This window comes from Mus caroli, unplaced genomic scaffold, assembly GCF_978045245.1.
Source record: "Mus caroli unplaced genomic scaffold, Mus_caroli_1 scaffold_9, whole genome shotgun sequence".
In the NCBI taxonomy this organism is placed as follows: Eukaryota; Metazoa; Chordata; class Mammalia; order Rodentia; family Muridae; genus Mus; species Mus caroli.
Window position 1 is genome coordinate 116,105,710 of NW_028227264.1, and position 288,358 is coordinate 116,394,067.

The 288,358-nt window shown below is 41.9% G+C and overlaps 2 protein-coding genes and 3 pseudogenes across 13 annotated transcripts; 3 read left to right on the forward strand and 2 right to left on the reverse strand.

Annotated features, from left to right (window-relative positions):
- Positions 1 to 954: 954 nt before the first annotated feature.
- On the reverse strand, positions 955 to 58,807 carry Kcnmb4 (potassium calcium-activated channel subfamily M regulatory beta subunit 4). 3 transcript variants are annotated; one of them, XM_021174634.3, is made up of 4 exons: positions 58,227 to 58,807; positions 30,383 to 30,510; positions 3,166 to 3,247; positions 955 to 1,188 (listed from the first exon to the last, which is right to left on the reverse strand). In XM_021174634.3, exons 1-4 carry the CDS (start codon positions 58,560 to 58,562, stop codon positions 1,042 to 1,044), a joined length of 693 nt encoding a protein of 230 aa, XP_021030293.1. In that variant the 5' UTR covers positions 58,563 to 58,807; the 3' UTR covers positions 955 to 1,041. The 3 variants fall into 3 exon arrangements, with proteins under 3 accessions (XP_021030293.1, XP_021030294.1, XP_021030295.1); XM_021174635.3 differs by having other exon boundaries at positions 1,092 to 1,188; positions 3,093 to 3,247; XM_021174636.3 differs by lacking the exon at positions 955 to 1,188 and having other exon boundaries at positions 2,710 to 3,247.
- An 11,692-nt stretch (positions 58,808 to 70,499) lies between these two features.
- Positions 70,500 to 164,618, reverse strand: Cnot2 (CCR4-NOT transcription complex subunit 2). Of its 10 annotated transcripts, XM_085843179.1 has the most exons (17): positions 164,463 to 164,551; positions 132,282 to 132,354; positions 120,114 to 120,171; positions 111,431 to 111,553; positions 101,519 to 101,585; positions 91,421 to 91,568; positions 90,604 to 90,786; positions 88,389 to 88,468; positions 85,853 to 85,978; positions 84,005 to 84,129; positions 82,966 to 83,086; positions 82,714 to 82,870; positions 79,661 to 79,722; positions 79,524 to 79,573; positions 78,431 to 78,531; positions 77,029 to 77,173; positions 70,500 to 71,620 (listed from the first exon to the last, which is right to left on the reverse strand). In XM_085843179.1, the coding sequence occupies exons 3-17, from the start codon at positions 120,132 to 120,134 to the stop codon at positions 71,534 to 71,536; spliced, it is 1,596 nt and encodes a 531-aa protein (XP_085699305.1). In that variant the 5' UTR covers positions 120,135 to 120,171; positions 132,282 to 132,354; positions 164,463 to 164,551; the 3' UTR covers positions 70,500 to 71,533. The 10 variants fall into 10 exon arrangements, with proteins under 10 accessions (XP_085699305.1, XP_021029828.1, XP_021029829.1 ...); XM_021174169.3 differs by lacking the exon at positions 120,114 to 120,171 and having other exon boundaries at positions 164,463 to 164,618; XM_021174170.3 differs by lacking the exon at positions 120,114 to 120,171 and having other exon boundaries at positions 132,282 to 132,424; positions 164,463 to 164,552.
- Positions 164,619 to 204,474: 39,856 nt separating this feature from the next.
- On the forward strand, positions 204,475 to 204,940 carry LOC147002768 (large ribosomal subunit protein eL29 pseudogene; annotated as a pseudogene).
- A 4,513-nt stretch (positions 204,941 to 209,453) lies between these two features.
- Positions 209,454 to 212,097, forward strand: LOC110304075 (large ribosomal subunit protein eL36 pseudogene; annotated as a pseudogene).
- Positions 212,098 to 221,889: 9,792 nt separating this feature from the next.
- LOC110304003 (large ribosomal subunit protein eL8 pseudogene) lies at positions 221,890 to 222,730 on the forward strand (annotated as a pseudogene).
- The last annotated feature ends 65,628 nt before the right edge of the window (positions 222,731 to 288,358 follow it).

A 288,358-nucleotide genomic window follows, 5' to 3' on the forward strand; every position in this document is an offset into this window, starting at 1 on the left:
CTAAGGCGGCACATGGCCTGGAATGTCCCTCAGTTTTTCAGAGTTGCATGGAGTAGGCTGGCATTGATTTCCTAGAGCTCCCAACAGAGGCCACAGAAACAACAGACTACAGCATCCCTTCCCAGAGAGGAGACTGGTTGGGTAGCCAAGAAGGCCCTGCTTCTGTCCATGCCTGCTCCATCCAGCGCAGACTGTTACTTCTCCCCATCTCTTTTCATGTTTCCTTTACCATTACTTCCCTTCCTCCTTTGCTTTAGCAATAGTGGCTCCCCTGCCCCCTAGATCCTTTGTGAGGTTTGTGTCTATCTGCAGAACAGGTTCAAGCAGCCCTGAAAACTGTGCGGTAAATACGGATAGGCTGCACAAGTGATGGTCCAATGTCCTTAAGGGCAATAGCTTTAATCCCCGACATCCTTTCTTTTCCAGGCTGGTGGGTACTCATGCCTTTTTGAGACAGCTTCAACTGTAAGAGAAATACATGTAGACAAATCTCAAACAGCTTGCCTACTCACTCTCAACTTATCAACTACCTCTGGATTGCTGTGGAAGAAATACACATGCACCTTACATAAACTGTCCTATCTCGGGGTTTGTGTTACAGCAGTTTGGTCCTGTTTCTGACTTAGGGAGAGGGGAGGGAGGGAAAGGGGGGGAAGAGGAGAGGGGGAAGAGGAGAGGGAGGGGGAGGGGAGAGAGAGAGGGAGAGGGAGAGGGAACATTAAGAAGTCAAGCTTATCTTCAATGAACCCAATCTCCTTAGTATAAATAAGGAGCCTCAGATTGAACTGTTTGGAAACAAGACATGAAAACTACATGTGACTTCATGGATTCGGTGTGTTTATCCTGTTCCCCAAATCACCCTGTATCATACAACTGCATGTATGTTCTTTGGGCTTAAATGAATGCATGTATTTAATGTAAATCACGAGTATCAAATTGACAAATGAAGACTCGGGTTGACTACAGTGTCCACCTCCTTTTATTCCAGCACAGACATATGCGTTCATGAGCTCTTAGGGTTTATGTGTTCTTTATCATCAGTTAGTTAATCAGAGATAATTGGATGAGCATAAGAACAGACTTCATCGTCCTCTGTGTGATGCCAACACGACGATTTTTCTCTCGTTCCTGGTTTCGTGGTACCCGGCACTTCAGAATAGTTTCTATGTTGCTAAGACAACAAGGATACTGCAAAAGAAAATGGGAACTGAAGTCAAGGCCCTGCAACAGCAGCCTCAAAGGATGTCATAAATAGTGCGCGCCAGGCTCTATTCACAGTGAAGCCTGCAACCTCTGAATTAAGAGAGAGAAGAAGAAAAGACTTGTGTTCTTCAGTGTTTACTCGGAGGACGAGGGTGCTCTTGACAGCTTCCACTCTGAAGCTGAGAGAACAGTGATGTGTGGATATGAGAGAGGCAGGCATCCCTTCACTTCCTTTTCACCCCCTCCCCGTGGAACCCCCCGAGAGGAGCCTGTCCTTAAATCCCAACTTCAAGCTAAGGGGTTAGAAGAAAGCTGAGGCCATTGCTAAGTTGTCCCCTCCACTGAAAATATGCTTCTCATCTGAATGAGGCTTGGTTCTGGGTGGTAAATAGGGGCCGGGGGAGGGGATCGAATATCTGCTGAGACTCATGGTTGGTATTTGAAACTCAGTCTATGAACAGATGCAACGATGATGGCTTGGATGCACTTAGAGTGTCACCACAGAGCTCTGGCTGTCCTAGAACTCCCTGTGTAGACCAGGCTGGCCTTGAACACAGAGAGATCCCTGTGTGCTACCACGCCCAGCGTTGTCACACTTTTGAAGGCACAGAAAGCCCAGCGGCAGTGGAGTGAGCCAAGCTGCATCCTAGCTCTGTCTGAGCAAACTGAACTGCAGCAGTCAGCCTGCTGTGACACCCAGAACATGGGGGCAAGGACAAAGGCAAGGGAAATCAACCGCCTGGGCTGACTTTGTTAAAGGAAAACAATATTTAACCATGAACTAAAGAGTGTCCTTCAGGTCGTGTACGTTCTACTGCAGAGAGATAAGGATATGCCAAAGAGGAGGAGGAGGACAACGACGACGAGGAGGAGCAGCAGCAGGAGGAGGAAGAGGAGGAGCAGCAGGAGGAAGGAGGAGGAAGAAGAGAAGGAGGGGAGGAGGAGGAAAGGGAGGAGAGGGAGGAGAAGAGGAGGAGGAAGAGAAGAAGGATGAGGAGGAGAGAGGGGAGAGGAAGAGGAGGAGGAAGAAGAAGAGGAGGAGGGGATGGGGAGAAGTGAGGCTGGGAATGTGGCTCAGTGGCTCAGTGCCCTTGTTTAAGTTCCTAGAACTTCAAATGAATGAATAAACAGCATAAACAGATACGTAAGAACTCCGTGTCCCCAGAGCGAGAACAGGCCTTCTTTGGAAGCAGGTCCTTCTCTCACGAAGTCATCTGGCCAGAAACAATGGCTACCCAAAGGCAGGCAGTGGGGGGTATTTTCTAGGTCTTTGAAGAGACGGAAGTGGCTGTAGACTGAGCTAGCACTATAGAATTCCTCCTTCAAGTAGGAGTCAAGATACTATGTACTCATGGAAACCAACGGTTATGTCTTAAGGTCAGTGGTTCTGTCGATTCTAGTACTCACAATCAAGTTAAGAGTTTAGTCTAGCAGAATCAAGTGAAAACCATCCACCCCCCCCCTTTGAATACCCTGATGATCTAAGCATAAAAAGAAAATAGAGAACACAGAGCACTGTCTTTTAATATTTGTGAGGAGCATAAATCATAACGGTTTGTATACTACACTATACAAATGATAGACTGTTACTTTCCAAAGAAAACCGACTTCTTTGAGGGTTTCCCAAACAGTTAGTCACTCCATAGAGCTAAGAGCTTGACCCTTTAGCCATTGCTACAGCACATGGAACACAGGCAGTTAAGTCCCCCAGTCTTCCAACTGTGCCTGTTTCTGCTGCCGACGAGGGAGGGGCCTCTCGGAGGCCTTTTGTGGCCCCTTCCATCTCCTGCGCCACCAAATGTGGGCTCTGCAGGGCAGGCGAGTGCCGACGAGGCAACCTCTGGTCTCGGCTTCCCACAATCCTCCTCCTCCCCGTTAAGAGAACTTGCGTTTCTTCATGGCTTCCGCCTTGACCGCCAGGCTCTTGGCACAGATGGTCAGGACCACGATGAGAACACCCACCACAAACGCCACCACCGGCCAGAGGAAGCAGTGCAGGAGAGCAATCTCATCGTGTGTGCGCTGTAGGAGAACGTCCTCTGGTCTGCAAGAGAGAGAGGACAGGAAAGGAAGATCAGTGAGTCTCTCAGCCCAGCAAACTCTACACAACCTGCAGACGACAAGTGCTCTCCAGCCCAGGGGAATAATCACCCTTGAAAGTGATGACTCTGATTGCAGACACCGTACCAGTCTGCTCCACACCCATTTCCAAAAGCTGTGAGCTCTCGAATCAAGTAATTGGTGCAAATTTGCATACTGCTTATTAGATCATTTGCATGCTGCAAAATGTCAAAAGTATAGCATCCTTTTGCTGTCGTTTTTTGCTCCGTCCTAAATGGCTTCCCCCTTTCTGCCTGATCCTTTAATCCCACTGGCCAATGGGCTTGGATGAAGCCAAATGAAGGGTGGGTATTCCCCAACAAACCTAAATTCCGTGTGGCATTTAGATGGATCCCAAGTGACTTTGTTTTGTTTTATTTTATTTTTGGTTTTTCGAGACAGGGTTTCTCTGTGTAGCTCTGACTGTCCTGGAACTCACTCTGTAGGCCAGGCTGGCCTCGAACTCAGAAATCCACCTGCCTCTGCCTCCCAAGTGCTGGGATTAAAGGCGTGCACCACCACTGCCTGGCCAAGTGATTTTATTTTAAAGGGGGAAATAATGTATTGTTCAAGTTAGGGTGACAGATATATCGCCCACAGGCATGTCTAACCTGCAGCACTTGCAGGCCACATGCATCCCAAGATAACTGACTGCAGACCAGTACGCTGAAATATCACAGCACGACATCATAGCTTCAAAAGGTAGTTTTCAGATCAACCGAGCCTAGCTATATGAACCAAAGGCTTTATTAATAAGCAGGCCGCGGATGAGCTGAATGTAGCGTCCCATGTTTTTGCGTGAAACTAATCGTCCTTCGGAGCCACTGCCCACTCTCTTGGTTAATCCTGCAAAGTGTCAGCGGTAGGTTTCTATCTTGCCCGAGTGGACGCTGCTTCGATTGCTACTGTTTGTCTCCAATAGACAAGAAAGATGGGGCATGTTCCACAAGCCATGCTCGCCCATCTCTGGCGATGAGACAGATGGCTGGGAGTTCAGCTCTCCTGCCAGAGGCTTATATTTGATGAAAGATTGGCATTTCATCCCCAGGAAGGTTTGCTCTGTTTCCTACAATGGTAAGACATGTAGCTATGCTTTCTACGTAGGTAGACATAAAGTAATTTATCCCATTATCCCCAAGAACATCAAAGGCTTCTGAGGTGCCGGGCGGTGGTGGTGCACGCCTTTAATCCCAGCACTCGGGAGGCAGAGGCAGGTGGATTTCTGAGTTCGAGGCCAGCCTGGTCTACAAAGTGAATTCCAGGACAGCCAGGGCTATAAAGAGAAACCCTGTCTTGAAAAGTCCAAAATAAATAAATAAATAAATAAATAAATAAATATTTAGAAAAAATTTTTTTGGCTAAGGGCAGTGTCTTTTGAGGGGAAACATACTCCTGGGGGTTCCCTTTCATCATAGTTCTTATTTCCCAGAGGCTACAAAGGACACTGGGTGCTTCTCTCTTCCTAAGGTTAGGTTATCATTGCGCACCAGCAGAAACACTTGTGCAGGCTGAGTCTGAAATGACCGAGCCCTTGTGCTTCTCTTCTTTGGTGCAGGATGTCAATTTTTGCACATGAAGCGAGATTCTAGCTGGCATTTCAATGAAAAGTTATATTAAATGAATGAAGAAGGGCTGGAGAGATGGCTCAGTGGTTAAGAGCACCACTGGCTGTTCTTCCTGGGGTCCTGAGTTCAACTCCCAGCAAGCACATGATGGCTCACAACCATCTATAGTGGGATCTGATGCCCTCTTCTGGCATGCAAGCATATATGCAGATAGAGCACTCATATTCACTAGATAAATAAATAAATAAATAAATAAATAAAATTAACTCAGAATCTTTGTAGAAATGAGGCCCAAATCACACTTAGCTTGCAGAAATCGCTCCAATTACCCTTACAGCAACCCGTTATCTTCAAGATCTGGGCTGTCATTCATTTAACTTCAGATCCTTTTCTCTCCTGTAAGATGCCACAGAGATGTGGCTTTGTCGGTGGTCTGTCATTCTGCACCCATTTGTTGTTAAGTAACTTCTTGCTGCTGCTGAAGAGCCTGCCTGTGTTGCGGCCTTACTCTCCATGTAAAGTTTAAAGAAACTTTATGCCCCAGTCTGGAGTAGTAGAAGCCAAGGCCCTAGAATAACCCAGGCACAAGACAGTCAGCGTCACATCTAGAGTCCTTACAATCTGCTCGGCCAGCAGTGCCTCTGCTCTCTTCCCAGCCACAGCTGCCCACAGCTGGCAGGTGACCCCAAGCAAGCAAGAGAAGGTCCAAGCTGTCTCCCAGGATGCTTTCTCTGGAGAACACTCTTCTACACCTTTGAAACTCTTGATACAAAGAGGAGCTCTATTTTCTTCATCACAAAGGTCAGTTGCACAGCAACATGAATACACTTGATACCAAGGAACCATGCACTAGAAATTGATGGTATGAAAAACAAAAGGATAAGGAAGAAAAGGGACTGCGGTTTTTATTACTATAGTAACTGCATGAGTAATTTGCATAAGTAATTAAAATGCTTCTTTTGTAATCTTTCTCCAGTCATTACTGAGGATGGCACTGAATGCCATTATCACAATAAGGAACAACTGAGCCTGTGAAAGAGCTCCTGCGAGGGAGTCTGGAACCACCACACCTGGAGCACGGAGCACGGGCTGGAGAAAACCGGGAGGAAACGGGCAGGAGAGAAGGAAGCGACCGGAAACTGTTGGATCCAAAAGCGTGTTTTCCTCAGAAACTTTCTAGAATTCCATCTCCTGGATCTTGAGCAACACTTATGTTTCAGAGCTTTAAGTGACAAAATAAAATGACTCATTGGAGCTGAATTTGAACCACTTCAACAAATCCTTCTTTAGAGGTAGAAAAAAAATATTATCATACACATTTCCTTAAAAACCATGCATGTCTCTTTCTACTTGGGACAGCTCAGATCTGTTTCACAATCTCCTTGGATAAGAAAATCTAATATCTCAGGTCACTAGTTGCTTGGTTATATGGTTTACTGAGATGGCCTTGAAATGGCTTCTTCTGGCCTACAATTCACTCCTTCCAGTTGGGCTCACAGCATCTTAATTGAAGGCACCCTCCTGCCTCAGATATCTCTTTCCTCCAGGTTGACTGGCCTGGAGGCCAGAATTCTCTTTGGCTCAGAATTCATTTTCCTTCCCATAGTTATATGGCAGAACTGAAGAGGAACTCTGTGGAGGACCTTTCTTTCAGAACAGGGCTGCTCTGGCAAGGGATCACTTCCAAAGACCTCTAGGTCTGTGCAATCTGGCTGGAATGAATACAGACATGTCTTTAATCCCAGGAGATGGAAGCAAACAGATTTCTGAGTTTAAGGCCAGTTGGGTATAGCGCAAGTTTCAGGTAAAGAAAAGCTTAGGTCTAGGTATGGTGGTACACGTCTTTAATCCCAAACAAGGAAGGTAAAGTCAGTTTGTAGAAGGAAGCACCCATGTTCGAAAGTGATGTCTCGTTGAGTGGCAGACAAAGTGATGCATCAGAGAAAGATTTGACAGAAGGGGTAATGCCCATCTCTCATGAAAAGAGAGAGAAGAGGGAAGCTACTTAAGGGAGAGACAGGCAGTACAGGAGGAAGAGAGTACAGTGCAGGATACAGCAGAGTTCGTGGGGAGCAGTGCAGTAGAGTTGAGAGGGGGAGTGGAGCAGCACAGAGAGGAAGGAGGCAGTTTCACCAGGACAGTTTTACAGAGACAGATTGAAGAGAGAACAAGCTAAACACAGGTAAAGACAAATGAACCAGAGAATGAGAAAGAGTCAGAAGATTAGGAAAAATTGCTGGAGTTAGTGTGAGGCTAAACTGAGCAATTCAGAGGCAGAGAGAGAGAGAGAGAGAGAGAGAGAGAGAGAGAGAGAGAGAGAGAGAGAGAGAGAGAGCAGATTGGCTAAGTCAGCTGAGAGAGGAGTTTGAGCCAGGACAGCTGAGCTGGACCAGCCAACCAGAGTTCAGAGAGAACTAGAAAGGGTGGGCTTATTCAGCAGCAAGTCTCAGAAACTGAAAACATTCTAGGCCTGGATGGAGGCAAGAAGCTTCCAGGACTAGGCTTAGGTCAGTAGGATGGAGGCAGTAAGCCATGGAGACAACAATTACACCAGAAGAATAAATTACTTTTATAGGACTCTTAAAATGAGAGACCAAAAAATAAAAAATAAAAAAACAGAGCATGATTCCTCTGTACCTGAGAACTTTAAAAAAAGCAAGCAAGAAGGTCCTTTTGGAGGATGTGGGAATTGTAATGGAAAATATCACCGTAAGTATCATAAAAGAAGAGTAACCGTGGAAAACACCAGTGCAGCTCAGAAAGAATGTTGTGGTAACGATGACATCACCTTTGTTGGCTCACTGTTTTTTTACACACTTTGACAGACTTTGACCCATTTTAGCAAGACAATAAAACTTCCTTCTGCTGGCCTAGCTCCTCTCACCTTGCCTTGTCTGTCTCATACACTTAAAGTTGATCTTAATATAAATTCTCCCACTCATTATCCTTACCTTGGGTACTGGGTGTTGCACCTAGGGCCTTACAAGGTTATGTGCACGCTCTACTCTTACAAGGTACGCATTGCCAAACCCCAGTCCTCTCAAGCCATGGAAGTTGTACATTTACATATTGCGCTTATTTATTACAAACTACCAAACCTTACTCATGGCATATTGTATCATTAGAGATATTTTCGCTTACACTTTTGGGAAAGTTTCATCACTACTTTGGTCAAGACAATTCCACAAGCATGACTGTGGCCCCAAGTGCCAGGCCAAAGGACACCAAGAATATTGACTTAAATCACCTGGGCGTTTCTAAGCAGGCTCCATCTAGGTTTGCGTCTAGGATTGCTTAAATAATAATATTTATTATTTACAACATGGCCTAGTTTTGCAAAGAGACTGAAATGGATAATACAAAGAGGACATTTGAATAAAATAAAATCTCTAGCCTGACAGAAAAAAATAAGGGCAGTATAATTAGGATGAAGAAGTAAGATCAGCCCCAGGCTTAGTTTAAATAAAACTTTCCTGAGCCCCCGGGTACCCATGGCTGGTGGGGAAGGAAAGGCAGGTTACCCAACTGCTGTTACATAAGCAAAGAAAACAAGAGACTTTGATGTTTTGTTAGGGCTAACCTAGAAGAGGAAAAAAATTGTGTGCACGTTTACCTAAATGTAAGGCATGGGCCACATTCTGAGAGACCAGGATAGCGGTTGCTCAAAGCTAAGGATGAAAATCACTTGAGGGTTTCTTACCATACAGAGCCCAAGGTTAGGGACCTGCAGGACTGAATCGCATTGCAGCAATACTCAGGGTTTATCCCGCCTGAGGACAACCGAGTTAAAACAATGCTTTCACAATTCCAGATCAAGGAGATGAAAACCCACCATGAAAGCCACCCTTGTGTGCTTTGACGGCTTAACTTAATCTGTGTGTGGGATGGGTTTTATGAAATAGTCTTACAAAATGGTTTATATAAATCTTAAACATGTAAACAAGAATTTAAATAAAATATCACCAGTGGGACTGGAGAACTGGTACTTCTGCCTTGCAAGCATGGGGACCCGAGTTAGATCCCTAGAGCCCACAAAAGAAATGCTGGCCATGGCGGCCTGCACTTGTAATCCCAGCACTGGGGAGGCCAAAACAGGCAGACCCCTGGGGCTCACGGGTCAGCCAACGTAGTCTATTGATGAGCTCCAGGTCAGTGAAGAGATCTGTGTCAAGGCAAAAAGGGAAAGACGGTAGTGTGATGGTTTGTATATGCTCGACCCAGGGAATGGCACTATTAGGTGTGGCCTTGTTGGAGTGGGTGTGGCTTTGTTGGAATAGTTGTGTCACTGTAGGTGTGGGCTTAAGACCCTCATCCTAGCTGTCTGGAAGCCAGTATTCTGCTAGCAGCCTTCAGATGAAGCTGTAGAACTCTCAGCTCCTCCTGCACCATGCCTGCCTGGATGCTGCCCTGCTCCTGCCTGATGATGATGGACTGAACCTCTGAACCTGTAAGCCAGCCCCAAGTAAATGTTGTCCTTGTAAGAGTTGCCTTGGTCATGGTGTCTGTTCACAGCAGTAAAGCCCTAACTAAGACAAGTGGTTTCTGAAGAATGATACCTGAATGAAGAGTGTTGCCCTTTGACCTCCACACATAACACACATGCACATGCCAAGCTTTACTGTGGCTAGATGGTAGCTCTCCACAATTACATACAAAGTGCTGGGGTAATTCGTTTATGGGGGAGAAAGATTTGTGTGGAGAGTTTTGGGGCCGCTTCTAGGAACTTGGTGGGAATTTGACATTGGGCCAGGACAAGGAAGTAGGCTTCAGGCAAGAACCTGACTTTGGGCTAGGATAGTGAAGGAGGCGTAGATATTCAGATGAGCCCCTAGAAACAGTGATTAAGGGACTTTGTTTGTTCCTTGTCTATTTGTGTTTATTGCCTTGTTTGCTCATTAATCTAGAGCTGACCTGATTATTTGCATGCAATTAAAATGGTGTAAGAGTAGATTGGGAAAAATAAATAAACCCGCTTCAGCCTCAGAACAGGCTGGGGTTGTACTACGGCGTTGTTTGATTGTCTTTTTCTGTGTAATCCTTGCTCCCACCCTGGAGAACCCGGTTGACTGATTGAGTTGGCTTAGGTCTGTGGTAAGGGACTGCAACATGCTGGTAACACGGGGCAAAGTGAGTGCTCTCAGAAGGGAAAGGCAGACAAGGTCCTGTAACCTGCTTCTAAACCACAGCCTCAGCGGCCTCAAGCCCTTTGGAGAGGCTCCAGCCTTCAGAAGCAAGCATGCCTGCCAGTACTGGAACCACACAGGCCTTTCTGGACCCAAACAATGGCAGAGTGTTATTGAATATTCTGGCTTTTAACAATATCATATTCTGTGACACTTCTGGAAGGTGACTGAATTAAAACCTACTCAGTGAAAATCCCAGATTTAATTTGGTTACTGATTTAAAAAAAAATAATCTTTGAAGTTTTTTTTTTGTTTTGTTTTGTTTTGTTTTGTTTTATTTTGTTTTGTTTTTGTTTTTTGAGACGGGGTTTCTCTGTGTAGCCCTGGCTGTCCTGGAACTCACTTTGTAGACCAGGCTGGCCTCGAACTCAGAAAATCCACCTGCCTCTGCCTCCCAAGTGCTGGGATCAAATGTGTGTGCCACCACCGCCTGGCTGAAGTTTCTTTTTTCCTTCTACTGAAAGATACTGAAGACCGGCCAATAGGAATGCTGGAAACCAGAGATACATGATTGTAGAGTATATATTATATATATTAAGATGTATAAGACCATGGATGCGATCTCTAACAAATATATAAGTTGATTTTGAGTTTAGTATAAACAAGCTGTCCCTGTTGAGAGGAGTTAGCTATGTCTAGTTGCTAGGGAAGCAATCATGCCGCCTTGTCGAGAAGGTGGAAGAGCACACTTGTCTTCCACGTGACTGCAGGAGAGTACTTGTGTGTATCTCCTGGGGAGCACTTGGGAGACAGGGACTACCCACACAGGTCCTTTACAGGGAGCACTCTTCACCCGGAGCTTCTCTGCTGTGAGGACACACTCGGAAGCCCGGAGGTGGTTAGCTTAAGCCGAAGAAGACATTTGAGATTAAACAGACAGGACCAACTCCTTCCAGAAACCTCCCTCATTTGCATGACCACACAACTTCTGGGACCCGAGGCTGCCGTAAATTTCTTCTCCGAGGGTTCCAGTCTTCACGGAAATCCTCTTAAGCGTGCAGAGGTGAACATCACCACAAACTTCCACCTCTGCAAAGCCAAGTCTTTTTGCTTTAACCTCACTAAGTCTAACCACTTCTTTGATTTGAGGTCCTTTGTGTAAAACATAATTAATAACACGCCAAGTCGGTTTGCATTTTCTCCTGCTGATGCATTATCTGTTGATTTCATTCACATGAAGTTGACAAACATTTCAAGTGTGACAGAGGAAAGGGTTTTTCCTCCCCTCCCCGTTACCAGCGCATTCTGACTCATCGGAGCTCAGCAATGATGCTATGGTATGGGCTTTAAAAAGCCTGGGTGATAGTTCTCTCAAAAGCACGGTTTTGCTCCCCTGGGTTCCTGTCTGTAGATAAAATGCTCACCACACATCTGTAATTGTGAGTCACACCCTCCAGTCTTCCTCCGCTGTCCTTCCCAGGTCAACTGAGAGTGGCAACAGGGCTACCTACTAATTGTGGAAGAAGCTAAAAACCTGCATCTGACTGCGGCAGGAGAGCTAGTTAGCAAGGGGGCAGGTAAGTTGTCTTGGAGCAGCACAGCGCTGAGTTAGTTATAAAGTATTAGTAAATCTGCAGGTGCAGGACGGTATTTAAGAGCAGTCAAATCTACTCCCTCTATTGAGATGCCACGCCTAAAGGGTCTACAGCTTTCCGAGGCAGTGACGTTAGCTGGAAACGGAGTGTTCAAACCCAAGAGCTTGGGGTGGGGAGGGTGGGGGGCATTTCCTAATCAAGCCACAAATGGTGGGGTGATGGAATCTACCTTACTCCTGAGAGCTAAATGAGATGTGGAAGTATCTCACTTCCGTTGCTTCTGATGCTGAGCATAGATAGGAGAGGCTGCTGTGAGAATGATTGCCACCACCGGGAAAAATAAACAAACAAACAAAACAAACAAACAAAAAACACCACCAACAACAACAACAACCACAACAAAAACAACAAAACCCACACAAAAAAAAAAAAAACATGCCAGAATGGTGGCTGTGCTGAGTCTTCCCCAGGTACTTCTTTTGTCCACCTGAATGCTATAAGGACGTAGTCACAGACAGCTCCTATGAGCAGCTTCCTTTTGGTAGAGATGCCTTTGTTGCTCCTCCTTCTCTCGTGTCCTATCCAGCACGGTGGGCTTACAGGGAGCAGCTCTGACCAACACGGCAGGTTTAACATGCAAATCATGTGTTCTAATTCTACCACAGGCATGTCTGGCAGAGGCAAGGGAAAAAAAAAGCCCCCGATGACGTTGGAGCCTTCTAATTAGGAACATCAATAGAAGCTATGCACTAAGCTTACCCTATAAGCATCACTCCAGAGAACTAGATTGTGCCTGGGACCGTCAGTCCCCAGCCACAGATGTGGGCCATATCAGAGAGTGTCTCAACAGACTTTCTGAGAACGGAGCTGCAGCAGCTCTGCACTCACACAGTGACTTTAGTGCCTTTAGAGTCACATCCGACACCTGTTATGTGTAACCTCTATGAAGGCTCCTGTCTTCTCTCGGTGGGGTGGGGGTGGGGTGGGGTGGAGCAGGTATCAAGATCAAGTTTTGCAAGCAGAAAGATGGGTATGAACTTCTGACTTAAGGAAAGAAGGAAGTGAAGGAGGGAGAGAGGGAGGGAGAGGGGAAGGGAAGAAAGGAAGGAAGGAAATTAGCACCAGCCTTCATCTTTCTGCTTCCTAACTGTAGATGTGATGTGGCCAGCTGCCTCGGAGCCTATCACATGGTCATAGCCACTCTCACCCTGCCTCCAGGCTTCTCCACAGTGATAGCACGAATGAGCCCTCAAACTGTGAGCCGAAATAAATCCTTCCCCCTTGAAGTTGCTTTTCTCACTGCAACAAGAAAGTAACAATGTGTCTTCTAGTTTCTCCCCGTGACACCCGCCACACCCGGAGCCTAGGAACTTAGAGCTCAAATCGGCTTGCTTCCAGCAGGGTCTGCTCCTGTAGAGAGACTGCACACACCTAAGAAAGAGTCAGGTTTGAAAGATCTAACAGCCGCATTTTGTGTCATTTCCCTAAGCTGAATCATGTTCTCAGCCCTCGTTCCAGGCAAAGAGGACACGGAATCATCACAGATCGCACACTCGCGACGTGGGTGTGAGAAACCGTTTCCAGGGAGAAGATGACAAACACGCTGACAAACCCAAAAATAAGCACACGAGCAGGGATTCCATTGGGCGCTTGGAGGGCTGGCAAGAGCTTCGGCATTTGGGTTCTCAAGGAAATGAGCAGGGTAAGGGACCCCCTCGGGTATCACTGTATCTGTCTCCTTCCTGTCTGAACACAGCCGGGCATATTGCGTGCAGTCCAAAGATGGCGTTTTAAAGGAGGTCAAAACCCACTTTTTCCCCAAGATACCTTGGGGCGGGGGTGGGGTGGGGGGAGGAATCAACAGGGCTTCTTATGTAGTAAAAACGGAAAGGTGGGGCCGAGGAGGGGGCAGAACAATGCAGGCTCAGCCACACCCGTGGGTTCCTAGTAAAGTGGTGTATTCAGGCGTCTGCTCAGCTCCACTTGGCTGGTCTCCCTGGGGTTCCCGGACCTTGAAGAGAGCGGTACATCCTGCTAAGCTCAAAATGGGAGCTCAACAAATGTTAGTGGGGCGGCAACAGACTTCAAAGCGTGATTGAAGCCGCTGAGTTGCAGCTGAGCAAATCTGGAGGATGGGGAAACAGGTTCGCAGACTTGCAGGGGATTCGTTCAAAGGCCACCTAGATTTGTTGGAAACTGTAAATGCCATAGATGGATTTGCCTAAACAGTCCTGTGTGTTTATTTGTGTTTTCACGGGCTGTGCCAACTATTTTCAGATAATTTCCAAAACAAGTGATCATTTTTGCTTTGCTGTTTGCCTTTCTGGGTTTTTTTGTTGTTGTTGTTGTTCTTTTAGGAAAGATTATGCATATGTCCATGTGTGTGAAGGGGTGTATACACACACACAAGTGAGTGTATGTGCACGTATGCACACGTGTAGACCAGAAGTCAATCTCAGGGGCCATCTCTTGTGTGCTATCCACATTTTTTAAGACAGAGCATACTGGCTAGTTTTATGTCACTTTGACACACGCTAAAGTCATCCGAGAGAACTTAATTAAGAAAATGCCTCAATTAGATTGGGTTGTAGGCAAGCCTATAGGGCATTTTCTTAATTAGTGATTCATGGGGCAGGACACAATCCATTGTGGGTGGTACCACCCCTGGGCTGGTAGTCCTGGGTTCTATAAGAAAGCAAGCTGAGCAAGCCATGAGGAGCAAGCCAGAGAGCAGCACCGCTCCAAGGCCTCAGCCTCAGCTCCTGCCTCCACATTCCAGCCAGCCCTGCTCTAGTTCCTGTCCTGACTTCCTCCTGTGAGGAACAGTGCTGTGGAAGTGTAAGCCAAATAAACCCTTTCCTCCTCAAGCTGATTTAAGTCATGGTGTTTCATCACTGCAATAGGAACCCTACACAAGACACGGGGTCCCTCGTTGACACGGAACTTGCCAAGCAGTGAAGGGGGCTGGCTAGAGATGCCCAGGCACCTGCCTGTCTTCTCTGCCTCCCCAGTGCTCAGACTGAAACCATCTGTCTCACAACAACGGGGTGGGGGTAGGGTTTGGTGGTGGTGGGGGAGTGGTCCTCTGACAGTCATCTTACTGGGAATCAAATTCAGGTGCTGACCAAGCCCAGCCCCCCTCTGCCTGTTTGTAAAATCCCTGTCTAGCCCAACCTCTCCCAGTGTGTGACAGTTTCTGTTTCCCCAGCTCATCCTGTTGAAGCGCTTGCTCTCTCTCCCTCATCGGATGGACCCCCAAACCTCTCCTCCTGGGTAACCCCTAGTCTGGCCTCACATGCTATGGAAGGCTGCCAGCCTGGAGCTGGATACTCGTGAAGGGAGCTCCGGCAGGAGGAACAGGACCACTCAGACTCAGTCCACAGCAATTCCCTCCACAATGTACTCAATGCATCATCGCCATTAATGTCTGACTAAGTTAAATCCAGTATCCTAGAATTAGATCCTCAACCAAGAAAACCCACTTACCTGTTTCCTCGCTTTTACACACCTCGCCCTTCCCTTAGGTGCAGTGTGATTACTCTGACAGCTATGGAAATTAAGGTAAGTAGGTGTCTTTTGTTGCAAAAGACCCAGTGAGAGTCTTTGATCCTGGAAGCTTGAAGGGCTGCTCCTATAATAATGTTATCACTTTACAAGGTTCCCAACTGTTAGGAACCTTGTTTTGTTACAATGTATAGGATACACAGCAGCTATTTTTAAATTAAGTCATTTCCTACTGCTTGTAGGAAAAGAGAAACAGGCTAGCTTTCTATCCAGGCTACCAATGATTCATGTGCCTGGACCCCTAAGTTATGTACTGTTGGAATTTGTCAAAAGACCCTCACTCACAAAAACCACAGAGACCGCTATCGTTGCAAAACGCATGAGGATTTTACTTATCCAACATGTCGGGGAACCCCCCTCTCAGCACACAGGCCAGAGGAGAGACCCAGAACAAAGAACACACTTTTTGTAACTTTGTAAGGGTCAGATAAAGGCACCAGGGTAGTCTGGCTTATTTTAATTGGTGTAGCCAATAACCTTTTTAGACATTGGTTGGTTTGTATAGGGTGACTTTCATTTTGTCTGTCTTTGAAGTTTTTAGTGTGAGGCGGGGCAGGGGAATTGTTAATCTTGTTTTTGATCGTTAAAACTATGTTTTTATACTTGTTTAGTCAGCCAGCTTTTTATTTGGCTCTGTACTTGGACTGCTAGTACAGTTTGGAAAGTCTTTTTGAAGGGGGAAGGTACAAGGTAGTCTTGAATTTATTTTGGATATTACAGTACTACAGGGCACGCATACCACAGGGCACACACACTACAGGGCACACTCACTACAGGGCACACATACTACAGGGCACACACACTATAGGGCACACACACTACAGGGCACACACACTATAGGGCACACACACTACAGGGCACACACACTACAGGGCACACTCACTACAGGGTACACTCAATATGTCGCTGCAATGAAAGTATTGTTGAGAAGCATGCACAGGTATTAAAGTGATGAGTTATGACTAAGTCCTAGCACCCATGTGGGCTAGCTGCTGCCTTACTACATCCCTGTAAAATATGATGCCCAATATTTAATAAAAATAATGTATAAACAATTAACAGCTGGACTGGCGAGGTGGCTCAGTACCCACTGACTGCTCTTCCAAAGGTCCTGAGTTCAAATCCCAACAACAACCAGTAATGAGATCTGATGCCCTCTTCTGGTGTGTCTGAAGTCAGCTACAGTGTACTTATGTATAAGATCTTTGAGCCAGAGAAAGCAGGGACTGAGCAAGCAGAATTGACCAGAGCGAGCAGGGCCAACTGGAGCGGATTGAGCCGAGGTCCTAAATACAATTCTCAACAACCACATGAAGGCTCACAACCATCTGTACAGCTACTGTGTACTCATATGCATATAAATAAATAAATAAATCTTTAAAAACATAATTAACAGCAGACTGGTCATTGGAACATGGTAATAAAAAAAAGAAAGAAAAGAAAAGAAAAAAAGAAAAAGAAAAGAAAAAAGAAATCCACAGAAGGCTGCTATGCAGTGAGCGGTACATATTCCTAGAGAGATCCATTTTTATTTCTGTGGCCATTGACCAGTATTATATTACAGATAGGGCCACCTTCTTTGCCCACAGCAATGACAATAACATGGAGTCTTAAGCTGTACCTAACCCATAGACCTGCAACCTTGTTATAGATCTCTAAATTTAAAGCACACAGTCTCTAGACGTACACTTGGGCATTTAACAAGGCTTTCTCGGGACTTGGTTCTCTTCCATTCAGCCACTTGGCATTTGCTTAACACCTACGGCTGACAGGCATCAGGGACACCCCTGCTTGTTGGCTTGCCCATGGGCAGTCAACGTGAAGGCAGGAACACTCTGTCTATACACCCACCTCCGGGCACTATACTGGCACGTTGGTTTGAGGCGTTCTGTGGATGCTTGTTGTTGTTTCTGGCTAAAACCTGTTTTAAGACGTGATGGATATTTGCACACAGTACACAGATAATAAAAGAGGAGGAGTGTTTAACTGTGCTTGGGTGAGGGAGGAAATATCCTGTGAGCAGATGCAAAAGGACAGTGGTACAGGCTTTGGGGAAAGGGCAGGCACACTGGAAGGCTCAATTGTGCCAGGCTGAGGAAGGCTCAATTGTGCCAGGCTGGCATTTCCGATTAGTTTGCCGTCAGTAGGAACCATGAAGAGGAAGGTGTTTACAGTAATGCTTCATCAGTGAGACTTCACAGAGACTCTTGTGCTTTCAGATCCCAACACAGGCTAGAATCCTGGTCACCGCTCGGGACTTCCTCAGGGATGTTAGCAGGAAAGACTCTGGAGACAGAGGGCGGAGGTTTGAAGCTGGTCTCAAACGTGAGAAGAGCTGAACAGTGAGGTCTCCAGGCTTATAAAGAAGTATGAATGGAGGCTGGTGAGAGGCACCACATTAAAGTTAGGTAGAAGGAATGGCATGAAGTATTCTACAGCTCAATGGGATAAGAGTGACTTACAATGGCCTACGGTTTGTTTTATGGAGAACTTGATGGCGGAAGCTCATAGGCCTTTAAGTGTAGAAGGAGGAGGGATTAGCATTGCTCGATTTGATTGGAGGAGGAAGAGGAGGAAGAAGAGAAGGCGGCGGAGGAGGAGGAGGGGCAGAAGGAGCAGGAAGAGGAGGACCAGGAGGAGGACCAGCAGGAGGAGGAGCAAAGGGAGGTGGCCAAGCTGTTGTAGCCCCACAGGGAGAGGTTACAGCTCCAGGCTTCTGCTCCCTGAGCCTCCAGAGAACCTTATAGTTTATCTGTCTGCCATGATACTCAGACAACAGTCTACCCCCAGAGTGAGAGAGACTGCAGCACTAACCAGGTGTTCTGACTGTGGTAAAGTCACTGCTATCAACCAACACCATACACCAGAAACTTCACCACTGCAGAGAAACTCAGCCGTCAGTCCCTCCCCACCACCCTCTCCCTGGGGTGACCTATGACCTCATTTATTTGCTTAGTGGAGATATGAAAACTCTCAAAGAACTATTAGAGACAAAAACAGAAGAGAAGTCCTTGACAACCAAAGATGTTTGCAAATGGGATAGCCGTGCTGAGGAGAAAGAATATAGAGGAAGGATGTGGTAGGCATTTAGTTATTGGGGCTTTGTCTTGCTTTCAATATGAAATGCCCCCCCACCCCCATGGGCTCATGTGATTGAATAACTGGTACCCAACTGGCAATGCCTACCTGCCTGGCTGCCTTCCTCTCTTTCTCCTCCCCAACCCTCCATCTCTCTCTGTAGCCATGGATGGCTTGAAACTTGTTATGTAGACCAGGATGGCCTCCAACTCAGAGATCTGCCTGCCTTTGGCTCTGCCTCCCAAGTTCTGGGATTAAAGGCAGGAACCACCATGCCTAGCCTTTCATTTGTTTTCCTGGTGCTATTTGGAAAACTATAGAAATTTTAGGAGTGGGGAGCACGGCCAGAGGAAGGGGGCAGTAAGGATGGACCGTGAGGTCTTAGAGCAGTGGTTCTCAACCTGGGGACCGTGGCCCTTTTAGCAAACTTCCATCTCCAAAAATACTATGATTCATCACAGTAGCAAAAATTACAGTTATGAAGTAGCGATGAAAATAATTTTGTGGCTGGGGGGAGTCACCACAACATGTGGAAATGTGTTAAAGGGTCACAGCAGTAGTAAGGCTGAGAACCACTGTCTTACAGCCTGGTCCTACTTCCTGTCTGCTCTCAACTTGGCTTCCTGACTTCCCACACAATCTACCAGTACTCTCTAGCATCTGCCTCACTCCTGTGGATGTGCCTTCCCACAACACGATGAGGGGACCCTCTCCCTTTAAACTAGGAACCAGAATAAACCCTTCCAACCCTTAAGATGCTTGCTTCTCAACAGGCAATTGGTTTCAGCACACACACACACACACTCACACTCACACATGCACTAAATTTGTACTTAATAAAGGATTGGAGTGAATGATTGAAAAGATCTCCCAGATGTGAGAGGCTGTGAGTCTCTGAGTCCACATCAACCCACAGTAAGCCACAAACATTGTCTGGCCCCATTGTACCTAATAGGAAACTGAGGTGAGGGCTCTTGGGTAAGTAGTCCAAGGTCACCCACTGAGGTTAGAGCAGAGCTATGCTTAGAACTGAAGTCTCCTGACGCGCAGCCCTGCCCTGCATTCCTGCAGCTGATGGCACTGCACTCTGTGACCTACTTGTCCTGTGGTTCTTGGTATTTTTCCTCCCAAACTCCCCTCAGGGCTCTCTTTGAAGGCTGCATAAAGCATCTTAAATGAAAAGTGATTTGATAACATCACATTTGTGACTTCCTTTTTATTGCCACGATGATAAAGGCCATCAGAAGATGAACTGGACTCGCCAGCAGAGAGGCATTTCGGATTAATCATCAGAAAATAGACTCTCAATTTCACGTTTTTTAAATAATGCATGGTGTTTAGATGTCAGACTTAGAAGGAATGTTGGCACGGATTCCACCCATAGCCCACAGCTTGCTGGAGACAGCAAACATTACTTTTTTAAAAGTACAGATTTGGAGACTAAACACAGCCTTCAATTCTGATGTAATCCCTCAATATGGAACAAGACACAAATGTGCATGCGAAAGACTCGATCTGGGTAAGACTCCAGATGCGCTGCCTTGTTCATGATATGTCACTGAACTCGGTGTAGAAAGAGAAAGCTAACACGATCCTTTGAGAAGAAAAAGAACTATGGCATCAAGATTGGAGAACAAATCAAAGATTAGGGGAAAATGTGTCTCTCACAGAAAATAGAAAACAGCATTAGTAACGAAGTTTTTAAACATAAAACAGTCATTATCTAATTTAACGGTATATTCAAAACTCAGATCTGAGCCAGAGCGGTGGCCCAGGAGGTAAAGGTGTCAGCTACGCGAGCCTCATGACCTGAGTTCAAGCCCCAGACCCTACAGAAGAAAGCTGGATACAGTGCACATCTGTAATCCGGGGACTCCTCAGTTGACACATATAGTGCACATCTGTAATCCGGGGACGCCTCAGTTGACACAGGGGGCGGAGCTAACTAACAGGCCAGCTAGCCTGGGGTACACAGTGCTGAAGCAGAAATAAGACAGGTCTGCTTCAGCAAGGAGGAAGGGGAACACTGATCCCTGAGCGTTGTCTCCTGACCTCCACACGCAGGCCATGGCATAAACTTACCCTCTCACCCCACCCTGTCAAGCCCAGGTTCCATTTTTGTATGCAAATTAATCCCGAGAGGATTTTTTTTTTCCTCAGTAATTTGTCCTAGAGAGAGAGAAAGAAAAAAAAAAAAACTGAAGGAAAACCAGGAAAAATCTCATAGCAATGGTATGCTTAAATTCAATCTGTAAACGTATTAAAATAAAGGTGTTATTAGAGCAAATCTGTTTCAGAAATGCAAAGACATAGTGAAAACCGTTTACAACTGACCGAGCATTTCTCACCATGGCGGTTATAAGTGTATTCAGAAGGACACATCTAAGTACAGCGTCACCCTCACGAAACTCACTCACCATGAGGTGACTGCACGGCGTGCTCCTCCATTGAGAGGGGGCTCCAGACCACTCACCACTTGGTTTTTTTCCTAACATTGTCTCTCTTGCACAGTTAGGCTTTTATAAGGCATCCTAAGTTATTCTGAATGCACGAGGCTCAGAACGAGCGCCGTAAAATCACCCAGCTTGAGAGTGCTAAGGATGTGTGGAGGTCGGCCGGTCCTCGGTCTATCAAACTCTATAAGGCGAGAAAACCAAGCCTCCTGTGAGCGAGCGGCACTTTTCTGATCAATTGCTTTTAATTCTCTATTTTAATGGCTTTTCAAGTGTGTTCTGCAGAGCTCTCCACTCATTTGAACTCAGGCTGTTATGTTCATCTGTCTTTAAAATGCTAAGGGTAAAAATATACACCCCAGAATTAGAATCTATCCATTCAGTGGCATAAGTATAGCATATTTACTTTTTTCTGAGCAATAGACTCTCTTTCTCTCTCTCCTCTCTCCCTCCCTTTCTTCCCCACCTCATGCATGCGTATATACATATATATATTGTTTTACCCATTAATAAAATTTCAATTATTTAATCAGGCAATGTCCAAGCCTCCAACCAGAGGACATCTCCACCACTCGTTACTGTTTCTTACTTGCTACAAATGGATAAAACAGAGACAAACATTTATCACGACTTAGGACGCACTGCCATGCAGATGCAGTCTTTATCCAAACCCAAATAAAAGCAAGACAATGCCACTCTTGCTTTGCAGGCTAGGAAAACCAAGACGGGGAAGCTGAGCCATTCACCCAAAGATATACAGTGAATCAAAGGTAGAGAAGTGTACGCCCACGTATCCAGTGTCACGTGGTGGCTGCCGTTAAGCAACTGTTAAGATGCACGAGGTGGAACGAGCTCACCCATCTAACTCTGGGGAGTATGAGAAAAGCAACCTTGGTGGTATGGGATGCAGAAAGGAAGCAGGGAGAGACAGCAGCCAAGGTGTAAGGCGATACGAGGACAACCAAGGCACAGATAAATCAATACTCCCAGAATGACAGTATGAGGAAACGCCTGGGTCCAGCTTCCTCCTAGAACTACTGTGCTGTGCCAATGTCTAGTAGTGAAAAATGACGAAGGTGTCCCCAGATAGGGGTCAGAGTGAGAGGTACAAAAGCATCATGGGAAACAGAGCCATTGGCATGGAGGAGGGAGCAGGCAGTGGGAAAAGTCAAACAGTCCCCACTTCTCTCGGGTCAACAAAACACACACTCGCTCTCTCACTCGAGGCTCTCCAACCTCAATGGCCTTACATTTATCACACACACGAAGCTTCCTAGCCTCGGAAACCATGTACTCCACGGCACCCCACTCTGACATGGTCCTTCCTCTTACTTGCTTATACCTAGCTAACCACTGAGCCACACCTCTGTCTCTACCAATGTGGTTCACTCAGGTCTGCACTTCTCCACCATGTCAATAAGATCTCAAAGCAGGACCTGCGAGTCTTCCTTCACTGCATCACCTGACTTTTAAATTATACAATCCTGTCGATCCACGGAGGGCTGAGACTTTGTCTGCGTTGTTTTGTGGTTGTTTCATCTCTGTCTGTCTGTCTGTCTGTCTGTCTGTCTGTCTATTGGCTCATGACTGGTATGTAACTCAGTAACAGAACTTGGAAGCTGGCTAGGAAGTAGGAAAAGAAATTAATCAAGAGGATGATGGTGAAAAGTGAAACACACACACACACACACAAATTCTAGGCTTTCAGACCCAGGCTTGAGAATGTGATCTTTGTGACTCAGTGCTCCAAGGCATGCTAATCATAAAACAGATAGTGACATTCCTCCACCCACCTGCTTCCTGGGTTCCGGGAGTGTTCATTCAAAGAAAGTTACCCTGACCCACCCTGACCATTGCTGGAACCCGCTATGCAAATGTGCTATTGTTAGAGGTTCATAGAGAACTGTCTTGACTTTCCACTTCCTCGTGACTCTTAACTGGTATTTTTGGTATTTTCCAACAACGCCCTCCCCACCCCCTTGAGTTGTGGTTTCTTCCTTTAAATACCCCTTTACCCAGCTACTCGGGGCGCCACAGTCCTCTACCCCTGTGTGGTGTATGACTGTGGGCCCCAGAGTGCTCTTGGAATAAAAAGTCCTCTTGCAGTTTGCATCAAGGCCATTTCTCATGAGTGATTTGGGGTGTCGCCTCTCCTGAGTCAGAATGTGGTCTTTCAATGGTAGGAGTCTTAAAAGTGAGATCCAACCCAGTCAAGAGAAGACATCCAAGACAAGGAACAAGGCTCATCAGACCAACGAGGGTCACCTCAGCCATGTAGGCATCTGAACCAAAGCAACAGCAGCCCCGGAGGTAGCATTCAAGAGATGACACAAATGCTCTGGCCAAACTGGTTCCTTTGATGAGGGTTTGCGAGCACAGGTCTATGATGTGAGCTGTGACCTTCCATCCTTTCTGATGTACCTATGGAATGAATAAACCCTGCAAGAAAACTCACTCCTCTCCAGGTGCTCGCTCACCAGGGAAGGCAAAGATGAAGGCGTCTTCAGTGTGCTTGCCGTAGAATCCCCAGTCTATCATTACAGCGTGCTTGTTAAGGGTGGGTTTTACTGAAAAATCCTGGGGAACCTTGCCCCTCCCTGCCCTCAAGGGCAAAGGGAGCAGAGAGGAAAACTGTTGAGTCTGTACACAAAGAAGACACACCAGGACCAGCTGCAGGGAGGCAGGTCAATTTTATTTGGGGTGATTCAAGGCTTATAGAATTTTGGGGAGGAGCGTAGGGAAGGAACATCCAAGATGGGCCAAGGTCATTGGCTGAGGGCTTATTGGAAATGCCTCGTTAGCACGGGGAAGCATTTCAGGAATCTCCCGTGCTAGCTGGACAGGTCCTTCTCCGGAGAAACTTGTAATCTAACCACGTGACTTTCTGCAGGTAGAGGCATGGGGAGGGAGTTGAACTCCCCAGACAAGGTCAGAGAAGGGGGAGCCCTGCCCAGTGAAAAGGAGTCCTCTACTATTTGCCAAGCTCTGAACGCTACCAGGTCAACGGTAGGCTTCGACCTTCCTTAAATAGCAGGGCAATGGAGAATAACAAGGAAAATGTGGAATTCAGATAATAAGTCATACCACCTGAACAAAAACTATAGATAAACATCTACACACAAAAACTCTACATACAAAATCTACACATTAGAAAGATGGCAGGCACCATGGATTAGGGAGGCAGACTAATGTCAGGTACTAAGAGATCACGATGGATATGATATAGCCCTGGGATGAGGTTGCCCCAGAGAACGTGAGGACTAACCTTCCATTTCTGGCGGCTGTCTGGCCCTGCAGATTCCCCTCCAGAACACAGGCTGAAATCGTGGAAATGTAAGACTCCAATAATCTCTACCTTACATTTTAAAAATAACACACGTTTCTTGAAAAATGGAAGTTCCTGGTAGCTATGCCTCCTTAATTTCCTGCAATTATGTGAAATCTAAAGGTCGCTTTAAATATAAAGTTCACCTTATCAGGAGCATCTGGGAGTGGATGCCGCGAGTCTATTTTAACTTCTCCTGTAGCCGTAGTAAGAAACGCACCCAGAGTGGATGGCACCAGGGAGCTGCAATCTCACGAGCCCAGCGACAACCCTGTTTCATCTTGCTTATGCCAGGAGGGGAGAAACGGAAACTCCTGCTTCCCCAGAGTCACTTGAGAATAGTGATAAACCAGCCTCACTTCTAGCTATACTCGACAGTTTGCAGACAGGTCGGTGACAGGAGGGATAGAGAATGTGTGCCCATTCCGATGGGGAGGTGGCATGTTTGAACTCCCGTGCTCAGATTACCACAAGGGGTATCCCGATTGTAGGGGTGACAGAAGCCCCCTCTCCTTGTTCACCGGAAGCCCCTTCCTAGCCTACTGAGGTGGCTCTGGGAGGGAGGGGTATGGCTTACAGAGGACCCAAGTTGTGGTCAAAGAGTTAGAAGGACCTCCAGGAAGGGACAGGAGCCCGCAGGTTGATCCAGTCACCATTTTATGCTTACAAAATGGGAGAGCTCTGACCAGGGTTCGGAGAGCCGGCGAACACAACTCTGAGCCTCAAAGCTGACGCTCTCAGGACAGAGTGTCTAATTGCTCCGTCTGCTCCGTCCACACGGCAGTTTCTGAGCCGTGTCTTCTGTAATGACGTGGCGTCATGAGTGAGTGTTCTGAGTCCCGCAAGCCTTCCGACACAAAACTGAGCCCATGGGGGGCGGGGGGCAGGAGGACATCCCCCCCCTCCCCCTCCCCCCCGACTCTGCACAGTGGTCAAATGTACAGGTGTTGTACTTGGTACAACACTTTGGCATCAGCATTGAGGAAGCGTGGGAAGGCTGAGTGAGCGCTTGAACTTGTGGGATTTGATGCTAAGTCCATTTGCCAAATTGGACAGAGCTGCAGGGCACTGTAGTACTGGGAAGGAACTTAGACACTGCTTAGGCTGAGGACCCTGCATATCTGGCATGGGGTATAGTGAGTGTGGTGACTATAATACAGAATAATGAGCGCACTGTTTTCTTTTGAGTGTGTGGTATGGGGTCTGTTCCTATCAGATGGTTGTCACTACTGGGGAAGGACAGTCCTTCTGGACTGGTGGTGGTGGTGGTGGGGATACAGGATCCATACCTGCATGAGAGGCAGAACAGAGCTGAGTGGGAAAGGAATCAGGATCTTCATCAGCTGGACGGGGCAGCAGGCGGGACAGCAGGCAGGACAGCAGGCAGGACCGGGCGGTCTGTCTCCACCTGCATTCTGAAATCAGTGCCTGGCCAGGAGTAGTAGCTTTCGGAGTCTCCCGGTTGTTCAGATGGCTCAGTACAATCTCGTTGACCCCTGGGAACTGTTCCCTGTCTGGGCTCCCACCTCACAGGAAAAGGGTCCCCTACTTATTAAACTCTGTCTCATTTTCCTCCGGCAGTGTTCCAGTTCTACCGTGTGCACGCCACACGTCCAGTTTCCTTTCACTCCCCGGTCGGTTGGACTCTGTAGCAGGCTCCTTTCTCTACCTGTGTTCTTGCTGCCCTTTCCCAGTGCTCGGTTCGTCCCCAAACTTTTAGTGTATACTGGTAAGGGGTGTTATCACGAGATCTAACTGTTTAACAAGTAATTTATTGGCTTGAATTATTTTCATTCGATATATTTAGATCATATTCTTTCCCCTCCCCCCAACTCCTAAATCCTGCCCACTGACCTACTCCCCTAAGCTCATGTTCCCTCTCCAAAAAAACCCTCAAAACAAACACCACCACTCCCCCAACACACACACACAGAGAGAGAGAGAGAGAGAGAGAGAGAGAGAGAGAGGTGCAGTCTGAAGTCTGTTTCGTGTTGTCTAACTTTTCCTGAACATGGGATCTGCCCTGAAGCATAGCTTATATATCCGATGTCACTCCCTTGGAGAAAGCAGATTTTCCTCTCCCGCCATGGGTATCAATGGCAAATAACATCTTGGTTAGGGGTGGGACTTTGTGCCTACTTTCCCGTTTCTGTGCTGGGATTTTGAGGGGCTTGAACTTGTGCAGGTATGAGCTGCCACAAGTCTATATGTTCATGTGCCCTGCTGTAGCCCGACAAACTTTTAAGCCTAAGCTACTCTGCAGTTTGACTGTAGGTACAATGCTGGTCGTACCCAGCTCTGTAGCTGTTACTCCTCACCAGAGGAAACCATCACACCTGTAGATTAATAACTCCTCGATTTTCCCTCCCCAGCCACTAGAAACGACTGTCATTTCACTCTGCCATCTACCAACTGGACTATGTCAAACCTAACACAGTAGAGTGTTTGCTTTCCTGTGACCGACTTGTTTCAAGGGACACGATACCCTCAAAGTTCCCCGTGCCACCACCTGGCAGAATTTCCTTCTTTTACACTTTAAGTCATTTGTGTATTGTTTGAACACACACATGTATGTATGTATGTATGTATGTATGTATGTATGTGCGGGGGGGGGGGGGGGATACTCACCGCGGTGTGCATGTGGAGCTCAAAGGACAATTTGCAAGAGTCAGTTCTCCCCCTCTGCCATGAGATTTCCAGATACTGAACTCAAGCCTGAGTTGTTCTGAATGCAGAGAGCTTTACAGTTGGGTGCACTGGCTATTCGCCCTCACAGTCGAATATAAACTTGGACGAATATATAATGATTCCCATCCCCGAACTCTGAGGTGAGACCTGCTGTGGCCAAATTCAGAGCTTCTGAGGACAGTTGCTAGCAGTCTCCTCCTCTTCCAGGATTCCTTTTAGGATCGCTCTCCCTGTTTCCTTCGGAATCCCCTCTTGCCCTCCAGCCATTCTTCCTCTGTCTCCTTGTCTATGACTGAAGTGTCGTCCATCAGAATTTCTCTTCTCAACATTGTGTTCCCAGCATGCTTTTGGCCTCTTTGCCTCAATAGCAGCTTGTGTGCCCAGGGTTTGCAGGTCTGTGTGGCCCCTGCTCCTCATCTCTCACTCCTGAACTTTCAGTTCAGGCTCCTGGCTTTTCTGAAGCACCCTCGGGTTATCTCTGGATCGAGCATCTGGAACTCAGCACAGTCACAGTTGGACTACACTTTCCTCCCAGGAGAAGTTCCTTCCCTTCTGGTATACTGCCTGGAGGTCTGCTGGTCCTCACTCTGAAATGCCTTTTGGATGTGGTATTCCCTGTTGGCTACATCCATCACCACCATCACCTCCTCCTCCTCCCACTACCACCTCCACCACCACCACCACCATCATCACTTAAGCCCCCAAAGATCTTTATCTGAACCAGCAGGTGGCTAAGAGGAAGACTGTTGGGAATCAGACCAACTGATTTTTTTTTTTTTTTTTTGAGACAGGGTTTCTCTGTGTAGCCCTGGAACTCACTCTGTACACCAGGTTGGCCTCGAACTCAGAAATCTGCCTGCCTCTGCCTCCCAAGTGCTGGGATTAAAGGTGTGCGCCACCACTGCCTGGCTGATTTTTTTTTTTTTTTTTTAATGGCTGGCTAGATGCCCTGGGTCAGCTACATGAATTCTTTAAGCCTCAGGTTCCTCCGTGAGCTAAATGCAACTAATATTTACAACCACTATAGACCGTGTCTTCAGTCTACTATTCTCCTTCCTGCCTGCCTTTCATGCACCCTCCATATCCAACATGCATTCAGCACTCAGACAGCAACCGACACGGGGAAACTCAGTTACTTCCCCAATATGAACTTCTGCTTATGTCAGTCTTCAGGTTGAAAATAAAGTTGGAAAAGGCTTTGCCTGACCACATATTGCCTGTATTATAAAAACAATGTCTTTAGCATTTATTATTATTATTGCTATTATTTATTATTATTATTATTGCCTGTAGAACTCTAACCCCAAGGCTACCTTACCTGTTCAGATTGCAACCAACACTGTCTTACCAATGTACCTAAGATGCTCTGTTTCCGAGCCCTGGCTGATGCAGCACAGCCCCCGCCCCCTCCCTCCCATTTCAAGGTCTTGCCCTTCTTATCCCCAGCCAATGACATCACACTTGACTCTGCCTGACATCTGTTCCCATCAATGAATATACATTCCTTGGCATCAGAGAAACCGGGTTATTAAGTCATCACTGAGTTCAATTGCTGATTCACCAAAGATCCACTGAGACACAGGCACTGGAGGAACAAAGACAGTGCCGGGCATGCTCTTTAATGAGCACACAGTTGGGCTAGGGAGCCCGGCATAGGACACACACAGGAGACATTGTATGTGACAGATGTTTGTCACAACACTGCGGCCCGGGCTGACCACTGGCGATTCTCATGTAATCAGCCAATGATGCTTTATTACTATTATTACTACTTTCAAGTTTTTATTTTATGTATATGAGTGTTTAGCCTGTGTGTCTGTGCACCACTTGGATGCCTGCTGCCCCAGAGGCCAGAAGAGGGCGACAGATCCCATGGAACTTGAATTACGGGTGATTGTGAGCTGCCATATGGGTTCTGGGAATCAAGGCCCTGTCCTCTGGAAAAAAACAAACAAACAAACAAACAAAACCAGCCAGCACTCTTAACCGCTGAGCCACCTCTCCAGCCCCAGTGAGGCTGTGTAAAAAGTTCCTTTTGTTTCTTCTGTGTCTTCTGCCATCTTGCGTCTGCTCAGGCAATGCCCTTCCCCTCACACCACTTACGTGGCACTGCCCTACTGTAATTCAAGAGTATCTTCTGGGTTGTCTTTCCTATGATTTGTTTAGGGCTAGAGAAAGGAACTGATCATGCTCAATTTGCTAGTTCCTGGAATGACACCCTCCGCAGGTGGATTCCCCTGTGTCTGCAACATGTGGAACTGTGGGAACTACACCCTATTGATAAATGTACCGTGTATCTTCTGGAGCCCCCATCCGGGGAAGCTCTGTCAACACACCATGAACGCTGCCGGCTTTGTCGCTTGCTTTGGCCAATAGAATGTGTCAGAAGTGATGCATCTTCTAATTCTAGAGCGCCTTGCCATAAGGAAGATATTCTAGCAATCTGAGCACCGAGATCCAGTGTTCTCAGTAAATAAAGGAGAGATGGGGATCTTCATCAAACACCTAGCTGAGTTTGCACCTAGCTGCACATGAGTCCCGCCAACTCACAGACACATGAGACACCATCACTGCCGTAAGCCATGAGATTTCAGGTGCTTTGCTACTCGACAACATGTACCTGACATAGAGACCGTGCCAAGGCATGCAAGACTTTATGCTGAGAACTCTTCAGGAGTGACCTGATTAGACTCCTGTGCTAGAGAGCTGGCCTAGGTAGCAACATGGAGAATGGCTTGGGATGCTACAGTGGAGAGGTAACAGGCCATATTAGACACAAAAAAAATCCAGATCTGATCCAAGAGTCACACAGAGGGATGGCCACAGGATACTGAAGACAGAGAATAAAGAAGAAAAGAACCATCTATGTTAGGGAGACAAATGCGTGACGAGGCCGTTCACTGAGAGAGATCAGGGGAGGAAGAGAAGGCTTGGGGTAACTGTGGAGCACCCAACAATACATGTTGGCAATTAGCTTAGTGTAACTTACTCTAGGTGGGTAGGCAAGTGTTCTGATTCATGGGGTCATCTTGCTATGGAAAAAAAAAAAAAACGGCGTCGTGAACTCTCTTTCTCCTTCTCTTTTGTCCCTTTGTCTCTGTGGCCCTTTGTCCCCTTCCCCACAATAAACCTCTCTCATGTGAAAAAAAAAACAAAAACAAAAACAAAAAAAACAGTGTAGCAAAGCCTCTAAGACAGGTGAAGCTTTGATGGTATGAACACATATTGATATTTTTCCAATAATTTATTGTTTATTCACTTTACATTCCGATTGCAGCCCCTTCCCTCTTCTCTTCCCAGTCCCGTCCTTACAAACCCTTCCCCCATTATCATCTCCCTTTTTCTAAGGAGAAGGGGAAGCCCCCTTGGGTACCACCCCCCACCCTAGACACATTTCCCCCTCCCTCTCGCCCTTCCTCCATCCCTCCTTCCCTCCCTCCCTCTGTCCTTCCGTCCCTCCCTCCCTCTCCTCTCATGTTTTGTTCCATGTGTTCTGTATATGGCTCCCATCTAGTAGAGCAGGAAGTAGCTCCTTAATACTGGAAGGAATGGAGAATTACAGGCTAAAAATAACTTGAGGTTATCTCCCAGTGGCACGTCCCTCCAAGCGGGCACAAACTATGGTGTACCCACGTAACACATCACACAGCCAGCCAACCTTGACATGCGCGTACGAATTTCGGTTTACCTCTGATGCTGATTAAAATAGCAAGTGAATGGCTGGGAACCGATCTCATCTTTCCAATACTGCTGCCAGTTCATGACACTTTCCGAGTTCTTCTGGTTTTCTCTCTTACAGGGCGGGATATAGGAGCACTGGTCAAACAGAACACAGAGAGGACACCAGTTATTCTACAGGGTATTCAAAGGGAGTCCTTCTTTCTAGTCCTCAAATACTTTGCTTGATTATAGTTTGTGGCTTGGGACGGATGAGGAGGCAGCCACAGTCAGGGTTGTCAGGGTTAGCATGGGATGCCCATCCCAGTGCCCACAAATGTGCCAGTGTCCCTACTATGCGTCGTGGTTTTCCCTGCCAACTCTACACACCATTTATTCATCAAGACAGGAAAAGGGTCTCAACTGCGCCCAAGACAACATTCTTATGAGCAAATCATCACAAAACCATCTGAAAGTGTCCAGAGCACCTTTGGCTAGGGCTGTTCATGGGAACCCATAGTCATTCTTTCTTCTACAGGGATGGGATTTTTACAGACAACAAATCTAGTTTTGATATAATCTTTAGATATAACCAAATCAACTATATTTTAAATTTTCCAATTTGAAACAATGGCAACAAACAAACAAAAAACCCCAATCTAGTAACAAAACCATCTCCAGTCACTAAGAAGTAAGGCCATTTTATAAACTGTGAGTTATAAGGTTACAGCAAATTAAAAATTTAATACACTGTCTTTGTAGAGGCCTGTCTGTCGGTTAACATCAGGAGGCAAAGCGGGGCAGGGATCACTAGCGTTCCCGATTCCTATCTGTGAGCCTTTGTATCTTCTTCTACTTCTACTAACCAACAGCTCCCGGCTGCTCTTGGGATACCACTTTACCCACGTACGTTTTCATTTCCTACGTTCTCTTAAACAACAGAATCAGTGGAGATGTCTCTCAAGTCTATAATCAATGGACTTTGCTAACGGATGGCTTTCTGGCCAGGAGCTGACAAAGTCATTCCCTCGTGTGGACTTGACTAAGCAATATAAGATTCAGCGACACTGAGAAATCACTCTTGGCTCCAGATGTTAAAGGGAAGGCCCAGCATCTGAAGCCGCTTTCTCCATGTCAGGCGAAGATTCCAGCTTCTACCAACTGTTAATAGTAGGCCAGACATCCTAGCAAAGACCTAACCTGTGTACTTCACTCACTCACTCACACACACACACACACACACACACACACACACACACACACGCACACACGCACGCACGCACACACAATCTCTGCTTTACAGATAAGAACACTGCCATTCCCCTTAGCTCTGCAACCTGACCCCAGAGATTCCACCACAGGCTCCTCCAAGGTGTTTGCCAAGGTGCCTGACGTTAAGGAACAGAAAGGAGAACTGGTTTTATAGTATGATTCGACTCTCACTGATTCATTCATTCCCATATTCGTTTATTCATTTGCTTTTGTCTATATGTATGTCTCGGCGTGTGGGTGCATGCATGCACATGTGTATGGATGTCAGAGGACAGCCTCCACGTCCTTCATCGGACACCTTCCACGGTTTGAGAGAATTCCTCTTTCGTTTGGAACTTGCCAAATAGCCTAGGCCAGCTGACCAGCGATCTCTAGGGATGCACCTATCTTCACCATCACTGGGGGTTACAAAAGCATCCCGCCAGGTCCAGATTCCCACATGGGTTCTGGAGATCCGAACTTAGGACCTCTCGATTGCTAGGCAGGTGCTTTGCTGACTGAAACATCTTCCCAGCACTGCCCACTCCTTCCTCTGTGTTTTTGAAATGGGGCTCTTGCCATGAAGCTCTGGTTGGCATGGAACTGGCTCCAAAGCTTAGGCTGGCATTGAACTCAGGGCACTCCTCGGAGCGCTAGGGTGGGTTCCAGGTACGTGCCACCACCAAACCTGGCTCTACTGTTTTAGTTGCAGCATCCAATTTCACAATGCTTTCTTCACATCGCTTTCTGTTACAATTCAAAACCTTGATTGTGATGCATACAGCGCGTCACTCTAACCCCTGCCAGTCCATCCTCATGGAATCCTGGGAGAGCCGAACAGGTAGCACTTGATCCTTAAGTCTGCCCCATGCTGCCACATTTATCCACCCACTGCAGGTTTTACGCCTCCGGCTAGTGCTCTCTTTCTCCTGGGTCACCTTCTTCAGTGTTACCATCTTCTTGTGCCACATCAAACGCCCCTCCCTGTGTTGACCCAGGCAGGAGTCAAACCCATGAACTCACAGCTAGACTCATACAGTAGCACACTTGTCTGCTCATATCAGGCTCCCTCTCTGGCTGGTGAGTTGATACTAAGGGCTCTTATTTTTTTTTCTTTATGTTTGCCCTAGGGATTGTACATGATCTTAGCAATGGTTTCTGCATGTTGATCGGACACAACCTCAAGTAAATGAAGCTACTTTCCCAAGTTAAACATTTAAAATTATATGAATGCAAATACATTTCAAATTGTAGTAGCTTTCATCATTCCCTACCATGTTACATAAAATAGGATTTTAACCACTGAATAGCAGAATACTGATTGCATGCACACACAGCTTTCCCTTATATGTCTAAGGGAACAGTACACTTTTGTGGAAGTGTCTGGATTCTGAGGTTTTCTTAAAGCTGCAGTTGAGCTCAGAAGCCACAGGTACCAGTATGTGGGGCTTCAGTCTTGTGATTTATTTTTGGTGTTTAGTCTGGAGTAAATTTGCTTTTTCTGCGTATCCTTTTTTCCCCCCTTCTAGTCTGATAACCTCCAAAATAATTTTTAGCGCTTGCTTCTGACTCTACTCTTGGAGGCACATCAAGAAACAACCCAGCCAGAAGCTGACTGCAAACACCGTTACAGCGTTTTCCACCAGAAGCGATCCTGCCGCTCGGGAGATGGTGGGAAAACTTAATTGAGCCACCATTGCTGCTGGGCAAAAGGGCCAGCATGACCGCTCCTGCCCTGAGACTGATACTTTCTCTACGGCAGCAAGTATTTGCATGACTGTTCCACTTCCTACTTAATAAACCACGTTAGATATTCCCTTCCCGTCTTCCTACCCATGGTCAAAGTGAGCTTATGAGACAACTTACTGTGCCCTTTCAAGGGAGTAGAAAGTTCCAGTCTTGGAGGCAGAATCAGTGAGGTGCGGCCATCTAAGAACTCAACAGAACCCTTTCAGCAACGGGCACCACTGACCCAGCAGGCACATCAAACATCTCAGGAGGCAACCAAGTGTAGCCGAAACATACTTAAGACGCCCCTCACTTAACTCAGTGTGAATTCGTTACTACTCAGTTTTTCGGAGTGAAACAGGTTTAAAAGACCTATCTCTCTACCAGATGGCACCTCCGGGAGTCACACCCATGTTTCTGGAGGCGTCAGGGAGAAATCTTCATCAAATCTCATAGTCGGCCAGCTGTGATTTCGTGTGAAATGGAAGAAGTACCCGGCTGGGTGGAGCTTTCTGCACACGTGGATTCTGAATGCAAATTCATTCTTCTCATACGAAGAAAAGTAGCCCCGAGGTACATTTCTCGTGGACTCCGTTCTTTCCCTGGGATAAATAATGGGTCTTTCACACTCTAGCGAGTTGGCAAAGCCAATATCGCCATGAAAGGAAGGATAACGTTAAAGGGCTATTCTCGGGTTCTTAGAAATATCATTTTTTCCCTTTTTCTCACATCTTGACCGCCCAGGTTATTTATGTCTAAATGCTTTCTGAAGCCCACCTCAGGCCCTTCCTAGAGTCCTCAGCTCTATGTGGAACATCATTATACATGAATAGAAATTTAAACTCCATTAAAAAGCAGCTTTCTCAAAGAGGATGCAAGAAAGGCTGTCACCCAAACTCCCTTGTCTCTTAGGCACTCAGGCTGGAGAGTTTGCCTGAAACTTTAGAGCTCTGACCCGAGCATCTCCTTGGGGAGAGAGCCTAAGTATAAATCCACGGCTTAGCACCATCGTTGTCACGGACAGCGCCACTGGCCAATGTCAGGGTCTAATTAATACGAGTGCGCAAGCTTCATCATCTCCAGCAGCAGTAGGAGACTGAGGGGCAGTGACGTGGCTCAGCAGATCAAAGGGCCTGCTGTGAAGCCTGATGTCCCCAGCTTGCTCCCCGGAACCCACAAAAAGGTGGGACAAGAGATCCAACTCCAAAGCGTTGCCCTCTGACCTAGCAGGACGTAGCATATGCAAGTCTATGCTACCCCCCGGACATAAACAATGTTTGAAACATTAAAAAGAACGGGGAAGAGGGGTGGAGAGGTTGAAGTTGTTCAGGGTCATAGTGGTCCATGCGGCGTCCTTCGTACAAGCTGTAGAGTTGTGCTTGTTGTTGCTTTTTGTTCTTGGTTTGGTTTGAGACCAGGTCTCACTCTGGAGTGGAACCCCCTAGCTATGACTGGTGTCAAGCTTCCTATAAAGATAAAGATATCCTTGACCTTCTCAGGCTCCTGTTTCTGCTTCCCAAGCGCTGGCTGACAGCAGTGTGTCTCCACGCCTGTTTTAAACAGTATTAGCCCCGCCCCACACTCCCTTCTTGTCCAGATGCCCAGTTCTCCCTATTCCGAGCTTCCTGCTTTGGAACTAAGGACATGCCCTGCTTCTTGTGCCCTCTCTTGGAAAACCAAGGTCGCATCTCTGCAATCAGTGTGCTTCTTTCAAGGACTGGCGAGGAGAGACAGTATGCTGCAACAGCTTGTGACCCTGCTCCATCCTCAGAGAAATGCACTTCTAAGTCTTCCTCCTGCTCTGTCTGACTCAGGATCAGTTCCTGGCAGCATGGCCATAATGTCACTTAGGGGAATGGTTAGACACAATGCCTTCCATCAGACGATAAGCATCTTCTTAGAGAAACTTCATCCTGGGGTCCTGATGTGTTTGGTTTCTCACTTTCAAAGGCAACTAACTTCTCATTCTCACCTACGAACCCTCTTTGGGGTCCTTGTTCCTGCCACCTGAAATGAGATGAGACTGCTCTCTTTAAAAAGGTAGAAGAGATGGCTCAGTGGTTAAGTACACTGACTGCTCTTCCAGAGGTCCTGAGTTCAATTCCCAGCAACCACATGGTAGCTCACAACCATCTGTAATGGGATCTGATGTCCTCTTCTGGTGTGTCTAAACAGCAACTGTGTACCTGCATACATAAAATAAATAAATCTTTAAAAAAAAAAAAAGGTAGAAAACTCTACTCCAAAGAGGGATCAAGAAGGAACATCCGAAGTTCCCAAAGGCAGTGGCAGTGTAGAAAAAATGGTGTCAGCAGGAAAAGAGGCCAAGGTGAACTGATCACAACTCCAGGATGGAAGGAGCTAATGGCAAATCTTTGCCCAGCCACCTCCAGTATGTGGCGATGGGGTGGGGCTTGTAGAAGCTATGGGGAGTCTTATCTTCACGGCAAGCCTACAACCCTTTACAAGCCTTGAGGCAAGTTTGGTTGTTGGTGAGACTGAGGCTCCTCCAGCAGATGGGTCCGCAATAAGGAGGAACCCCATTTTGTCACCCTGTGTGACTGGGAGGGCAGTGAGCGGCCTACCACAGTGATGAAAGGAAGGGAGCCTGAGTTGACTTTGCTACAGCTCTATAGTGAAAGGCAGCCATAGAAGGCAGTTGTGCAGAGTGGTGTCTGGTCATGGGGAGGGGACAAGGTGCCGTGCTTGCTTCTGGTACTCAACACACTGGGAGACACTCGCCAACTCCATCGTTAGCCACTCTGGGGAGTCGCCCAGGTGCCTGGACCAACACACTGGGAGACACTCGCCAACTCCATCGTTAGCCACTCTGGGGAGTCGCCCAGGTGCCTGGACCAACACACTGGGAGACACTCGCCAACTCCATCGTTAGCCACTCTGGGGAGTCGCCCAGGTGCCTGGACCAACAAGAAAAGCTAAGTGTGGCCAGCAGAGGCCCCTGGTATGAATGTATGGAAAACTATTACAGTGAAGTCAGATATGACAGACAGAGGATGACACAAGCTCGGCACCAACAAGCCACAGGGATGACGTGAGTCCACAAGAGCGCCTTATGGCCCCACTGGCCGTGTACTGGGCAGTTTCCAGAGTGAGAATCCAGAACGAAGCTGCGCCAGCACTTCATCTTGGCTTTCCTTATCTTCTTACTTCTTTACCCCTCCCCCATTTTTCATCATACTTCCACTAGGACTTTTACTTTATATTAAAATTACGTGCCTTGCCGGGCGTGGTGGTGCACGCCTTTAATCCCAGCACTTGGGAGGCAGAGGCAGGTGGATTTCTGAGTTTGAGGCCAGCCTGGTCTACAGAGTGAGTTCCAGGACAGCCAGGGCTACACAGAGAAACCCTGTCTCGAAAAAAAACAAAAAACAAAAAACAAAAAACAAAAAACAAAAAACAAAAAAAAAATTACGTGCCTCTTAAATTCCCCTTCAAGCATTTACTTAATTTTTGTTTGCCTACATTTTATTATAAAATATTATCTTGCTTGCTCTACACTTATTCCTTCATACTTTAAGTAATTTTTGTTGTTCCTTTTAAAAAAATTAATAATAATAAAACACCATGTTTTAATTTTTTTTAGAATTAAAAAAAATGTATTCTCTGAGATTTTATACTTGCATACCGTGTATCTTGGATCACAAGTCCCCTTTCCAATCCTCCCACTCCCTCAACACTCGCCCTCTCAGCCTCAGGTCCTCTCCTTTTATTTAATTTTTAGTTTTAATTGTGTCTATGTGCGCCCAAGTGAGGACATGCACACGTGAGTGCAGGTACCCACGGAGGCCAGCAGAGGGCACTGGATCTCCGGGAGCTGGAACTACAGGAGGTGGTGAGGCGCCCAGTGTGGACTCTGGGAGCCAAACTCTAGTCCTCTGCAGGAGCAGCAAGTGCTGTTGATTGCTAAGCCAGCATTCTAGCTGCAGCTGCTGCTCCTCTTCCTCCTCTTCCTCCTAGGCTCAGGGTTGCTATTGCTGTGAAGAGACACCATGACCGTGGTAACGCTTATAAAGAAAAACGTTTAATCGGGGCTGGCTTACAGTTGCAGAGGTTTAGTCTATCATCATCATGGCAGGAAGCATGGCAGCACACACACAGACATGGTGCTGGAGAAGGAGCTGAGAGTTCATCTTGATCCATTGGCAGCAGAAGGGGACTGTGTTCCACATTGGGCATAGCTTGAGAATGGGAGATCTCAAAGCCTACCCCACAGTGACATACTTTCTCCAACATGGCCGCACCTCCTAATAGTGCCACTCCCTATTGGGCCAAGCATTCAAACACTCAAGTTTATAGGGACCATACCTATTCAAACCATCACCTTCTTCTTCCTCTTCTTCTTCGTCTCCCTCTCCTTCTCCTTCATAACCACTGAACCCAACTAGTGCTACCTGAACACCCAGAGAGACAGGGCCATCCATAAGACCATGGAAAACCTAACGGTAGCCACACTCCCAAAGAAAAATTATCATGTTCCCCAGAGGCCACCAATTATCAAGAGCTCTTCAGTTGGGGATGGTGCCCCAGGAACCCCGCCCTCATCCAGGCTTGAATGCTGACTGGCTTGATTTTGTCCATCTCTTATGCAGATGACCATAGCTGCTGTGAGTTCCTGAGTGCGAGGGCCTTGTTGTGTCCAGAAGATGGCGTTTCTCAGCAATCCTCCCCCATCTTCTAACTTGTATATTGTTTCTGTCACCTCTTGCACTATCTTCTCTGAGCCTCGAGGGCGTCAACTGAGGCAGATGTCGCATTTAAGGCTGCACACTCAACAGCCATTGGTTATTCTCAGGACTTTCACCAGTTCGATGTCTCCGCAATCATTTCTGCCCATGGCACAGAGAAGCTTCCCTGACCAGGACTAAGTCTATGGGTACAAACACCCAGGGGACAGTCTGACAACAGGTACATTCAGCAAAGCATCAGTGGCAGGTCCCCAGCCAGGATACTCGGCCTTCCCAGATATGGGCTTCAACCAGGTTTTCAGTAGCATTCCCATCTGCAGATGAAGCTTCAAATCTCAATTAAAAAAAAAAAAAAAGCAGCGTGTTCCCCTCTCCAACAGTTACCCACTATTATGCCAATCGGCACACCTTGTCTGGCAGATCTGTACTGTAGCATGCAGCGTCTGTCTGCTACTGGGAAAGTCCACTGACTCAAGAGAACAGACAGAGGCTGGGAAGGATGTAGGGGAAGTGGAGAGGGCTCCAGCAGCACTTCCTCCCTGCTGGTAGGTACGCAGAGCAGAGACGGCAGCCACTACGTAATATACGCTTTGTATGGCAGTGTGGTGGGTTCTCGAGATAGTACCAGTAGGGTCGGTGTGACAGTCAGCAGGTGAAGCAGCTCACTGTGCAAGTCTGGCTAGACTCTGATCCCCAGATCCCACGTAAAGGTGGAAAGAAAGAGGCAACTCACAAATTGGTTCTCTGACCTCCTCCACACAGTCACTGTGACATGTACACCCACACATAATAAAAATAAATACATGAAACAATTTATACCCATTCCAAATAGAAGTACGGCATGATGCAGCTATACAACTTGCGAGTATGAGCCTAAGTTAACATACTTCAGAGATACGTCTATGTGGTTGCACTATTCATTGTATCCAGGACTGAAAGCAAGCTCAGATATCCATCAAAAGATGGATGACTGTAGTACATATAAATAATAGAATTTATTCATATTTATGCAGAAAAAAGGCTGGATCATTATGTTAAGTGCAATAGCCAATCTGAGAAAGATGAATATCATACTTTTTTTCTTATATGTGGACTTTAGAGGGGATTGTGTGTGTGTGCATATGTGTATATGTCCATGAGTGGGTGCATGTGTGTGCATGGGTGTGTACACATGTGTATGTGCACGTGTCTACATGTATATGTGTGTGTACGTGTGCAGGTATATATGTGTGTGCATGTGTTCACATGTGTATGTATGCATGTTTGTACACATATATGTGCATGTTTATATACATGTACATTGTGTGCATGTGTGTATATGTGTATATGCAAGTGTGTGCATGTGTGTGTGTATGTATGTGTGCATGTGAGTTCATGTACATGTGTGTGTGTGATAGGTTGTAAAAGTAGAAAAGGGACAGTGAGAGGGGTGGTAGAGGTCCTAAGGACCAAGGAGGGGAAAAGGGGAGAGTAATGGAGAAGATACGATATGAAATCAAAGCATGGGTCTGCTTGAGATGGGGACCAGGAAGAGTTGTGAGGGAGATGGGGGCAGCCGATGCAGAGGGGACGAATCAGAACACAGTGACGCATGTGTACAAAAGTGCCATAAAGAAACACATCCCTCTGTATGCTAACTTGAAAACACACTTTTTAAAAAATAAGCTGCCAAACAAAAGTCTGGGGTGAGATGAAGCCATAGTGAATACACTTGTCTGATGTCCATCTTCACTTTTATTTGGGGTTTTTATGGAGCTGAGGCTGGCTGGGAACATTCCACGTAGCTGAAGATGACCTTGAACTTCCGACCCTCAGGCGTCTACATCTCTAGGGCTGGAAGGATAGGCGCGCACCACGCACCAGGCTCTAAGGTCTGTGCCGTAGACAAGGGGGTGTTGACGTTCATGTTCACGGACAAAGCTGCTGAGGAGGGAGCTGCTGTGTGAAGCACAACAGAAAGGGGGCCAGGGGATTTATTAAGAAAAGACATAATCATCACCTTTGACACATACTTGTTTGATTGCATACTTAGTTCTTATTTTCCATTGTCCTATTTTAGGGTTTGCCCAGGTTTATAATAGCACTCGTTTTTTAGCCTACCCCAGAGAATCTGAACTTTAATAAAACCTTGCTGGAGTAGGTTCTTTGTCATAGTCTTGAGGAGTGCGTTTCAATCACACAGGTAGAGTAGGCAGAATTCAGTTTCTTCCTTCCCTGAGTCATTTTTAAAAATTATTGCACAAATCATGGTGTCTATTTAACCAAATATCAGAGGCTGTGTTCTACGTGAAACATTTTGTTTCAAAACAAAACAAAACAAAACAAAAAGTAGAGCAATAAAAATGTTTTTCCTTGTTTCCTTCATGGCTTCGCTTGATCAGCACAGACAGACAATGGTTAAGTATTTTTCCAAATAAATGTGGCTAGAAAACAAGTTATTAATACATTGTCTTAAGAAGAGACACCATGACCGAGGCAGCTTATAAAACAAAGCATTTAATTGGGGGCTTACTTATAGTTTCAGGGGATGGATCCATGACCATCATGGTAAGGAGCATGGCAGCAGGCAGGCAGGCAGGCAGCAGGCAGGCAGGCAGGCAGGTAGGCAGCAGGCAGGCACACTGCTGCAACAGCAGCTGGGAGCCCACATCCATCTGATCAACAAGCAGGAAGCAGAGAAACCTAGAAGCCTACCCCAGGGACACACCTCCTCCAACAAGGCCACACCCTCTAATCCTTCCCAAACAGTTCCACTCCCTGGGGACCAAGCATTCAAATATCTGAGCCTATAGGGGCATTCTTATTCAAACCACCAAACATGTCTCCTCCGACTGGCAACTTCTAAAATTTATTTTTAAAAATGTGTGTGTGTGTGTGTGCGTGTGCGTGTGCGTGTGCGTGTGTGTGTGTGTAAAGGTGTGAACCTGCCAAGGCATGTGCATGAGCTCAGAGGACAACCTGGTAGAGTTGGTTCTTCCCTTCCACCTCGAGGGTCCTGAGAATCAAACTCATGTTAATCATACTTGAAAGTCCAACTCAGCCGGGCAGTGGTGGCACACACCTTTAATCCCAGCACTTGGGAGGCAGAGGCAGGCGGTTTTCTGAGTTCGAGGCCAGCTTGGTCTACAGAGTGAGTTCCAGGACAGCCAGGGATATACCCTGTCTCAAACCTGTCTCAAACCCTGTCTCAAAAAACTAAAACCAAGAAAGAAAGAAAGGAAGAGGAAGAGAAAGAGAAAGAGAAAGAGGAAGAAGAGGAAGAGGAAGAGGAAGAGAGAGGGAGAGAGAGAGAGAGAGAGAGAGAGAGAGAGAGAGAGAGAGAGAAAGAGAAAGAGAAAGAGAAAGAGAAAGAGAAAGAGAAAGAGAAAGAGAAAGAGAAAGAGAAAGAGAAAGAGAAAGAGAAAGAGAAAGAGAAAGAAAGAGAAAAAGAGGGCTGGTGAGATGGCTCAGTGGGTAAGAGCACCCGACTGCTCTTCCAAAGGTCCAAAGTTCAAATCCCAGCAACCACATGGTGGCTCACAACCACCCGTAATGAGATCTGATGCCCTCTTCTGGAGTGTCTGAAGACAGCTACAGTGTACTTATATATAATGAATAAATAAATAAATAAATAAATAAATAAATAAATAAATAAATATCTGATGCCCTCTTCTGGTGTGTCTGAAGACAGCTACAGTGTACTTACATATAATAAATAAATAAATAAATAAATAAATAAATAAATAAATAAATCTTTTTTAAAAAAAAGAAGAAAGAAAGTCCAACTCACGGAGCCACCTTGCCGGCCCTCTGATTTCACTGGTCATCAAACCTCTGCGGAAGTTAAAGTAAAATTGAGCCACTCGCAGACTCCACAATGTCTCTAATGCTTGTGCACGCACAGGTGAACGTAGGTTCGTTGAAGAAACACAAGTGAGGTTATATGTCACCTAAGAAATTAAATTTTAGGGCAAGAGGTTCCAGCATGAGCGTCTGTGTCTTATGGAAGCCTCTGAAGGTCAAATAAGCGGCTCAGGAGATGTGCAGAGCGAGTCAGGCTAAGAACAGAAGCTAACATGGACTCTTGGGGACGGCAGGCTGTGAAGATAGATGCAGGGGCGACACCCAGCCTAAGAATTCTGTTTGCTAAAGCCTGCTCAACAGAAAACTGGAATTGCTTATCAAAAAGACACACCCACCCCTCCTGTTGGGTCGGCCTCATCAAGGCTAGGAATTTGGGGTCCTTCCACAGTGGAATGGCAGAGCCTTAAAACGGATAGTTTGCAAAACAAGGCTTTCCTGATCAGTGAGTACTGGATAGGACACAGGCAGAGACCAGCTACCGCTCAAGCCCGTCCTTTCCATCTCTCGGGAGTAGGCAACACAGTGACTGGGGCATCCTCACCAAAGCACTTCCGATTTCAAAAGAGGGTGGGGCCGTTTGCGCCACCGGTGGGGTGTGAGAGAGGGCTTCTCAGGAGAGGTGACTTTGGATTTGTGTCATCAAGGTTGAGTGGGAATGTGATCGTCAGAAAATGGGTTGGGAAGGTGACATTCCAAGAAGAAATGAAACGTGCCAAGACTGCGAAGGGATCTTCCAGAAAGAGTGAGTCACCTAATGTGCCTGAGGGAGAGGGGCATGGGGGATGGCACCAGAAAATGCCCACACTTTCCGGGTACTCATTAAGAATTCTCACTCCTGCCCAGGGAGGATGTCCACTCACCCACCAAGGAGGCGTGATCATAGCTACTTTTCGGGAATTTGGAATAATGATCCCTACTGAACATTTAGATTTGTGCAAATTGCTAACTCTGGTGGCTATTACAAATCAGCAAAATTCAGAATGACAAACCACCTTCAAGAGAAAATAGCTCAATTAGCTTAAGGGTTAGAAAATAAAAATTACCCTGTCTTTGGTTAAAACAAAACCAAAAACAAACAAACAAACAAACAAACAAACAACCAAACACTGAATGGAAATAGTAGCCAGACCAAAAGAGACTTTTTTGAATTTGTAATGCTCACGTACACATTCAGACAGCCTTCCCGAGGGCACAGGGCGTTGTACTGGATACTGCAGGGTACACAATTTGATGTGTTCACATGTGGGTGCATATTCCTTCAAATACTGTGACTACCACATCTTCATGAAGGTGGCCAGCAAGTCCCGGTCTCCTCCATCATTTCCCTGGTATGAGGATGGGCAGTACTGATGAAAATGTGCTCCTATTTGTGGCAGAATGCATGTTCTCTCCCTATTCCATCTCGTCCACACATTTGCAGGGTGCAGCTGGCATCGCTCTGCGGAAAGGCATAGGGGGTGGGCTGTCTGTCTCCTCTTTCCTAGACTGTGGATGAGACAGCGATTGCGACAGAAATGGTAAGGTGCGACTTTTACAGCTACATCGGAAAAGGTGACAGAGTTTCTCCTTGCATCTCGTCAGAACACCGGTCCTCGATGCCACAATGCAGCTCTGCACCGGAGACCCAAATTAACACAGCGCAGTGACCGCACAGCAAGACCTGTGTGTGGTGGGACTGAGGACTTCAGTCAACCCCGAGGCAGCAGCTGCCTGACATGCCAGTGAATGAGACTTAAAAGGGCTCTGACTCCAGGCTTTGGATCTCTCCATTGAGACCCCAGATACCACTGAGCAGAGGTCACAGTTTTCCTGTGCTCTGCCCGATTTCCTACCCTCAGACTTTGTGAACATGGCAAAACCAATCTGACCTTCAGGGATCTCTGACAATAGCTTAGGAGTTAGAGGACTCTAAAGGCAAATTAGATGGTCAGACTACTAAAGTTTATGTGTGTGTGTGTGTGTGTGTGTGTGTGTGTGTGTGTGTGTGCGCGTGTAGGTGTATGTATATGTATGTATGCATATGTGTATATATATGTATAATTATATAATATAAATGTATGAAATGTATACATATGTATATATGTATACAATTTACATATGTGTGAAATTTATATCTATATAAAGTTTGTGAACCTTGTGAACCAGCGCCATGCAAGGTACGTCTCCTCATATACTCCCAGATGGAAATCTGATTGAATGAGCTAGGCTAGGGGTAGGGGGTGGGGGTGGGGGGGATGCTTACCTTTGAGGGAAGACCCTGTGGAAGGACTTCACAACTGAACATAGTCTGACTTTCCCCAAATGAAGCATGCAGATGTTGACCGGAACACCAGTACAGTGGGGAATGGCAGCTGCACAGAGTGCTACTGGATGCAGGTTCTGTGCTAACCTTAGCCCTGGGGACTTCGACAAAGACGACACTCAGAAGGAAGAGTTTGTACAGTGGATGAATGAAGTATGCTGTGGTTGGTGGTATGATAAGTCCAAGAGTCCTCGAATTTTCCTAGGCTTGTTTTTCTTTTTCTTTTTAAAGATGTATTTATTTTATATATGTAAGTACGCCATTGCTGTCTCCAGACACACCAGAGGAGGACAAGGGATCCCATTCCAGATGGTTGTGAGCCACCATGTGGTGGCTGGGAATTGAACTCAGGACCTCTGCAAGAGCAGCCAGTGCTCTTAACCAGTGAGCCGTCTCTCCAGCCCCTAGGCTTGTTTCTTTACATCTTGAAAATACAATTGCTACCCACATACAGATGTACAAAATGAGGAGCCGTGGCCCACAACTTCCCCAATTCAACCTTTCACCTCTTATCCCTGGGAGTAGACATCCCTTCCCCAGTGGGTCGCTCAGGAGCGAGGGGGTCACCCTGCATCAGCTGCATTCAACTCGCCTGTTTGGCTCTTCTGGAGACCATTGTGCTGTTAACTCAGGCTGTGATGATGACTTTGACTGAGACCCCACAGAGATGGAGGAGATTTTCTTGCCCTGCTGTTTATTGACAAATAACGCACCTGGGTAGCTAAGTAAAAAGGCAACATGAGAACCACATTTAATGAAAAGGGGTTTTGAAAAGATGGAAAATTGGTAGCGTGCATGCGAGTATACAAAACCAAAAGCATGTACTTTATGTTTTACGTAATATGAAACATACTGGTTTTTAACCTACTTTTGAGAATAATATATTATAAACATCAATTTAGGGAGAAATACTTCTTCAATAAATTTAATGTATAATATTTAACCATATAATTTTGAACCCATATATACACACACACATGCGCGTTCACACACACATACACACACACACACACACACACACACACACACACACACACAGGCGTTTAGCCTGCAAGCATGTCTGTGTACCATGTGTGTGTCTGGTAGGCCAGAGAGTGCATTGAATCCCCTTGAACTGGAGTTCCAAATGGTTCCCAAATAGGTGCTGGGACTTGAACCAAAGTCCTCTGGAAGGGCAGTCAGTGCTCTGAACTACTTAGTCATCTCTCATGGTGATTTCGGTTGTCAGCGATACGGCACCTGGACTCCATTAAATCTGAGGCTGCTATGTAGAGTTGCAAGGGATTTCCTTCATCAGATAACTTGCATTGGGAAAGCCCATTCTAAAGGTGGGCTACATAAAAGAACATGGCGGAGGGAAGGCTCTGCCTTTTGCCTGCTTGCCCTCACTCTCACTGACAAGTTCCTGCCCCCTGTTAACTACAGCTGGATTCCAGTGTAGCCCGAACACCAGCAGAAATCCTTCCTGACCAGAAATCCTCCCAGACTCCAGCACCAGACAGGGCTGCTGGGACATCCAGTCCTGTGGGCTAAACAAGTCTACCCATGGATCCTTGGCCTTTCTGTCAGGAGACAGCCATCGTTGGACTACCGGGACCCCAGCCTGTAAGCCACTCTGAGAGACCACCTTTCATACGCATTGCTTCTGTCAATTCTGATCCTTCAGAGAACTCAGACAGAGTCTTTGAGGGACTGTCAAACTTCCTCAGAGACTTCACAAACCAGGCCTCCATTGCCTCCACGGCTCTTAGAATTCTGACCTTCCAAGCTCTAACCGCATGGCCCATTAAGCTTTGAGCACTAATGGCTTTTCCAGGCCAAAGCTCCAAATACTTATGCAGTTCTCACATATCGATCAACATCTCTCAACCACCCTGAGATCAAGCAGAATTTTTCCGCCTGGTTACGGGTAATCATCGAATTGTCTAAGCAGGTGTTCGCATGTTTTTCTATTGAAAAGATGGTCTTTTAGGGACACAAGCCCTTATTGACTTTTGAATCATTTCCCTACTGCAGTGCAAATATTCTCTAAAATTTGTCCTTTTTTTTTTTAGTTGAACTTCAACATATTTTTAAAGTGTAGGTTTTCCCCTATTATGTAATTAAATATACCTTCATGATTTCTATCTTTGGTGCTGTGTTTAGAAAGATTTTGCTCACCCTGAAAAGTCACCTATATAATTTATACTGTAGGTATGATTTCATCATTTAATTCTGTAACTGGCTTATGCAAATAAAATTTCCAAGTAAATTATGCATTGTAATTTAGATGATGATGATGACGATGACGACGACAATGACGACCATGATGTGTATGTATGATCTGTGTGGGGTCGTGAACATGCTACAAGTGTGCCTGTAAAGGTCAGAGGGCAACTTCTGCAAGGCAGGCCTCTCCTTTCCTAAGGGGTGCTGGGATTGACTGCAGCAGATGCTCCGGCTCCTGCGGCTTCTCGGGCTCCTGCGGCTTCTTGGGCTCCTGCGGCTTTCACCTGCCGAGCCATCTCACCAGACCCCAAGTAATTCTTACTGAGTTGCTGCTTTTAAATATTTTTTTTCCAAAACAACAGGTCAGTTTTAGGATCATCTGCTAAATAAGATATCCTTACAAATTATGCAAAATGCTGAAATTTGCAAAACAAAATAGTAATTCCTTTGTGTGTTAACGGCTCCATTAAAATGCAATCCACCTACTGTTCAATTCACCCATTTAATGTGTCCAATTTAATGATTTTTAGTCATTCAGAGAAGCAACTACCACTACAATCAGTTTAAAAACATTTATTATTATGCCAAAGACACCTCTACCCATTAATGATCATAATGAGTTCTCCTATGTCTCCACGAACTCACTTTCCGTCAATAAATCAGAGTACAGATTTCAATATTAAGAACATTAAGGCGTGGCCCTCCGTGGTTTAGTCGCTGATCGTTTCTTGTTCGTCTGTTGGGGGTTTCTGTGTGTTTCGGGGACCAACATTTCCTTATTTGAAAAAGAAATGATACAAATTAAAGGATCTCGGTGGATGTTTCGGTGCCACTTACAGAAAGGGTGAAGACAATTCCAATATGCATGTGTTGCCATGGTGACCAGCGAGGACACTCTACACCCCGAAGCTCAGCTCCCCTCATTACTGTCTCCCACAGGGAGCTTGTCAAGGTGACACTCACTCCATGCCGGCTTCAGGGGCTCTGCCCTGTGCACAAGTTGGTTTTGTGGTCTCGGAGTTCTTTGGTGGATTTCCGCTACTCACTCCGGTGATGAGTCTTTTACTCAAGTCACACCAGTGGGGAGTGGGTCTGTCTCGGGTTTGGCTTGTGACCTTCCCATAGTGACTGACTCAGACTTCCTCCGAGGGTATCATACACTTGAGAGCCCACTCTCTTGGTTGTCACAGTCCGGTTCCTTGATACCCTGAAGGAAGACTTGGTTGCCTCCTTAGTCTGAACCTTCAAAGCAATTCTACCTCCTCATAACACGCTGAGAGGAAGGGTTTGGCAAAGTCCTTCAAAGCCACATCAGCAAAGCCCAAGTCATAAAATACAGATCTATCTATCTATCTATCTATCTATCTATCTATCTATCTATCTATCTATCTGTGTATACACACACACACACACACACACACACACACACACACATGAGCTCTATTTGGTTGTTCCCACTTTGTTCCTTTTGTTAGTATGGAACATGTCTCTTTCTTCACTTTTACTCTCAATATCCCTGCTTTAAAAAAAAAAAAGTGTTACTCCTAAAACTATAATATATTTGATTTTGAAGTTCCTGAACTACAATCCCTGTCTTTTAACTGGGGTATTTGGTCCATTAACAGTTAATACATATTCTTAAACACATACACATAAACATGTTTAATTCCTATTTAGAAATTTTGTTCTACAGATTTACATGGATTCCGGGACTTGTCCAGCAGCCTATAATTTTTTTTTTTTTTTTTTTTTTTTTTTTTTTTACTATGCACGTGTTGGATTTGACCATGGAACTTGGGTGGAATCTAGGCTGAGACCAGAGCACGAACATTTCTGTCCAGTCCACAGATGGTGCTGATACTGCTTGAATGCTGACCACACTTTGAAAAATGGCGGCTTGGAAGATGAAACAGACCATACATGAAGGGACTGGTGACAGGGTCCTAAAGAAAATTAAAGCTAAAGAGAACTGTATTTGGGACTGGAGAGACAGCTTGGGAAAAAGTCTCCTGTTGCCCCAGAGGACACTGGGTGAAGGTTTCATCATCCACATGCCCAAGGCACTAATGAGATGAGTCACCCTTTATATGTGACCACATGGTATTAGAGCACAAAGTAACTTGTGGGGACCTAATGTTCTGGATTCTGCAAACACATAAACTAATTTGAATTCATTCATTGACAAAAATAGAAACAAAATTACAAACGTTGTGATTTGCAATGATAACACGGGTTATTTTTAAAGAAGGGGAGAGGGCACTACTACAAAATCAAATTTACAAATTCTTGCACACTGGTTTATGTCCTAGAGAACATCTAAGGCACAGAATGAGAAATGGTTAGAAACATATGTAATATGAAACACCATTCTGCTCACTGTTTTCCTGTGAGTAATTATGTTAATTGTAATATAAATGTGCTGTTGATCTAGGAACTCATCTGATTATGCAATTCTGCTAAAGGCTGAAGAAATTTCAACCCAGGGGAAATAAAACTTGACATCTTCATTCATGAAAGAGAACAACAACAACAAAAAAAGCATTTTAAATAAAAGTGTCAAAATCTCCCCAAAATCTTTACAGTTCTGAAGTGTTTGTGATTTAAAAAAAATGCAACAAAACCATCCAAGATATAAAAATGGAAATAGAAACAATAAAGAAATCACAAAGGGAGACAGCCCTCGGGTTAGAAAACCTAGGAAAGAGATCAGGAGTCATACAGGCAAGAATCACCAACAGAATACAAGAGACAGAAAAGAGAATCTCAGGGGCAGAAGATACCATAGAAAACATTGACACAACAGTCAAAGAAAATGCAAAAAGCAAAAAGCTCCTAACCCAAAACATCCAGGAAATCCAGGACAGAATGAAAAGACTAAACATAAGGATAATAGGTATAGAAGAGAGTGAAGATTCCCAAGTTAAAGGGCCAGTAAATATCTTCAATAAAATTATAGAAGAAAACATCCCTAACCTAAAGAAAGAGATGACCATGAACATACAAGAAGCCCACAGAACTCCAAATAGACTGGTCTAGAAAAGAAATTCCTCCTGTCACATAATAATCAAAACAACAAATGCACTAACCAAAGAATATTAAAAGCAGTAAGGGAAAAAGTTCAACTAACATATAAAGGCAGACCTATCAGAATTACACCAGACTTCCCTAAGAGAACACAAATGCCAGCTCAGGCTACGATACCCAGCCAACCTCTCAATTACCATAGACAGAGAAAAGAAGATATTCTATGACAAAACCAAATATACACAGTATCTTTCCACAAATCCAGCCCTACAAAGGATAATAGATGGAAAACGCCAACACAAGGAGGGAAAATACACCCTAGAAAAAAAGCAAGAAAGTAATCTTTCAACAAACCTAAAAGAAGATAGCCACACAAACATAATTCCACCTCTAACAACAAAAATAACAGAAAGTAACAATCACTATTCCTTGATATCTCTGAACATCAATGGACTCAATTCCCCAATGAAAAGACATAAATTAACAGACTGGATATATAACCAGGACCCAGCATTTTGCTGCATACAGGAAATGCACCTCAGTGACAAAGACAGACACCATCTCAGAGTAAAAGGTTGGAAAACAATTTTTCAATAAAATGGTCCCAAGAAACAAGCTGTAGTAACCATTCTAATATCAAATAAAATCAACTTTCAACCAAAAGTTATCAAAAAAAGATATGGAAGGACACTTCATACTGGTCAAAGGAAAAAAATCTACCAAGATGAACTCTCAATTCTGAACACCTATGCACCAAATGCAAGGGTACCCACATCCATAAAAGAAACTTTACCAAAGCTCAAACACATTGCACCTCACACAATAATAGTGGGAGACTTCAACACCCCAATCTCAGCAATGTACAGATTATGGAAACACCAACTAAACAGAGACACAGTGAAACTAACAAAAGTTATGAACCAAATTGATCTAACAGATATCTATAGAACATTTCATCCTAAAGCAAAAGAATATACCTTCTTCTCAGCACCTCACGGTACCTTCTCCAAAACTGACCATATAATCAGTCACAGAACAGGCCTCAACTGATACAAGAAGATTGTAATAATCCAATAATCCCATGCACTCTATCCGATCACCACGGACTAAGGCTGGTCTTAAATACCAACAAAAACAATGGAAAGCCCACAAACACATGGTAGCTGAACAACGTTCTACTCAATGATAACTTGGTCAAGGAAGAAATAAAGAAAAACATGTAAAGGCTTTTTAGAGTTTAATGAAAATGAAGACACGTCATACCAAAACTTATGGGACACAATGAAAGCAGTGGTAAGAGGAAAACTCATAGCTCTGAGTGTCTCCAAAAAGAAACTGAAGAGAGCTTACACTAGCAGCTTGACAACACACCTGGAAGATCTAGAACAAAAGGAAGCAAATTCACCCAAGAGGAGTAGACAGCAGGAAATAATCAAACTCAAGGCTGTAATCAACCAAATAGAAACAAAAAGAGCTATTCAAAGAATCAACAAAACCAGGAGCTGGTTCTTTGAGAAAATCAACAAGGTAGATAAACTCTTATCGAGACTAACCAGAGGGTACAGAGACAGTATCCAAATCAATAAAATCAGAAATGAAAAGGAAGCGATAACAAATATATCTTAAAATAATGATTCTGCTTAGTGAATATTTACAGTTGGAAATATTAAAATCGTCCTACAAACATGGAAATATTATTGTTAATTTTTCTCACTGTGCTCAAAATTAGAATTTTCTTAATGTTTAACTTCAAAGAGTTTTTGCCATTTTGAAATTTTTAAAATATACTCACTGATAAAATAATTTCTCTCAGGACTGGAGAGATGGCTCAGCGGTTAAGAGCATTGACTGCTCTTCCAAAGATCCTGAGTTCAAATCCCAATGACCAGATGGTGGCTCACAACCATCAGTAATGAGATCTGATACCCTCTTCTGCCACTAAGTTTGTGTCTCAGCAACAGAATGCATCCAGAAGCCAAGGAATGCTTTTTGAGCAGGTAGCTTGTATGGTCAGGCATTCCAGAGCGCACCAGAAATGATGATGAACACTTGGGATTATTCTAGCGCTGGGGTACAGCTACAGTGTACTTACTTATAATAAATAAATAAATCTTAAAAATAATTCTCTCCTAGAAACACTGATAATCTTCCTTAAGTAAACTTACAGTTAGACAATGTACACAGATATATAATATATTTTAAATACTCTCTTACTATGTCAGGTGTTATCATATAAGGGCTTGTGAACATATTCTTAATAATTCATTTTTAATATTTTATGCTCTTTTACTATGCTTAATTCCCAAAAAATATTTTGCATGTTTTTAAATAATTTAGTATTCAACATTAGATATAGGATCATCAGTTATGGATAGTATTAAATATTCATTAATTATATTTTTAGGGTATGAAAGGATATGAATATAAAAGTTGAACAAATTTTATGGATCATTTGCTTCTCAAAATACTCAATATTATTAATATGCTTGATGTATAAAATTCATTTAAATAATAAAAAAGTTAAGAAAAAATCCTATTGAGAAAAAAATGCATTTTCCTCAAATTGCAAATTAAAAGGAACATCACAAATCTCCTGAATTTTAATTCCTGATTATTTTTTAATATATGACGGGGGGGCGAATCGTTGTAATTGAGATTTCCATAAATGGTATCCACAAGTGGAGATTAGAGAGATAACATAAAAAAAAAACCACCCTAGGGTACACAAATTAGATGGCTTCCAAAGTGTGTGGTCATGCACACTATTAATTCCAGCAATTGAAAGGTGGAAGCTGAAGGACCTCTGATTTGAAACCAGCTTGGACTATATTCAGTAGGTTCTAGGCCAGCCGGAGTTACGTGGTGAAACCACGTCTCCATATAAAAAGAGAACAATCAACAAATTACTTTGTTTGAGACAGTATCTTACTATGTTGCTCAGGCTGGCCTCAAACCTGTTATCCTCCTGTCTCAGCCTCAGTAACCCCAGCGCTAGAATAATCCCAAGTGTTCATCATCATTTCTGGTGCGCTCTGGAATGCCTGACCATACAAGCTACCTGCTCAAAAAGCATTCCTTGGCTTCTGGATGCATTCTGTTGCTGAGACACAAACTTAGTGACAAAACCAAACCAAACCAAACCAAACCAAACCAACCAAGCAACAACAAAAAGCACACATTTTACTATCATTAACAGGGTGGAGAGAGATGGTTTATCAGTTGAGAGCACTGGCTGCTGTTCAAGGGGCTTTGGGTTCAGTTCCCAGAACACACATTGTGCCTCACAATTGTAACTCCAGTTCCAGGGGCGGGGGGATCTGATGCCCTCCTCTGGCCTCCGTAGTACAGAGACACACAGAAAAAAACACCTAGACACATAAAATACTAATAAGTAATTTTTTGAGGAAGAGTCTGGACGTCTGAAGGTCTAGCGGGGTAAAACATCTGCACTCCAGCCAAGCTTCAGTCCTTTCTGGAGTTAGGCAAGAATCCGTTCCCTCGCCATTTCCCTTACTATGTTTCAAATGGCCCAACAGGTACACAAATGAAGATGAATCTACGAGTTTCTGCACCAAAGATTATGGCCCAGCAGAGGACACGTAGAACATAGATAATCACAAAACAAAACAAAACAAAACAACCCTTGGTTTTCATCGACATCAACCCTTCCACATCCCCCATCTCCTGTAAAGGCACCCCCTCCCTTGCCGTGATGTGCTGGCCAAACACTCTGACGCCATCTTCAATTCTTCTTGCCTTCATTCTTCATATCCAGTTCAACAATAAATCTAGTCGCGCCCCACCCCAACCCAGGCCGCCAGTCGCCAGCACCCACCGACCCGGGCTGCCACTCTCTCTTGCCCCCTTCTCGTTCTTCCAGCTCCCTGTGTCCAAGCTGGCCCTTGTACTTCTCACTCTGTGCGAGTGAGCATGCATGTGCCGGTGCACGCATGCAGTCACACTGTTTTCAGCAGCCAGAGGAATAGCTCAGACCTTTGGAAGTAATTTGATTCTATCTGAGCTGCGCTCAGTGTCTGTTATTTGCTTTCCCGTCGTGTTTACAATGAAACCAAATGCCCTAGCTCTCCATGACTCCAACGCCACCTCCCTCTGCTCAACGCCTGCCCGGCTCTCCGAGGAGGTGCGATCCCTCTGCTGAACCCACGGTTCCTCAAACAGACCCAGTGGCCCCTCGTTCCAGGGCTCTGCACCTACTCTCCATTTAACACGCCCGGCGGTGGTGGCAAACGCCTTTAATCCCAGCACTGGGGAGGCAGAGGCAGGCAGATTTCTGAGTTCGAGGCCAGCCTGGTCTACAAAGTGAGTTCCAGGACAGCCAGGGCTATACAGAGAAACCCTGTCTCGAAAAACCAAACCAAACCAAACCAAAAAACCAAAAAACATTCAGCATGTGGAGATGTCTTTCTCCAGAGAGCCAAGGGCCTCGTTTCTCTCTGTCCTTTCAGTCTCTGGGTACCCAGTACAGCTTCTGCCATTCTGCAATGGCCGCTTCATCAAACCCACTTGCCATGAGCATTTTGTGTGTAAGAAGGGCAGCTCTGGATCTCTTCTGTCACTAGCTGTGCTCCCCAATGCCCGACCCCACGCTAGAACTTTTAAATATCTATCACTACATGGAATTCTATTACAAATTGACTCACGTCTGTTTCCTGCACCAAGATGCCAGCTCTGTGAGGGCAGGAACTTTGATTTCTGTTCTGGACTGGAACCCGGCAGTACCCACAGCACAGATGGACTGCTAAACAAACAAGCTTAGCTTTATATGTCTCGTAGGGGTTTTGCCCTGTTCTTTGGTCACAATAAGTTCTGAGAAACCAGAAGCTCAAATGAATCTATCTACCTACCTACCTATTATCTATCATCTATCTACCTATCTATCATCTACCTATCTATCATTTATCTATCAATCATCTGCCTATCATCTATCTACCTACCTATCATCTATTTATCTATCATCTACCTATCACCTACCTACCTACCTGTCTGTCTGTCTGTCTATCTTCTATCTGTCCATCTAACATCTCTATATAAGTACATATAATATTACATACATATTATTTAATAACATTACCAAAGGAAAGAAAATCCAAAGAAAGCCACTTCTTTGCGGACAAATAAAGGCTAGAGATGTTGGCACAGCTCCAATATCTTTTCATGATGGGGCCCTGGTCTGATGGCTTTCTCCCTAGAGGACGAAGCGCATCAAGGTCAAACACACAGGTCAAAGCCATGCTGCCCTTACATGTATGAGGACAGGGCCAGTGAGTGTGGGTCTGAAGGCCCTTCGCTAAGGTGGCTGGCAACCACGAAGCCTTCATCTGTGCTCTGCTGCCCTTCCTGGATGCTCTTCAGGCCAAAAGCCTTCCTCTGTCCCTGCTGAAGTTTTCCTCAGTCTTCAGTGTCAAAGAATTGGTTTCTTAGAAACATACTTATTCTTTATTCTTTATTTTGCTTTTGGTGGCTGTTTTGTTTTTGTTTTTTTGTTTGTTTGTTTGTTTTTTGTTATTAAAATCGAAGAAGGGGGAGAAACCCTTCCAAACAAAAACTTAAACATGGCTCCTGCCTCTAATCATCCACTCTCGCAGCACACAGCAGAAGGCAGTTCCTAAATTCATCTCTTCTTTGCCATCCAAAGTAGATAATAGCAAAAGCGAGTGTTTGCAATAGTGCACCTTCGTTTCGTTTAAACTGATCAACTCTAAATGAGCTTCCCGCACTAATTTTAAACGACTCTCTCCCTTCTCTTCAGAGTTCCGCTGAGTCCTTACTGCACCTTCTCTATCCAGTGGCGCCTACATCTTTTATGTTGAAAACATGAGCATTAATCATGGTGAATTCATTTTGAAGCCCGGTGGTTGTTCTTGCACAACAGATGAGCAAGACACCAATCTTCATCTCTTGGATGCACATTAGAATCACCTGCACGGCTTTGAAAACTACAACACTCAGGCCCCATCCCTGACCACATCAATGTGCCTGAAAAACTGAACCTAAGCCCAAGAAGGTTATCTTCAAGGTTCTTAAGTAATCCCGCAGCGTAGCTGAGGACCAGAGCGCTCAGCACCCGCAACTCTGAGTCACAGAGGTGATGCAATGCTGGGGCAGCAGCAAGAGGAAGCTAACACCGGAACGTAGACTGGGCTATGGGTGATCCATCAGCTCCTTTATCAAGTCCCTGCCTGATCCGAATACTGTGCCACGAAACACAGTGATCCCCTGAGATAACAAGGATTTGATGAAAAACATAAAGAAACTGAGCAGGGCGTAACGATATTCTAAAGGCCAGCACTTTCTTCACAGTCAACGGCTCAACCAGCTGTACATTTGGACCATCTGTCCCCTCCCCGCCTTGGGCTGTTATACTTCGAGCAGAGACCCAGGAGAAGATGCTTGCTCTATGTAGGTGAGAGGTGGTTCCCTAACAGTTTCTTGGGATGACTGGGTTTGGAGAGAATGTGAGAAGCAGATGGAAGACGAAAGGAACAGACTGGAAAATTAAAAGTAAGTAAGGGAGGGCATAGCTCAGAATAGCCGATATGCAACAGGACTGGGCAGTGGGACTGTCTAGGCGCAAGGACGCCACAGAAACTCAGTCTTCTTACGCGTCTGACCCTAACATGGTGTTTCGGGCGCACTGAGATTTTTCCATTGCTAAAGTGCTTACAAAAATTTCCAAATTGAACATCTAATTGGAAGAAAAAAGTGATGTTTGTTCTATAAATACTACAATACATCACAATTTGGACAAAGAGATGCGTATTTGGCAGAGGAAATCTTGCATAAATTGATGGAAAGGTTATTAATCACCCTTCCGGACCATTAAAGATGTCATCTTTTTCCAGTTCTGACCACTTTGATTTTTGTTTGATACTTCTTCAAAGCAACTGTTGATAAGTTCTTAACTGGCATTGGGGGGTGGGGGGGGTGAGATTATTTGCAAGTGAAGAGAGAGAGAGAGAGAGAATTTTAATATTACATAAAACATTGTGATTGCTTCCAAGTTGTTTAAGAATCAATGTCCTAATGATTCCAACTTATCCCTGTTGCCAGAATCCTGCAAAACTGCCTGGAAACTTTGGTTGTCTTCTGTGGTAAATCCTAACTTGTCTATGCCAAAATTAGATATTAACCATACAAGTTAGAATTTACTTTGTAAGAATGTATATGCACATATATGTATGTATACACATATACATATGTATACACACACACACACATATATATAATTGATTAAACGACTATCTCAAAAATAATTAGCAGTGTTTCACCAACTATGACTACACCTGTATGGCAAACTACAGAGCTCCTTCCAAATCACTAAGTTACTACTTGGCACCTTTCTTAGATATTTTTCACTTAATTCTGATTTTTACAACTCTTTCTCAAAGCCACGAGACCTCTTTTTAAATTCTCAAGCACTATGCAGATTAACCCACATCTGTTTTTGAGACGGATCACTTCAGCAAGACCTTGGTCCTTAGAGACTGGATTCCAAATGTTCACTTCTACACTTACTGTCCTTGGATTAGCTCCATTTTTTAAAGCAAACGAGCCTCCATGCATTAGCGGGAGACTTTTCCAGTGAGGAATCCATCATATTTTCAAAGACTAGTTTCTTCTAACTTTCCAAATAAGTGACTTACACCCGAGTTTCTCTGCACAGCGGTAGCGATCTTGTTTAAAATAATGAATTCAGATTAATCTATCTGGTCACATTTAAGAGAACGTGTTCCTTCACGCACAGGGCTCATTTTCTTTGGAATGATTTTTGCTTGTCTTCCAGCACAGCCCCCAGGAAGTACAAGGACTCAGTAACTTGAATATATATACACACCTTCAGCTGGCAGCAGAAAGGACCACAGGCATCAAAGAACCCTCCTGCAGAAGCAGGCTCACTGCAAGGCTCAATTAGTTCATGGACTGGGGACACAGCTTTTTATAAGCGCTTTCCTACCCCGGGGGAGTTTTCTGAGTCTCCCTCTCTGCTCTCCAGAGGCTAGAAAGTCCTAACCAGGTTTTATCTATTTTTTCCCTCTTTTTTTTTTCCCTCCCCTGTAACAACAAAAGAAGTTGTCAGGAAACCGCTGCTTGGTATATGTCATCAAGGGCTTTCTATTTTCGGTAAGTTGTTCTCCTACTTACTCCTTAGTTACAGCTTCTCATTGTCCCCAAACACTCAAGTGGTTAGGACCCTCCAGCCTCCACCATCAGCACCAAGCAAACCAACCCGACCTAATCAGAATTTCTTCTTGGATTCCTCCTGATGGCTGTTGACCCCACCCTCACCATCCCAAGTCTATCTATAGACCTTAAGTTAAAAACGTCAGTTTAGAACTAAAATTCAAAAGTCTTTTAAGGAACTTTCCAGAAGCGAAGAGACCCCTTTAACCTCTCAAAGAAGGGAGTTCTTGAGCCCCATAGAAGCTCAGGCCATATACTGGAGTACCTGGGTCCTGGGCTATCCCATGGCTACATTGGAAGGAAAAGTTAACTTTCTTTGCTCCTTGAGTTTAGGCAACCCCTTCCCGCAGGCGCTGGACCTGGGGTTGTCCGGAGCTCAAAAAATCTAAGAACAGAAAAGATCTGTTTGCAGAGACACTCGGGTACCACCGCCCAGTAGGCAAACACACCCTGAGGTCTGGAGTCCTGGGCTCCAGGGACGGGTGCATGCACCTCATGCCTCCCTCGCATCAACTCCGAGCGGGGACAGTGCACTCGATTCTTCCCCTGGGGTCTAACGGGGACGTTGGCCCCGAACCTGCACTGTTAGGCGGGAGCTCCCGCGTGCTTACCTTGGGGTTGGTCAGGAGCTGGTGCTGGTCGCTGTGTAGCAGCGCCCTGGAGTTGGACTCGGAGTTGTTCACGTACACCTGGACGCAGGGATACTGCGAGGTGCCCCTGCAGTCGGTGCCACAGGTGAAGGTGCACTCGAACACCTCGCCGATCTGCTGCACCGACAGCACCGTGCAGTTGGCCGCCGTGGCTTGCAGATCCTGCAAGGCGGGACTGAGCCAGCAGAAGCCGAAGATGAAGAGCGACAGGATGCCGGAGACGATGAGGAACAAGCCGAGCCGGATGCTCTTGTCTTCGGCTTCCGTGTACTCGTAAGACACCCTGAGCTTCGCCATCGCCCCCCACTCTCCACGGCTGGCGCGCTCCCCGCCCCCTCCCGCCCCCGGCGCCGAGCTCAACCGCCTCGGGCGGGAGGAGCCGCCGCCGCCGCCGCGCGACAGCAGGGGAGTGGGCGGCGAGGGGGCGCGCGCGAGAACAAAGGGGCCGAGGCCGGCGACGCCCCCGGCGGCGGCGACGGCGCTGCCCGAGGCCGGGCTCCCGGGTGCCACCGCCGCCTCACAGCGTCCGGCACCCCGGGGCTCCCCGAGCCCGCCCCCGCCCCCGCGCGCTCCGCGCCCCGCGCCCGCCTCCCCGCGCGCGCCGCCCGCCTGCCATCGCCGCGGCCGAGCGCCCGGCGCCCCGACGCTGGGAGCGGCTGGGCTGCTGAGCCCTGGCTCCGCGGTGAGCGAGGCTGCTCCTCCCCGCCCTGGGCGCCGCCGCCCCGCCCCGCCCCGCGCCGCGCCCCGCAGCTCCCGTGGGCGAGCACCCGGGCCGCCGCGAGCTGCTCTCGGAATCCTCGCCAGATGCAACCTGGAGAGATGGAGGAGACGGTCGAGGCGAACGCTTAGCACCGAGGGAGCGTGGCTGGGGAGAAAGTTAAAAGAGGGAAAAAAAATTTTTTTTAAAGTGGGGGAGGATGGCGTGAGCGTGCGAAGCGGGAATCTTCAAACTCCGATCCGGGGAGCTGCGGGGCAGCAGGCGCACCGGCAAAGCGAGCTCGGGTGGCGGCGAGCGACAGAGGGCACCGGCGCGGACGCGGGGGGGATGCCCACAGGCGAGCGGCCGGGAGCCGGAGGTCCCCGCGGATCCCACGTCGCCACCGGGACCGTGCAGGCTAACACGATTGGAGCCTTGAACGTCGGTGGACTTTCCTGGAAAAATAGGTGCCAGGCAGCGGGAACGACCCCTAGGGGGTAGAGGCAAACAGGTGGCAGAGGCTTGCAACCTGAAAGGCGATGCCACTTTCCTGGCCTCGGGCTGGTGAGAGCAGACTCTGTTGGCCTCTTTAGGAATATTGCCACCCTTAGCCGGCCCTGAGATTTGCAGGTGAGCTTTTTTCTGGAGCTCTGTGCAAGGCGACCGCGGCTTGCAGACAATTTGGAACTCCATCCACCCTATCGATGTACACCTTCATTCAGCCTCTATTCTCCTGACTTTTCCTTTGTAAGTTTAAATTCGCTTTTTACCTACATTTTTAAAGATCATAAAACCAAACTTGAGAACTGTTTAGAGCTGCGTTTGGAAGAATAAAGTTGTTTTTTTAGCCCTCCTTTTCTTGTCTTTCAAGTCCTAGATGAATGAACGCAGGTTCCTGATGAATAACAGTTGCCAAGTCATGGAAATGTTAAGCCCACTCTACCAGACTTCAAACCCTTTAGCTGGCACCGACAGAGTTCTGCTGATGGGTTATGCTGATGGGTATTTCCAAACAATGGGAAAGGAGACCTTTAGTGTCTGTTTTTCTTAATGAATAAAAAGGCTGCAGGATTTGGAAAAACACTTTAAAATCGCAAAGATGTCTGTGTCGTCTACGTTTGAGAGCCGACACTGTATTTTTTGTTTGTTTGATTCTGCCTGAGATTTTCCCCACTGTTGGCGTAAAGGCATTTGTTAGGCACACGTTGGCTATAAAGAAGAGAGTTCAAAAGCTGAAGCGTCTTACCCTGAAATCGCAAATCTTCGCTGAGTGTTTTCCTTGGACAGATTCCAGATGCCAATCCTCATTTCAAAAAGGCAACCTCTTCTGGGATCTGAGATGGGGATGAGGGGTGGGGGAATGAACACGGAACAGGGCCGCTAAGGCTAAGTTAGGACTAAATAAAGTAATTCATGCAACATGCAGCAAGCCCAGGACAGAGCCCTAAGGGTAACACCATATTACCTTACACACTTCACAGTTCAGTTCAGTGTCTCCTGGGCGCCTTAAGTGTTGCGAATGAAACAACAGCAACAACAACAAAAACTGCTTACAACCTAGGACACCAGGGTCAGGGAGTTCTGTCTTAACGCAAATGTTAGTTCAGTTACTTTCTTCATTGTTCATTCTCACAGGGATATGAACTGTTGTTCTCTCCCCAGCTTTGTGTTATTCAAACATTTCATCTTGTTTCTTTGTTTTCCTACATAAGTTGGCTTGTCTTCCATCTTAAGGGAAGCAGATCTGAAGGCTTCACAGACTAAATCAACTATTTTTATTTTTAAGGATTCACTAGAAATCCGTGTTAGTTTCTTCTACTAGTGGTAGGGCTGCCTTGTAACATCCCCACCTAGGCTGGATATGCTTGTATCAGAAAACCGCTCATCCTTGACTTTAAGTCAGAAGGGCAGGAAGAACCCTGGGGGGCCTCGGAAAGGTTGAGCCACAGGTCAACTTGGCACCTTCTGTTCCCAGGAGGGCAGAGACAGCACAGGAGAGGAAGCGAGACCTCCTTATGAATAGCATGCCATCCACAGAAACTGAGACACACTGTTCGGCACCAGACTCCCTCATAGAATACTGTTGTCTCCACGGTTCTCTCAGAGCCAGATCAAGCCACAGCGAGCTTTCATTTAGAAGAAAAGCAAAACCTTCCCAAAGAAGAACATTAAAGCCCCTATAGGTTTGCTTTAGTGATCAACACTCTACGGGAAACTTCTGTGGCTTATGTTAGAAGTGCAGCATCCAATCTCCCATGCATGCAAGACTTGAATAGAAACAGAGCATGTTGTTCTTGTTTGTCATTTCCAGAATCAGCACATCGTGGAGGCTTTCTATAACAAACATAGTAAACACTTGCATAGCTAACTACACAGACTAGGAAAAAAAAAGCCATATTTTAACACCCTTCTCATTAAAATTCACATTTTGGAAAAGTTTTAAACATTTGCTACTGACTATAACAAGAGAGGAAAAAACTAGTGATACAACAAAGAAAATCTTATAGAAATCTTATTTTCCCAACTCACACGTAATTAACTTTAAAATATTTAGTTTGGGCACTGAAGAGATGCGACAGCTTGTATATGTTTGACCCAGGGAGTGGCACTATTAGGAGGTGTGGCCTTGGAGTAGGTGGCGGGGTGGGAAATGAGAGCCTTCTCCTAACCACCTGGGAGCCAGTCTTCTAGCAGCCTGAAGAAGATATAGAGCTCTCAGCTCCTCCTGCACCGTGCCTGCCTGGATGCTGCCATGCTCCTGCCTTGATGATAGTGGACTGAACCTCTGAACCTGTAAGCCAGCTTCACATAAATGTTGTGCTTACAAGAGTTGCCTTGGTCATGGTGCCTATTCATAGCAGTAAACCCTAAGACAAGAGATGACTCAGCAGTTAAGGGCAGATACTGTTCTTGTGAGGACCTGAGCTCTTTACCCAGCATCTATGAAGGCAGTGCACAATCACCTGCAACCCCAGCTCTGGGGATCTGATACTTCCTTCCTCCAGCTCTCGAATACTTACAAACAGACCCCCACACACATGTTTTTAAAAATAATAAAATTGGGCTGGAGAGTTGGCTTAGTGGTTAAGAGCACTGGCTGCTCTTCCAGAGGTCCTGTGTTCAATTCCCAGCAACCACATAGTGGCTCACAACCATCTGTAATGGGATTTGATGCCCTCTTCTGGTGTGTCTGAAGACAGCTACAGTGTACATATACATAAAATAAATAAATCTTTAAAAAATAATAATATAGTTTTAAAATAAAGGTTGCAGGAGACAGGAGAGATGGTTCAGTGGTTAAGCACACTGGACTTTCTTCCAGAGGACTAGAGTTTGATTCTCAGCACCCACTCATGGCAGCTCACAAGTCTGTAACTCCAGCTCAGGGGATCCAATGCCCTCTTCTGGACTCTTCAAGAACTGTATGTTTGTGATACATGCAAGCAAAACATCAGATACTTAAAGTACAAAGATTAACTTTTAAGATTTTTCAGTGTTACTAAATGATTTCTAGCCTGCTGTGATCAAATTTTGTTTCACTCCATTGTTAAATGTTTCTCCTTAGGCTTTAAATTTGACATAAATTTCCAGACATAAACAGTACCTATTTCACTGAGCATACTACTACTGAGAACACTAGTACTTCCAGATACTTAGAAAATATTAGTACAAAATTAACCAAGGCACCCCCTAAGACCTTACATTTCATTGAAACAGCAAATACTTTAAAAGTAATTTATTTTTAAAAGTTTGAAATTTGTTTGTACACAGGCAAAGCACAGATAAGCAAGATCCCAAACACAGAAAATATAATCAGCTTGTATTAATTTTAAAATTAAAAACTGAGAATTTCATATATGCATATATGTTTTGATCAAGCCCACCCCTCCCTCCAACCTTGCCATAACCCCCAAGCCCTTCCCTTCCCAACTTCATGAACTCTTTTTAAACCCACTGAGTCCAATGTTGCTGTATGTGCACAGGCCATCCCACTGCAGCACGAACAAACAGCCAATTGAAGCCTGAAGCCCTGAACCAAACTGACAATCTCCTTGCCCAACAGCCACAGTGTTTCAGCTAGGGTGTGATGTCACAAGCCTCACCCTCATCATTGCTTAGATATTAATGCTCTAATTTTTTTGTTTGTTGTTTTAAAAAAAAAAAACCACTGCTAGTGTTAGAGTTCCTAAGTTCTTACCATCTTTCATGGTCAATGAATTTTTATAGGGGATACATATTTATGTAGAAAAGGAGTATTAGCTGTGGCCCCAGCTTTAGCAGTAAATCATCTGATATAATCAACAATAATTTCAAATCAAAGGATTGGGGTAGAATTATTTTTTTAACATTCTAGGATTAAAATATAAACTGTTGTTCTAAAATTAAAAACAAAACAAAAAACCCTTGTATTGCTTTGTAATAAACACCTAGTCAAGGGTATTCTAAAATACTCCTCAAGTACAGAGAACATCTCCCCACAGTGGAGTGTGGGAGTATACTTGGGGGCATGGGCATACATTTGCTGAATGACTCTACAAACTAGGTTTACTCACAAATGTTCGAAATTAATCTCATGAGGGACAAATTCAGAGATTAGCATTTCCAAGATGATATATTAAAAATAAATTTCAAATACATTATATCCAAGGGTTGGTCCACATCTGCACTAGGAAACCTATGAAGGGAACAACTGGTAGACAAATGTTGGGGCTCATGGCTTAATCTAGCTCCCATTTATTCTGAAACATACTCCTGCTTAACATTGATGTTGTTGAGACATGTTCCAGATCAGAGTAGTGTTTTGAGATAGAGATATTTAGAATTTAGGATAGATTCAAGCTACACACACACACACACACATACACACACACATAGATAAACAGGCATTGACAAAAGTCACTAAATTATTCTAGAGTGGAAGGAAATCCTACCCCACTTATGTGAGAGGGAAGTGAGTATTTCTAGTAAGATTTTCGTGCCTTTGTCTGCACACATCTAATGATAGAAATACATTGATCCCTACCCTCTACCCACTGCTGTCTTTGGAGCATTTAAAGACGTAGAACTTTTATTATAACCTAGTATTTGTGCCTTGCTGTAACATGGTGCTTGTTATATCATCTCATTTTATTTAGGGTAAAGACAGTTGTAAGAATTTATTCTTAACAACTTAGAAAGAATTGATTCCTATTAAGATATATGCAGCCATTCGGGTACCCTAGACCTTTTCGTCTGGTGCATTCTCCTGCTACTTTGGTTTCTTTTGATGGGATTTAGGATGCTAAAGTTTTATACCCTTACCTTAAATTCCAAGAAAAAGGATGATTCAAAATTGGAAAGGAAACCCCACTTTAATGCTCTATGAAACAAGAGTCTGCACCTTCCTTCCCCACACCATATAATTTGCAAGTCTTTCAGGGATAATGGACCTTGTTCAGGGCTGTCACTGTAAATGTCGAGAAGCCAGGGCAGTGATTGGCTCATCTTCAGTAGACAGTTCCTATTCTGAATAGGATTTGCAAGTCAACTAATTTAATATACACATTTTAGATCTACATTTAGAATGAACCAAGAATAACCCAAAGCTTTAGATAATGTAAATGTAGAAATATTTCTTAAGCACAGTAACAAAAATGGCATTTAAATAAAGGTATGCCTTATGTAATAGCATACATGAGGAATATTAATTGTTCAGACATTAAAACATGACAGTTATGTTTCTCTTAGGAGGAGGAAATATTTAACAACTCAAAACCAGGCCAAATGAATGCATCGCTACATATGATAATTAAAACTACATCTTAAAATAAATGTTCAGTATGTAACAGATTTAAAGGTAGCTTGGAAACCCTGTGGCTGCCCCAAATCTTTATTTTTATCCGCAAGGAGATGAAACTATTTATGTCATTCCTTCATATGTCTTCATATCAAAGTGTGTAATTTTGAAGGTTTTACCTAAGTTTTTCTATTATGCGTATCTAGAGGCCACAATGTTAAACCAACTCAGCCACTTGTGGAAATCCTATCACCCTTGAATTAAAGGCATTTCTTCCAAAATGTTTGAAGAACTCAAGTACTAGCAAAATTATTTCCATTATGCAGTAGAAAAAAAATTTGTCTTGGAAAAAGTCCTTTATTATAAATTAAGACAAATATTATGTGGCCAAGATGTCCCTTAGGTCAAATATAAATAGGAACTACAAAACATTTTATGGCCTGTCTATGCAAATTAGGAGGCCACGTCCTAGGGCTGGAGAGTTGGCTCTGGGGGGAGGAGCACTTGGGGAGCACCTGGACTTGGTTCCCAACACACAGTGTGGCTCACAACCATCCATAATCCAACACTCTCTTGTGGACTCTTAGGTCACTGAACATGTAGACACATACATGTAGACAAAACACTCACACACACAAGCCTAAAAATTAAGAACTGTTTTCCTCAGCTGGTACCCAAAATGCTGCTTAGAGGACTTCACCCTGACTCTTACCTAGCAAGGTATCAGAATGCAAGGCAGGTGTAATGATGCTAATGCAAGGCAGGTGCCTAATGCCCTGGGAACGAACAAAAGGAATGCAAAATCCGTCTGTCAGCCAATGCTTGTGTACTGTTTATGCAGGAACTTGGATTGGCAAGACAGTGAGCCATGTCGTTTTTATAATTCCAATTTAAATGATTGGCAGAAATTTTTATGATATATATGTATGTGTGTATATATATATGTTGTTGTTAGCATTTTGTGGTCCACGAATACTGAAATCTTACAAGCTATACAGCATTAAGAAAATGCCAAACCTGAATTACTGGATTTTCAACTTTCCCTTAATAAATACATTGATAATGTACACAATTGCTTTTGGTAGATTTTATGCATACAAGTAAACCTCACAAAAATAGTCTTCAGGCACAATAGAGGTAAACACTTTGCCTTTGATGCTTGGAAACCAGTTCCCTTTCTGCCTGACCCGTTGATGACCGTGCTGTAAAGACCTGGTCTCAGTGAGGACACTGGGTGATGCAGGAAATACAAGTGAGCCCCTCTGCATATAACCTTACTCTAATGTTAACCTGGTGAGAGTTCACCAGGACCTTATTTATACATTAAACCAAGTATAAAGTGGACAGGTGGCAGTAACTTCATGCGATCTCAAGTAGCTTTCTGGCTTCTTCCATGGACGTTAAGTCTCTACATGGTCTCCAGGTGAATCACTTCAGGGTTTCACTGCTTCTGGTAAATCCCTATAGGAATCTCAAACAGGCATTTATAAGTCAAACTCAATGATCGATTTTTAAAAAAGATTTATTTATTGTATGTATGTGAGTACATTGTAGCTATCTTCAAACACACCAGAAGAGGGCATCAGATCCCGTTGCAGATGGTTGTGAGCCACCATGTGGTTGCTGGGATTTGAACTCAGGACCTCTGGAAGAGCAGTCAATGCTCCCAACCGATGAGCCATCTCTCCAGCCCATCAATTTTTTTTTAATGTAATAGAAATATTGCTCAACCTGATTTATGTGGTCTCTATTGTAGAAAATAGATTGAACATGAATGTCACATATTGCATTTCAGCCTATTTACTTCAAAACAGCATAAACTAGCTCTTCTTCTTACCAATACATAACTAAAAAAAATAACATAACCTAATGAATACTTTTAGTATTTGTTGCCAGTTTCACATGTCTGCTTCTGCCAACTAGAGGGAGGAAAAGGAAAATAACAAACGTAACTAAATTTGCAATGACTTACCCCCAAGTAGTTCAAGTAACGTCCCCATTCCAGCATATTCTTTAAGGATGTACTTTCCAATTACGATCTGACTACAGTCCCCAACTTTTGATTAAGGTTCCTGACATCTCAAGTTGCTGAAATGAGGCCTTGAAGGTACTAAAGCCATCCTTTTACTACAAAAACATCAGTCCTGCCATGGTAACCTTGATACTCCTCCAGTTTCTGACTACTCCAACTGAGGCAAGGCTTCATCACACAGTGAGCACTGGGCCAGTATATGGATACAGGATGTATCCTACCTCACTCGCCTTCCACTTCTTGAATAGAAGACTTAGCCTTCTTTTGAAGTTCCTGTATTTGAAGATAGCTGAGATATTCCCCCTTGTTCTCTGGCTTTTAGTTAAGGTCCCATGCTTTCCCCAACTGCAAAACGCACGCTTTGTGTTTGTACTTGTTTACAAATACAATGCACTTTGTAGTGGGCTGTCTTCCTCTGAGACTTTGCTGATAGGCAGAAATACACTAGCTATCTCAATTCCTTGTTATACTTTTTTCAGTTAGCCACAGGAAGTTAACCCTCGGTCCAGTGCTTTCCCTCATGCACAGAACTGTCCAACCAGTCCCTCTTCCACTGTGTTTGACGAAGCCAAAAGTAATGCCTTACAAAAAATCTGAGGCCCTGGATCACCAGGCTGGGGGCACGGCTCGCAGGTACAGCGTGCTTGCGTATCTAGCTTTATTGAGGCACATGCTTAAGTCCAAATACCACAAAACCAAGAGCAGTTACTGTGGCCCCTCCTACCACACTGATAACCTTTACTGGTCCTTGTTAGCTCTTTTTGGCACACACATGAACACGGACAGCCTTGGAATTTGATACCTGAAGGGAAATACTGTTTCCAAAGCCTTTTCTCTACAGTGTTGCCCGTCCGTATTTCCTTTTGCAGTGATGACATCTGAAATCTTCTATAAAGTATGCGATAGTAAAACCCACCCACAATGTTATTCTTTAAATACAAAACAATAATGTATGTAAAAATAAGTATGTCACCTGGCAGTCAGAAGGAAGGGACAAGCAACAAGCATCCAAAAGAGCATTTAAACTGGACATAACATTTCAGACGTATAACCTTCAAAACAGTGATTCTTTTTTGGGGGGAGGGGGGGGTTTCGAGACAGGGTTTCTCTGTATAGCCCTGGCTGTCCTGGAACTCACTCTGTAGACCAGGCTGGCCTTGAACTCAGAAATCCACCTGCCTCTGCCTCCCGAGTGCTAGAATCAAAGGTGTGCGCCACCACTGCCCGGCTGATTCTTACCATGTCCTGAGTACACATAGTTTTTACTTCAGCAGTAGAAGCAGAATCATCAGTTTGCTCTATGTATAAACCACTCTTAAGCCATTTTTTTTTCGTTTTACCATCCAAGCGGAAAACTAATGATCTTGAGATAATGTATACCACTTGATTCAACTTGATATTAAAACTACTGGGTTGTTTTTCTCTTTCAATGGATTTATGTGCTTCATCTCCCAAATCTGTCCACGGTATGATCCAAGTCACTGTTAAATGTCATTGGCAACAGGAACATGGTGACATGCCATTAGAATTTACATTCTTGAAAGTAAATGTATCTCAATGTCTGTCTTGTCTTAGTCAATATACTACTTAGTTTCTTAATTTACTTTCTTTAGTTTTTAATTTTAGTGTGTGCAGTGTCAGGAATTTTAACTTAGAGCCTTGCAGGGCAAACACTCATCAGTGAGCTATACTGCCCCACATCTTAAAGATTACCTCGTTAGCAGATGTTTCTAAGTCTTTATAAACTTCATAGACAAACCATAGTTGAGAACATTTCCGTTCTTCTCTTTTCATGTGTGCGCAGGCGCGTGTGTGTGTTTGTAGAAACTTTGTGCAGAAATGATGCTCTGAATGCAAATGTAAATGAAGTGAGCCTTGCAGGGCCATGCTCAGGCACCTCATGTTTTATGTTTTATGGGCAAGGCCTAAGACTTCAGGAGACCTGTTTGGGAATGGAGGGATTCAAGATCAACTTGACTGTACATGAAAAAAGTTGGGTTTCAAAAGCTAAGTGAAAATGTTCAAGATTTTCATGAAAATGAAATTACAGCAAAGATTTATGTCAATGCCTAAATGTTTTAATTTGTACATTTTCAAATTGAAATGATTAAAAAATGCCAATTCATCAACAAGTATTAATAAAATACCCATGGATAAGCAGTTGGCTTTTTTTTTTTTTTTGTAGATAGTGCAAGATACTTTCAGTTCTTAAGGAAGATTACCCTGAAGGAAAATTTCAGCAAAAAAACCCTCCAGAAAAGTGTTCTACCATGTTACAGTGCACCTCCAGTACAGATCTCTGCATCTAAGCAGGTGAAAGGGTTGCTTTGTGCAAGGTATCAGCCTCCATCCCACAGAGCCAGTTACACTCAGTGAGTTATGGACAGAGCATACCCATTTGCTTCACTGGGGAAATGAACTATATAACCACGAACATGAACAGAACCAAATCTAAGGGGAAAATGTGGAATGTATATAGTTTCAGCCAATGTCTTTGTATGTAGGGTGGAACTTCAAATGTACATTTTAAATTTATAGTTAAAGTCAAGTTGACCTCTGACATCACCAAATTGTTAAAAACAACGTTTAACAGGCAACTTTCCTTAATTTTGATGGCTCCGACTCTGAAATAAAAATAACTTGGAAAACTGAAGTGTCCACTTAAATTTTCTGCCTATGGCTGCTAAGGATTAGACCCAACACAACAAACATGATGTGAGCTACTTGTTTGTCCAGTCGCATGACCGTGCTTCAGCTGCTACAACAATCACTGGAGATCCCCTCCCTCCCACTGTCTTCTCCTGCCCACCAATTGCTGGTGGTTGCATAGGGAAAGTCTTATTTTATAAGGTTAAGTTCACAGTAAGTGTCAAAAACCACAACAGACAGCACACTGTTTAAGATCTACCTCACCACTATTTGAAGGAAACTGGTATCAACGATTTGGATGAGGCATATCTTAAATGGTGCAGCGTCTGTTGTGATTGTTGTCACAAGAGTTAAAACTGTAATTATTGAAGTGTCACCTTTACCGCTGAGGTGGTGCTCTAAATTCTGCAATATTTTTAACAATCATGGTATTTTTTTAAGTCAGTTTTGGCTATCTCTAAATACTTAGGGGTGAACTTTAAGTTCAAAGTTCCTGTACATTCCTGATATACAAACAGCATTCATAAATGTTACTTTTCAAACGTTACCTAAGCTATGTCAGTAAGTATTCACTCAACTAGGAAAACAGGTTAAAAATAAAAACTGAAAACTTGTATCCCACATAGCCTATTCCCTATATCTCTAGTCCTTCTGGCAGTTAAGCCACACAGTTTTGCCTCCACACAGTTTAAGAATTCAGTCACCTGCAAGTGTGAACCATCCAGGTCAGCAGGCTGAAGGTAAATTTCATGAAGACTAATAAGTAAATCTCAAATTTCTACCACCAAATTCCTCATCAATTTCTCACAGAACAAACTTTCTGGTTGGGTCCCACCCTGGTCGGGTGCTAACTTGCAATGTAGCTCCAACCTACCCAATGCTCCCCTCAGCTAATGCTGAGGGCACCTCCTAAGTAACGGGCCCAGTGTGGCCCCATCAACAGATCTGCCGACAGCAGAAAAGAAGAGGACGACTGACATCAAGTCACACCATTTAGTATCTGTAAAACCTGAGGTTTTCTCTGTGTTTTTCATGTAGAGGAAGAAATGTGACAATTTCAAATCAAAGCCAACACTGCAGTGAGGAGAGCTTTTCTACTTTATTACAAAGAGAAGAAGCCTTTATGTGGTCAGAAAATACAAGATTGATCTTTTTCTCTTCCTATGAAACGCTGCTGTTCAAACAGCCAGAGTGAATTGTCTCAGTTCACGTCTTGAAGCCCCATCACATTCACTTGGGTATGGATGTCCTTGGCTGCTGAAAATCTGGCCCTTTAGTGCACAGGGCGACAAAGTCCCCTGACCAGCAGTTCCAGAATGTCCCATTTTCATATATTGCATCCATGCACACCTCCTAAAAATGAGGTACAGCAGGGCAAACATTTTCCAAAATAGATGTCATATATATAATATATACACATTCGTACATACATACCTTTATTCATGTGATGTCCAAAATTTAAAAAAAATGTACACATTTATTACAAAATCGTAACAAAGACTGGACAGTGTTTTGCTCATTCTGGAAAGATGAAGCTCAGTTACAGCCCAGCCCTGGAGCCCAGAGACTGTGGCGATCTCTACAGTCGGACGCCTGCAGTAAGCCTGGCCAAACCGCCTTTCAGAAACACAAGGGGAATAAAATGAAAGAAGCAGACCTTGCTCATCTTTCCAAATGAAATACGAGAAGGATCTTCACATAAAAATGCACAAACATCTGTTCTTTTATTACCAATAGTGCTACAATGAACAATGCAAATTTTGTGGTCTAATTTTGTTGAGTCTTTTGTGGGTTTTCTTTTTTTACATTTAAGAAACTAAATGGTAATTTCTGTCAGTGTACTTGCTTGTCTTTATAGACCCAAGTCTGTCTGCTGGCAAAAAGAAAATAAATGAAAAAATTCAGACCCTGCTCAAACTAGAGAAAACAAATTACAAATTTAGTTGTTGGGCAGCACATAATTGGTAAGGCAGGACCTCAAATGGTGACCCTTTACGTAAGCCAATTGCCAGATCCTCAAGGGATTAAAACCAGGGTGCCTGAGCCACATCAGTTCTGCAGTTATGTCGAGTATTGTGCTGAGACAGCCATACCCCAAGAAAAGGGAAGTCTTTTTAGAAGGCTTGCTGAGCAGGGTTGTAGTTGAAGGTGGATGGCAGGTGAGGCCGCTCTTCTAATTTGTCATATTCCAGATGGAACTCCTACAAAAGAACATCAAAATTGAGAATTTAAATTACTTCATAGTGCTCTTTTAAAAAACATTTACTGTGAGTGTGTATGTGAAGACAGACAGACAGACAGACAGACACACATAGGTGCGTGTGCAAACACAGTGCATGTGTGAGGGCCAGAGGACAATCTGCAAGGTATAGGACTTCTACCACACATGTTCTGGGAATCAAACTTGGGTAGGTCATTAGTCTCCTTGGCAATAGCCTTTCTCTCTGTGGCATCTCACTAGTCTAAGTGTCTCTTTTAAGGATTCCTCCCTACCCTTTGGTCAAGATATGTTTTCTATATGAATAATTAAAACGAGTCCACCTAAGAGAAAACAGAGACACACACACACACACACACACACTAGCTCTTTCCCCTTTTAAATAACCAGTCTAGAAAAAAGCAGTGCCCTTTGCCTACTATCTGGTGGGTACACAGTATAGACGACTGAATGGAGGGTCAGTAACTCAGAAATGTGTATTCACAAAAATTCTGTGCAAATTTTACTTAGAAATAAAAAGTGAAATTATTACAGCTCTAATGAAAAGTCTGAAGATTACAGGATGTTTAAAATAAAGCATTCCAATAAAGCACAAAAGCAAAACCAAATAAGGAACGACCGACGTTTTGTTTATGTTTAAAATGAGGCAAGGCTATACTTTAACTTCACTAAAATCTCAGGGAAACAAAGAGCTGAGACACACACATCTCAGGCACTCCCATCTCACAGACGGCTGATAACTTAACAGTCATTTAAAGCCAGAGAGTGGTTTTGGTGTCTAGCTATCTGAAAGCTAAGTGGATTAGTGATCTTAATCAAACTGTTTTCAAGCTGGTTTTGTCTGTACTGTAGCTGCTTATTTGTAGGCTTATTTGCAGGCAGAGAGCACCGTGGTTTTCCACTTTCCTCTCAGAGCTTGGCTCAGGCCTCTGGCTTGTTGGCGAGCATCTGGACCACAGAGCCATCTTGCTGCCCCTCCCCACTCTTAAGACAAAATTGTGCTGGGGAGTTTAGCCTGGCTTTGAAACTCCCTACATAACCCAAGCTGGCTCCAAACTCATAACTCCACCCACTCCAGCCTCCTGAATACTTCCTGTTAGAGCTTTGTGCCAGCACCTTGCTTCAAGTTTTAAGATTTAGGAATGTAAGTTTTCACGATCACCACTAGAGATGCAAATATAAGTGTATATATACTTAAAAACAAAACCAATACCTCTGTAACCACAGAAAGGAAATGCTCTGAAATTACTCATTCTGTGACCCAAATCTAACTAGCACAAGCTATTCTGAAATCTCACTCAAGTTTTTAACCCTGAACATACACTAGCTACTGAAGATTAAATAATGGTTGTTTCTATTATTAAATTAAATGAAGTTTTACATAGTTAAAATGAAAGCTTAGGCCATAGTGATCAAGCTTTTGGACACCAAATCAAGTATTTGAAATCAGAGACATCACAATAACAATGAGACATATAACTTGCCAGCCTCGTATGAAGAAAACTAAAGAAAAAGCTATAGTTTATCCATTTTTTTAATGTATCTTGAGAAGTAGGTATTTAAATCCCCCCCTTTTCCCCCGTAAGACACACCGAAGACTAGGATCTAAACTCAAAAGGGTCTGTCTTAATATAACATGTGATGGTTTTATGACGTTTTAATACTTTTAATACAAGACTCAAAACAAATTTACTTCATTATACCTTCTCCAAATTAACTCTGAAAATATTATGTGCCTTCAAAAGGGTTAATAAGGTACTCTGTGGTGACATCATTCTTTAAAAGAAGTCTGTGTCCTATGGCTGAGAAAGGCACAAGGGCTACTTGCTTACCAGCAAGGAGGAGCAAACACAAGAGCTGCTGTCCTTGGCTCCCCATAAGCCCTTGTCCCTCCCAACTAGTGGCTAAAGTTGAATATCCACATTTACAGTTAACAAAAAAATCTTCCAGTTAAACCATTCTTTGAAATGAAAATGCATATTGGCTTCTATAATATACAAGCTATAAAAAGCTTACGTGCAATTTTAACCAATGATAAACTGTAGGTCACATTTTATCCACACTGGCAAGCTACACTGCTTTATTAGTACCTACACCAATTAACCCCATCAATGTTAATGTTTCCCCATACATAGTATTTTTTAAAAAAAGACTAGTTTAAATCTAGGGAGCATAAATACTTTAATAGTTAAAATATTCAAGAGATATTAAGAAATTATATAGGTCAAATCTTGTCTGATACATTGGTAATTTTTTTGTCTTCTGTCTTCCATATATTTTTATTCTTAAAGTCTTCCGTCATTGTTACCTCTTTGCTCTCTAACTTGATTATCTATAGCATCTTTTACATGTCAATGACATGTCTTTTACATGTCAGTGACATACACACATACTATGGACAGAATGCAGAAAGAAATTGCCTTGTCTATCACATCTAACGCTTACCCTTAAGTGGCCCTTAGCACTCGTGAGTTAATACAAGCAAGGCTTCTGGGGGCTTGAGTGAGAACAGCCTGCACAGGTCCATATATCTGAATGCTCAGTTACCAGGAGTGCAGCTGTCTGATAGGACGAGAAGGATGAGGAGTGTGCCCTTATTGGAGGAAGTGTGTCACTGCTGGTGGGCAATAAGGTTTCAAAAGCCCTTGCTAGGCCCAGTCCCTCCTTCTTCCTGCTGCCCAAGTATCAAATATAGGACTCTCAGCTCCTTCTCCAGTATCTTATCTGCCTGCCTCCTGCCATGTTCCCTCTCATAATAATGGACTCACTCTGAACTGTAAGCCAGTCCACAATGAAATGTTTTCTTTTCTAAGAGTTGCCATGATCATGGTGCCTCTAAGACATTTTCTTTGTGGACTTCAGAAACAGAACACTTAATTTTTCAAGGAATATTTTAACACTATGTATTGTTATAGGGTCCTTGAACATACATGTTCTTAGTGGAAAATTTTGTTACAGGATAATGAATTTTAAAAGCTTAAGAAGAGTTCTAGATACATGAACAGCAATGTTTTCATGACTCAGTTTTCCTATTTAGCAAATGAGGCTCAGTGGTTAAGAGTACTGGCTGCTCTTCCACAGAACTCGGGCTCAGTCCTCAGCACACACATGGCGGCTCACAACTGCCTGTAACTCCTGTTCCAAGGAATCCAACCCCCTCACACAAACATACAAGCAGGCAAAACACCAATGCACATAAAATAAATTAATTAATTGAAAAAAAAAATCCACTTTTTTTTCTTTCTCACAAAGTTACTAAGTAGAACTGACTTTATACACTGGACTCAAAGCTTAGCATTTATAAAACTAATGCTACCCTTGATTCTAAGTTCAGAAAATATCAGTTTTCTCCTAACTACATTAAGTTCATACTTAAATTTTAGGAAGCAACAAATTATGTTGAAGACAGTTACTAGAAATATGTGAAGAAATGCATATATAGTTTATTAGGGCATGTACTGATGTGTACCAGTAAAATTAATGAAAATAATCACCTACATCAAGCATAAAATATATTATGCACTAGAAATCCTATAATATCTGCCAGCTTAAGGTAAGCCAAAAGAAGCCTACAATTTGAAATCTCTGAGAAAGCTATATGTAGATAAGAAGGCTCCATCACCTGAAAATGTAGTAATTATATATGTAACCTATATATAAGCAAATTACAGAGGCTACCACATCTTGCTAATTATTTAGGGTCACTTTAAGAGAATGAGCAAATAAAATGTCAAAATTTTACTTATGTTATTATTATTGCTAATTTTTTTGAGATGGGGTCTTACTATATAGCCCCGAGCAGCCTAGAACAGAGATCTGCCTGACTCTCAACTGTCATAGCATTACATTCATGCAACACTAAGCCCAGCTACACTATTAACTGAAATTCTGAAAATAAGTACTAGACTACCTAGAGCTGAAGGTTTTAGGGTAAAACGATGCTGATTTCAATAATCTCCTCAGTAGCGTCTCTTAGTCGTCCACTTCTCAGACAATGTGAGTGACTGCGAAGGCACCCAGGACACACTGGGAACAGTCTCCACTTGTCTTAGTGTCTTACAGACACAGCCCACATCACCACTGATCACACTCATTCACAAACAAGATATTTAAAGTGGTAACTGAAGAATACACTCATTGAAACTAAGACATTTCCAATAATTCTAACTGCAGAAATGCAGATACAGCCTAAAGACTGAGCACCAGTCACATTTACCATTGAGAAACCTAAACCAAAAACCAAACCAATTTTCACCCTCTTCTGTATTTTCTATTGGGCTCATCTTTTTCCCTGTCTTTAAGCTTTCTAAGAACTCCCAGAAGGTCAGCCTTCCCCATGGGTTCTATCTGGTAACACTTCATACTGTCTTCTCAAACTGTAAACATCCTTTCAACTCAGCACACTGAAAAGATAACCCCAGAGCAACAACAAATGTGCTGCCCAAATCTGTTTTGAAATTTGTTAGAAATACTTTTCTTCTGTTGAAATTTACTTAAAAGCTGCCTCACACTTTTGTAATACTAACAATCACTCAGAGAAATGGAGTTGGAATTCTCTGAAACTAAATATAGGTCATATTTACCCTCAGACTCACTGAGAAAAGCATCAGCTACTATTCTCAAATGTAGAGTATTTATTGACAAAGAAATCTACACAATTCAAAGGGGGGAGGATTTTCTTTGACAAGGTGATTTTATAAAAAAAGCAAAGTTACAAACCAAAATGCAACCAAATAATTAACCTTCCCTCCAGTCCATTTCCCCTTCAATGCTGACACACAGGAATGGCCGACAGTGAGCCTCTGCAACTCTCCTGCACGGAATGATCTGCAAACAGTCAGCGCCCTTTCTGCTTTAAAAAAATTCACCCCATGTAAAAAATATATAATTTGAAAATACGTGACTGGGTGAGATTATAATTTGGCATTCATAAAATATTTCCAATAATGATATTATTAATAATTAATAAAGTAGAATCTACTTTATGTAGATATAATACTTTAAAAGGTATATGAACATTTAGAAGATATATATAATAAAACTTGAGCAGACCAAACAAAGATACAATATATGGAATAACAGAAATTGAAGTACATAATAAAACAATCCACTGATTTTTATTACTAACAAAGTTATTAAGTAAAACACCCATTTAAATTGACTAATTAAATAATTATTAATAATTATTAATATTATTAATATTATTAGCCTAAGTCATAGAAATCTTTACGAAATTTAATAACTTTGCTATTAGTGAGATGAGCTGGTTTTGGAAACTCCGGAGGGTTGGCAAGAATCTGACATGCTATGCATCAGACATACTCTTACATACTAGAAAGCCCATGACATTCTTTAAGTCTATGCCCATACTTTGCACATGGGAAACTATACCTTAGCTACTTTCCTCCAGTTGAGACAGTCAAAGAAGTAGTAGGTCCCCCGCTCGTACGTGTTGGTTTTCATTGTTGGCTCCATGCCTGGTGCCCTGGTGATCCATACCCGCTCCTCCTTATGGTATCTCCAATCACGGTTAAAGCTTCAATTTTTAAAAAAGAAATAATTAATTTCTCCCGTGACACACACAAAATCAAAAAAATTATATATAAAATATATGTCTGGAGGCTTCTGCATCTGGCTTTGCTATTAAATATAACCTTATTTATAGACAGCAAGATCATTTCTTTTGTACCAAAAGCATATTCTTTAATACACATTAAAGTTGAATCTACTTTATGTAGATATAATACTTTAAAAAGTATATGAGCATTTAGAAGATATATATAATAAAACTTGAGCAGACCAAACAAAGATACAATATATGGAATAGAAATTGAAGTACACAATAAAACATCAATCCACTGATTTTCATTACTAACAAAGTTATTAAGTAAAACACCCATTTGAATTGACTAAATTCACAATTTTATAGCTATGATAATAGAATACCCATTTTGTAAAGTTTAATTTCTAAATTTAAATAATAAATTGCCAGAATCTAAGAGGATAGCACCAGAAGCCAGGCATGTGATACACAGCACTTATAAACTGGGGCAACAACATCCAAAGGGACAATGTCCACCATGATGAACCTCCATGTAAACACATGCTTCCCTGCAAACAGTTCAGTGGTTCAGACATAGATGACACGACAAAAAAAATCCATTACAGATGGAGGAGGCAGTTGATACATTTATTTATTATAACTAGATTAAAAGATATAGGTGTTAACCTCATTTCACAAAAGTGAGAGGGAAGTGGGGAAAAAATAAAGTAAATTTTCTCAAGTGAGAAATTTTAAAAACTGACAATTTAGTATGGGCATAAAGGCACAAACACGCAGGGTCTTGTGTACATAGTAATCACTGATGTGTATCAAATAATGAGATTCTGTGTCTAGTCTGCATAAAACTCTGGTTCTACAAGAACCACAACCATTCAAAACACTCAACTTACCATGCATGTCACTTCAGATAGCTGACATCAAGTTTAAAATTCTTTTTATACTACAAAGATTATAAAGCTGAAATATGCTCTCAAAATAAACAAAATTCATTTTACTAAAAATGAAGGTAATTCAAATTCTTTTCTTTGTACTACTTTGTTGTTGTGATGACCCAGGAATAAAGCTAAGGTCTAGGGCTCCTAGCCAACAACATCCCTGCTAACAACTGAAATTTCACGGAATGGACAATCTTCAATTTAAAAAACACAACCCATAACCATCATTATTTAAAAACTTTCAGAAAATCCAAGATATGCTAGAGGAGAAAGCGATCGGATATGTTGAACATACAGTTCTACCGCAGCTAAGAGTTGTAATACATCCCCGCCGTTCATGTAATACAGATAGAAGAGGAGGTCTTCTCCATATCGGCCAAGTTTGATTGCAGCCAGCTACAACAGACAAATTATGCTCAGTTGTAAAACAAATGTAAAAATTTCAGAAAATAACTGTTACCACTAAAATAAAAATTGGAAGGATAAAGTGAAATCCTTCATTTAGCAGAGACAACTAACAAATAAACAAGGCTATGTGCTGTGGAACCCACGGAGTCCCAGCTCCACGGGTCTAAAGCTGAAGCTGCATGCACAGTGGTTGTTCACAGAGCATCTCGTTCTAGCGCATCACATAGGACTAAGCATAAAAATCATAGACAGTACTCAGATTTTGTTTAAATGAATGCCTAAAAGATAATCTTTTCACATTTCCTCCTACAAGGTAGAATACAGCCTACAAAACTCTACACCTAGGATAAGTGTGATGGTCTTAGTTCTCATGTTCACACAAGCACCTGAAGCATCTACCTAACTAAACACAGGGCCTATCTGAGCTGCTGCCCAATCAGTCACTTGGCTTTTCTGCATTCCTGCCTCAGTGAGTGCAGCTCCCTCCCAGTGTGTTTGTTACCCTACTCTGCTGGCCGTTGTGAATGCATGGAGTTCTCCGGTATTTTTCACACTGGCCTAAGAAAAGGCCTCAGGTCTACAGTACTGGTGCGGCACATACAGTGGAAAAATGTCGAATAACGTCAAAAAGGTGTTTGTGGGTTCTCCCATTAAAAACATTTTATGTGAATAACATCTCTTATGAGTAAGGGCATAAAATGTCAGGAGGAGAATCACCAAATTTTCCAAGTTAGTGGATTTCCATTCACTATGGCTACAATTATTAATTACAAGAAATATTTTATCGTTCCTAACATTGATTTTAAAAAGACCTACAGCATATTAATTAAAATAGAAATAACATTGCTATCCTTATGTGAATGGTATACAGACACATACGCCTAAGACTGCTAGTAGATTAGCATGCCGTCTGAACCGAGAGTGGTACCAAGAGAGTAGCTAAAATCGATGCCTAAGAATAGAAAGGTGTACTCACTCACCTTATCCCTAATGTGAATGTTTGTTAAGTATTCTGATGGGACATGGAAGTCTGCACAATAAAACAAACAAAGGTGTTACTAACTGATACTTAGGAAATACCTTTTAAACAATTGTGAGCACAAATAGATTCTCCTACCTATGTCTTGAGGCCGACAAGGTGAAGAAGCCCAGGGTGATGCAAATTTGGGATAGAGATTTCTGAACAAGTAAAAAAAAAGCCACTTTAAAGAACAAAGTAGAAAACTGTATTTCTAACTTAATTTCAGGAAAATGGGGAAAAAAGAATTCAAATAAAAAATAAGCATCCTTTTTGGTTCCTCTCTTGAATTTACTGCAACTTTATAGCAGAAAAGTAACCCAGGAGCGCTTCCTCTAGTGCTCCCAACAGAGCGCAAAGCACAGCAAGTCAGAATATACTTAGGTACAAAATGGAAATAGTCTACTTTAAATTAGCTGTAACTAACAATGCTCTAAGTTCATTTCTACACTACTCTCCAGTTATAGTACTTTCCATGTCCACCTCACTCAAAGCCGCAACGATGAGGAGCCAGATTTCATATCACTGAACACATGTTGTGAGTGCCTATTCTATGCTCTGAATAAGTTAAGTGATCAAAACGAAGACTGCTGATATTGGAACACTTACTTTCTGTCTAAGTGTATGGCTAATTGGACACTGGCAGATAATTAGCATAACAAATGAATAATATTGGTTATATAATTAAATAGGGTGATCAGTTTAAGTCCGATTTGACAAGCTTAGATAGATGTAAACAAATATGCAAGGATATAAGAGCGATAATCACAGGTCAATAGCTAGTAGAACACTGCACTAGTCAAGGAAAACATCAGAACAACTGAGGCAGAGACAGCGTGACATGAGAGGCGGAGGAAGGCAGGGAAACGCTTCCAAGGTGGAGTCAGAAGAAAGGCAGGATGATGTGAACACTGCACGGCTGCTACTCAGGGAGGTTTAAATCAGAGCAAGAAATCTGTACTTGGGGCTGAGCAGAGAAAGAATTATCTTGAGTGCTACACAAAACCATACAGAAAGAGCAAGAAGCAAACCAAGACTCCCTGCGGTGATGCGCTCGCAGAATAGTCAGGCAACCAGCCAGGCTGCCAGCGACTGAACGAGACTACGATTGCATTCTCTATCTACTGAAAGGACTGCATCCGACAGAAAAGGACAGACTAAGGATGATGTCGCTTCTGGAAGTATTAATGCAGACCAACAAAGCATAGACATGCTGTAGGTTTAACCCAAATCTTAAAAGAGATATTTAGCTAATAATGGCATCTAAAATCTCAAGTTCAAGAAAAAAGTCTGCAATGGAAGTAGGCGTTTGGAATTTTCGATCTATGTGGTCCTTAAGAGCACAAGTCTAGATAAGAGCATCAAGACGACAATCCAGGGACGAGCCAACGTTACCAGGTAAGAATGGTATCTTCAGAGTCAAGTGAGGAAGGAGCACCAAGAGAAAGTGGGGATGATGCAGAAAGTTTAATGGAATCGTGGGAACAGATTCCTAGCAAAAATGGATTTAATAGAATGAAAGAACACAAGTTAGAAAAATTAAGATGGTTCATTTGAGATGGTTTGCTTCAAAAAAAAAAAAAAAAAGAATTAAAAATGAAGATAACTCAAAGGAGGTTGATCAAGATAATGTAACTTCGATACAAATAGAAAAATAAGTTTCTCTGTATTTGACACGAGAAATGTGAAAACAGAAATGCTATAAGTTGGAAGGAAATCATGGCATGTATGTGGCAATAACATCATCACTCACACAGAAGCAGGAGTGCTTTAAGGAGCCACCCTGGACTACACTACACTACCAGCCAAGACCATTTCCACAGTCCTGGGGGGCGGGCTGAGGGTGTAGCTCAGGGGCACAGCATTTGCTTACTGGGTACAACACTGGTTTGGATGCCAGAACCAGGGAAAGGAGAAAAAGTTAAGACTTGCACTCATGAGTTTTTATGAAGTTTTAGTAGGAAGCATGGACCAAAGATTTTGGCAAGGTCATGTCAGATTTAGAATGGTGGCAGGCCATTAGATTTGGAGGCAGGACCAGGTTAATGCCCTCTTCTATTTGCTTACACCTGTCTTTGTAAAGTAGAAATAGTAGCCAGGTCATTATTAGAGCTACAGACAGGAGGAAATGCTATTACTGGCTTGATAAAATGCAAAACAGTCACATAGGATAACAGCAGCAAAAAAACCAACCAACCAACCAACCAACCCAAACACATCCAAAAGCAAACAAAAGGTTCTGAAAGGATTATGTCATCAGGTAGAAGTATGCCTGCGCCTGGTGGTGGCGGTGCACGCCTTTAATCCCAGCCCAGCACTTGGGAGGCGGAGGCAGGCAGATTTCTGAGTTACAGACCAGCCTGGTCTACAAAGTGAGTTCCAGGATAGTCAGGGCTATACAGAGAAACCCTGTCTCAAAAACAAACAAACAAACAAAAACAAAACAAAACAAAAGAAGTATGCCTGCAAAATTTTGGACTCAAGTTTAAGTTCCTGAGCATCAGTGTGCAGCAGGACCAGAGAGTGAAATTATACTTTTCTGTAGTCCAACCAGAAGATGGTCAAGAATGAAACAAACAGATGGGTACAGACTCTTAAGATGAAGGAATGATGAGAAGTGAGAAGGGCAGACAGTCAAGCTTGCCTAAGTGAGCAATTATGATTCATCATAAAATTTAATGGTGAGAAGGATGTGAGCTCATCAAAGAGGAGGAGATAAGAACACCGAGGAAGACAGAGAGCTAGAGAATGAGAAGTCGCAATAGAATCAAATGATACAGAAGTCACAGCCACAAGAGAGGCATGGGAAACAGTGATAGTTAAAAAGCAAGCAACAAGGTAAACTTAGTTCAGAATAATGACAAGATCAATGGGCTGGATAAAGATGTGGCTTGGGGACCAACCCAAATGCCTTGCAGATGGATCCTTGGTATTTCTCAGTGATCTATGGGCTAGCTAGAAAGAACGGCCCAGGAGTATGCAGGCTGATGATGAGATTAGCTACAAGTCTGAGGCTCTCTGGGGTGGCACAGGATACAGGATAACACCTATAATGCCTGCCTGGGTTACTCTGTCTGCAAGAGAAAAAGTTAACAGTACGAGAATCTATTACATACTAGAAGATATGTACAAACATGGAAGGAAAAACTTACTCAGGTGAGTTCAGATTGAGGCCTAATGTTGTTAAGTCACTTCCTAAAGCAAGATGTACCATTCCTGGGTCTGTCTCTGCTGCCCTGATAAATGTTAACAGGCCAATCATTCCAAATTGGTCCGTCACCATCCCTTGAGGAATGTTAGTAACTCGACCTGGTTAAGAAAAACACAGTTATTTTTACTTTATATTAAGGAAAGTAGAGAAAACTGTACTTTCAAATATCTCTGACATATTTATGGAGTCCCACCATCAGGTAACACCTGGATCCCCTTTTTCTGCTGATTATTGTTTTGTGTTGTTGAACTTTTATCTCCAGGGAATTTGGGTCCATCTGTACTTGAAGTCGTCTTCCCCGATGTACTCAAATTCTAGCACGAAAAAAGAAAAGCATGACATTAGATGTGCTGAATATCAACGTTTAAATTCATCACCCCCTTGCTAGCCATCCACTATTATATCTAAATTAGTAGCAATTATCTGTTTCCTACTTGAGAATCGTCTCCCATAACTGCCTCATGGAATACAAATAAATTCTGTGTCTGAAATGAGTATTTAAAGGGCAAGATCTTGAGAAAATTAGTCTTTTCTTTTTTGTTTTTTTTTAAAATCTGTCATAGATCACAGGGGGTAAAATATGAAAAATATCTGTCTTTCTTGGGGTTTTATGCTTTGTTGATGCACACTTCTATATAAAAAGAGTAATTACATATTACAGTACTAAAAATATTACCAAAGAAACCTCAAAGGTAAACTAGGAATATATGACCTTTCAAAACTTACACTTATTTCCATCCTTACCCAACAATCTTCTTTAAGCCCATCAAACATACAGAAAAACAAAAAACAAACAAACAAACAAACAAACAAACAAAAAACCAGCTCTCTGTCTTGAATGTTGGAAGGAATAAACACACTTTAAATCAGAAGCTGAGGTCGCTGAATCAACACAGGTATTAAAATGTGCATAGAGATTCTTCAAGGAGAAAACTTACTCAAGAAAAACAGAGCTCCTTAGAAGTCTATATAACCAAACGTCATGGGGTCCAGCTGACAGGGACTACAATAAAAGTCTAAATTAACTCACAAGTTCAACAGAAATTTGCAAACCTACATGAAATAGGAAAAAAAATGCTATCTTCTAAGTTATAAAGCTTTCTACATTTTTCAGAAGTTAGATGATTACGGTGCTCATACCGTTGTGTAGCAGCGTCTAGTAACTATTAGTGTCAGGCAAGTCTACAGGGAGAAAACTACTCCACTCACACACATGGTGCTCAGCTACTTACAGATTTGCTGTCGTCATTACTTGACGTTGGATCTTTATAGCTGGAACCAGGTAATGCTGGAAAATCTTCGTTGTGTATTGAGAAGTCTTGGGATTGCTCATTTGCAGGTTTTGTTACCATTCCAACTATGTAATGAAAAGAATCCAGAAAATGTAATTGAATCTATGATATTGTCTTATAAACTATATAAGAACTAACTTTGCTCATCACAATATACCAAAAGCTTTTTTAAAAAAGCATATGAACTGGCAACTCAAAAATTAATATGCAGGATAATGATAAAGAATGAAATTTTGATTTACTGCTGAAAAGAAGCAACATATAAAGCAATACAAGAAAAACAAGTGGTAATCCTGAAATTCCAATCTAATGTTATATAGGTGCTTAAAATAATATTTGATATTGGTAATAATATTCAAAATGCCGGCTTACAGGCTAGCTTTAAATATCTGACTAGATGCCATAAACACCAGTTAGCTGTCAAATGAAAATGAATATAATAAAATGTAAAAGAACATGTCAGTATTCTACTTAAAAGTGACTTACAGAATGAGCAAATTGCAACCAATTATAAAACAATTCCACTTTATTTCTCATGTTCTTGGACTCCATGTTACAGATGTAAAACATGCAAGGACTGGGAAATACTCTCCCCACTATACTTGTCATTAGTCGGGCCCTTATTGGAGAACAAAATCCAGTTTGGGGCTCCACAATTCAAGAAGGAAATGGAGAAACTAGAGATGGTCCAAGGAGAGCAACGGGAAAGTTTAAAGGGATGAAAGAAAGGACCTATGGGGAAAGGTTAACAACATTAGCATCTGAACTGAGAGGCAAGCAGCTAGGCACGCAACTTCAGGGCACGGCACATTCTCTTATTTTGGGAAAACAGATTTGAAAGGTTTAAGATATGATCAATAGTTTTTCCTCTACACATTATTTTTACTCATATCCAGAAGTACAGAACTTGAAACCCTTGATTATGGAGAAAATATTAGCTCTATTTTAAAATAAATGATGAATAAACCCATCTAATTAATACCTTGATACCAGTCTGTATGAGATCTCACCCACAAGAAACAAGAGTTTGGCTATGCTGGTATCATGAAAGTTTTTGTCTCAGCTGTTATTCTGTTACTGCATATGGTTTGCTTAATATTGATAATTCAGGCTCTACTACCCAAATCTCTTAACTTATAGAGACTGTAAAAAGAGTGACTGGGTATAGTAATCATAGCCAAGAATCTGTAAAAATACAAAACCATAAGCATTGGTTCTCACAGGCTTTGCAAGAGGGCATTTGCCAGTGTGCAGAAATGTGTGCCGCATGGATGGGAGAAGAGCCGGTACTAGTACACAGTAGCCAAAAGTTGAAAGTGTTGCTAAATGTTACCTAAATAAGCACCCTCAGACTACCCTACCCTCCTTCTGAAATGAACTTTCCAGCCCCAGTGTGAATTTAGAGAAATCTTCACTTAGAGAGACATACCTCAATGCAGTTATTATTAATTACCAGGGATATAGTCTCTTAAAGGTAGGGCCAACTAACAAAAGCTAAGCCACAAAATTAATCACATATATTAAACTAAAGCATGCAGTACGGAAGAAATAACTTCTGAATAGCAATGAAATCAAGTATTTAGATTTCTGTACTAAAGTTTACCACTCAACTTTGCTATGGTGGATACATGGAAAGGAAAAACCAATTTTCAAATTATGAATTCTGACAAAATAATGCTAACCTGGTCTGACAACATAAATACCTACAACCATGCACACACAGACATATACGCGTGTAGTACACATGACTGTAGCCCTTATTTGGCCATCACTAAGAACATGCATTACCGTAAGGAGCTCTTCCAGCCAAGGGGTTTATTAATGGAGTTGGGTTGCCGCTCCCTTCCCTTCTATTCCGGTCGGCTAACGCTGGGAAATCTGAAAGGTCCAATCCTGTCACATTTTCACTGCCATCTAAATGATAAGAGATAATGCTCGTTACTGACTCCACAAACCTTTACAATGAATTATAAAAGCCAAACAAACATCTCATGTGAAACAACAGCGTCTTCTTCCTTAATAGTGCAGAGTGGTTGCGGTAGGTCCATGACAGTGGGCATGCATGCTGTGGACTCTGTGGACTGGTTTTGTCTCATGGGATTCATTCCCTAATAACTGAGGAAAGCAGCATGCTGCCAGCGTCTGAAACTACCCAGGTCTGGAGGTGGAGACATAAAAGAGAGGGCTGGGTGTTTCTGCCCTTGATGGAAGAGGGCAATGAAACATAGAGCCTGTTAGGGAGCAGGAGCTGCACTGTTGAGCTGTATCTGAGCTCTTCATTAAAACTGGACGGGGCAATATCTACATTACTTGGAACTTCAACTATAAAGATATGACGATGACACTACCTCTTATGAATGTCCAGGAAGACTTTGAGGCAAACGGCAGAGAGAGAAGCCCTGAGGACTTCTGCCCAGTATACTTTAGTAGGAGACAAAACCGTGTACATGTGCATGTGACTGTGAGCCCCACGGAAGCATGGGCTCCTCCGATGTGTCAGGAGTGGGTGGGGAATAGAGGAACCATCAACCCCAGAAGTTTATATTGCCTGTTACACAGTAGGCGCTCAATAAATATACTGAATAAAGATCTATATATATTTTTGTTGTTTTAAATTATACCGCTACCATTAGACATAAACAGTTAACCCAACTTCTCTATTCTGGCTATTTTAATTATTTTTCCCCTCAACCTTTCCTGTTCTTAACCTGTATTCTAATTTTGAACTACTTAATTTTCTACCTACAATTTAGCAGAATGAAATCATTTTTCTTTATGTTTTGCCTTGTTTTATAAGCATGTATAGTTCTGAGGTCATTTTTCAATTAATTTTGACTTTTCTGAAAATTTTGACAATAGTATAACTACCATCCTCTGAGTAACTTCATTTATTAAGACAAAAGGACTGTATGAACACACCAGGAAAGGTGATCATTTAAAACTACACGTATAAAGGTAAAGATAAACCATTTCTCACAAAGTTTTCTTTACATTTCCACTAAAAATACAGTATCGATAAAGCAAAAGAAATTAAAATCTTATTTACTGTTTTAATTTATAAGTTAGTATCTCTCAAATTATGATTAATTATAAACTTCAAGTAAAAATTAACTTTTAATACATGTTCTTAGATATTTCCATGTCTAATTTAAAATTGTCATGTATTAGGTTAGAATATACTTTAACCAACAATTTATAATTTTCTCAGTATAAAATCTAAGAATTTCAAATTTCTGAAACTTTGTAGTAGCATATTAAAAGCACTATTCAGTAGAAATGTGGAAGGTAGGCAGACTTCGCATGCTAGCTGTGAAAAAGTGGCCTCTTTAAAGTCAATGAAGTGTATCGTTTTGTTGTAAGAATTACGAAGTTGATAGGTTTTAAAGTCACATCCAGAAAACTATGACATTTAAATGCTTAAAAATCTTCCATTGAAAGAAACGGATATACAATTTAAATGCTTAAAATCTTCCATTTCTTTCAATGGCTTTAATCTTGGCTGGTCCACTTGAGTTGTTCAACAAACCATCAGAACGCCCAGAAGCTAAAAACCTATAGCTAAAGAAGGGCTCCCTTTAGGTCTTCTGCAGCATATGCATACTATGCCGCCTCACACCTCCCCTCTCACCATCACCTCACATACAGAGTGCCCAGTAACACTCATACTGGTCCCACTGATGCACTAATCATGGCAACACCCCTTCTTTTCTCACCACCAAAGCACCGAGAGGCATGGCTAACCAGCAATACCTACCACTCCCTGTTTAAGAATCCAACAGACTTTAGTTTTTGCCAAAAATCAAGTTACTTTCCAGGTAGCTCAATCTTATAGATAATACTGGATCAAAATTCTTAAGGATTAAATGTGAAATTTTTCATTAAGCTATTTTTAAAAATGCTAAGTGCTTCCTACGATTGAGATTCTCTTCAATCTGAGTATCTAAAACCAGAATGTCCTACCACCCAACCTAGAATATACTACTTTTCCTAGTGACAGGGCAAAGGACAGGAAACATTTTAAAGAAAAAAAAAAAAACAAGATTCTGAGACATAAATATAGTCCAAATTAGTATTTACTCTCTTTAGATGTTAGAAAATAATTCTGATGTTACAATGCAAAATACTATATTGCAAGGCCAAGTTAGGGGGAAAACATTTAAATGACTCTCTGCTGTTTAAGTAAATCCTATCACTGACAGTTTTCCACTAAGTTCCATTTAAAACAGTAAAATCCTGCTCCTATCCAGAGAGCAGGCTGCCGATTCGCTTGTAGTTCAGAACTCTACTGTACTTCATTAGGGGACTAGCTCCAGAGTAAGCTTACCTGTTCCATTAAAAATGTTACTTGATAAGGAGTTATTCATTCCAAATGCCTGATTCCTGTTCATTCCAAATCCAGACATACTGGGCACATAGAAAATAATTTTAGATATACAGTAAGAACACTAACTTTGAGATGTAGAAAAATAAAAGTATATATTTTGGGTCTCCTCATATAAAACAATAATATGTTTCAAAACCAATGCTAATTTGAGACTAAAATATTTTAATTTAAAAATTTCTCTAAAATTTTTTAATGAACAAGAAAGAATCAAACAATTTAAACAAATTAATTTTAAAAACCAAAAAAAGAAACTTAAGTTATGAATGGTAAAGAGTATCATTTAATGTGTGCTGGTGTGCTATCTTTCTGGATAAATGCATCTACCTCAACAGTATACAGGTAGGTAAAGATTACCCTTCTCGATGCTTGCTTTTGTTCCTGACTTATAAAGCTTGCTTTTCAGTGCAAGTCTTCTCTTTACAACCTGTCTTTTCCAACTATTCTTTCCTGGGAGTCTAGGTCTTATTCATTCTCTGCCCCCTGGTGTTTAGATTTACAAGGTAATCAATAAATGTTGACTTGACCTGAATTAAACTGACCGGGTACTTTTTAAAAAAGCTGAATTCAGTGTTTTAAAACTCATCATTCATATCTTAAATAGAGCTTAGTTTTCATCTGCTAAACAGAAAAAAGTTCCATATGGTACTGTCAATTTTGAATTAATGTATAACTTGGTTTCTGCAAATAATTACAAACAACCCCCTTTTTCTCTTGTATAAACCTAAGCAAAACAAGAAAAAGAAACTGCATTCAAAAGAAGACCAGATAACTAAGAATGTCAACGAGGATTATTAATGAAGATTCTACAAAGAAACCTTATCATGAAATAGTCTTCTTGTAGGTTAGTGTGCCGGTGCACAGCAGGGTTAAGCATCTGGAGATGACAACTGTAACTCCTCTGCCTGACTCAGTAGACCTAGCCACCTTTGGTTAAGCTATGCAGCTAGTGGAACAACATTCTAGAGCAAAGATAGAGTGTCAACAAACATTTTTTCCTATTATACTAGAGCTACTGGTTGTATAAATACCCTCAAATACAGATTTAGTATTCAGCTGAAGCTATTTCATAGCAAAAACAATTTATAAGGAATATACATAAGCAGAAGTTAAGAGTTTTATTACAGTGACATTTTTATGCAAATGAATAATTAAAATGTGAAAATATACAAGAAAGTAAAAATATTTAATGAACAAGAATGCAGAATGATGCAATAAAGCCTAAACAATACAGTTAAGCTATCAAAAAGAGTTATAATGACATGTTGTAAATAATTGCTTAAAAACTTAGATAAAATGACAGGATACTGCAGAGCCTACATAGAACAACTGGAGTTTGTGGGACAGAGGCTGAGCAGGAGGGTATGCTAAGCACCCATTTTAGTACAGATTGACAAGGAGGAAGTGAGGTGGCCAGGACAGCAACAACTACATGAAGGTGCTTTCTTTCACTCCATAGTTTCCATGGAAACTAAGTATAACATACATATGACATGTGACTCAAATTTATGTTGCTTTGCAAGAAAGCTTTACATTTCAGATATAACTCTCATGTTACCCAAACAGCTTCAACATACTAGCAAAATGAATCACTGCTCTTATTCGTACAGTACAATGGAAAGAAAACTACTAGCTTATTTTTTTGTTCGTTTTGAATCTCTAGACATAAAATTTAGAGGAGCACTGCTTTGAGACAGTCTGCATGCAATTGTGAAAGGTTTTCCGTAGCTCAGCGGGCATCCAGACCGTGCCTGCCTGAAGCACGGGAGCGATAACGCAGCATGCTCTCCTCCAGTCATACTCCTAACCCAGAACTCTTAGAATCACACAATGGATAAACTCTACTTAATAATAAAAGGATAAATCAATAAAAAAATTGCCTGGTGACCACCCAAGAACATTTCCTTTCTAATACCACATCAACAAAACGATTTAACATGCTCTGTAAAATAAAACCATCTTTTCTAAGAGAATGTGTTCTGAGTCTTCAGAGGGTTAAGACTTATGATAGGTAACAACCCTGTTCACAAGTACACAATTAAAACACACCTATGAGACACAAGCCACAGCTCGAAAACAAAGCGTTGCACATGAAAGGGCAAACCTGAGTTTGTATACCCCAAAAGACAATTATATGCAGTATCAGGAAGCATCTTACCTGTTCACAGTAAAAGGCTGTCGAGAAGGCTGTTGCTTTGGCATACATATTATGCTTGGCGAGCTTCTGTTGGGGCTACCTAACCCTGAACTGCTCATGCTATTTGTCCTGCTAGGAATTCCAATGCCCTGACCAACCTGGGAGTGGTTCATCATATTCCTAGGATTCATAGGCAAAATACCCCTGAAAAAGAAGTCCATTATACTAAATAAGCTCTCTACAATCACTCATTAAAATTCTCTATAATCAATCAATTGCTCTAACCCCTACAATTTCAAATATACATTCAGCTGTATTCCTAACTTTATAGTGGAACTAAAAAAGGTGCAATCATAAAAGAGAACTACTGGGACAACTATGATATAAATTATAAATGTTTTCCACATATATATTTAGAATAATTTCATTCAAAGTTCAAATTATTCTGTCCTCTTGATATTAGTAATATACATAATCTATGTTATCTGTTTTCTTTTACTGTAACTAAACAAAAGATGTGTGGTGTGGGAGCAAGCAAGGCATACAGTTATCTTGGAGTCATTTTAAATTGAACATCTTTAGGGAAGAGGTATGCAGCCTTTTGTAAAAGCTCCCGAGCAGGCAATTAAACCCTGATCCATCCAGATGATAACTAGCTTAGCTTCAAGATCAAATGCTATCTATCACTGCAATGACATAAAATGAGAGAGGTATTGTTTTCTGAGTGCAAGGCACTGAACCAGAAAATCAAGTAGTTCATGACCATACTAAAAAATTAAAAGCTTGCTTACTCTACAAAAATACATTCTGAAAAGATTCTGGGTCCGTTAATAAATACCTGCTTGGAGATGGAGGCGTGTGAAGTGACATTGTTGGTACCCCTGTTGTTGGCGTGACGTGGCTCGGTAACTGAGTGCCTTGTGATAAGCTGCGGTTTAACTGAGGGGTGCTGTTGCTCATCCCCCTCATTGGAAGGCCTAGTGCACCTAATAAGAAAATTCAGAAGGAGGAGATTCATTGCCATCGGGAATGAAATTGGTGTCCGTCTTCTGGAGTTGGCGATTTAAAACATTTTAAATGACCTAGCATTCAACTCACTGCGAATGGACTCGAATTTTAAACAGAAGTTTTAGTCTGAAATTTAATGTTTTGATTGTTTTTGTATTTTTCATATTTCGATTTTACAATAAATTATGTAAATAATTATGACAAATAAAATGTTACATAATACAAATGGATCTTGTTCTCAGATTCATTAAGGGCATATTTGTGAGACTAGCACATGCAAATATGCCATTAAGAAATTCTGCAATATTGTGTGTTTTAACTTACAATTAATGTACATAGAAAAGACAATCATTCCCATTTCGTCATAGTATCTTTCATATATTATCCTTTGTAAACGCATTTTAGAGAAATTTATTATTAATACATATTTTGTAACACTACAATTTTTACAAACCCACATATAATATTTAGCAATTGTTAAAAAGAAAACCCTAATCTGATATAGGTATAATTTTTTTAAAAAATTGTATGATTTAAAAATATTTCAAAGTATAATGATCCTACATTTTTCAAGCACATCTGGGGCCAGATACAGGAATAGACATGGTCTATAGGTATACTTTTTAAGACTATTGTGTTTTGCCATTCAGGTATAGAATTCAAAAATATTAATCAAATTGGACAAACTTAATTTTTTAAATGTTTGACATGCTCACTATTTTCAGATGGTATGAAATGTGAATTATTTTGAAGTTCAGAAGGGAGAGTTAATATTCTATCCATGTTTATCCTCCTCCTTCTCTCACAGGTAGGTCTACAGCATTGTTTCAGTTGCCATCCTATCCATCTGTGAATGCCTCCTTCCCTCCATCTTTCTGAGCCACAGGTTTTAGTGCTTTGTTTTCAGTGTGCTAACTATGTGATACACTGGTCATTAAATGTATTTTAGGAGTTGAATTAAAGAAAAAGGACATAACTCATCAGAAATCATAATGACTGTGGTGCTGGGGATTTAAGACGTTTTTTTCTTCTGTTGCAGATTGAGGTCTAAGCATTTCAAAGACCTGAAGAGCCTGAATCTCTCCTTTCACAGCAATAGAATACTGCGTACACTGCACTTTCTCTCGCTCTATGCCTTTCACATAGAGAGAGTACTGTGTATTCTGTACTTTGGCCAAACATCTGCAAAATTTGTCTTTTGGCATCACAAGGAGCTCAGAGACTGCACTGAGAGCTGAGGGGCTGTCAACCCCACAGTTTAAGGTACCTGGAAGGGACTGGCCTAGCGTACATACGGTCTTGTCACTGTTTGTGTCTAGACACCATACTGTTTGTGACTTTAGGAATGCTACTGCCTACTGTCATTTTCTCTAAATCTGGGACAAAAATAAAGAAGAAAAGAGTTTAAAACCCAGCCTATGCCCCTTCCTCAATCACACAGTTTTCCTAGAGGGACTGTGGGTGCCTCCCATCATAAACCCATCAAAATGGTAATTTTCCTAACACACATTTCCTAGTTGCCCAGGATGTGGCAAATATCATACAAGCTGCTAGGAAAAGTAGCAGTAAAACCGAAAAGGCTCCTAACCTCAGGTGCTTAATTAATCTCTACTTCTACACAGTGTCTTAAAGTTAGTTCTAGATGAAAACTTCCAACAGGCAGGTGTAGTTGCCAGTTACTCATAGCCAAAGTTACACACTTGCAGATGTTAAAGATCCCCTACTCTGTCTACATTTTACAGATAAGAAATCTGATCCCCAGATAAGTTAACTGACTTCTCCAAGGCAACACAAAGAACTAGGGCTAGAATTTGGATCTCTTAACCCCTTGTGTTCTTGAGGGCAGTACTAAGAGGGCAGCACAACTGAGAAAGAACCACCATGGTGAGTGCCTAGTAAGACCCTCGCCTCTAGCCTCCTTTAGTCTGTACTGTTGGCTGCCTCGCTCTCTCCTTACTGTCTGTCTGTCTCCCTTCAGCTTCACCTTCCCTTCCTTTTCATTCTTCTTATTTTCATCACTCGCTCGCTCTAAGTCATAACTTCAAATTTCACTCTTTTTACCCTTTTAAAGAAATCAGTAGGCCCTCAAAAAGACTGGTTTTTGTCTACAGTAACTTCCTTCCCCTATGGCGGGACAGTGGAGTACGCCTTTAATCCCAGCACTCGGGAGGCAGAGGCAGGCGGATTTCTGAGCTCGAGGCCAGCCTGGGCTACAGCGTGAGTTCCAGGACAGCCAGGGCTACACAGAGAAACCCTGTCTCGAAAAACCAAAACAAACAAACAAACAAAAACAGAAACAAAAACTTCCCCTATGTGTGTTTTTCTGACTGTGTAAGAAAAATGTCTAATTTTAGAACTACTTTAAATATTGTACATAATCTGAATACTAGTAAACGTTCTGGCCAAGAAAACAACAATGGGCAACGTGATTTATTCAACTGAAGACTGGACAATTCTAATTACTTTATAGTGATATGTGGTGGAAGAGGATAATATGAAGTAAAGAATGTTTGAATTTTAGCCTCCAACTTCATCTTGGTTAAAAAGAGAATATATTTAATAAATTTTATTCATTTTGTTGAAATATTCATGGAAGATGAAAAGAAAATACATGTTACAAATTGTACCAATTCTTAAATATTTAATAGGGTTAGCTGAAATTTTACTTAAAAATTGAAGCTCTTTAAAACAGAGAAACATTGAATGAAAGTACACAGATTTATTTTTAGAAGACAAAATGTACTAAGTTATTACACTTGAGTCAAACTATGACTAACTGGACAGGTTGGGGGGAGGTTAATCTTCTAATTATAAATAATAACAGAAAATCATCTCTAAAATCTCAGGACAAGAACAGAGCATACACGCTACAAACAGAAAACCCTTAGTGACTGTTGGTGGCATAAGTGAACGACAAAAGGTAAGAGGACAAGGCCGTGTTTATGAGTGTCTGGGGGACACAGTGACACACAAGGACTGCCTATCCAAAATTATCTCTGCCTTTTTTCCCTAAATAAATTTTATAAGGAAGACATTTATTCTTTTACCCCAATGTTTACACATAAGGAATGAAGTTACAAATATGATTTAAAAGGTTATAGTTCTGAATCAACTTCTTTCAGGAAGACTAATGCACGTATTCTAAATAGATTCCTATCTCTTTTTGACATGATGCTGAATAATGAATTAAATTCTTCATGGATCCTTTTTTCAGAAATCCTAAAAAAATTGATTTAAGCATTCCACAGGGTTGGTGACAGGCCCAGTGGGTACAGGTGTCCCCAGGCCTGACCCCCTGACCCAAATTCTATCCCTAGAATCTAAGTGGTACAAAGAAAACTTCTGTTCGCAAACTTTCTTCCAATGTGCCCTAATACAAGAATGCACACACACTAAGTTTTCGTAACTGATGAAAAATATAAATATACCATGATTTTTTTGCTAAGAGATCGGCTTCACCCCAGTATCTTAAATACGGCAAGTTGTACCATCTGACGAAGTCCTTTCTAAAGCCAAACAGTACTAATAACCAAAGGAGAAAGTTCAGTTACAGCACCAGGTCCTGAAACCTGGCACCCGTGTGAGGCCTTCCTTCCCATTATACAAGGAGGTAACTTCTGTAGAGACTCACTGGCATGCTCAACTAACCAAAGACACAGGCTGAGGCAGGGCTGGAGCTCCATCACTTTACCTACAACCTTCCCTGCATGAAGTCAGGTTCCAGGTAAAACTATTTCATTCTGGTATTTCCATCACAAAATCCAAAAGAATTTACAACAAAATAAAAAAATTTTCTGAGATCCACCATATTATAAACTAAGAAGTCAAATAAGCCATTAACCTCTTTAACGCAACAGCAGCAGAACTGGGGAGACATCTTGGGGTTAGCACAGCTCTCACAGAGGACGGCCTAACTCTGGTTCTCAGCAGGCACGCACAATCAGGAGCTTACAACCTCCTCTAACTCCAACTCCAATAGATGTGGCACCCTCTGGCTCTGCAAGTTACACACATGTGAGCGCACATCACCTTACAGCCACGTAAACACACACATAAAACCTAGACAAGTCTTCTGAAAACCAGATCATAAACAACAAAGCAGGAAGCCATCAATCCAGTTTTTGTTCCGACTTCAAAGTCCTTTCACAATTGACATTACTTGCCACTTTTTTAGAGTAAGTTGCTAACTTTTGCTTCTTTACAAACTGTAACTTACTCTGAGTTTGGGGAACTCCTAGTAGTAGAAGCTTTTACCCTAAGCCACTGATTCTCAACCTTCTTGGAGCTGTGACCCTTTAACACAGTTCTTCAGATCCCCAACCATAAAATGATTTTTGTTTCTACTTGATAATCATAATTTTGCTGCTGTTATGAGTCATGATGTAGATACCTGACAAGCAGCATATCTGATGTGTGACTCCTGTGAGAGGGCCATCCAACCCATGAGGGGTCGCGGCCCACAGGTTGAGGACCACTGCCCCTAAACCATCCATTAAGTGTTTTGTAAGCTACAGCCGGGGTTTTGGGATATTATTAAGTAGAGCCACAACTCAAGTCTTTACAACTCTGTCAGGATCCCAAAGAAGAAAGTTCTAACCTTAATTAATATTTCATTGCTCAGATACTCTATGTATGATTAATAATCCTCCTTCATTCCTCTCCCCTCTCAAATTTGTCCCTGGACCTTCACTATTGAGCGTTCATTCTCTGACTAAGAATGCCTTCCCTTCCCTGGAACAACAGGGATCAAGATTATAGAGTACATCATAGATCGAAAGGCTGAGGAAGACCCTGTTGGGGGCATGCATAATACTTCGCAGGCTTGGGACTAGAAACAGTCTCATGGAGACTATATAAATGCAATAATGAACATGATCTAAGTCGGGCGATAAATGGTGGAGGTAATGCTGCAAAGTCAAGTGGCTAGAGATGGCATGACAGGTGATTCTGCCAAGCTGTATGAGAATGCAGGTAGATGACAGGGTAGATGAGCCTACAGGCCCTCATGTTCAGAGGCCTAGGAAATAAGCGGAAGAGAAATGGAAAAAGACTGATTACAGACCTAAAGGAGAACATGCCTTCCCCAAATTAAGGATATATCAGATGGGAAAATGGATAAAGCAAACTGCTTTCAAAACTCAAACCTAGAACAAAAAGCTATTGTGAACCAGACAATAGCAAACAAAAGAAGCTCTGCAGGACCAATTTTCATGGTGCGCGCTGTGCCACATGTTTCCGTGAGCAAACTTTGTTCACTCCCCCAACCTAAATGTCCAGTATAGATTATTAATTAGTACCCAGTCACATAAATCTCAAATATTGTAAATATGGCAATTTTCTTTCCAAACTCTATATAATAAGCTGTGTAAACTGTATTTCCAAACTACCCAAATCTGACTACTTCTCAGTCTCTAGTCCAATCCCCACGCTCCTGCTTGACTCTCACTCCTTCCCCATCCAGCCCACTTTCTACAAAGCAAAGTGATGGTTAAAAAGGAAGTGGCACCAAAAACCGTTGCTATTCACATACAACAGCAAACTCAACAGTTATCAGAACGTATTCAAATTACTCTTTTCTTTTACATTTATGCATTTCCTTTGTGTGTATGCAGAGGTCAAAGGACAATGGTAGGACTGCTCTGTAAGTGAGCTCTATGGTGGGGCCAGAACATGGGCCGGATTCTTCCTTTATTTTTTCATGTGTTAAGATGTTTTGCCTGTTCATGGCTGTTTATGACATGTGTAAACAGAAGCTCTTGAGGAAGCCAGAAGACAATGTTATAGCCTCTGGCCCCTCCGTCACTGATGGTTGTAATCTGCCATGTGGGTGCAGGGAACAGATCCTGGAGGGTCCTCTGAAAGAGCAGCCAAGTGATCTTAACCTCTGAGCCATCTCCCCAGCCCAGTCTCAATTCTGTAGCAGATGTTTACAAGGCTTCCTATGATGTGAGCTGTCCATTGGATTGTTCACTGACGTGGACTTGTTGACTGCTCCTTTGTCAGGAAGTGACTTACTAGACCACCCTAGCTTTCCTCTTCAGTCAGGAACACTCATCCCAGGGACCACCATCATCCTCAGTACTCAGGCTTCCACAGGGACGTTTAATTCCTAAGACAGAGAAGCTTTTTGCTGATTCACGTAAACTATGAACTCCTCACACATCTCATGAGCCTGACGGGGAAGCTTTGTCCTACTTATTACAAGAACTGCAGGATTTCCTCGGTTGTGTTTATTCTGTCTCTGCTCATTACAAGTCAGCACCGAGAAAAACAGAAACTTCATTACTTGTTATACTGTTGATTGGGTCTTGGTACAGAACGTTATTCGGGGCAGCCCTCATCAATACATGATGAGTGCATAAATGTCACAACACCTTCAGGAGCTTCTTGGCATCTGTAGAGGCAACACTATCACTAGAGCGTGACTTCAGCTCTTGGGTTTCAAACACTGTGTTAGATTCAGAGCACTATTCTTTCAAAGGAACTTAATCCTGGCTCCATCACTTGCCATCTACAAGACCTTACAAGTTCCTTAACATCTCATGGAGTTGTGAAGATCAACACACAGTAAATACTTTCCCCCCTCATTTTTAATGTGCGCATGGCAGTTGAAGGACCCAACAAATGATCTTAATGTCTAAGAAAAATGAGGCAGTTTAATTAACTGAGTTTCCACAGAAAGTTTATGCGGGAAAGCTTAATGATACAACTTTGATCTCTAATCCACATGAAAGGAAAGATTATACTTTACTAACAGCTGGAACTAATTACTAACCAGAAAGTTCCCCATTCCCTGAACTGTTTCATCATTAAGCTATCTAAGGGCATATACCAACAGTATATGCGAGAAACTTATCTTCTTCATTCTATAACAGCAAATATCTACTAAGTGCTTTTCATACACAAAGTCCTAATGGCACACAGACAATCAAGACACACAATAAAACCCAGCAGTGTGTTTACTAGCTAGTAAGCGCACAGCATCAAGGAGACCGGCCCCAAGCACATGCATCTCTCCAGTGCACACAAGCACGCCAGACTCAACTCCTAAAGCAACTGGAAGTTACGTCAGGATTTCACTTTTAAATCCTGTCAGTTATGCTCTCTCGCTCTACAAAGTCAACTGCAGTCTCAGATGTCTATCAGCGCAAGTCAGGACTCTAAATCCTAGGAAGACTTATTTCTGTTCTCAAGTAGCCTGGGGCCTTTGAGAATCCAGACACAAATGTCTATGGTTCATGGAGACAGCTGGTTAACTAACTGCCTACATATAAGACACACACTAGGGGACACTAGATCAACTTTTCCTTTTCCCACTTCCACAATTGTAAATACTTAGCCGAGTAAGAAAAGACTATTCCAACTATACAGCTACTTCATTTCAATGCAATGAAGATCTAGGAGAAATGGATTCCTGGTATTTTATCCGCTTCAATCCAGTAATTTTAGGGCCCAGGAACATGTAAGGCTGTAAGACTGACTCAAATCTTACTAGCACACTTAGAAAACATCATGCTTCCTGGCTGTTATCAACTGCTGAGCAGTATCCCACAACCCCCTGAGGGAGGTCTCATGTTTACAATTGTGATACAATTATATTACTCTAGGGCCTGAAATCATACAATCCTATAATCCAGTATTTTCTGGATACCTCGTACACTGACTACATAATCACTTCTAACCCAATCTGGCAAAAATGTAGGTTCAAGTACTTCTATAACCATTCCACGACGACCCCCACTCTGCTGTTTAATCTCACAAAGTTTTAGTTCTGGGAAGGACAGCTTTCTTTCTTTACTTCCTCTATTCTTAACTTAAAAAAAAAAATCAAGAATAAGCAAAAAGTATACAGGGGTATACAGGTCAGTATTAAAGTGCTTTGCCTAGCATGTGCAAGGCCTGGCTGGGCTCAATATACAGCACCCAAATTTAAAAACAAGCCACACTAATCCTAGCACACTGAAGGCACAAGCAGGAGGATCTGAGTTCTTGACTAGAATGTGTGTAATAAGACTCTGTTGCCAAAAAAAAAAAAAAACCACAAAGACAAACAAAAAAACGATAACAACAAAAAACCCTAATAGAGCGTACATTTGAATAGCGTAAATCACTAATGAATTTGTAAAACATAAATACAGAGTTACCATCAGTAAACTGAGGTGAAAAAGTACTTTTAAGTTCTACTAGTCTTCTGTCTAGTTATAATAATTGCCGTAAGAATACTATCCCCAGTCCAGTCCTTTGTTAAGCCTGTCTATCACTGACATTTTAACATACAAGTGAAACTGTGACCCCTTCCAAGTCTCAACAACAAAAATGTTTGGTATAAATGGCTTCTTTTAAAACTACTTAGTATCTTTAAGATACTTTTTCTAAGAAAAATAATTTGCTCACTCATCAATGTTTGTATGCCATTCCCACATCAAACAAAGCAAACTACAGTTAGACGTCAGTCCATGTCCGCCATGCCAAGGCTGTTACTACCCTCCAAACCAGATCCATCCCCCAAAGCACTGTCATATTTGCAGCTTAAAAACTTAAAGGTCTAGACAGCCGGTTACAATCACTATTACAAAACAACCTCACTTTTTCAAATGTATGTTTTATCCATTTTAGATCTTTGTTCTACTATGATAAACTGTGGACTTTAAAAAGAAAATAGGCTAATGCAGATGCTGTACTGAAATAGAAGAGAGCTTTAAACAGCTAAGGATTTGTATAAGAAGGCTTCCCAAAGGGGTAAAAGTCACACCATACAGAAGATAACAAGAACATAATAATAGAAGGCTTTAATGTTGCCTAAGCAGGTAGAAAAAAACATTTGTAGATAAATAAGGAACTCAACTTTTAACAAAACCCTTTAAAAGATGTTCTTGTTTAAATATGAAATTAATATTTACCAATTCTGCATTAGAAAACTATCTTATAGCAAAGAGGAAAACCATAAAAGAGACAAGGGGAAAATAAAGAGGAAAACAATGCTTTCCTATACAAAATAAGGATTCCCCACCCACTGCCCAAACCCTGAGGTCAGTGCAGGGTGGAGCGGTAGGACACACTAGTCTGGCACTTACAAAAACCTGGTTCTCTTCACACAGGTCAAGTTCAAAACAAAACTGATTTTTACTTGAAACTGATAAAATGATTAGATGCTACCCTCTACTGTTTGATGGTGAATTAGAACACTTTATCCCAGCCTCCATTAACAACAGTAATGAGAAATAAGCAGATTGTTTTACACTAAAAAAGATGATAAAATCTTATTAATATGTAACATTTTGGTAACTTAATCTGAAAAAAAATAAAAAAATATTTTATAATTTAATTTTATAAAATTTTATGTGATGATATATAGCTAACATTTATTGAGCACTTACTATGCGCCAGGCACTGTGCTAAGCGCTTTAAAAGTATAATACTTTATAAAACAAAATCTTACTTTAAGAAAAAACTGAACTATGAGTAAAAATTTAGGTGTTATAATCAGAACAAACCAAAGCAAAATAAATAAATATATTTCTACCACATAAAAGCTATTTCACAAACTGTTGCCAAGCTATGGGCTTACAGTAATAAACAGGTGAAGTTCTAAACAATATATCAAACCAACAAAAGGAAAATAATCTGACTTCCTCTTACTAAAAGCACAAGAATGACTACTTTTAATTGTTTAGCAAATTTCTGAGAAACTGTAAAAGAATGTACAGGTATACATAATGTCAAAATAAACTGTAGCATATGCTATAATCAAGAAATAACAAATTGAGAATTAGTAAGTCCTAACATAATGAGGTTTTCTACTCAAGTAAAATATAATTTTGAAAATAACTATCTTCTGTTAAGACCTTCTGTAAACCCACAAAGTAGAAATTGATCCTCCTCTTTTCCTTAAATATAAAGTATCCCAGAATAAGTACAAAATTCTTACTTTGTTGCCCGTATAAACTTGCCCCAAATTGAGACAGCTGACCTGACGTAGATGGCGATGCCAGCATCTAGAAACAAATTAATGATATTAGAGCATAAAGAAAGACAGAATATTATAGAACATCTTACAAGTCTATACTTCATACCATAAATGTAAGACACAACCCAAGTCCTTGTTTGTCGAACATAAACATTTCTTACAAAGACTACCACAACCAGATGAAACCAAATTGTTCAAATAGAAATACTTAATACTATGAGGGTTTTTAAGTCACACTAAAGTATAACAACACTATTACTTCACTTATAAAAGAAAAATGACACTACTAAAAAAAAAATTACAAAGCTAAACTCCTTGTTAGCTTAATTTATGTGTGACATTGACATTAGTCTACACATTTAAACAAATTCTAAGTTCAACCTGTTATGTAAAAATACTTGTTGATTTTTATATTCATACAACTATGTAAATTGAGAAAAACCATGAGCAAAGCAAAATAAACAAGTAAAAACACAAATAACCCCCAGATGTGTCATCTGATGTACAGAGTTTCTCAGGCAGTGGCACTCACTTCATGGTACTCGCTGTACGACGCCTTCAAGCTACAAGAACTTACTCGCCTGGTAGAATATAAATTCTTTAATGGTGTGGTACATTCACAAAAAAGCTATTTCTTTTTTATTTCTTTATAGACAGAGATACAGGAGTGCCATTTATAAACTGATATTTAAGGTGAATACATGAGGACATATAAGCAGTGCCTCATTATTCCATCTTATACAACCATCCAAACATTTTTTTTAAAAGCAAAACATGGGCCATGATATCAAGAGGTTTATAATCTAGTGGGGAAAGAGGCAACATTATGTAATTACACTGCAAGTGCTATAGCAGAAGTGCAGCATCACTGGAAAAGACCCCTCTGCCCAGAGATGAAGGGATTGATTAGTCAATTTCTGTAGGGTAACACTTGATGAAGGCCAACAGTACACAGCTAATTGTTATTTTAATACCATAATCAAAGCACATGGTAGGAAATAGTGCTGACTAGATAACAGTTGATTCGGAAGGGAGAGGAAGCTCAGCCGTCGTGAAGAATATGAAAACGGGAAATAAAAGAATGCTGGGGAGAAGATTCCAAAGGGTCTTCTTTAATGTCAAACAAAAATTCCTTCTTACATCCAGTGTGTGTATCCTAGACAATTACATTAGCACTTAAACTACATAACCTTTAATCAGTCAAATAAGTTAAAACATGACCAAATTCTTCTGTTTGGGCAATAGGCACTACTGTTACCATATTAACTATAAATATTTTATACACATATTAATGAATGATGTACATTTTTAATAACCCTGTAGCTAGTGACAAAAGGTCTATGTACAATGGTTAAGAATCGTGAATGTTACCATGACTAGCTATAAAACAAAGAAGAGGCACTTTCAGGTTTCACATATAAGACATTGGCCAATATAAACACATAACTTACTATGAATAAAAATCTTCACATGGACATCTTATAACATATACTTACTGAATACTTAATGCCAAGGAACAGACACCTTAGTGTACTTTCTCACAAAGGCTAGAAATAAATAAGTAAATGGCGTGTGTGCTGAGCTTGAGCCCTGGGGAACTATGAGAAGAGCACAGTATAAAGTAGAGGATGCTGTGGGGTGAACACTCACCACACTGCGTGACAGTAAATACCACCTTCTGCACCGATCCTACACAGTGCTTCTCACGAACACAACAGCTTAATGAAAATTACAAACGAATCCTGGCAAAATATCACTATTAAAAGACCTCAAAAAAGTTCCGTATTGAAATGGTAAAGTTAATCATAAAAACCCGTTTCTCAGAAGAACATAAAATCTTACTCAGACCAAGAAAGCCTTACAGTGGGGAATGCAGGGTAAGAAGACACCCCCGCTTTACCATCTCAAAACCGGTAAAAGGTGGGAAAAGATAAAGTGTTACATTACCTACAGAATGACCAAACTATCAAGCAGACTATCATGTTCCCAGTTTAAAATTATACTATGCAATGTCTACATCTCTCAAGGACTATATTCTGCAGTCAAACAACACAATGAAAACTTAAAGCAGCAGCTAAAAGAATGTGGCCCCGGTTATTTTTCCCTTTCCCAACAGCGCATCAGACTACAACCTTGGCTGTTGTTTATGAGTCAGGACACCACCTTGCAATGCTGACCTCAAACTCATGGTCTTCTTTCACCTGTCTCCCATGATGGAGGCTTCAGAACTCTCACTTAAAAGTACTTAACTTACAAACCACTGAACACAGTTTGGTCATGGAATTAAAAATTTTAAGATAAAACTTCTCTAACAAATATTTAAAAAAATTAAAATTAAGTCTGATCTAATTTACTTAAAGGGATGATGAGAGTTCCTCTACTTATTTCAAGAAAAAAAAATTATCAGCTTTTGACTGTATCTTATCTACACAAAAAATTGAGACCAAGAAAGCATACTCATGCATCTGTACACAAACACACAAGCATAAAAATCTAAAAAAAAAAATTTAAATTAAAAAGCAATGGTTTTAAAAAAATGAAACCAAATAAATCTAATAAATAGAAGCAAAAAACAAGGAAGAGGTATTACACTAAAATAAACAAGAGGAAGGGAAGGGGACAGAAGACACAAAAATAAAATGGTTAAAAAGTTATAAAAGCTGACAATTTTGAATCAGAGACAGTAAAGTAAGCGCTTACATGTTTAAAACTGGTAAGATAATGAATTTCTCAACAACAGACAACTAAGATTAAATTGTTCTTACTAAAAAGAAAAAAGGATGTCAGTGGAAGTTTTCATATATGATGCTGTCGGAGTTCCTTCCCCGTTAGTGCTAAAGTATACATTTATAGGAAGACACAGGCCTGGGCTCTGCAGTCCAAAGGTTCTTCATATGCACTCATATCAAGTCTATAGCAAGGACACTTCCACACAGTCACTCAAATTATCTCTCAAAATACTGTTCTCCAACTTATATCATACTTTCAAAACCACACACACACACACACACACACACGCGCACGCATATGCACATACACACACACACAAAACTTTGCTATTACAGATTAATCGTCTTTCGGTTAATACTCCAAATACTCCAAATTCAAATGTCTTCTCAACAGAAACAACCCAAAATTCGAATAACTGAAAAATTTTTATCACAGTCATGATGTGTTATAAGTTTTAGAACTGGGCATTTGGGGATTTAGTACTTCTTGTATTGTTTTGGATTGAGAAATACTTAATACTAATTGATGATTAAATATTTTATACTTTTCTCTAGATAGTGAAACTGGATGCTTCATAGACCTATCATTTTCTCTCCATTTTACACTTTAACTTTAAAATACTGTTTGAAGATAGGATTGCTAATAAACTCTAGAAACTACTTGTTCTTTAATCCTGTTATTCTTATATAGTGTGTCCCAAGGTAGCCTGAGGCACACAATGACCCTGTCTTTTAAACCAAACAAGCAAACAAAAACAAAAAAACAAAACCAAAAAAACCCTGACATACACACCCAGACCATATTCTCTATTACAGTTTATAAGATGACTTTAAAGATTTTTAACATTCTATCTTCCAATAATTTTCAACAGTATCTATTCCCATTTTCTTCAATGAAAGCAATGTATTATTTACTAACTACTATAGATTCTAAAAGCATGTGTCTAACTATATAGACAGAAATCCTTGCACCAATAAGCTTAAATTCTAGTGGATTAAATATTAACCAGGTATTTCAGGCAATGATACATGCCATGCATTTATCCTTAGTAAAGTTGTTTAAAATTTCATCTTTATTATTTATTTTATGTACATATGTGTACATGTGTGGCTATACATACCCCATAGCACCCAAATGGAAGTCTGGGGACAATTTGTTAGGGATCAGCTCTCTCTATTTTGTGGGTCCAAACTCAGGTGCTCAGGCTCACTGGCAGCTGGCACTTTTACCAGCTAAATCATTTCCATGATCCAAATACTATGGAGTTTAGAAACCCAGAGAATTCAGAAGACAGTGGGAATAATGCCGACAGTGTAAATTAACGTTATGAAACAGAAGGGAAGCCTTCTCACAGAATATATTTAAATATAAAACCCAATGTGAAAAGGGAGAAAACCACAGAAAGTTCTAGAAGTGAGAGTACAGGGTAGAGAGGGGAAGGGGATGGGGGAAGAGGAGAGAGGGAAGGGAAGAAATAATCAGAGATTCAAACATTCTAACTCCTGTATGTAGTTAATACTAATCATGAGAGTGACAGTCACAGAGATATCCTTACTTTACTCTCGACTGTAACTAACTCTTCTTACTGGCATGGAAACAAGTATTACTATCTGTAAAGGCTAATGTGCTGAGGGCTAGGTGTGAGTTCATAATGGTTCATGGGATTAAGTACACAGCAAACTCTTACTCACTGCTATTACAATACCACAGATGTGGTATTACAATAGCAAATTCATCATTCTATTGGAAATCACATATATCTTACAGGTCATGCTTTTAAAAAAAAAAAAAAAAAAAAATCAAAGGCCTAGAAAGAGGACATTCAAAAGAACCGGCTTGTAATTTGACCAAAGGGTTAAAGATACTTTTAAAGTTATGCAGATGGAGATACTATATTTGTGCTCTATGAGTAGAATAAGCAGAAAAATTTGAATTTAATTATTTCAGACAAGGTATAGCCTAGCTGCCTCCCCAGTGCTGGGATTAAAGGTGTGTGCCACCAAAATTTGGAATTAAAAAAAAAAACTACTTTTAATCTTTTAAAAGCGACAGTCTAATATTAATATTTAAAATAACTGTAATTATTTCTGCAGACATCAGAGGCTTAAGGAATTCTACATAAAGAGATAATTCAAAGTTGTATCATTTCCTCCAACCCCCTCCTCCAAAAGCGTCATTAAGCTAGACTGAACTGACACCAACATTCACTCAAGCACCAGCCAGATTTTTGCTATTACAAATTGTTATTAAAAATTAAATTATGTTCATTTATTGTTATGTTCTCATTAATTTTTACATCTGGAAATTTTCCACAAATAACACAAAATAGCCACTAATTGCAAGGATATACATAATTACCTGAAAATCCAGAGAACCAAGTGGGATAATACTAATAATCATATTAAGAGCACCTGAAGAACACTTGTTATTTTTCTTTAAATGTTTAATAATTATCCACTCAATCCTTACACTACCATAAGCTAGTTATATTCTACTGTTCCTATGTTCCAGTTGAGGTACATACATACAAACTGCTTACTCTGCTTGTAAATCATGCAGCTGAAATATAACTCTACTATATTAGGGTTTCTACAGCCCATATTCAGTCACCAAAGCAATTAAAAAACACTTTGCAAAAAGCAGGTGACTATACATAAATTCACAATATAGATAACAGCAAAGAGCAATTCAACACTGCATGAAAACATCAATGGTAAAGCCTGACTGATGTCAGAGACAGTCCAGTGGTAAAGCACGTGCTGCACAAAGATGCTAGCAAGCACATGAAAAGAAAGCCATGGTGGGTGGGGCACTGTTGTCCCAGTGTGTGGTGGGTAGTGGAACATAGTGACTGCTGGCCAATCTGCTTACCCTGAACTGTATGCCCAGGTCTCAGTAAGACTCTCAGAAAACAAGGAGATGGCTCCCCAGGAAGAACTGGGGTTGACCTCTGACCCCCACAAGTAAACACGTAAATTCAATCCCACCAGGAAGACTCCCCTGACCCTGCACACACACAAGCCCTCCTTAAGACTGGAATGAAAAGAGCAATATATTCTGCTACTGAGCTACACTCCTGGTCAAGAAAGATCCTTCTGAAAGGAAGCCAGTATTGGTATTGAAATTAGTACTGATGTGCACTAGTGACATAAATCATGTTCATATAAAGAAATATAGGTGACTTTATCCAAGTTTTAAAATTGGTCTATAGAGTCAAAATAATTCAAACTAATGTAGTCTAGATACAGACTCAGTATGATTTTAAAAACATGCCCAAGAGCATCAGAAACATTGATATCCTAAAGGGGACCATTTCACTCAGTCATTTAGTAAATATTGTCAAAGATAAGCAAATTACTCTCTATGATCAAAATCTAGCATACTGCTTGTTTTGTAGGTTGCATAACTAAGAGTGGTTTTGTTTTTGTTTTTTAACAGTATAGCTATGTAGCATCCTTCATTCTGCCTCTTAGCCTACAAGAGCCATGTTACTACCTGGCTTTTAAAGAAAAAAAGTTCTCTGGCCCACAATCTGAAATATAAAAGGTATGAAGACAACTGGATAGCACCACAAAAGACAAGGCTCTGCCACCTCACTGTTCACACCTTAAATAGGATACATTTCTAACAGCTATAAGTTATAAATCAGGTTATGAAGTAAAACAGGAAAATATAGTAAGAATTCTGAAAATCTTTTAAAAACAGAAGAATATGTCTTCATTTTAATGCTAGGTGTGGGGTATGGTGCTGCTTCAAATACTGTCCACAACAGCTACCTATCTATCTATCATGTCTCGTGCTTTAGCAGGGATGATAATGCGACTGGGTGGCATTGGGAATTCAGGGGACTTTTCAGAGGGCATATAAATGCTAGGGCCACAAAAGGGGTGGGGGCTGTTGACTGTTCTTGGTTAGTCACTGTTGGTCACAGTGTAAGTAGTCATATTCAGAAAAATAGGAAGAAATCAGATACCTTGATGGCAGAGATCAAACAAGCCCCAAGGAACTTGGAGGCCCTACTCAGCAGGAGGGATTTCTAAAGATGACATAGCCCCTTTTTCTTTCTATCCTTTTTTTTTCTCTTATCCAGTGTTAGAAGGTTGAAAGGATGGAAAAGGGTGGTGACGAGTGGAAGAACCCACAAACTAGCATAAGACTGGCTACAGGGAAGTCCTAGGATTATCTAAACCAGAAAACATTTTTCAAAAATCCCTTGGCTAGAGATGCTGCTCAGTGGCAGAGGACTTGTCTAGAACTCTCCCGGCCCCGTGTTCAATCGTCCACATTCATGGAAACAACAGAAAGCCTCAAAATAATGAAAACTGCAGAAATGATTTAAGCTAATTTAACCATTACAAAATGGAGACATATTAAAACATCACATGGTACTCCCTTAATATCTACAACTTTTATGTTTTGTTATTAACCATAATGATATTTTAAAGAGGAAGTATCAAAGGATCATTTTAATAAAATGATTAATAACTATGTAATATAAAAAGAATAAACTAAAGAGGAAAATTTGCAAAAAAAACTACTTGCAATAAAAGAGGCCAAGATCCTACCAAGAGAAGCACAAGGAGGCACAGACACGAGAGAAATACAAGGAGGCACAGACACAAGAGAAGCACAGGGAGGCACAGACACTAGCGAGGCAGCAACTGCGTGTGGTCACTGACCGTTTGGGAAAGACGTCACTCAGTGTGTATTACAACTGTACTTTACATTTAGAGAACTTTAAGATATGCACATTGTTTTGACACACTGAAAGTGAACTGTCTGCCATAGGCTCGTGTGTTTGAGCACTTGGTCCTCAACTGACGGCACTGTTTGGAAAGGTCGGAGAACCCTCAGAGTGGAGCCTTTCTACAAGTGAACCTTGAGGTTTTATAGCCACTTTCTGCTGTTCACGCTCTGCTTCCTGATTGTGAATGTGCTGGGATCAGCTGCCAACCTCTACCCTCACACCACTGGCTCCTGATGCCACACCTTCCCTGACATGACAGAGTCATCTCCTACAATTGTTGAGTCAGAATAAACCCTCTCTTCTTTAGGTTAACTCTCTGTAACAGCAATGAGAAAGGAAACTTACAATCAAAACAATTAACTACTTTTGTCTATATGCCAAGACTTATGGGCTGGCACTCTTAAAGACATGGAGGATGCAAATGCTGATGAGAGTAAAAGTTATTACACATGTTCTGATGAAAATATTTGAAGTATAAAATTATAATTCTAACAGTGAATTAGTCCTAACTAGATTTGAGATCTTTTGATCTATATATTTATACTTTTAAAAGTTACAGTCAGCCTGTACTGTTTGTGATAAGAAAAAGGTAATAGCAATAGCAACAATTTTCCATGCAAAGAAACAAAAGTTTTGAGATAATCTTGCTTACAGGCAAAGTCAGAACACAAGAACACAAGCATTTTGTATTGCTTTTGAGTTCATTCTTCATCTGCCTATTACACTACTTCTTAGTTTAGCCCTATTATTTCCTGAAGGAAAATATTATCATTTCTGTGACAATCAACTGTTAGAATAGTATTAACATATGTGAGCCTCTGGGTAAAGTGGATATACTGACTCTGATTTTAAGATCACAGTAGTCCTGGAAGGCAGACATGCTTTATTTTCTAAGTATTTATTTTTATGAATATAGGTGTTTTGCCTGAGTGTGTGTCTATGTACCACAGGTATGAAGTGCCAAGGAGAGCAAAGGAAGGCATTGGATTTCCTGAAACAGGAGTTATAGATTGTTGTGAGTTGCCGTGTGAGTGTCAGGAATAGAAGCCGGGCCCTCTCAAAAGAGCAGCCAGTGATCTTCATTGCTGAGACATCTCTCTAGCCCTCAGAGATATTTCTTTGCTATTCATTGCCTACATAAGCTCAATTCTGAATTTCAGTTTGAATCTTCACATGTTCTTAATTACATCCTTCCATCAGCATATCCACTACACTTTTCTAGAAAAATGCTGCTTTTATTACATATCCACAGTAAAGTGCACAAAATTATAATTTCTGCAATAAAACTATCAAATATTACACCAAACTTTTTGCAACACTAGTAATTGAGCCACAGGCTTTGCTCAGACTAAGAACTTGTTCTACCACCAAACTACACTCCTGGCTTTTTAATCCTCAGAACCGAGTCTTAAAGCAGACAGGTGTAACTAATACTTCAATATAACGCACATCACATAGAAAGAGCGTGAGAGTCAAGAAACACTATGAAACTAGGTGACGCTACTCCATACGGTATTAAAAGGCACACTAAGGATAAACAATGCCAATGCACACAAACTTTGGAGGGAAAATATGGTATTGATTATTCATTTCTAAAACAACAAATTTTTCCAATAACAAGAATGAAGAAAGGCTGGGCCTGAGGAAATGGGGTAGGTGCCTAACGTTAAGTTAGGTTGACCCTTCTGAAAATCGGTGAGTGAATTAGTAATAATTAGCGTTCATTTAAAGAGGATATTTGTCACATATTTTAAACATTTAAAACAGAACTGAGAACACTGCTAAAGAAATTAGGAAATAGCGAATTTATAAAGCACAGAAAGGAAAAGAGCAGTCGGACAAATACACACACAGCTCAGGATATAACTGGCTTTACAAAAAGGTATAAACTAGAGTGAAATGACTTAAGTTCATTTATTTTAAAATAGCCTATAAACTTAATAACCTTTCATGTGGAAGAAATTATTGATCCACTAGTCTGCCAAAGCATACCTCTACTGTATAATCTACACAGTACAGAAGACTTCCGACTGTAGTCTCTGTAGCTGTGGAGAACGGTGTTCTTAACCTGCAAGCAAGAATTACAGCCAAGATGTACAAATGTGCTCGCTTAACTTTGTAAGTACACTTGCTTTATTATAAAAAAAAAAGTTCTCATGAAACAAAAAGCCCAGATTACCTGAAAGTTAGAGTCTTCAGCCCATGTCCTGAGTACTTCCTGTAACAGCATCATTACTGCTTAAGAACCCAGGATACTAATGTCTCCCACGGCAAAGCAAGGTTTATCTGTCTGTCCCCAGGACCTACACCTATGCTTAACACAGACAATCCCTGGAGTTCACGCTCCTCCTTCAGGGAACACAGCAGCGCTGCTGAGGAAAGACAGCGTAACTTACATCTTTCTCTGACCGATGTGGGAACACAGAAGACTGGCTGTAGTACATGTTCTCATCATGGTAGTCGCTGTCCACCCCCTCTACAAACTTCTTTCTTGAAGCACCAAACATGCTGTTTGTCACCTAGACAAAAATATTACTTTTATCAAGAGTAGGTACTTTGGAGAAGTCTGGCTTTACTTTACCCTACAGAAACAAAATGAGTACGTACTGCTACGATCCTGACACAGATGAACTAAGGGTGATGGGACTCAGATAAAGAGACAAATCTGACTATACGGTGTATTTTCACGGCCCCACATACAACCAAATTACTTATTGCTGAATAATTATAGCTCCAAATACAATTTTTCCAAACACAGTTTTTTTCTTTTAAAATTTCCAAGTCTTCACATATGAAACTGTGTGTCAATACTATGTCTACTTTAGACCGTTGAAGAGTGTGAGGGCTTACGGGGGTGCAACATTTTTTTAACCACCATAGGAAGGCATTATGGAATTTATGTCAAGTCACAACTACCTAGATATACAACAAAATAAACTTATCATATTGGTATAAATTTATGATGTTTTGTTTACTGCTTATTCTTTTTCTTCTAATGTCTTTATTAAAACTTTAACAATTATAAGCTTATACCAAAATCTATAAGATCTATGCAATTTTTTTAAGTTTCCAAAACTATCAGCTGGCCAACATGAGCTTTCTGTTTCAGTATTGTTTCTATATAGGCTTTCTGTTTCTGTTTTGTTTCTATCTAAGCTCTCACTATACAGCCCAGACTGGTCTCCAATTCCCAATCTCCTCACCTCAGAGCTCTGGGATTACAAGAAGGTGTGACTTAGTCTAGCCACATGAGGAAATTAAGGTCAGGATGTCGTCTAACTCCTACCATATACACAAGTTCAGAGACTGGAATAACGTAACTATATTTTCTTTTTTTGCTTTAAGATTTATTTATTATTATATCTAAATACACTGTAGCTGTCTTCAGATGCACCAGAAGAGGTCAGATCTCATTACAGATGGTTGTGAGCCACCATGTGGTTGCTGGGATTTGAACTTAGGACCTTCGGAAGAGCAGTCGGTGCTCTTAACCACTGAGCCATCTCTCCAGCCCCTAACTATATTTTCTAAGTAAACGCAAATCAAATTTAATGTCTTAGTCACTCACTATAGCTAAGGTTATTTTCTTCAAACAAGAACTAAATATTTTCAGAGAAGGGCCATACATGCTTGTGATGGTTTGACTATGCTTGCCCGAGGGAGTGGCACTATTAGGTGTGGCTTTGGAGTAGGTGTGTCACTGTGGGCATGGGCTTTAATACCCTTGTCCTAGCTGCCTGGAAGTCAGTATTCTGCTAGCAGCCTTCAGATGAAGATGTAGAACTCTCAGTTCCTCCTGCACCGTGCCTGTCTGGATGCTGCCATGTTCCCACCTTGATGATAATGGACTGACTCTCTGAACCTGCAAGCCAGCCCCAATTAAATGCTGTCCTTAAAGACTTGCCTTGATCATGGTGTCTGTTTACAGCAGTGAAACCCTAAATAAGACTTCTAAGTGCTTTTTCTTATACGGAGGCAAAAACATCCTTTCCTGGGTTTAATTTCAGAAAATAAACAGTTACAAAAAATTTAGATTCAGTACATATGCTATGTTAATTTGCTTTGCAAACATTACAAATATACTTAAAATTTTCTTTATAGGACCTTTGCTAATGAGCTCTACTTCTAAGAAAGAATAAACAAGGAAAAAAGCATGTAACATACATAGTTCAATATCCAGGCATCTTCCATTAAATTTACACTCATGAATGAATTAAAAATAATCAAAGCTTTTCTTTGAAATGTTTTACATATTATCATTAAGGCCAGTTCTAAATTCCAAAAATTCCTGGAATTCCTAAAATTCCAAAACTAGAATAAATCACCCTAATACCATGAAAATAAAATGTCTCCCATAAAAGGTAGGAATGCATATTCCCTACCAATTCTGCCTTTTCTCAACTGAGTACAGGGGTCAGGTATAAAGGGAGACAAGTGGGGCGAGAGGGAGAAGAGAAGGGAAAAGCACATGTCACTGAGAAGACCCATCACTGACAGGACTTCAATAAGAGCAAACTAACAAGAGCCACCGTTGAACCCTGACGAGAGTTAGGCACAGGGATGACATACTTCTCATCCATGGCAAAATAGAAAGGGGAGGGGGTATTATTTTTCTTAAAGCCAGATTTATTTTAAAGAACGGGTGGGCCTTCATTCTACACATAAGGGACCAGGATAGCAAAATGTTTTACAATGAGTAAGCATAGTAAAAATGGAAAGAAAAAAAAGGAGGGAAAATAAAAAGCCATAGGGCAATGCTTATAGAAAGAGCCCTCAATACAGAGACAAATCCCTCCAGGGTATGACTGGTGTATTATAGGCTACATTCCATACTGTGTGTAGAATTTAAGTACTGCACCAGTAAGGGCCACTATATAGCAAATAGAACGCTGTAAGCCTGCAGACTTTCTATTTTATCTATGTGAGATGGAAAAAGCAAGAGCTCTGGTATCTGGAGAGGCTCAGAAGAGTGACATAACTTACCGTGTTTATAACTGATCCTGAGTTGTGTGTGAAAACGGACTGTGTGAGGATGGAAGGGGAGGAGGAGTTAGGAAAGCGGTGATACAGGACGATGGTTAAGGCTACAAAGGAGGCAGAGGTGGTGAGAGATGACTGGATAAAAGATGACCGAATACTCTGAAGAAGATGAGGATAAGTGGATACGTGTAGCATTAAAAAGAAAATTATTTGTTTCTGCAAAGAATAAGGGGAATCTGGAAACCACATTCTGTCCATGAAAAGGTGTGTGTCAATGTTCTAATGAAACACCTCACTATACTGTATAAATGAAAAGTAAATTTTGTAAATATTTTTTTAAAAAAATAGTTTAAGTAACATTTCCTCTTTATATCAGAAACAAGGACTGACTTCTTGAATCTCAGACCAGATTATAAAATGCACAAACATTCCCCTAGGAATGATGTTATATACCAAAATGTAATATTCCTCATATGGGAAACATTGAATCAAAACATTTTCATCATTCCTTTGACTTAATAAGTTATATATTTTTAAAAGCACATAGATAGGTTAGCTTATTCTAAATTTTCTCTACCAAGCTCATTCTTCAAAAAGAATTCTTTTGTCTCAGAAAGTACAGAGAACTATGCTGGGGCAGAATGGAGGCGCTAAGCTGGCGTGGATGTCCAACTGTGCTATGCTATTACTTAGGAGGGCACAGTACCCAATTCTGATTTCTAGGATAGTCTTTTTTTTTTTTAAAAGATTTATTTTATTTATAAGAGTAGAGTGTAGCTGTCTTCAGACATACCAGAAGAGGGCATCAGATCCCATTATAAATGTTTGTGAGTCACCATGTGGTTGATGGGAATTGAACTTGGGACTTCTGCATGAGCAGTCAGTGCTCTTAACCTCTGAGCCATCTCTCAAATCCCTTCCTGTGGTATTCTTAGTATTTTATGTGCACTGACTTAAAGCCAGCCTCAGTAAGTCTGAATAATTACAAAAAATTTTTCAAAACTCTTCAAGTTTAGATAATCTAACCAACAATTTCAGAGACGACATTGTCTAAGGAAGACTATGATGGAGTGGTGGCAAGGCTCTAAGGTTTTTAAATAGTCGGGAAAATAATACTATAATACTAAATTTTTTGTTTGTTTGTTTTTTGTTGTTGTTTTTCGAGACAGGGTTTCTCTGTGTAGCCCTGGCTGTCCTCGAACTCAAGAGATCTGCCTGCCTCTGCCTCCCAAGTACTGGGATTAAAGGCGTGAGCCACCACCACCCGGCTTACTTTGTAAATTTAACTTGAAAATACACATGTGGCTTTATACAGAACCTGAAGCAAGAGCTGGAAATAGAAAAAGTAGGATGGCCTAGGTGTAGCTATATCCAAAGAAAAACAATACTTAGCAAACAGCATGCCTTCCATCAAGATCTCTAGGGACCAATCTTCCCTGAGATCCAAAATACTAGCAAATGCTGGACTGGGTGTAATTGATCCCTGAGAAAAAAATCATTTCATGACTAAGGGATTCTTTCCTGGTAACAAATACAGAATGATTTCAAAAGCTTTCTCAAATCTTAACTGAAGGTTCTAGCATTTGTATTCCCAAAGTATAACTTCATCAATGGAGACAAATTTAAAACCGATGCAACAACTCATGATCTTCCATTTTCTCTTCACAACCAGCATATCTTGCTTTTATGGTACCAGGGCTTTTCTAACTGACTGCTTTTTTTTCTTCCTACTTATATCTTAATGTTCAAGAAACTACATGCATTCTGAAAAACCCTACTTGATGAATGACAAAGCTTGAATAAAAGCTGTAGTCTTGAACAAGCTGACAATCTGGTTTGACATTATTTGTGAATGAACTTGGAAATTCAAATACAAGGTCATAAACCTGTCTAAGAAAACGTGAATGAGTGCAATGCCTGAACAAACCCTTAACCAATTAAAGTAAAGTGGGAGAAGAGCAGATTCAGAGACAAAACACCTAGGAAAGAGCTCAGCAAGGAGAGAAACCTGGAAAATGCAGCTTTCAGTTCATGCAGGTATTGCAGCACACAGAATTCCAAGCCTTGGGAGACAGAAGCAGGAAGTTCTGGGATTCATCTAGACCAGCTTTGGATACATGAAGCTTGACTCAAAAACAGCCCCCCCCCCAAAAAAAAAAACCCTACAAATTCCAAGCCAAACAAAACCCTTTCTCTATGGCAAGTACAACAGGTTCTGAGGAAAGTGCTGGGTGAGAAAAGCAGGCCCTCCAGTGCTAGGTCAACGGGGCAACGACAGCACGAATTTCTCCTGCCTGTGTGATCTCAGCAACTAGTCTACACTACTCAAACTCCAAACACTTACTCTAAGCATCTACAACATCAACAGTTTTCTCTCTGCTGTAGTCTACTAGCACAAGGTACTCCAACAGCATCCAAACAGGTATTTATCTATTTGTTCTTCATTCTCCTTAAATCTACTTTCCTCCATCTAAGCAATTTAAATGAAAATTTATGTTCATGAATCTGATCAAATTTCTTCAACAAATAAATAAGCTCTGTAATCAATCTCTCTGACCTCTCTTCAAAAAAGCCTTCCTTCCACCATTACACTATGGGCAAACCTTCTCAAATTCCTTTCTACCCCAGCCTCTGTACACGTGGCTGTCTCTCAAGTGTTCTTGCTCACTGTTCACTCACTCTTCTTTGAAATTTTAATGCTAAATTACAAGGTCTGCTCTTCTTAATCAGTAAAAAGAAAGCATGTTATCTATCATAACCCTAATTGTAAAATGACTCTTTTCTCAGCTCTGATTCAGGAAAAGCCAGCTGGTGCTCATATCTAACCCCTAGCATTTTAGAGGCAGAGGCAGTTGGAGCTCTAAGTCTGAGCAGCCTGGTTGGTTTATATGGCAAGTTCGTGTACAGCTGAGGCTACACAGTGAAGACCTGTTGCAAACAAGCAAAGCTTATTCGTACCATCATTACAATGAAAAGCTAGCAAACAGTTAGCATCCCATATTTTTCATCAAGAAAAACTCAGGACTGGAAGTTAAGTAACCTGCTCTAGACTATGTATGCATTTGATAACTACACAGGCAGGCTTTGATCCTAATCTATTAAGCATTTCCCCTTTAGGCACCATAGTCGACCCACAATCAAACATAAATACAACTTATCCTTTATAGTGTGTTTTCTTCATAAAATATTAAGGGTGTTAAGGGTCAACATAATTATCAACAAAAAAGAAGGTCCTTCCTTTGTGATGAGCAACAAAGAAAGCAAGGCAGCTATGGTCACACGGTACTACAGAGACCACTGTGCAAAACCATGGGCTGATTATACACCAGAGACAACAATCTATACAACACCAATCACATCTATTTTAAAGAAGTTCACATTAATTTTAGCATAAAAATAATTGAACAAGCAGCAGTGCATTAATTTGAAGTAACTGTTGCTGGGCATAGACTTCAGGAAGCAGAGAAAGGAGGCCTGAATTTGACCAAAAATCCTCAAACAACTACTGAGCTAAGGCTGTTGCTGGGTTGTAGGCTGATTCTCAGCACTGTGGGACCAGAGGAGGATGAGGGAGGGGATAGGGAGAGGGTGTGAAGGAAAAAAATGTGAGAAAAGTATTACCCAAGGAGAACTTCAAGTAGAAATGAATACAAAAAATTAACATATACCAATTTTCTTCATTTCAAATAAACTAATATATTACTTTCTAGAGTGAATTGAATATAATCTTTCAAGAAATTAAGAGGACTGTAAGCAAACACTAAATTTCATTATGAAGCTAATAATCCAAACCCTGATGATCAATAGGTAAGACAGATCGAGAAAGTGGAGGCAATCAATCTCCTATGGCTTCCTTTTGCTGTCGTAAAATCACCCATCCTCTAACAGTACAAGAGGCAGCTGGGCCTGCTCTGTGGATGTTTCTGCAGCACCAGCCTTTGAGTTTTTGGCATGCCTAACTAACAAAGAAAGGCTTTGTCTCAAAACAGACAAAAACCCAGCAAAGACCAGAAACTCCCAAACAAACAGCACAGCCAGGCGGAGCCCACATCTGCACTAGCATGCGCCACAGTTTCCAGGGGCACCCTTGTGTTCCTCCTACTATGGAATTTGCACTGGGAGTGCTCAGGGTGTGGAGAGAATGGCAAACCTGCCCCTTTCTTAGCATTTATGGGGTGTGTTGGCAAGTTACTTTAATTGCTAATACAGAATTGAACCTTCTTGGTCAGTTCAATACTCTCCACAAACACACAGGTTGTCTCCTGTCTACCAAGTAGGGAAAAGGTATACAAACAACAACAAACTTATCCAACTTTACCAAGAAGTATTAATTAGCATTGGGAACTATCCATGAGGAGTCTGTCAGGTTAAATCTTACTGCAGGGGTGCCTAAATTCCAGTCATTAAAACTATGTGCAATATTATACAGTTGCAATATTGTAATCTAAGAGATTTTTTTACTTAGCAACATAACTGAGATTTTCAACCAGCTATGTTGATTCTCAATTATTATAAATAGTTCTACTAATTTCTGAGAAACCCCTCCCAAATTTCAGCCAAAAATCAGTTCTAATTTCTGATGCAAATTAATAGCCTAGAAATCAAAGCCAACAATGTCACTGTTTTAGTAAATATAAAGCGTTCAGTGAGTCACAGTGGGCAAGTAAGTGCTGAAGCAGGCAGGGAAGAACCACAGGAGACAGGATGGATGCAAACACCCGTGCTTCATCGTTCTGGAGAACAGGGGTCTTAATAGTCCTTTCCAAGGGTTTGAGAAAGAGTCTGTATATTTTTGAATAAATAATACGAATGGAAAGTGTCCAAGGTCTGAACGCAAAGGTGAAAAGAAACAATCTTCTGCATGTGAGACTTGGCGTTTGGGGCCTGCAGCGCTTTCTGGATGGCATTTCCAACCAGCTATGCCAGAGAAGTGCATGTGCTCCAGAAAGCATTAACCAAAATGCCTCCTCTGAAAATTTGGTCATGATTCAAAGTGAATAAATTCATCTTGTGTTTCTTTTTTCACATGTTCTTCAATTTTTACTTATCAATAAGTCTTATACAGGTTCAAATCCAAATCATAAAACACTTGGAAAGAAAAATATACGTTATATGACCAAAGCTCTACATCATATAATAATGTTAATCTATGGGAGAAAAGGCGTGGTCCATCTACCCCGTAAAGAATCCTCTCTTAACTTAAGAAGCTGATTTGAAACCTCCTAGGACAGCCAGTACTTCCATCTTAAACACAGAGTTTAAAACTATAAAATATAAACGAGAGAACAAGTTTACAGCAGAAAAGCTTCTGCGTTTAGAATACAAGACAAACCCTCTACTCAACAAAAAGATGTTCTGTTTCAAGAATGTTAAGGCATTTCTTAAAAGGAATGAGGAGACTAATCTAATGCTTTGCTCAGGGATATGTGTTCCTACATGGCTCTCAGAAAAAGTAAAACTTTAGAACTTAACACAGATAAACCATTGAGAAAGTTAGTAATTTAAAGATTACTAAACACCAAAAAAATACTTCAACTCCCCTAGGTCTGCGGAAGAATTTGTTTTCCTGGGTTTAATTTCAAATGTCTGTGTGCTCAAGGATCTGCACATCACAAGCTAGGACTTACAGGGAACAAATATGAATACAGGGAAAAGCATTTGCTGGCCTGTGTGTAGATGCCATGCCGTAACTGCACTGCACCCTACTTATTTTGTTAATGTTTCAAACCCTGAATGGCAGAATGCCCCAGGCCTCCTTTCACGATTGCAAAGAAAGCATGTTTGGAATTTCTCTTGTGGGGAGTCAAACCACAGCTACCTGGTTAACGACCCAGGAAAGACAGCACACACTTGAGGCATCAGACTTGTAGGACAAACTAGTGGTCTGTGAATTTGTCTTTCCTGTTTTCTTAGCTTCCTTTCTGAACATTAGATTTTTATCTAATAATTTACATGATAGCTTTATGAAGAAAAGACAAAAAAAAAAAAAACAACCCATTTCTAAACAAAATGACTCACTGGTAAGATGGCCCCACCCACCCTCAAAATACCAATGAATAAGAGAGCACTGTTGAGCCCAGCTTTCCCGCATCTACTTACCTGTGCAACTTCTTTCAACATTTGCTACTCTGGGGATGGGAAAGCTCAGAGCTGGAGGCTGAAGTGAAGAAGGAAAGGTTGGAGGGTGAGCCATGGCACCAGCCCCACACTAGGAGCTCCCCTGAGATATTACAGCAGGGTTGACACCATAGCTCTGAAGTTCAAACTCCAGCAAACGATAAGAAAGGAGTCCAACCAGAACATGATAAACGATGGGATTCTTCTGCTCTTTGAAAAATAAGGAAATCATGCTATAAAGATCTGAATGTCCAGTATCAACATTATGACTCCGTTTATCTCTTCATATTCCCAACCCCAGAATTATCTTTCAGACTGCTTCAAAATACTTATTAAAACAACCTAAAAAGGGCAAAGCTCTGAACACTTTCCCAAAATATGCAAGGATAGCGCTTACCTGGCCTTCATGAAATCATGCTAGTAGAGTATGTTCAAGTATGCTGCCTAGCCACTCCTTACATACTCTTGTTCTCGAGTACTCAACATTAACTCTGTGCTCTCGTCACGTTAGCACCATCAGTCAACAGAATGAAAGTTGGATTATACAGACAGAACCAGTGAACTCTTAAAAATGAGAGACCTTTTGGTTTAATTAAATTCTTTGGGAAGAAATTAATTCCTCAAGTGTTTCCATGTTGATAAAGAAACAAATAAGGACCTGTCCACCAGAGAGTCACTTTAATCAAATAATAAAATGTTAAGTATTAAGGTGGGCGAGGTGGTGCACACCTGTAGCCCCAGCACTGCAGAGGCTGTAGGAAAGTCACTGTAAATTGACACCAGCATTTTAAAGCAATCTGATGACAGAAGATGAGATTTTTAAATAAAAAATCTACTCACTTGGGGGAATGAGTGCTAGAGACTGAACCCAGCACACGCTAGGCAAGTGCTTTATCACTGAACTATACCCCATCCTAGTAAAAATTTACATTGTCACTCACAAGTGTATACTTGTTTAATAATATAGAAGCTAAATGATTTAGAGATAAATGCATGCTACTTCAAATTCAAAATGCTAATATGGCTATCACTGAAGATCATGTTATTCTAAAATTCTTGTATTTAGATAGATAGATAGATAGATAGATAGATAGATAGATAGATAGATAGATAGATGGCTGCATCAGAATCCTGGATTAGGTATAGTGCAGTTAAAAATGTGGAGTATTCATTCAATCAGGGAAGATGGTTTAAAATTAATCTAAATATTTGGCCACATAAATTCTTTTAGCAAATGATTATTCAGCATCTGCAATGTCAAGTTCTAGACGATGCATACCACACTTCAGCATTCTCTCAACAGAACAGAGGACCCTACAAATACGAGGCAGTAGAGACAGTTTCAAGCGACTGCTGCAGCAGCACTGACGGGCAGGCGGGCCCCTGGCCTGTGGCCTGCCTGCCCTTTGCTGCTCCTCCCCTCCTCCTGTGCCCCTGCTACACTGCTCTCCTTTGGCTGCTCACACACAGGGACATCCCAGTGTAAAGATGTGACACTTAGGAGACCCCCCACAAACAGACCCAGCTTCACCTACTTCAGTTGTTCAACCACTTGTCTACTTTCATTAAGTTTTACTTGGGTTTTGTTGCTGTTATTTTGTGTTACCTAGTCCTTATGTCTTTCATAATACCAATGCCATGTCATATATACTGGAAAATGTCTCCTGATTTTGACTGAAATATGCATTTGAATGCTTCATCATCACAAAAGTGTTATGCCCTTCTTGTGTTTCCAATATGCTAATGTATGATGCTAACATTTATTCCAGGTGGTATTAGCCTTGACCTTGGTTAAGTTGGTCCATCAACCAGCTTTCTCTACTGTTAACTACTACTTCAGCATTAAATATATATATATATATATATATATATATATATATATATATATATATAGTGTCTGCATATCACTTGTATATGATGCTGCTTTGTACTGAAAGCAAACAAACCTTGAGGTGTAATTAAAGAGTAAACTGCAATTTTATTTGAGACAAACGGGAAAAGAGACAATCTCACATAGGTTTTCTCTCATAGCTTTTACCTTTAAGTTAGAATTTCAAAGCGTTTAAGGCATACAGGATAACATCATCATGGTGACAAGCAATGGTGTTCAGAGGACTTCCCACTAAGGATGGCATCCACCCATGCATGCTGCGCCCCTGCTACTAACCACCCGTCTCGGCTACATTTGTTAAAGTGAGTACGTTTGTAAAGTAAGCCAAGTATCTTTAGAGGCTCTCACTCTTAAGTCTCAACATTGTAGACGACTGCACACAGCCAGCCCACAGGACAGCAGCGGAGATGAGAGGCCTGGCACACTTACTCTACCTACCTACCACACCTTTAAAGCATTAGCACAGGACTGTCGTCGGACAGGAAAGATTGAAAACCCCACATGCACCTTAGCACTTCTTGTCTGAAATATGGCCTTTATAGTTTTTCCTGGAAAAAAAATCTGATTTTTATTAAAAAGTATAACTTCAGGAAGGAAAAGAAACTGTGGTCCCAATGTACTATATGCAAGACTAAATCAATTAAAAATTAAGAAACGCTGTTCACTTCAGCCAGGAGAGCAAATGACAACTGTTTATGAGCCTATTATATACTAGAGTATATGGAATGGGAAAATTCAAAGAAAATGGTCTGGTTTCTTGCTTTAGGTTAAACAGATCAGGACATGACAACTTGGATTTTATTTGTCAATCTGTAGTATGTTTCTTTCCAAACGGTATTTTTAAGTGTTCAGATCTGGTGTGACAATTTTGAATTGCATATTATATATTGCCTTTTACAACAGAAAGCATCTGAGTCAAAAGCATTAACACAAAATCTTATTCCTACTATTCAGAATGATTCATTTAGCTTCTCAACGAATTTGTCATGTCAAAGAATGAAATTTTCAAACTTCCAGTCCAGCCAGGATGGACTGAAAGGAAAAATTTCTTCTCACAAACAGTTTAAAAATGGATAAAATACAGAGGCAAGAATATTGGTAGGTCAAGGCCTGTCTCTCGCCTTAAAAAAAAATAGAGAAAATATTCTAGCAATAGTTCTCAGGCATGGGGCAACAACTGACCTTTCTAGCTGACTCAATGAGCTTTCAGGCTATAATGAGGAGGGAGCCTGGTGGGTAGAGTTCCTAAATCAGAAAATTAGAGCTCAGTCATGGTAGTCTAAGCCATCAAAGTAAGCAGGCTAAAGAGCTAAACAGGATGAGTTGCACAAAGAAACAGCTCAGGAAAACTGGAGACGGTTCCCATAAGTCTTCAATGCAGTCAAGATCAGCAAGCATGGAAACAAGCCATAAAAGGTAGGGAGAGAACACCGTGAAAGAGAAAGCGATCCTAAGGCTACCTGGCACTGGAGTAAATATCACTTATGTTCCCAGAAGCCAGAGCAGGAAACACTAACTCAAGGAAAAATACTAGCTTTGTAGTTGAAGAAAACCAGCCCTACGTAAAATCTATTGTTTCTCTTTAATGGTTTTTAGAAAGGTAGAGACAGAGATAAGAGAAGGGTCTCACAAGGACCCAATGTTCCTAAGTAATAACTCCACCCCCAGTAAACCTCAAGGATTTTAACACAAATACTAAAAACTATGTAAGACAACAAAACAAAGCTATAGAGGGGTCAGGGGTGGGGGCACAACTATGCCAAGCAGCAGTGCAGTCAGTCAGAGTGGAGAACATGCAGGAAAATCTCCAAAAATCAACACAAATGTTCTACTGACTCCAATGAGACAGACGGCAGAATTAGTGGACAGTGACAACAGAAGACCAACCAGCATGCTAAGTCAGAGCATGAAGACGCAGTGCTCAAAGACTCACTTAAGAAAACAGGCAAAGTCGGACGTGGTGGCGCATGCCTTTAATCCCAGCACTCAGGAGGCAGAGGCAGAGGCAGGTGGATTTCTGAGTTCGAGGCCAGCCTGATCTACAAAGTGAGTTCCAGGACAGCCAGGGCTATACAGAGAAACCTTGTCTCGAAAAAAGGCAAGGGAAAAGAGTCCTAAGTTGGGAAATGGAGGGAGGCTTTCAGGTCAACTCTGCATGTAAGTAATTGAGTTCCACAGAACAGAGTATAAAGAACATTTGAGGGAGGACCAAAATGAACAAACAAACAAACAAAACCCAAAGAAACACACAAAAACATTCCAAGCACTGGAGTCATGAATTATGTCAGAACCAAAACCATACATTAAATATAATAAAACAAAAAATGTCCTTAATCCTTAATAGTATCCAAAGAGAGAAAGATATACACCAACAACTTTTTTTTTCACTAGAAATAAGTCAGAAGATAGTGGAGTGGCATTTTTAAATGTTGTTTGGTTGGCGAATTGATCAGGTCTTACAGCACAGGCATACCTAACACTCTCCATCTACCTGGTTCAGTGCCAAGCACTGGAATTACAGGTCTGTGCCGCCCGCCATGCCTGGCTGGCATCCTATTTCTAAGATGCTAAAAGAGAAACTACCAATTTTCAATTTCTTACTGAGCAAAAATATTTTTAAAATGAGAGTAAAATAAATTTTCACACACAGGATGAACCCTAACATAATTCATCACCACCAGAAATGCATCTAAATAAGAAAAGGATACCCCAAACAAAACATGAGGAGGGTAAAGAGAAAGAAAAAGGGGAGAAAAAATAGAAAAGGAAAAAGAATAGACAAGGTAGAAAATGGAGGAAAGGGGCTGGCGAGATGGCTTCAGTGGTTAAGAGCACCGACTGCTCTTCTGAAGGTCCCGAGTTCAAATTCCAGCAACCACATGGTGGCTCACAACCATCCGTAACGAAATCTGATGCCCTCTTCTGGAGGATAGCTACAGTGTACTTACATATAGGTAAATAAATAAATAAATAAACAAATAAACAAATCTTTAAAAAAAAAAAAAAAGAAAATGGAGGAAAAGGAAAGAAGTTAAAGTATTAAATTATGGATATCGAAAAGCGAAAACCCAAAATTCCCCCCCTCAAGCAATAAATAATGAAAGTGTGTAACAGAGATGCAAGGGCACGGTAGTTACTTAAAAGTGAGCTTGTAGTCAGCACCAGACAACAAGCATGTGTGTATGTATGTCAGCCCAGCAGACACTGAGCTCTAACAACACCCGACCACACTCCACTACTTACTTAGGGTTTCAACCTCGTGTCAGTAGCATTCTCAGATCAGAATACATGAGCAAAACAGTAAAAATTAACATTTCCAAAATTAATGGACTGCTGAACATGGAAGGGAAATAGAAAAATAGAGAACCCCAAAACATTTTGAACTTATAAACCAGTAACTGTCATCATACTAACTATACGTCCTAGCAACACAGGGATCGCAGGAAAACTCAAAGGAAGGTAACAAGGGAAGCCTGATGCTTATCCGAGGCCAACAGGGCTAGATAGTGATAAGTTGTCTCACAAACAACAAAGACAACTTATGATCAATAACTGTCCAAGTGGGCAGGAAGCAGGGAAACCAATGAAATACCCTTGCAACAATTCTCTGCCACATCAATATATGTCTATATAAAACACCACACCAGCACCCTCAAAATGGTGACCACCTAAAGCTCCCCTTAAGGTAAGTAACAAACAGGAGGAAGGTTACTTCCCAACAATCTCTTCTCAACGATTTATCAGAAACGCTAGTCACAAAATGAAACCATCATTTCCAGATGGCTCTTCTATGAAAACACAAAACTACTGATAAATTTTAAGAATAAAAGTTTTGCAACAGTGATGGATATAAAACCTAATTTTAAAAAATTAGCTATTCGATTAATAGTAATATCTATACAATAAACTCTTTTGCTATACCATTTACAACCACAAATCAAAGTATTTAAGTATAAATATGAGTGAATTTAAAGTTTTGTTTAAAAAGTAAGAATCTGAGAAAAATAAAGAATTCCAGATAGGAAGAAAATTGTGAAAGGATCATTCTCTCCAACTCAGAGTCAGACCAATTCCACTCATTAACTTGGATTTTTTTTTAAGTTGGAAGAGTCTTTTAAAATATTCAAAATGTGCCACAGAGTGAATTATCAAAGTTAAGACTGAGACCACGGTTAATGGCATAAATACCAAACATAAATATGACAACTTGAAAACAGAACATCATTTACAGGCATGCACAAGCTTATCAGAGTAACCACAAACAACATCGCTTCTGACAGACAGAAGGCAGGCAGTGGTTGGTTACAGCGGAGCTGACTGGGGGAGAAGATACTGGATTCCTAACTCAGTCAGTTTCAGACAGATTTAAAGTTAAACATGAAAGGGAGAATTTAAGATCTTTAGAAGACTGTGTGAAACTATGTCTATTCTCAATATAGGGAAATGTGTCTCAAATACTAGCTCAATGGATTGTGACAGTTAATGCCCAACAAATACTAATCATGTAGATGAACTCAAAACTGGTGAACTCACAAACGTACTCCTAAAGGATCTCTTAGGAACTGACTATTCAAGAATTTGGAGTATTGATTTATCAGATAACTTCCCTAGCTTCATAAAGTCTCTTTTATTATTTTTATTCAATGTTTGAAAAAATGCACAGCTTGTCTTCTGAGACGCTGCTGGCTCTGTTCTCTCTCCAGTTTTCTGAGAGCCTGTCTTCCCAAGCTGCTGTCCACATTCTGCACTATTCTGATACCAGTCTTTAAGGTGAGGGGCACTTAAGAGTCTTCTCATGGCAGGTAACAGAGCTAGGCTACACCATTTACTCTAACCTTCCTTCCCTGGATCTCTTACAGTTATGGAACAGATCTGAGGGGAGAAAAATCTATTCTGATGTCAATCTACTCACACTACCCAGTGAGCATCTGCTAAACACTATGTGTCTGTTCTACAACTGATCAACACTGAGTTGCTTTTATGTCAACTTTTTTTTTAACTACAAAAAAAAATGGATAAATGAGGGGTTTTGATTGTTTTCCTCTGCATTCATCCTAGGGCTCCCAAAGATGCTATCACACCAATTTTATTATAAACATTTTAATGGATTTGGTGTGGCTATTTAGCAAAGCATAGAGTCTAAATTCCCAAAAGGAAGCCACAGTCACAAAATGAATACAAGGTATGCCGCCTGATACTTTCTTAAGAAACAAAATGGTATCTGATACTATTTAAACTACCACTGTAAGATGCTTGGCCTAACAGACATACTTAGCAGAATATTTTGGTCCCTATTTAACACCCACACCTACACACATACATACACCAAGACACTAAGGGTGGGCCACAACGTGCATTTTATTACAAGTAAACATGTTTTCTAGAAAACAAATGTTGTGGGGCAGTTGAGATGGTTCAGTGGGTAAAGACACTTGCCACACAGCCTGAGTACATCAACCTGGAGCAGGTAAAATGAAAGAATCAACTCTGGCAAGCTGTCCCCTAACCTCCACCACACATGCATTATGGTATGTGAGTACACACATGCAACAAGCATGCAGGATTAAACAAATATAATAAAATCAATTTAAGGGGCTGGTGAGATGGCTCAGTGGGTAAGAGCACCCGACTGCTCTTCCGAAGGTTAGGAGTTCAAATCCCAGCAACCACAAGGTGGCTCACAACCATCCGTAATGAGATCTGACTCCCTCTTCTGGAGTGTCTGAAGACAGCTACAGTGTACTTACATATAATAAATAAATAAATCTTTAAAAAAAAAAAATTTAAGAAATCAACCTTGCAGTCATTTTATGATTTCAGAAGGAAAACTGCATTTGCATGAACACAAAGGAAGGCCAGCATAATGTAGCAGCGAGCCAACTTGGGAAGTCACTGAGCCTGATGTTAGTAAGCCAGGGAAACAGGGAAAGTGGGTCAGGCGGCCAAAAACCTACCAAGCTTTACTTTACAATCTAGGTTATAAATTCCAAGTGGCTTCTGATAGGGAAACAGTGGCTGTGGCAGGAACAGCAAGCTGCCTTACACTGCTGGCATTACTTATTGTTCTGCACCCCTCCATTAGCAGCTCTAATACATGCAAAGAAACCAAGCATAAAGTCATCATTTTGAATTTTATCCCACTCAACTGCTTTGTGTCTCTGACCAGGGACAATACTTAGGTCCCATTGTTAACAAGATGTTCAAGAGCTAAGAAGAGAATATTATGAAATAGTTCACTAGATTAAATCTTGTGTGTATGTGATTCAATTTTTCATCTACTCACTCTTACTTACCTTCATTCTACACCAAACAGCAACAAGGACTAAAGTCACTACCTCTATTATTCTAGAGAATAATAATACTCCAGCACAGATGGACTGGGAAGTACTCGCTTTTCTAAGTGTTTTCTGATATTCACTATTTATCAATATCTGACATATTCAAAGATGCACAAATGTTTGTGTTTCTAAACACATTACAAGTACCCAAAGGAGGTCCCAAGCTAACTACTACAACTATGACTCTGAAACATCAACTACCCTAAGATGCTGTGGCCTGCATACAGACTTTTCATACTGATAGATAAAAATGAAACTGGGTGCTTCCATGACTTACACTTACATTTCCCTGCAGTATAAAGTGTTAGTCTGTGTACAATAATGCTTAGAACTTACCAAGTAGAAACTCTCCTTCCTGACTACTTACATGGTTACTAAGTAGATTAACTTGTACTTTAATATTAGACTATCAAGAGTTAAGTGTTTACCTTGACAAAGTGTCTGAAGGTTAAGTGGGCTAAAAGCTTGTTTTTCCTATTCAAAACAGTGGAATGTAAGGGATAACTTATCAAAACACTCCTATAAAGAAAGATGTGCCTGTAAATATCAAAACCTACTACATAGTAAAAATTACACATAAGAAGGAGTGAAATGCCAAACTCAAATTAATGATTACTTCTGAAAAATAAAACAAGAAATGAGATATGGCAATATCTCCATAAATATAACAAGCTGAAAATACATATTTGTTAAAAAACAAAACAAAACACACACACAAAAAAAAACCCACAACCCACACTTGCACTCTTACTCATTAATTACAAAGCAAAGCACTGAAGAGAAAGGTTAGGATGGTCAACATTCATAGTGGACTTAGTGTATTCCATCAACATTTTTATGAGGAAAAAAATTAATTTATTGCTAAAAGCTACAAGCTAAATGAAAGGAAGTTTGCATCCGGTCTAAAAACCTTGGGAATCTCACTAGGAGACTGCCAGCACATTTCCCTGTTTCTTCCTCTCAGGTTTTCACTGTAATTTTATTCAAACAAATTTCACTGAACATCTCCCCATAAAGCAGGTACCTCATTAGATACTGGTGGTGCAAAAATAAGCAAACATGGCTGCAGTCTTCCACAAGCTGACTATGTCCACACAGATGCACTGTCCTGCAGTTGTCAGTAAAGGAGCCACTAGCAGTCTACACTAAGCATTTAAAATGTGGCTTGCATGGTCAGCAAACTAAAAATGTAGTATTATTTAACTTAACTGAGTTTAAGTAGTCATTTATAGCTCCTATCTATGGAACGAACAGTGTTCAGGAAATAGAAGAAAACAGATGGCTTTTCTGTGCTAAGGGCAACACTAACTACACGCATATAGGACTTGAAAGTCCTGAGTCCATTACAGGAAGCTTCTGGAAAAATGGAAATCAAATTACTGAGGCATGAGATCCAAATTATTAAAAGCTTGGGGTACAAGGCACATGGAGCGCTAAAGCAGCTTTTATTTACTAAATAGTCAAACCCAGCAAAGGCAGTTAGAGAAGAGGTATTGAGGGCATAAAAACGCATAAAAATCATGTGGAAGAACACAACCAAGAAGTCAAGCAGGTGCCATGTTTAGAGCTTGAGTATTAGAGAAAGCCATTGATGAATTACAGTGGTAATAAGATGATTTAAATTTATGTATGTGCATAGCTGTGGCAAAATTAATGTAAATTATAGGAAGAATATAGAAAAATTTAAAACTGACGTAATGTCCACTTTCTTATAAAAAGCTTGACGACCCTTTCATAAAGGACTGTCTTCCTAAACTAATTTATTTATGTAAACAAACTTCATCTGCTATATTCAAATGCCAAACTAGGCTTACTGACAGACAAAACATACGAAATTAATACTACTACAAAAATAAGTATTTCAACTCCTGTGTAACTGAAAGTCTATAAGGTCTATATGAAAATGAAATTTGGAGAAATATTTTTTGTTAATCTCAAATATTAGTCAATTTTCAAGATGCTTAAAGAAACAAAACCAAAAGCTCTCAAATAAATGAAGTTACATAGACACAAAGAAGTCTACTTTAACAATGAAAAGAATGAAATTCTTATAAAATAAAAACTTATAAACTCCAAATTACTTTCACTTTAGAATATACAAGCTCCTAAGAGCTCCTAAAACATCCAGTTTTTACTTCGGTGACTCTACACTATGTGACTATGCCATACACTCTCAATAAGTTCATGTTCATGCTACATACGAAACCAGTCTTCCATGCATATGTCATGTTCAGGAGTTTTCAAAATGAAATAATTTTATGATCCAGATCTATTTCCAAAGACGTTTCAATATACACTGGACACCACTATGTAACAGTAAAGGGCAAGTGGAAAATTATTTCATCCAGCAAAAGTCTAATCAAGAAAGTATCTTCATGCAAGCTCAAAAACTTTTATTATTTGCATATTGAGACTAGAATAAAGCACATTTCTAGTAGTATAAGCAGAAATAAGAAAGTCTTTTTTGGCAAAATATAACTGCTTTATTCCTTTCATAAGTATAAATTCTAGAAGTGTATATGAATATTGTTCCATGACACAAATTAGCTAACATGTAAATCAAACAAAAGCTCTATACTCACAGTCTGCAAATATGTTTGTGAGCACTAAAATGCCACACAACCCATAATTACAATATTCTTGTGGTGACTGAGCAAAACCTAACAAAGATGTAAAACCCCAAAAAGTGTAACCAATCAAATTAAAGTCTTACAAGTACAAGCTGCTGGAAGTGGTTCTGAGGTAGGAAGAGCTATATAGCAAGCACAATTAGTCATTAGCAGGTTAGTCCAGTCTCTGAGTACAAATCAGAGACGCGTTAGAGGGAGAACTGATCCAGCATAATCGCAGCTTACTCTGGCTTACTAAAATAATAAAGATCTGGCCAGAAACTTCATCAATCAAGTTAGACAAAAGCTCTAGGAAGGTTAGATATAGAAGCATCTTCTACTGGGTACTACAAGACAGAACCCAAGTCTTATAACCAAAGGCTCTTGGCTGACACAGCATAAACTCATTTTCAGTTCTCTCCACTGCTCAAGCCTCAGTGCACTCCACCAAATGAGCCTGTAAGTAGCTGGTGTGTCACATTAGCTGTCTTAGTCTCAAAGGACCAACGCCTGAGGTGAGAGGGGGCAACGGGATGGAACCACGCCTGCCCAGGAAGCCTAACGGCGTATTCCTGTATGAACTTACTCAGTATTCACTATTACTTCACAATGTCATACTGGATTCACTATCCAATGAAATGAAGTAAGTTTCCATTTAGAACCTAACTTCAAACACTACCTGTTCTGTTTTTAAAAAATCACTTTAATAACACTACCTTTAAAGTTCACCTTCTTTTGAAAGCTTAGGAAGAAATAGGAATGTTACAGTTCCATTACCTTTTGAGCATCCCTACATGATTAAGAATGGATAGTGTTAAGAAGTGTTAAGTAAGGAGTGAAACAAGAATCTGATGTTGTAAGGACAGCATATTAGTGACAAAACAGGATCTGGGTCATATATTCCTAGATTCCATTTATATTTCTTCTATAGCCTATACAATGCTATGTGCATTTCTCTATTACTCTATTAAAGAAACTATAACCCAATCTACATCGCCTTCATCAGGAATGTGTGTAAAACACTTTATGAACTACTGCCTTTGAATCCAGCCAAAAATCATATACCAGATAATCCAAAATTTTGGCATATATGTCAGAAAATTGTTCTGGTGCTAAAAATATACATTATAAACGTGTCATTTTGTAAAACATTCACAATTATTTCAAGCTGTCAATTCCATTATGTAATATTTAAACTTATACCACAAATTTTCAGGAGACTGTATTTATTATTAGTCACAATTTTATATTACTTTAAAACAGCTCAATGCACTTATGACAAATGGAGAAAAAGGAGGGAAAAAAATCTTACCTGGTAGTTTCTTTTCTCAGATAATGTATGTCCATCAGTCCTCACCATAGAGTCGTGTCCTTTCCTCACAGTACTGGAGGCAATCAAATAGAACTGTCACTCAAGGGTCGTGTCACAGGAAGGACCGCCCACCAGTTCTCCCTCTAGAGTGGAATTATCCAAAAGCCATCAAAATTACTAACATGTAAATATATATAACATTAACAAAAATATTCAACATAGCACACAAAATACAATGAGAACAAATCTAAAAAGCAGCTAACTGTCTTAGACTCTGTCCCATTCTCCCCCTAGGTATTGAGAGCAGGCCACTAGCACTGGGCTCTGAGGTAGAGATTATCAGATATGAAAACTGTTCGTTCACACCTTCTTCCACTACTTTGTCACAATACCAGACATTACACGACAGGAAGAAACATAGGTGAACAAAAACAAAAATAACAAGAAAACAACAACAACAACAACCCACCCCCTCTTACCCCAAGCTTTTTTGTGTGACTTAAATATTCTCTGGTTATTCTCCAAATGACCAATTAATTCAAATTCAGTCATTTAACTAGATGGCCCACCCCACTGCCTATACTCAGATGCTAGGAATGTAAGCTATATATGTATTGATGCTAGGAATGTAAGCTATATATGTATTGATTCATGTTGCTCACAAAGATTATTTCCACGCTATAGGATGGAAATACATGGTATTTTAAAAACAATTATTAGATTAAAAACCCAGTTCAGTGTTCTATCTGCCTAACTGCACAAAGAACAAGTACCTTTTCTTAGCACCCAATTTCATGCACATTACAATAGGATTCACGGCGGGGGGGTGGGGGGGTGGGATTTTTAATGATGTTCATTTCTTAACCTGGGTAAATACGTACAAAATAAATATGCACTGTACATGTCAGGTTAAAAAAATGAAACTGAGATAAGAATTATCATGCTGTTTCAAAACTATAAATTAAAATTCAAAAAGTTCAAAGATTTAAAGGTAGTTCTACAAAGAATGTATAAGACACATTTCAGTACAAATAGCCTTAATAGTATAAAACATTTACCTTGAATAGTAGTATATATAGCTACTAAATAATGTTGCTATCCATTATAATTCTACATTCAAATTTTTAAAAAAATACTTACTATCATATGAAATGTACATTAGGATGAGATACTAAAAACATCTACTTTATAATTCATTGGTTAGGTAAGGACTATGGAGATGGCTTAGTAGATACGGAGCCTACCCTGCAAGACTTAGGACCTGTTTCCATCCCTAGAACCCATGTAGGAAGGAGCCTTGGGTGGAAGAGGGGCAGACAAGCAGATCCCTGAAGCTCACTGACCTGGCAAGCAGCACAGCCCAATCAATGACCTGCAGGTTCAGTGACAGCAACTCTAACTGCGGAAACTCCATGTGGCTCCTAAATACACCTTCCACACCCACACACTAAATACATACATTAACCCCATATACAGACTCTCTACATTTTTATGTATTTTAAAATTATGTATAAGCACGTATGTACGTGAACAGGTTTGTGATCATGGGAACAGAACACCAGGTCCCCTAGGGCTGGAGTTACAGGTGATGTGAGCCATGTGAGAGGGGCACCAGTAAGGAAACCCAAGTCCTCTGCAAAAGCAGTTACGTACTGGTAATAAGTAAGGCCAGCAATTTAAAAGCAACAACAGAAATCTCACAACAGTGTTACTAAAAAGGACAAATACGAAGGATTACAAATATATATACATTGACACAATCCACTAAGAGAATAATTTTTAAATGAAAAACTAACATGTGGAGAGCTTTTGGGCCCTTTGGTAGGAATCTGACATTGGGCCAGGACAGGGAAGTAAGCTCAGGCAGGAATCTGATTTGGGGATAGAATAAAGAAGTAGGCTTCAGGCAGACTAGAAAAAAGTAAACCTGCCTCAGCCTCAGAACTGGCTGGGGTCATGCTACAGTGTTGTCTAATTGTCATCTCTTTTTAATCCTCGTTCCTGCCCTGGAGAACCTGTTGACTGGCTGAGATGGCTTGGTCACTAACATTACTGACAAAGTATTTAAAAAGACTCCATATAATAACCATTAATAAATAAATAAATATATATATATAGTCATCATTTAAACTGTTTGTGTTTATTATTTAATTTATGCTGTGCTTAACAGTGAACACAGCCTTGCAAATGCTGAGCAACCACTCTACCATAGACCTACATTCTTGAGTCAGAAATTAGGGTATTCTAAAGACAAAATTATGAAGTGAACTGGATGCCCCATAACAATAGTGTAACACACATTTGGCTTGGCTATCTCAACTTTTTTTCATTATATAGCTCCTAACCAGTACTCTTGTTTGTAATGTTAGTGTACAATAGTATTAAAAAAGTTTTAAGATAGGATCTATCTTACTTTAATGCCAACTGAATCCAGTGGACAATAATCTAAAAGTTGAGTCACTAGTTATAGAGTAAGAATGCTTTTCTCCTTAAAAATATTTTGTTTAAGCCGGGGGCGTGGTGGCGCACGCCTTTAAGCCCAGCACTTGGGAGGCAGAGGCAGGTGGATTTATGAGTTCGAGGCCAGCCTGGTCTACAGGGTGAGTTCCAGGACAGCCAAGGCTACACAGAGAAACCCTGTCTCGAAAAAGCAAAAAAAAAAAAAAAAAAAAAAAAAAAATCAAAACAAAACAAAAAAAAAAACCAACAAAAAGATTTTGTTTGGGTAAAATCCCATATAGTAGTACACTTTCATACTGTGCAAATTTTATTCAAAAGATGTGTTTAAAATCTAAAATTAAACAAGGTAACTTAAACAGCACATCTTACTTATACAAAAAAGGACAATTATGATAAAAATGTATGTGCTAGGGCTGGTGAGATGGCTCAGTGGGTAAGAGCACCCGACTGCTCTTCCGAAGGTCCAGAGTTCAAATCCCAGCAACCACATGGTGGCTCACAACCACCCATAATGAGATCTGACGCCCTCTTCTGGTGTGTCTGAAGACAGCTACAGTGTACTTACATATAATAAATAAATAAATCTTAAAAAAAAAATGTATGTGCTAAGTAATACTTTAATAAATTCTTAGCAAGTATGAAAAAGGAACATTTGTCACCACCATCTTCATCCTATGTTATACTGATTAATGTGCTGTGGTGATAACTGACATGGGGAAAGAAATAATCTGCAATCCACATTACACATATGTACCTAAGACTGTGTGAAAAGGGACAACCAGGAGCCAGATGCCACTGCTCCTAAAGCAGGTGTGTAGACTGTTTTCCCACAAAGCCCTACAAATAGCTTAAAGTCATAAAAGCATGTGTTTGCCAAACTACAGGGAAATTTTCTATTAAGCAGAGATTATCTTCCATGAAAGAAAACAAAACCAAAAAGGCTGGCTCTATTCATCTACTTTAAACCAGACAAAATATATGAAACAGCCACTTTGACGTGTAAGCACCAGTTATTTCAGGATATGAAGAGAACAGAATCAATGAAGTAAGCTCTGTCAGTGCTCCCAGATCATTGTAGGAAGGGCAGAGTGGATGCCAATCAGAGTTCAAGGTTCTTAAGAGGCTACACAAGTTCCAAGTTAGACAGAGGAGACAGGCAACTAGAATCTGCAGGGTAAATATAGACCAAGGCTTCAGCAGTAAAGAACCCAAGGATCCGAACAGAGAATGCCTTTAATGGGAATGTAATAGATTTAAGCCGAGTGGTGATTTGTATCGACAGATGGAAAAGCCTCAGTCTAGAGGAAAGTCTTCTGAAACCATCAACAGTGGAAGCAATCCTCGAGGCTCCTAAGGTTTCAAGTTCAGAACATCAAGAAGGAGAGTCTCAACCATCAAATCAAGTAAGCTTAGAAAAACACTCTGGAGACACCTAACTCAAACAAGATTAGCCTGATTCTAAGTAGCACATCTGCATCCTCAAGCAGTACGACAGTACATGACCAAACTAACAGACTAGCATAAAAGAACCAACAGCAAGTATACAGCACTTACCAAAACCTCTAACTCATAAGAAGCTGAAATAGAACAAGTGAAAATAAAGGTAGCAATTAGACAAATGGTGGAATTACTATGCAAGGATGTTAAAGCAGGCATCACTAAATATAATCTAGGTTTTCAAATAAACATGTCAATGCAAGGTCCGTCTGATACTATGACAAAAACCTCCTGACATAAAGTGGAGCAAAGCCCAGGACCAGAGTAAGACAGACACCTCGAAGACTGGCACCCATTGACTTCTAGCAGCATTTTAAGAACAGAAAGAAAAGAATTACCATCGGAGAGCTCTAAAATTCAACTAAGACACCTTTTAAAAACGAAAGTAGTCAATTTAGAAGACAGTTTTAGCAATGAAAAGCTAAACAATGGCTTACTATAACTACATAATTTTATCTCCTAGTGATTTATCAGATTGAACTTTATGCTCACATCAAAACCAGTACATGAATGCTCTTATTAATAAAGGTATTATTCTTAGTAAATGGCTAAAATGATTATTTCAATGATAAAATGCTATTCAACAATAAAAAGGAACTACTAATTTAGGCAACATGGACAAATCTTCAATGCATCGTTATATGAGAATGAATTCAGACTGAAACTCCTTGAGAAGCCACAGGCCACGCTAACCAGGCAAACAGGTAGAATCTCCTCCAATCTCTTCCCTAGCTCTACAGAAAACCACCTCTGCATCCTCCCTACTAGAGTCCTACACCCCCAACCCCCATCCCAAGCCCATCTCCAGTGGCTCACAAATCTCCAAACTTCCTTCGTCCTACTCATGGCTGTATCCCAGCCCCAAACTCCAATAGTTACTGCCTGGGAACCTGCAGGCTCTAAGCAGACAGGCTAACTGCAGATATTTCTCAGCACTGATGCTCTCAATTCTCCAATAAAATGACACAGACAAACCAAAACAGAAAACATGATTCACTGCTCACTCCATTCTCCACATCCAATCCCCATTCTAATCCCAGCTCTGTAGCAGACCTTCTGCTGTGGCCTCTCCTTATTCTCTGTGCTCATTCCCAAGGGACTAAGCAGATCATGATGGAACACCCTGCTTTCCTCCCTCCTGTGAACCCACCCCCTCAACCTTCCTCTCCACCTCCTAGTTGTTTCCCATTCCTAAGTGTCAGCTACCTACACCTAGAAACATTTTACCTGGAACCCCCTAGTGGCCACACCTAGCAGGATCCCATAAAAATATCTGGAAACACGGTCTACACATTCTCCCAAGAACCAGAGAGTGCGAGAAACAGAAACCAAAGAACAAAGCACCCAACTAACAAAGTCCAGATATTAGCACTTAGAACCACAGTTTTGCCAACCCTCGATGCCTAGATGCCATCCTAAAAGCACAGTCAGTAAGCACAATCAGTAACAGCCAGGACAGTAGGTCTCCACCAGAGCCCAGCAACCCTACCACAGCAGGTCCTGAGTACTGAAACACAGCTGAAGTACAAGACAAGTACCTTAGAAGAGCCTCTGTGAATATGACAGAGGTCCTGACAGAGGAAAAGAATAAATCCCTTAAAAAAAAAAAAAAAAGCAGAAACAGAGGAAGGAAATAACTAAATCAGCTTAAGAACTGAGAAGACACAAAATGTCCAGGATATATGGGACATGACGAAAAGACCAAATCAAAAACAGTAGGAATACAGGAAGAAGAAACCCAGATCAAAAACAGAGAAAATGCTTTCAGAAAACTCATAGAAGAAAATTCCCCTAACCTAAAGGAGCTACATATCGAAGTATAAGCAACGGAACACAAAAATATACTGGACCAGAAAAGAAATTCCTGGGGAAAACAAAAGAACAAACAAACAAACAAAACAAAACAAAAAAAACCTAAACAAAGAAATAGTAAAAGCTACAAGAAAAAAAGACCAAGTAAAATATAAAAAGGCAGACCTATTAGAATTAACATCTGACATCTCAATGGAGACTCTAAAATCCAGTAGGGCCTGGACAGATGGTCTACAAACTCTAAAAGACCACAGATGCCGCCAGTCCAGAACACTCTACCCAGCAAAACTTTTAATTACAATAGATGAAGAAAATAAGACATTCCATGATAAAACCAAATTTAAGCACTATCTACATATCTGGCCTTACAAAGGTGCTACAAGGAAATTTACTACTGAAAGCTTAACCATACCCAAGAAAGAACAGAATAAATAACCCCAGACAAAAGAGGGAAGCTCACACTTCATGAACACACCAGCACCAAAGCACTGCTCAGATATCTCTCAGCACTGATGCTCTCAATTCTCCAATAATACGGCGCAGACAAACCAAAACAGATAGAAAACGTGATTCATCCCTCTGCTGCATTCAAGAAACACACCTTAACATCAAAAATAGACATCGCCTGGTTGCTATGTTAAGAACCTGACAAAAAGCAATTTAAAGGAGAAAGGGCTATTTGGCTCACAATTCTAGGTTATAGTTCATCTTTGCAAAGAAGTCACCATGACTAAGGCTTGAGAGAGCTGGTCACATTATATCCAAAAATCAACAGCAGATATCCCTTTCCAGGGGAAGGTACCACCAGTGTGTGGGTTCACTTCAATTAACATAATTAAAACATGAGCGTGCTCAGAGAAGGCTGGAGAAATAGCTCCGTGGTTAAGAGCTTTGGCAGCTCTCAGAGGACTCCAGTCCGATTCCCACTACCCACATGGTACTTCACAAACTCAGAGGTCCACCTCCAAGGTGAGTCTACATTTCATCAAGTTGACAGTTGAAATGAACCATATACAGTTACATGGGGTATTCATCAAGAACTCTTTCTCAAAAAGTTAAGTTTCCTTGTTGTCACAACTAATTTATAGCCTATACAGATAAATATTTTCAAAATCCAAATTGATGACTAAGTAGTACATACAAAAACATCATCAGACAAAAAGAAAAGCTGAATTTTAGTTGCAGCATATCAAGTCTAGCAAAACTGCCACACTGAAAATGTTTTCTAAATATCTAGTAATTCAGATTTCTAAGGCCAATTATTAATATGTAAAATGAAAGGTTGCTTTTACTGACAAAGAAAAGCCAGAATTAACCAACAATGTTCCCTTTAAATCAAATTATTGTCTGGTTATCATAATTTAATGTTTCATAACTTTAGTGTTTGTATCTCTGCAGTGGTAGCTTTCCTGATACCCTTTTAATTTAACTATATAGTTCTATCACAAATATTTTAAGAAATTTTGGTCAATTAATATTCAGATTTATGTATATAACAGGCTCAGCATTTCAAAATACTCAAACTGTGACTCAAATAAAATGAAACACAACAAAGATGTCCTACCAAACTTAAATGACAAAATGCCAACCCTTTCTGAACCTCGTTGCTTGCAGATTAATGCACTGGAATGTGAGGCTAGGGAGAAGCCCCTCTGTAGCCTCCCTACTATTTAAAGCTGCTTTAAGCTTAAACAACCTGCACACCCTGGGTGTGCCTCACTTCCTCATGGTAGATGAGGACAGAAACCATGTGCTCTGGTTCCAGCAACACTAAAGAAAGACAGTTGTGTAGTTATTCTTAAAACTGGGTAACCAGGTTGGAGAAAAGCAACGGTTTCAAAAGTTCTTCATTAAAAATAAGCAACTTCAGTATTAACCTACATATTTAACTGCACAGAAGACATCTGATGGTCACTTCATAGCTGGTTGGACAATGGAGCTGAATCGGTGCTACAGAGCAGGGTCACAAGGAGTAGGAACAGAGAAACTAGAGATAAAAACAGACATCTTTTACACAGGTAATACAAGGAGCAAAAGAAATAAGGAATGGCTGAAAGAATAGCTAAAGTGGAGTTTGTAAGACACAAAGTCTGATAGAGTGGATGTGGTACCATGAATGGAAATGTCCCCCACAGGCTCATAAATCTGATCATTGGTTCCCACTTAGTGGCATTGTTTGTGGAAAGATCAAAGGTGTGGCCTTGTTAGAGGAAATATGCGCCTGCAGCAGGGCTTTGTGAGTTTAAAGACTCATTTCATTTCCAGCTCACTCTCTGCTCTGTGCTTATAATACAGGATGTGAGCTCTGAGCATCCTGCTCTAGCCCCCACACCTGCTACTTTCTGCCATGCCTCCCTGACACAACCAATGGACTCTTATCCCTTGGCCATGGCGTTTTATCCCAGCAACAGTAAAATAACCATAGAAAGAACTGATGGCAGGATAGAATCCAGATGATTTTTTTGAAATGTGGGTGGAATGTCTTAGAGATGAGACTTAGACACAGGGTATATTGCTACAAGGAAGCTAAGCAGGAGTAAATTTAAGTAAGTAGACATTATTGGAAATATACTGCAAATCTCTGCTTACTCCCTTTTCTGCTAAAATACAAAACAAAGCCATCAGCTGAAAGCACAGATATGAAAGGAGAGGTCAGAGGTTGAAGCAGGAGAAGAGATGTAAACTGGTTTTGATAGTGAAGAGAGAGGAGGCAATAAATAAGCAGAAATGTCAGGCAGTTGAGGCTGGGATCCCTCAAACATGGGCAGCTCAGGGATCAAAGAACAGTGTAGACAGAGGTCTATTAAACCAAAAGAAGTGACAAGTGAGAGAACAAAGAGTGTAGGCAGAGATAATGACATGTGGAAGAAGAAAATCAGGAAAAGAGAAGACAGGAAGGAGGAGGAGGGAGAGAGGGGGAGGGGAGGAGGGAGGGGAGGAGGGAGAGGAGGTCCTCCTTGCCGCACTCTCCTCCACGGCAGTCTTAACTCGGGGTCTCTGCAGCTGCTGCTGTCCCAATGATCTCAGCTCAGCTTTTCAATGCCAAGCACCTTCCTAGCACTGACCTTTCTCCTTAGTTGTCCGTCTTCACCAAGGCCTGCCCCGACCATCCAATGTCTGAGTTGTGTGTAGTTGTTTTGTCTGCACAGCCTTAGTATCTATCTAAGTCCCGTACAGAGACTGTCTATTGTGCTTGTCCCTCTTATTTCAAGAACCAAAAACATCACACATTACATACATACTTTGCTGAATTAATGAACCACAAATTACACTGAATACTTTACTGACTGCAACTGCACCAAACAATATTTTCCTTAAAAGGAATGCAATACTAACATTTTGTATGGCAAGAGTAAGAACAGCAATCAGAAAGCTACTTTTAAAAATTGGTTACTGAAAATATTTTTTTTTAATCTTGAAAAGTCTTTTTACTGCCCTTGATATTCTGACATAGGACCAGGCTTTCTGAGAAGACTAGATTTTCTATGAATCACCTTTCAAGTTTTCCAATTTTAATTCACTTAAAGATGAATACCTTAAAGGTTTAAATAGCAGACTCCACTTTTTCCCTCCTTATCGTAACAGCTGCCAGGCCATACAGATCTTCCTGCTGGCTCCTCAATCTCGTTGACCTTGCGAATGCTATTGTTGTTCCTTTCTTCTATTTCCCATATCATTTAAGAATAAATAACCAAAGCCGGGCGTGGTGGCGCATGCCTTGATTCCCAGCACTTGGGGAGGCAGAGGCAGGCGGATTTCTGAGTTCGAGACCAGCCTGTTCTACAAAGTGAGTTCCAGGACAGCCAGGGCTATACATGTCTCGAAAAACCAAAAAAAAAAAAAAAAAAAAAAAAAAAGGAAGAAGAAGAAATAACCAATATAGTCCAAGAGTAATCCTAGCTTCCTTGTCAGTAACTGACTTACTAAGGGGCAAAGGAGAACTTACACCTTTATTTTCCTAAGGCACTAAGGGAAATGTGGTATTTACTTAACTGAAACACAGCTAGCAAGCCCACAGTGCTAACAGCTGTCTTCAGCTGTCATTTTTTTTCACCACTGAAACTCAGATATATCCAATCAGTTCAGTTGCTTCAAATCTCAGACTATCACTTAACACCAGTATTAGCATAAACATTACAACGTTTCATTAGACTTCGTGGTAAAACACCACTGAATATACAATCATTATTTTTAAACCAATATTCTAATGTAATAGAACTTTCAGAAGCATATTTATCTTGCACATATGAAGAGTCCGCATGTTTTACACAAGACCCATTCAAGAAACAAAAGGATTAAAATCTTTACAATAAGACAACTCGGGGGGGTAACTCTCAGAACACAATGAAACATCTTGTTTCAATGGCTCAGCGATTAAGAGACTGCTCTGCCAGAAGTCCTGAGCTCAATCCCAGCAACCACATGGTGGCTCACAACCATCTGTAATGGGATCTGATGCCCTCTTCTGGTGTGTGTCTGAAAACAGCTGCAGTGTACTCATAAATAAAAAATAAACTTTAAAAATCTAAAAATTTAAATAATATATAACTAATTAGTGGCCGCCAGGTAAAATAGAATCAAGAGATTTCTGGCTCAAAATCCAGACTATATCATCTTTGAGCCAGAAAGAGAAGAATACTTCCTGTTTAGGAGGAACACAATCTAACTAGCTTAAAACTCAAGAGGCAGGCTAGGCTGGCTGACCAACTAGCAGCCCCAGAAATGCACTTGTCTCCAGCACTGAGTTTACAAGCCTGCATCACTGCACCTGGCTTTAGACAAAACAAAACAAAACAAAACACTATGGGTTTTAGGGATCAAATTCAGGTCCTTAAGTACCTCTCCAACTGAGCCCAAGACATAGTCTTCTATGTAACTAACAAGAGCTTCAAGCTATCTAAAATAGTAACCCTGAAACTAGAAACTAACACATATAACTTTACAATTGATTATTCAATATTCTTCTCAGTTACAATAGGCCACATAAACAGAAATCAGAAATAGAAAAGCCATATACTACCATGTACAAGATATTTAAAGAATACTATAAATTACAGGGGAAAAAAAAGTGTGTGTATCTGAGTTCATGCATGCGCGTTTGCTGAGGACTTTATCAAAGTCTGTGGGCATAGCAAGTGTTCTACACCACTCAACTAACAGCCCGGGTCACATCAGGTATCGAGTTAGACCCTGGCAAGCGTGGAGGCTACCGGGGATGGGCCGTACCACATAAGCATCAAGTGGTAAAACCAAGGACTGACCTGCAGACTCCCAGTACCACAGAAGAGTGAAATTTGAATCATACCTCTAACCCAGGAGAAGTGACATTCTGAACTGCCCTTAAGGTCACTAGATATCTATCAAAACGTTAAGATTACTTACAGCCCTAGGCCTTCTGATAAAGGACAAATCCAAATCAAACTGTCACCCACGTGGACTGAAAAAAAAAGGCTCCTGGGGAAAGCTGTACTGCGGTGTGCGGTGTGCAGTGTACAGGCTACAACATGAACCCTTAGGTCAGTGTCCACTCTCAATCCTGCTAAGCGCATGTTCCCCATTGGTCTAGGCACCTATGTGTCATCTGCAATTCTTTCCATGGGGATTACAATGACTAGGAAGCTGGGTGTGGGAAGTGGGAGGTGGAGCAGAAATTCTGATCACACTAAATTTTATTTTATTTATTTTTTTTTTTTTTGGTTTTTCGAGACAGGGTTTCTCTGTATAGCCCTGGCTGTCCTGGAACTCACTTTGTAGACCAGGCTGGCCTTGAACTCAGAAATCCGCCTGCCTCTGCCTCCCGAGTGCTGGGATTAAAGGCGTTGTGTATTATTTTTAATTATAAATTTTAAGGAACTGAATTTGTAAAAAGGATGTCTTCTGATGAATGCACAGCTTTAGTTAACTAACTTCCAAAAGCAAAGTAATTCCTAAAGCAATCTCTAAAAGACCAAACAAAGAAATACACCTAGGGTATACAGAGGAGAAGTCATAATGAAAGACAGAATAAACAGATCAATAATTAAAAACATGAAAAATGTGAAATGCAGGTAAACTCATACTTTGTGGAAATGTACAATTTTAAGTGCTTATATTTAAAAGACAGATCAAGCCAACCATCAAAGATCACACCTCCTAAAACTAAGACAGCGTAATACATCCAAAGCAAGTATAGAGGGAATGATGGGAATGATAAAGATGGGGGTCGGGGGACACCACACTAAAACAAGTTAAACTAGCAAGAAAACAGCATCTAGAGCTTAGCTTTAAATAGACAAAAATAAATGCACCTTAGGCAGACTAACAACAAGTCAGAAATATCAATACTAGGAATGCAGAAAATACATGACTCCTGAGCCCCCAGGCACCAAAAGAAGGATAAGAAATACAAGAACTCTTACAAATAGACAATTTAAATGAAACAGCTTTGTCCTTTAAGTTCACTGGTAGAGTCTGAACAGTCTTGCATCTGCTAATATTATTTAATTGACTAAGAAAACAACCACTACCATCCTAGGCTCAGGGAATTTCACAGGTGTATAAGATATTTAAAGATACAATGTAGTCCACAAAGCAAATAAGGAGATAATACCTCATTTTTATCATGCTTACACCAAACCAAAGACACTAAATGATGACGAAAAATTTAAATACAAATAAATACATCTATGGAGCAGATACACAAAAAAGATCAACAAAATGTCTGCACATAAAACTAAACAAAATGATGCCGGGCGTGGTGGCTCACGCCTTTAATCCCAGCACTCGGGAGGCAGAGGCAGGCGGATCTCTGAGTTCGAGGCCATCCTGGTCTACAAAGTGAGTTCCAGGACAGCCAGGGCTACACAGAGAAACCCTGTCTTGAAAAAACAAAAAAAAAAAAAAAAAAAAAAACTAAACAAAATGCCAAGGAGGTCTTCAGAGAAACGAGGCTCATTTAATATTTAAATTTCAATTAATGGAAAAAAGTCATTATTCAAAAAAAATTTTTTTAAAGAAAAAGAAATAGTTCTCTCATGATCATTGTAATGAATATAGCAAAAGAAACTAGCCACATAATTACTGCAGATCTATAGGAGGTTGGTCCGGTGCTGCTCAAGTATTCAAATGCTAAATCTGTACCCCAAGATCTGGTTGCTGCAAGACAAGCTTTTGTTGTGCAAACACCAGCTTTTGTTGTGCAAACCTTCCTCCCAAATTTAAAACCATTGGTTAAATAAAAAAAATAAAATAAAATAAAAATGGCTACAGCTGATTCCTGGGGAGAATAGAGGTAGGCAGGTTTTCAGCTGGGGGTCCTGGGTAGGGACCATGGGTGAGGGTTGAGAAGTTTGAAAAAGGAGAGAGTGAGAGAAGAACGTCTTGACTGGCCAACATCAAGTGCCAGAGTTAACTGCCCCCCCAGAACACCAGACTGCTGGAGCAGAAATAACCTAGCAAGATTCAAACAGCGAGCATTTGGGGAGCACAGTTGGGGAAGTAGCCAGACTAGTATTAGAGAATTAGATTAGGGGTAATCCCAAGTAATTTTGCAGAACCTAATAAATAAATCATAGTTTGATTCTCATTCATTTGAAGCTAGGCAGGGATAAGTGTAATTCTATTTTATACTTCCCCAAAAAGAGGTGGACAGACTTTCTTACGCCTGCCTCTCCACGGTCTTTGAATAGCCTTGACATACATGAAGAGGCATGTCTTTACACACACTACACCTGCCTTCAATCCACCCACTCACACCACAGGAGCCAAATAGGCATAGGCCTGTATACTGGTTCAGATTCTAGAAAAGCAGAGAGCTTTGAAACTCCTCAAAAGAAATTAACTGGAAAGAAGTGTGGGGGAAATTCAAGCCTACAGTACACTCAAAAACACAGAGCATGGTGGCAACTAAAAGGACTAGAACTCAACGTCAGTTGGTTTACTCTAAAGAAAATTAGGGGGACATATAGTAAGAGCCTTCTTGGGTTCAGAATAAACACCAAAGACTGGGCAGCGGTAAAAAGAAAAAGCCCATTACAGGGGCCAAACTTCAATCAGACAGACAATACACACCTCTTGAGAGCCATCAAAACTAACAGCGTAATTAGCACAACGAGTGGAGATTGATACCTGGGTGTGATACCAAGAAATTCTACAGACCTACAAGTGAAAGAGACACAGATTTCACTGTTAAAAGAAATCACTGTCATCTTAGCCACGCAAATATCTCCAAAGCTTTATCCTCCAGAGTATGACATCAAATTCTTTCCAATGCAAAATATATACAATTTCATTGAAATAGCACAGCAAAACCATTAAAGCAGTGAGAAGCCCAGAAAGGAGGGGGAGCAGTGTGTGCCGCGATGCTGCCATATACACAAGGTAAAAAGCAGCCCAGTGTCACTCAACAGACTTCCAAGTAACCCTCATAAATATGGCCAGTAATTCAGAGGACCCATTAAATAAAGGCTTAGAAATGATGACAACACCCCATCAAATAATTATCTTTCAAAAAGATCTTAAGTCAGGCCTAGTGGTTGCTTTTTGGATAGAAGAGTCCTAATTTTCCTATTTTGTCAAATTGTAATATAATTACAAACACTTTCCTCTTCCCTTTCATCCCTCCAACATTCCCACATCCTCCCTCCTTGCCCTTTCAACTTCATGGCGTCTTCTTTCATCAATTGCTACTATGTGCATACATGTGTACAAATATATACACATATATATTTCCTAAATACAACCTGCTCAGTCTATATAACACTACTCACATGTATGTTTTCACAGCTGACCATCTGGTATTGGGGGCCAATTAGTGCGCTCTTCCTGGAGAAAACTCACTCTCTGTCTCTCTCTGTGTCTCTCTCTCTCTCTCTCCCCATATTCCTTGGTGACTTGTAGTTCTGTGTCTGGCAGACTTTGCATGTCTATTGTTGCTGCCCTTCTCAGCTCCCCTGAAGGGAGTCATGTTGATGAGTGAAGCATGTAACTTCAACTTACTGGGAGACACAACCCCACTGGAAGAAAGCGCTTACAGTCAATCTTTCTGTCCCATCTTCTAAAATGTTCCCTGAGCCTTAGGTCAGGGAGTGTTTTGAGGTGTATCCATTGGGACTGACTCCACAGCTTTCCAGTTGGACAAGCTGTGCCTTTCTGTAGTGGTTTCTGTCAATTACAAAGAGAAGTTTCCTTGAGGACGACTCTGACTCCAGTTCTGAGGAGGCCCAGACATAAGACTCTAACTAAAGGCCTTTCTAGGCTAGGCAGTGAGTTCATGGTCACTCTGAGCAACCGAATGAAACCTTGCTTCAATAAAAAAAAAAAAAAAGAGAGAGAGAGAGAGAGAAGGCTGAAGATATAGCTTCATAAAGGGGTGTTTGCCCAACATGTATAAAGACTAAGATTCAATTCCCACGTTCAAATCCCAGTTCTACCAAACAAATAAGCAAACAAACACCTAATTCAACATTAAAAAACAAAAACAAAAACAAAACAAAGAAAAAGTTAACAGAGTTGACAAGAGAAAGGTAAAGAAAGGGGCTCATGCTAGCAAACTATGAAACTTGAGGAAATGGACAAATTACTAAAACATCATCAGGCTATCAAAATTGGTGGAAGAAATAAGACAGTCAAAACTAGACTCATCACAAGTAAAGAGACTGCATTAACAACAGAAAGTTTTCAAGAGGAAAGGCACACGCCCAGAAGGCTTGAGTGATAGACTAGAAGACAAAAATTAGTTTCACTTCAAACTATTCAAAACAAACGACTAGCCAGAAGCCTTCTCACTAGCATCACTACCCAGTCAAGACCACCACTAACACGGCATGGAAAGAAACCACAACCATGACACTAATATGAGCAATAAATGAGATGGGGCTATCCCAGAAACAGGACTTGCTCAACATACAATATTGAGCAATTTAATGTGCATTTTTAAATAAGGGACAAAACTCACACATCGTTAAAGGATATACATCTGCAACCCTACCACTTGTGAAGCAAAGGCAGTTGGAAGGTGAAGGGACACCCTGGGTGGACACAACAAGATCCACTTTTTAAATCGAAACCAGACCTAAACCCAAACCAACAACAAAAAATTTCCATCCAAAAGGGACATCCCCACATCAGTAAAGAGTATTTACTGAACAAAAGACAGAGATAGGTTTGAGTGGGTGTGGGGGTGAGGGGTGGTGCTTACCACTAAGCCTGAAGAGCCAAGTTTGAAAAGGTCCCAATGGCAGGAGAGTTGTGCTCTAATCTGCACATGAGCCTGAAGGCATAGGTGTGCCCCCACACACAAATAAACTAACAAATAAACAATGTGCTTCTTTAAAGTTATGGTTTTAAAAAACCATAGAAGCATAATGAACAGTGAAATAGTGAGAGCAGAGATGAGGCTGTCCACTCTTGCCACTACATGTGATCTTGTACTGAAGATCCTAGACAGAATCGTTAGGCAATGAAATGAAATAATAAGTGCTGAGTCTGGAGAGGAGGTGAAAGCCTCTAGTTGCAGATGACATACATTATTAGATCTACAAAAAATCCTAAGGCACTCACTAGAATAATGATTTTATAGCAGTTTCATAGCAGTGTGGATTTTCATAATCTTTAACTTATCAAATGGCTTAAATGAGGACGTTCATTGGGGTACAAGGCATATAAACCAATATATAAAAAAATCACATTTTCATGCAGCAATAACAACCCCCAAAAAGAAAGCAAGCAATTCCATTTCCCAAGCATCAGAGAGTAAAATTCTTAAATTTCATACACAAAAATTATACTCTGAAAGCTGCACAAAATAATGGAAAGAAATTTAAAAAACTATATCAAAGAAAGTCATCCAAGTCTAGAGATGAGAAGTAGCAATACACCACAATGAGCTACAAGTTACACAGCAGCTGGCTCCTCTGCAAAAGCAGACAAGCGAATCCTAAGAGTCAGATGGAAATTCAAAAGATATACTGGCCAAAACAATCTAGAAAAAGGACAAAGTAGGAGAATTTTCATTTTCAGTTTTCAAGCTTGTAGCATGTAAACAAAAGATACTAGCATACATAAGATTACAGTAAAATAGAATTGATGGTTAATATAAACCTTCACGTTCATATTCAATTCATTTCAGAAAACCATGCCAAAATAATCCACTGGGAAGAAAAATTATCTTTGTATGAATACAACTATGCTATAAACCTTGTACACTTTTTACTATCCAATCCCTTTCTCATAACTTACGCATAACTGTTAGGTGTAGTAACACAAAGCCTAGATATTTTAACATACTTCTGACTTTTTTTTTAAGTTTTTTTTTTTTTTCAAGTATTTACTGCTTCAAAGAGAAACTCATTTGAAAAGCATTTCAGGGACCAGCTAAAACAGTACTAACAAAATGCAATCCAACGTTAAGTGAGTAAGTACAATATGGAATATTAATTTTAAAAAAGTTTGTTAAGCAAAAGGTCAGACATGAAAGAATATATCAGCTACAACTTCATCTGTTTGAAGCCTCTTTAAAAAAAAAAAAAAAAAACCTAATTCCCACCAACTGGAAGCAAATTAGTGATTTCCTAGGTTACGAATGACTACTGACTAGACTCATTCAACTTAAGAGGTGACAGAAATGTTCAGTATTTGAGCCACAGTGATATTTACACAGGTATATAAATGTGTAAGAACACAGAAAAGATCATTTAAATAATGCTAGATATAATTTGTAAACTCCCTTAAGAAATTTAATATAAAACTAAAAACATCAGTGCCTATGGATTATGAGTTAGAAGCAATGAGCTTAAGAACCTGTATAAAGACATCGTACCAAATCCTTACATGACATTAACTTCATTTTTAAAAAGCTTTTAGAAAGGTAACTTTGTCAGAAGGCAGCACTAAATTGCTTTGTCTTAATTACTTGGTACTCTTTAGTTTAAATTTTAATTTCATCACCTAGCTTCTTTACTAACCTGTAATTTCTCAGTATGGGATTTAAGTCAGGTATGGACTCTGAAATGTTTTATACACACACACACACACACACACACACACAATTACTACAATTTTTAATCGCATTATATCTTGCTTCTTAGTTTGAACCCTTTCTATTGTGCAGTTTCTTTTCTTCACAATGGTCTAAAAGTGCACACATTATAGCAAAAGACACGCTCCAAAATCTGACTTTTAATCTTTCCCAGACAACATGTTGTGCTACAGTGTTCTCTGGCAGCAGCCCAGGGGCAGTTCCCAGCCAGTCATGCACGGCCTCACAATACTAAATAGCTAATATGTGGCAGAGAACTAAACTAGGATGCGCAGTAGATTAAGTGTCTTAAATGCATTTCTGACTTAATGCTTTCAACTTAGATTTGCTGATACAGAACCCGATTAAAAATTGAGGAATATTTCTGCTAGTTCCAGTAGAATCCTTAGCTAACTGTGAAACTAAGAACTCAATTAACTTTGTAAAGCAACTAACTATAAAGAGGAGGTGTAAGGTTATTTCACCCATAGAGAAGCCAAGGTCATTACAGAGGCTTACAGGTCTTTCACCCGCTAGTTCCCAGTTTTCCCAGTACTATCTAATCGGTCTCTTCCTCTCTTACTATACTTCAGTGAATCTTGTGATTTTTTTAAATGGTAAGACATCTAGACTACTCCTGTGGTACGGTTATCTGTTCTTTGTTGCTGTCCCTTCCTACAAGGTCTTTCACTTGGACAAATACAGAACCACTCCTTCATCACAGGCTTCCCCATTCACCCTCTGAGAGAAAGCGGGTCTGTTAGCCATACATCCTCCATAGACCTTTGATTTCTTTTGCTTCATAACTTGATCACCAACCACCACAGTCTATGCTGTGCACCCTTATAGTCTGTTAGAACAATATCTGACAAAGAAAAGGAGTTAAAATAATATTTATCAAATGAATTAATAAACTAGTAACACAGAGTTAAGTCACTTGGCTTTGACCTAACCCTACAAAGCAAGTCACTCATTCCAAATACAAGCAGGTATCAAACTGGCTTTGAAGCCTTCCAAAAACCCTAAGCTTAATAATAAAAACTGGATTCTGATTTTAGCATCTAGTGTCTTCACTATATTTTGCATTAATAGTTGATACAGCAAACTACTCAAAAATGTTCTTTAAACTTCTATAAAGTTAAGTTTTCCCATTAAAACCACTTGAGCAATGTTGGAGAAGTATTTCTGTATATTAACTTCACTACATATTTGCGTGATATCATATATGGCTTAGCTCCCTCTCTCAGCAGGAAGCAGGACTGGGTTACAGCCCAGTGTGGTTATGCTCTGTTGGTGAAGCTGGAGAGCACAAGCAGGAAAAGGACTGTATTTAAAATTCAAACAATTTAAAAAGGTGAATTTAAAATTTAGGATAACTTTATACAATCATATTCAGTAGACAATTCATACATAGTTGGTATGATATGAATTGGTAAAATTGATGTCAGGACGATATTAGAAACTTTGTCAAACCTTTCATACAGTCAACAAATTACTTTTGGGTCCTTCTGAGGTTTCAAATCCATCCATCAGTGCATAAGACCACTTTAGGGTTGTGGTCTATGGCTCGACAGTAGAGAATACCTGCCTAGCACTGCAAATACCTAAACAATGCTAAATAAACTGCTTGGTCCCTAGACGTATGATCCAGTTGTACACTGCTGAGCAAAAACTTGAAGGTAATGACTAACTTTCATGTTAGGTTTTTCTAATAAAAGATGCTCAATTGCTCAAGTCTATGTTAGTACTCCAAAACATAAAATCACAAGCACTTCAGAACCCCAGCATTCTGGAATAAGGGAAACTCGCTCAACAGGTGAGTGCTAAAGGGAAAAGAGATTCCGTGGGGGAAATGTTAGCTACATTTCTTAAGGTGTAAGTGATGTACCTTATCTAAGGTATAATACACACATGCACACTTCGGAGTGTGTTCAATGCTACACATACATTATTTACTCCTCTTAACTCATTTTCCAAATTGCTTATATTACCCTGTATTATATAATCAGGCAGGAAAAACAAGACTACAGCACTCACACATACTTGGTGGTAACAAACACTGCTTGCCCCACTAAATAACTAAGTTGCCCCTTGGGAGAGAGTCTACTTCTCCTCTGCTTCTTCAGCACTGACCTCAGTTATTTACACTATGTAAAATTTTTAAAAAATCAATGCATAATAGTTATCAATTCATAATGAAGCAATAGCACACCTCTGCCCATACCAAAAAAAAAAAAAAAAAAAAAAAAGACTTCTAAACTCATGAGACAGATGAACTACAAACTTCTCTTTAAAAGTAAACCACACAACTCCAAATCAGCACTCTCAAGGAAAAAATATATAAGGACACTTCAAACTGTCAACTTGACAGCTTGAAGTTTGAAAATGTATTCTTTTCCTGACTCACCAAAAAAATACAATTTTTTAAAATAACATTTTAAGTCTTAACGCTTTAACATAGAGATTATTTGTCCTAGGCTGACATATACAATTAAAAATTAAACCTCATGGACCATTTAGAGACTGCCGTATCCAGGGATCCATCCCATAATCAGCTTCTAAACGCGGACACCATTGCATACACTAGCAAGATTTTGCTGAAAGGACCCAAATATAGCTGTCTCTTGTGAGACGATGCCGGGGCCTAGCAAACACAGGAGTGGATGCTCACAGTCAGCTATTGGATGTATCACAGGGCTCCCAATGGAGAAGCTAGAGAAAGTACCCAAGGAGCTAAAGGGATCTGCAACCCTATAGTTGGAACAGCATGATGAACTAACCAGTACCCCGGAGCTCTTGTCTCTAGCTGCATATGTATCGAAAGATGGCCTAGTCGGCCATCACTGGAAAGAGAGGCCCATTGGACTTGCAAACTTTATATGCCCCAATATAGGGGAATGCCAGGGCCAAAAGAATGGGAATGGGTGGGTAGGGAAGTGGGGAGCGCTATGGGGGACTTTTGGGATAGCATTGGAAATGTAATTGAGGAAAATATGTAATAAAAAATATTAAATATTAAAAATTAAAAAAAATAAACCTCATTGTTAATAATATACTGTGGGTCTTAAACTATCCAAAGAATTAATTTCTAGTTAATATCCATGAATTAAACAAAAAGCCTTTTAACCTTTTTAAAAAAGAAAAGTGTGCCCAGTAATCTTTTCTTTGACTAAATAGGATCTACATAAACAGATGTTTGGGCACACAGACAGTCATGGCAAAACTATCAAAATTAAGCCAGGCATGGTGGCACACGCCTTTAATCCCAGCCCAGCCTTTAATCCCAGCCCAGCACTTGGGAGGCAGAGGAAGGCAGGCGGATTTCTGAGTTCGAGGCCAGCCTGGTCTACAAAGTGAGTTCCAGGACAGCCAGGGATACACAGAGAAACCCTGTCTCCAAAAACCAAAAAAAAAAAAAAAAAAAAAAAAAAAAAAAACCTATCAAAATTATAAAAAGGTGCATCTTGATCAGGATTTACAGGTAAAATTATACTGTTTTATAAATATATCTTATAAATAAATTTACTTTGATTTTATATTCTTTCTAAGCAAAATAAATGAATAAACAAAACAAAACAAAAACAAAACCTGGTGAGATTTCTGTTTCTGAAGTTTTAGTATTTCCTCTTCTAACACTGTAAGATGAAACAATCAGAAGTCCTAATGAGCACAGAAAACTAGCTTCTCTCCAAGACTGGAGTGAAAGCGGTGGCCTGTCATTTTCCAGACTCTGGGGCTCATCTGCCTACTTTGCTAGTACAGCTATTTGGTACTACTCTGTTTCCCTTATATGGCGTTTATTTTTAATACTCCCAAACTCTCAGCACCCGAAAGACGTCTTCACGATTTAAGAATAAAAGGCAGTATAAATTATTCATATGTATTAATACACATATGAGGAATGTACACAATAGTTTCAAACCACCTCACTGAGAGGTTCAATGCTCTATGTGTAAATGATGGCTTTTGCGGGGTGGGGGTTCAGAAAAAAAAAAAAAAAACAAGCACAAGAAAATATGTGGCCAACAATAAAGTACACAAATTCAGTTACAAAAAAATTAGAATAACCCAAAGAACAGTCAGAAAATGTATTCCTCAAGAAGGAAGGCCACCGGGCAGTGGTGGTGCACGCCTTTAATCCCAGCACTTGGGAGGCAGAGGCAGGTGGATTTCTGAGTTCCAGGCCAGCCTGGGCTACAGAGTGAGTTCCAGGACAGCCAGGGCTACACAGAGAAACTGACTGTCCAGGAAGAAAAAAAAAAAAGAAGAAGGAGGAAGACTTGTGTTAAATAACATTCAAATACAAAGTACCAACACCAAAACCAAAACAAAACAAAGCAAAAACAAAGCCTCTCCAAAAATCTCTTAAATTTCCCTCTTCCAAAGTCCATCAGCTGGATATTTAAATAAACAAGGTTCTTGAGAGGTAAAACTAAATGAATACAACAGCATCACAGAATAACATGAGGGTGATACAGTCAGTAGTCATTCACATAAGAAAACGAGTCTCAGTACAGTTTACTCAGGAATCATTATCACATTACATTCAACCTGCTTCAAGTTAACCAAATTCCCTTCCCTTCCCTTCCCTTCCCTTCCCTTCCCTTCCCTTCCCTTCCCTTCCCTTCCCTTCCCTTCCCAGTTGCCATCAGCAATACTGGGAGGCAACACCCTACTGATAAACTGTGGCTCCTCAATACTAATACTAATACTAATACTAATACTAATACTAATACTAATACTAATACTAATACTAATACTAATGGATTTGCTCTAATCCATAGCTAATGAAATTCACAGAGCCAAGGCTAGAACCTATCTTCTTCTTTTTTTGTTGTTTTTTTTTTTTTTGAGACAGGGTTTCTCTGTGTAGCCCTGGCTGTCCTGGAACTCAGAAATCCACCTGCCTCTGCCTGCCAAGTGCTGGGCTGGGAGTAAAGGGGTGCGTCACCACGCCCCGGCTAGAGCCTATCTTCTAAGTGTAGAATCTTTCCAAATAGTATTCCTTCATTTCAAATGGATATATACTATCTCCTGACACAAGTCAACAACATTAGAAACTTTTTCCACATCTTTTATGTGCCCTGAATTGTGCAAAGTGCTTCAGAGTGAGCAATGCTAAAATTAAAATGTACTTCCTCAAAGACTACACATCTCAGGTCATCAAGTGTCATCTAAACAAAATTCCTAGTAGGAGAAAAATTCTGTCAAGAGCATCAAAGTAAGACTGTATTCTTCTTGTTTACTACTGAGGACTCAATACAGTTTAGTTACAATCTAAAGTAATTGTAGCTAGTTCACATCTGTTTCAGAAAATTCTTCAATGTAACAAGTACTTCCAAAAAAAAACAAAACAAAAACAAAAAAAAACAAAAAACAAAAAAAAACAGACAAACTTTCAGTCCTTTCTTCAACTCTATGAGGTAACAGTTGCTTGGCTTCATTTGAAAAATTAGAAAACTGAAATTTGGAGAGGTTAAGTCACAGGATAGTTGAGTCAAAATAGTGACTAGTTCTAGAAAATTTTGAAAATCCACTTAAAGTGTTATGTTAAATAACATTCAAATTTTGTGCCCCCAAACTTAAGTGTGTTCTTTCCACTTATATATAAAGTTTGAATTGTGTTTTTGCCTTATATGTATCACAGTAAGTTCTCCGAAAGATAAAAACTACCAAATTTAAAACTCAACAAAACCTTTGCTAACATTAGCACAAAATAATTTGTCCAACAGAGATAATACAATCCTTCAAAACTGGAAGATATACTATGGATTTTGTAATTTTTAATTATCAGATGTAGAATCTAAAATTGCTTGAAACAGAGATTTAATCACTCACACTATTTAAGGGGGAGAGGGAGCAGGGACCATTTAAAAATTGGTTTGTGAGTCCAAAGCTCTGAGGTTAAAGATTTAAAAAAGAAAAGCCTCTTAGATGATGACTGCATCATACCTTCAGCTAACCTGTATGTGATCCCAAAATTCCATTAAGAACTACAGAGAATTACCCTACCACTCTCCCCCCATTTTATGAAAGTCAACTCACCCTTCAGAACCTAGGCAAGCATCATGTCCCTGACACCAACTTAATTAACAGGGCTGTTCTCTCCATACTACATTTTCTCTAAAGCATGCACCACAAGACCCATGAAGGCTGAGAAATTATTCAGTACAAGCATAATGGTGTGGGGCCCACAAGGGGTCCTTATTAAACATGAAAACACCACTAAGTTCTAAGGAACACCGATGACCTAATACCACAAAATTAAAACCCTATATATAATAATAAATGTTTTCATTACTCTTAGGAGATGCAAATCAGGTCATTTTATATTTGTCCTCCAATATAATTTTCTCTAATACAGACTGATGCCAGTTCTGTCAGATCTAGACATTTTTCCAAGGCCTCTTCATGAAAAACACTGCCCACTCCTCACACATCCTGCTAAAACTTACTAAAGCTTACAGGCTCTACTTTACATCTCTTACAACAGGATCATGTCTTGGGCACTCTTTCCTGGTGAGAATTCACCTCATTTATGCAAAAAGCATTACTGCTCATGAAATGTCCTGTTCTTGTCAAAGCATGGACAACTTGATCCCACTTGAAGGCATTCTACTCCGTCTTCCTTGAGCATCTTTCACCCAGGTTTTGGATCGTGTGCTTACTCATACAAAAATCATAAAAACTATACCCTCAGAGCACTACTTTGTGAATATAAAATTACGGCTAAGCTCCAGGCCTATCTACCCAGCATATCCTCTCAGAACTGTACACTAGGGAGATGTGTAAAATATGTCATCACAGACTGATTGCTACTGCCCAGTCTCACTGTAATGTCACTACACGCCTTCAGTGCTTGTCAATGCATGCTCATCATTTTTAAAACCTGAGTAGTGGCTGAATCTTGTCAGGGCATCCAACTTGAAACAGAAATTTGCTGCCACTCTCAAACTTCTTACCCAAAATTTACAAGATGACCACATAAAAACTAAACTGTCCACTTACATGTACATAACTTAATAGACCTTATTTTTCTTAAAGTAATACTAAAAACAAATGAAAAAAAGAGATTTTTGAGTCCAGACTGATGAAAAAGACCTTTGCATTTCCTTATTTCTAAAACAGACTAACTGTTCTGTCTCTAAAAATGCCAATGTTAAGATTTAAATTACTTTTACACCAAGGTGACAAGCATACAAAACTAAAATACTGTAAAAGTGCTTTGCAACCTGTTATTTTTAAAATATGAAATAGTAAAGCCTTGTCATTTTAAATGACAAGGTAAACTTGATACTATTTTACTGATCCATGAAATCTAAATAAATAAAAAACAAAACTAAACTAAAATCTGTATGCAGGAGAATCAAAATTTACAGTGTAAGAAGACATAAAAGCTCTTTCCTGGCAGACATGACACAAAGCCAACCTTCCCTCTCCAAGCACACTATTACACATCAGTACTACAGCTTGTCCAGATGCTTACACACTCACAATGGAGCCATATTTCAAAATGGTTTATCAGGATGTTTGGTGAGGAAAAAGGCAAGTCTGTTCAATGCCACCCAAACTGCCTACATATACAACAAAGCTTGCTTATCATTCCGTGGCACAGCAAAAATGTACTAAATAGAAATGTACTTTCTTTTCCCCTTTGAGACATGGTCTCAATCCTGGCTGGTCTGGAACTTGCTATGTAGACTAGACTGTCCTCAAACTTACAGAGGTCTGCCTGCGTCAAAGGTGTTTTTTATCACCACCCCCAGCTAAGTGGAGACCTATTTTCACATTAATATCCTTCAATCTAGCAAAAACAGAGAGAGAGCACCCTGAGTACTAGATCAGAATTCATACACACACACACACACACACACACACACACACACGTCAAAGGAGATATATATCTTTAGGAACTCAAGTCTCTGGAAGATACTAAGTAAGCAAGAGATAGATTTCTATGTTCCACTAAATGCCTAAGAGTAAGCCTGGAACCTCTAAAACAACAGAGACCAGAACAATTACAGCTTATTTAATTTCTCACCAGACATGCATACTCAGAGCACTACTTTGTGAATACAAAGTTAAGGCGGCAGCGCTCAGGGCCTATCTACCCAGCATATCATCTCTCAGAACTGCCCTAAAAATCATTTATCATGTTTTTGTTTTCTGCATCTCTAAAACGGACCCAAAAAAGCTGGCTCACAGCTTTAAGGGGCTCTCGCTCAGACCCTGGAAGGCTGAATTAGTTCTCAAAATTTTAGCCTCTCAACAAGACATGGTGCTACGTGCCTGCAATCCCAAAGCAAGTTATAGGACAACCAGGGTTACACAGTGAGACCTTGTATCAAAAACGCAAAACAAATACATCATATGTTAACATTTCTAACATCCAAGTGTAAGAAAATTCCAGTGAGATGTTGTTTGGTCAAGAGGACAATTCTAGCTGAAATGTGCCAAATATATTTTTAAAACAAGATTTAAAAATGTATTAAAGCATCTCACCTAACTTTGTAAGAACTATGATATTCAAGATGGATGATTATATGATCCATATAGCTCAGAAACAGAACACTTGCCCAGTACCTGCCAATGTCCTGGGTTTGATTCTCAGCATATCAAAAACAAAACTAAGACTAGAGAATTCCATCACTGTAGACAGAAGAAAAAAAGAATCTAGTATCAAATAACTTAAAAGTAGTAGGTCATGGCTAAGTATTGTAAATAAATTACCTACTAAGTACTGCCAGTTGCCTTCCACTATTGCCTGTGGCCATGCAAAGTACAGTTAGAAATACAGATCCAAATACCTCATTCAAAAGCAAAACAATGTTAATACTGTATTCCTAATTTTCTTCTCAAGGCTTCACACAGACTCTACAGACACTTCTCAAAGCTAGTTACCTACTTTCCAAAAGGTAAAGCAGTAAATTAAGAATAAAAAAGTAGGGCTGGTGGATGGTTCAGTGGGTAAGAGCACTGACTGCTCTTCCGAAGGTCCTGAGTTCAATTCCCAGCAACCACAGACCTCTTCTGGAGCATTTGAAGACAACTACAGTGTACTTACATATAATAATAAATAAGTCTTTGAGCCAAAGTGAGCAGGGACTGAGAGAGCAGGGTTGACCAGAATGAGCGGGGCTGACTGGAGCAAGCAGAGATCCTAAAATTCAATTCCCAACAACCACAAGAAGGCTCACAACCATCTGTTCAGCTACAGTGTACTCATACATAAAATAAATAAATAAATCTTAATAAAAAAAAAAGAAAAAGAAAAAGAAAAACTCAAAAAACAGATTCAAGAAACAGAGGTGGTGGTGCACGCCTTTAGTCCCAGTACTTGGGAGGCAGAGGGAGGCGGATTTCTGAGTTCGAGGCCAGCCTGGTCTACAGAGTGAGTTCCAGGACAGCCAAGGTACACAGAGAAACCCTGTCTCGAAGGAAAAAAAAAAAAAAAAGAAAAGAAAAGAAACAACTAAGCCAGCAACTGTGTTGCTTGAAGCTTATTTCTTGAGAATCTAACTACTATACATTAAAAGTATGTAAATGTAACCAAGACAAGAGTATTGCTCACACTCAGACTTGTAGGGGCCATGGTGGAGGAGAGACGAGATGTAAATTAAGATCCATGGTGACATACTCAGTAATGAGTATTGGGGACTGGGGGAGTCAGGAACGATTTCATGAAAAAACTGACATAGTCCAGTTCTCAGTAAGTTTACCAAGTAACAGAGGGAAGTGACACTAAACACCCAGAGCCACACATGCAAACAGGCTTATGAATAAAAAGGCAAATGTTCAGACTTAAGGAGCAAATGAGTTCAAAACAGTTAACTCAATCTAAATGGTCTTGGACCCTGAGTTTGATCATATATAAAAATGTGTCTACCAAAGGAAAACTTTGTATTTCTACACAGTTCAGTGTTTTCATTTGTATGTTGTATAAGCCATGCACCCATACCAAAGGTAAAGACATTATCACTTCATAATGCAGCATTCCTCCCTGAAGTCATATACCAAGTATCTGCAGCTTCATGTCAGGGGGAAAAAAAAAAAAACAAACAGAAAACATTGCAAGAATTCTATTTCTGGGGCTGGTGAGATGGCTCAGTGGGTAAGAGCACCCGACTGCTCTTCCGAAGGTCCAGAGTTCAAATCCCAGCAACCACATGGTGGCTCACAACCATCCGTAACGAGATCTGGCGCCCTCTTCTGGAGTGTCTGAAGACAGCTACAGTGTACTTACATATAATAAATAAATAAATCTTTAAAAAAAAAAAATTCTATTTCTAGGGATAGCAAGATGGTTCAGCTGATAAGAGCACTGGCTGCTATTCCTAAAGTCCTGCATTCAAATCCCAGCAACCACATGGTGTTTCACAAACAACGGTAATGGGATCTGATGCCCTCTTCTGGTGCATCAGATCAGCTACAGTGTACTTATGTATGATAATAAATGAATCTTTGGGCCAGAGCAAGCAGGGACTGAGCAAGTGGGGGCAGACCAGAGAAGCAGAGGCTCTAAAAATTCAATCCCCAACAACCACATGAAGGCTCACAACCATCTGTACAGCCACAGTGTAGTCACATCCATAAAATAAATAAATTCTATTTCTAGAACATCCTTGATGATATTGATGAGTAAACTGATTTTCGGCATGATTTGTCCTAAGAGTTGAAAATTTTTAAATAGAAATTGAAGGACACCACACAGAATAACTACAGAAACAAGAAAAAAATAGCAATACTAAAGAGCTCAATAAACTGATGCAAGATAAAGGTATTAAAATAATTATAGAACCTTAAACCCAAATTTTCCTTATAGTTCCTTAAATGTAAATTTCTACAATAGATACCAACTTGAGCACAGCTTTTCCCCATATTGAAAATGTTAGAATGAAATTCAATTCCTTCAAACATCAAAACAGAAATCATTTTTGGTCCGGACAGTCACCTGGACCTAAACAAGAGCCACTTCTATCACAGCACTAAATCTTCTGATCCCCCACTAAATGCAAATCCACTGAAATTACAGTCCAACTCTGGTTAATTCTGCCTCTAAAACCACCCAACCTCTGGTACCTTGACTTACTGTGTTTTGTGTTACAAAATCCACTAGAGGGGCTGGAGAGATGGCTCAGCAGGTAAGAGCACTTACTGCTCTTCCAGGGGACCTGGGTTCAGCTCCTAGCCTCCACAAGCCTCCATGTCAGGGAACTCATAACTTCAGCTTCAGAGCCTCTGAACCCTCAGAAGACACATGCACTCACATACACATTATCCACATGCGAGCACACACCTATACATAATTTACACTAATTCTTAAAAATACCACTACAGTCTGAGTAAGAAAATCTCCTAAAACTATCACCTTCACATAAGCTTTCCTCCAATGTCTGCTCAAACAAACATACAGGATCTACAGCCTGCTTTTAAATGTGTGATACCAAAATTAACCCTATAGTACATTTTTAAATGTTTTATTATATGTGGCTATTTGTGTGGATAACAACAGAAAACAATTTAGGGAAGTTGATTCTCTTGCTCCACCACATGGGTCTCTCAGATCAAACTTCTATCATCAGGCTTGGTGTCAAATGCCTTTATCCAGTCAGCTATGTCATTCATTTGACAGTTAAAATTTTAATCAAAAGATACTACTACTTAATATCACCTAAAAAACAAAAACAAAATTGTACACTTATTTTTTTACTGGTTTACTACTATCTACTCATACTCTAGTTACATACAAAAATCAAACTTTCTAATCAAGCAAATTTGGCCATTTAAAAAAAAAAAAACCTATACTATCTATCCCATGGAGTGTAAAAAAATTCTATAATGATCCATTAAAGTTTAAGTTTTGCTAATATTAGCACCTACTTAAGAAACAAGCAGACTGCCGGATGTCACACCTTTAATCTCAGCACTTGGGAGGCAGAGGCAGGCGGATTTCTGAGTTCAAGGCCAGCCTGGTCTACAGAGTTGAGTTCCAAAACAGCCAGGGCTACACAGAGAAACCCTGTCTGGAAAAACAAAAAAGCAAAGAAGAAAAGAAAAAAGAAAAGAAAAGAAAAGACAAGACAAGACAAGCAGAACAGGGTTACTAGTATTTCTAACTTGCCAGCAGTATAAAATATTTATTTTCGAAGTTTTAAATAAACCTAAGGCATCTCTGAAAAACCAAAAGCACCTACCTTTATATAGGGAAATTAAAGGTAATTATTATTTTAGGGAGCCTATTATTTGGAGTTTGATTTCATTTTCAAATCAAATAGTTCTCAGATGGCTAGGCTATAAACCACTCTCAGACATCAATCTGCTTCATTTTCCACCATACACCATTTATTTGTAAGCACTTTAGAAAGGCTGTATTTACTGATACGTTAATGTGCAGATGACTCTCAGCCTCGAGCATCTGGTAAGGTTACAGGTATCTCTAGACTGCATCTTAGAACCAAAATGCTCTGCCAACACATGCACTACCTTAACTTATGTGTGTTAATAAAGCATTAATAGGAATGCAAAAAATAAAAAAATAAAAGTCAAATACAGTCTTTATTTCTGGTCTAGAGTTAAAAACAAAAAAAGGCACTTTTTAAAAAATGAAAAGGTTTCACTTTAAAATTAAGGATCTTGCAAAGTCAGCAAAAGTGAAAAGTGGAAGAAATTATCTGTGCATTTTGAACTTTTCCTTTAGCTTTAAGATGACAACAGACTGGATAGGCAGAGCACAAGGGTCCTTATTAATCATTTTGGACCATTTAGAAAACATATTAAAGACACAAAACCTGAACACAGACAAATATTTGAATGTAGACAACCATTTCAGTGTACTGGATTTTTAAACACTTCCAACTTGAAATAAAATTACCTTACAAAACTACAAAGGTGACTTCTGAGAAGGAACTGTTGTTGAATATACAAAGCATTCCCAAACATAATACTGTTGTGAAAGTTACCACCCACTTATTTGGAAAGGGAAATCTATAGGAACACGATTCCATCTCCCTAAAACTTCTCACTATGGAGAGTAATAGAAAATTTAGTCAGTTTTGAACATTGTGTCCCTTATGAACAGATCTGGTTAACTTTCTACCATTTGCCAATAATCTAAGGATCATATTGCTGTATTTTATTAGGAACTGTCCAGATGATTAAAGAGAAATCTTTGACTAAGGATTTAATGAAAATGAAGCAAAACACTCTTAACATTTGTCTTCCCAGATGTTGAAAAGTGGAGATGTACCCCTAGGATTTCCAAGAAAGTACCTATGTGTAAGATTTATTTATTTATTTTTTGGAGGTAAAAGCGTACTGATGGGATCTAACGTAAATGCAAATAACAAAACCTTAGAAACAATTTTACAAAAATAAAATTACAATTAGATTTCCCTAAGGGCCTACAGATAACAAGAATTGTAAGCTTTTCTCCTAAGCAAACAGTACCTCAATTAAGAACTACCAGGTTTCTTTTAACCCAACTTATTTCTTCTATGAAACTTTGAAGTGAAGACCTAAAACAAAACGGCAAAAGGTAAAGGGGGCCCGGCGGAAGTAGAAACCAGGGCTTGCAACTTCACAAGAGTGGCTCGGGTTCCTCCTCCGCCGCCCCAGGACCATCGGAACTCAAGAGGCTACACCACTAGAGAGGCTTCCCTCTCCAGGCTCGGGGGCAGAAGCAGCATCTGAGTTGCTCTCTCGCCTTTCCAAACCTTGCAAGGAAGGCCCCTTCGGTATAGCTCAGGGCCTGGAGGCTCCCGAGGCCCGTTAGCCAGTGCGATGTCCCCATCTTACACAAACAAACAAACAAAAAAAAAAGAAAAAAAGAAAACCACACAAGTGGTGGAGGATGCGCGTGTATGGCCAGAAATGTAAAGCTTCAAGGACCAGCAGCTGCTGGGAACGTGGCAGGCAGGAGCCGTGTCCAGCGGCCGGGGCTCCTCGGATGCTGCTGCCTCCGCCACCGCCGCCGCTGCCTTCCCTCCTAGCCCAGGAAGCAGCACGGCGGCAGCGGCTGCTCCGCGCCAGCGGGAGCCGGGGAAGCCCCGCGGCGGGCAGCGGGGGCCCGGGCCTAGGCTCCGGAGCTGCTGCGGCTGCGGTAGCTGCGGTGGCGGCGGCGGTGGCGGCCCGAGCACGGCGACGCTTTACGTCCCGTCCACCCCGCCACACACCCCCTCCCTCCTCCAGCGCCGCCACCCCCTCCCCGCCCGCCCGCCCGCCCGCCCGCTCCGCTCTTCCCTCTCTCGATTGGAGCCGAGACAAAAGCAACGGGAAGCGGCGGGCCAGGACGCTACCCGCGGACCCCGGGCGCGACCGGACCAGCCCCGAGGCATTCCCCCGCCTTGAGGGGGCCCCCAATCCGCCTCCCCCGCCGCGTGCCCCGCCGCCAGACTTCCGAAAATTGGCCAAAAACTCACCGCATGAATTTTCTTGTCCCGCGGATCCAAGATGGCGACGTATCCACCGCGGAGGCTGCTGGGAGCAAGACCTTTACCCTCTGACCCCCGCCGTGACCCCCGTCGCTCCGACTCCGCTCGAAGGCGGCGGCGGCGGCAGCGGCAGAAGCCGGCGAGCAAGCGAGCGAGGCTCGCCGAATGGACAGAACGCCTCCCGCACGCCGGTCGACGGTGAGAAGCGCGACGCTCGCCTGGAGCCTTCCCGGGCTTCCGCCGCCTCCCGCGGAAGGTGCGGCGCTGCCTGGTGGCGGTGACGGAGGAGAGTGGGGCCTGGGCGGCCTCGCCGGGCTCCCGAAGCCAGACCGCCGCCACGCCGGGAGCTGCTGCGGCCACGCTGGGAGCTGCGGCCTGGGGTCCGAGCGAGCGGGCGAGCGCGGTCTCGGGGGCGGGGAGAAGCCGAGGGTGGCGTGGGTCCGCCCACCGGGGGACGCGCAGCGTGTTTGTGTTTGTGTTTTCCTCGGACACCCCGCCCCCGAGCACCTCCTGCGGGCTGTCCCCGGGCTGTCCCCAGCCTGCTGCGCGGCGCGGTGCCTGCGGTGCCTGCGGTGCTCGGGTGCCTGCGCTACCTGGGTGCGCTCCCCCAGACACCGGCCGCACGCTGCCCGCACCTCCTGAGCAGTGAGTTCCCATCCGCTGGAACCTGGGCGTCTGATCGCCGCCCCCTCTTCCTTTTCATGCTCCCCTGTTTTCCCCCCTCGGTCTAAACCTGGTGAGAGGAAGTAAGGGGGAAGCGTGTTTTTAAAGCACTACCGGGAGTACTTAATCTAACCGAACGAGGTTTATGGCACTTTATTTAGTTCCCGCCCGGCGCGCCCTTGGTAAACCTTAGTGACCAGTTGGCTCATCCACTAGACCTTTTGAAAATACGATGGCTGTGGCTGGGAACTAAAGGGTTTTGCTCTCCAAAGCCGGACTGTCCCTGAAAGTGAAATTACTTTTCATTGCTGTAATACTCTTAGTTTACACCTTTGAACATGCACAAACTTCGTGTTTTACGGCTACTTAACTTGCTAAAAAGCCTCTGTGTGCTTTGAAGTTGCGAGTTTCATAATGTATCGCTGTTCATGTTTGAGTGCTAGACCTTACTAATGTGGATTACTCATTTGAAGTAAATAAAGTTTCTGCTGTAGCTGAATTGCCTCCTTCCAACCCCCCAATCTATATAGATATAGATTCTGTGATAAACCGAAGCGATATATATTTTTATCATAGAAAGCTAAAGGCAAGAAATAGGAAGATACAGAAGCCTACGGTGAAATTAAAAGTACCATTGTCTTGGTTTTGAAGGTAATTTGACATAGCAGATATGCATATCAGTAGATATGCAAATTTGTTTAAATGCCAACAGGAACTGGTGTAGCCAGTAGAAAAAAGGTTTATTTTGCTAGGTTGTTCATTTCATTAAATACTCCTTTTCACCGTTTTGTGTTTTGTTGGTTTTTCACTTTAGGGAAATTCAAGAAGGAACACAGTCCTACATGGCCCCTCCCCCACCGTGCCTTCCTGTCTCTTCTGCTTTCTCTTCCTCTCAAATTAGCATCTACTGCCATAAGGTAGTGTGTTCAAAGACTGGCTATACCTCTAGGCGTGTGCAGCTCATGTGTGTGAATGCATGCAATGGCTACTCGTTATTTGTGGTAGCATTATCACATTAAGTAATGTTAAATATTCTAATTCATTACTCTTCTTACGTATATTAACTTAAAAACACATTTTTGTCAAAAATTTAAAAATTGCTGTCACTGGGGAAGGTCTGAGAGTATTACTATGCTTGGATTTTACTAGGTGAGATAAGACCATTTTCTTAATTAATGTGTGGAACGGGGATGCTAGGAAAAATTCAATGAATGTCCTAGCATTTGCTAAAGGCTGTATTGATGGCTCAACGTGACGATGTATGCACTCAATAAAAATCTTAAATCATCCTGTTGCATCGAAAACTTCTTTTCAGGGCATAATTTCACAGGTCTTTATATCTAGCACATGGGAAGCAGAGATGGGCCAATCTCTGAGTTCCAGATCAGCCTGGTCTGCATAGCTAGTTGCAGATGACACAGGGATGGATAGATAGATAGATAGATAGATAGATAGATATAGATATGTATATATGTGTGTATATATATATGCGTATATACATATATTTGTATTTGTCAAAACAAAACAACTTCATCTTCAAAGCCAGACATGGTGACATTTGTTGTAACCTATTACTGTGGAGACTTAGGCATGAGAATCAATCAAAATTTGAGGCTAACCTGAACAACATATTCTATAAGATCTGTCTCCAATAAAACAGCTTCATAACAGTTGTTAATAATGATCATAGTTATCCAATTTGTCTTAAAAATATTTTTTGATATTGAACAGGTTTAATAATTTTGTTACTTTTGCTTGAAAATAGTTCATACTGATGAGTATATTTATGTGGTTTTGAAATATGTTAATTTTTGTGCACCTCACAGAAAACTCTCTCAATTGGATTGAGGGGAAAATGCTTTATTAAGGAAAAAAAATGAGTTTGTATATATTTGCAGAAGGAAAGGCCTTCCTTAAAAAACAAACAAAAAAAATGGATATAATTCTAGGTTGCTGTCAGGCGGTGGTGGCACACACCTTTGTTTGTTTTTTTTGTTTTTTTTTTTTTTTAAGGTTTTTTGAGACAGGGTTTCTCTGTATAGCCCTGGCTGTCCTGGAACTCACTCTGCAGACCAGGCTGGCCTCGAACTCAGAAATCCCCCTGCCTCTGCCTTCCAAGTGCTGGGATTAAAGGTGTGTGCCGAGCCGGGCGTGGTGGCGCACGCCTTTAATCCCAGCACTCGGGAGGCAGAGGCAGGCGGATTTCTGAGTTCGAGGCCAGCCTGGTCTACAAAGTGAGTGCCAGGACAGCCAGGGCTACACAGAGAAACCCTGTCTCGAAAACAAAATAAACATTACTAGGTGGCATGTTTGCCATGACAAGGAATGGAAAGGACAAGGCCCTCACACTGCCTGGAAAAGCGTGGCTGACTTCTCCCTTGCCCCGAACCCCATCAGTACTGACCCTGTTTACTGATTTAGGCCTGGAGTTAGGAAACCACTGTAATTTCTCTCTCTAATCCATCTTACAAGCATTTACTGAGAACTCTACAAATGTTCTGAACCCCGCCCCTTCTCAGCAGTCCCCAACACTCCTGTCAACTGTTCCTGTGTACCAGCCAGAAGCATTATTTTAATTTTTTTTTCAGTTATGTTCCTTGGTGTTTTAAAACCCTACTCTAGCTCCCATATGTACATACAGAGTAAACCCGAATGGCCGCTCAAGCTCTGCCTTCTCCTATGCTCTGATTCCAGCCTTCTTGCCTTCTTTCTGTCCGTTCCACACGCTGTACAGTCAGTAGGACAGACTGCTAGTTGTTTCCCCAAGTCCCTCTCTTTCTGAGTAGTAAATGTGGGCACATGGCTACCTGGCGTAAGACTTCCTAGCCTACTTCAGAGCCACGTGATAGCACTGATCACCTGTTGATTACAATCTCTCCCTCTCTCTAGTCCTTATCATGCTGTACTCTCCCAGAACAACCCTTAGATAAAAACAGGTGCCTCTCTCTCATCCCTTCACTCATCTCTGTTGTGCTTGGCCTGCCAGTGTAACATATACACATAGGAATTGGTACAACCTTACACTGGTAGGAACTGAGACCCTTCAGGACTTCATGGGTCAGAACATGGTATCTGCACTACATTCCTTTCAGGTTTTGATCTGAGGGGAAATTGGTTGGTTTTTTGGTTTGGTTTGGTTGGTTTGTTTTTTAATCAAACCCACTATTTAGAGTTTGACTATTGAGCAGCCTCTAATCCCAACACCTGGGAAGCTGAATCAAAGAGATCCACACACATTCGAGGGTAACCTAGACTCGAGGGAAGGAAGGGTCATCCTGGGTTACGTTGTCTCTGGCAGGCCTTCCTTGGCCACCCTCCCTCAGATAGCTCCCTTCATGCTTATCCTCTAATATTATCTTCTGTAGGAGTAATTGCAAAGTGTGGATATCAAGCTAGGGAAACATAGCGCTAAGCCAATGAGATGTCTGGAACAAGAGAAATCACACAGCACACTATAGCAGATCAGATCCCAGCACGGGTGTGCTTAGAGCAGAAACTCACTGAGGCTGGTTGATTTTAGAAATTACTGAACTTCAGCCGTTGAGCTCAGGGTGTCCCGTACGAAAGGTGAACAGTAAGCCCAACCCAGTCTGAGTCTTTAGATGTAGGTAACATTACAGTAGTGCTGACTGCAGTTCAGAGAGCAGGGCTTCTGACTCTGCTGAGAGTATACACTGGCAGCAGGTTTTTAGAGTGGACTGTTAAAGCCTTGAGCCCGCAGTCAGTTCCTCTTCCAAAAGTGCGTTGTAAGGGAATAAGGATGTGTCTAACAGAGCGATTGCTTGAGGATGTGTTCCATTGTTGGCTAGATAAGCAACATCCATACAATGAACAGTGTTCAGCCATTAGAGGTGATGTTGGCCTGTCCTCTTGGCTCATACATGGTTGGTTGGTTGAAGTGTCTACACATGCTTTTCCCTCTGCTTAACTCTACCAACGCTTACAAAGACGCCAGGTGCTGGGATCATGATTCACCCAAGTGACCTCATTTGACCTTAATTACATCTTTACAAACTGATTTTCAATACAGTCACTTTCTGAGGTAATGGCGATGAGAATGTTCAGGAGTGGCAAGCTTTGCCCCATAAAACACTGGAGGGCAGGAAAGGCCGCAAGCCACAGTGACGAGCAGCAGAGGAGCGAGTGAAAGTTTGCAGTGCTGCTAATGCCAGGCAAGAGCTGATACAAACGTTTAAATCAACCACTGCTCTCCCTTGGCTTCCTTAGCAACAAAAGGGTGGGAAGGACAATGCGGAAAATTCTGACTTTACCAACCTGGAGATAACATCCAATCCCATAGGACTTGTTCCACTCCTCACTTCAGATGCCAGTTGCAAGTCAGCACACCCTTCCTGACTGGTCCTCTATAATCAGGAGCCCATGGCTCCTCCCTCAGATTCAATTAATTTACTCTAATTGATCGCAGAACTCAAGGAAACACTGAACCTATACTCATTGATTTTTAAAAAAAATACTAAAATGGATGTTGATGAATAGCCAGATGGAAGCAGGGTGAGATGCAGGAAGAGACCTGGAGAGTCCATACCCTTTTTAGGTGTGCCACCCTCCAGGAACTTGCATGGGTTCGGCTGTCTGGAAGCTCTCTGCACTCAGTCCTTACAGGTTTTTATGGAAGCTGCAAAACATGAACATGATAACATTATTGATGAATAATCAACTCAACTTTCAGCCTGTCTACTCCCCAGCAGCAGCAGCACCTATTCTAAAGCTATTGAGACCCCCACCAAGCGTCACCTCCTTAGAACAGAGCAGTGCACCGTCTCCTGGGGAGTTGTAAGGGATTTAGGAGTTATTGCCATGGACCAGAGGCCCAGACCTAATTCTGTGGGAGTGGGCGTGTGTGTATGTACATTACATATATATGTAATTAAATCTGCTACATAGAAATATGTAGATGGTAAGGTGTAATTTATAACATATATAGCTACAAATGGGTTTTTCTGAGATTCTGGTTGTAATTTACCACTACCACCTGGTTTTCAGCAAAGACACCAAAAATACACATTGGAGAAAAGATAGCTCCTTCAACAAATGGTGCAGAAGACTGGGTGTTCATGTGCTCTAGAAGGAAACTAGGTTCCTATTTGTGGTGGTTTGAATAGGTTTGGCCCTCATAGACTTAAGGTTTGACCCATGGGAGTGGCACTATTAAGGGTGGCCTTGTTGGAGGAAGTGTGTCACTGAGGAGGTGGGCTTTGGGCTGTCTATGCTCAAGCTACTCAGTGAAACGATCTAGGCTCCTGGCTGCCTTCGGTTCAAGAAATAGAACTTTAAGCTCCTCCAGCACCATGACTGCCTGCACAATGCCGTGGTTCCAGCCATAACAATAGTGGACTGAACCTCTGAACTGTACGTAAGCCAGTCCCAGTTAAATGTTTGCCTTATAAGAGTTGCCTTGGTCACGGTGTCTCTTCACACCAATAACACCCTAACACTGCTTCTCGCCCTAACACAAAAATCAAATTCAAAATAGAGCAAAGACCTTAATTCTTAAAAGGAACACTGGAAAGTACAGCCCAGGGCTTTCTGAAGAGGATTGCAATAGCATAGGACAAAACCCAGCAAAAATAGAGAAATTGAATTGTGGGAAATTAAGAGCTGCACAGCAAAGAAAACATTGGAGAGGCAGAAAATCCCATGATGATGTCACTCCTGTGCTTACTACTTTATATTTAGTTAAGTCAGAATTAAAGTTGAAGTAAAGGCGCTTTATTTCATAGTGATTTCTATGATTTTCTGAACCCAAATCATTAGGAATGAAGATCAGCTGAGTGTGGTGGCACACAAGTTTAATCCCAACTTGCAGATGGCAGAAGCCAGTGGATCTCAGAGTCCCAGGACAACCTGATCTCTAGTGATTTCCAGGACAGACAGAGTTGTGTAGAAAGATGCTGTCTCAAAAACAGGGGAAGTGGGGTGGGCATAAGTCCGAAGTGTACTTGAATCTGGAATATCCATATTGCTGACTGCTCTATTTCCCCACCAGTTTTATTATTTCTAAGACTTTGGTCCGGAAACAAGCAGTGACAGTACTGCCAATCACATGTTCAACCTAAGTTTCATTGCATAGCTTTCTCCAACTCTGTTCAAACATGGAACCATGAGTATTCAAATCAAGAGAAATGGTTAACTTACATAGTTGTCTTCCTTGTGATCCATAATTAATCTTTTAATGATTTTAAATAAAGATATAAGTTAAAGGGTTTTTTTTTTAAATTACAGATATTAAAAAACACCTTAGCATATCAGCAGAGATGTGGAAAGCAAAGATTAAAACCTTACACTGAAACAAGGATGATAACCCCAGGGTGAGCACCTGGCCTCTAAAGCTTCCTTTTTGCTATGTGAAAATGCGACATAAAAATACTACTATGGGGAGCTGGCGAGATGGCTCAGTGGGTAAGAGCACTGATTGCTCTTCCAAAAGTCCTGAGTTCAAATCCCAGCAACCACATGGTGGCTCACAACCATCTGTACAGCTACAGTGTACTCATATACATAAAATACTACTATGATTTTGAGTGGTAAAAATGGTGTTCCATGGCTTATATATAGTTTGGAAAGCAAAGTAAATATTCAACAAAGAATGGTTAGAAAAGCAATATAATGTTTTTATATAAAAGACCACACGTAATCTTAACTAAATAAAGGAACAACAGTAACTAATGAGACATCCAAAAAGGTAAGTGCAGTGAAATAATGCCCCTGAACATAAACAAACACTAAGTAAACAACAGATGCAAGTGCTCACGTTCTATTTCCTGTTGGTACATAAAAACATCATCTAGGAAAATGAAGTATATTCTTGAACGATTGGATCTTATTTTGTTTGTGATCATAAAACTTTACTGCTGTAATACCTTAATAAATGTGGTAAGCCAGCTTTTCAGATTATGAAATGGTATTTCATCTGCAATTACTAACAGGGTTTTAAAAGACCTGTGACTGCCGGGGGAAGGTGTACTTGTGCGGCGAATGGTGTTTGTCCACATTCCTCGGTGGGCTTATGTGCCTGTGCGTATGTGGTGAGGCCACAGAAGGATGGCAGATGTCTGTCCTATGTGCCTGTGCGTATGTGGTGAGGCCACAGAAGGATGGCAGATGTCTGTCCTATGTGCCTGTGCGTATGTGGTGAGGCCACAGAAGGATGGTAGATGTCTGTCCTATGTGCCTGTGCGTATGTGGTGAGGCCACAGAAGGATGGCAGATGTCTGTCCTATGTGCCTGTGCGTATGTGGTGAGGCCACAGAAGGATGGCAGATGTCTGTCCTATGTGCCTGTGCGTATGTGGTGAGGCCACAGAAGGATGGTAGATGTCTGTCCTATGTGCCTGTGCGTATGTGGTGAGGCCACAGAAGGATGGTAGATGTCTGTCCTATGTGCCTGTGCGTATGTGGTGAGGCCACAGAAGGATGGTAGATGTCTGTCCTATGTGCCTGTGCGTATGTGGTGAGGCCACAGAAGGATGGTAGATGTCTGTCCTATGTGCCTGTGCGTATGTGGTGAGGCCACAGAAGGATGGTAGATGTCTGTCCTATGTGCCTGTGCGTATGTGGTGAGGCCACAGAAGGATGGCAGATGTCTGTCCTATGTGCCTGTGCGTATGTGGTGAGGCCACAGAAGGATGGTAGATGTCTGTCCTATGTGCCTGTGCGTATGTGGTGAGGCCACAGAAGGATGGCAGATGTCTGTCCTATGTGCCTGTGCGTATGTGGTGAGGCCACAGAAGGATGGCAGATGTCTGTCCTATGTGCCTGTGCGTATGTGGTGAGGCCACAGAAGGATGGCAGATGTCTGTCCTATGTGCCTGTGCGTATGTGGTGAGGCCACAGAAGGATGGTAGATGTCTGTCCTATGTGCCTGTGCGTATGTGGTGAGGCCACAGAAGGATGGTAGATGTCTGTCCTATGTGCCTGTGCGTATGTGGTGAGGCCAGAGAAGGATGGCAGATGTCTGTCCTATGTGCCTGTGCGTATGTGGTGAGGCCACAGAAGGATGGCAGATGTCTGTCCTATGTGCCTGTGCGTATGTGGTGAGGCCACAGAAGGATGGTAGATGTCTGTCCTATGTGCCTGTGCGTATGTGGTGAGGCCACAGAAGGATGGCAGATGTCTGTCCTATGTGCCTGTGCGTATGTGGTGAGGCCACAGAAGGATGGTAGATGTCTCTCCTGCTGCCTTTTTCTCTTTTGTCTTTTTTTTTCCAATTTTTTATTAGATATTTTCTTCATTTACATTTCCAATGCTATCCCGAAAGTCCCCTACACCCTCCCCCTGCTTCCCTACCCACCCACTCCCACTTCTTGGCCCTGGTGTTCCCCTGTACTGGGGCATATAAAGTTTGCAAGACCAAGGGGCCTCTCTTCCCAGTGATGGCCGACTAGGCCATCTTCTGTCGAGCTAGGGTCTCTTATTGAACCTGGAGCTCACCATCTTTGAACTAGCTGCTCAGCAAACCCCAGGCATTTTTTTTCTCTGCCCCACCCTAGACCCAGCATGGGGATTACAGGCGTTCATATATGGTCACACGTGGCTTTTTATGTAGGTAGATAGGAGGGAATCGGAATTCTGTTCCTCAAGCTTGCACAGCAAGCATTTGAACTGAGCCAGTCCCTGACCACACACACACAATATCACCTAGACACTATAGATGAAAAGTATTTGCAGCAATATTCAAGTAACTTTATATTTCCGACATGGTAGCTCACATCATATAAAGCGAGCCTATAACCACCATTAGTGTCTTTTAAAAGCGCTGCCTACACTGTATTTCAAAGAGTAGAATCTAACCATAAAATAGAATTTCACAAACACTATATATTTTTTTAATTTATTTATTTTATTTTTTTGGTTTTTCAAGACAGGGTTTCTCTGTATAGCCCTGGCTGTCCTGGAACTCACTTTGTAGACCAGGCTGGCCTCGAACTCAGAAATCCACGTGCCTCTGCCTCCCAAGTGCTGGGATTAAAGGTGTGCGCCACCACGCCCGGCTCAAACACTATATTTTTGTAAAAGATTAGTTTCTATTAACTTCTGTGTTACAAATTTTGCTGAACCTACCACACACTTGACAGGCAAAGATGGGCCTTAAGAAACACCTGGCTGTCCTGGAACACATTTTATAGACCAGGCTGGCCTTGAACTCAGAAATCTGCCTGCCTCTGCCTCCTAAGTGCTGGGATTAAAGGCGCGTGCCGCCCAGCAGGGAAATGATTCTTTGTAAACATCCATGTGCTGGTCTCTTTTCTGTTGCTATGACAAAAAGTCCCTGAGTCTGGACAATACTAAAGAAATGACGTTTATTCAGCCACAGTTCTGAATGTCCATGACTATTGCACAGGCCTTTGCCTGACTCTAGGGTATGCATTACAGCAGATAGCATCATGGCTGTGTAGATAGCAGTACAGAAGCCAGCATCCCATGACCTAACAGCCACCCAGGGTGCTCCACTTCCTAAAGGTTCTGGTGCCCACCAACATCACCACAAGGGGAATGAATTTTTCAGCACATGCACCTTCGAGGGGTATACCCAAACCATATCCAAACAACCACAGAGAAGTGGTTAGTCAGGCGCAAGCCTGGCAACTGCTCCCAGTGTTTGATAAACATAAGAAATCATAAAACATGGAACTACCAAACGTGCAGACCTGATGTGCAGCCACATGGTGAAATCTCCTCTCTGCTCAGAGGAAAACTCACCAAAAGTGCTTTCTTAACTCTAGTGCAGTGTGGTGGGAAGAGGCTGGTTCTGGTTTACAATGGACAAATAACATACCTGAAAAACTCGTGACTCTCTGGTTCCTTGTAGAAACAGAACGGTAACAATAGAGAATAGAAAGCAAGAACTTAAACTGAATTCCTCAAGCCCTCAGGACATTGGTTCATAAAATACTAGTTAAGTCTCATTACAAAGCTATTTAATATGTGTGTTCCTTACTGTGTTAATTTTTTATTGAAAATTCAGTTAATCATAAAGCCATAGGCTATCTTTATTCGCTGAAGATACTAGAAAGGTTTAATTCTAGGTTCTGGTGCATCGAGATTGAGAATTTTCTACCATTAATTTTAGTATGTGGTGTGAATTACGTCACTAAAGACATTTTGAACAGGATTGGATGAGGTATTTCTCTTATCCTCGTGGGAATGAGTTTTTCTAGTACCTCCAAAAAGATAGTATGCCAGCATTACCACCATAGTGTAGTTACAGCCGAATCTTTTTCTGTATAAACTGATACTCTGATACTGGCTGGAAGTTTCCCCATTTTCCTAGAGTTGTGATGGTGCCCTTATGCTGAGGATAAAGGACATCAAACACATTACATCCTAACTTTAAATACCTTTAAAGTCAAGCAGCCCCAGCACCACCTCACAACAGCATGCCCTTCTAGCCACCTGTAGTCAAAAGGGCCAGGCCCAAGAGGGAAACAAGAAGCAACGTTGTTTGGTAGCCAGAGACTCTCTCCAGCATGCAGTTGAGGTGGGAGGGGGCATGTTTGAATAGACTTCTAAAGATCAGGATTCCTAAATGAAGGTAAGACACATGTCTCTGTTGATATTTACTTGGCACAGGACCTGTTGAACTGGAACTGGGTAGGAAAAAAGTAACTTCAAAAAGGCCAGGATATCCCGGGGATCTATCCCATAATCAGCCTCCAAACGATGACACCATTGAATACACGAGCAAGATTTTGCTGAAAGGACCCTGATATAGCTATCTCTTGTGAGGCTGTGCCAGGGCCTAGAAAACACAGAAGTGGATGCTCACAGTCAGCTATTGGATGGATCACAGGGCCCCCAATGGAGGAGCTAGAGAAAGTACCCAAGGAGCTGAAGGGGTCTGCAACCCTATAGGTGGAACAACATTATGAACTAACCAGTACCCCCCGGAGCTTGTTTCTCTAGCTGCATGTGTATCAGAAGATGGCCTAGTCAGCCATCATTGGAAAGAGAGACCCATTGGTCTTGCAAACTTTATATGCCTCAGTACAGGGGAATGCCAGGGCCAAGAAGTGGGAGTGCGTGGGTAGGGGAGTGGGGGGTGGGGCATGGGGGACTTTTGGGATAGCATTGGAAATGTAAATGAAGAAAATACCTAATAAATAAATAAATAAATAAATAGGGCCAGGATAAAAAGAAGGCGGCCACTACATCTATCAGTTACTATGACAACCAAGGGAGATTACCATGGTGTTATGAACTCTAGATGAGGCGGGTATACTATGTCATTAGCATGAAGGCTGGCTACAGCAAGAGGCCCACCATTTAGGAAGGTAGCTGCCCTACCTAACTTTGGCAACCTGACATCACCCAGTATCATCTAAGAGGAAAACCTTGACAGATATATTGCTTAAACCCAACTGGCATAGGCATGTCTGTAGAGGATTATCTTACTAATTTTCTAGGAGGGTACAGCCCACTGTGCGCAGCACCATCCCTATACAGGTGGTCCTAGGCTGCATCAGAACACTAAGCATGAGCCAGCAAGCAGCATTCTGTCATAGTTTTTGCTTCAACTTCCTGCTCTGACTTCCTTCCGTGGTAGACTGAGGGATCTGGATGTGTAAGCCTAATAAGTCCTTCCTCCCCAAGTTCCTTTGAGACAGAGTGTGTTATAGCAGCCATAGGATGAGGCTACTTCATCACAGCCATGCTGCCTCCATCAAAGAAGCATCCGCAGAGACACTCAGAAAATATCAGTGTATACAGTTGGTAAATATGGCATCCTCCCCTAGTTAAGGGCAAACATTTGCCCTATTTTCTCTCCCTTATACCACAAACAAGAGAATTGGGATCTGAAAGCCAGATTCTTTTTTTTTTTTTCCAATTTTTTTTAATTAGGTATTTTCCTCATTTACATTTCCAATGCTATCCAAAAAGTCCCCAAAACACTCCCCCCCTACTCCCCTACCCACCCACTCCCACTTTTTGGCCCTGGCGTTCCCCTGTACTGGGGCATATAAAGTTTGCAAGTCCAATGGGCCTCTCTGAAAGCCAGATTCTAAGTGACTGGAATGCCCCTTACATTCAGAAGGGGGAGAGAAAGGATCCCAAAGCTTCTAGTTGAGCTGCAGAAAGAAGCTTTAAAGTGAAGAATGGGTCTTCATTGTGTCTATTCTAAGAACTTAATTTGCTGAAAAAATCTTCGGATCTATATAAAATATCAGTAAAACAGCCATCATTGTAAAAAGTGAATATCCAATTTGATTGATATTTGGTACAATAATATCCCGGTATTAGGGAAAGTGAAAGGAAACTTTTCTTATATAAATTCTCAACAAGTCAAAACATTTTTAGCAAAATAGACAAGTAATTAAATACATGTACTCTGGAGTTACATATTTCATGTGGAATGTGCTTTCAAAACTCACGTTTTTAGTTCACATACACAAAGTTCTGAAATTTGAAAATATTTACTCTCTTTGTAGTTTTAGCATTAGCTACAGAATCTAACAGAAGCTACATAAGTTTGCATTGGCTAAATAAAATGAATACATTTTCACTCAGAAAAGATCGATGACAAAATATAAAACTTGTCATATGTTAGATTCCACTATTCATGAAGTGGATGTGGAGGTATGTGTTCCATGAAATGTGTTCAAGAGTTGGTTTCATCTCATGTGGGTCGTGGGGATTGAACTTGAGTCATCAGGCTTGGCAGTGGCAGCAAGTGCCTTTACCAACTGAGCCATCTGGTCTAAAATATGTGTCAGTATAATACAAGGATTAGTGAGAAGTCCCAACAGGTAAAGGTGCTTGCCAGCAAGCCTGGTAACCTGAGCGTGACCCACTGACCCCATGTTGTGGGCAGAGAGAATCAACACCTGCCGGTCCTCCTCTGACATGCAGGTGTTGACCCAATAGATACAATGTAAGACTCATTTAAGATTAGTCTCTTAAGTTAACATTAATTTGATTCGATACAATAATATCTAACATACAAAGTCAAACCAACCTTATATTACCATAAAATGAAGCACGAAAAGCTTTGTTTGTTTGTTTGTTGTTTTTTTGGGGGGGGTTGTTTTGTTTTGTTTTTTGTTTTTTTCAAGACAGGGTTTCTCTGTGTAGCCCTGGCTGTCCTGGAACTCACCCTGTAGACCAGGCTGGCCTCGAACTCAGAAATCCACCTGCCTCTGCCTCCCAAGTGCTGGGATTAAAGGTGTGCGCCACCACGCCCGGCGCATAAAAAGCTTTTATTTGTTTTATTGGTGAATGAAAAAAGCAAGTGATTGCTTTCGAACTTCAGGTCTGGATGTAGACAATGGACCATTCTTTCCTGTGATGGACAACATGAGTGCATACAAATCCCCAGCGAAAAGAAACAGGAAATGAGCAGGGGAACGTCAAGGAGGAAAGTTGCTTGGGCAGAGTTTACAGTGTGCAATGACAACTCTGAGGAGGTCCCATTTGAGCTAAAGACCTGCAAGAATCAAGGGCATGCGGATGGATATGAAGCTTAGGGGTCAGGTGACTGATTCAGTAACCCTTAAAGAATGAACACAGTTCATTCTGACTTTAGGAAAACTAGCATAGTGCATATTTATATCTCCTTAGAAGTTGTGTGGATATTGTTTTTAGTGTTACTCATTCATTCAACAGATTCCTTAATTCTTTATTCTTGACTGTTGCCATTTTACACTGATTAAAATATTCAAATCCTTGACCATGTGTGATTACACTCTAGCAGGTAAATAAAGATGATAAAATATATACAGTATTATGCTATGAGTTTTGTTTAGTGGGGGCAAAAGTAGACAACCAAACTGTTCTAGTTGGGTTCCTGTTGCCATCGTAAATACCATAACCAGAAGCTACTTGGGGAGAAGGGGTTTGTTTCAGCTTACAGTTGTAGTCCATCATAAAAGGAACTCGTGGAGGCGGGAACTGAAACAGACACAGATGCTTTTGACTGGCTGCTTCTCATGGCATAATTAACCTGCTTTCTTATATAACCAGGACCACCTGATGGCGACATCATCCGCAGAGGGCCGGAACCCCCCACATCAACCATCAACCTAGAAAATGCCCTCAGACTTGCCTATAGTCCAGTGTGACGTGGGGGTTTTCTCTATTGAGGGTTCCCCTTTTAGCGTATATCAAGCTGACTAAAAACTAGCCAGCACACAGACATAAAAAGATGGTACCTACTAAGAGCCTATACCTGAACAGGTATATTGGGAATTGGACAAGTGCTTTCTGTAAGGAAACAGGCTTTGTGGATATATGGATGCAGGGGTATGTTTTTTAAAATGTTGTGTGTGTGTGTGTGTGTGTGCATACACCATGTGTGGACAGAAGCCCACAAAAATGGTCAAAATGAGTGTATATATAATTTAAAGTGATTTTAATTCTTTGTTATCATGAGACTATAAGGAACTACATCTTAAAAGGCACTGGAAATAACATTATTAGCAATATTTAGCATATTGAATGTTGAAGTCACATAGCAGATACCCTACACTCCTATTAAAAAAATAAAGAATTGGGAGTTGGAAAGATGCCTCACTGGTTCAGTGTGCTTACTGCTTTTGTCGGGGACCTGGGTTCTGTTCCCAGCCCCCAGCAGCTCAGAAGTGTCTATAACACCAGTTTCAAGGGATCTAGTCGCCTCCTGTTGGCCTCTCCAGGTTCCTACATGCAGGTGGTAAGCATAAACTTAAGCAGGCGCACACACATACATAAATACAAGTTTTTAAAGGGATGGTCATTGTTATTGTTGTTGTTTGAGACTAGACCTGTACTCACACAGGCTGCCTTGGGATTCTGTCCCTGGCTGGCCTCAAACAACAGTGTTCTGCCTCAGCTTCCTAAGTCATGAGGCACAAAGGCAGGCAGTAATGCTGTTCTTCAACTTAGGTTAAATAATCAATGAAGATGGGTTGGGGGAAAAAATGGCATATAGAGGAATTTTAATCCAGCAACATATCTGCTCTGGCAAGAGATCATATCCAAAGACCTAGGGCTCTGTGATCCAGCGAAGTGCAGACACCACACACACCTTTAATCCCTCTTGCTGGAATGCAGACCCAACCTTAGTACACATCTTTAAGGTAAAATTAGTTTGTAGAAAGAAGCAGCCAAGTTTGAAAGTGATGCCTAACTGAGAGACAGACAAAGTGATGAATCAGTGAAAGATTTGTCAGAATGAGTCCTAGATAGGACTCGCCCTACTGTTGTGAGAAGACCACAGGAGAGAGTCTATTCAAGAGCAGTGCAGGGGGAGCTTCACTGAGTTGGGCATCACTGCAGAGAGTGAAGTGCACTGGACAGTGTGTTCATTCCGTTCCTCCTGGTGGGAACTTAACCAAACCCTGGGCTTTGGGCAGAACTAAAGCTTCACATGAACTTGGGTTTGCAACTGCAGATGTGGAGATGGAGCAGTGCAGATGTGGAGAGAGAGATGGAGCAGTGCAGATGTGGAGAGAGAGATGGAGCAGTGCAGATGTGGAGAGAGATGGAGCAGTTCATATTAATTTCCAGTCCACCTAAGCAGTCTGCTGCCAAACTGCTTTCATTCCCAAGACTTCATGAAAATGCACTGGTTCTGTACTGTTTTAAAAACTCATTGAATGGATCCACGTCTAAGAAGAGGAAGGTTATAATCCCAGAGGTTTGTTACCTCAAACTTCCAGAACTTCTAGTTTTGTCTCTTACAAGAGCTCTAACAGTGCTTACTGGGATTATAATGTTTATAATTATAAAATTACTAGTATGTCTTCTTAAAATTAAAATTATATTGCTGTGTTAACAGTTCAGAGGTCACCATCTGTTACATCCTAATTGTTGATAATCAAGAAATACAAATTCCGAATTCTTGAGGAGAAAAAGTCATTTTAGTTTTATTAAAGGACTGAGGGTCTAAGGGTTTATTTTCTGTAAGTCTGGCATTAGCTTGACTTTGTCATGGTTTAGATAGAGCATTCTTTTGGCCTCATTAATAGAAAATTATGTTTTAATGAAGGAACTCTAGCGCTATATCAAAGAGTTGCTTTATTAGCCTTGTTAATAATCATTAGATAACTATAACAATTTATATTTGTCATACAAGCACATGACTTTAGAACTAATAAGTTCAGCAGTTAAATTGCAATGTGTTTAACCAAGCTTGTGTAGTTAACATATTCTTATATGTTAACTACAACATACTTTTAAAAAAGTGGGATTTCACCAGAAACCTTTCAATCCAATCAATTATAGCAGATTAATAGCTCTTCTCTCTTAAAGAGAGAAAAAGAAAAAGTATAACATTTAAGAAAGCCAAACTCAGTTATTAGATCAGTAAACACTGTGACGAGGGGCAGGAGAAGAAGCAGGTGCAGAACCTAGAGAAGATTCCTCACAGTGGATCCTTAGCAGGCGGTGTTGGGTTTACATTTTGAAGCACAGATAAACTTTTAAAACTTGGGGGTGGCCAGGCGTGGTGGTGCACGCCTTTAATCCCAGCACTCTGGAGGCAGAGGCAGGCGGATTTCTGAGTTTGAGGCCAGCCTGGTCTACAAAGTGAGTTCCAGGACAACCAGGGCTATACAAAGAAACCCTGACTCGAAAAAAACAAAAAAAAAAACAAAAAAAAAAACCTTGGGGGTGGAGGAAAGCCAAATTAACTTAGCTTTTAGACAGCTTCTGATTTAGCTACTGTCTTAACTAATGGGTAGCATGAATAAGTAGTTATTGCAAATATCTACTTATTATAAATATAGAACTTTTTTTTGGTGGTGGTGGTTTGAATGGAAATGGCCCCCATAGGCTCGCATACCTGAATGCTTAGCCATTAGGGAGCAGAGCTGTTTGAAAGGACTACAAGTATTAGGAGGTGTGGCCTTGTTGAAGGAACTGTGTCATCACTGGGGTGGGCTCTGAGGTTTTCAAAAGCCTGTGCCAGGGCTGCTCTCTCTCCATCCTCTCCCTTCCCCTCCCATGTATAAGGATGTAACTGCTCCAGTACCATGATGTTAGCCAACGAAGCCTCTGGAATGGTAAGCAAGCCCCCAATTAAAGGCCATCGTTCATAAGAGTTGCCTTGGTCATGGTGTCTTAGTCACTGACTAAGACAGTTTTCAATGCACCTAAATTGCTCTCATGTATTTTACAACTTACTGTTGACCTTGAAAAACTGGATCACTGAATGATATTTCATATGATCCTCATTCTAGTAATACACTGTGAGACCTGAGGAGCTGTTTCAGCAGAAAAGACCTTGCCTTGTGGACTTCAACTCTGGAGACACTAAGGCAGGCAGGAGAAAAAAGAAATTGTAAGTAAAGCCGGGCGTGGTGGCCCACGCCTTTAATCCCAGCACTCCGGAGGCAGAGGCAGGCGGATTTCTGAGTTCGAGGCCAGCCTTGTCTACAAAGTGAGTTCCAGGACAGCCAGGGCTACACAGAGAAACCCTGTCTCGAACCCCCCCCCCCCAGAAAAAAAAAAAAGAAAAAAGAAATTGTAAGTAGAGTTCTCTTACATTAGATGTGCCTAGTCCCCAGTCAAATGATACGGCAGAGAAGGGTACTGGTGGAAATGAGAGTGTGGCGTGTTTAATACTAAAGACAATGAAAGCAGTCTTCTGTGGCACGATGGTTAACGAGAAACCCAAAGGAAAGAAGAATTTGCGTCACTAAGTATCTGTCGAGCTTTCCAGGAAGCACGAACCAGCCCTGTGCGCTTGGGGCCTGGCACGAGGACAGGATTTGGAAATCTGTACTGGCTATTTTTGTGTCAACTTGACACAGCTGGAGTTATCACAGAGAAAGGAGCTTCAGTTGAGAAAATGCCTCCATGAGATCCAACTGTAAGGCATTTTCTCAATTAGTGATCAAGGGGGAAAGGCCCCTTGTGGGTGGTCCCATCTCTGGGTTGGTAGTCTTGGGTTCTATAAGAGAGTACGCTGAGCAAGCCAGGGGAGGCAAGCCAGTAAAGAACATCCCTCCATGGCCTCTGCATCAGCTCCTGCTCCCTGACCTGTTTGAGTTCCAGTCCTGACTTCCTTTAGTGATGAACAGCAGCATGGAAGTGTAAGCCGAATAAACCCTTTCCTCCCCAACTTGCTTCTTGGTCATGATGTTTGTGCAGGAATAGAAACCCTGACTAAGAGAAAATCCCTGCCTACTTTGAGTTCTGAATTTGACCTGGAGAGAAGAAACCAGAAGACAGAATCATCACGGTCATCCAACATCTTAAGAGTTGCTTTTCATCAGTACCTTTTCTTTTCCAGTGCTGGGGATAAAACTCCTGGCCTTGTACATGCTAGGCGAGTGTTCTGTGGCTGAGCTACAGCCACAGCCCCTTAGCTGTGCTGTAGACAGAGGTGCTCCAAACCCAGTGCCTGGAGATGGATTTTTAAAGATACCCAGACTATGTGAACACAGGACATGTATAAATTCATGTTAAAGATGGAGTAGACGTAGGTTTCAGAATCCATTTTCTGTTTTTAATAGAGTTAATTACTAGAGGAACAGATAGCCAGTGGCGAGGCCGTGCCGCTGTAACATTCTACACCTCGGTGGTCATGGGCTGCTGGCACCCGAGTTTGCACACCCATCTGTTTATCGGGCATTCTGCCCATTGTTTAGACCCATGCCAATTTCAAAAGGTCATATGTAAATCAAAATGGGAAATATATTCTTTGAAGTATAAACAATATTTATTATAATTTCTTGGTGTTAGGGTTGGTAGGAAGACCTTTCTCAACTTAGAATAACTTCTATTAAGTGTGTGTAGAAAGCAAAATACCAACACATTTCTTAAGTTTACCAACAGTCAGTTTGTTCAACCTGATGTTAAAATTTAATATGTTATTTGTACCTACTGTGAGTGAAATGCTTTTACATAGTTTGTATATACAATTTTCATAATAGTATAAATATATATCATCTTCTGCTAAGAGATACTAATAAAAATAACCTAGCTTGTACCATATATGTGCAATAACCAACAATACAATGCCACTTAAGTAGTTGGAAGCCAAACACTGGAGCAAATCGAAAGATTTGTATCATTGAATTGAAGTGGTTTGCAGAAATTTAAAACTTCAAAAGCCAAACAGTTCCCACTCTGCAATGGACAGCCCCACACCCATGCTCATATGGGCAGCACAAACTGGACTTTAGAATTTTATAAAGACATGAACTTTGGAGGGGGGAGTATTGGGGACATGGAGTTGGAGGAGGATGTGAGGGGGGATTGATATGATCCTGTTTCATTGTATATCTGTATGAAATTCTAAAAAAATTTACATAAAGATCCGATTTGTTTGCTTGTCTGCATGGTTTTATAACAGAATGTTTGCAGTGAGGGATGTGGGTGGGAGATGGGGAGAGTTGTAACTCTCGCTTCCTGCCCAGCTCTGTCTCCTATTGTCTACTTAATCTTTGAAGGGATACTTACAAATCACAGCACTCAAAATGTGATTCTAAGAGCCTATGTTGTAGCTGGATTAGTTGGTTGATGGTATACTTTTTAAATTTTAAAATGTGTTTTGCTTATCTACTGGAGCTGTTTGGGAAGGCTTAGGAGGTGTGGCCTTGCTAGGAAAAGTATATCACTGGGGGTGGGCTCTGAGAGTAAAATGTTCTTGCCTCTTCCAATTTGCTCTCTGCTTTGTCTTTGTGTTTGGAGACGTGAGCTCTTGCTGGGCATAGTGGTGCGAGCCTTTAATCCCAACACTCAGGAGGCAGAGATAGGTGAGTCTCTTATCAGGCCATCTAGAGCTAAGCAGTGAAACTCTGTCTCAAGAAACAAAACAAAACAACAAACAAACAAAAACAAATTAAAAGGCTGTGAGCTCTCAGCATGTCCAGGTGACATGCCTGCCTGTACTGGCTAGTTTTGTGTCAACTTGACACAGCTGGAGTTATCACAGAGAAAGGAGCTTCAATTGAGGAAATCCTTCCATGAGATTCAATTATAAGGCATTTTCTCAATTAGTGATCAAGGGGGAAAGGCCCCTTGTGGGTGGGATCATCTCTGGGCTGGTATTTGCTAATGATATTTTAGGTTTCTTTGGAATCTAATGAAACAACCCACCCCCAGCCCTGCCCAAATGGGGAGCAGGAGGTTGAGACAGGGTTTTTTGTGTAGTTCTGGCTGTCCTGCAATTTCCTCTGGAGTCCCAGTTAGTTGTGAACTCAGAGATCTCCTTGCTTCTCTACCACCCCCCAGAACCCCCTCCCCCCATGCTGGGATTAAAAGGAATGCCATCATGCTCGGCTGAACATCTCCCTTTTCATCTGCAATTTTTATTAATTTGGACTAGGTCAAGGTGTACCCTCCCCCACTAGCCCCCACACCTCCCACTGCATGCTAATGATACACTCCTAACTAGCTGCATCCCCTGCCTGTACTACCTTTTGATAATGCCAGCATACCACACATCCATTAAGGGATTAATCCCTTCTTTACATCAGAGACTCATGTTCCAGCTGTCTCCGGAAATGCCATGGGTGTGCTTTTCTAATCTCAGGGGTTGCTTAATCCAACTAAAGTGTCAGAACTCTGCCGTGTTAATCCCATTCATAAGGGCAGATCCCTCGGGACTTAATCACCTCGGTAATTCTCCTCTGTCAAGGCTGTGGCACTGGGAATTGGGTTTCATCATGAATTTTGCAGTAAACACAACATTCAAACCAAAACAGTAATTGTGTGCTGTAAATATTGTGTCTAGACTGTAATTAAAATACAACAGAGGAAACCTGAAGTTTCAAAAGTTTAAATGACCAGCATGATGGAGAACAATGAGCATCGAAGTCTCAAAGGCTGCCTCAAAGACCTGCTAGCCAGTGTGTGAACGCCATTTAAACCACCTAAGCTTTCTCAGTCAACTTAATATAGACATGAAAATGGTTGACATGGTCAGTATCAAGATCAGATAGGAAATGAGGCCGTGTATGTGTTCAGTAGGAGGCTAGAACTGTAGCTAGAGTTACAGATGGCCGTGAACTGCCATGTAGATGCTGGGATCAAACCTGGGTCTTTCTTCTGGAAAAACAGCAAGTACTTGAAACCATTTCTTGCTCACCTAAAACCTGTGGGAAGGGGGTTGAAGGCGGGTACTCATAATATGCTCAACTTAACTTTGGAGTGCCACCTACTGGTAAATTAAGTCAAATATTTGACAAATGAAACAAAAATCTGTTGCTAGATTAGAATATTTAAATTGTTGGAGACTGACATCAGCAAACTGGTGCAATCAGCGTTTACAACTCACCTCCCCAGAGAAACATCAAACAACTAACAGGCACTCCAGACTGCTTTCCCAAGGTCAAAAGAAGCCTGGGTGTGAGCTCATGGATGCCGCACAGAAGTAAGAAGGGGTGCATTGGAAAGGATAGGAAGGACAATTTATATTCCGTGTGGGCTATGAGTTAAATGTGCCCATACAAAACTTCAGTGTTGAAATCAGCTAATGATAAGTACTAAGATGTAGAGTCTGAAATACGGAGATAACTTCGTTGGTAAACTTGAGTCCCAGAACCCATATGAAACCCAAGTGTGGCTGTGTGCACTTGTAATCCCAGTCCTGGGGAGACAGACATAGGTAGATGCTTAGGGATCGCTATCCCACTAGCCTAGCATGCCTAGTGAACTACAAGCCAGTGAGAGACTCTCTCAAACAAAAGGAACTTAATATCTGAGAAATGTAACTTTAATTTTTTAAAAACCTGTTTTTAATGATGGTTCGTAAATGCTTTGACCTCCTTTTTAGCCCATCACCCACTGGAAGTAATGGGAAAGAAAGGATATGGGAGGCTGAGGCGGCGGGGGGTGGGGGTGGGGGAGAGGAGGTGGACCTGTTTAGAAAGCTCCTAACTGTGTTGTCACAATGTAAGGTGGACCAATACATGTGCGTTGTTAGCAAAGAATCCTTCATCAAGTGTCCTTTCAAGTGCTTGCTCTAGCAGAACATCTTTTCATCTGTGTCTGCTTCAGCGAAACATTCCTTCAGAGTCTGCCTTAGTCTTTCACCTGTGTCCACTTCAGCTAAACTTTCGTTCCTTCCAGTGTTTGCCCCAGCAAAACACCACCAAGCCGACTCTCCAAAGAGCCCTTTAGTTTCCCCTTCAGAGAAATGACACTTAAGGTGGTCCTTTAGCTTCCACATGCATGCGTACACATGTGCATGTGCACCCCCACACAAACACATGTGCATACAAACACAAAGAGGCGTTTAGGAAGTGGGCTAGAGAGGTCCCAAGAGCTCTCTATGGGATAGAAAGGCTCCTGGAGTTCCCAAGCAGTGCTCCTCTTGCTTGGCCCTCTGCTTCCTTCCATGTGATCAATACCTCTCCCTGTTTCCGGAAAGTGCAATCCTAGCATGCTACCTTGGAAGCAAAGGACAAGACTAAACATTACCAGACTGCTGGTCTGCTACTACGCTTATCTTGGACTTACCAACCACCAGAAATGTAAGAAAATAAATATTTGTTCTTTATAAAATACTCAGTCTGGGACATTTCATTATCCTTTCCAAGCAGCAAGCCTGCTGTAATGCAAATTGGAGCCTGCAAACCTAGGACCCAGCAACCTAGACCACGTAACTGGCCCCAAGAGACTTAGTACTGAACCAACTCACACACATCCAGACTTCAGGTTGTACTTCATATTCCCAAGGCTGAGCCTCCTCTGATGATTCAGACAGCCCTGCTCCCAGGGAATTAAGACCAATGAACTTGAATGTGCTGACTAGTTTTATGTCAGCTTGACAAATGCTAGAGTCATCGAAGAGGAGGGAGCCTCGGTTGAGAAAATTCCTCCCTAAGATCAAGCTGTATATAGGCCTGTAGGGAATATTCTCAAGTAATGATTAATGTGGGAGGGCCTACCTCATTATAGGAGGAGCCAAGTCTGGGCTGGTGGTCCTGGATTCTCTACGGAGACAAGCTGATTCTCTAAGGAAGCAAGCCAGTAAACAGCACCCCTTTCCCCCACAACCTCCCATGGCTTCTGCATCAGCTCCTGCCTCCAGGATCCTGCCCTGCTTGAGTTCTTGCCTTGGGACTGTGGGTGAAATAAACCTTCCCTCCCCAGGTTGCTGTTTGTTGTGGTGTTCATCACAGCAATGGTAACCCTAACTAAAACTCTAAACATCAGTCCTTCCACAGTGCCAGATTTGTCTTAATAGAACCAGGCTTCAAGCTGGTTCCTGTGGGTATAAGTCCTAGGTGGCATCCTGAAGTCTCAATCACCAGGCCCATGCCAGTGGACTTCTGGACCAGGCTGTTATGCCTGTCCCCATGATGTCAGGCCAGACCCCATGATGTCATGCCAGACCCCATGATGTCATGCCAGATCCATGCCAGCAGACCCCGTCACTTGGGCCAGTCCTCCTGAAGATTCTAAAACCATAATTGCATCCAAGTTTCCTGGACAATCTTAGAATTCCTGGGCAGTCTAAGTGGCAAGAGATTTGCCCTCCCAGAGTCACCCTGTTAATATTGTGAGGGTAGTTACTAACACAAGGTCACCAAGGACCATGAATAATCAGGGAAACGTGGCTCCATCAAAAGACTCAAGGAAGTTGCCAGTGACAAACCAGGTAAAAATAGACACCAAGAAACATGCTACTAAAGGAAATTCAAACCAGCCATCTCGGAAATCAATGAGGTTGGAGAGAAAACAGAAAACTAAAAAGTATCAGAAAAGCAGTACAGGAACAAAAAGATAAATGCTAGAAACCACGTTGGTTTTTTTTTTTTTTTCTGTTGCTGAATAACATATGCAAAAAAAAAAATCCATACATAGCTTCAATAGCACACTTGATCAAACAACACAAAGGATCATTGAGATTGAAGGCCGGTTCTGTGAAATTACTCAAAAGAGAATCAAAATGCAAAGAGGAAAGAAAGCCACTAACAAATGAAAAAAAAAAAATTCCCCATCTGCAGAAAAAAACAAATGCCCAGATCAATAAAGCCCAGAGGATCCTGGGTCAAATGCAGAAACATCCTCAACATAATGTCTTGTAATCAAATTCTCAGAAGCCAAAGAGATAATTTTTAAAGCAACTAAAAAGACTTGTTAGTGGAATCCACAATGGTGAGCAATAGATGACTCAACAGAGATGCAGACTGGGCACAGTGGATGATGTATTCCAAGTACTCAGACAGACGGACGGACCGACAGATGGGCAGACAGCTGGGTAGAAAGAAAAAGGGAAAGAGACAAGATGATAGATAGATAGATAGATAGATAGATAGATAGATAGATAGACAGACAGATAGACAATAGATGATAGAGATGAGAGAGAGAGAGAGAGAGAGAGAGAGAGAGAGAGAGAGAGAGAGAGAGAGAAAGAGAGAGAGAGAGAGAGAGAGCTGCCAGCTAGGAATGCCATGCCTGGCAAAGCTGCTTTGCTTCTGTCTTTCAGAAGTAAAGAAGAGATAAAAACTCTCCTAGGAAAACAAGGGCTGGAAGTGCCTCACCACTATGTCTGCCTTACATGAACCACTAAAGGAAGTCCCTCAGGTTGAAACAAAAGGTCAAAAATAACATGAAAAGTATGAATCACACTGCAAAATAAGAATATATACAGTGCAGATGCTGGAAACAGTTGAGTGGTAGAGTGCTTGCCTATCATGCATAAGGAACCAGCTTTGATCCCCATCTCTAAAAAAAATAATAAGACTCATGACAGCAAGGCTTCTTATGGTGATGAATTCTTTCTAACTCTAGTGTAAACTTAAAAAGAGTATCTGTTCATGACTGTAGTCCCAGCTACTCAGAAGGCCGAGGCAAGGGCATTGTTCGGGCTGACCCAAGTTCAAGACCATCTTGGACAACATAAAGAATCAAAAATTAAAAATGTAAGAATAAAAATTTAAAGTAAAATGTAGGCATAGAATGTGTATGATGGTGCACATCTACTATCTTAGAGCTTGAGATGCTGAAGGAGAGGGATCATAAATGAAAGGCTAGCCTGGACTGCATGGTGAGATCTTACCTCAAAGGGAAACAAGAAATAAACAAACCAAAACTGTAGCTATTATAACTTATTGATGGATATAAAATGTGCAAAAGATATAAATTATGACATAAATACTTGCAAAGGGATAGGGAAATTATATTGTCTTGTGTGGTTGGTTTCTTTATCTTCTCTATGGCAGTGTGGACCTAGGCTTTGCACATGCTATCCTGCTACGCAAGTTACTCAAGTTAACCTTAAATTCACTGTAAAGGCCACATAGGTCTTTAATTCTATAGTCTCAAGCCAAGAGCTGGGATTACAAACTTGAGACTCCAGTCCCAGCTAGAAAATGATCTATAGTAGTTGTACTTTAGAATCCAAATAAGTACATTTTTTAAAGCGTGTAGCAAGCAAAGGTAAAAGAGACAGGAAGAAAAGAAAAGAAAAAGAAAGTAGCAGATAAATAACGTCACTGTATGCACTTACATCAGGCAGAAATGACTGGAGAAGCCCTAGCAAGCCAGCCAGCTGGAATTCCTGACTGACCGTCCAGGACAGAAAGAGCATCTCCCCTGGGGTGGGGCTCTCAAGGACAAGAACAAATGGGAAGCAGCAGATAGATAGAAAGCCATCAAAGGAGGCTCTACAACATCCAGCAGAAACCGCTGGGATTCCCGGCTAAAAACAGTCCAGCTGGATCTTCTAGTCGGGAGCGCCAAACACAGAGCCTTCTCTCTACAGAGGAGCTTCTGGCCTGCGTTCACACCACAGGTATCTATGCGATGCGGTAAACAATAATGACCTCTATTGGAAATGGTTTACAGTCTAGCTATTCTCAAGGGCACAGTGTCTTAAACACATTAGCTGTTTGTTGTTCTCCTTCCTCCCTGTTAAAGAGCCCAGCTGCAGCAGGGGCAAACATACCCATGGCTTATTCTCAAAGTCAGTTCTAAATAAGTGCAAACAGCACATAGCAGTACAAATTCTCTGACATCTACAAACAGAATTTGGTTGTGTTCTTTCAGTGCATTTGTGTGTGTATGTGTGTGTGTGTGAGAGAGAGAGAGAGATAAGGAGGAGGAGGAGGAGGAGGAGGAGAGACTGACTGACTTGTGATGTAGCACTGGCTGCCCTGGTACTAGCTATGCAGACCAGGTTAGCCTTGAGCTTCAGAGGCAGCTCCAGTTGCCTGGAATTAAAAGCATGCGCCATCACACCCAAGTTTTGGGTTTTATTGTTTTAATTATGTGTATATGTGTGTATGTATCTGTCTGTGAGAACAAGTAACCATGGAATTCAGAAGAAGGTGACAGATACCAAGGATCTAGAGTTGTAGACAGTTGTGAGCCACCTGAAGTGGGTGCTGGGACCTGAACTCAGACCCTGGGTAAGAGCAGTCTGTACTTTTAATCACTAAGCCATTTCTCCGGCTCTCAAATGGAGTTTTAATACATGCTCCAAATTAAGTATCATAGTTTCAAAGTAGAATATAAAGACTGGAAGGTGCTTACGTGAACCTCAGGGCAGCTCCAAAGACAAAAGGACCTTTGTTGTGGACGGCAGACATGTGATCGAGGAGGCAAAGAACAGCACTGAGAAGTCATCAAACTGAAAGGGGGGTTAATACGTCCAGCACAAAGGAAACAGAAGACAGAACAAGGCAAAGGAAACGAAGCGACAGATCCTACCGAACAATGATTGCTCTAAATGTAAACCTAATCCATGGGAGCTGAACAGAATTTGTTAAAGGAACAACCAGAATTCTATCACGTGCTGCTGATGCGAGACTGCAGCGTTGGGGGCGGGGGGTAGGGGGGGGAAACTCATGGACTGATAAGAAAGGAAATAAAAAGGTGTTTCTTGTGAATCAGTGCAGGAGGAGCTGTACTTACATCCAGCAAAATTCATTTAAGTAAAAAAATTCTCACAGCAGAGAAAGGTCGTTATATCAATATTATAATAAAAGGGTCACCAGGAGGGTGCAATAATTATAACCAGGTAGACAATCAACCATGAAGTAACTAAGTCAATACAGCAAACAATAATGGCACTCAAGAGACAAGTAGAAAGCAATAACATAGTACTAAGAGACCTTGGTACCTCACACTAAAAACTAACAGATCGCACAAACAAAAAAATTACAAGAAAACCTTGAACTTAAAATATATACGCCAAATGGAGCTAGCATGTATAAATGAAATTTTCATCCAGTGGTGACAAGAATACATGTCCTGTTCAGGTGCACACAGAACATTTTCCAGATGGATCATACATTTGGTCACAAAACAAAATGACTTAAAATGATTGATACCCTACTAAGTACCTTCTAGCCATCATCCTCTGAGTTGTTATATTTCTGTGTTGTGAAAGGTTATAAAATTAGTACTAGAGAGATTGGACAGTTCATAAATGTGTGATAAATTAACATAGAAATCATTAGACAAACGGAAAGGAAAATACAATATACCCCCCAAACCATTCGACACATGGAAATGACAATACAATAGTATATCAGATACAGCAACAGTAGTTCTAAGATGGAAGGCTAAAGAAATGAATGGCTACATTAGGGGGAAAGTCTAAAAGAAGCCTAACCTCTACACCTCAAGGAGCTAGAGACGGGCTGATGAACTAAGCCCAAAATTGCCGGAAAGAGGGAAGTGAGACCCATCCCATAGGCAAGCACCAACAATACCTGGCACTATTAATGATAATCTGTTATGCTTGCAGACTGGAGACTAGCATGGCTGTCTTCTGAGAGGTTCCACCCACCAACTGACTCAGACAGATGCAGACACACACAGCCAAACAATGGATGGAACTTGGGCAGCCACTAAGGGGATAGGAATGCCACAGGAAGACCAACAGAGTCTACTAACCTGGACCTTTGGGACTCTCAGAGACTGAACCACCAACCAAAGAACACACAGGGGCTGGGCCTAGGCCCCCTACACATATGTAACAGATGTGCAATTTGGTCTTCATTCAGGTTCCCAACATGTGGAGGTGAGAGGCTATCCCAAAAGCTGTGACCTGTATGTGGTCTATGTTTTTCTAGCTGGGCTGCCTTGTCTGGCTTCAGTGGGAGAGGATGTGCCTAGCCTCAGAAAGACTTGATGTGCCAGAGTGGGGGAAATAACCAGGGGACCCCCACCTGCCCAGAGGAGAAAGGAAGAGTGGAATGGGGAAAGGATTGTGGGAGAGACTAACAGGGAAGGGGGCAGTGAGTGGGATGCAAAGTGAATAAGTAAAAATATTAAAATAAAATAAGTAAAATAGATGGAATGTAATATTTTTAAATATTTGGGACATTAACAACTTCAGTTTTTAAAATTATATAACTTGTATCAGATGGAGTGGTCATTTGAATAAGAATGTTTTTAATTACAGGAAAATTATAGTTAGTATATGTACGCTGTGGGACATAGGTAGAACCATAAAGTCAGAAAGCCCTGAATTCTTATTCAATTCTCCAGTTACTGTGACCTGAACAATGACTTCATTGAACCTGTTTACTGCTGTAAAATATGGAAGACAATATTATCTATTTTGTGCAATCAGACATATGTGTGTGAAATACAACGTATAAACTTTGCTTAGAATATAGTAACTGTACAAACCAAGAAATGTGGTACACTGTATGTCCATCTCAGCGGATGCAGAACAAACATTTGACAAAATCTATTAATTCTTTCTGATAAGAACTCTTGACATAACTAGGTATGAGGCTGCAGCTCAGCAGAACCAGGATGACATGTCCCAAGCCCACAGCTAACAATGCACTCCATGGAGGGAAGATGACGGTTTCTCCTCAGGAATAGAAGAAACATGTTAGTGTTTGTAACTTGTAACCACATAGTGCTGAAAATAACCAGAGCAGTCCAGCTAGAAAAACACATACAACCCAGACTGGAAAGGATGAAGTAAAAACCTGTGGAAGCCATGGCCTTATCTATGGAAAGCCCGGAAGATTTTTGCATTAGACAATTTTCTTTTTTTTTGTTTTTTGTTTTTTTGTTTTTCGAGACAGGGTTTCTCTGTGTAGCCCTGGCTGTCCTGGCACTCACTTTGTAGACCAGGCTGGCCTCAAACTCAGAAATCCGCCTGCCTCTGCCTCCCGAGTGCTGGGATTAAAGGGAGTGCCACCACGCCCGGCTAGACAATTTTCTAATCACTGTAACAAAATGCCTCAAGGACCGATAAGAGAGGAAAGATTGCCGGGCGTGGTGGCGCACGCCTTTAATCCCAGCACTCGGGAGGCAGAGGCAGGCGGATTTCTGAGTTCGAGGCCAGCCTGGTCTACAAAGTGAGCTCCAGGACAGCCAGGGCTATACAGAGAAACCCTGTCTCGAAAAAACCAAAAAAAAAAAAAAAAAGAGAGGAAAGATTTACTCTGGCTCACAGTTTCTGGGATCTCAATCTTACCAAGCTAGCTCAGGCAACTGGGTCTCAAGGGAAGGAGTAAAGATTGAAAAGAAAAAAAAAAAAAAAAACAACAACAAAAAAACCAATTAGACAGCATCATAACATGACTCCAGCCACTGCTGAGGCTGAAGCAGGTTTATTTTTCTCCAGCCTGCTTTTAATCCATTTTAAATACATGCAAAGAATAAGGTCAGTTCTAGGTCAAGGAATAAACAAGGCAGTAAACAGAGTCTCAGGATCCCTGTTTCTAGGGGCTCATCTGGATGTCCAAGATAAAGGAATGCCACACGTTCCTCAGCTGAGTTCACCTGAGTTTAGTATTAGCCCAAAAGTAAATATTCTTATCTGAACCCACTTCCTTATCCTAGCCCAAAGTCAAATTCCTGCCTGAAACATTTTTCTTTGTTCTAGCACCAATTCAGGTTCCTGCCTGAGACTACTTCCGTGTCCTGGCCCAATGTCAAATTCTTGCCAAGTTTCTAGAAGAGGCCCCCAAAGCTCTCCACATCAGTCCCTCTTGGCAGGGAAAGCATGGTGGGCGGCAGGAGCAGCTTAGTCTCGTAGGCAGGAGTTTGTGGTAGCGGGTGCTCCCGTAGTGCACACAGGAAGTAGCTAAATCTGAGCAGTCTGGGTCGTTAACCAGGCTAAAGGCTTTTCAAGGCTCCACAGTCCTCCTCCTAAATAAAGCCACCAGCTGGCCAAAAAGCACACAAAACGTGGACTTGTGGGGGACATTCCTGACTCAAACCATAACAACTCTCAAGCAAAAACTGTCAGAACCAATAAACTCAGTAAAGCTCCATGATACAAAAGTGGGTTGTGTCTCTGTATAGTAACAATGAACGATTGCTAAAGGAATTTAAGGAAAAATCTCATTTATAACACCCTAAATAAATGGCATCAAAACAAATCTATCCAGAAGACAGATGTGTATACTAAAAACACCAGTGGAAGGATTTGAAGCAGACACACAAATTAAAAGATATTCCATGCTCAATGACTGGAAGAATTAATAATGTTAAATTGCCTATATTATTTAAATCACACATAAAGTACAGACTCTGTTATAGTTACAATGGTGTTTTTCTCAGAGACAAATACAAATTCTAAAATTTAGAAGGAACCACCAGTGACATCAGACAACCAAAGAAATCTTGAACAAGTACAAAACTGGAAATACCATATGACCTGCTCTAGAAATATAAAATAATAATAATACCAAATCCTGGCCCAAGTACAGACACACAGAGCAGTGGGGTTGAAGAGACATCCCAGAGATAAACCTATACATTTACACTTACAGTTAATTTTCCTTTGACAAAGTTACCAAGATCACGTAATGGAAAAGAGATATTCTCTTCAAGAACAAGTGGGGATTGTTCAAAACTTCACATCTGAATAAATAAAACTGGACCTTTCAATCACACTGTATATGATATTAAATGGATTAAAGGCTCATTTGCGTGCTCTGGCACTATAGAAATACTAAAAAAACAATGGTGAAAACTTTTTCAGAATAGTGACATAACTGTGATCACAAGACTACTCCAATAAAAACAGGGGAAACAAACAAACAAAAAAAAAAAACTAGAGGCAAAAAGCTAAAAAGGTGGTGTGCACCAAAGGAAGTAAAAAGACAATTTATCAAATAGAGAAAAAATTTGCAAACTATGCATCTGATAAATGGTTGACATCTAGTATACATCAGAATCTCCAACCCTTTGACAGCAGCAGTAATTATAATAATTTTTAAATGGGGGCTGGTCAGATCAAAGGCATTTGCCACACAAGCTCAATGACTGGAGTTTTATACCCAGAATATACATAAGTGTGAAAGGAGAAAGCCATTTTCACAAAGTTGTCTTTTGACCTCTGCATATGTTCCATGACGTGTGCATGCTCACAGATATGCATGACACATACATGCGTGCGCACGTGTGCACACACACAAATGATTTTTTTTAAAACATGGTCAAGGCTGAGGAGATGACTGGGGTCAGTCAAGTGCTTGCATTCCAAGTGTAGGACATGAAATCAGTCCCCAGAGCTCATGTAATAAAAACCACGCTCACTAATCAGCTACCATGCCTTACCTGTTGCATTTCAGTCTATTGGGAGACCATCTCTTTTATTAAGAAGGAATGGGGCTGGTGGCTAGCATCTGAGAAACAGTCTGAAGTTGTCCTCTGGCCTCCAGTCCACATGCCTGTGCACACTCATACATCTCACACACCACACACACACACACACTCCCAGACTCACACACAGACACACACACAGACTCACTTACAAATGCACCCAAACATCAGACACACACACACACACACACACACACACACACACCCTGCCATTTCTCAGGAGGAGACTGTGTGAAGAAATGCTAACCACCACTAATCATTAAGGAACTGGTAGTTAAAGCTAACTCCTCACATATTAAAACGATTTTTTTTTTCAACAAGACAAAAGGTAATTGTTGGCCAGGAGATGAGAAACGCATAAATCTTGGTACATTGCTATTGTTGGATTTAGACTGGGGTGGCCGTTATGGAAAACATCATCGAGGTTCTCCCAGGAAACTGAAAGTAGACTTACCACACTCAACTGGCTGGTCTTCTGTCAACTTGACATAAGCCAGAGTCATCTCAGAGGAGAGAACCTCAATTGAGAAGATAACTCCATAAGATCCAGCTGTAAGGAATTTTCTTAGTGATTGATGGGGGAGGGCCCAGCCCATTGTGGATGGGGCCATCTTTGGGTTTGTGCTCCTGGATTCTATTAGAAAGCAGGCTGAATAAGCCATGGGGAGCAAGTCAGTGAGCAGCATCCCTCCATGACCTCTGCATCAGTTCCTGCCTCTAGGTTCCTGCCCTGCTTGAGTTCCTGTTCTGACTTCCTTCTGTGATGAACAGTGCTGTGGACATGTAAGCCAAATATACCCTTTCTTCCCCAACTTTCTTTTCATTGCTGTGTTTTGTTGCAGCAATAGAAACCCTTGTAAGACACACACAATTTAGCAGTTTGATTTCTGGATCTGTGTGCTGGTTAGTTGTTGGGTTGGGAGGAATGAACCTCAACTGAGAAAGTGTCTCCATTACGTTGGCCTGTAGGCAAGTCTGTGGGACGTTTTCTTGATTAATGATTGATGATGTAGGAGGGTCCAGCCCACTGTAGGTAGTGCCACATCTGGATGGGTGCTCCTGAGTGGTATAAAAATACAAGCTGAGCAAGCCATGGGGAGCAGGCAGTGAGTACTACCCCTCCCCTGTTGTTACTCAGCTCCTACCTCCATGTTCCTCCCCTTCTCCCTTGGCTTCCTTCAATGATGGACTGTGATCAAGACATTCGAGCCAAATTAGACTCTCCTCCCCAACTCGTTTTGACTATGGCCTTTATCATAGCAATAGAAAAAGGCAAACCAGGACAGAAATTGATACCAGAGACTGAGCTATCGCTTTGACAGACCTGACCATGTTTTGGGGGGAAAAGACTGTGGAAGTGTTCGGAACTCTAAGCTGCAAAAGGCATTAGTGCTCAAAGTGTAGTGGGCTGCCGTGGAAGATCTTGGAAAATAAGAATGCTAAGAGCAGTGGAGACAATGGATGCCTATCTCGTAATGTCTCAGAACAAAGTTTGAGAGTCCTCCAGAGACAACTGGGGTTATTTATGTGATCTCTTACATAGTTTCTGGTCAGTTAAGTTGAAGAATCAGCAGCGATGAAAAAGACCCGCACCACTGCAGTGAAACTTTTGCTTTCCCAAGACAACCAACTGGTTAGTTAGGGCTGAGAAATCAATTGTGATCAAGGAGAGAGCTGCAACATTGAGGTTAAATCTTCAGGGAAGCATTTCTTCAGGGTCAGGATACAGAAGGCCAGAGGAGCCCCAATGGACATCTCAAGCTGGCAGACGAACTTGTAAATGTAATAGAGTTTCCCACGTGCTACTAGTCTGGGTTTTGGTGAAGAGATGCAGGATTGAAGGACTCGTGGAAGAGCAGATGAAGGCTAGCACTCTTCAAGAGGCCAGGAGAAGCCACTAGTGAAGGGGCAGCCTCAGTTGCAGTGGAGACACCAGGACGGTGTGAGAGTCACCAAGGACAGCAGCAGTTGTGGAGTAGAGTTAGCCTAAACCTGCAGTACAAGCTTCCTGTGCTGTTATGGATGGCAGAGCCAGAGGATTAGAGCTGCCCAAGGCTTTTGGAGCCCAGAAGATCATGAGTCACAGACTCTGGACACTGAGGTATTTGAGGTATTTGTACTGTTGGACTTTGGTTTTCTTTGATCTAAGTGTGTGCCCTGGGCTAAGAAAGCATGTAACTTATTTTGTATTTTACAGGAGCCCACAGTTGAAACACTTGGCATATTTTGAAGAGACTAAACTTTTAAAGTACTAGAATTTTTAAGACTATGGGACTTTAGTTGTTGGAGAGATGGAACAGTTTAAGAGCACTGTTTGTTTCTCTAGAGGACTCAGGTTCAATTCTCAGCGTTCACATGACTGCTTACAACTGTCTGTAACTCCAGTTCCAAGGGATCCAGCACCTTCACACAGACACACATGCAGTCAAAACATCTATGCACATAATATTTAAAAAAATAAATATTTTTAATAAAAGACTATAGGACTTTTATTTATACTATGTTTTATATTATGACATTGTTATGTTTTTTGGGATATACAAAAAAGGGAACGCTTATGGTTTAATAGTGATGTATTTGTGTTCCAACTTGATAACGAGTCAATTATATTAGTTAAGATTTTTGACAACCTGATAAAAGATCATCTGGGAAGAATGAACCTCAAAGGAGAAAGTGCCTCCATTACATTAGCCTATAGCTAAATCTGTGGGACATTGTCTTGATTAATGGTCGATAAAGAAAGGCCCAGCCCACTGTGGGTGATGCCATACCTGAGCAATTAGTCCTGAGTTATACAAAGTAACCTAAGCAAGCTACTGGGAGCAAGTCAGTAAGCAGCATTCCTCCATGGCCTTTGCTTCAATTCCTCCAGGTTTTCCCTGCTTGAGTTCCTTCTGTGGCTCCCTCAATGATGGACTGGGACAGAGATGAGTAAGTCAGATGAAATGCTTTTTCCCCCAAGTTGCTTTTGGTCATGTTCTTTATCACACCAATAGAAAGCAAACCAGGGTAGTATATATATATATATATATATATACATATATATATGTATATATATATGTATATATATATGTATATATATATATATGAGTGTGTGTGTATGTATATGTAGTATTATTTATTGAAGTTATGCCACTAGAGGTAATCATATAATTATATATTTTATATAATTATAAAGTTAAATATATAAAGTAAATATATATTTTAAAATATAAATATGTTATATATAATTATATAATCATGTATTGTACAATTATATAATTACTCCTATAATTATATAATTAATAATATATATTATTTAATGAAGTTATACCACTAGGTGTAATTCTCCCTGCAAGAGGCACCATAGTCTATCTAACAAAACCCATGGGTGGCATCAGGGATGAGAAATGTTCTTTCAAGACATTGATCAGAGAAATTAAAGAGACCCCCAAAGAAGATATATTGTCGCTCTTGCTTGTCTCCCAGAATTTGGAGGTAAGTCCTTATTACCAAAGACACAACCCGCCTCAGACACAGTTCTTGGAGGAAATGGCCTGGAAGCTTCACCCCTGAGCACTAGCTCTCCTGGTACTGGTAGCTGATGTGAACGCTGTCTCTCCAGGGAGAGAATCTCCCATAATCCTCTCCATCTAGGATGGGCAAGAAACACACAATGACAAGCAGGTCAGAACATCCGCAAATGGGCTGCAGTAGCACTTATATCGTGACAGACACCAACAGCCGTCTACTTAGATTAAAGCTTTGCTTGCTCCTGGTACTGTAAACTTAGCAGCCCATGACTGATGAGCCTAGAGGAGAACCTACTACCATCAGTTTCCTAAAACAGTCTCATTTCTAACTACAGCCTATGTGCTTATCCTTATGTTCCCAGGTACTGTCTGGTAGCTCCCAGCTCTCCATAGAAGAAGCATCTTCTTGCAGATGGAGATCGTTACAGAAACCTGAAACCCACAACTAGTCCAAATGCAGAGAGCGGCTGACTGTGCCGCGCTCAGCTCCAAGTAAGACACCTACCACAGAGCCCCTACACCTAAGGCTCTGGGAACCCTGTAGAAGAGGGGCCAGGAAGACTGAAAGATCCAGAGAACAAGGAGACCTACCAGGAGACTGTTCTTATGGTTTTTTTTTTTTTTTTTTTTTGGTTTTTCGAGACAGGGTTTCTCTGTGTAGCCTTGGCTGTCCTGGAACTCACTCTGTAGACCAGGCTGGCCTCGAACTCAGAAATCTGCCTGCCTCTGCCTCCCAAGTGCTGGGATTAAAGGTGTGCGCCACCACGCCCGGCTGTTCTTATGTTGAAGATGTGAATATTTGAGGTGTTGGCTTAGAGACCTGTCCATGCTGAAACGCCCAGAGCCAGGTGATAGTCAGCTACGATTTCTTCTACACTCCTGTGAGCACACCTGGTACAGCCCAGAACCATCATGGTTCAAATTGTCTCATCTTTTTATAGCTCTGGGGTTGTTCTTCCCTTTGTAAGTAATGACATAATGAAATGTAGCAACTATGTTAGACATTGTATCTTACTGGACAAGATTGACCACCCGTCCTCCCATCCCCCATCTGTTCAAGTGGATAGAGTAACTGAGATGTCCCTGCAGCAGACATTTCAATTTCATAGTAACCCACTAAAAATTTCAAGTCATTTAAGATGGAAAGATCCAAATATGCAGACTCTAGCTAGATCAAAAGTAGGTTGTACTTATCAAATGCTTGGCAAAGTATGGTAGAAAATGCAATGTATGCCAAGCGAAAGGAAACCGGCGTGGTTGGAGGGAAAAATAACTTCAGTATGGCTTTGGGCAGACATCCTCCTTACCACCAGTTTTCAGGGATACTCTGCCGTGAAGCAGTGTTGGTCAGGCACATTCCTGAAAGCCCAAGAGCAGTAACTTCAGAGAGTATCCTAGAGAAGCATTAGGAATGGCCTGGATACAGAGCTGCTGCTTCTCCTTCTCCTTCTCCTTCTCCTTCTCCTTCTCCTTCTCCTTCTCCTTCTCCTTCTCCTTCTCCTTCTCCTTCTCCTTCTCCTTCTCCTTCTCCTTCTCCTTCTCCTTCTCCTTCTCCTTCTCCTTCTCCTTCTCCTTCTCCTTCTCCTTCTCCTCCTCCTTCTCCTCCTCCTCCTCCTCCTCCTCCTCCTCCTCCTCCTCCTCCTCCTCCTCCTTCTTCTTCTTTCTTCCTCCCTTCTGAAATGTCTGACTGTTTAAAGATCAGGTGGCATGGCCATCTGGATTCCTCCCTCGGGCACACATGCTGCCTGTGACGGATTTGGTCAAGCAGCGGACTGCTGTGACAGAGGGCACCCACCGTGTCAGCATTCATTTACCTCACCCTGGCCTTTACAAACCAACAAATCAGGGATGTCGGCTTAGCCACACCTTCTTCCCTCTGCCCACCGAATTCTGTGCATCTGGAAGATTTAACTTAGAAGGAAACTCAACAAAACACTAGGCTGTTGAGATTTATGAAGGAAGACCACATGTAATGTCAGGGTGCCAGACTCGGGGGAAGCATACTGTGGTCACAAAGAATTCATTGAGTGCAGATACACAGTTGTCATAGCCGGGGTGGGCTTTTGTATTGGAAGACCTTTGTAGGAGTGGCTATGGTTGACAGAAACCTATTTTGGATTCAGTTAGGATTTATGGGGTTTCCTTATTGTAGTGGTTGGAATATGTTTGGTCCAGCGAGTGGCACTCTTTGGAGGTGTCACCTTTGAGTAGGTGTGTCACTGTAGGCGTGGGCTTTAAGACCCTCTTCCTAGCTTCCTGGAAGCTAGACTTTTCCTGTTTGTCTTCTGATGAAGATGTAGAACTCTCAGCTCCTGCTGCAACATGCCCGCCTGGATGCTGCCATGCTCCTGCCTTGATGATAATGGACTGACACTCTGACCTTGTAAGCCAGGCCCAATCAAATGTTTGTTGTTCTTTATTAGACTTGCCTTGGTCATGGTATCTGTTCACAGCAGTAAAACCCTGAGACACCTATGATATCTGCTATGTGTACCAAGCACTCTAAAAGTCCTTACTAAAAGCCCAATATATCTCAGCTTTCATCCATTTAGGCTACTACAACAAAACTATTATAGAATGAGAAACTCATACACAGCAGAAATTCCTTTATCACAGCTACAGAGGTTGGAAAGTCTCACATTATGGAACTTAAAAATTTAGCGACTGGTATATGTGTTTTGTTCAGGGTGCGTCTTCTCAATGAGAGTCCGTATAGCAAGGGAGCAAACAGCTTCCTCAAGCCATTTGATATGGGTGGGGCACTAGTCTTGGTAGCTCCCAGTTGACCTAATTGCCTCTTAGTGGCTCACTTCCCAGTACCGTTACATTGGAAATTAGGTTTTAGTATACAAGTTTTGATGATATAAACATTGAGACCATAGCATGTATTTAGGCTGTAGGTAGAGATGAATAAAAAAAGCAACCACTGCTTTCAAGAGGTTTTTCAGGTTCACTAGATAATAATAGTGAGAGTGCTGTAAGTCATCACAGAATTAAGTATGAAGTGCTGTAGCTATAGAAATCATCCCAGAGGTCTGGAAAAGTTTTTTGTTTTTTGTTTTTGTTTTTCCAGAAAGTGACTTGTGTAGCAAGTCTTGAAGAAGAGAAGAAAGAAATAGCTTCCTTGAGGACCAACACCTAAGGGGTGAAACATTAGTGATACTAGAAAATAGAGTAACAAACAAGGTGTGTGTGTGCGTGTGTCTGTGTGTGTGTGTCTGTGTGTGTGTCTGTGTGTGTCTCTGTGTGTGTCAGGGGAAATGGCAGGCAGAGTCAGACCACGCTGGCTTCACACAGCCTGCTGAATGGCTTTCCTGAGAGACTCTTCTGGAGTGCTTTATTTTAGCACAAAAGTACTTTTGTTACTATTGCCTTTTACGTTAAGAAAACACGGTACCAATAATACCCCGGTATGGTCTTTCAATCTCTTAGAACGTAAATATACAAATGGTGATTATAAATCTCCAGCTAGGGATATTCTATACAGTTTCTGATCACAGAACAGTTCTCCACGATTACCTTTGGAAATGACAATTCTGAGACACGTGCTTGCGGGAGTAGAGCACCAGTCTCTGGGTGGCCACTGAGAGCTTTGAAGGGATCAATAGTGGGAGCGGGTGTGTAATTTAGGACACACTGCAAGTGTTGCAGAAATCTCCAGTAATGGTGTAGGAGGCAGTGACAGGGTGACAGGCTGACAGCAGAGATCATTCAGGGTACCACTGTGTCAGGAGAGAATGGGAGCGTGCACAAAAGTAGTATGTAACTGTACATGTGGGAAGATGATTTCTAACATGTTCTGGGATCTGTGTTGACAGAATTTGATGACTGAATGTAGACATACAGGACAGGAAAGATGCAAAAATCTGTGACAAGGGCAACCCAAATGGACAAAGTGTCAGTAGTTACGTAATTAAAGAGGGATTAGTAGGTTTAGGAGGAGACCCTGAGTCTAATTTTGGCCAACTTTCGACTGAAGAAATACTAGTCTAGTAAATGTCTAGTGAAGTTTCTAGAAAACAACCAAACACAGGTATAAAACATCTGCTAAGTATTCATACTTTGTAGCAAACAAGCATCTAGGCCTTTAACAATCATGAACATTTTAACAATAATCAACAAGTGTGAGAATATGTGTGTGGTCCTATCAGAGCTTGTTATAAAGTATTTAGCTGATGTCCCTGGGAGGCCTGCTCTTTTCTGAGGGGAGGTAGAAGGGGGGTGGGTCCTGGAGAAAGAGGAGGTGTAGGGGAAGAAACGGGGGTGGGGGGAGGGAGTGAGAGGGAACTGCAGTTGGGATGTAACATATGACATAAGAATAAACAAAATAGTCTGGTCTCAGGCGTTGCGGGAGCCGCTGGTTACCGTGCAGACATGGCCAAGTCCAAGAACCACACCACACACAGCCAGTCCCGTAAATGGCACAGAAATGGCATCAAGAAACCCTGGTCACAAAGATACAAATCTCTTAAGGGGGTTGACTCCAAGTTGCTGAGGAGCATGCGCTTTGCCAAGAAGCACAACAAGAAAGGCCTAAAGAAGATGCAGGCCAACAATGCAAAGGCAGTGAGTGTGCTCAGAGGCCATCAGGGCCCTGGTGAAGCCTCAGGCCATCAAGCCCAAGATGCCAAAAGGCCCCAAACTCAAGCGGCTGGTTTTCATCTCTCACCCCAAACTTGGGAGGTGGATTCGAAGCTACATGGCCAAGGGTCAGAGGCTCTGCCAACCGAAGCCTAAGGTCCAAACCAAGGCAGGGGCCAAAGCTCCAGCTAAGGCTTCCAAGGGTACACAGACCCCTGTGAAGGCCCCATAGAAAAGGGTCCTACCAGTGTGAAGACAGATAGACTGCTGTGACACACTTCCCCACACACTATTTGCAGGTGACCAGTGTCCTATGCTGTTCTTATAAATAAATTAAGGAAAGATCTGTTTAAAAAAAAAAAGAATAAATAAAATGGAGAAAAAAAAAATCACCCAGGAAGAGCAAGTCGAGTCAGTGAGTAAAATGAGCCACGGACGGAGACCACGACAATGCCAGCTCCATGGTTACTCAGGAAATGACTTCAACCGTGACTTTGGTATTTTAAAGGCATTAATGGTATTTAGCTTGCTTAAATGATTATGTTTTGATCTATATTAAGTTCACGTCCCTTCCTTAGGATTTATGTTGGTCAGTATGAAAAATTTAATAAGTCCGCTTCACTCCCGCCATATGTGGATTAATGGAATTCCTTTTTAAAAAAAAACAAAACAACTTTGGAGTTCTTTTAGTTATTTTTAAGAATAAATTCAGCAGCAAATAAGTATTTGAAATAAGGCTGACCTATTTGAGCACATAATGTTATAGATTGCTGGCCATGACCCCCACATTCCCATGTGTGAAGGACTGGGGGAAGCAAACTCGGTGAGAGAAGATGCTGAAGCAAGGCTCTCACAGGAAATATGGAAAGCTAAGATTCTTCATGTCTTTGGGGGGTTGTGGAGGTTGATTAAACTTCTTCCTGGATGGAGAGAACATTCCCATGAATCCTTTATTTGTCTCCATAACCTCTCTTTTATATAATCATTTCCAGCAGCTACTAACATAGCCCTTAAAGTTGCCAACCGTGTGTCGAGCTAAGATCCGTTTCCTACGACATTATGTTCTGAGAAACAAATGTGAGAAAGTATCACACAAATTTCTGGGTAGTCTTTGTCCTCATCCTTTTGTTCTGCAAACTAATTGATATTGCTAATTACATTGTCTATTAGCATTCAATTCTTTTGCACATTGAAGTTGCTTTTTGTTTTTTGCTTTGTCCTTTAGCTTCGCTACAATGTTTAAAATGCATCCACTTATGGGGCCAGCAAGATGGTTCAATGGGTAAGTGCACTCACTAAGTCTGACCTAAATAATAGGACTCAGCTGAATTCAAGAAATTATTCGCCGGGCGGTGGTGGCGCACGCCTTTAATCCCAGCACTTGGGAGGCAGAGGCAGGCGGATTTCTGAGTTCGAGGCCAGCCTGGTCTACAAAGTGAGTTCCAGGACAGCCAGGGCTATACAGAGAAACCCTGTCTCGAAAAACCAAAAAAAAAAAAAAAAAAAAAAAAGAAATTATTCTCGGACTGGAGAGATGGCTTGGCCGTTAAAGGCTTGGCTCACAACCAAAAATATAAGAGAAATTATTCTCTCTCTCTCTCTCTCACACACACACACACACACACACACACACACACATGTGTACATGCACGTGCACACTATACACACTAAATAAGAAAAAAACAAATAAAGCAAAATACAACCATCTGTGGCCAAGCATGGCTTGCTGAGTTACTATGTGCCTCTGCTTGTATCTACAGTTGCGATTGTTCAGTGGGCTGGGGAGCTGACTTCATTGGTTAAGTACTTGCAGGCCTCAGATCCCCAGCATCACTGTGCAAAGCCATGCAGGACAGTACATGCTGGTGGTGATCCCAGCCCTGGTCAACAGAGACAGGGAGGTCCCTGAAGCTTGCTTCTGCTCTGCTAGCTGAACTGGTGAGCTCCAGGTTTGGAGAGAGACCCTGTGTCACAAACTAAGGTTGAAAGCAACTGAGAAAGACCCAGTGTCAATCTCTGGCCTCTAGACATGCATGCTCACACACACACACACACACACACACACCATTCTTTAGTGTCTACCACAAAGTAAAAAAGCATTGGCACTCAGTATCGCACCACATAGACTAACATGTAAACATGTAATTCCTTTGTAGAAGCAGAATATAAATATAAACTAGCAAATAAGGACATGTGGCAATGTATCTAGTTGGAATAATAAACGATGTGCCCAATTGCCTGGTGTTTGTCTTACAAATTCCAAGAAAGGTCCAACAGAGCAAAGGAATTCAGAGAAAAGGAACCTTTTTTCTTAAGTCTGTGCGACATATTCATCCATTAGTAATTTAAGAGATTATATTTCATTTATTTCAAGAGTGAAAGCAGCTTTTTTTTGGCACTGAGTTTTATCCCCAGAAGTAACTGTAGATTATAAAAAATATAGCTTGTAGTGAAGCTATTACAATTTGAAAAAGCAGAGGTAATCTATGCGGTGCACATGCCCACTCGAAATGTGTATTTGGAGAAAGAAGGTGTGCCCGAAACCTTTGAATGGCTCTTAAGGTGAAGCCTCATGAAATCAAACTGGTTTCGGTACTTGGTGCTCCTGATCATTGTGGTCCGGGATGATGGATGCATAGCCTGCTTCTTTAACACAGAGCTCATGTTAGATACAAGTGTAAAGCAATGACTAAGATTAATTTCTTTCAAAGGATGCTGGGAGGAGGGGCACATTTCAAATCAATGGACTTTTGATCAATTTAGAGCAGAAATAGTCAATTGCATCTCTTATGGTCTCAAAGCTTCTTGTTTTAAAAGTATCCTTACAAGGGTCAATGAAACGGTGCATCAGGTAAGGTCTTGCATAGCCTGACAGTCTGCCTTAGTTAGGGTTTTACTGCTGTGAGCAGACACCATGACCAAGACAACTCTTCTAAGGACAACATTTAATTGAAACTGGCTCACAGGTTCAGTGGTTCAGTCCATTACCATCAAGGTGGGAACATGGCAGCATCCAGGCAGGCATGGTGCAGGAGGAACTGAGATTTCTATATCATCTGAAGGCCTCCAAGAGCAGAACGGCTCCCACATGGTTAGGAGGAAGGTCTCATTGCCCTCTGCCACTCTTCCTCCAACAAGGCCACACCTCCTAATAGAGCCACTCCCTAGGCCAAGCATGTTCAAACCAACACACAGTCCAACTTTGAACCCGGAACCCAAGTAGAGGGCAAAGGAAGGAACCAACTCCATAAACTGATAAAGCCCTTCCAGGGTGTGTCAGTGAGAGACTTTTACTGAATTCAGGTAGCTCCACTCAATATGCTGGGAGACCAGACACAATGAGGATGTGGAAGAGGGAGGTTCACCAACCAGGATGCTCAGTGAGTCTTTAGTTGTCACAGTCACCTGGTGACCTCAGGCTCCAGATACCTCAATTCCCTAAGTGGCTGCAGGACTACATTGCTGCCTCTGCTTGGCCTGGGGCTTCTGGTTTGAGGAACTGAGCAGCTGCTGACCTCCTGGGATTTCCAGCTCTAGGTGACCATTGTGGGACAAGTCAGCCTCCGATGACGCAGGGCAGGCCAGTAAATCCTCTCTCATGTATGCATGTTAATCCTATTGTTTCTTTCTTCCAGAGAACACCGACTAATACAAGGTATATTTAGATTTGAAAAAACAAAATCTTTGGATCGTATTTTTATTACTTTGGGATAGATGAGATAAGAGTAGCATTTCCTAGAGTGAGCGTTCAGCACCCAGGGTGTAGGAAGCTCTAGTTCTGTTTCCCCATCCGCTTCCTATTCCAGTTTTCACACATTTATGATGTGCCTCATATGAAAATGCAGGGTGTGTATACATTGACATTGGTGCTTTGCTCTTGTTGTTTTTTAACTATTGTAATACGAGGTCAAAGACGTTAGGAAATCTGAGGTGTAAAGGTTCCACTGCTTGCTGCGTTGTCTTATAGCCATAGATTCAACTCTTGCCCGAAACAGAGTTGTGTGTGAACACACTGGTTTGAGAAGCACACGGTGTTCATTTTTGTCCCATTAAAAATATTTTCCATTGTATGAAACTGGGTCAATGTAGAGTTTAGGAGTCCTGAAGGCAACAGGTTGCTTCTTACTTTTCATAGTTATATCTTGTTGATTATTTTAGTGTTGCTGATAAAAAAAAGAGTCATCTCATTTGAGGTAATTTTTAAAAATTTGTAAAGCGATAAAATAAGATACTTCCCAACCACTTACCACCCAAACTCACTGTTTCGTATGTGGGTACACATCTATAAAAACATTCATTAATAATAAATGCTGGAGGTTTGAAATTTATGCTGGCAGACACAACTGTTTGTAACTTGTTTCTGTATAAGATGATGAACAAGATTTTTTTTTAAACCCTTGAGAAAATTAGCTTTTGTTTTCAGGATCTCGATCAATATTATCCCATAGAAATTTGAAAGCTTCCCCCCACCTTGTTTTTCGAGGCAGGGTTTCTTTGTATAGCCCTGGATGTCCTGGAACTCACTCTGTAAACCAGGCTGGCCTCGAACTCAGAAATCCACCTGCCTCAGCCTCCTGAGTGCTGGGATTAAAGGCGTGTGCCACCATGCCCGGGTGCCTTTCCCTGCCCCCACCCCCAATCCTTTACAGTGGAGCAGATCCCTACACCTCTGATATGATCAAAATCTCTTTTTTTTTTTTTTAAAGTTTGTGACTTTCTTTTCCGGTGTAGTCTCTTTTGACCCAATGTTCAACCATCCACTTCTTCACAAACCCCATGCAGCCCAAGTATTAAGATGTATCAATAGCGGTTCGGCCTCTGCTCACTATGGCAACGTCCGAGAACTGGCTGAGAAGAAGGGTAAAGGTGGGGAATAGGCCTGAGAACCGCGCTGACACCAGGTTTCCCATAAGTCAGTGTGCACCCTAAGCAGAGCGGTATCTTACCGAAAAAAGTACTGTAAAATAAAAGGCAAATATTCATAAAATTCTCAATGCGCTCAACAACAAATGCTGAGCTCTTGCTATGTTTAAGACATGGCTGAGTCCTAGGAGTGGAGCTTGGAAAGACTCCAATGACAAGATTAGAAGAGTAAGCCTCTCTTTAGGGAATTTCCCATTTTGGGGGCGGTGGGGGTGGGGGTGGGGTGGGCATGAAAGAGTTGAACAAGATAAGCATTCAGTGTGGTTTGGGTGTGTTCCCCAAATTTCCTGTGTTAGGAGCTAATCCACAAGGTTATAAGTGGTGGTGTTTGAGAGGTCAGGACTTTGAAAGGAAAAACCTCCGTAATACTTTCTCTACCCTTGAGCTAACAGAAAGAATGGTCTCACCGGATGGGACTCTCATCTTTTGACTTTCCAGCCTCTATAACAGAGGCAGCTCACTCCTTCTTTCATCCCCTTCTCTCCTTCCTTCCTAAAATGATGCAAGGGAGACCGCCCCTGTGCTTGTGAATTTGCATATGGGGGGGGGAAATCCAATATTTGAATTGATATTTTTTTTCTCTATATCAGTTCTTTCCAGCCTTGGTGTGGCTGAGTCCCGTTTATTTTGAAAATATAATAATATTTTATTATTATTATAATAATATAATATATAACATATAATAAATAACAACTATAAACTTCTGATAAAACATAAAAGTCAATCCTTTGAAGGAACCTCGCAATTATCTACAGCAGGAAGACATAGAGGATTGTGGGTAGAATGAAAGAAACATCATTGGGTGAATTTTCCATCATTCTAGTGTTCAGACAGAGAGCAGTTGCCATGCTGTAGCAGAAAGACTGAAAATACAATATCAAGCCTGCAGTTTTCCTGGCTGAAAAGTCTGAGGAGAGAGTTTAGGGCAAACACATCCATGAGAGACTGAGGGAGAAACCAGAGAGGAGACCAGGGCTTGAGAGGGGAGCCTATCAGCACACACTTGTAAGTCCAGCACCCAGGAGGCTGAGAGAGGAGGATGGCAAATACAGAGCTAGCCTTGGCTACATAATGGAAAGAGGTAGGGGATGGATGGAGGGAGGGACAGAGAAAGAGAGAGAAAGAACAAAATGTTCCTGATGTATTTTACCAAAATTTCCAGCCAGGCCTGTGTGGGGCCAAGTCCAACAAGTCAATTAAAATCAAAATCACAATACCGAGAGGAAGGCTGTTTCCTATCAATGGACAGATGTCGTGGTAAATCTCTCCAACCCACATCTGCCCCGGCAATGAAAGCACATTAATTTAATTAATATGATTACATGCTGTGCACCTAAATTGGGCAGATCTACCGCTACACTACCATCTTCTACATCTTATGAGACCCCCTTAGAACTTGAAGTTTCTCCAGGCCATGTGCTTCTGCTCTGCTTTTCTTCTTCCTCCTTCTCTGTGTCCTCTCCCTCTTCCATTTTCTCCTTCTCTCTCTCTCACCTTCAGCTCCACCTTCCCTTTTATCTGCCCAGTCGTCAGCTCTCCTTTATTCTACAAATTAAGGTGGGAAGCAGGTTTACAGGAAATCTCCTGAGTGCTGACTCAGTCCTTGTTCAAAGCCACTCACAGGAGAATGGAATTAACATCAAGTATAATTAGCCCAGGGCTGCCCACAACAGAGAGAAAGTTCACAGTTTGGGTCGAGTCCAGTTTTAAACCAATCAGTGTTTTCGAGGACTATAAAAGAATCTAAAATATCTATTCTCGAGAGTGTCATAGTTCGGTGGACCGTAACTGGATGTAGACATTGGACTCAAGCAGAGAAAGACAATTAATGGACCACGACCTCCAAGAAGATCCAGATTTGGGGACTAGACAACAATGGTCTTGAGAATTGAGAGCAGTCACTGCTCTTAACCTGCTGAGCCATCTCGCCAGCCCTCTAGGACACTTTCATACGTGTATATAACGCATTCTCATGATCTCTTCCTCTCTCTCGCTTACTGCCCAGTCCCTGTTAACCCCCTTCTTCCCAACTAGTTCATTTCCCAGATTTGGGTTTTCTTTTGTGGCCCATTTAGCTTAACTAATGCATCCGTGTAACCACTGGATTGTGACTATTCAACAGAGCCTGGTAGGGTCCCCAGCGGACACACAAAGGAAAGTAACAACTCCCCTATTCTCTTTACATCTATAACTAATAAATAGTTCGGCAATGGGTCCCGGCAGCCATTGGAGAGCAGCAGCCATGGCCCTGTGCTACCTCATGGCCGTGGGCCTCAACAAAGGCCACAAGGTGATGAAGAACATCAGCAAGCTGAGATGATACAGCCTGCGCTCAAAGTGTCCAAGGACAAGCGTGCATTCAAGTTCAGCAAGAAGAGGGTGGGCACTCACATCCATGCCAAGAGAAAGAGGGAGGTGGGAAACCTGCTGGCAGCCATGAGGAAGACGGTGGCCAAGAAGGATTGATGAGCCCTCCCCCAATAAAAGATCATTCCTACAAAAAAAAAAAAAATAGCAATGGCGTATAAGGCTCCCCGAGCTCCTTCTCCATCCATGCTTAACTGTCGACACACCCATCTTGTGGGACCCAGTCCGGGCATCTTCAATTGCTGCGCGCCTGTGATGACTATGGCTGGGTCTTTTCTAGAAGATGGAATTTTGCAAGCCCTTTCCCTATTTCCTGGCTCTTCTATTTCTCCTTTCCCCTTCCACTATGTTCCCTGGGCCTTACGGGGATATTATCCATACCTGTTCAAGGGCTGAACACTCAAATGTCATTTATTTTCAACATCTTGTACAGACGTGAATCTCTAGGCTCAACATTCACTGTGTGGGGAAGAGGCTTCTCTGAGACTAAGAGGAGCATTTGCCTATGGGTATAAAGATAAATATTAAGACGGCAATTTGATGCAGTGTCAATTTAGTGTTCCTCTCGGGCCTTTGTCTTCCCCTGTCATGGGACCTCAAATCAAATAGGAATGGTTTGCCCCCACTGTTTGCACAACTGGGTGTAGCCAGATTTCTGGCTATTCTATGGGTTCCTATTCCTACCACCCTTCTCCACCCTTATTCCTTCCAAATCCCTAAAACCAGGTAGAAGAGAAAGAAAGTTAGAGGAGAAGGGGGTATTGATAAGGTTAGATTAGGGGCTGATTGATTAGGGACTGATTAGGGTCTCTGAGTTCCTTGGGAGAAATTTTGATCTTTGCTGGCAGGGATTCTAGATTTTTCTTGTTGTCTCTTTGTTCAACACACTTGGCAAACTGCAACAAACTACACCCAACCACCAGTACCCCTATCAGGGCTCTAGCATTTATATAGTCTCTGAAAAGTTCCCAGAATTCCAGACATCACACACTTGCAAAAAACTATCTGCAGCTGGCAAAATCTCCCCTCTCCCCTCTCCCCTCTCCCCTCTCCCCTCTCCCCTCTCCCCTCTCCCCTCTCCTCTCTCTCTCTCTCTCTGTGTGTGTGTGTGTGTGTTTAAGCAAACCTAAATTCTCACTACAAGTGGGCCTCTCTTGCCTAGCAGGTTAGTGTCATAGTTTGCAGGGTTCATAGCTGAGTAGAACTATAGATACCTTGTCTCTCCCCATAGCCTACAAAGTATCTGTAAGACTCCAAAGACAAGCTGGCAGGGAGGAAGCGGCTTAGATTATGTCTCCTCACCAACGTTTGTGGTGACCTCAGCAACAGGATCTTATTATCTAGTTCTAATGGGCAACCAAGAGGAATGACAGGAGCTCAGACTGTTTGGGGACCCTTCTGGGAACCCCCGACAAAACTCCTGAGAAGTATCTCACCCCAACACTGAGGCTCTTGATCAATAGCCCACAGCTTCAAGGGACAACTCTTGGGTTTTGAATTGCTCTGGACAATCAATCCCAGCCGTTACCACCCAAAGAAATTGGGAGAGAGAACCTGGAAGTTAAGTCAAGTGAAAAAGAAAAAAAAAAAAAAAAGAAGAAGCATCCATAGGAACACTTTGATAGTTTGATACGCGTTCACTATGGTGGAAAGACATATGTGGACTTTATTATATCGGTTGTCAAGATCACCGAGGTATAAATTATAATAAAACTAACTACTCTTGAAGGTGTACAATCCTCTGAGCTTCATCAGATGTGTGCAGTCATGCAAACAGCACCACACACTTCACTGCCCACACACTCAGTTCTCTGGTGCCCTTTGTGGTCAGGACCACCTCCTCACACCCCTAGATGCTAACCAACAATGACTTGAGTTATCGTTTTCAAAATGTCATCTAAGTGTATCATGACATCATAGAGTATGATGTCAAATGTCACCTGTGTGTCTAATGTCATCATAGACTATGTAGATTTTTATATCTGCAATCAATGTATTACTTTTTAGACTTTCCTGTGTTACTGTATGCATCGGCAGTTAGACAAACTACGATGAATTTTTAGATCGTGCCGTGGTTTGAATATTCTTTCCAATATTCATGTTGCAATGTAATTGCTACTGCAACAGCATTGCCAGGTGCGACTTTAAAGGGGTAGGTAACTAGGTTACGAGGTTCCTGGGGTGCTCTGCTCTGAACACATTAAGGCCACTATCACAGGAGTGGATCAGTTACAGTGGAACATGGCTCTTACTAAAAGATGAGCTCAAATCTGATCTTCAGTCTGTCTCACGTGTGTTCGCCTCCCTTTCTGCTGTGTTCTGACTGGTCAAAATGCCCCTTGATCTTAGGCATCTCATGAAACAAATGACCTCCTGTGGTTTGTAATTTATTTAGTCTATGGTATTCTGTTATAGGAGTATAAAATGGACCAAGACAAATGGTTTTTTTTTTTTGTGTGTGTGTGTGTGTGTGTGAATTATGAATTTTAAGCATTGGCATATAAGTCTTTGAGTGAATGGGTCTTTGTATTTCTTAGGTTAGAAAAGAGATTTCTGGGACATTCTGCTGGGTGCATGTTTAGCTTTTATTGGATTGCCAGGGTTTCAGTCTGATGTTGATTTGGGTGCTTGCATTTATAAGTAGGGAGGGTCTCCTATATGCTAGAATACACTGTGTCACTGAGATAGAGCCTTAGTCCTGAGGTTATGGTCTGAGATAAAGAACTTACAGGACTGTTCACTGTAGACTGTAGGCTTTGTCTCAGTTACTGCAGGAACAAAACACCTGCCTCAAAATATAGGGGCCTAAGAACAAAACCAGTAATTTAAATATAGGGGCATAAAGAACAAAACCAGTAATTTGTTTGTTCCTACACTGCAATCTGGGCAAGCTGGCTTCTCACTGTTGTGTCTGCAATGTCAGACTTTGTGCTGCTGGAGGATCTAAACTATCTGAATCTCCATATTCAGTGCCTCCGTCGTCATGGCTAGAACAGTTGGGTTCTGGCCTCCTTCTCCAGCAGAGCCATCCGATTTATTCCCATGATGATGTTAAAAATGAAAAGAGTAAAATGAAACAAAACAGAATAACAACCTCCCCTTCCCCCAAATAAAACAATAGATCATTTAAAAATCTTTTTGTACTGGTATAGTGATCAGTAGGGGGAAAGAGATCCATGGGAGGGGAGAAAGACAAGGCAGGATGAAGGGATGGATGTGTGTAACATGGCATAGCCATGAGAAGCTTATAAAGACACTCAATAAGATGATGCCTCATCTCCAGCCCTTCTGCATAGGTGCTGTGATTTCATGGTTGTCACAAAACCTCACTGCCCACCCGTCTCTTCTTCCTGATGCTGACTGTCTCTTTTCTGAAGTGTCTAAATGAATGTTTCCATAGCGTAGACAGCAAGAGTCTAACTGCTAATAACGTGTTCATGTTTTACCTGGGAAAGTAAGGCAGGCTTAGGGGAGGAAGGCAGGGGACAGACTCCTGTAAATTTTTGGTTAGTTTTTTTTTTTTTTAAGAACAGTTCTACTAATGTGTTAATATTTCATCAAAGTTATTACTAGTCTGTAGAGCTGGCAGACACTACCATAAAGCAATGAAATAATTTTATACAGTTAAATTATTACATAGACCTTTGAGGTTTGTTCCATAACTGCAAGACCTAGACGACGAATTAAATATGAATGACTAAACTTCTGAAAGTTAAACTTATAATAGCTTTATTTTCCTCTACCAAATACAGCACACTCAAATCCCCAAAAGAATGGGCAGCGTAAGAAATTCTAATACTAGCTGGGCAGTGGTGGCGCACGCCTTTAATCCCAGCACTCGGGAGGCAGAGGCAGGTGGATTTCTGAGTTTGAGGCCAGCCTGGTCTACAAAGTGAGTTCCAGGACAGCCGGGGCTACACAGAGAAACCCTGTCTCAAACAAACAAACAAACAAACAAACAAACAAATAAATGAAAAGAAATTCTAATACTAATAACAAACAGATTTAAAATAAAATTACTGACTTAAACTTGCAAGCTGAACGCAGAAGGGCCGCCTTACTCCAACCAATCAAACAGTTTCTGTGCACTGAACACTCTATGCGAGGCGTCTATGAGCTATACTTCTCTGGGAGCTGTAATGTGTGTCAGTGGAGTTAAAAATGAACGGAACACAATATTATTCCTGTCAAATATTTCTCCTAAGCTATGTGTATAACAAAACTATAGTAAACATTGCTGGTGACACTTTCCTGTTGACATTCAGTTAGGTCAGAAGCAGGCATGTCTTGGATAGCTGCACTGTCCTGTACACATACTGTAACTTCTTACACGATTGGTGCATAATGGACACGCACAGCACAACACATCTTCGCAGCACTTCAAGTTGGCACACACGGTCATAAACACTCCGAAGTCAAGCAACTGGACTAACAATAAATTACTGCCCTAATAACCAATAACTGTAACAGTGCATGCAACACCACAGGTTATTAATCATTTCCTACAAGCATCGTGTTGAGAAACTGCACGGTGGAAACAAAGTCAAGATAACGAAACTGGTGATGCGATCTGAGACGCGCATTGGCCACACCACAGACATAACACAGGCCCCACCCGTGGAGCAGCCGGTTAGTATTTGGAAAAAAAAAAAAGAGATGGTTTGCTACAGTGGATAGACAGAGGTCCTAGCTCTAGGTGGAACCTTTAATTCTACGGCTTATCCTCCACTGCCCAACCTGTCTTCATGGTCATTTCTGTAAGTAGAAGCCTCTTTCAGTGGGGTCTGGCAGGATGAGGCCTTGGGGTACGTGTATCTTCTCCTTGAGTTCTTGAGTGTGTTTGGAGACTTTCCTTCGGATCCGTCATAATGAGTTTTCACCCATAAGAGGATGGTAAAAGCTCTTACACGAGCCGTAAATATCTGCCTGGCTTCCTAGCTTCTCTGCTTCTGCTATAGAGTTGGGACTGTTTCTCGAATCTGCTGCCTGTCAGTCCTGTTCTCCAGCTCTGAGGGAACTGGTCGGCAGCAGACAGCCGGTGCTGAATGAACACGGAATCGGATATGTACACCCGACGCTGCCAAACTACAAGGGAGACCCGCTGCCTTGTGAGTTCAGAGAGGACATGGGTCAGACCTTGACCTAGACCCGTGACTCTGCCCTGTCAGCCCTTCACACCTCCACACTGTCCAGAGAACCAAAGGCCTCCCTTCCCAACACCACTCCTCTTCATCCAGGTCTTGATTGGCCTTCAGCTATCGCCTTTCTCCAGGCAGGGTCTGTGCCCCTCCCTAGTTTACACCTAGAACTTATAAATTAGCATAAATGATTACCTTGGTCTCCTTCTAAAGGTGTAGGTTTAAATGATGGGCACATTGCAGCTGGAGGAGCAACACGCGGCCACAACTATCTATGAATAATCAGTACAAAGCCCAGGGGGCCTCTCTTATGCCCAACAGAAGGTGCCTGCTTCCCGAGAGCTCTCCAGCCAGATGGTGAGTTCTCAGTCCATTTTTAACATGTGCAAGAATGCCCATGGCTCTGACCCCATTTCATTTTAGAATCTGCCTTTTCTTTCAGCACTAGGTGACGGGAGCTATGGATTTCTCTCTGGACAAAGGAAGTTCTTTCAAAGGCAGTAGGTCAAAGCCATGGGCAAGCACACATGCCTGTGGATAGCTTTACTTTTATACACAGCCCTTTCTTTTCAAGACAGTCTCCCTAGGAGCCCTGAGTTCATTATGTAACCGAGGTTCATCCAACTGCTGATCTTCCAGCCTGCTCCCACTTCCCAGTTTTAGGTGTGGACCATGCCACACCCAACTTAAACTGTTTTTGACTATGCATCTGTAATTACGTGGCCCTGATTTTGTTTAAGTTCAGTTTCTGTTCTTGAGCTGTACTCTACTGATTCGAGAGATGAAAAGTGCTTATTCTAAAGAAGGAAACATTTTGAAGAGGAATACACATTACATCACAGCCAGCAGCTGATTGCCTCGGATCTTTCTCACGTCGGTGTTTGAAATGCAGAATTGACATTTCAATTATGCTGGGCCTCCAATACAATGAAGGATAAAGACTTCCAGCAACAAGGAAGAGCCAGAAAGGTTAGCTGTCAATCTAAGCAATTACTTTGATTTGCCTGAACACATTACATACCACTCCTTAAAATTACTTAGGGGCACACAAGTTACAAAAGGCCGCTTGCTGAGGGAGGGCCAGGAGAAGGCTCAAGAAGTACTTCATCATTGCTACTGAAAAACGACCCAAGGTCACACTGTTGTCCTCTTAGATGCAACTTAGTAAATGAAGGAGAAATGAAACTTGGTATAAGGCCCTGCCGTGAAGTCTGAATTCATCTAAACTGTTTCCACTTTTATTTCCTAGGGTGAATTTTTACATAGACTACACTAAACAGGCAAAGGGGAGAAAGTGGTGTATATGTGAAAAAGAGGTTGTGTAAATATTTACCATATATTTCCTTAAAATTCATTCTCAAAATTACACAGAGTATTTTTGTTGTTTTTTTTTTTAATAGCACATATTATATCCACTAACAAAACAAGACGAACTTGGAAAGAACATTTGGTAATAAATAGCAAATATCCTAGTTTTACAAAGGAGGAGACAGAAATGAAAATCCAGATCTGATGACTCTCCCAAGGACACACAGCTGGCTGATGGCACAGATCCTACCAGACGTAATTTCCACTTTCCAACTCCAAGTCTGTGCACACGCACACACGATTCAGATAATTACTGTTGTGCTTGTCAGTTTTATGTCAGCTTGACATAAGCTAAAATCATCTGAGAGGGGAACCTCAATTAAGAAAATGCCTCCATAAGATCAGGCTGTTAGCAAGCCGATGGAACATTTTCTTAATTAGTGGTTGATGGTGCCACCCTGGGCCTGGTGGTCTTGGGTTCTATAAGAAAGCAGGCCGAACAAGCCGTAAGAGCAAGCCAGTAAGCAGCATCCCTCCATGGCTTCTGCACCAGCTCCTGCCTCCAGGTTTCTGCCCTATTTGAGTTCCTGTCCTAATTTCTTTTGTTGATGATCTGTGATACGGAAGTGTAAGCCAAATAAACCCTTTCCTCTCCAACTTGCTTTTTGGTTATGGCGTTTTGTCACAGCAATAGAAACCCTAATTAAGACAAGTTGGTACCATGATTGTGAGGTGTTACTGTGACAGACCTGACCATGTTTTACAGAAGATCGAGTAAGGGCTCTGGAACTTTCATCAAGAAAATCCATTGCATGTTCAATGCTTGGTGGGTTGTTCTGTAGGCAGTAGGAAGATAAGAATGTTGAGAGCCCTGCAGACGAAGAGGCCTGGCTTGTGACGTTTCACAGGGAAGCAAAGATGTTACAGGGCCATTTGTGTGAGAAATCTGTGGTGTCTGGTCAGCTAAAGCTGAAGAATTGGCTGGGATTAACAAGAGACCAGAACCATAAACTAAAACCATTGGGTTACTGGGACAATGGATGCTAATTAGCTGGAGCTGAAATATTAGCTGTGATTAAGAAGAGACCAGCCAGTATCTTTGATCTAGAGGTTGCCAGGGGTGTACCTCGTGCTAGCACCCGAGGAGCTAGGAGTAGTATAAGAGTCACCCAGGTGGTACTGATTTTGAAGGCATGAAGGGGTCATGGAGGACAGCTGAGGCTTGGCTCTGTGAGAGACCAGGAGAGGCCATTGCTGTAGTTGCAGCCTCAGTAGCCATTGAAGGCTCAGGAATGAGGGGTCATGTAGAGAAATTGAGGTTTGGCACAATAAACAGAGCCAAGAGAAGGCTGTTGGTAAAAATGCAGCCCAGTTGGAAGAGACCGCAGCATTTTGTAGATGTCAGTACCATGGGATGACCACCAAAACCCCAGCAGTGGTGCAGCAGAGACTACTGGAGATTTGAAGACAAGCTGTGTGTGCTGTGGAGGGTGGAGCTGGATAAGGGACCCAAGCCTTTTGGAGGAGCTGGAAGACCATGAGCGGATCTCCGACATTGGACATTGCGCTGTTTATACTGTTGGAGTTTGGTTTTGCTTTGTTCAGATTGTGGCTGTACCCTGGTTCTTGATGTTTTAAAGGACTTAATCTATTTTTAGAAGAGCCCACAGTTGAGAGACTTTAAACTTAAAACAAAACAGATCTGGGGGATTGACAGGGAATTTGAACTTTTAAAAGACATTGAATATTTTCAAAGAGACAACTTTCTAAACTGCTTGAGTTTGTAAGGCTGTGGGACTTTTTAAGTTTGTAAGGTATTTTATACTATTATGTCTTTATGAATGTGTAATCTTGGGTATGAGGAAAGGAAAGGCTGTGGCTTAACAATGATGTGTTTTTGTGTCAAGTTGATAAGAGGTCAGTTGGACTACATAGTTTATGCCATCGTGACACAAGGAAAAGTCATTAGAAAGGAGAGAGCCTTAATTGAGGAAACGGCCCCATAAGATTGGGCTGTAGGCAAGCTTGCGGGACATTTTCTTCATTAGTGGTTGATAGGGAAGGACCCAGCCCATTGTGGGCAGGATTATCCCTGGACTGGTGGCCCTGGATGTTATAAGAAAGCAGACCCAGTGAGCCATGGTAGCAAGCCAGTAAGCAGCATCTTTCCTTCCATGGCGTCTGCATCAGCTCCTGCCTCCCGGTTCCTGCTCAGTTGCGAGTTCCTGTTCTGACTTCCTTTGATGATGAACATTACCATAAGCCAAATAAACCTTTTCCTTCCCAACTTGCTTTTTGGTCGTGCTGTTTCCTCACAGCAGCGATAGGAACCCTAAGAATTATTACATTGAGAATAGAAGTGTTATTGGGCTGAAAAGGTGGCTCCGTCGATAATAACACTTGGTGAGTGTCTTAGTTAGGGTTTTACTGCTGGGAACAGACACCATGACCAAGTCAAGTCTTATAAAGGACAACATTTAATTGGGGCTGGCTTACAGGTTCAGAGGTTGAGTTCATTATCAAGGCAGGAGCATGGCAGCATCCAGGCAGGCCTGGTGCAGGAGGAGCTGAGAGTTCTCCATCTTCATCTGAAGGCTGCTAGCAGAATACTCACTCCCAGGCAGCTAGGACTAAAGCATTATAGCCCAAGCCCACTGTAACACACCTATACCAACAAAGCCACACCTTCTAATCGTGCCACTCCCTGGGCCAAGCACATACAAACCATCACAGTGCACGCACAGTGCAGGAGGACTTCAGACAGAGTCTCCAGCACTCTTGTTGAAAACTGCTGATTACGGCTGTGAGGGCTTCTAACTCCTGAACCAGGACAGAGAGGTGGTGACAGACAGATCACTGGGGCTTACTGGTTGCCAGGCTAGCTCCAGATCCATACAAGAACACATAGATTGTGTGTGTGTGCACGTACACACACCCATTAAAAAAAAACAAAATACTGTAATAATATTTGTATTAATTCTTTGAGAATTCCATACCATGTCTTTTGAATATGTTCACCCTCTTCTTCCCCAGCCCCTTATGGTTCTACCCTCACCTCTCTACCCACTCAACCTCGGATTCTCTCTTTTTATTCCAAAAATTTTTTAAATTAAAGTGTTTTATGCACACAGCTAAAAAGAAGAGGTTTTCCATCACAGACGTACATTACAGCCACTGAGCCGCTCTTAAAATGTTCACATCACGCTGGACATCAGAATGACTGCATCCCAGTGTCTAGAGATGGGAACGGAAGGATAACCTGACCTTTTCCTCAGATGATTCCAGTGCGCAGCCAAATCTGAGAAGCAGGGTTTGGCTCTATGTAGAAATCAGTGTTAGAGATGGCCCCGTCAGCAAAGCACGTGCCACGCAAGCATGAGGACCTCGGTTCAAATCCCCAGAACCCACGTTAAAATCCCAGGTGTGGCTCTCTCTCCAGCAGCCGAGCAAGATGCCCAAAGGGAAGAAGGCCAAGGGTAAGAAGGTGGCCCTGGCCCCCGCCGTCGTCAAGAAGCAGGAGGCCAAGAAGGTGGTCAACCTTCTGTTCGAGAAGAGGCCCAAGAACTTCGGCATTGGACAGGACATCCAGCCCAAAAGAGATTTAACGCGCTTCGTCAAATGGTCCCGCTACATCAGGCTGCAGCGGCAAAGAGCCATCCTCTACAAGCTGCTCAAAGTCCCTCCTGCCATTAACCAGTTCACCCAGGCGCTGGACAGGCAGACAGCTACTCAGCTGCTTAAGCTTGCCCACAAGTACAGGCCAGAGACAAAGCAAGAGAAGAAGCAAAGGCTACTGGCCCGTGCTGAGAAGAAAGCTGCTGGCAAAGGCGACTTCCCAACTAAGAGACCGCCTGTCCTCCGAGCAGGAGTCAATACAGTCACCACCTTGGTGGAGAACAAGAAGGCTCAGCTGGTGGTGCCTGCCCATGACATAGACTCCATTGAGCTGGTGGTTTTCCTACCTGCCCTGTGTCGAAAGATGGGGGTACCCTACTGCATCATCAAGGGAAAGGCCAGGCTGGGGCACCTGGTCCACAGGAAGACATGCACCACTGTTGCCTTCACACAGGTTAACTCGGAAGACAAGGGTGCTCTGGCTAAGCTGGTGGACGCTATTAGGACCAATTATAATGGCAGTTATGACCAGATCCGTCGCCACTGGGTAGGCAACGTCCTGGGTCCTAAGTCTGTGGCTCATGTTGCCAAGCTGGAAAAAGCAAAGGCTAAAGAACTCGCCACTAAATTGGGTTAAATGTACACTAAATTTTCTGTACCTAAATATAATTACAAAATTAAAAAAAAAAAACCCAGGTGTGCCCGAGCATAGTGGCGCATGCCTTCAATGCCAGTACTGGGGAAGCAGAGCAGGTGGATCTCTGTGAGTTCAAGGCCAGCCTGGTATGCATACTGACTTCCAGGACAGCCAGGGCTACAAGAGCCAGATGTGAGCTGTGGTCAGCATATCACAGCTCTGGGGGACAGACACAGGAGGTTGCTTGGGGCTGACTGGCAGCTAACCTTGTCAAATAGGTGAGCTACAGGTTCATGCAGCTGTAGGAACCGCCAATCCTAGTTTCTACATCTAATTGAACCCTGTTTTGTCTTTTCAGTGTAATGCATATACACATTTTGTGTCACACCCCCCCCCCCCCCACACACACACATTTTATTTCTCTAACCTCGGAAAGCAAAGTTAGCATTGTCTTGGTCTTGTGAAGGCTCGATGCCCCAGTGTAGAGGAAATCCAGGGCGGTGAGGTGGGAGTGGGTGGGTGGTTAGGAGAGGGCACACCCTCATAGAAGCAGGGGGAGGGGCATGGCATAGGGGGTTTCCAGAGGGGAGACTGGGAAAGGGGATAACATTTGAAATGTAAATACATAAAATAGCCCCCCCCTCAAAAAAAGTTAGTATTGTTCTGGTCTAAATTGGTGGTTCTTCACCTTCCTAACACAGTCACCCTTTAATACAGTTCCTTATGTTGTGGTGACCCCAACTGTAAAATTCCTGACTGTACATCCAATCTGACCAACTGCCCCACCCCTTTCCTGCCATGGTGACGACTTCACAGCCATGACACCCTCAACCTGTGAGCCAAAAACAAATGCTTACCTCCTTAGATTGCTTTTGCAAGGTACTCTGTCACAACGTCAACAAAAGAAAATAAACACCAATCCTCTCACCATTTTAGTCAATGGTAGAATGTAATTCAATAATCGTATTTTTAAAAGTGAAAAACAAAATGCTTTAACAAAATGTCACTGCCTCGTTGTGAAGAAGACAGCAGCCTCTTCCATCCCTGTCTTACATGAACAGTGAACTTCCTTCGACATCTTCTTTAGGGGTATTTGACGTCCAGAACCAACTTTATTAGTGGCCACATTTATCTCCGCTGTCTATCAAGAGAACCTTCCACACTAATTTAGACTGCAGCTGGTCCAGCTGGTGTCCCTTCAAGTGTTGCACTTTTCTCCCATTAATTTATTTATTCTCTTTACATCCTGGTTGTAGCCCTGGTCCCTCTTCTCCTCTGACCCACTCCCCTCTCCTTCTCCTCCGAGATGGAGAGCCCCCATGGGTACCAACTGAGCACATCCTCTTCCACTGAGGCCAGACAAGGCAGCCTAGCTAGGAGAAGGGGATCCAAAGACAGCCTGCTTCAATTGTTAGAGGACCCACATGAAGATCACATTGTATATCTGATTATATATATATATAGCTAGGTTCAGCCCCTGAATGCTCTTTGGTTGGTGGTTCAGTCTCTGAGAGTCCCCACGGGCCTAGGTTAGTGCATTCTAGATCTTCTTGTGATGTCCTTGACCCCTGTCAATCCTTTCTGCCACTCTTCTACAAGACTCCCTAAGCTCTGCCTGAAGTCTGGCTGTGGGTCTCTGCATCTGTTTCCATCAGCTGCTGGAAGAAGCCTCTCAGAGGACAGTTATGATAGGCTCCTGTCCATATGCAAGACCCAAAGAAGCTAATTAACAAGGAGGGCCCAAGGGAGGATGCTTACACAGGGTCCCAACTGAGCATGTGTGTACATGTGCCTGTGTGTGCATGTGTGTACACGTGTGTGTGTGTGTGTATTCCCCCTTACACAGAAGGGGGAATAAAATAGTCATAAGTGGATGGAAGGAGGGAACTAGGTGAGAGAGGGCATGAGGAGAACAGAGAGGGATGGGTAAGAGAAAGAAAGTCAGTAGGAGTGGGCACTCTGGGACGGGGACGGCTCCCAGAAGTGTTGCATTTTTAAAAGAGTTATTAACCAGAAGGAAACACTAACTAGAATATTCATCGTAGGGGCACACTTCTGAGCATCATTTATAATGGTGGTATATAAATTAATTTAGAAACTATTAGGAAGATGTTTTGCTAACCATTTGAGAAGAGATGAGATCAGACCATTAGCTCAGACTATAGGCGAATGTAAGAGTCAAATTAACTATCATGGTGTCGGGAGGATGGCACCAAGGAAAAGAACACTTGCTTTGCAAGCATGAAGACCTGGGTTCCAATCCCCATCACACGCATAAAACTCAGGCATGTCCGATGTGCCAGAAACCTTATACTGGAGGACAGAAACAGGTGGATTCTAGGAGTTCACTGTCCAGCAAATCTACCCAAGACATTGAGCTCCAGGCTCAGTCTCAAAAAAAAAAAAAAAAAAAAAAAATCCGTAGAAAATGATACAGGAAGAAAATTGGGAATAGTTCCAAGACACGCAACATTCTTTTCTGGATGTGTTCTTCCATACACACAGTCAAGCACACATACACACACACACACACGTGTACACACATGCACACACAGGCACATGTACACACATGCATGCACACACATACACAGGCACACGCTCGAACATGCATGTACACACACGTACATAACCACACACATCACAAGAAGTCTGTGCCTCATTGTTCTCCACTTCAGAGTTAAGGTTAGTCAATGAGCCCATAGCTCACCTGTTTGGCAAGGCTAGCTGCCTGTGGAGCCCCAGTCATTCCCCTGTGTCTGTCCCCCAGAGCTGTGATTTGCTGGCCACACCTTACAGCTGTTTGTTTTAACTGCTCCGCTCTCGGCCCGCCCCGCCCCCAGGCGGGATCCAGAAGTAGAAATGGCAGTGCTGATGCTCATTCCACTCTCTCCTTTTTATTCCTCCGAGCGTTCCAACCCAAGGGATGATGCCAACCATCCACATACTGAGTGGGTCTTCTTAGCATCGGCCATGTTCTGTTCCTCAATTTTTGAACCAATGCAAAAGCCCTTTAATCATCTATGAGGATAAATGATCTGATGAAGACTTTTCCCCTGGAAACACGAAAATCAGGTGGTGAAGGGAAAATGTCTTGTTTCCTTCCAGGAAACATCATGCAAACAAACTAAAAACTTTACTGCATAGAGAAGAATAGTGAAATCCATCTGCAAATAGTGGAGGATTTCTCCCGTTTCGCTAGGCGCATGCGCTGAATGGCTACTGTCCCGTCTGCTTTCACGGTGGATCGGTGCGCTCTAACGCAGATCTGGCCATCTGTACTTGTTTTCTTCCATTTGCAGCATCTGTTCGCTCTGCTGCCTTTCTCTGCTTTTTGAATCACACAGCGTAAGCTGTCCCAGAAATGCAATTGTGAGCCACGAGCAACTCGTCTATATTCACCTACACAGTAACGTTTACAATGTTGAAATTTGGGGCTGGAGAGATGGCTCAGAGATTAAGAACAGTGGCTGCTCCTCCAGAGACTAGGAATCAATTTCCAGCACACCTACATGGCATCCCAGAACCATCTGTAACCCAAGTCCCAGGGAGTCCGACGCCTCCTACTGGCCTCCATGGGCACTTCATGTACATGACACATACATGCTGGCAAAACACCCATACATAAAAAAAAAAAGCAAAAAACAAAATAAAAATGTAAGATTTATGTGTGTTTGCTTCTATTAAGTTGCTATTGACATGATTTTTTGAACATGTTGCAAAAAAATCAAATATATAAACCTACACCTATTTTTGGAAGAATTCATGTAGTTTTTATTTGCTATCATACTGAAAATGGTTTAATAAAGAGTGTGTTTCGAGGGTGAAGGCTGGTCTGCCCGGACAGATCTCAGCACTGTGCTTTCCCGCCTGGGCTAGAACAGTAGCTACCCCAGGGCATCTCAGCGAGAGTCTGCGGTCATCGGAGAACCTGCCCAACCTGCACACCGCAGAGCTAGTTCCAGCCAGCAAGGCTTCTGGTACACCCAGGCCGGAAGCTACTAAGGTGAAGACAGCTCTATTGAGCGTTTATCACTTGTCCAGTCACAAGGTCAGACCCAACCTGCTTGATAGGAAAGACAAGAAGCTCCAGGTTCATCCGACGTGTTCCCGCGTCTACATCCGGAAAACACGAATTTTAAAGAACCCAGAAAGAAGTTTCTCCACGGTTTCACTCCTCCCTCCTGCTTTATGCCCCCCACCATGTTCTTTGATGTTGTTCCACTTTTAAATGCTTTTACGTTTTGATTTTTTTATTCTCTTCCATTTATCAATTTTTGTATATGCATTTTTGTGTGTGTGTGTGTGAATCCCTCTAGGCCTAGACCTTTTTTGTTTTTTTTTTTTAAAGTTTCCTTTTATTATTTTATGTATATGTGTGTTTTGCCTGCATGTGTGTCTATGCAACTCGTGCATGCCTGGTGTTCATGAAAGGCAGAGGTGGGCATTGGATCCCTTGGAACTGGAATTACAGACATTTGAGAGCTGATGTGTGGATGCTAGGATTGAACCTTGGTCCTCTGGAAAAGCTGTCAGTGCTTGTAACTGCTGAACCATCTCTCCAGTTCCCGGGCATGCAGTTTTCTTCTTTCTTTCTTTCTTTCTTTCTTTCTTTCTTTCTTTCTTTCTTTCTATCTTTCTTTTTCCTTCCTTCCTTCCTTCCTTCCTTCCTTCTTTAAATTTTATTTTATTTAATTTTTTTTTTACTCCAGATTTTATCTCCCTCCCAGTCCTCCCGCTGAAGTGTTCCACATCCCATACCTCCCCACTACCTTGTCTCCACAAGGATGTCTTCACCCCCACCCCCACTTCCTGGGCCTCCAGTCTCTTGAGGGTTAGGTGCATCTTCTCTGACTGAATCATCTGACCCGGCAGTCCTCTGCTGTGTATGTGTTGGGGCTCCATATCGATTAGTGGGTAACCTGATGCTGTAATCTCTTGCTATCCCACACTCTCTCCAGTGCTTTTCATACTTCGTTTTATTTATCCTGGTTGTTCCTTTTTCTTTCCCTGTCCCTGCCCCTTCCTTTATGACATTCATTTACTTTTTTGTATTTGCCTTAAACAGTTCTTAATTTCATGACATTCTTTATATTTATTTACCTTTGGTTATTCTATAGTCATTGTATTAGTTCATACTAATCACGCTTAAATGTATCTCTATATCTTGTTTGGTTTAGTGGTATTGTTGTGACAGTAATTTTCTTTCTTAGTTGTACTGGGGGATTCCCCATTAAGAAGATTCTCAAACGGGGTGTGGTGGCACAAGCGTCTAACCCAGTCCTTGAGTCAGAGGCCAGTCTAGTCTACACAGCAAGCCCCAGCCCAGCCAGCACTCTGTGGTAAGACAGTGTCTCAAAAGAAATAAATACATAAAGAGAATTGTCAAATAAAATTGGGAGACGTATACCTATCAATGTATACAAACCAACAGCTGTGAAGATTGCAATACAGAAGCCTGAGAAACAGAAAGACACAGGACCCATAATGTCTCTGGGAGATCAAAAGTTCCCGATGGATGACTGAACCCAAAGACACTGACATGATCAAAATGCCAAAAAAAAAAAAAAAAAAGAAAGAAAAAAAAAAGAAAAGAAAAGAAAAAAAGAAGAAAAGAAAAGAAAAGACAGAAAAGAAAGGAAAACAAAAGAAAAAAATGAAATCTACCTTTAAAAATAAACAGTGGACATAAAGAGGAAGTAAACAAGAAGATGAACGAAGAATTGTGGATTCACTGACAAATTGCACTAACAGACAGGGAAGGAGCACTATCAAGCTCCCCCCAGAGACAGGGAATCCCTCATGCAAAAGCTAGGCAAGTACTCAACAAGACAGGAAAGCAGAAAGGGACCGTTGTGGAGAGGAAGGGGGTCAGTAGAAGGGAGAGAGGCAGGGAGCAGAATGGGGGTCAAGTATGAATGAGGTACAGCGATGTATGTGTATAACCACCACAGGAAACGCATCTTATTGCATGCTAACTTTAAAAGTAATGAATAAAAACACCCAACTCTTTCCACAGTGAAAGAGAAACAAGCAAATATCACAGTAAGTTTTCCCTGCCACTCAGGAGATCTGAGCCTCCCCCTCCCCACCTCCCCACTCCCCACCCACCAACATCTCCCTCCCCCCGGAAACTCAGCACTGTGGAAATAAATTCAGAAAGAATAAAATGCAGCTGTCTGTCTGTGCTGGTCTCCTGGAAAAATGTTCAGTGATTTATTTGAGATGCTACACTGCCAGGTCTTCATGGGGCTGCCCTGCTAGCTCTCTGTTTCTTCTGTGGAAAAATTACAGCGATATTAACTGAGAGGATTTTGCTGTGGAAATCAATGCCTAGGGAAACAGTAATTACATCTAAGGAAAAGAAACTTCAGGCCATATCTTCCTCCATTATCAAGGAGACACAAGATACACATGTGGATTGAAGTCTTTAAATTATGTAGAAGGCAAAGCTGTCTTTAAACAAGTGGGGATTTGATTGAAAGCCACTGACATTTGGCTGAGTTGTAAGGCAGGCTGCTAAATCCCTCTGCTGGATCTTCATGTGATAAAGGGAAAAAAAACCCCCAAAAAACCCAAACGCTTCTTTCAGGTCTGTGACGATATGAAGGATGACAGTCTGTGGCACGGTAATTGCTAGAGTTTCTGTTACCTCCTTTCAAGCTTTTTGTACTAAATTGTACTAAATTTTTGTGTGTATGTGGTATAATTGTTACATTGTTGTAGTTGTTGTTGTTGTGTGTGTGTATGTGTACGTGCTATCTGTGAGTGTGTGTGGTGTGTATGTATGTGGTATCTGTGTGTGTACGTGTGTGAGTATGTATGTGGTATGTGTGTATGGCTATGTGTGTATGTATGGGTATGTGTATGTATGTATGAGTGTGTGTGTGTGTGTATGTATGAGTGTGTGTATGTATGGCTATATGTGTGTATGTATGAGTGTGTGTGTGTGTGTGTATGTATGAGTGTGTGTGTGTATGGCTATGTGTGTGTATGTATGAGTGTGTGTGTGTGTGTGTGTGTGTATGTATGAGTGTGTGTGTGTATGGCTATGTGTGTGTATGTATGAGTGTGTGTATGTATGAGTGTGTGTGTGTGTATGTATGAGTGTGTGTGTGTATGGCTATGTGTGTGTATGTATGTGTGTGTATGTATGAGTGTGTGTGTGTATGGCTATGTGTGTGTATGTATGAGTGTGTGTGTGTGTATGTATGAGTGTGAGTGTGTGTGTGAGAGAGAGTGAATTGATACTTATGTCTGTAATTCCTTTATCATCCTCACCTTTCTATTCCTTGGAGGAAAATGCAGATTAAATATAAAGAATCTTTCCCTCTGATGATTACAAAAATCAATCTTGATATTGCTTGAAAGGGAAGCCAACTACAGTGCTGACTCCGTTAACTAAGGCTACTCTCAGATGATTGGGTAGCATTAATTTCTTATTAATTGATAGTCCATTAACCTCTGATGTCTTGGACTCCTAAGCAAGCAATGTAAGTGTTAAACAAAAATTAAACTTAATCGATCAAAAACCACCAACTAATCTTGAGTAGAAGCCTTCGTCACCATCATGGCCCTCCCAGGGACTAGCGGTGACCCTCTACTAGGGGATAGACAAACTCATGGACACAAAAGACAGAAGCGTGGGTCCCAGTGTGGGGGAGGAAGGGAGAGAGGGTGATTGCTAATGGGTGAAGAGTCAACAGTTAGAAAAGCGCATGATGGTGAAGGCTATAACTACAGCTACACCAAAGATGATTTGTATGGAGGAGAAAATGAAATATCACATGCATTACTTCTCAATAAAATATTTATTGACTACCCTTTTTTGTACTGGAAGTTCTAAGAATAACGCAAAAATATTTTTTAAAAGTGTTCTAAAAAAACTTACGATAAAAATAAATGATATGACCTCATGTCCTAAGTCACATATGTTAGTATCCTAATGGTTTTGCCAAAGGAAATTTTAGCAGAATAAAATTCCCTCACAGTAAGTGTCTTAGGGTTTTTACTGCTATGAAACAGACACCGTGACCAAGGCAACTCTTGTAAAGGACATAAAATTAGGGCTGGCTTACAGGTTCAGAGGTTCAATCCATTATCACCAAGGTGGGAGCATGGCAGCATCCAGGCAGGCATGGTGCAGGAGGAGCTGAGAGCTCTACATCTCCATCTGAAGGCTGCTAGTGGAAGATTGACTTCCAGGCAGCTTGGATGAGAGTCTTAAAGTCCACACCCACAGTAACATGCCTACTCCAGCAAGGCCACCCCTCCTAATAGTGCCACTCCCTGGGCCAAGCATATTCAAACCATGACAGTAACCTAAGTTCTGCCTTTTCCACTAAGAAAATAGAAAGAAGGAACTTCAAATCAACACAGGAGAACGCGGCGCCACAAATTAAAAGAGAACAGAGAATTTCAAAAGAGAGAGAAGGGAAATCACCATCAGATGCCCCAGAGACACAAAGGACAGAGTATGTAGCTTTGTATTTGACACTTAGACCTGAGCGAACCTCTTAGCTCAGTGGACCAGCACGGTCAGGAGCAACTCCAAAGCGATGCCATGCACATAGTGATTGCTAAAGAAATGCTGTTGCAGTGAAAAGGAGTGTGTTTGATGGTTTGGATTAAAATGGCACCCCCGTAGGGAGTGGCACTAGTAGGAGGTATAGCCTTGTTGGAGTAGGTGTGGCTTTGTTGGAGGAAGTGTGTTGCTATGGAGTGGCAGGGGGTGGTGGCTTTGAGGTCTCAGATGCTCCAGCCATAGCCAGTGTGGCTTTCAGTTCCTGCTGCCTGCAGATCCAGATGTAGAGCTCTCAGCTACCTCTCCGGCGCTATGTCTGCCTGCAGGCTGCCTTGCTTCTTGCCACGATGATAATGGACTGAGTCTCTGAACTAGAAGCAAGCCCCAGTGACATTTTTTCTTTTCTAAGAGTTGCGATGGTCACGGTGCCCCTTCACATCAATGAAACCCTAAGGGAGACAGTGTCCTTTGACAAAGTAAACAAAACATTTAGAAAGAAGTCTGTAAGAAATGGGGAAAGAGCAGTATTAGCAGGAATGTAGATTAAGAAAGTATCTTTACTTAAAAAAATGATTTATTTATTCATTTTATGTATCTGAGTACACTGTAGCTGTCTTCAGGCACACCAGAAGAGGGCATCGAATCCCATTACAGATGGTTGTGACCCACCATGTGGTTGCTGGGAATTGAACTCAGGATCTTCAGAAGAGCAGTCAGTGCTCTTAAATTAACCACTGAGCCATCTCACCAGTCCCCCCCCCCCCCGCCCCGGAAGTTTATTTCTTAAGCAAACCAATTGTAGTCTAAACATATGCCAGTAGGAAGGAGAGCTCCCCATGGTGAGATGGTAAGAGGTGGCAGCAAGAGTTGGAAGAGATGAAGGAGCCAAGCCCATGAACCCGGGGTAGTCACTAGCCATGTGGATAAGGACGGGAGTCTGGCCGTCCAAGAAGAAACATTTGTGAGTGGATGAGAAGTTCCAGGGAAAGGTGAATAGTGACTTCAGGTTTATTATAAGCTAGGTAAGTCATCTGCACAGAGTAACGGTAGCAATAAAGGGCCCTACAGACATCCATGAAGACTTAGAACCAGTGTGTAAGGAGTAGAGAGAACTGTACAGAGACAGCAGCAGGGATACCGAGCATGGCAGAGATGCAGAAGCAGCTGGAGGCGGACTCACTGTAGTCAGCCCAAATGCAACTTACGTTTGTTAATTTTTATTAGTTCTTTGGGTTTTGTATAATAGATTTTGCTTATATTCACCCCTCTGAACTCTTCCCAGATTCCCTCTTACACATACACACACACACACACACACACACACGCACACACATATATACACATACACATATATGTGCATGCGTGTGTGAGTGTGTGTGTCTTTTTTAAAAAACCCTCTAGACCAGTTTGTGCTTTGTATTTTATTTTGCTTCTCCTACTTTCCTTAAAAACTCTCCCACAGTCAACACACATTCACTCATTAAAAGCCAAGGGAGATAGGTCAAGACTTTATTGATAATTTCTGTGTGTATGCACTTCATTAATATTTGAAGCGAGCACACAAAGCAATGGGTTTCATTATGGAGTGTCTTACCTGTGTGCCACTATACTGTGTTCCAGTCACCCTCCCCACCTGGCCTGCTTGGTGCTCCCCCACAGACGAATCCCCTTCCTTTATTTCATGTCCTTCCTCTTCTTCCATGTCAAAAATTTCTCCTATATCACATATGAATCTTGATATTTTGCAAACTCAGCTGTAAAGTGCCATTCTGGGTTCTAAGCAGCCCTCTGCTCCTCAGTGAGAAGGCACAAGCATAACCTGTATAACTTAGCTAAATCTCAGGTCCCCCTGTCACCTACGACGTGGTGAGAGGGCTTAGTCCTTCAGTACTCTGTCGACTGCAAGTGTACAACACTTCACTTAAGATTTCCCTGCGTTCCTTGTGATCCCAACAGTCAGCTTTGACTCTGGCCATTCACCATGCCATTTATAATAAGACTCTTTTATACCAATGTAACCCAGTTAGGGATTTTAATATTTTTTTCCCTAATAGATATTAAAACCATTCATGGATACTACTTTGCTAAAAGTTGATAATATGCAAGGATTTGTATTACATCATACTAATGGGAAAGAGTCTGGCGTCATCTTCTTGCACTTTCTTTGCAAGGTTTTAGTTTTCTGAGAGTGTTAGTGGTGGTGTAACTTAAGTCTCTGCGTCTGCTACATTCAGACCGAGGAACATCCTGGCCTACTCAAACCTAGTAGAGTGCTCATGAAGACAATTTTATTTTTTTACTTGTAAAGGATACTGGGGGCTGGGAAGATGGCTCAGCAGTTAGAAGGGCTGCTGCTCTTGCACAGGATTTGAATTTGTTTACCAGCACTTGTGTGTGTATGTGTGTGTGTATGTGTGTGTGCATGTGTATGTGTGATGTGTGCATGTGTGTGTGGTGTGTATATGTGTGTGCATGTGTGTGTATGTGCATGCATGTGTGTACATGTGTATTTATGTGTGTACATGTGTATGTGTGTGTGCATGTATATGTGTAGGGGTGTGTGTGTTTGCACGCACACTCTTACTCTCCTATAACTCTAGCTCCAGGGACTACAATACCCTCTCCCAGACTCCACGGGCATCTGAACTCACATGCACACATTTTCCCATACACACATACACATAATTAAAAAACAAAGAAAGTCTATAAAAAGAAATGTGAATGCTAGACACAATGACATTGCATCTGAGTTGGAAGAAAGCTTGGAGCTCCTAATTTCTGTATTTTAATAAAATGTGTTCTGATGAGTAATGGGTCCTGCAGCTTTTATACGCTTGGGGTTCATTTTCAATCCTTTCGTATAAATGTTATCGACTACAACACATCTCGGCTTTTCAAAGATTATGTGTTTCCTTATGTACCAAAGTTGCATCAATTTTCAATGTTTTAATTTAAACTGTAGTATTAATTTGTCAACTATTTTAGCATAATGTCTTAAATATTCCAAAAATATCTATGTCAGACTTACTAATCCTCTCTACGAAGAGTAAAACCTTGTTTTAGTAACCGCTATTCATCACTTCCACTAGGGTGAGTGGGGACTTCCCCTGACAAAGGCAATATAGAGTCCTAAGACTACGACTGTTCATGAGGCTGGTGTGTGGGGCACTGGGTAGGAAATCAAGTAAGTTCTGGCTTATGGCATTTAACCTGCTACCAGCTATGGCTTGAGTTAGGTGCCAGCTAACCATTCACAACTGGATTGTGGACAGTAAGTACTATTTACTGAGTAGCTTTTCTATTCCAAGTACTGAAGTTGCTATTCACAAACAGAATCTTCTTTGATTCTCATAATAAGCAATGTGAATCTCAGTGACCTGCACGGCTTTGGGGTCGACTTGACTGGGATGACAGAGGACGGAGTAATGAGTGACCCACAGAAAAGCTAGGTTCAAGTGGGCCCCGTGTTTTGATGGATGTACCAGCAGTTCAGAAACTCAGCACAGGAGACTGTCAGCTAGCCTTGGTAGAGGTAGTGTCTCAGGCTTCCCCTGTCTGTGATTAATGTACGGAGTTGGACCAGGGAGAGTGCCTTGCCATTCCCACGGATCTGAGATAGTGGGGTCCTGGACCGAGCAATGCTCACGCCAACAGTCCACATGCACTCAGGACTCCAGCTGCCGCTTCAGTGAAGAGGAAATGAAGATGCTGATGCGGACGAAGGGAACTGAGGTGACCCAGAAGAGTTCTAAACACTGGCATCTGTAACATAAGGGTGTTCTGTCAGACATGTTTGTACAGGCGATGCTTGGTAAGCTCTGAGTTTGGGGATAAGGGGATGACATCACCCACTTTGGGCTTTATAGCAGAGATTAAGATTGAGCCAAGCCCAGGTTATTAATACAGGAGTAATTATATCGTCCTCACCTTGCTATTTTTTTTTTCTTTTCTGAGAGCCAAAGAGTTTAATTGGGTTATTCGCATGAGCATGGGTGAAGAGCTCTTTATAGAACGTGAGCAACTCACCAGTGGCTATACCGCTGAAGAAAATATTCATTCCTCACTCAGCAGCCATTAGCCACCTATACGTCATCGGGAACTGGTGAGATTAATGAGACTCCTCTCCCTTCCACCATGGGATGCTGTGAGCCCAGTCGTGTGCAGGTCTCGTTCAGATAACCATGGCCCTTAAGAGTTCAAGAGAGCAGCTACCGTGCCATGCACAGAAGACAGCTTCCCACAGCACTCCTGCCTTTCTTTGGGCTCTTGTATATTTTTTCTACTCCCTTTTCTGTGATGTTCACTGAACCTTGGAGAGGGTGATATTCGCGCCTCACTTCCGGCTGAGTATTCAGCAATCAATGACCCCCCCCCCCAGTGCTTCCGCCAGTTATGATCTCTGTAGTAACCACCACCCACTGCAAATAGAAGCTTCTCTGATTGAGGCTGACAGTACCAGGGATCTGCGCGTCCCCCTTTCTACCTTTTCGAGCACCGAGCCCCGTAGCTGATAGAACCGCACTAAGCGAATGAATACAATCCGGAACATTGCGAAGCTTACAATGTAGGGATGGACATAAACAAATGGACAGATGCTGGCGGGCAGATATTTCCATGCAGAGCACGTGATGGCTCTGTGGGAGATTAAAACTTTCACTTAGGTGTTCCGGGAAGGTTTTAACCACAAGGCAAAAGCTGATCTGACCCTCAAGAACCCGGAGGAAGTCAAAGGCCGGAAGGGGTTTCAGAAAAGCATTTCGTGCAGAGAAAGTAACTATCTGGGAAGTGGGTTTGATTCTTAAATCCGGCTGACCTGGTTTCTAATCCTAGGCTGTTTCAGATTTGGCAATATTTTGGAGAATGAAAAGATTACCAGTTGGTCTAAAAATATGCCCGGTTCTTTTCTGTATTTAAGTGGTCCAATCTGCTTCCAACATCCCACCATGAATATATTGAGTAGCTCCTTGTATGGAGGAGACTTTGTTCTCAGGTCTTAGAGAAAGACATTTCTCTAACAGATAGTAGGTTTACAAAGAGAGCTACAAGGCTCCTCCTACATATTTATAGGAATTCATTTCCATATTTAATGGGGTACTGTGACTTTGCAACTTTTTTGCATTAAGAGAGTAAACCCTTCTCCACATCTTTGAATCAGGGGTGGGCTTGCGACTTGCTTTAACTGATGCTTCAGCGGAAGTAACAGGCAGGGACTCCGTGCTTAGACATCATGGAGTCCGTGAAACGTTTGCTTTTAGAATGCTATCACCATATAAAAATCCTTCAGCCACCAAGCTCCTTGAGAATGAGAGCCCAGATGAGACACAGACTCAGCCAACACCACAAGTGTATGTGTGTGTGTGTGTGTGTACGTGCGTGTTGCATGCATTTGAGTGTATGTGCTTTGGTCTTCCTTCCTCCTGCTTTCCCCCTAAGCTGCAGTGTAAGCGTATGAAATGAGTTCCTATGGTTTGTTGATGTCTTGCATCCATTCTGAGTATGATAGGCATCTCACACTAAGCAGGACTTAGTTACCCGGAACAGGATCTCCAATTCTCCCATTTCCCCAGGACCTCAATGTGGCCAGTTCAAATCTTCTATACCTTCTTCTGGTAAACACGTCCTTGTGAAACAGTTAGATACAAGTTCGTTGACCTACTCCGTTGGCCTCCACCTGCTTCCTGGACTGTGTAGATAAGCCACAGTGACCACATCACTCACCGTGTGGGCCCACAGAACTCATACTTTCTTGCTATAGATCTATCTGTTAGCATTTCCTGTAGAAAACCTACTTAACTAACACCCTGACCCCAATAATGGCTTGGGTCCCGTATGTGTACGTATGTATGTATGTATGTATGTATGTATGTATGTATGTATGTATGTATTATGTATGTATTATGTATGCATGTGTGTATGTCTCTTGCTTTCCATCTGCAGGTTCAGTGTGCATGTCCTTCATGGCTCCCCTCTTTCTGCTGGCTCTACCAAACATGGTACCTCTTGTGAGAATTCTTTCCCTGGAGTTACATAGCAAAGTCATCCCTGTCCTTATAAGGTCTCAATGAAAGTTTTCACCCAGTCTAGAGGAAAAGTGGCTCTTCAGTTACTCTTCCCCCCCTTCCAACAGCCCTGGAGACCTCAAGACTCCAAGGCCATGTGTGATCAGTGCAAATTATATACACGTGGCTGGGAGGAGAGACTGGAATCTTAGGAAGAGTCCAATGGCCCCCGTTACCCTCTTCTTCTGTATGGGAATATGTCAACAGTCACCAAGGCCACTTCTGATGTCCTCAAGCCATCAGGCACAGGTGATCTGATGGAGATGTAGGCTGTCTTGTTTGGGGACCACCATCTAGAACAGTATCTTCTTCCTCCCCGCATCTGTAAGTTACACAACCATCCCTGCTATTCACGTGTATTGTTCTGCCTCCTCTGTCTCACCTGACCAGTGCGCTGGTCCTAATTGCTTTCCGTACTAGGTTCTTTCGGAGAGTACTGTCTTGGCAGGAAGGAGCTAAATTAGGTCAGACACAAGTTACAAGTGTGTCTACCAGTATAAATAAGGTTCTCATGGGAAGGATGCCTAGTCACAGGTAGGACACGTAGGCACTAGCCCATGTACCAGAATAAAAGCCATCCCATGAAGAAGGCACACTGTGACCACCATGACCACCTGCCCTGGGGGCCTGTGAGAACAGGGCTAAGACTAGGACCACTTTCCAGAGCAAGACCTCAAGAGCAGATCAGAAAGAATTTATGGAGCATGTTAGCTGCAATAGGTAAGAATGCTGTTTGTGTCTGTAGGTCGTTTGAAAACCTGTCGACCTCACTCACTTATGGAGGGGGGCAAATTTCATCTCTTTACCTTTCCCTACCTTCTAAACCGTTTTTTTAAATGAATGGAAAACCCAATATATCTGCTGACTTCCACATCTTTTATTCTTGGTGACAAGCAAAATCAACTTCATCTTGTGTTCTTTCCGGATTGGTCAACCCAGCTTCCACTGCCTTGCCACACTTGGTTACCATCTTTAAGTTTTCCATCTTTAAATTTCTGTTTCTGATATAGATAGAGGTATTTTAAGTTAGTAAATATTACTGGATACTAAAGAAAATACAAGTTGAATAACTGTGATTTTAAAAATCTGGAAGATAACACCATAGATATTTCTTCGTCAGACCTTATGTGACAGGCTACAATTTAAACATGAGCACTTCCACGGTACTATGTAAAATTTCCTTTAGCATATGTGCAGATGGAGAATATGGAATATAAATGAGTTTTATATTTAGGCTTGGGTGTCATGCCTGTGATCTCATATTAAATATATGCAAATATTACAAAATCTGAAAGGAAATTGCTGAACATTTTCATTAATAAGAAATTTGGATAAAGGGATGGAAGTGTAAAAATTGTAACATGTACTTTAAAAAGCTAAGTCTTAAAGTAAAGAACATTTCTTCCCAAACATAGTTCTTCCCACTGTTATTAAGCCTGATTTTCATCATTGATCAAAAGTAGAATAGCTTGTATAAAATTCCTGGCTATTAGCTTTATATTAACAGCCTGTAATCACTATGATTCACTTATATATACTTCTTTGTAAAATTCCAATATATGCATTGCCAATTAGTGTGACTTTTGGTCAGCCTTTACCCACATCTAAATCAAGTTATTACTCTATGCTTGTCAAATACCTCTTTCCACATGATTGTCTGAACTAGTAGTACTATAGTTTTGTTGTTAAGAGGTTTAAAATACTTACCACTAAAGACTGGATGTTGTATATATTGGCAAGAATTAGAAATTCACGGAATTAGGTCCCAATAGAAAAATTAATCAAATCAAAATCAGCACCTCAGGGGCTTTTCTATATGGATTCAGGACACACCAGCTCATGTGCAGTTTCTAGGCCATGTCATGTGGGTTTCTCCACGCACTTTGGCAATGCTGTTACATTTTCTTGTGATTCTCAATTTTCTCTATTACTTTAATCTGTTCTGACTTCCTAATGAACCAGCACGGTGGCTATGTGGTGTTTCAGGTCATTCTTTTGCAAATCATCTTTGCCAGGACCAGATGAATTGTTACATCTTTTCATGCTTTCTCTAGGCTTCTCCGCTCCCACAGAGCTTGGTATTTATCTTTAATCTGGGCTCACTTCGTTGCATTATTGCACTTATAAATTGCTCTTCCCCACCATTGTGCACTTTGCCATGCATTACACTCTTGGCATCTAGAGGTGAGGGGTACATGTGTGTTATCAGTCACTATGACTCACCTTACCCAAAGTTTCTCAGTTCTTCAGCTATCCATTCACTATCCAATCCATCCAATCACCCCTCCTATGGCATCCTATTGATGCCATAAAGACATACATCTCTTTTATCTACATGCTGATTCCATTACTTTATCCATCTAGCCCTTCTATCCTCTTTGTCCATCCATCCATCCGTCCATCCATCCATCCATTTATCCATCCATTTATCCATCCATCCATCCATCCATCCATTTATCTATATATCCATCCATTCATCCATTTATCCATCCATCCATCCATTTTTCCATCCATCCATCCATCCATCCATCCATCCATTTATCCATTCATCCATTTATTCATCCATCCATCCATTTATTCATCCATCCATCCATCCATTTACTTATATATCCATCCATCCATCCATCCATCCATCCATCCATCCATCCACTTATATATCCATCCATCCATCCATCCATCCATCCATCCATCCATTTATCTATATATCCATCCATTCATCCATCCATTCATTTATTCATCCATCCATCCATCCATCCATCCATCCATTCATTTATCCATCCATCCATCCATTTACTTATATATCCATCCATTCATCCATTTATCCATTCACCCATCTCTTCATTCCTCCCTCCCTCCATCCATCCTTTTTGTCCTATTCATTTATATATGCATCCAGAAAAACACTTACTCTGTCTGACTCAGTGACTGCACTATGCATACACATGAGAAAGATATGACTTCTAGTGGCAAGGAACTTAAAAAGAGGAAATGACTTATGAGAAAATATAAACAACTTACCTGTTTTGTACGATCAAAGGAAGAAGCTATAATATTATTCTTAACTACATTTTATTTATTTTTCTAAAATTCAATAAAAGATTGTTTACATAGTGAAATAATATTTTACCTTTTTAGGAAATTAGTATCACATATCAATTTTTCTTGCTCTAGGCATAGCACTAAGCTTTGGCGGTAGAAATAAGCCTGTTTTCTCTATTAACTTAGTGGACTTTTAAAGCTCAGTTATTACATGTAATTTTCTCTGTTTAAATAACAGAAAAATATATTAGCATATTTGTGCACTGACGATTTGTAAATGTCATCACTAAATAGCTACTCTAATAAATAGAATTTTAATCTTGGATAAAAACATCTTTGGAATGTATATCATTACAGAGGTCCTCCTACATGTGGGAAAGGGCAGGCTTTGGATTTCTGGCAAACAGTATGAATTTGGGAATTGTGAGAAGCCACACTGGCAGGCTGTGTGTGAACACAGGCACACTAGAAAGTGTGATTTCCTGAGAGTTAGATCCTGACGGATGAGGTGAGCAGTTTGTTCCTGGGCTAGGCCCAGTGGGACTCAAGTTTCCATCAGGATTCACAGAGGCCCTGCTTCTGCCTTGAATAGGATTCCATCTTTGAACTCAACCTCAGAGAAGCATGAAACCCGTGCCTTGGAAACATTATTGTATCTGTAGATGGTTATAATTTAGAGCGTTACGAGGTTCAAGAACTCCAAGCTCTATTGCATTCAGTTTTGTTTCCATCCAGGGTGACTTTAACTCCTGGACTCAGGAGTTCTTCCTCCCTCAACCTCCCTCTGAATTCTGAGACTACAGGCACACACTTGGAAAATGTGAATAATAATAATCTAAATAGGTTTTAAAGTTATTGCAAGAGCCAGGGATGGTATCACACACCTCTATTACCATGATTAAGGAGATGGAGTCGATGGGGTCAGGAGTTTGAGGTCAAACCTGACTATATACCATGGTAGCAGTCAGGTTGGGATGCATAAGACTGTTCAAAAACAAAAACCATGTCCATCATCAACAGAAAAACTTTATTGCATTGAGTTACCTGTCCAACATGAAGATGAAGTTAGGTGTACAAGTTTAACCTCTATTAGGTAGGCTTGTTCTCACAAGCCCTTGACTGTCTTCTGCTAATGAATGAAGCGTATCTAGGCAGGTGTGATGATGCATGCCTGTAATCCCAGAATTTAGGAGGCTGAGGCAAGAGGCTCACACGTTTGAGATCAGCCTTGGCTGCACAGAGATACCTTGTCTCAAGAGATGAAACAAAGGCAGTATTTGTGTGTGCTCTTTTGTTTCTCTTCTCTAGACTTAAGTGTTCTCCCTGTTGAGCATCTTGTGTTAATAAGCAAAGTACACTTAAGATGCTATCTGCTTTCCATTTCTTCTGTTACGTTGTTTATATATATTAATGAAATCTTGAAACTTGAAACAATTTGCTCCTCTAATTTTACCGTCAAAACTTAAGTATCTTAGTTTTTTTAAGACTGTGTTTTATAAGATCTTACATTTCTTGTATTTTTGGTTTTGCTTTTATCAACTAGAGCAGACTTAATGATAGAATTGAAGTTATCTGTGCCATTTTGGGATATATGAAAAACCATATATGTTGTAAATATATATTTTAAGATTTTATACTTACTAATTTGTTTATTGTGTGTATGAGAGGGAGAGGACGATAGAGAGACAGAGACAGACAGAGAGACAGACAGAGCCAAAGAGACACATACACAGCCCTTGGCAAACATGTGGAGGTCAGAAGGTAACATGGAGGTGTGAGTTCTCCCCTTTGAAGCCACAAGGGTTCCAGGGACTGAACTCAGGTCATCTGACTTGGTGGCACCTTTATCCACTGAGCCATTTCACCAGCCCTGCAAAATATAGTTATCAACAAGAAACGCCCCACAGCTAAAAGACGGTGCAAAACAGTTCATTTGAAACTTCATTTTGTAAAAACAAAACAAAAAACAAAACCAAACCAAAAATGAGTCATTATTTTATTCTGTATTCGCTCCAGTTAAAAGGCTGGTGTGATGGTTAGAGGATAGAAGTGCTTGCCACGCAGGCCTGGTGACCTGCTAGAGCCCTAGACCCTGTGTGAAGGTGGAAGGAGAGAAACAGCCTCCCAAAGCTGCCCTTTGACCTCTCATACAAACCACTGTGTCCTGCCCCCCACAACACAGAACAACAAATATTTCTATTTATTTATTATTTATTTATTTTAGTTTCTTAATTTTTATTATTTAAATGCATTTTATACACTAAACATGTTAATAATTTTGAGTATTTTGAGAATCAAATAATACATAAAAATTTGTTCAACTTTTATATTCATATCCTTTCTCTCTTTTTTTACTTATTAATAAAGATTTTATTTTAAAAAGATTAGGTCTACATTGCATAGGAAAGTAGAGAAATGGAATATTATTATTTTTTTATATTGTTCTTTTTTTTTTAAAGATTTATTATTTTATTATATGTAAGTACACTGTAGCTGTCTTCAGACACACCAGAAGAGGGCATCAGATCTCATTACAGATGGTTTTGAACCACCATGTAGTTGCTGGGATTTGAACTCAGGACCTCTAGGAGAGCAGTCAGTGCTCTTACCCACTGAGCCATTTCGCCAGTCCATATTGTTCTTTTTTAAAATGTTTGTTTGTTTGTTTATTAATTATATGTAAGTGCACTGTAGCTGTCTTCAGACACTTCAGGAGAGGGTTTCAGTTCTCATTACACATGGTAGTGAGCCACCATGTGGTTGCTGGGAATTGAACTCAGGACCTTCAGAAGAGCAGTCAGTGCTCTTATCCACTGAGCCATCTCTCCAGCCCCCATTCATATCCTTTCATACCCTAAAAATATCACTAATGAACATTTAATAGGATTCAATACTATACATTATTTTTAAATTGATTAAATTAAGGCTCAAAATAGGTGGATGATTTTTATATTCTTAAAATTGTACACAACACCATTTCTCTTTTCTTTGATGTTCTGTTACCAATTCTCATGATGAAAGCTGAATAGCACAGCACATTAGTTCCCAAGGCTATAATAACAGTTATTGTTACAAAATATAACCTATCAATTTATCTTTTGACAGTCCAAGGCCACATTCTCTAGGAAATATAATAAAGGAATTAATAATATGATATCCTTATTTCATGAGAAAAGCAAAAGCATGTTCATTCCTTAAAGTACTTACATTAGACCAGTGGTTCTCAGCTTTCCTAGTCCTTTGACCTTTCAGTGCAGTTCCTCATGTTAGGGTGACTGACAACCATGAGATTATCACATTGCTACTTCCATAACTGTAACTGTGCTGCTGCTGTTATGAATCGTGATGTAAATACCTGATAAGCAGGATCTCTGATATGTGTCCCCAAAGGGGTTGAGTCCCACAAGTTGAGAACCACTGATTCATAGTGATCTGCATAAATAAGATGTTATTAACAATAATACGAATTTTTAAGTCATAATTTTTCTAAATTCTTCTCTCATTAGTAATGTGGAGCTCCTTACTGGTTTTCTTCTCTGTATCTCTTGGTGGAACCTACCATCCAGAGACGAAGACAGAACAAGAAACTGACTTGCCTGAGGCTGCGCACCTTAAACAATCTTTCTTAAGCCAAAAGCATGACAATGTCTGAACAGGCCAGGTGTGTATGGTGCATCTGACCCTAGCTGCACTAGGTAACGGCTGGTATTCATTTCTGCATGTGTCTCATCTGCCTTTGCTATTACTTTCCTTAGTCTCCATTTAGTGTACTGGGAGTCTATAAACAGAACAGCACGTTATCAACACGTGATAACCCGTGTCTTCATGCACAAGCTAATTCTGCACACAACATCTTCAAATGTTAGGATGAAGTATGTCCAAGATGTTGTGATAACATGAGAAGAGATACTTTGTGTGTGTGTGCACGTGTGCGAGAGAGAGAGAGAGAGAGAGAGAGAGAGAGAGAGAGAGAGAGAGAGAGAGAGAGAGAGAGAGAATAAGTCTCCAGCATTCCTATGAACTTTCAGGGAGAGAGATGAGAGAGCAATTTGACCAATTTGATATCTTAGGATCAGTAGGAAATAACAAATTAACCCTGTAGCTTTTATTTCTAAGGAAAATATCACCAACATTATGAGAAGGTAGATTCTTCTCAAAGCTTTGAAAGTATAGTCACAGTCTTGCACTATTTTTCATCTCTCAGGACTCCTGCCCAGCATTTCCCACGTTTGTCTGTTTGCCATGACTACCAGCCAGCAGCCCATGTTTCTTTGTATCTAATCGTTGCAGCCTCTCCAGACTGCTTTTCCTGTTACTATCTTTCTTTTTTCTTTTGGTTTTTCCATTTTTTCTTTCACTTCTTTCCTTCCTACTTGCTTGTTTTCAGTTGCTCTTTTTTTTCTTTTGAGTTGACCCTGAAGACATCATTTGTGATTATTGCTGATGGTCTAAAGCAATGATTCTCAGCCTTCCTAACTCTGAAACCGGCTAATACAGGTTCTTGTGTTGTGGTGACCCGCCCCCACCAATCATACAGTTATTTTGTTGCTACTTCCTATCTGTAATGTTGCAACTGTTATGGATTGTAATATAAGTATCTGATGTGCAGGACATCTGGTATGCGATTCCTAAAGGGTCACGACCCAGAACCACTGGTCTAGAAGAATCCATAGCATGGGAGAGTCAGCCTCAGGTCAAAATGTGCCTACATCCTGTCTCTGTCTCTGGCTAGGACTGTTGTGTTGGCAGCTGCTTTTGTCATGGGAGGAGAAGAGCTCACTCCCTGTTACCAGCCATGTAATGCAATCGTGACCACTTGATTAACATACTGGTGGTTTGGAACTAGGAATACTGGTGGCAGAAGTACAGTATAGGAACTAAATAATAGTCTCTATTTCTTCTGGTATTTTGAAATTTAAACAACTATCTTTATATTTCACATAAAGCACACACTTAAAGTTTCAAGGAGTTTTTTTTTTTAATTTCTTTTTTTTTTTTCTTGATTGAGTTTAAAATTAGAATACTGTGGCTCTCTTGTTATCCCCATTTTCCCCCTAAGATAGGGTTAGGGTTTCTCTGTGTAGCCCTAGCTGTCCTGGACCTCACTCTCTAGACCATGCTGGACTCAGACTCAGAGATCTGCCAGCCTCTGGTGTCTCTTGAGCACTGGGATTAAAGGAGTACGTCACCATACCGCACAGCCTTCCCTCCACAATGGTTAAACCTGAATTCTGTTCTTCAGATGTTTTTCTCTATCAGCCAGTTTCCTCAACTGTGACAAATCACTATGGAGAGTTCATTAAAGGAAGAAAACTGTGTTTGGGCTCAGGGCTTCAGACCACTCACTCTGACAAGGCAGGGAAGGAAGGCCCAGAGAGCAGCTGTGTAGACAGGCATAAGAGGTGAACTCCCCATGTGACAACCGAATTTGAAAGCAGACCAAGGAGGCTGAAAACAGGCTATGAAGACATAGCCTTCTAATGTCTGCCTTTGTGACTCACCTCTGGCTGTCAGACCCCGTGTCCTGAAAGTTTCACACACACACACACACACACACACACACACACACACACACACACATGAAACTGTCCAACCAACTGTAGACACAAGTTCTGTGGGGACATTTCACACTCAAACTGTGATATCAGTAGTCATTCAACTACCTACACTAAATGACTATATTTCCTTTCGGGTTGTAAAAAAGTGCTGCCTGGATTTCTATAAGTCATACTCATTTCTTTCTGCAAGGAAACATGGCATAAATAGAAAAAAATATTCATTAAGCAGATATTTTAGACCATATTATACCAGGCATTTTTTTCCCCTGGTATAGCAATTATAAAAATAAATGCCATACTATGGGAAAAGCGGTAAATCTTTTGGTAATTGTCATGACATAGTATAGTTATAAAGAAAGATATGAAAGAGAGAATATTCACAGTGGGTATATGTGATGGTTTGAATGAAAATGCTCTCCCGCCCCTGCCCATAGGCTCAAAAAAAAAAAACCCAACCAAACAACAAAAAAGCCGTACTACTAGGAGGTGTGGCCTTGTTAGAGGAAGTATGTCAGATCTCAGATGCTCAAGCCACGCCCCGTGTGACATCCACTTCCTGCTGCATGCAGATCCGGATGTAGAACTCTCAGCTTCCTCTCCAGCACCACATCTGTCTGCATGCCACCATGCTCCCTGCTATAAGAGTTCCTGTGGTCATAGTGTCTCCTCACAGCAATAGAAAACCTAACTAAGACAGCATATGTGCAGAAGGGTAAGGATGGAGTGACAGGAACGGCATATGCAAACTCCTGGTACCTTAGGGAAGGGCTGTCTAGTCAGACTGGCTGGACCAGTGGATACAGTGGTGACCTTTGTGATGGCAAAGCCTAACAATGAATGGTTGCCTGAAAAGCTGTCTATGGGTGGCGTTTATCAAGACACTACTGTTTCATTACTATATTTCCTACAGAACTAACGACAGTCATCTGCAATTAATGTTTATGGCAGAGTATACCAAGTGAAGGAGGAAATCTTGGCTTTCTTCCAGACTTGAAATCTATATCTGGAGAAGTTTACAGTAAGATGTTGGACTAGATGTGTCCTCCATGTGACTTTATGAGTTAGAAGAGTCAGAGCAAGAAGTAGAAGGGATGAACTCCCAGGAATTAAGCCCACCATGATAAGGAAACTAAAATGCACAGAGGAGCAGAAGGTTGAAGTTATCCACAAGCCAACCCCAGCTCCTCTGGGGAGGGAGGCTCTAGGTAAACCAGATAGCACAGGCAGCTGCTGTGATTAGAGGCCAGCAGTTGTAGCCAGAGGAGGAAGCCTCCTTCTTAAAAGTACCAGTCAGTAGGAAGATTTGGCCCTAAAGTGATTTCTCCTGCACAACAAAGTAGCTGTAAGAAGAAATCCACCTCACCTCTTCGAAGAATGAATCTGACTGTAGGCTAAGCTACTATAAGGTCAGAGAATCTGGAACAATCACAATTTACGGTTCCTGGAGACACCTTGCCCCAGTGACTGGGGGTTGGGCACAAGAGATAGATAAATAAAGGGACATCTATTAAAGACCCACTAAGAAGTACAAGTCAGGGGAAAAACAGGCTGGTGGGGGGTACAGTGAGTGGTCCCACACTGTGTGGTAGGTGTTGAGGGTAGGTCTAACAATGTGGAGTTTAATCTGGGGGCAGGATCTGAGAGTGTGGAGACTAAAGAAAACAAATTTCTAACTTCCCACCACCCCTCCTTTTAGTATAGGACTCAGTGGTCTGTTTGATTCCCCAGCTCTTTGAGGCATTCATGGATAAACTCTGTCTGGGTTATTTGCCATGGCCCTAGAGGCACAGACTGAAGGCCTAAGGGAGCGTGTAAGAACTCGAGTTGCCTCCACACCACAGAAGAGAGCGTTGCTGCCTTGGCTCTGGTCGAGAATACAAAGAACTTGTAGGGTGATTGCAGCTTTGCCATGGGAGATGTACTCTTAACTGGCCCACTGGGAAACACGGGCGGAGCTCAGTCTGCTTGGTGAGAGCAGGGAGAAAGGACCACTAGCTTCCTGTAGCCTACAGGTCCCTCCCAACAAAATATTCGAAAATGTTTTGGTTAGAAGAAAGTCTTGATTTATTCATTATCTTTCGTACTTTCATTTGCTGTTATTTATCTCTATTCACCAATGACATTTTGTCTCTTTTCACTGAAAAAAATCCTTTTTTCTTTCTCTGCTTAAATTTTTTTGCTTGAATTGATTTTTGACCACGTATTTAACTTTTTAGCTTACTGTATATGATTTTGCCTTTCCCTTTTTCTTTCTTTTTGGTTTTATTAGTATAGTTGTTTCAAATTGATTTTTATCATATTTTTTGGCTGGTGCATGCACACACAGACACACACACACATATGTAATATATTTTTCTATTTTAATTTTATTTGTAAATATTTTTTCTTTTTTATCCTACAGGTCCTTTGGGTATATATTATGGCTTCCAGCTTAGTGTTTTTGTGGGGTTCCTGAGTGTGTGAACCCGTGGGTCTCTGCATCTGTTTCTGTTTAGAGCAACAACCCAAAGGGCAGGGTGTGTTTTCATGTTGTAGTTGTTATGGTAAATTAGCCCCTGCTCTCTGCGTGGTCCTGAAGAACAAATCCTCTTAGAGATCTCTGAAAATACAAAGCTTGAAAGACACCGAGCCGGACTAGCTCTAAGACAGACAAGACTGAAAGAATAGAATTAGGGACAAAAGGAGACACTACAGAAGACACCACAGGGATCCACTCAAACATCAGGGATATTTTAAAAATGAATATGCCCCAAACTGAAACATTTAGGAAAAAAGTAGACAAATTTCTAGACTTTTATATCAGGTACAAAAGTCAAGCCGAGATGGGTATTTAGACCTCTTAGTAGGTCAAACGTGATGAGACAGAATGAAAAGTCTCTCAATAAGACAAGCTCAGGGCCAGATTAGCTCATGCCTAAATTATACCAGACAAAACAAAACAAAACGAACGGCAACACTTCTCAGACTAGTCTACCAAGTAGGAACAAAAGTCTTGCTTCCAAACGCACCCTACAGAGACAGAGTCTTGTACCATGTGTCTGTCAGCAGTTTTGCTTGTGTGTGTGTGTGTTATCACTGCAACAAATATTCAACATAAACGACTTGCACATAGAATTACTTCTTTTAAAGGGACCTATTATGTGCCGTGGCTTAGAGGGTTCACTCCATCTAAGTAGCTCTACTCACACTTGACCGTGGGAGGCAGATCGTCTCAGTAGAAGGGCTTGACAAAGCCATGCTGTTACCTCATAATAGCCAGAAGTGGGAAGGGGAGGTGGAGAGAGAGGGGAGAGGGACAAGAATACAGAGAGATGGAGACAGAGACGCAAACAGGAAGGCGCCAGGTCAAAACACTCTTCAAGCTATGCCTATGACAAATTATTTAGGCACCTTTCTAAAATTTCTGGTGTTCTCCTAGAATAGTACCTCCAGCTGAGGAACAAGCCTTCCACATATGAATTTGTGAAGGACACCGCAACACCCTAATAAGGACACCACAAAAAAGGAACGTATAGGCTGAATCCTCCATGATCATACATATGATAGTCTTTAAGGACTTGAGTCTTTTAGCTCAGTGGTGAAGCAATTCCCAGCATGCCCAAGACCCTAGATTTGATCTCCACACATAGGCACACACATGTGCCCCTCTTCATTTTCCACAAGCCCCCATGTACTGGCTAGTTTTGTGTCAACTTGACACAGCTGGAGTTATCACAGAGAAAGGAGCTTCAGTTGAGGAAATGCCTCCATGAGCTCCAACTGTAAGGCATTTTCTTAATTAGTGATCAAGGGGGAAAGGCCTATTGTGGGTGGGACCATCTCTGGGCTGGTAATCTTGGTTCTATAAGAGAGCAGGCTGAGCAAGCCAGTAAGGAACATCCCTCCATGGCCTCTGCATCAGCTCCTGCTTCCTGACCTGTTTGAGTTCCAGTCCTGACTTCCTTTGGTGATGAACAGCAGTATGGAAGTGTAAGCTGAATAAACCCTTTCCTCCCCAACTTGTTTCTTGGTCATGGTGTTTGTGCAGGAATAGAAACCCTGACTAAGACACCCTACCTGAATAAAAGAATTCCAAATTACCTCAATCATACATTAAAAAGATTTTATTCAGTGATCAGATTAGGAACATTACCAGGGTTGCAAATAAGTATAATCATAGATTAAAAAAAAATCACATGATCAATAAGCAGGAAGTGAATAGATGTTTGCTGATAGAGGAAGCTAAATCCTGAGGCAAGAGTCCTCTCGCTTTATATGTGTGACTTGGATGTGACTGAACTACGTGACTTCTAATTCCTTTGTCAACTCTAAAAAGAGATGTGTATGACCAACCTTCTTTAGAAGTCTACTGAACTTAAACTCATACTCAGTGGCGTGAATAGGGCTAAAGCACCCTTCCACGAATGATTTCCACGAATGCAAGTATCTAATCTGGTGTCTCAGCATGCCTTCAGCCTCTAGGCCCTGGGATCCGTTTAAGGTCATTTAAGTAGAGGCCACATCTGTGGTCTCTGCATTATATAACTAAGCTGTTTGTTCTTGTTGGATATTTGCCAACCATATGTTAGATCAAGGCCGGTTGGAACGGCCTCATTTTGAGAGACTAAATTGCAAGAGAAATTAGATCTGAAAGGAACACAGAAAGAGCCCAAGGAATTGGGACACCTGGGAGCCATTAGCAGTAATCAAGGCTTATCCTGTATGAAAACTTGTGGGGAGGGAGATGAGCCCAGCGGAATATACATATATTTATGTCCATATAAATTGATATATATGAAAATGGTATATGTATCAATATATACACCATATCTGTATACACCAATATATGTTTGCATATATGTCTATTTAAGAAAGTGAATTTATAATTTGCTTTAAAAGTCTTCTTTTTCTGTGGCAATTTTTACTTGTCATTCCTAACTTGAATCTTTCTGCTCTGTCTCAGAGAGAGAGTTTGATATATGGAAATAATCTTAGAATTTCAGTCTTTGACATAGCAACTTCCACACAGAAGATTCAGATGAAGGCTGAATAATGACACTGTTTAAAACAACAGATAAGAATGCTCCACAGTTGCTGGAGAACTTAAGATGTTCCAAGACAGGTCCGTGAAGAATTTATGTCTTTTTTTTTTTGGCCAGTTATTTTGCATATATATTTTTAAAGATATATTTATTTAATTTATGTATATGAGTATACTGTAGCTGTCTTCAGACACACCAGAAGAGGGCATCAGATCCCATTACAGATGGTCGTGAGCCACCATGTGGTTGCTAGGATTGAACTCTGGACCTCTGGAAGAGTAGTCAGGGCTCTTAACCACTGAGCCATCTCTCCAGCCCTGCCTTAGTAACTCAGCTTTATAAAGATCTTTACAATCATCATCCTGCAGGTTTCCCTTTGGAAGTTTGTCCAGCATTCTACAGTTGCTCCCTCCAGCCCCTTTAACTCTCTCACTCCACCAACTTCCACTTCCCTTTAAACATAAGCCAAGAGCCTCTTCAACCACACAACTCCATAGCACACACCAAAGCAGGAAGAGACAATCGTCACAGCTGGATGATTTCCTGTGATGGGAGCCACATCAAAGACTCTCTAGATGGTGCCACATTTGATCCTCATGAGACTTTATAAATAGATACACTGATCTGCTTGTTTTCCTGATGAAGAAGCTAAGTCTCTGAGATTGTCGTCTTGTTTAAGGTGGTAGAAGACACCTACTAATAAAACTGGCATGTTACTTAAATCTACCTGACTCCAAGGACAGGTTTTGCACCATGTAAGAAGAATGGGAGGGTAACAGCCATACCTAAACAAAACTTTGAAGATAAAAGTCTTTTTTTTTTTTGTACTGTGGCAGTTTGAATAAGAATGGCATCCATCTGCTCATAATTTTGAATGCTTAGGGAGTGGCCTTAGGATACTACTATGTCTTTGTTGAAGTAGGTGTGGCCTTGTTGGAGGAAATGTGTCACTGGGGTTTCAAATGCTCAAGCCAGGCCCAACATCTCTCTCTTCCTGCTGCCTGCAGAGCCAGAGGTAGAACTCTCAGCCCCTTCTCCAGCACCAGGTCTGCCTGCCACCATGCTTCGCCATGATGCTAATGGACTAAACCTCTGAAAGGTAAGCCAGTCCCAATTAGATGTTTTCCTTGATAAGAGTTGCCATGGTTACGGTGTCCCTTCACAGCCATTTCTTCACAGTATAGATAAAGCTCCTTACATCTGTAGGCTGTGGATACATTTCTTGCTAATAACAGACGATAGCTTAGAGTCCACATCTCTTGGTTCTGTCCATCTGGAGGTTTCATGATGCATTTAGTTTTCCATGATTCATAATGTAGATCCATATGAGGAGGCAGATGATTTGGGGTGGACTTTGGGAGAGTGTTGCTTTTCTTTTCTTTCTTTTTCGAGACAGGGTTTCTCTGTGTAGCCCTGGCTGTCCTGGAGCTCACTCTGTAGACCAGGCTGGCCTCGAACTCAGAAATCTGCCTGCCTCTGTCTCCCAAGTGCTGGGATTAAAAGCATGCGCCACCACTGCTCGAAGAGTGTTTCTTTTATATCCCGTAACATGACTTTCCTCTTCAGATGCAGTTCTTCTAAGGCAAGGCCACTAGTGACTAATGTTCATCTTTCTATTCTTTAAAAGTATGTTTATTTTAAAAATTAGTCATACACTGTATTTTGGCCATATTCTTTCCCCTCATACACTTGCTCCTGAATCATCCTACGTCACAGCTCTTTTCTCTCTTAAAAAAATTTTTTAAACAGAAAACAAAAAAAAAAAAAAAAAAAAAAAAAAAAGGAAAGGAAAAAGAAAATGAAAAGACAAGCATGGAGTGTTTTTGCCTTATCCAAATATTCCAAAACATGTAGCCTACCTGAGAGTGTAGTTAATTTACTGTCTAAGTCAGGGTTTCTATTCTTGCACAAAACATTATGACCAAGAAGCAAGTTGGGGAGGAAAGGGTTTATTCAGCTTACACTTCCACATTGATGTTCATCACCAAACGAATTCAGAGCTGGAACTCAAGCAGGTCAGGAAGCTGGAGCTGATACAGAAGCCATGGAGGGATGTTACTTACTGGCTTGCTTTCCCTGGCTTGCTCGGCCTGCTCTCTTATAGAACCCAAGACTACCAGCCCAGGGATGGCAGCACCCACAATGGACTGGGCTCTCCCAGCTAGATCACTAATTGAGAAAATGCCTTACAGCTGGATCTCATGGAGGCATTTCCTCAAGGGAGGCTCCTTTCTCTGTGGTAACTCTAGCTTGTGTCAAGTTGACACACAAAACCAGCCAGTACACCTACCCACTGCCTCTTCATTGAAGAAAACTGATCTTTCCCTCTGGGCATCTATGAATTGCAAATAGCTTCTTAGTTGGACGTGCTTTTTTGTGCCCACTTTTCCATCTCCGTGCTGGGGTGTTGTCTGGCTTGCACTTGTACAGATCTTGTGCATGTAGCCACAGCCTCTGTGAGTTCACGCCTGCATCACCCCTACTGTGTCTGCAAAATGTTGTTTCTTTAGAGTTAACCCCCACCTCCAGCTCTTACGATCTTTCTCCCTTTTCTGCTGCATAGATCCGTGAGCCTTGAGGAAAATGGTTTAATAAAGGCATCCAAGTGAGGGCTGAGTACTCCAAAGACTGTCCCTCCCTTAACATTGACCAGTCATGTTTTTTATGTTAATTACTATCTACTGCAAGAACAGACTTCTCTAATGGGGGGTGTGTGTCAATAATACACTGATCTACGGGGCATTCCATTCTAGCTCATGGAATGGGCCTTAAATCCAGTCCAAAAGTGGTTGGTTACTCAGGTGATACTTGTGCCATTGTTGTTCCAGTCGGCATGCCTTGCAATCAGGTCACTATTGTAGCTCACAGGTTTTGTAGCAGAACGACATTGATGAGTGCTTTCATGTTTTGGTAGTGTATAAAGTACTCTGCGGCAGGCACTGTGAACACTAGACAGGAGGGAGGAAGCTTCTTGTTGGGCACCAGCTCAATTTACCCATGTTTGTTGATGTGAGTGAGTGCTGTTTTCTACAACATGGTCTTACCACTAGGTTGTAGAAGGAAACAAATAGCATTGGTAATCATCTGTGATATTTTAGGGGTCAATGGGACCCCTTTGGCCAATAACCAACCAGCTGTAACCCATTTCTAATCTGGGGTATAAAATGTATTGCATACTATTCAGGAAAAAAAAAAAGCTTAATTGGGGATTTTAAAACCAGGCTTTGTATCTTTCTGAAATGTTATCAACAGGCTCCCCCATACAATTCCAACCCCCAGATCTTAAAATTCCCACCTACAGCTTTTTCTGAATAATCTGTTCTTTTAGTTAGGATTTCTGTCACTGTGATAAAACACCATGACTGAAAGCAATCTGTACAGAAAAAGGCAATTTCATCTTATTTTTTGAAAGATTTGTTTATTTATTTTATGTATGAGTACACTGTAGCTGTACAGATGGTTGTGAGCCTTCATGTGGTTGTTGGGAATTGAATTTTTAGGACCTCTGCTCGCTCTGCTCGGCCTACCTTGCTCTGGTCAACTCTGCTCATTCAGGCCCAAAGATTTATTTATTATTATATCTAAGTACACTGTCTCTGTCTTTAGATGTGCCAGAAGAGGGTGTCAGGTCTCATTACAGATGGTTGTGAGCCACCATGTGGTTGCTGGGATTTGAACTCAGGACCTTTGGAAAAGCAGTCAGTGCTTGTACCCACTGAGCCATCTCACCAGCCCTCATCTTATAACTACATATATATATATATATATATATATATATATATATATATATATATATGTGTGTGTGTGTGTGTGTGTGTATGTATATATGTGTATGTGTGTGTATATATATATATATATATATCATTCTATCACTGAGGGAAGTCAAAGCAGGAGCCCAAGGCAAAAGCCTAAATACAGGAGCTTATGCAGAGGGCACAGAAGGGTGCTGCTTAATCGTTTGCTCCTCATAGCTTGCTCAGCCTGCTTTCTTATAGCAACTTGGACCACTCTCCCAGAGGTGTCCACACTCACAATGGTCTGAGCCTTCTCAAAATAATCATCAACGAAGAAAATGCTCTACAGACTTACCTACAGACCAATCTGACAGGGGGGGGGGGTGTTTTCTCAATTGAGGTTCCCTCTTCTCAAATGACTCTAGATTGTAGCAAGTTGACATAAAACTAGCCAAAACCTTTGCCTTATATGTAATTGCAATTGCAAGTGATATAAAATTTATGAGGCCGATCTCATCTTTGCCATGATTTCATGTTGCACTGTTTTTAGTTATTTCTAATAACTCTTTGTTTTAACTTTTAAAACGGAAAAACATGTTAATCCTGGAAACGTTATTAAATGAAGCCACAGCAGAACCAGTGTTTTTCATGCATCTTCGTAGAACAGGCCCTGTGGAAGAGAGAGAGAGGGACGGTGCATTAAGGTTTCTATCTGTTTGACGACTTGTGCCTTATTCTCAAGTATGCCTGCCTCAGAAGAGCGCCTGTCAGGTTTCTCATCGTGAATTCAGAGTCTCAGGCCAGAACTCAAGGCGATGCATTTAAGCCTTAACTCCTTAAGGTTGAGTCTGAGCCTCTGAGCTTGGCTACTTAAAATAATTATCATGTAGAAATAACAAAAAACATTTCTCATTAGGGTAGGGATAATTAGCACGGATTGTTTATTTCACTTTACTCTGAGACTGTAAGCTGGAATTCCCAGGAGCCCGAGTAGGAATGGATAGGGAGGGCTGATGTTATCAGACCTGTGGATTTATGAAGTAATTCTGTGGGCATCATTTGACTAAGTATATGTTTTGCAAAACTAAGCTCCAGTCACGCCACACCCAGAACGTTATCCAGGGTGTGCGTTTCAAGTACGCACACAAGGACTTTCTAAGCTGATGCAATGTCTTTGAGTTTGCTGAAGTCTTGGGTTGAGTTATATGAAACGCTGAGAGGGGCATGTAAAAGCTGGGTTACAAACGAGGTTGCTACACATCTGTAATCTATTACTGGGGGAAGAAAAACAGTGAGCCGTTAAGACATGGTTCATTATAAATCTTTTACATTGAAATGTTCTCATAAGTTATTAAATCGGTTTCATTTATATTAAGTATGTGGTACAAAGTAGAGATTTTTTTTTTTTTTTACATTTCAATATCCACTAACTTTACGGTGCTCAGAAATAATCCTGAAAATGTACTTTTGGCACGTGACACAAGAAAAATTAATAGCACTTGGGCAGTCAGAAGTCGTTTTCTCTAGAATGGCACATCTGAAGGAAGAGAGGGTGATGTCCATATTTCCTAGGACACTCCCCCACTTCCCATGACACTCCCACACCTGTGATACTGAGACATCGGAGTTTTATGTGAGACTTATTGATTATCAAATCCTTACTAACATCTCTTATGTACTAAGCACTGGGCTAGGCTCTGGGTGGACCCTGGTAATTATAGCATTCATTGGAAGCTGTCTGGGGCTTCCAAGTCCCACAGATAAAATAGACAAAATATACAACTAGAAACCATGAAAGTTCCATAAAACAAACAAGCAGACAACTCTCATAGGGAATGTCTGGGGCGAGGGGGACAGGCAAGGAAAGTCTCTGTCAAGAGATGGCATTTAGAGGTAGGGTATGTAGCTCAGTTGGAGCATCTGGCGTTCGAGAAGCCTAGGGTTCGATTCCCAGCCCCACATTAAACAGGCATGGTAGTTCATCCCTGTAACCCCAGCATGGTAGTTCATCCCTGTGACCCCAGCATGGTAGTTCATCCCTGTGACCCCAGCATGGTAGTTGATACCTGTAACCCCAGCATGGTAGTTCATCCCTGGGACCCCAGCATGGTGGTTCATCCCTGTGACCCCAGCATGGTAGTTCATACCTGTGACTCCAGCATGGTAGTTCATCCCTGTGACCCCAGCATGGTAGTTGATACCTGTAACCCCAGCATGGTAGTTCATCCCTGTGACCCCAGCATGGTAGTTCATACCTGTGACCCCAGCATGGTAGTTCATCCCTGTGACCCCAGCATGGTAGTTGATACCTGTAACCCCAGCATGGTAGTTCATCCCTGTGACCCCAGCATGGTGGTTCATCCCTGTGACCCCAGCATGGTAGTTGATACCTGTAACCCCAGCATGGTAGTTGATACCTGTAACCCCAGCATGGTGGTTCATCCCTGGGACCCCAGCATGGTGGTTCATCCCTGTGACCCCAGCATGGTAGTTCATCCCTGGGACCCCAGCATGGTAGTTCATCCCTGGGACCCCAGCATGGTGGTTCATCCCTGTGACCCCAGCATGGTGGTTCATCCCTGGGACCCCAGCATGGTGGTTCATCCCTGGGACCCCAGCATGGTAGTTCATCCCTGGGACCCCAGCATGGTAGTTCATCCCTGGGACCCCAGCATGGTAGTTCATCCCTGTAACCCCAGCATGGTGGTTCATCCCTGGGACCCCAGCATGGTAGTTCATCCCTGTAACCCCAGCATGGTAGTTCATCCCTGGGACCCCAGCATGGTGGTTCATCCCTGGGACCCCAGCATTTGGGAGGAGGAGGCAGAAGCATCAGAAGGTACAGGTCATCCTACAAAGGAAGTCTTAGGATCTAGCCTGGGCTACATAAGACTTGCAGAATGAGAGAGAGAGAGAGAGAGAGAGAGAGAGGGAGAGAGAGGGAAAGAGAGAGGGAGAGGAGGATATTTAAAGTTTGCATGATGAAGCAAGGAGTGGTAAGATGGTGTTCTTTGTTGTTCCCATTTACTGAGCTATGAGCCTGGGGCAATTCATTTTTAAGTATTACTAATGATACTATGAAGCCCACATTACAGATGAGCAAACCAAGCCAGGGCTTAGTTAATCAGGCTAGGAGAGGCCAGAGGAGGAGGTCTAACCCCAGAATTCATAGTTTTGCTATGTAATTCCATTTCTTGAAAAAAAATATCATTCAAGAGTAATCAAATATTCAAACAGAAACCTGTAAAACAGGATGATTCTAATATGGTTTTAGGGCTTTTATTTGGACATTGATAAAGGGTTTCTTTCAGATTTAGATTATAGTTTCACTTAAGAACACCTCTTTTCTTTTTGAAACTTTAGTGTGTGTGTGTGTGTGTGTGTGTGTATGTGTGTGTGTACATGAGTGTGTATGTATGTATGTGTGTGTGTAGGTGAGTGTGTATGTATATATATGTGTGTGTGTGTATGTGTGTATGCATGCATGTGTGTAGGTATGTGCATGTGTGTATGTTCATGTATGTGTGTGTGTGTGTGTATGAGAGAGAGAACTTTCTGGAGCCGGTTATCTCCTTCCATCTTTATATGGTTTTGAAGCATTGAAATCATGTCTGCTTTACCCAGTGAGCCATTCCAATGTCCCCTTATTTTAGTGATTTATATTAAAGGTTATATAAAATGAGTAGCTATCAAGATTCTAAGGATTGGTTAAACCTTATCATCCTGTACCTTGATGGAGAGGGAAAACAAATAAATAATCAATAAACAAATAATAAACAAGAATGGAGCATGTAAATGAAAAAGGCAGTAATCAATCATAGAGGAGATGGTGTTTGAAAACCCCGTGTTACATGCTAGCTCCAAGGAGACACAGGGTCCTCGTTACCCAAGGCCTGGTGAGAGCTATCCGGTTACCCAGATAGAGCTGATGAAGGCATTCCCAACATTTTCCAGGAATCCTTACCAAAGCATATTCAACTGTTATGGCTGCATCTCCAGTGTTTCTTTAGTTCCATGGGTTTGTGCAAAATGGAACCAGGAAACAAAACAATTAGAGCTATGCTTCATGCAACATCAACATCCAGGACCAAAAGGCACTGGTCTGCCAATGCCTCAAACAAAACACCTGGCAAATCAGAGAATGCGTGTTGTTCCGTGGACTGATTTAGATTCCTGGATCCTGTGGACAAAGTGATGGGTAAACATGTCAAAAAACAAAAAACAAAAAAACAAAACCAAACAAGCACAGCTAGTCAGAGAAGGCTGGAAACAAAAGCTCAGGATGGGGGGGCAACAGGGCTCTTAATACTAACCGCTAGTAAAGGTCGCCCAAGGATTGTGTAAGGAAGGGATTTAGTTTTCAGCTGGGTAAGTCAGTCAGCAAGACTTTGTCGGATGAAGTTGGTGGTGGCTTCTCTGAGTAGAGGCTGCACAGGCTGGCCTGTTTGTCATTAGCCCAGTAATCTTAGCCTCACCTCTCTTTGCTGGATTTCCTGCAAGCTCCCAGCTCCTTAACCATTCTCTGAATCTGCGGTGGCGCGTTAGAGATGATCTGGCACATGTGTTGAACTTATATCTACCTTAGAGTCTGACTTAACTTTTGAAGACTATACCTTAAGAGGGCCTTTCCTTATCAATTCCTGGTTATTTATATGTTACTTATTTGCTGTCATTAGTTATTACTTGTTTGTAGTCTTTTATATATAATTATACCTGTTCTTTAATCTTCACAGGGGAGGTTTTATCCAAAAAATTTTAAATTGATGGACCCAATCACCATTAATTGCCAATAGTTAATGCCCAGAACAGACAAAGTTAAAGCCAATTGTCATAGCTGAGTGGAGTTGACTTTCTTTTTAATCTTTCTGTCTCTGGCTTCCTCCTGTGGCTCCTTTTATCCTCCTGCATATGGATGCTGCAAGATATTTTGAGGTAAGTTTGGAAACCAGCAGTCGACTGGGCCAGGACTCCACATCTATGCGTGCACTGGTTACATGCTGTTCAAGGTGAGTGGGCACGGAATGTTAACATGTATGTTGGAGTTCTGTGTTTTTTACTATTCCATTGATTGAAAAGAGTTCAGATCCCCACTCTACAAGCAACATTTGCCAATGGATTCTTCTGCTTATGACACCAGAAGTTAGGCATGGGTGGGCGCAGTGAATCTTGCTATAGCCCCAGCTGCTCAGAAAACTGAGACGAAAGAGCCTTAAGCCTAGGGACTCCCGGATAATCAGTCAAACCAGTGTTGGGTTGTTGCATGTTTAAAGTTTTGTTTGTGTCTTTTTAAATTTTTGATTTATTTATTTATTTATAATATGTGAGTACACTGTAGCTGTCTTCAGACACTCCAGAAGAGGGCGTCAGATCTCATTACAGATGGTTGTGAGCCACCATGTGGTTGCTGGGATTTGAACTTAGGACCTTCAGAAGAGCAGTCGGTGCTCTTAACCACTGAGCCATCTCTCTAGCCCATTTGTGTCTTTGTGTGTGTGTGTGTGTGCTTTTTTCTTTTTGTTTTGTTGTTGTTTTTTTCTAGACAGTGTTTCTCTGTGTAGCCCTGGCTGGCCTGGAACTTGCTCTGTAGACCTGGCTGGCCTTGAACTCATGAAGATCCACTTGCCTCTGCCTCCCAACTGCTGAGACTACAGGCAAATGTCTAAGTTTTAATTTATCACCCTGATTTGATAATTACATAGTATATATGTGTATCAAACACCACGGTGTACCCCATAAATATGCATAATTATGATCTGTCCAAAAAAATGTGAGAAAGGCAATCTCTTGGCTGACATAGAAGAGTGGAAGGAGAGAAAAAAGCCCTTCAACCTTCGGCCAAGACTCTTAGCTTCGGTCTTTCATTTGCAAAATGAAGACAGTGGCAATAACTTCAGCTTGCGCAATGATTTTCAAGACTGAATAAAGAGTGGTTGTTGTGGCTGCTGGTGTCTAGGATTGTCTAGGGATGACAGACAGCCCCAACTCCCACCTCCCATGGTGGGCCTTGTACCCTACTTCCCATTTCCTTAGTGACTGTAGAAAGACAAAACATTACAACTGCTGCCCCTCTTTGGGTCTCTTGGTTTAAAAAAAAAAAAACAAAAAACAAAAAACAAAAACAAAAAAAAACCAAAAAGAACTCTCCATCTTCCTTGGAGCAGAGACAATGCATTCTGATCTGCTTTAAAGATTAGAACATTACATACTGTTGTCTCTGCCATCAGAGTTAATCCAGCTGCCATGTTAATCGCCTGAAATCTGACTCAACTGAAGGCCTGCAAGGGAGAGGGGGAGGAGACGGGTGGAACAATTACCCCTTAATGAGATAGTGTTCTTATCTAGCTCTAACCCCTCCCTCAGTGCAGCCTCACAGAGCTTCCCTTATGGCTACACTGCCAAGTCTGCCCTCTTTTCTTTTCTAATGGAGTGTAATCGTTTTTCTGAGACGGGTTTACCCTGTGTAACCCTGGCTGTCCTGGAATTTGCTCTGTAGAATAGGCTGGCCTTGAACTCGGACATCTGCCTGCCTCTGCCTCCCAAGTTTTGTTTTTGTTTTTGTTTTTAATTTTTATTTAAAACATTTAAATTTAAATAATAAAAATTTTAAATTTCAGATACTGACCAAAAGCTGAAGCATACTTCTCTGGATACACTGGGATTTCTCGCCCTTTCAGTGAAGCTCCCCGCCCCCTCTCTTGCTTCCCGCCCCTTCTCTGAGGCTCTCCGCCCCTTCTCTTGCTCCCCGCCCCCTTTCTCTGATGTTCCCCGCCCCTTCTCTGAGGCTCCCCCAGCGCAGGGCTCCTTGCTGGACTCCTTTGCAGCTCTCTTCTACATCGTTGTCATCTCTGCAGTCACCAAGATTGACAGCATGCTGGCCTTGTTGTTTTTCTCTCAGACTCTCTTTGTTCTTCCTTCCAAGTCCCCTTCTAAACTCTTTTATTAGTGAGGCTAAGAACCCAAAGAAGGAGGGCCTAATTCCTCAGAAGTAGGACCTACTCTGTTCCTTAGCCACACAGGAGAGTTAACCATCTAAAGGGGAAGCCAGGAGAGGTACAGCGACATGGCCTTAAGACCATCTCTGCCTACCTGAACATTTTAGATAGATCTTTTTGCAATGTTTCTCTGACAAGCTGTTTCTTTTAAGAGGGAAAAAAAAGTTTCAGAACTGTCTTTTCTAAAACAGTTATGAGAACTTTTGTTAGACACTAAATGTGTAGAAACTGCTTGTCAAATTAGGGAAGCCCTCTTCTCTAGGTCTATTTATCCTGAAGACTTGGGTACAGCGGCAGATGATAGGGGGTTGGACGGATAGCCCCGTGGGTAAAGGTTCTGCTGCCTAGCAACTAACAAGCGAGTTTGAACCTGGAGACCCTCCTGGTATAAGGAGAGAACGCCAACTCCCTCAGATTGTCCTCTGACTCCCTCGCCCCAGTAAAATAAAATGAAAGAAAATGTAATTAAAATATTTCAAAAGAGGTAGATGATAGGGTAGACTCCCTTTAACATGGACTTTGACTCTTTATTTTTAATTAATTAATGGTGTAATGAAGATCAAACCAAAGACCTCATTAATTCCAGGCAAGTGTTCTACCACTGAAATACAACCCCAGCCCACATTTTGAAACTTTGATTTTGAGTCTGTGTCTTAGGCCATTTGGAGATCTATAGATTCTGACTAGTTTTTGAGTTTTCTCTTAAAATAATAACACTTTCATTTAGTGTTTCCAGCCTATAAATTGCTCTCAATGATCTGACTGGTTCCCAACAACATGTGGCGCATAATAGACACTCGGTACATGTTAATTTTGAGCTAATAATATGGGTGTTTAATTCTTCCAACTTCAGGGTTTTTTGTTTGTTTGTTTTTTAAGGCACTGAAGTGTAATAGATGAGAAAAAATACTTGGATCCCACTCATTTTAATTGTGTCGGTCACAGTAGGAAGTCAGTGACTTCTTAAATGATTTACAAAAGGAGAAATGTGGAACAAGAGCTGGATCTGGACACATTGACTTCTGGTCTGGGATTAAAACACAAAGCTAGGAAATTGCTGGATTTAAGCCAGCACAGACAGCAGCCAACACCAGGGCAGTTGTGATGAAGTTGAAGCTCATGCATTGGAATTGAAGGAACACATACGGGCGGATCTCTAGAGCTTGTGGGCCAGACAGCCCAGCCAATGTGACTCTGTCTTAAAAACTAAGGGAGAGAGCGACTGAGGAATACACCCGATATCCACCTCTGGCCTGTATGCACGCACGCACGCACGCACGCACGCATGCATGCATGCGCATATGCACGGGAATGCATTCATAAGCCCATATATGTTTACATGGTTTATATACATGGGGAGAATGGGTGGGACTTTACTGATGTTATCTAAGGGTCACGAGATGTGCTGGGTTCTGTAAATCTAGGGAAAGATTATTTATCACTAACATTCTAATCAGTTAACCTGTTGCCTTTCTTCAGAGTTTGGAAAGCCAGTCTGAGGAGAGATCAAAGGAGGTCTCAGAAAGGGGTGGCCAATGCTACGGGAGGGCATCGCAGTTATTCTGACCATCTTAATGATGACTGATCAGTTGCAAGAGCCATCCCTACTGCCTGAGAGTGGAAACTGGAAGGCTGGGTGGAGTCTGCTGGAAGCGAGTTAGTCACTCCCAATCTCACATTTCTGCCGATGAAATCAGGAATAAATGTCCTCCCCCATTTCTATTGGGTATTTCTGATTCCTGTTTCCACGGCGCCTCCCACTGATGGAGCAGAGGTGGGTGTTTTTTCCTCCTTGTTTGTTCTAGGTAACATTTTTATGGCTTCTCAAATTTATCCAGTGTAACACCAAAAACTATTTTGTGTCTACAGCTCATTGTCACTTATGGCAACCATAATACCATCTTGGCTTCTAATTTAATATCTGAAATGATGCTCCAATGGGGAAAAAGTTAAAGTAATAATTGAATATATTCGTTTATGGAATACATGAGAAAGGCTATTTTACAAAAGAACATGGCGTCAATATGGGCTATCTTAATAATTAGTCAAAGGATTGTTTAAGAATATGTAACTTTCAGCCTCAGAACGAGACTTATTATTCAGTTAAATTACACTAAATAATGTTTAGTAAATCATACTAATGTTTTTCCTTAATATCCCCACATTACCCAAGCTTAAAAATAATTTAAAGGTGAGATAAAGCAACTCCAAACTCATTTAAAATATTAAATGTCTGTATGTGTATACTTATGTATATATATATGTATGAGTATGTATATTTATAATTATGTATATGTGTATATATGTATATGCATGTGTATGGTGTGAGTGTGTGTGGATGTGTGTACACATTGGGGGGTCAGAGAAGAGCTTGTGAGAATTGGCTCTCTCCTCCTACCATGTGGGTCTCAGAAACTGAAGTCACGTTGTCAGACCTGGCAGCGGGCACCTTTACCTGCTGCAGCATCTTGCTAGGCTCTCCTAACTCATTTTTGCAGAGACGTTTCTGCTTCCAGGAAGTAAGCTATTACTAAGAGCATCGGAAGAGATAAGGCTATCAAACTGTCTTCCAAGGAAACTGGAGAAAGTGCTTTGCTGAGAAATTGAAATTCAATTCGACTCAACCTGAGCAGGCCATTAAGTGGAACTTAAGAAACTGAGGTGAGTCTGGACCTTCTTAGGCTGTCTGCAATGTCGCTCTACTACTCACTCGCTGGCTTACGCAGCCATAAAAGCCAAACAAAGAAGTGGAAGCTAGAGAAATGTTCCAGGACCAGTCTCCTTAGGCAGAATCAGCAGCATGGGCTATTTATTATAAAAGACTGTGGAGAGAGTTTTTTTGGGGTGCTGATTGGCAAGAATCTGACATTAGGGCATAGCAAAGAAGTAAGTTCAGGCAGGGACCTGACATTGGCCAAGGACAAGGAAGTAAGAATCTGGTTTTAGGGTAGAACAGAGAAGTAGCTCTGATATCTTGATCATCCTTAGAAACAGCATGACCGGAGTGATCACGGGACTTTGTGTTTATTGTCTTGCTTGATTCCTCATTGTACTACTCGCCCTGAATACCTGCATGTAATTAAAATGGTATAAAAAGCAGATTGGGGAAATTAAATTTGCCCTCAGTCTCAGAATGAACTGAGGTCATGCTACAATGTTGTCTCGCTGTCTTTTTTTCTTTTTAATCCTCACTCCTAAACTGGAGAACCTGTTGACTGACCGAGCTGGCTTGGTTAAAAGACGAACTATGCAGCCAGACAATGTTGGTGCACGTCTTTAATGGCAGTACCCAGTAGGCAGAGGCAGGTGGATCTTTGTGAGTTTGAGACCAGCCTGATTTACAGAGCTAGTTCTAGGACAGACAGGGCTACACAGAGAAATCCTGTCTCAAACAACAAGAACAAAGAAATAAATAAAGCAAAAAAGAAATACAAATGCCCGATAAATACATGAAAAATGTCAACATCCTTACTCATCAGGAAAATATGAGTTAAAACTACATTGAGATCCCGTCTTACCCTAGTCAGAATGGAAAACATAAGAAAACAATAATAGCAAATGCTGGCAAGGCTGTGGGGAGATGGGCGTCCTTACACTTCTGGTAAGACAGTAAGGTGTCTTAGCCTCCACTGAAATCAGTCTGATGATGCTTCGGGAAACGAAGAACAGAGCTCCCATGTGCCCTCTGTGCCCTAGCTAAACCCCTTCAGGGTGTCTGCTGGTGCGTGAGTGGGTAGAGAGAATGAGGTACACCTACACTGAGCTTCGTTCAAACATAAAGAAGGACGAGATGCTGCTATCTGCTAGGAAATAGATGTAACCAGAGATGGCTCACACTGAGCCGAGTGGGCTGGTCGCAGAGTGACACACGGCATGCTTCTCTCTCACTTGTCAGTCCTGGGTTTTATACGGATACATGAAAGTGGAAGTGAACTGGAGAAGAAAAGGGTTCGGCATTCTGTTAGTATAGGAGGGGAGAAGGAGGGAGAGGAGGAGGAGGAAGAGGAGGAGGGGGAGGCCGGGGAGGAAGAAAAAGTCAGTGAGGGCCTGAGGCCCGTTTCAAACTATACCATACTCTTCAAATTGTGTTTATGAAGTTCAGCACTGCGGACGATGAACGTATGCCTATAAAAATATTCATGTAAGAATTTGTACTTAATGTCTTAATAATCTTTCAAATTTCCACAGAATGTACAAAACTCAGTCCTTGAAATCAGGGATGAATAAGACTCTTGTGGACTCTTTACTCTGACAATGGGAAGAAAGGCGTTGGCCTGGTTACAGACTTCAGTGAGCACGTAGCCCTTTAAGTGATTTAGGTTAAAAATAGCTAACACATGTCTTTCGTTGTTTTCTTCATCTCTTCTTTAACTGAGCGGCTGCATCACAACAGCAGAGGCTTCTATTGAGCCATTATTTCTCTACTTGACCCACTCCTGGCTCACTTGACTTCCTCCTGGGGTCAGATCTTGCTAGTATTTCTACTAGACACCAAAAATATTAAGAAACTCTAACCCAGTCCTCGGGACTGTCACACTGTTGACTTATTACATCTGCCTGATTTTGTCAAGCATATTTAAGTTAAAAGGAAAAAAAAAAGAATAAAGCAAAACGAAAAAACAAAACAAATGAAACAAACAAACCCCCCTAGCCAACCCTAACCACAACTCTAGATATTTCAAGCCATGAGTTGATCAGAGGGACAGGGGGTTATCCAGAAGTGCACCTAGGCCTCAAGAGATCAGGTAAATGAAGCTCACACCCAGACCTACTGAGAACTCAGGAGCCTCTCTCCTTGCCTCAGCATCTGTCTGTCACCTTTAGTGTCATATACTCGGAGAGCTTCAGGAAGGAAAGTTGAGGGCTCTTTTTAGGAACAATGAATGATGCTGCTTTGATCAAGATAGTGACTTAGGACTGGAGTCATTTCCTTTATTTTTTTTTTCAACCTAAATTCAGAAGGTTGAGTCAGAATATCGACGATCTGTTGCAGAATCCTCTTGACTTTCCCCAGCTATGTGATGACAATTTAAGACATAGGAAATTGCAGCAATGGAGATGGCCTGGGTTATGGAATTTACACACACACGCACACAAACACGCACATGCACACACATGCATGTGTGTGTGCGTATACATGTATATATGCATATATGTACATATGTCTATACCTCTATCCTGGTGGGATTTGAGGTGCTAGTGAAACAGGATTTGCTTTAGATGTTAAAAGGTGCCTGGGGTTATGTTGTGTGAGGGAAGGTGTTGGCCATATGCCACGTGTTTAGCAATTTTTGGTATTGTTCCTCTAGGAGATTTTTCACTTCCATTTGAGAACCCAGTTTTCCATTTCCATTATTGTCAGCCCATGCGGGTTTAGTTGAGGTGACTCACCCTTGGTGTCAGGGAATGGCAAGTGACCTAGATTCAGCCACCCACTGTCCCCTTTGTCAACCAATATCCTGATAGACTGACAGTGGACTTAATAGTTCTGTGGCTTTAATGAGACTCAAATAGGGACCATTGTAAAACAGAATTGAGTTTCCCCTCTAGGGTCGTGACACTTTCAGAGATAGGGGTTTGGTGATGCTGATAACACAAGGAAAAGGTTGGCAGAGAGGTGACTGGACAAGGGGAAAGGCAGGGTAGCTCTAGTGAGAGGATGGGGGAGTGAAATTCTGATGACCATTTTAAGCTTGATCTGGTTATGGCTAAAACTCAATGGACCTTTCAATTGTGCAACCAGAAGGCCCTCTTTCCTTTAAAATGGTTTGACGTAGTTTTATTTACAAGCCAACATAGCTAGTCAAGAAAGAATTTCATGAGCATGGAAATATGATTTAATAACTTTCCTATCTGAAATTTTTTTCCTGAAATAATCTGACGTTCATATTTACATCTCTCATGTTTATAAGAGAGGCACTCACTGCCTCCCTAAGTCTGGTGGCTGCACCCTGGGAGGTAAACTGACAAAAGAAATAAATTAACAGAGGAAAAAAGAAAGATTTATTTGCTATTACGATTTTTATGTGACCCAGTGTACTTTGGAGATAGATGTGGGAGTTCCTGAGGGTTTGAAAATAGTTCACGGGCTTATCCACAGATCTCGCTACAGCACTGAGCAATAGACGTGGAAGGCAAAGGAAAGGGCTTTAGCTGTGGGTGAGAAACCCTGGGAAGGGGGACACATATGAGGGGAGTAATGGAAGATCAGGGTTATGTCAGTAAAGGTTGTTTGCATAGACTCATCTTTTTAAAGGGTGTATGTATGTATGTATGTGTATGTGTGTATATGTGCATGCATGTATATGTATGATTGTGAGTGTGTGTATGTGAGAGTGTGTGTGTATGTGTGTATGTGTATGTGAGTGTATGTGTATGTTTGTATATGTACATGTATGCATATGTATGAGTGTGAGTGTGTATATGTATGGTGTGTATGTATGTGAGAGAGTGTGTGTGTATGTATGGTGTGTATGCATGTGAGTGTGTGTGTGTGTATGTATGTATGGTGTGAATGCATGTTAGAGTGTGTGTATGTATGGGTGTATGTGAATGTGTATATGTATGTGTAGTATATGTGTGTATATGTATATAGTATGTTTTTATGCATGTACATGTATATGTGCATGTGTATACGTGTGTGTATGTATATGTATGAGTGTGAGTGTATCGTGTATGTATGTGTGTGTAAGTGAATGTATGTTTATGTGTATGTGTGGTGTGTGTGCTTGTGTGTATGTGTGTGCATGTAGATATGTGTGAGTGTGTGTTTATGTGTGATATGTATGTATATGTATGTAATATATGTTTATGCACGTGTGTGTGAGTGTGTATATATATATGTGTATATGTATGGGGTGTGTGTGTGTGTGTGTGTATGGGTGCATGTGTTTAGGACAACCAGCTTATTACATGGGTGCTGGCATCCAAACTTTGGCTGGGATTGCTCAGCAAGTGCTCTTAACCACTGAGGCATCTTTCCAACCCCCTGAACAGACCCATTTTGGCATAAACACACAGTCCTTGCTCTCCTCTTGCTGGTACAAGGTCATTTTTCTTTGGGAAACGTATGCACCTGTGTAAAGTAATAAAGAAAGGAGGTATAAAAATATCTGGTATTGTTTTCTTTTTTTTTTTTTTTTTTTTCGAGAACCTATACAGGGTTTCTCTGTATAGCCCTGGCTGTCCTGGCACTCACTTTGTAGACCAGGCTGGCCTCGAACTCAGAAATCCGCCTGCCTCTGCCTCCCGAGTGCTGGGATTAAAGGCGTGCGCCACCACTAGACACTTCTATGTGTATACTTCAGAATGAAAGGTTACAAGTGGGAATTTAGAGGCTAAGACTTCGTAGTAGAGGTAAATAACATCGTGTAAACTTTAAAGGATTCGGCTCACTTCACTGTAGATTGGTACTATTGTTGGATTATGTGTGTCCCCCAAGGTCCACTTTGATTAGAGACTTGGTCCCCAAAGTTGTGCTATTGGGAGGTATGGTTCCTCTGGGAGATGGGACCTAGTGGGAAGGTCTAGGTCATGAGTAGTGTGTTCTCAGGTGTGCTGAAATGGTGAAAACTTAGTGGAACTTAATATTTATCTCCCCTTTTCTCTCCTCATCTGGTAATGCAGTCTCTCTCCCTCCCCATCTCCCTCTTTCTCCCCCTCCCCCTGTCTTTCTTCCTCTCCCTGTCCCTCTCTCCCTCTTCTCTCCCTCTTCTCCCTACCCCTCCCACTTCTCTTTCTCCTCTTCCCTTCTTCCCCTTCTCCTTCCACACACTACACTATACCCTCACCTACCTCCTCCACCAGCGACTGACCCAGTGCAGCTATCCAGTAGTGAGTTTCAAATCTCTAAAACTGTGAGCTAAACCAGACGCCTGTTCTTTGTTTGTAGGTAGCTTGCCTGGTGTTCCATCATGAAAAGCTGACTAATACAACTAATCCTTAATAAACACCCCCAGGATACTCAGAGAGGTGTATTCCATGACAAATTGAAGACATCACCGAGTTTTGTTCACAGAGTCATTTATGAGTCTTTCGGACCTCAACTCAGACATCTGTGTCTTTACCAAATAATCCTCCCTCCTGCTGGGTTTACTTTGGATTTAGTTCATGAAGAGAGGCTCCAAAATATCTTTAACTGAAGCTTAAAAAAAACAATTTAGATATCCAGCTTTTATCCTGAGTTACGGAAATGTCCCCGCTTTATTTTAAAATTTTTAAACAAGGATCATTTCAATTTTAGTATCTATCTTAAAAGTATTTGCTGTATCCTTTCTGATTAACTCCCCACCAAAAAAAAAATTGAGGTGGTTTGTCTTATACTAGTTACAGAATGTTTTAAAAAGTGACTTCCCAGGTTTTCTGTAAGTATAATGTGTCTTCCTTCCCCTAATCCCAGGAGACCTATGCATTTATTATGACATCCAGGGGCTCACTGGGCATTGAACCACAGAGATAATTTTCTTAATATTATAAAGTAGTTGAGTGTGTGTGTGTGTGTGTGTGTGTGTGTGTGTGTGTGTGTAGTGTGTTCTTTGAAATACTCAGGAAGACAAAGTTACTTGCTAAGGGATAGTTTGGTTTTGCTCTGAGAAGACAACTTTTGGCTCTGAGAGTTGGATAATGCTGCCCTTGAGAGTCTGTTTTCTACTATTCTCAGTGAGATACTTTAGACACACATAGCCTACCTGGTCCTTTGTCACTCACAGCACCTACACTTAGGTGTATTAGATGGGGCACCATCATACTTGGCTTCGTAGAACTGGGCCCAACTGATTTGAGCCCCAGATATGTTTTATTATCCTGCAGTCTCTCAGGTTCCTGCACGGAGCTGACGTTAACGGGTGGGATGCTTGTGGAGACCCGTGAAGTAGCCACAGGAACTCTAGACAACTTCTGGAGTGTGTCCTCAGGTACACTGAAAGTCTAGAAGCTTGACCTAGAGAAATAGGGTCTCTATGTGGGAGGTGGGAAGTGGCATTTGGAGCCCTGGGTGCTGCTCAGGATTATAGGGAGAACAGCACTGAACGACATTAGAATGTCGTAAGGGAAGAAGAGAGGGAAGCAGGCCAGAAGGATACTGAATACAGATCTATCTGCTTCAGTACTAACAGAAGGGACACTGAGTCACAAAACGGACAGAGGAAAACACCGGGGTTAGCCACGCCCACTTCTGTACCTGCCCTGTGGTCATGTCTGAGTTTCTCTCTCTCCTGAGCATAGAGGCTCATTTTCATACTGAGAATGCTTATAGTTGGAATTAAAAAAAATTAAATGCAAATGTTCAAGTTTTATATCAAACATAGAGATTATTCTCATGAAGGAACTCCAGGATTTCCTTATTATTTAAATGAAGACCATGTACATAAAAGTCTCCCCAAAAGTTTCCCTTGTATTGGCAGATACAGATCTCTCTGATTGCTAGACCTCTGTCAGAGCTCAATTTACAAGGTCCTAAGTAATTTAGTTAGTTGTCTGGCTGATAGTATTTAGAAAAAGTAATTATTGTGAACAAACAAAAAAAGGGTAGAGACGAAGTGATTTAATAACTTATGTATCAATTTTGTCCTGTGGTGTTATTAATGAACTTTAACGTAGACCAACTTAAAACCATTCTAAATAGTGCATGAACTCTGGAACAATTAGGGAAAACCAGATACATAAACTCTCTTCCCCACACAATAGGATTTGCTGTAATCCAAACTGAAGAAAAAAATCAAGACTCAGCAAAGGTATGAGATTGCCTCCCTGTGCCCCAGGAGTCTAAGTCATCTCTAATAAAAGGCATTCTTTAATGTTGGGCAAAGACTTCTTGCCAAACAGGTCAGTAGAAGGCAGGAAACACATTTTGGAAGGTGTGCCTACATGCCCAGGCAAGCTGAGTTCTGCCGGCGATTTTATACTAATGTACTAGTAACATCAAAGACTCAGGTGTAGTGTCTACAGGAAAGCACGGTGGAAAAGCTGTCCCATCAACGAGGATACGACTAACTCATAGAGCCCTTGACAACACTCTTATCTGGGGGGAACTGCTTCAAAAGGGCAGGAAGTGGGTTGTGCCCACAGGCTCAGGACAGAGTATTTATCCACAGCATCCACACTACAGCATCTCTGCAAATTCGGATGTCCATGAGCACAAAGTGCTTAGTGGCTTTTTTTTTTTTTTAATCAAAGGGAATATTCATATTCTCCTTCAACATGCTTGTTTGAAGTACTCTAGATCACTTTTGAATTTATGTATGAATAGCTACAAGAATTACCAATCAAGTGAACCAATGTTAACATTTATTTCCACCAGATTGTTTTCCTTTTCAGTATCTTTGCTTCCTTCTCTGGTCCCCTTTCCTTGTTTCCCCCGAGATCTGCATCCTCTGCTGTGGGAGCCCCAATTTTGCTTTATTTTATGTGATTCAAACATCCACCTAGAGTCATAACTTTCCGTGATTGTCCCGATCCCACAGTGTTTCGTCAAATCACAAACGGCAAGGATGATGATAGCAGTGTGTGCGTGAAGCATTGCAACTGCATCCTGGCACCGGCTATGTGCCTGGCCTTTTGATTAAGACGATCCAGGTACATTCCAGCTATGATGGAATCACTTGCATTTTGACCAAACTGCTGGCTTATCTCTCTGTTGCAAAATGCAGTGATCCAACTGGTCTCGACTCCCTGGACCAGATTTCCAACAACGAACCTTCAATAAATGCATTCTTTGTAATTCTAGGTCTCTGTTCCTCTATTTCCTCAGGCTCCTGGCATCAGGACCTGTCCTCATACAGTGCAGCCAAATTATTCTGGCATGTGTATAACTTAATAAAGACTGGCATTTGCTATCATTTGTATTAACATCTTGACCAATTTTTAAAATTGTTACATTTTTTCCTAATCACAATTGCTGGTAGTTAAAAATGATGTTGTTTCAGAGTGAATCTCTGGAACTTCCTTATCTCATAATATTGGATAAGGACATCCTTTTTTTTTTTTTTTAACTCTACTGGTCCTTCGTTTATGTATTATGGCTTTTAATTTGCTGTTTTTATGGGACTCTTGTGTGTGTGTATGTGTGTGTGTGCGTGTGTGTCTGTGTGCATCCAATGTGTTTCTTGTGCTTTCTCTTTGGCTCTTTGCCTTCTGTCTGTCTTTGTCCTATTCTGACATTTCTGTTTGTTGTTGTTTTATTTTATTTTATTTTATTTTATCATTCCTATCCTTAGATGCCTGCCTGTTCTTTTTCTATCAAGAGTCAGAAACAGGCTGGATGCAGATGAGAGTGGTGCTAAGGCAGAAATGGGAGGAGTTGGGGGAAGGGAAACCATATTCAGGATATACTGTATGGAAAAAAGTCTGTTTTCTTTTATTTTTTATTTGTTCTTCTCTCATACATTAACATCCCAACCACAGGTTCCCCGCCCTCCACTCCTCCACTACCCCTCCCACAGGTCCATTCCTCCTCTGTTTCCCTTTAGAACAGAGCAGGCCTCCCAGGGATATCAACCAAACACTGCATAACAAGTTACCACAAGGCCAGGCACAAAGCCTGAGTCAAGGCTGGGTATATGAGGCAACCCAGAAGGAGGGAAGGGTCCTAAGAGCAGGCAAAGGAGTCAGAGACACCCCTACTCCCATGATTAGGAGTCCCAGGGGACTACATAACCGTAACATATGCACAAAGGACCTAGCTAAGACCGGTGCTTCTGTGTAATATCACCAAATGTTCTGTGAGGTTTGGAATTGACAATCTAATACTGCATCCCAGGCGCACCAACGTGAGTGTGAAGGAAGAGCTTTCAGAATGCCCAGCGATGCTGCCTGCTCTGTCACCGGCGCTCTGGTCTGTAGGCAACTCGATCCAAACTGCAGTCTATAAGACAACCTACGAACTTGTTTGAAAATATTATGTGAAATTTACTTATTTTTACCTTCTTTACACACACACACACACACACACACACACACACACAAAGGGCGACTATTGTTAAAACATTTCATACTTGCCGGGGGCGGGGGGGGGGGGTGAGGAGACATTCTGTGGCCTTAAACTAAGCCAGCACAAGGGAATTTTCTGGAACGTTAAACAATTATTGATAGCTAACTATATTGGGTTTTGCTTAAATGACAGCCAGCATAAATCAACAAAATTGTCATATCTAGCCAAGAGTGGTGACACCCAGGCAGTGACTTTCACAGTGAGCACTCGCCCTGAAGGTCAATCTCTTTTGAAAAAAAGGAAAGGAAAGGAAAGGAAAGGAAAGGAAAGGAAAGGAAAAGGAAAAGGAAAAGGAAAAGGAAAAGGAAAAGGAAAAGGAAAAGGAAAAGGAAAAGGAAAAGGAAAAGGAAAGAAAAGGAAAGAAAAGGAAAGAAAAGGAAAGAAAAGAAAAGAAAAGAAGGCCATGTTGAGACCAACTCAAAAAGTGCAAAGGAAGTTGGGCCTTCCAAACCATGCACTGTACCCAAGCAAAGCCCAGAGCACTGGCTGTGCGCTCACACTTGCCTCTGGGGCTCTCATCTCTTGACTATAACACCAAAAGCAACACATTAAAACATTTACCTTTGGGAAATATTTTGTAATTAAACTGTGGAGTCAAAGGAGCAACTTTAGTAATATAAGAAGTGATGTGTAAATCCCTCTGCCCTCTGCCAGGGACCAGGAGTTCCGGAAAAGGCCACTAAGGAAAAAAAAAAGTCTACACAGCAATGAGGAAGAAAGAGGATCTAGGCTGGATAAGGGGTAAGGGCAGAGACCTCTCCTCCCATCTCTCCAGTTCAGGATCTACCTATACCTTAGCAATGAGAGGTGTGTACAATCCAGAGGCACAGCATTCAGTATTTGCAGACTATTGTGTTATGAGCAGTTGCTTAGATTGACAGTGGAGTAATATTATAATAAGCATAGAACATGGTGTGTGCCCATTTAGCACCAGTATAAGGCCCTCTAAGCACTGCTAATAGAAAAACTGGGGGTATCCAGCTAGTGATTGCTAGGTATGCTAATTATTCAAGTAAGATGACTGGGATCAGGGGAGTGGCAAGGAAGAGGAGAGAGAGAGAGAGAGAGAGAGGAAAAAGAGACAGAGATCCAGAGAGGGAGAGGGAGAAGGGGAGGGAGGGAGGAGAGAGGAGAAGGGGAAGAGAGAGGAAGGGGGAGGGGAGGAAGGAGAGAGGAGAAGGGGAAGAGAGAGTGGGGGAAAGGAGGGCGTTAGGGGAGAAAAGAGAAAAAGGAGGGGAGGGGAGGGGAGAGAGAGAGAGAGCACGAGCGCACCCTGGTGCACTGACACCCACTGTACTTCACAAATTCACAGTCCCCCGTGCATGTAGAATACCCTTAGCCCTCTGTCACCATCTTTGAAAGAAATAAGCTACTGTTTACATCATTTTTGGTAGATTTTAGTTTCCTGTGGAACCCTTATTGTCCTATCTGATATGTCCTAGATTTCATGGATAAACTACTGTTAGGCCATTGTTTCTTGGTACGGGGGCTTTCTTTAAAGGCCTCAGAATTGCCTTTCAAGTACTGGCTTTGAAATCTAAAGGATGTGGTGCCACACTGGTTCTGCTGTATCCAGGCTGTTTGAATGAGGGAGACTTACTTTCTCCCAGCAGCGATGTGTACAGCAGATATCTGACACCAGACCACCGTTGTGCATAACTGTGGAGATAATTCACGAGAAAACACACGTAAAACAAACTTTACCCAGCACTTGCGCTCTGTGAGCATCAAACAAATGCTCTCATTAATGCACCCGGCAGCCGAGAGTGCCCCACTGCAGGCTTAGAGAGATGGAGAACAACAGAGAACCGTTAGACATGTCTCCTACGGAGCCATCTGGCATTGATTTTTCAGCCGCACATCCCGGGGACTCAGTAGGACCATAAAATAAAAACGAAGGAAGCAGTAATTCTCCTCGGGCCACTCAACTGCTGAAATAAAAGGACCTGGAATCTTACACCCTCTCGGATAACACGTAGAAGGCCATGTGACAGAGTACCTGTGGCTTGTTTGGTGACTATCGACTGCGGGAGAGGGCCATTTGGTATGCCAGAGAGCTTTCTACTGTCCCTTAGCACTGCAATCCCCTTATTCTTGACATAACCTGTAGTGGTGTTTTATGAGAGAATTAACCCAAGTAGCTATTGCAGCAGTAAAATAGCTTGCTGTACTGAAGGCTTGCTTTTCTTTTTCTTTCTTTTTTTTTTTTTTTTTTTTTTTTGGTTTTTCGAGACAGGGTTTCTCTGTAGAGCCCTGGCTGTCCTAGAACTCACTCTGTAGTCCAGGCTGGTCTTGAACTCAGAAATCTGCCTGCCTCTGCCTCCCAAGTGCTGGGATTAAAGGCATGAGCCACCACTGCCTGGTTTCTTTCTTTCTTTCTTTCTTTCTTTCTTTCTTTCTTTCTTTCTTTCTTTCTTTCTTTCTCTCTTTCTTCCTTTTTTTTTTTTTTTAAAGATTTATTTATTAACATTGTAGCTGACTTCAGACACACCAGAAGAGGGCGTCAGATCTCATGATGGGTGGTTGTGAGTCACCATGTGGTTGCTGGGATTTGAACTCAGGACCTTGTGAAGAGCAGTCAGTGATCTTACCTCCTGAGCCATCTTGCCAGCCCTCTTTCTTTTTTTAAAGATTTATTTATTTATTTATTATATGTAAGTACAGTGTAGCTATCTCCAGACACTCCAGAAGAGGGCATCAGATCCCATTACAGATAGTTGTGAGCCACCATGTGGTTGCTGAGAATTGAATTCAGGACCTTTGGAAGAGCAGTCAGTGCTCTTAACTGCTGAGTCATCTCTCCAGCCCCCTCGGGTTTTTTTTTTTTTTTTTCCTTAAGCACATATTTATTTTCTATGTGTCTTTCATCAGGCTAGAAAAATAATTTCTTAAGTTAAGGAAGTTTCTTTTTTCTGATAATAATACATATTCAGCACAGAAAATGTACAAAGTACATTAAGATCAACCATTTTAAATTCTCCATAACCAAGAGGAACCTATCAAAACTCATAGGGAAGGGTGTTTCTCCCCTGCCCCCCACTTCAATGCAGACTGAGATATGTTTTGTTAGAGACAAATGCTTTTCCCCTCTCCCCTAAACAATAAAGGGTTCCCTGTGCTGACAAAGTTGCTTTTTTTTTTAACACAAAACAAAACTCTTTATGTGTGTTATTAAATATATATTTCAATATGTATTATTTCAAACTGTACAGTCACCAGAAGTGGTTCTCAATAATCCTTTGAGTCCTTCAACACCATGGGTTTCCTGTGCCTGGTCTGTACTGGCTCCCATTGTCTGTGAAGTTGCTCCGCTCTTTGTCAGCATCAGCCTGTCTTGGTCCTGTCTGGTGCCTTCTCTGTCCACTTTGCCTTCTGAGGGTTGGACTCAGGGTATTAAGGAGCGGGTTCAGCAGACCTCCTCCCAGATCTCTCTGGCTCCTTCTCCTTCACTTTATCTCCTTCAGCACCCCTCCAGTCTTTCTCTGGGTACGGCCCAGGAGGCACTGTGTGATCACAGGAACTGAAAACAGGACATCGCAACTCACAGCTTGGGTCCATCTTGCCGTTTCTCTGGTTTCTTCACACCGCTCTTTCTGCTAACTCTTTAGCTGGCTCCTGAAAACTAGGGCTCATAAAAAGGACTTCAGCTTCAGAGGCCTCAAGGGAAAACGCCCCATCTGGAGAGACACAGCCAAAGCTACAGCATCAAAAATAATCCGTTCTGCCTAGCGATTGCAAGCGGTTAGACCAATCCTGCGGGCCTTTACATGACTTTTTACTTACAATGAAACGATTGTCACCTCTAGACTGGAATTTCTCCTCAGGGATTTGATGATGGGAACCGGTTCGTGTGAGAATATTGGCACTGCATGTTGCTAGGCCATTACTGCAGCACTTGGAGATTCTTGGCTAATCCCTTCGCAAAACCTCTGCTAGGCTGCTCTCACATAATGTGGGGTGAGTGACAAGGGACAATGCGCTCCCAATACTCTCAGAACTAAGATTTGGCTCCTTTTAACATGCTCCTGATGTCAAAATGGCTGCAGCAGCTTCCCAACTGCTTTCTCCACCTTGACTAAGAAAGCTATTCCCCAAGCCCACGGGGAAATGCAGTCATGCCCAGAAAGAGCTAGAAGAGTCGTGGACAGGCCATGAGTTCTATAAACATTTCACTTTTGAAAAGCTCATCTCCAGGTATATGAAAAAAACCATTGCTGCTCACCTACTTTCTGAACTGCTACATTCAAGAAATGCAAGTCCGGAATGGGAACTGATGTAGCTCCCAGGGACAGAAGGATGGGGACTCACAGTCAAGACTCCCCAGGAGCAGAACCTGGGGTTGTGCAGTTTCTTAGGGGTAGAGCATCCTGGGGACAGCAACGAGGAGTGGTGATGTGGCTTTTATCTTCATCCAGGCATGCAGTTTCCAGTTGCAGAGAGGGTCACATTCTAGACCCCAGACAATGGCTTTTGTTTTTAAATTTTGCTTTACTATTTTGTGATACACGCACACTATGGTGGTTTGAATATGCTTGGCCCAGGGAGTAGCACTATTAGGAGGTGTGGCCTCGCTGGAGGAAGTGTGTCACTGTGAGAATGGGCTTCAAGACCCTTGTCCTCCCCACCTGGAAGCCAGTCTCCTGCACCATGCCTGCCTGGATGCTACCATGCTCCCACCTTGATAATAGACTGAACCTCTGAACCTGTAAGTCAGCCCCAATTATATGTAGTCCTTATAAGAGTTCTTGGTCATGGTATCTCTACAGCAGTAAAATCCTAAGACACACACACACACACACACACGCTATTGTGGCAGGCAGTTTGATCGATGGTCATAGATTTTTGAGTTATGGTTGTGACACTTTTTCCATATTAGCATCAGAGACTATATGACAATGTCATCTAAATGTTTTGGGGTTTGATTTTTTTTTTTTTAAAGACAAGGTTTCTCCCATGTAGCTCTGGCTATCCGGGAACTCACTCTGTAGACCAGGCTGGCCTGGAACTCAGAGCTCTGCCTGCCTCTGCCACCTGAGTGCTGGGGTAAAGGACACTTGGCTTCATTTGAATATCTTTTTAAGTTTAAGTGTTCCTGTGGCAATTTATGCATTCAGAAAGAAGGACAAAGTTGGATGCAATGGAGACCGTCATCCCAAGTGAATTATGCCAGTCTCAGAAGCACAGACAGCACGTTTCCCGCCATAGATCAGAGAGACATGAAATCATGACTGTGTATATGTCACGAAAGTGAGGCAGTACTGTGGTGTCGAGAGATGGGGTGGCGGCTAAGAGCATCCCACAACCTTGTGTAACTTCACTTCTGAGGAATCCGGTGCCCCCCCCCCCTTTTTGGCTGCCCTCAGGTGCTAGATATGCATGCAATTCACTTATACACCTGCAGGTACTCATACACTTGAAACAAGGACAAGTACTTCTTTTTTTTTTTTTTTTTTTTTTTTTAAGTAGAAACAAAATAGTCTAGAGGAACAAAGGAGACTAGCCAGGGGGAACAAAATGCAGGGCTGAGGGGTGAAGCTATGCTCAATGTATTATACACTTACATAAACATGTCCTTGTGAAAGCCAGTACTATGAACAATGAATAGACACCAATAAAATTGGAGATGACTTTTTTAAAAGTATTAAGAAATCTCATGGGATATTATATGCCATTTATAGTCTCAACTTTCAAAAACTTCAGGGGAAAACTGCTTTGTCTCCCTTGAATTTTATCATAGAGCTTAATTTTAAATGACCAAATATTAACAAATATTCATCTAGAGTCATCCTTGTCAGCTACTCCTGAGAAGCCTGCAGTTCTAGTTGCTTCCATGTTCATTTGCTAGGGCTGCCACGGCGATGACCACACAAGCAACAGGTTGTCTCAAGCAGCAGGTCGTTACTGTCTCATGGCTTTGGAGGCTGGAACTCCACACCAAAGTGCTATCAGGGCAGGAGCTTCCTGGGATCAGAGAAAGAGCATGTCCTCTGTGTGTCTCCTTCAGCTGCTAGAGCCTGCTGCCGAGCTTTGTGTCCTTGGCTCACTGGAAGCCTTTTCCTCACTCCTCCCATCTCGGCAGCAACCAGGCTTTACCCTGCTTACCTTCTGAGACCAGATAAGATCCCGAATGTTTGAGGTGGTATGGTCATAGACCTTGTATGTGTGTGTGTGTGTGTGTGTGAGAGAGAGAGAGAGAGAGAGAGAGACAGAGACAGAGACAGAGACAGAGAGAGACAGACAGACAGAGACAGAGAGAGAGATACAGACAGACAGACAGACAGAGACAGACAGAAAGACACAGAGAGAAAGAGAGACAGAGGCAGGGACAGGGACAGGGAGACATAGACAGAGGAGTGTGTGTGTACCCTTTACAAGGACAGCAGACATTAGATGGAGTGCCGTCTTACTCTACTCTGAATTCATGCCAAATAGTTACATTGCTGTAACCCTATTCCAAAATGAGGTCAGATTGTAACATACTCAACATCACTACAGGAATTTGACTCAGAGACCTCATTATATAGCAAAGGAATAACAATGCCCTTCTCTCCTACAACCACGTCACACATACAATTGTGGTCCCCTTCCTAAGGGAATTGGAAAGGATGCTGAAGAAGCAGAGGCATGAAAAAGAAACAACTTTCACTGAACTCTTATAGTAAATCAGTTACCGTCAAGGCGTCTGAAGCATCCTCTAACATAGTGTCCACCGTACCAGGGAGGCAGGCACAAATGATAAAACTGAACCTCAAGGAGACTAAGGAGCCGGGATCAAATGTGGATGTGTGCTCCACCAAAAAGGCTGTGTATGTGTGCTCCACCACAAAGGCTGTGAATGGGTGCTCCCTGCAAAGGCTGTGGATAGGTGCTCCCTGCAAAGGCTGTGGATAGGTGCTCCCTGCAAAGGCTGTGGATAGGTGCTCCCTGCAAAGGCTGTGGATAGGTGCTCCCTGCAAAGGCTGTGGATAGGTGCTCCCTGCAAAGGCTGTGGATAGGTGCTCCCTGCAAAGGCTGTGGATGGGTGCTCCCTGCAAAGACTGTGGATAGGTGCTCCCTGCAAAGACTGTGGATGTGTGCCCCTCTGCAAAGGCTGTGGATAGGTGCTCCCTGCAAAGGCTGTGGATAGGTGCTCCCTGCAAAGGCTGTGGATAGGTGCTCCCTGCAAAGGCTGTGGATGTGTGCCCCTCTGCAAAGGCTGTGGATAGGTGCCCCTCTGCAAAGGCTGTGGATAGGTGCTCCCTGCAAAGGCTGTGGATGTGTGCCCCTCTGCAAAGGCTGTGGATAGGTGCTCCCTGCAAAGGCTGTGGATAGGTGCTCCCTGCAAAGGCTGTGGATGGGTGCTCCCTGCAAAGGCTGTGGATAGGTGCTCCCTGCAAAGGCTGTGGATAGGTGCTCCCTGCAAAGGCTGTGGATGGGTGCTCCCTGCAAAGGCTGTGGATAGGTGCTCCCTGCAAAGACTGTGGATAGGTGCTCCCTGCAAAGACTGTGGATAGGTGCTCCCTGCAAAGGCTGTGGATAGGTGCTCCCTGCAAAGGCTGTGGATAGGTGCTCCCTGCAAAGGCTGTGGATAGGTGCTCCCTGCAAAGGCTGTGGATGGGTGCTCCCTGCAAAGGCTGTGGATAGGTGCTCCCTGCAAAGGCTGTGGATAGGTGCTCCCTGCAAAGGCTGTGGATAGGTGCTCCCTGCAAAGGCTGTGGATAGGTGCTCCCTGCAAAGGCTGTGGATGGGTGCCCCTCTGCAAAGGCTGTGGATGTGTGCCCCTCTGCAAAGCCCAGGGGAAAAGCTCTATTGCAGTGGTTTTCAACCTTCCTAATGCTGTGACCCTTTAATATAGTTCCTCGTGTTGTGGTGACCTCTAACTATACAATTATTTTCATGGCTACTTTACAACTATAATTTTGCAAGAATGTTCTTGATAAATTCAGTTCCCAGTACCCATAACTGTAATTTTGCTTCTGTTATGAATCCTAGTGTAGATCTTTTTGGAGAAAGAGGCTTGTCAAAGTGGGTAGAGACCCACAGTTGAGAACTGCTTCCTATTAAAACAATTGCTTCCAATTTAAATATTTTTGAATGTCAGGCACTGAAAGCCATTCGACTTAAGACCTTATGCCTGGCGATCGAGGAAATATAACCTTGAAACTTTCTCGGCAGGAGTATATAGTAGTTACTGCCAACACACCATACTCGATGCCAACCGCTCTCCCTGTTTTAGCTCACTTAAGCCTTACAATAATCCCAAGAGCTATGGTTGGTATTATCGCCATTTCTCAGATGCGGAAGTAAAGAAACAGCCTAGCTCTGAAGGCCACACTTCTGAAGCAATGAGACCCATTGCTTCTTACCAGAGCAAAGCTCCAAAGGTGAGTTCTTGTGCACAAAACTATGCTTTGTGGATAGTTGCTTTTTTGTCACAGGATTATAGCAGTTCCAGACAAGGTTTTGGGGTATGGGAAATCACAACCAAATGTAAATTGCCTTGGGTCCCATTTGTCATTTTCTTTCTCTCTTTTTCTCTCTCTTTTTTTTAAGGTTTATTTATTTTATGTATGTGAGTACACTGTCCCAGTCTTCAGACACACCAGAAGAGGGCATCAGATCCCATTACAGATGGTTGTGAGCCACCATGTGGTTGCTGGGAATTGAACTCGGGACCTCTGGAAGAGCAGTCAGTGCTCTTAACCGCTGAGCCATCTCTCCAGTCCTCATTTGTCATTTTTCATAAGAGTATTAAGAATGCTTTTCCCACAGGGTTATTTTGGGGAACTTTAGAAGCAAATGATGATTGCTAGTCTATATGGAAGATCTGTTACATTTCTTATTTACTTGCAAACACACCCTTCCTTTGAGCTGCACTGATACGTTTCTGGTTACCCAAATGAGTCCCAATCAACATGGCACAGAGATATTTGCATATCAGTGTTTACTGCAGCATTTTCAGAGTAGCTAAGTTATGTGTCCATCAGCCAACCTAAGTGTCCATTAACAGAAGAAAGGTTAAAGAAACTGTAGTGAACATATACAATGTAATGCGTTCAGCCATACAAATGAATGAAGTTGGGTTGAAGAGATGTCTCAATGGGTGTTCGCTGTTCTTCTAGAGAACCCAGATTTGGTTCACAGTATGCATACTGGGTGGCGGGCAACCACTGCTAACTCTAGCTCCAGGGGTCCTCTGCTGGCTTTCATGATCACATGCACACTCTAGCACACTCAAACTCACACACGTGAGTACGCACATGCACGCACACACGTGCATATACGCACACTGAAATACTAAAAGAAGGGAAAGGAAAAGGAGGAAGCTACATAATTTTCAGATTATATGCAATTAGAGATTATTGTATCAAGTGAATTCAGTCACTTCAGAAAGACTAGAAGCCCCCTTTTTCCCATTTGTGAGTCCTAGATATCTTGTAGATGCATAAATATGTGTACGCATGACACAAAAGTAGAGTCAAATTATCCAGGGAAACAAAGGGACTTATGAAGTGGGCAAGAAGAAAGAACAGTGGGATACGCTGGGGGAACCTGCTCAAAGTATGTTTACATACATGGGTGAAATTGCCTTGTGTAACCAAGCATAGCACAAAAATAGTAAGCAATAAACACTTAGCTTCACTAGCACCAGAGAACGTAGTTTGCATATGTGACATGGAATTGTCTTCCTCTGAGTAGGGAAGACACTCCTTTAGAAACTCTCTTAGTTGGCTCTGCTCACGCTATCATAAGGACACAGCGTGGAGGACAGAGGGCTCAGCCAAAGAAACAAACCGAAGGAGAGAAGCTCCCTGAGGCAGAAAAGTCTTCAAAGCATTGGTGTTAACAGCCAGCCTCCCTGCCTTGAACATTCCACAGGGGGCTGCAGGCTTGTGACTGAAGCCTCATTTTTAGGCTAAGTCTTACGTCCTTGTGCTATAGCAACACGCATGTGGGGATGGCAGTAGAAGACCACTCAATGAGCCTTTAGCATATCTCAAGTTGTATGGAGCTCAGAGTTGGCTGGTTACACAATGTTTAGCAGGGGTTCAGGAGAGGCCCAAGACCATACTCTGTAGGAAAATGGGAGTTGGAGAAGAGAGAATGGCTGAAAGGTTGAGGGTCAGCTAGCCGGCTGTAAACATCAGTGAAGAATAAGAGAGACTCCATCTCAGAGAGGAGGAGGAGGACCCACTCCCCAGGTTGTCCTTTGACACCCACAAGTCAAGGGACCCGCCCTCACACACAGGCACATGTACGCATAAACCATGAGACACAGAAATTAATTCCCCCCCAAATGACTCATTACTCGTTTAGGATATAACTGACTAAGAAAACAGAGAGCATTTATAAGTGAAGAAAACTACAAAGATAAGTAAATTAGAATCATGTTTGGGGGAGTTTGTGGTAGTTTTCAGTCTGAGTTATTCAGAAAACAGACTCTGAGGCAATGCGCTTATGGTCTCTATGTTAGTAGGATTTGCATTCCAGGAGTGAAGGAACAGGAGATAGAAGAAAAAAATGGAGGGGGTGCTTGGGGGGGCGGGGAGCCAACAGGAGACTACACTGTCAGGCTGGAATCTGATATCCAGGACTGAGTGTTTAAGTCCACAGCTTACTCAGGTTCTAGAAACTATCTCTAAAACATTCATCCAGAGGGAGAAAAGGGGAAGGAGTTATTGGCTGCTTGCTTTTGTGCTTGTAAAAGCCAAAAGAACAGTCATCCCAGATATAATCTTGTAGGTCTAACCCACACTCTCTGCTTGGCTTTCCCTGGCTTGGTTTACCCAATACTTTCCCAAATCCAAAGGACTGGGAACACGGCACGGGGGAAGAGTTCTTGCCTAGTGTACGTGAGGCACAGTTTCAACCGAGAGCTGCATATGCAATCAATAAAAACTATTCTCATAGCTTCTTTGACTTTCGATTAAGAGCAAGTATAGTTTCCCAAGCCTGGACTCTGATGCTTTCTGTAAAAAAGTCTGCTAACCAGCCTACAGCACAGAGGATGAACACAAGAACGGTGACTACAAGTAGTCAAGTTGGGGCTCGTACTGCAGAAACCCACCAGAGCTGAGTGTGGGCTTCCTTGTAACAGAGGATGCCTGGCTTAGAGCCGTTTCCCTCGAATTAGCTCGCTACCTTACTCAGAGGACACATCTTGATTACCGTGACTTGGTTTCCTAATTCACGAACATGTAGGAAGAACCATTTCATCTTAGGAAGAAGGGAGACACCACTAGACTAACACAAGAAGCAGGGAGTACCGGCAATGAGCAAGGACCTCATTTTCAGTCTTCACCACATATCCACAGAACAGGTGGGCGCGTCATGGTTTTGTGGATAGGAAACCAGGAGCCAGGAATTACGTGGAGTTAAGCTGCCGGGCCAACATGTGAGTCAGCTGCATCCAACCACCAAACCCTTTCTCTTTCTTTGTCTCCTTTCGAAAACAGATTTTGAGTTTCACAGACAGTGTATGACTCTCAAGAAAACTCAACTGTTTCTGAGAAATTTATTGTGTCCTTGAAGTATTGCCTGCCCCATTCCTAAACCCATAGATGAGTTCTAATCACCTCTTTCAGTTCATAAATTCTCTGGCAGGAAAAAAAATAAAAAATAAATGTATGAGTCTAATGACATAATAATTTACTCCAAACAATTCATTCGTTACCCAGTACGACAGCACCCAATTGTGAAATATATGTTACCACTAAAGATACAGAGCCAAAGAAACCAAATGCAAGGAAGGATACAAACAGGTCCAGACAGGACAAGTGTCTTGCTGCTAGTAACTAGAGGCAGCGGAGTCCTGTCGATGTTCGTGTGAGACTGTGACTCAAGGACTTGTGTGGCTAGTCTTGATTACAGCAATCCTTTCTATAGTCATTACTGTGGCTTAACATGGCACTGTGCACTGTGCGGGAGACTAAGCATATTATGTCACTTAGCCCTAATGATAATCCTTTAGAGCAGATGTTATCTCTTATTTTATTGCTGAAGCAACTGAGGCTTGGAGCCAGCTGACAAAGTAATGATATTATCAAGGTTCGACCCAAGTTGCCAGATTTCAAAATGTCTGTCTGTCTTCTGACCGTGTACCTACCATCCATCAGTTCAGAGGGCCTCATGACAGAAGAGAGTCTCTCCTGCTGTGAAAGCTGACCACACCCAGAGCCCTGTACTCTCTTCAGTTTATCTCCCACCCCCTTTTGTCCAGTACCTAGCCCTGAATAACTTATGATTTCTCAACAAGGTATTTCTGTGAGCTTCTGTGCGTACTGTTTTGCTTTTCAGGGATGCACTCCTGTTCTTTTTCTAAACAGTAAACAATTCTCATCTTTTAGTTCAAGCATCACTTCTACCAGGAAACCTTGACAGCATCATCCCCTCACTTATAAACACCTATTCTTTCATTAGGGACCTGCCATGTTTTCCCACAATGCTTTGTGTTACTTTCCCTAAAGTGCATAGCTAATAGATTCTAAGTATTGGACACTCCCCGCTTTGCCTTCACAGTGAGCTCCTGGATGATTGTAACTGTAGCTGATATGTAGTCACATCCCTGGTGTCTGAAATAAAGAAGGCACGTGACGAATAATTGGTGTGTACATATATGTTAGTGTTATATCCAATGATGCACTTGAAAGGGGATTCTTCAGTTTCATATATGTCGACTGTTCCAAAATAGCACCTCAGTCACCCTTCTGCTGTGTTACTTCCCTAACCCCAATCTGCAGTTTTCTCTACATAACAGGAAGAGAGTGTGACTGATAAGATTAGGGAAACTGATAGCAAGAAAGTTTGGAGACCTCAGGAGCGAGGACATTAAAAACCAAATGTCCCTTCCCTATGGGGCACCTAGACTCCTCTCACCTGTAATTATCGGGCATTCCTGTGAACACACTGCACAAAGAATAAAGCAAGAAAGAAAAGGAAGCTGCCAGCTGTTGAGGGAACATGCAGGGAGTTTGGTAGGTGAAGAAAAATATCAATGATATCCTAGGACATGTGGGAAAAAAATTTATCATTCTGAAGTTGTAAAGAGCAAAACTCAAAATATTCAAAGCTGACCACATGAAGTAAATGTATTTAGCAGATGACAGTTGCCCCACTGTGTGTGTTCCTCATTGTTTGCTCACAGATCACCCAAAAAGGGGAATATCTCTCTCTCTCTCTCTCTCTCTCTCTCTCTCTCTCTCTCTCTCTCTGTCTCTCTCTCTCTCTCTCTCTCTCTCTCTCTCTCTCTCTCTCTCTCTCTCTCGGTTTTTCGAGACAGGGTTTCTCTGTATAGCCCTGGCTGTCCTGGAACTCACTCTCTAGACCAGGCTGGCCTCAAACTCAGAAATCCACCTGCCTCTGCCTCCCAAGTGCTGGGATTAAAGGCTTGTGCAGCTACTGCCCGTTGGGAATCTCTTTATCTCAAGTTTGCCAGCATGATTTTTGTTCTGACAGTTCCAAGATGGATCAACATTCTTTAAGTGACATTTGACGTCCCATGATGCAGACACTTGGGGACTCTAGACAACATTTTAAAATATTCAGGGAACTGGGGCATGCAATCTGTGTTCACTAAACATTAGACAGGAAAAAGAGAGTAAGTTGTTAAAAAGAAAAATGAACATGCGTTTCAGAAATGGCTGCCATCTACACCACCTTATCCAGTCACTACTGAATAATGGATGGTAATAGACATAGTTGCTATTTATTGAGGCTTAGGCTGTTTGGCCAATCAAAGAGATTGGCAAACCAGTAAGAGATTGGCAAACAAACCATGAGAGGAACCTAGAATATTCTTCATGGTTCTGTCATGGCTTAGGAAAGCCCTTCAGCAGTAGTGACATCTCTGTGGCTAAGAGGTCTGGGGCCTAAAATAAAGCCAGGGACACAAGCCTTCCAGTTGACAGATACCGTATATATCACTTAAGGCCGTGATGAACCTATCCTTCTAGAAGGTCCTACATTATAAGAAGCAGAGACGCTAACAAGGTATAGTAGGAACACATAAAAGTCCCCTATTTTTCAATTAAAAGAGAAAAAAAATAGATACTGTTACCCATGACTGGAGTAGTTTTCCAAGCTACCAATCCAAACTTCCAAACAGTGACTCACATTATCAGAAACTCACCTGAAAACAGCTGTCTGAGGACTCATTTTTCTCTTTAATGGCAAGCAACGGTGGGTGGAAAAGTTCATCCTAGCCATGGAACATTGAGCTGGACCTGTGGTACAGAGCCCATTTGTAGCTTGTTGTCCTGGCTAGTTTTATGTCAACGTGACACAAGCAAGAGTCATTTGGGAAGAGGGATCCTCAGCTGAGAAGAAGGCTCCATAAGAACGGCTTGTAGAAGACCAACAGAGTCACACTAACCAGGACCCTTGGGGGCTCCCAGGGACTGAACCACCAGACAACATATACCAGCTAGACCTAGGCCTGCTGCACATATGTAGCAGATGTGCAGCTCAGTCTTCAGGTGGATCCCCCAACAACTGGAGTGTGCATGGGCTGTGCCCGACTCTGTTGCCTGCCTGTGGATCCAGTTCCCCTAACTGGGCCACCTCAGTGGGAAAGGATGTGCCTAGCCCTTCAGTGATTGGTGTGTTGGCTGTCTGTGGGGATGGTACCCAGTCGGGGGCTCCCCTTTCTCAGAGAAGGGGAGGTAAGGGTGGTGTGTGTGTGTGTGTGTGTGTGTGTGTGTGTGTGGTGTAGTTTTGGAAGAGAGGGGGACCTGTGATCAGGATATAAAGTAAAAATTAATGGGAAGAGAATAAA

What these genes read in the sequence shown, in the direction of transcription:
- Kcnmb4 (XM_021174634.3), bottom strand. Translation starts at nt 58,562, where the DNA reads ATGGCGAAGCTCAGGGTGTCTTACGAGTACACGGAAGCCGAAGACAAG. An exon ending in AGCTCCTGACCAACCCCAAG is followed by an intron (nt 30,511 to 58,226) that starts GTAAGCACGCGG and finishes CTGTTTGACCAG; the next exon opens with TGCTCCTATATCCCGCCCTG. An exon ending in GGCCGGTGGTGGCGTTTGTG is followed by an intron (nt 1,189 to 3,165) that starts GTGGGTGTTCTC and finishes TTTCTTTTGCAG; the next exon opens with TATCCTTGTTGTCTTAGCAA.
- Cnot2 (XM_021174169.3), bottom strand. An exon ending in CAGCCTTTTACTGTGAACAG is followed by an intron (nt 88,469 to 90,603) that starts GTAAGATGCTTC and finishes CTATGTGCCCAG; the next exon opens with TATGTCTGGATTTGGAATGA. An exon ending in ACATTCACATTAGGGATAAG is followed by an intron (nt 78,532 to 79,523) that starts GTGAGTGAGTAC and finishes TGTCTGTTGTAG; the next exon opens with CTGGCTGCAATCAAACTTGG.